General features: G+C 45.7%; 2 protein-coding genes across 2 annotated transcripts; both read right to left on the reverse strand.

The window, feature by feature from the left end:
* Nucleotides 1–1,255: 1,255 nt before the first annotated feature.
* LOC146796448 (uncharacterized) lies at nt 1,256–176,157 on the reverse strand. Its single transcript, XM_085629024.1, has 5 exons — nt 175,309–176,157; nt 115,424–115,524; nt 91,197–91,356; nt 8,288–8,468; nt 1,256–1,587 (listed from the first exon to the last, which is right to left on the reverse strand). The coding sequence occupies exons 1-5, from the start codon at nt 176,155–176,157 to the stop codon at nt 1,436–1,438; spliced, it is 1,443 nt and encodes a 480-aa protein (XP_085485150.1). The 3' UTR covers nt 1,256–1,435.
* On the reverse strand, nt 172,803–186,764 carry SMIM10L3 (small integral membrane protein 10 like 3). The gene is made up of 2 exons (XM_085629023.1): nt 186,083–186,764; nt 172,803–176,267 (listed from the first exon to the last, which is right to left on the reverse strand). The coding sequence occupies exons 1-2, from the start codon at nt 186,263–186,265 to the stop codon at nt 176,247–176,249; spliced, it is 204 nt and encodes a 67-aa protein (XP_085485149.1). The 5' UTR covers nt 186,266–186,764; the 3' UTR covers nt 172,803–176,246.
* Between the last annotated feature and the right edge of the window lie 101,594 nt (nt 186,765–288,358).

The raw sequence follows: 288,358 nt of genomic DNA on the forward strand, positions 1-288,358 counted from the left end.
TCACTGGAAGAACTATCAAGCGATCTAGCCCTTTTGCTAGATGTCGAGGCCCTGTCATCTTCCTCAGCCGAGGAAGATTTTAGCCATAACAGCAACCTTGCCTCCCTGTCCCTCAAAGTCTTAGCAGGGAAAGTCCTGCAAATTCTACAATCCTTAGCAACATGCTTAGGATGTAGACAGTATATACTGAATACTGAAATATTTGTAAAGCGCTCGAATGCCGAGGCGTCTTGGCGCTATAGTGACATATACAGTCTTCATGTTGGTCGTCCACATGGACCCTCTTCTTATCACAGGTCCTGCAGGGTCTAAACAGTGCTTTCTTGTCAGACATTCTGAAGAAAAGGTGAAGAAACTGAGTAGGCACTCAGGGAGACTCCCTTCCACACGACGTGCGGTGAAAATCTGAGGAGAACTGTCTCTGCTGTGAGGGTTCTAAAGAGTGCTGGTACCTGATTGGCTAGAACTGTTTTTTAGTTCTTTTCGTATAATGACGTAGATAGGCTACTAAGTTTTAGGCCTCTGGCTCTATTTTTACTACTATTATTTACTTAGGCACTGCTTTTGTGTTTTACCGTGGGACTCCCGCCTCGGCGACGGGGAATGATTCAGGCATGTGAATCTATGAAAGATATCCCAATACTGGATAAATGCTTTTTTTCTCCTTTATTTTCAGACTTTGCATGTGTGCTGCACTGTACAGCACGCATACAAAGTGGGAAATTGTTTAAAATTAGTCAAAGCTAGTATTGTGTACTGGAAGGGTATCCTTCTACTACAAAACCTATGCTTGACTTACTGAGACACCCTTGCACTATGGCCCAAAGGTGTCTCCTTGGCGCACGGCAGCTAATTTCAGTGCCAGAGCTGGGGAGAGGGGAGAAGAACATCGTATTTTAGTAAATATGGCGCTCTCCTGCTCTTTTCTTCTCACGCAGCGCAGAATTTGCAGCTGCTGCACTACGCTGCGTGAGAATTCGGTAAATCTGGCCCATTGTGTTAGTTTTTAATTTACTCTCCATTAGCTGCTGGTCTCAAAAGAAGTAATGATGTGGATTTGATGACCATTAGTTAGGGACCTTCAGTAAACATTGTTATATTGCTAACTCACTTTTCTGTACTCTCACCGTTAACTTCTTATAACATTACAAAATGGCAGTCATAAGAAGAACCATATCACTGAAAATATCCTAATAGGATCATCAATGAAATGAGTAATCATTTATTAGTACTCAAGAGATTTGTTTTGAACAGATACCATTCCAACCTTTTCATTTCCACATGTGAGTGAGATCCGATACACAGTCAAGCACATTATACCTATATTTCAAAACACAAATGCATTGTATGATCATAGAACATACTTCAGTTCTATAAAGGACACAACTGGGAAGACTCCAAAACATTCCGAGATGCTAGACACTTTACATTATTATTATTGTTCTTCATTTTTCACATTTTGTTTGAGGAGGTCAGAGATATCCTCATGACCTAGTTCATGTGCCAACTGTGCTGGTGTAACTCCTTCCACAGCACTTTTTGTATCAGCGCCTGCTTCTATCAATAAATGGCAAATGTCCAAATGTCCTAAAAAACAAGAATGCAAAAGGTGGTCTGAATAACACATTCTAGCAATACACTTTCTACTTCCCTAGTACTTTATTAGGACAATCCAAAATATATTTAGGTTTGGTGCTGTACTTAGTACTGCATAGCACCAACGTTTGTTGCACAAAGTCCCCATGGTACCTTTGCCCTTGTTTAATAAAGCCAACATATCAATCAGATGCACAAACATGATCTTGTAAGAGTGGTATATTATATTATATACCAATTTTTAAACTGAAGGTAAACTTACTTGCAATCCTACTTCTCCATGATGAGACTCTTCGTTGAAGTCATAAACACTTAATTGTCCCACTTGTCCATGTGTGGGATTCCAGAATGCTTATAACAAGCGATAAAAATATCTCCTAAAATGTTTTATTCTATTAATTTTTATATGTGCCTATCTAGACGCTGTACTAGCAGAAATTCTTTTCTAATTTCTATTTCTATTCTGCAGGCAGACAGTTGTTTCCTCGAAAAGTAATGGTTTTGAAGAGGAGAACATATCAAGAATGAAGATAAATGCAACCAGATATCTGCAAATACAATACTGTCTCTTTCATGGAATCAGCACCTCCTGCATTCCACAATGCCCTTCATCTGAGGTTTGTGTCCGAGTTCAGTTATAAGGGACTGTAACATCTTAAATTCTCTCTAATAATATATTAATGGTGGTGGGCCAAGTATTTCTGACTAGTTTCTCATGATGGAGAAACTAGTCAGAACTTAAGCTCCTAAACTTGATGCCGGCGCGTTTTGACACTCTTCATTACGATTCCATGTTTTGATCTTGTGCACTACTGCTATTTGGTCCCCTGACGAAGGGCATTGTTCTGCCCGAAATGCATCGGGACGGAGTGCATTACGTTGTGAAGGATCTTAAGTAAAACATCGGTGGATGTTTACTTCATTTGAAAGACTTATGAAAACGATATGAATAAATGTGAGATTGCTCCAGAGGTCTTTGATCAATTACTCAAACTTCAAGATTTTTCAGTCTCCTTTTGAATGAGAGCATAGGGCTTGGATCTCGCTAACCCTGCGGGCTCATCTGATCGCCACGAGAAAAGTGTTTTTTCATGACAGATGTTGTAGAGATGCCTTGTGTATGGGCTCAAAAGGGCCCAGCATGAGCTGTGAAAGAACTAAATTAAGTTCCCAGGGCGGTGAAGGACACCTAATAGGCGAGAAAACCTTCTTTAACCCCTCTATAAAATTCTTGTTAATGGGGATTTTGAAAAAAGAGGTTTGAGAAGGACATTTTCTGTAGACAGCAAGAGCGGCCATGTGAAACTTTATCAAATAGAACTGCAAGCCAGATTTTGCCAAATGGAGTAAATATGGAAAAATTACAATTTCCCGGCAAGTTGTAGGGTCCACATTATTGGAGGAATGCCAAATGCAGAATCTCTTCCACTTGAAGGCATATGCGGAATGAGTTGAAGGCCGCTTATCCTCTTTAAGGATGGCCATGCAGTCTTGCGGCTGATTCAAGTGTCTGTACTGCACTGGCTCATGAGCCAAGCTGATAAATTAAAAAAGGAGAGATTGGAGTGTTCCATCTGGCCTCCAAACCTCGTTAGCAGGTCTGGTCTGCATGTCAGCTTGAGATGTGGATGGGCGGACTGGTGAAGGAGGTCTATGAACCACCATTGATGCGGCCACTCTGGAGCTATTAAGATCATCTTGGCTCTTGAGTTGGACAGCTTGATGAGGACTGGTGGAATCAGAGGAATCATTGGAAAAGCATAGAGAAATCTGCTAGAACAGTTGATCCATAGGGCATTCCCCAGTTTCCCTGGCTGGAAGTACTTTGCAGCAAAGCTTCAGCATTTTTTGTTTTCTGCAGTGGCGAACAAGTAGATGGCTGGGGTGCTCCACTCATGGTTTTCTTGTAGAAGCCTGCTGAGAATCTGCCTGAGCATTTTGGACACCTGGAAGGTGAGTTGCGGTGATCGTTAGGTTCCTGGCTATGAGCCATTTCCAGATTGTCTGGGCCTCATGAGACAAGGACCCGGACTTCGTCCATCCCTGCTTGTTGAGTTAGTACATGGTGGTTGTATTGTTCATCTGAACAAGTAGGGAGTGGGATCTGAACGCCTTCAGTGCTAGCTGGACTGAGCGTATCTCGAGGAGATTGATATAATATGTTGTCTCTCTCTGCGACGACTTGCCCTGAATTTGGAGGCGAAACATTTTGACTTCCCAACCCAGTAGTGAGGCATGCATTGTTAAATGTTTGAGGAGGAACCTCCTGATAAATTGGCATCTCTCTAAACAGGTTTGTTGGAGAGCACCACCATTTCAGGGACAGCTTCGCATGAAGGGATAATTCTATCTCCTCCCAATTGCCCGTCAGTTGGTCCCATTAGTCCTCTATTATATTTGTAAAAATAAGGGTACCCCTGACGCGAATTCCTAAATCAGGGTGCATAAATCAATTGTAATCAAGACAAATTAGGAAAGTTGAAAATAGTATTGTGGACCTAAATAGCATACACAGTATAGAATGCATACACCGTGTAAAGTTGGATACAAAAATACATATTTTTTATTTATATTTTATATTCATCATATTTCAATATAGTTTAAAAACGGAAGAAAAGAACATACTAGAGGGAATGATGACCTCTATATTTGAAAGTGCATAATGTTTACATATTTACAACTCTACTTCCTCTCATATGTATTGTCGCTGTGCTAAAAATCTTTTAGTTCTAAACAATGACAACAGCGAATATTGTTGTATATGAAACTGATTAAACATTCATCAAAACATTATACAAATTCTTGTTTGGGATTGTAGAGAGGACATTCATTTCTGGCATGGCTCTGGAAATGCTAAATCCTGCGAGCCTTCATCAGGAAGCCATGTACATAAGCCAGAAAGAACCTAGACAGGGTATATGTAAACAAAAACATATATAAGTGTTGCATGTAGGTCCTATTTACATAGTTTGCCCCCGAAGGGAATATAATCAAAACTTTTTAATCAATTAACATACACATTTTGAGAACACTAGTCAAAAAATTGCACAAATATCTAAAGAATACTAAAAGTGCACCATCACTATTGATCATAATGAATTTGTCACCTCATTACCATCACCAGGTGTTTAAATTTAAAGATGTGAGACTTAGATGTGAAATATAAACTAAGTGCCAGAAATAAAACATTTGAAAAAGAAAAAGAGAAGAGAAATCATATAACCCAAGGGTGTATCTACCTCATTTGGATTCTCATAAGTGCCGAGAGGTTAGAGCACCCAACATTTATGATGAGGTAAATAATTTCCCTGCCCCTTTTGATCAAATACCGAACCCCCATTTTTGATATGAGAATCCAAATGAGGTAGATACACCCTTGGGTTATATGATTTCTCTTCTCTTTTTCTTTTTCAAATGTTTTATTTCTGGCACTTAGTTTATATTTCACATCTAAGTCTCACATCTTTAAATTTAAACACCTGGTGATGGTAATGAGGTGACAAATTCATTATGATCAATAGTGATGGTGCACTTAATAGTATTCTTTAGATATTTGTGCAATTTTTTGACTAGTGTTCTCAAAATTTGTATGTTAATTGATTAAAAAGTTTTGATTATATTCCATTCGGGGACAAACTATGTAAATAGGACCTACATGCAACACTTATATATGTTTTTGTTTATATATACCCTGTCTAGGTTCTTTCTGTCTTATGTACATGGCATCCTGATGAAGGCTCATAGCAGAAACGCGCGTAGGATTTAGCATTTCCAGAGCCATGCCAGAAATGAATGTTCTCTCTACAATACCAAACAAGAATTTGTATAATGTTTTGATGAATGTGTAATCAATTTCATATACAACAATATTTTCGCTGTTGTCATTGTTTAGAACTAAAAGATTTTTAGCACAGCAACAATACATATGAGAGGAAGTAGAGTTGTAAATGTGTAAACATTATGCACTTTCAAATATAGAGGTCATCATTCCCTCTAGTATGTTCTTTTCTTCCGTTTTTAAACTATATTGAAATATGATGAATATAAAATATAAATACAAAAAATTTATTTTTCTATCCAACTTTACATGGTGTATGTATTCTATACTATGTATGCTATTTAGGTCCAAAATACTATTTTCAACTTTCCTAATTTGTCTTGATCCCATTAGTCCTCTAGACATTCCTGCAGAAGTCGCATGTGGAAACGGACATTCAGTGTGAGGAAGATGCAGGAGGTCATCGAGTTGAGGAGAGAGGATACTGCTCTCACAGGTGGATGGAAGGCTTTCATGAGAGAGTGACACTTCTGAAGCATCATTAAGCGTCTCTCCTCCAAAGGACACACTCTTGCCTACAATGTGTCGATGGAGGCTCCCAGATAATGTGAGGTTGGAACCGGGATAAACGTTGACATGTTGTAGTTGACATGAAGACCTAACCTTTGAAGGTGATTGTAAGCTCTGTTGTAGTGATGCTGAGCTTCCTGAGATGTTGAAACCTTGATTAGCCAATCCTCAAGGAATGGGTAGATTAATATTTTGTGTTTTCTGAGATGGGCAGCCACCACCGCAATGCACTTGGAGAATGTTCTGGGTGGTGATTTCATACCAAATGGAAGCAATTGGTACTTAGAGTGGTCTTGTCCACTACGAACCTCAAGAACTTTGGACGCTTTCTGGTGATTGGAATATGAAAGTATGCGTCTTTAAGATTGATGGAACAGAGCCAATCTCCCTGGTTGAATTGGGGATAGATTTGATGTAATGCCAGCATCCGGAACTTCTGTCACCAAATTTACTTGTAGGTTGTTTTGAGGTCAAGTATGGGTCTGAATTTGTTCTTGTCTTTCCATTCCACCAGGAAGTACCTGGAATAAATGCCTGTTCCTTGTTGTTGGTGAGGAATGGGTTCCACAGCCTGCTTTTGTAAGAGGATGTGATCTCTGACCATAAAAACGGGAGTTGGAAACTGAACAGTTTTGGAGGTATGGATGGTGGACACTGGTGAACCTAAGACAATATCCATTTTGCACAATATTCAGAACCCAGGTGTCTTGTGTTATGTTTTGCCACTCTGCCAGATAACAAGAAATGCTTCCCCCCCCCACCCCTGGAGTGGGTAACAGAAAAGGGGGAAGTTATAATTCAGGGTTTTGATTCTGATGGTTGATTGCCTCCTTGAGCAGGCTGCTGGGAGGGTCTACCACTAGTCTGCTTCCTTTGGTATGACTGATAAGGTAATTGGTGTTATTGCTGTCTACCACCTTGTTGGCGTCCTTAATACCACTGAGAAGTTTGAACCCTCTGCAAATAGAAACTGCTCTGGTTGGGATGGAAAGACTTACTCTGCTCTCTGTGTCCCTCTAAGTCGACTGCCATTTCTGCTTTCATTACAGTGGCAGCTGCTCGTGGACCGAAACAGTGGGGCGGGTGGGGGGATGGGCGGGGGAAAACAAAACTAAGCACTAACAAAAAAATATATAAATCTTGACTTACTGGTCGCCGCGTTGCTCCTCTCCTTTTTTTAGGTCTAGCCTGACCCAGCGCATGCGCTGGTCTGGCGAGACTTATTGAGAGGGCTCCAAAAAGTGCTACCATGGCCAGCCTAGAGCTACAGTGCATGTGCGCGGACCCGCGCGCCGCGCTTGATCGCGATTACTTTCACTTTTGCGGCCGCACGGCTGCTTTGATGTTTGATTGCGATCACTTTAGCGGCCCCACGGCCGCTTGACATAGCCAATAGGTCTAGCTTTTGGGACCTTATAAGTATTTAGTTATGCAACTGTTGCATCGCTAAACACTTATAAGGTCCCAAAGGCGAGACCCATTGGCTATGCCAATGCTTGTTTAATAATGTTGGGTGCGTGGGTGTATGTATGAATGTTTATTTGTGCGTGCATGCATGCTGTGAATAGGTGTGTGTGTTCGTGCTGGGTGTGAGTATACATGTGTGCATGTGAAAGTGTGTACCTGTGTGTGCCCGCAACACTCCTGCACATTACAGGGCTCCACTGATCAAAAGGTACTAAAAATGCAGCAACACGTGCTGCCAAGCAGTGGAAAGCCGTTCACAAAGGTTGACTGGTCACATTTCTGTTGCTTACAACTATATCTGGGTGTTAAACCAGTACTAATGTGGTGAAACCTATGCCCAGACGGTGTTAAAGCGCGTAAAAATTATAAAATAATCAAGTAATACTGTCCCAAAATGTGCAAACATTACACCGAATAATTTACATTTTCTAGTCCATAATTTAGTCAGTGCTGCCACATAATTTGCGTGCCACATAATTCCAATGGCCCTACCTATGGGAGCTTAAAGAAATAAAAGATGTAGGGACAGCCTTACTGTACCACTTTTCATGACCCATGGAAATTCCCTGCATACATACTCCATTAAAACAGAATGCAAATAGAGCACGTATATATTAAACAAAACACATTTGAGATATTTTGGAAAACGCTAGTTCTCGAAAAAGAGTTCTTACGAGAGAGCAGCGCTTTTCAGCATAAGTCATTGTTGCTATTACGTATGCCAGGTTTGTGTACATTCCGGAACCTTATGTTCAAGTCTCACAACACAAATCGTTGATATATTTGAGTGTGGTGAATTTAGAGGTTTTGATCACAGACCAATATCGGTAAAAGTAATTTACTTTCATATTCTTCAAGACATATTAGAAACATTACCATATGTAACAGCCAGATGAAATGCGCTGGCGCCGCCGCAGTCATGATTCAGCGCATTTACATGAATTCTGGGAAAGCTTAGCAACATGGACACGATGCGCGTGTTTCCAAAGGTCACGGCGGCGTGAAGGGGCGTGTTTCCGTTCTCTGCCATCTGGTTTATATCAGGCTTCTGAAAAAGCTAGAAAAAATAACACGGTTACCTAATTGCCTGTCTGTTCGCTTCAATAACACTAACCAGCATGTGGACTCGGGGCGTAAATACGTACTCGAGATCCCATGTGAGGAAATCGAACTCAGGGTGTGCTGTTCGAAGAGCAAACTTATGTATGAATCCATACAGGAATGTGACCTCTGCTGAGGTATAACGTCATCCATCCTACTAAACTTCTAAAAAAGAGAACACCATTTGCTTTGGATAATATAAACATTTAGGACTAGGGTGACCAAATGGCATGAGTGCAAATTCAGGACGGTTAGTGTAAAAATTCAGGACAGCGGGTCAAAATTCAGGACAAAAATTCATGACAGAAGGTCAAAATTCAGGACAAAACTTCGGGACAAAGGGTAAGTTTTACAGACACATCGGAGGAAGTTGCGGGATAGTATAAAAGTAAAAAGTAGACAACCACTTAAGAAAAAGTCAAAATACGTTTTATATTAGGTTGGGACAATCGTGCACTTCACGGTTTTTCGGTATACTTGCAGCTTTGAGCAATTGTGCTGGTCTTTTAGTGGTATTTCATATGATAATCTATTTATAGGGTTACTGCACTGGGTTGTCCAGTCTGATATTTTGTTTACAAGTCATGGTCCTGAGCAGGCATGTTTGGTGAGAGAAGTGGTCAGGAAGATCTGCTCGGATAGACTTTGTTACTAGCATCTCATATCTGAGTGCTATTGTGAGATGTAAAGCGGCAACCATAGGTGAACTAAAGGGAGGATTGCTGTTATGAGCCCACTATAGGGAACGTATTATGGGTGTTTCAGCAAGTGGAACTTAAAATATGGACTTTAACTTTGCCTATGGGGGCTTCTCATAGAGTGTCACAAGCTGACGGAAGTCACAAAAGTTGCTTTACCCTGCAGCTTTCTTAAAGAATGCAGTCGATACACTTTTACATAGATTATTTTTTACGCCTTGCCTATTGCTACAAACACAAGATACATCTCAAGCACAGCTCATGGCACTATGAGGCTCTCCCTAAAACCTTACACCTAAAACAAAACATGCAAACATTTACAATTAGTGTAACGTTCAAGTAGCAGTTGTGTGTCACTCGAAATGTCATATGCATGATGTATAGATCCCATAAGCAGACAGCAAATACAGAATAGTAACACATAGGCAAGAGAATAGCCAGAAAATGTAAATACCTCCCACTTTGAACTAAAGCTCTTATGGCACCAAGAAAGCAAAGTAAGTCATCACAACCCTCCCCAGAAGAGCTCTCTTGTCCAAGGATCTAGCCATGAATCCTTCCATCAAACCCCTGATATTCACCATTTCAAATTTACATTCTGTCATCTATTATTTCTTTCATCCATCATTCAGTTTTTTACCATTAATTCTGTCCTTCCATCTGTGTGCCCATCCATATCCAAACCTTTTCAACCATTTGTAAACCTATCCATCATCTATTCTTCCATCCATCATTTAACTCATCCATCCCTTCATCCACCCTTTCACTCATCCATCCATCATCCACCCACCCAATCCATCCTTCCACCCATCCATCCACTCTTCCATCATCCACTCTTTCATCCATCCATCCAACCAACCATTTACCCTTTCACCCAAGCCATCCTTTCACTCATCCATCCACTCCTCAACCCATACAACTATTCGCTCGTCCATCCAACCATTTACCCTTTCACCCATCCAGCCATCCTTTCACCTACTCATCCATCCACCCAGTCACTCATCCGTCCACCCATTCACCCTTTCACTCATCCTTTCTTCCAGCTCTCCACCCTCCCTTTCACTCATGTTTGCGTTCTTTCACTCATCCATCTTTGCATTCTTCTTTTCACTCATCCATGCACCCAATCGCCCATCCATTCTGTCAATCATTCATCCATGCTATCATTCATCCATCCATCCTCCCTTTCTCTCACGATTCCCCTTTCACTTAGCCACCCATCCTTCCATCCTCCCTTCATCCATCCACCCGCCTATCCACCCACCCATCCAGTTGCAGACAGAAGAGCCCATCAAGAACTACACCCACACTGTAGTTCCTAAAGCAAGGGGTGGGGGAGGGTTCACTATGCCCCTGCACATAGGCAATCTGAAAACTTGGAAGTCATGAGTAATGCATGATGCACAGTGCCAGGATTTGAGGTGACTGTGACATGGTGTTGTTTCCAGGGCTTTAAGTGGGATGAAAAAAACTGGGGGTCTCTCCAAGGGGCATGTCTGATGTAATCAAGGGCGTGGCTTGAAACACCTTAGCAAAAAATATGTGCAGAGCATAATGTGCCGCCCGACTGGTATTTTGCTGTTTCCATCATTGCATCCACTAACATTAGACCTACAACAAGCCATGACTATTGGCTTTGTCAATGGATGTTAGCTGCATAAAATAAATTAAAAAGCATCAACTATGGCTTCGTTTTATATAATATTAAAAATGTTTCAGCTCTGAAATAATGAGACTGTGTAAGAACTATAACCTCTTTTTGACTTTGTACATTTGTTTTGTACATTTCTTCCATCTAACCTTAATAGGATGCCCTGCCCTAGACCGTGGCAGGAGGAGGCCCACCACATGCTCTTACACCCCAAACTGGCCCCTTGTCATTCTGTATGCGGCACTCCGCCAGCAGACAGAATGACAATGGGCAGTGTGGGGCTGCTCTTGTGCTCCGAGGATGAGTGTGAGGCAGTCGCATCAGGGAGCTGAGGCCTCGTGCAGGGGAACAGCTCTGCTCCCTGCAAGGCCCAAAATTATGGACAAAAGGCGTTGGTAAAAGGGATCCTTATGGAAAACGGACGTGAGGTCCAAATTACGGAAGGGACGTGAAATTTACGGACGGTTGGTCACCCTAGTTACGACTGATTAGCGCCATGTATCTGGATGCCCGCAGCTTGGAGGTGGATGTGGCTGTGGGAGCAGTAACTAATGATTCTGGTTCCTAACTCCCTGCCAGAACTCCGGCATTGTTGCTCAAAGTTCCCTAAAGAGAAATACCTATGTAGAGACCCAGGGGCAGCTCCTCCGTGATGGTGGAGGAGCTTCGCCCCAATGATCTGTCAGTCACAGAAAAATAAAATGATATTAAAACAATATCATTTTATTTTTCTGTGACGGGCTCTGGCTGACGTGAGTGTGTGCGGGGCAAGCCCAGCCAAGACAGGCAGGAGTGGTGGGCACTTACAAGTGCACATGCAAGTTTGGCCGGCTGTCTTAGGTCAGCTAAATGGACATGTGCTCTTCTCATTCTCCACCCCAGCTGTGTTTACAGCCAGGTTGGAGAAAAGCCACAGGCTTCCAGGCAGTGTCTGAGCAGCAGACCAGGCCACTCAGACCAATCCTGGCACTACTCTCATAGCATTAGAGCAGCGTCTGGATTGGGTGGGGAACCTGTGCTTTCCCTGAGACTGCAGGGGGGGAAGCACTGAGGCGACCATCGGTGTCGGGGCAGGTATGTTTTTTTAAAATACTATTTTTACCCTCAATTCCTCGTCCTGTCCTCAACCCCCGCGCTTTCGTTGTGCGGCAGTTGCCACTGTGAAGATCCGAAATTGCCAGGTTTAAACGTGCGTGTCTTCCCAATACTGTGAGATTTCAGACACAGATTCATCATCTGCCCGAGAGATGGTAAATCTGAGCAAGTGAGCCAAAGCAGGTCTCTGGGTCCAGAAGCAGGGCCATAGTTACCATTTGTGCAGCAGGTGCAGTGGTACCGGGTGCCAAAGCCCTGAAGGGCCCATTGACCAATGACAGTTCCAGTATTTACTACCCCAAAAGTAGACAAAGGGGGTATTTTCTTTGCGTGCATCAGGGCCCATGGCATTCTTGCTACACTACTGGAGGTGTCTGGGTAGGCTCTGTGTTGCCTTTTGTTGGGGACCACAACTGGTGGGTTTGGGTAGGCACTAGGCAGCACCTGATTTTGCAGCCGAAGCCTTGGAGCCAGAGGTTCTGTTACTAGGTGCAGATCAGCACCCAGTAACAACAGGTTCTGGTGTTACAAAACCCAGTAATTCTGGGTCCTGTAACTTTGGGCAAGGTAATATACCCCTCAGGGATATTGTTTTACTGAACTTAGCCTAGACACCCATACTTGGATGTTAAGCACTATGTCAATATAGGAAGTAAAGTAATATACTATCTAAATTGTTCTTCTTGTTCCCTTCTGGTAACACAGTCTCTCCCTGCACCTTACTGAACATCAATCACCTTTTCTTCCTCTGCAGTGTGATATGTCTGGCCACCATGGCAGACAAGCCCAGCACACATAAATCCCCCCAACTTTTGCAACGGCACAAACTTATCAAATTTAACATAGTAGGGTAAAGAGGTGATGTTCAGGCTCTGGCTTAGCACATTTCCCAATTTGGAAAGTCTGATTCAATCCCAACAATGGACCCTGGTAAGGCACACACCTGATCAAGCCATATCATGACTCATACAAGTGTCTCCATGGTATGGTGGCCTAGCAATTCAATCATTTTCAGAGTTGCGTGTATCATGCAGGAGTATGCCCACCATACAGGAAATCCAGTAGATTGGTTATCTCTCTAGCCAACCATGCAGTATAATTAATTGCAAAAACCCATACTATGACCCTTTCATAAATATATCCAGCTTCTCCAAACACAGGTAACAGTTGAAAAATAAAATAAATAAATGATTTACCTGTAACTGCAGTTCTCCAGTATTGGAATCTTTCATAGATTCACATGCTTGAATCATTCCTCGTCGCCGAGATGGGAGTCCCCGGTCCCTTATAAAAGTAATGTCACAATAGACAGAGAACATAGAGGCCTAAGGCCCTTTTGTTTGAGAACATATCAGTGTCCTTAAAAAATATGGACCAAACCCTTTGGAACCTACATGAGAGAAGCTGCAGGGCCTCAGATTTTCAAAGCATTAGTGCGTACCATGCCATACATAGAACACTGAGAGAAATAAAGACAAGCTTCCCTGGGGAGGTGGGTGGGTCGCATGGGAATCTGGAGAACTACAGTTAAAGGTAAGTAACTTATTTTCTTACTCCAGTATTGGAGCTTTCATAGATTACATGCTTGATCAGAATAGCAAGCAGTAACAAGCACATTTTGTAGAGATGCAATATATATAAATATATATATAAATATATATATATATATATATATATATATATATATATATATATATATATATATATATATATATATATATATATATATATATATATATATTATCTACTGGCGGTCGCCAGTAGATAGTTATAGTTAGGATCGTGTTTCCATAGGAAATCCGCAACATTCTATTTGGAATAACTTTGGCGCTGATTGACGAATCCTCGCGAAATTTTCAAAATAGGTGGGGCGCTCCGCTCCGCTCCTTCCCTGAAAGTCTCGGGGGGATTCGTCAAGCGGGGGCTGAGAAAAAGGGGAGGTCCCAAAATGCATTTTCCCCATGCATAGGACCTTTAGTCCAAGCTACAGCCCGAACGGCTGAACAGAATTACTTGAAATTTGGCAGAGAGGTAGTCCTCAGGTCAGGGATGTGCCTTTTGCAGGTCTGGTGTAAATCTGTTCAGTATTTCCTGAGAAAATAGCATTTAAAAACATATATATATCTATAAGCACGCACCGTGCGCGTACGGTAAAACTTACCGTACGCGCACGCTGCCGTGCGCGATTCTGATTGGTTGTTAGATCTTAGTAAACATTCGAATCGGTCGAAACCAGGAAGTGTCGGCCGCCATTTTGTCTCTCGCAGTCTGAGGGGGTGAAAAACAAAGGTGGAGAATGTGAAAAGGTGGCAGGGTGGACAGTTCCTGACCCCCTAGCCTTTGTCAGGGGGTCCCAGAAGGACCCCCAAGGGCCAAAATTTCCTTAAATTTTTTTGCGAAAATCGCGGAGTACGCGTAGCGTGTGCGTACGGTAGAAACGGAAAAATTCCGCGAACTGCGTAACGTGGGTGCGCGGTGTGCGAAGCGCACCGTGCGCCCACAGCACGGTGAAAAACCTTAAAAAAAAAAAATACATAACTTAGCATTTAAAAAACCGTACAAATTCACTGAAAAAACCATAGGTTTCACACACGTTATAGTTAGGAATTAGCATTTAAAAAACCTTGCAAATTCACTTAAAAAACCATAGGTTTCACACATGTTATAGTTAGCTGGACATTTCACTCGTGAAAAACCATTGAAATTCCCCCGTTATAGTTAGTGCAGGCAACTATAACTCACGCGACCGCAATCCCCTGCTGATAACGTCAGATATTACATCACTGATGACATATGTGTTTTTCTGAAAAAAAAATATTTGTAATATATGTATAGCTAAAAATTAATGGAAGAAGACATGGGTAAATAAGTGTCTAAATACAGTGATGTAATATCTGACGTCATCAGCAGAGGATTGCGGTCGCGTGAGTTATAGTTGCCTGCACTAACTATAACGGGGAATTTCAATGGTTTTTCACGAGTGAAATGTCCAGCTAACTATAACATGTGTGAAACCTATGGTTTTTTAAGTGAATATATATATATATATATTTATACATATATATATTATCTACTGGCGGTCGCCAGTAGATAGTTATAGTTAGGACCGTGTTTCCATAGGAAATCTGAAAATTCTATTTTGAATAACTTTGGCGCCGGTTGACGAATCCTCGCGAAATTTTCAAAACTAATGGGGCGCCGCTCCGCTCAGCTCCTACCCTGAAAGTCTCGGGGTGATTCGTCAAGCGGGGGCCGAGAAAAAAGGGGGGTCCCAAAACGCGTTTCCCCCATGCATTTTTCCATAGGACCTTTAGTCGAAGGTACAGCCCGAACGGCTGAACAGATTTACTTGAAATTTGGCAGAGAGGTAGTCCTCAGGTCAGGGAAGTGCCTTTTGCATGTATGGAGTAAATCTGTTCAGTATTTCCTGAGAAAATTGCAGTTAAACCACATAAATATCTATAGCCGCGCACTGTGCACGCACGGTGCGCGCACCCTAACGTGCACGAGCGTAATTCTGATTGGTGGTTACATGTCAGTCAACGTTCGAATCGGTCGAAATCAGGAAGTGTCGGACGCCATTTTGTTTGTTGTGGGTGCGAGAGTGAAAAAGAGAGGTGGCGAACGTGAAAAGGGGGCAGGGTAGAGAGTTCCTGACCCCCTAGCCTTTGTCAGGGGGTCCCTAAAGGACCCCGAAGGGTGAGAAAACATATATTTTTTTAAAATCGCGGGGTGCGCGCGCGGTGCACGCACCATGCGCGCAGCGTGCGCGCACCGTGAAAAACCTTAAAAAAACATACATTACTTAGCATTTAAAAAAACTAACAAATTCACTTAAAAAACCATAGGTTTCACACACGTTATAGTTAGGAATTAGCATTTAAAAAACCGTGCAAATTCACTTAAAAAAACATAGGTTTCACACATGTTATAGTTAGCTGGACATTTCACTTGTGAAAAACCATTGAAATTCCCCCGTTATAGTTAGTGCAGGCAACTATAACTCACGCGACCGCAATCCTCTGCTGATAACGTCAGATATTACATCACTGATGACATATGTGTTTTTCTGAAAAAAAAATATTTGTAATATATGTATAGCTAAAAATTAATGGAAGAAGACATGGGTAAATAAGTGTCTAAATACAGTGATGTAATATCTGACGTCATCAGCAGAGGATTGCGGTCGCGTGAGTTATAGTTGCCTGCACTAACTATAACGGGGAATTTCAATGGTTTTTCACGAGTGAAATGTCCAGCTAACTATAACATGTGTGAAACTTATGGTTTTTTAAGTGAATATATATATATATATATATATATTTATACATATATATATTATCTACTGGCAGTCGCCAGTAGATAGTTATAGTTAGGACCGTGTTTCCATAGGAAATCTGAAAATTCTATTTTGAATAACTTTGGCGCCGGTTGACGAATCCTCGCGAAATTTTCAAAACTAATGGGGCGCCGCTCCGCTCAGCTCCTACCCTGAAAGTCTCGGGGTGATTCGTCAAGCGGGGGCCGAGAAAAAAGGGGGGTCCCAAAACGCGTTTCCCCCATGCATTTTTCCATAGGACCTTTAGTCGAAGGTACAGCCCGAACGGCTGAACAGATTTACTTGAAATTTGGCAGAGAGGTAGTCCTCAGGTCAGGGAAGTGCCTTTTGCATGTATGGAGTAAATCTGTTCAGTATTTCCTGAGAAAATTGCAGTTAAACCACATAAATATCTATAGCCGCGCACTGTGCGCGCACGGTGCGCGCACCCTAACGTGCACGAGCGTAATTCTGATTGGTGGTTACATGTCAGTCAACGTTCGAATCGGTCGAAATCAGGAAGTGTCGGACGCCATTTTGTTTGTTGTGGGTGCGAGAGTGAAAAAGAGAGGTGGCGAACGTGAAAAGGGGGCAGGGTAGAGAGTTCCTGACCCCCTAGCCTTTGTCAGGGGGTCCCTAAAGGACCCCGAAGGGTGAGAAAACATATATATTTTTTTAAAATCGCGGGGTGCGCGCGCGGTGCACGCACCGTGCGCGCAGCGTGCGCGCACCATGAAAAACCTTAAAAAAACATACATTACTTAGCATTTAAAAAAACTAACAAATTCACTTAAAAAACCATAGGTTTCACACACGTTATAGTTAGGAATTAGCATTTAAAAAACCGTGCAAATTCACTTAAAAAAACATAGGTTTCACACATGTTATAGTTAGGTGGATATTTCACTCGTAAAAAACCAATGAAATTCCCCCGTTATAGTTAGGTCAGATAACTATAACTCGTGCGACCGCCACGCTATTACAAGGATGATGTCATCAGTGATGTCATGTGTGATGCCACTGACCATGTCATGAGTGATGTAATATGTGACGTCATGAGCACCAGATTGCGGGTGCGCGAGTTATAGTTATCTGACCTAACTATAACGGGGGAATTTCATTGGTTTTTTACGAGTGAAATGTCCACCTAACTATAACATGTGTGAAACCTATGGTTTTTTAAGTGAATATATATATATATATATCTCCACAACCAATCCCAGTTCACGGGTAAAGACGGGTCTGACACAGCTAGGGACGCTTAACAGCAAGTTATTATTTCACATAGTTTAGCACGTACTTCCCAATTGTAGCACCTGGCAGACACGTTTCGGCGTATGCCTTCCTCAATGCCAGCTTTGTGCTCAATAATTCAAATCATGGATTTTCGTGGGGTTTGTTAAGTACTGCAAGACGGAATCCCATTGGATCATTGAGGTGTAGTTACAGAGAGAGGACTACGGAGTCTTCCGGCAGTAAGTACTGTCCTTTCTCGTTGTGCTCAATGCCCCTGGTACAAACCCAAGTGTTCTTGCATTCCTGCCAATAAGTACCAAAACAGTCTGATTTACGAGCATGGTTCAGTGACCCACCCATGCACACGATGATGCTCTGACAACGTCAGCTACCAGATTGTTCTCTCCTTACTTGCGGCAGGATCAGTGGTTGTTTTATTCACTGATGAAGCATTCCATCCAGCAGTAGATCTGCTGCTCTCTCCCCAATGCCATAAACATATCACGGCTGGGGGGGCGCCGCGTTGTGCATTCTCCTGCACTCACTCCAAAGTTTGTCAGCCACACGCAGTGCTCCAGAATGAGAGGCGTGTCAGAAATGCAGCGCTGACCACTGCCACATATCCACAACCAATCCCAGTCCACGGGTAAAGACGGGTCTGACACAGCAAGGGACGCTTCACAGCAAGTTATTTATTGCACATAATTTAGTGCGTACTTCCCAATTGTAGCACCTGGCAGACGCATTTCGGCGTATGCCTTCCTCAATGCCAGCTTTGTGCTCAATAATACAAATCATGGATTTTCGCGGGGTTTGTTATGTAGTGAAAGACAGAATCCCATTGGATCATTGAGGTGTAGTTACAGAGAGAGGACTACGGAGTCTTCCAGCAGGAAGTACTGTCCTTTCTCTTCGTGCTCAATGCCCCCGGTACAAACCCAAGTGTTCTTCCATTCCTGCCAATAAGTACCAAAACAGTCTGATGTATATATATCGATGTAAGAGGTTGTGCAAGGTGCAAAAAGTACGGTAAAATATGTTCCGGAGAAGATGTGAGGGGATGAATGTTAGCAGTTTGATACCAAGTACAGAATCTCTTCCATTTTAAGAAGTCGGTTTTATTTGAACTGTCTGCCCTTGCTTTAGCAAGTATTCTTCTGCACTCTGCGGGAGTGTTCAGATGACCAGATTCTCTGAACTTAGGAAACAAGCTGACAATTTGAGTGATCTGGGATCCGTATGGAGAACTTGTCCCTGGCTCATTGTTAGCAGTGAGGTAATCGGTTTTAGTCGAATAGGAGGTCGTACCCAGAGTGGAGACGCTCTGTGCACCAGTGCTGATGTGTCATGCAGGGGCTATCAGAATGATCTGACAGGGCTCGGCCTTCGTCTTCCTGAGGACCTTCTGAAGTAGGGGAATCGGTGGAAAGGCGTTGGCAAATATGCCGTACAATGCAGTTGAAAAGGCATTCCTCCACGACGTCTGATGGCGTTGCCAACTTGCAAAGAACTGGCATTTAGCGTTGAGGGGGGTCAGGAAGAGAACCAGCTCTGGTCTGCCTCCCTGGAGAAAGAAGAGATACAGCGTGCATTGATCTAGTTCCCACTTGTGGAAAGAATTTTTGAGCCTGCTTAAAGTGTATGCTATGGTGATTAGCATCCCTGGTACATGCTCTGCTGTTACCTTGTGAAAACATTCAACTATTACTAACAATAGAGGAAATGAATAAGGGAGTCCAGAAAATTGGCTGTCCAAAAATGTAAGGCATGAGGTGGGAATGAAGATGGAGAGTACAGGCAAGTTGGAGAAACTGTATTGAGATGGGAGTTTGGATGGAGTGACACCCTGAGTCTTAAGAGTATTCAGGGAATTTTTTTACCCTCATCAGAAGGAAGACTTACGAAGAACAATTCAGTAGCGAAATGGAATATTTGCAAGTAGTAGACATGAAGACAGTGGGTTATGCTGGAAAGAGGATACAAATAATGGGTATGAGATGGATGGACATAATGTTCAGAAATAAGGGTCTAAATAACCGAGGATGGATCAGACCTTTTAGGGTGGCGCCACCAGAAGCATTTGCTTATTATTTTAGACCCTAACGCTGAGGAATCTGTCATGGTAATAAAGGCAGTTAATGAGAATCAGGAGAGTGGTAGCACAGGCTATGGTAGATCATGTGAGGACACAGTACAGAATTTTCCTGATAAGTTGGGACTGCTGAGGGGTTTTACCCACAGGATAATTTTGAAGGAAAGGGCTGTACCGTGGTGCATAAATTGCGAACTATACCATATCTGATGAGGGAGCCACTTCAGAAAGAACTACACAAATTGCTTGCGGAAGTGAGTGTAGAACCCATTGAGTACTCAGAGTGGTGTAACCCCAAAAGAATGAGAAAAGATCTGTTTGTGCATTGACCTTCGGGGTATAAATAAGAACATATGGGTGGACAGACAATCATTACCAAACATAACGGAAATGTCGAGCATGATGGGAGGGGGAAGCTATTTAGTGTGCTTGACATGTCAGGAGCATATCAGTAGGTTAATTTGCATGAACATTTGCGACCGCTGACTTAATTTGTTACCGCGCTGGGTGCATTTCGGTATCAGAGGATGCATTTTGGCTAAGCGTCAGAGGTCTTTCAAAGAATGATGCAGAAAATTTTGGGAGGGATGAAGAAAGTCTTATGTTTCCAAGACAATATTTTGGGAATAGGTGAATCCGAGGAGGAGCAATATGGGTTATTAATGGAAGTTCTGTCACAAATTAAGAAATTTTGAGTAAGAGAGAAAAATGTCAACTAAAGACAGACAAAGTAGACTATTTGGGTCATGAAATTTCTTCAATTGGAATTAAACCAAAGAAAGACATTATAAAAGCTGTTGTAGATGAAGAGGTGAGACCTTATAGTGTAGTGAAAGATGAATTAAGCATTCAAGAATTAAAAATTTTGAGGCATGATCGTATTATCTCACTAGGACAGTTGAGAGCAAGATTAACATTGGACATGAAGGACATTAAGGTATGAACAAAACAAAAAGAACGTTAACGTCGTTTTTTGAGGTGGACTAGCATGGACAGAGATATGGAGGATAAAGTGAGGTAATGTTGTGTGTGTGTGGAAATAGTAAGTAGGCAACCACCTTTGAGCTGTAGGGACTTGCCAAAGAAACCTTGGGAATGGTTGGTGCTGGATTTTTTTATGTCCAATTATAAAGCTTGGTAGGAGGAATCTGTTTTTGGCTGTTATTGTAGATTACCACAGTAAATAGTTCATTGTGAAAGGGATTGAGCAAATAAATACCAAGTATGCCATGACATTTTTAAAGGATGTGTTCTTTGAGGAAAGAGTTCCTAAATTATTAGTTGCTGATAATGGTGTGCCAGAGAAGAAAATATTACTTACTTGTAATCCTGGTTCTGCATCATAAGTATCCCCACTCAAGTCACAAACGTAAAATATTCTCACCACTGTGCGAAGAGAAAAGAGAAAACACATATATAAGTCAACGTATGTGTAACAGTATCCTAAACAACTTTTTAACCTTTCCTTTCTGATACAGAAAAATTCAGGGAAAGATTGTCAGGCTGTCAGATCATAGAGTTAAACAGCTAACAAGAGGTATCTGTATTTTTAAGAAACCAGCAGCTTCTCTGTCATGGCATGCACTATTTTGGCAGTTTGCCTACCAGCCTCAGTTATCTTGGATGGTTATCATGTGAGATGTTATAATAGAAAGTTATTGACAACCAGGGAGGTGGGTTGTTTATGACTTCAGTGAGGATACCTGCAATAGAGAACTAGGATTACAGGTAAGTAACATTTTCTTCTGCATCGTAGGATCCTCACTGATAGTCATAAATCTAGAACAGAATAACAAGCACCTAGTCCTGGGTTGTTAATAAGTTAAGCAAACAATAATATGGTACTGATCTAAAATGGTGGCGTAACCAAATAAACCCTTCAAAGTTGCTTGACCCACTAATGTGTCTAGGAGTCGATTGACTGTCTAACTGTGAAATTGGTTTTGAGTTGTTAGGTGAGGATTCTGGGCCTGAAAGTGAGGTGTTTGAACTTAAGCAGGGGACCAATTAAGGTTTTTATTGTGGAACCTAGAAGGGCTGGACACCAAGAAAACAGACTCTATTTGGCTGGATTCTATTCAATCTTTCCACATTCTGGCCTGCCAGCAAACATGGTCTCTCTTTGGTTCCCTGTTTTCACCTAACTGAGCACATTTTCTTTGGCCTGTCGTACCTTCGATCTCAGGGCATGCCAAGGCTGGTCTTTGCATCTTGGTCTCCTTAGCTTTAAAATGTGTGAGCAACTAAAGTAGAATACTTCAGCCCTTATGTTGGTGGAATTTTGTTAATATTTCAGGTCAATACCCAGATATTAATAGTAAATGTTTATAATCCACATGGTAATCTGAGGCACTCAGACATTATAGTCCTTGTTGAAGCTACTGTCGAGAGATTTAAGAATCCTATTTATTCCACAGAATTGTGTTTTGGGGCCAAAATTGCAGTAGTGGTGATGGGTGATTTTAATATCCACCCTTGTTCTGGTCCATGCTTTTTGCTACAAAACCCCTAGGGGGGAGGGGGTGGAGGGTACTCCATCACCCCTTCATTTTGAACATACTGCTCAGGGGGAGCAACTGAATAATCAAATTCACTCACAGAACTTAGTCATCCCTAGTGCTCAGGTGGCACTGACGTATGAAGGGTGAGGTTCCGAAACTATTGTGGATCATTTCTTAATCTCAATGTCTTTTCACCATGTAGTAGTGGGTTAAACGATCAAATAGGTAGTACGGAGTGATCATAACCCCGTTGTGCCGGCACTTCTACAACAGAGCAAACACAAGCCACCCTATTACCCATAACCCAGGATTCACTGGCTGTCTCAGATCAGGGGAGACAGGTAAGGTGGTAGAACATTTTCCCCAAAGATTTTTCTGGGTTACATTATAAGCACTTTAGTTTCAAGTGGCAAATTGCCTTAATCCCGATCTATGCCCTAAAGATATTCTCCTATCGTTTTTCAAATGATGTGCCGGTTATAAATCAGCGCTCAAGGTGATCCTCTGTGGTTTAATAAGGCCTGCTCAAAGGCACGTGGGGTGTTAATGGCAGCACTTAAATTGCGTCCAAGAGATAGGGAAGAGATACACCGTCTAAGAGCCACATATAAGAAGGTGTTAAAAAACAGAAAGGATTTCCTTAAGGAGTAAATTTGGGAAGAATTGGTAGATGCTAGTAAAGGTAATGACACAGCGGTATTCTGGAAAATTTTAAACCACCCCTTTCTGTTGGGGGATCCTTTATCCGGTCTGGCTACGGTCATAACAGAAGCAAAATGGTATGCTCATTTTTCGTCAATATATCTCTTGGATGATAGTCAGAGTTAGTCTCTATCTAATGGTTTCCCTGAGGAAATTTCTATTGCTGGTCTTTCATATTCAATTTCTGAAGTTACCAGCGCTATTAGTCCTTTGTTGAGGCATAAGGCCCTTGGGCCAGACGGTGTTCCGGCAGATCTATTCAAGGGAGACTGAACTATTTGGGCTCCTTTACTGACAAATATTTTGAATGCGGCAGCGCCCTTGGACCTTTGTAGTCTTGGTCACAATCTATCATAATCCCAGTGTTCAAGAAAGGGGAGCGAAGGGATCCTAAGTTTTACCGCCCTCTCTCACTTATAGATATCACGGTGAAAGTGCTGGGACAGGTGGTGTTAAAGAGATTAGCGGATTGGGCGGAGGACAATACTATCATCTCTAATTGTCAGTGTTGGTTCAGACTTGGGCTAAGTACCACGGGCCAATGCTTGAATCTTCATCTATTGATCCAGAAATACACGGTGGCAAAAAAGGGGTCACTGTATTTGGGTTTTATGGTCACCCGATCAAAACTATGGGCCCTCTTACCAGACTTGGGAGTGGAGACAGCGTTAGCTTCCTTTCTGGTTTATCTTCACAGGGACATGTCAGAATCTGTTATACGAGTGAGGGCACTTGTACAAAGAATTTTCCTATTACCCGTGGGGTTCGGCAGGGGTATATTTTAGCCTCATATTTATTTACCATTTACATAAATGGCCTGGAATTGGCATTAATGGAGGTCCAGGGTGATCCCCCGAGGTGGGTGTGAGAGCGACCCCAGTACTCTTATATGCGGATTATGCCATCCTCATGTCAAGGACGGCTTTAGGTCTCCAATGCCTCTTGGATGCTTATGTCGCCTTTATGGAGGGTTTGGATCTGTTGGTAAATTCCACCAAACCTTTTATGATGAGGTTGGGGGCCAAGCCCGTTAAAACGAGGAGCCATGTTTGTCAGAAAGCCAGGATAGCCCAGGTGGGTTCTTTTAACTATTTAGGTGTTTTATTTGACCTCAAATCCTCCTGGGCCCAATCTGTTTATTCAAAGAAGTTAACTCTGGCTAGGATGTCTGGGGCCGTGATAGATTTTAGTCAGCGGGTGGGCATGAAAGCCCTGATAAAGATTTATAAGGCAAAGTGTGTGTCAGTGGCCACCTATGGCATTGATCTTTGGGGCTATCTGGATTGTGATCCAATTCAGCATGAGGAGAACAAATTCCTGAGGAGGCTCTAGAGGGTTCCCCTGGGTACCTCCCCGTTTGCGGTTCATGAGGAACTGGGCATCAGTTACATATCAGATCTTCTTAAACTTAGGCCCTTACTGTGTTGGCTTTTTAACTGACTTAAGAAAGAGCCTATTTTAAATAGGCTGATTATCTAGGATTGTCTTGCCCTCGATAATCATAAAACAATCCCTTGGTTGAGCTACATAAAGTCTGCTTTTTTTTCTCACAACTAAAAAGTTACTTACCTTCGGTAACGCTTTCTCTGGTGGAGACAGTATCTGACTGTGGATTCCTCACCTTATGAATATCCACTGCGCCAGCATTCCGCAGAAATTTTTCCTAGCTCTCCACGCCGACGAGGTTGTCACAATGCAATGGCCCCGCACGCGGCTCCTCATGACGTCACTGGAGCCATAAGAGGACCACATCGTCGTGATGACGTCAGTTCCACCCATTTTTACCGAGGCAAATGGGCGGACCGACCATAGAGACAATGTATACATAGTACACAGAATTCACACAAATACACACAGTGTAAAGTGAAAAAGGGAAACAAACATTTCCTATAAACCTACACAAAGGCAAATAGAGGCAACACAAAATGACAATATGGAATAACCATATTAACCAATACCTCTTTCAAAGTATAAAAGGGTGGACAATGGGGAGGCGGGTGGGTCAGTGAGGAATCCACAGGCAGATACTGTATCCACCAGAAAAAGCGTTACCGAAGGTAAGTAACTTGTTCTTCTGATGGATACATCTGCCTGTGGATTCCTCACCTTATGAATTCCCACAGCTGTACCTCTCCCAGAGGAGGCTGTCCACCCTTCTATACCAAAAAGTCCTACAAGACAGAGCGCGCAAAATGGCCGTCCCTCCTCACTTCGGAATCCAAGCAGTAATGCTTCGCCAAAGTGTGGAGGGAGGCCCAAGTTGCAGCCTTACAGATATCCAACACAGGAACACCCCTGGACAAAGCGGAAGTAGACGATTTAGCCCTGGTAGAGTGAGCTCTAATGCCTAAAGGAGGCTCCTTACCAGCCAGAGCGTAGCAGATCTTGATGCACAAGATGATCCACCTGGATAAAGTGCGCTTGTGCACCGCCTTGCCCTTCATACGTCCAACATAGCCCTCAAAGAGCTGATCATCTAGACGGAAGTCCTTTGTTCTATCAAGATAGAAACTAATCGACCTCTTAGGGTCCAAACGGTGCAGCCTTTCCTCCTTCTTGGAAGGATGAGGAGGAGGATAGAAAGTAGGATGGGTAATGGACTGCCGTAGATGGAAGGGAGTTACCACCTTAGGCAGAAAAGCAGCCCTTGTCCTGGGTACCATCCTTTCAGCATGTATGGTCAAAAACGGAGGCTTTGAACTCAAAGCCTGAAGCTCACTCACCCTCCTAGCCAAAGTGATAGCCACAAGAAAGACCGTTTTGAAGTCAGCAGTCTCAAAGGACAGCTATGCATAGGTTCAAACGTGGAACCCATTAAAAAGGTTAACACTAAATTCAAATCCCACTGGGGCATAATACAAGGAGTGGGCGGGAACATGTTAGTAAGCCCCTTAATGAACCTTAAAACTGTTGGAAACTTGAAAAGAGACGGCTGATCAGGCAAACAAAGAAATGCCGATAAAGCAGACAAATATCCTTTAAAAGTAGCTACAGCACAACCTTGCTGGGCCAAATGAAGCAAAAAACAAAGAAAATCAGAAGATGAGCTTTCAAGGGATCAATAGACTTCTCTCCACACCATTTAACAAATCTTGACCACCTGTAGGAGTAGATAGACTTGGTGGAGTGTCGCCTGGCCGATAATATAACATCCACCACGTCAGGCGGGAGAGAAAAAGAATTCAGGTTGCCCCGTTCAATCTCCAGGCATGAAAGTGCAGGCTCTGAAGATGAGGGTGTCGAACCTGCCCCTGCGAATGCGAGAGGAGGTCTGCCCTGAGAGGGAGACGGAGCGGAGGGTGCGATGAGAGGTGAAGAAGATCTGTGTACTACACCCTTCTTGGCCAATCCGGGGCGATCAATATGACTTGGGCCCGGTCTTCGCGAATCTTTCTCAGAACCCGAGGAATCAAGGGTATGGGAGGAACCGCGTAAAGGAGTTGAGAGCTCCAACTCAACTGAAACGCGTCCCCCAACGCCCCCTACATCGGAAACTGGAGACTGCAGAATGACGGGCAATGTGTGTTCTCGAAAGTGGCAAACAGGTCCACCCGAGGAGTCCCCCACATCCAGAAGACGTGTCGAACTACCTCCAGATGAAGCCTCCACTCGTGGTCGGCGGAGAACTGCCGACTTAGACTGTCCGCACGCACGTTCAACACCCTGGCCAAATGATTTGCCATCAAGCAAATCTGATGGTCCTGAGCCCAGGACCAAAGCCACAAAGCCTCTCTGCAGAGACGGTACGACCCTACTCCTCCCTGCTTCTTCACATACCACATCGCGGTAGTGTTATCTGTCAGGACTTGAACCGACTGACCGCGAAGGGGAGGGAGAAAGGCCTTGAGCGCCAAACGTATCGCCCGCAATTCCAGAAGATTGATATGAGACAATCTTTCCTCTGGAGACCAAAGACCCTTGATCTCCAGATCCCCCAGATGCGCACCCCACCCTAGGGTAGAGGCATCCGTTATCACTGTGGCCACCGATGGAGGAAGATGAAAGGGCTTTCCTTGAGACAGATTGCCCTCCACGCTCCACCAAGACAGATCCGCTGCAGTTTCTCAGGAGATCCTGACTGACTCCCTGAGATCTCCGTTGTGCTGATACCACTGCCTGCGGAGACACCACTGGAGCGCCCTCATGTGCCAGCATGCATGGCTGACCAACAGAATGCAGGAGGCGAACAGACCGAGCAGGTGAAGGACCTTCAGAACTGGAAAAACCGCTCCATTGTGGAATAAAGGGATCATCTCCTGAATGTCGAGAATTCTATGTGGTGGAGGAAATGCTCGACACACAGTAGTGTCCAGTACCGCCCCTATGCCCTATGAACAGGTTGCGCTGAGAGGGCACCAGGTGAGATTTGGGCACATTGAAAAACCCAAGTTGAACAACAGTTGAGATGTTACCCGCAGATGATGAAGCACCAGCTCTGGCGACTCCGCTTTGAGCAGCCAGTCATCCAGAAAGGGGATAACAGGAATCCCCGACCTTCTGAGATGAGCTGCCACCACTGCCATCACCTTTGTGAAGACTCGAGGTGCAATAGTAAGACCAAACGGGAGGACCGCAAACTGGTAGTGCGACCCAACCGTAAAACAGAGATACTTCCTGTGCGACTTCAGAATGGGGATGTGAAAATACACATCCTGTAAGTCGATCGACACCATCCAGTCCTCTTGCTGCAGCGCCAGAAGAACCTGAGCAAGGGTCAACATCTTGAATTTCTCCTGCTTCAGGTAAAAATTCAAGACCCTGAGGTCCAGGATCGGACGTAACCTGCCGTCCTTTTTGGGGATCAGGAAATACTGGGAGTAGCATCCCTGACCCCTTTTCTGCTCTGGAACCACCTCTATTGCACCTTTTTGTAGTAATGCAAGAACCTCCTTCTGCAGAAGAAGCAAATGGTCCTCTGAACAAAAACCTTGGCAAGCAGGGTAAGGAGGAGAAAATTCCCGAAAGGGAAGGGCATACCCATTCTCCACAAGGTTTAAAACCCAACGGTCTGTCGTAAAAGATTTCCAACCTTGTAGAAAGTGAGACAGTTGACCCCCTACAGGACCCACATGATCCAAGATGGGGGATCTAGGGCTGCTTTCGTGCGGTACCAGAGGGAGCGGGGGAGGCAGAAGAGGAGGAGGAGGAGAGATTGCGGGCAGAACCCGATTGGCGACCTTTGGCTCTTCCTCTATAAGACTTATAGAGAGGATTCTGCTGATGCTGCTGCTGAAGTTGACGGAAGTTGTGAAAGGAAGACCTTCCAAAGCCACAATATTTCTTGTAGCCAAAACCTCTCGACTGGGTCTGCAATCTCAAGGATTTCGCCGTGGCTCTGCTATCCTTAAACCTCTGTAAAGCCGAATCTGCTTTTTCCCCAAAGAGCTTAGACCCGTCAAAGGGCAAATCAAAAAGAGTGGCCTGAACATCTGGGGAAAATCCAGAAGAACGAAGCCAAGCCTGCCTTCTTGTAGCTATGGAGGAGCCCATAACTCTGGCTACTTAGTCAGCTGTATCCAGGCCTGATTGAATAACCTGTCTAGCCGCAGCCTGAGCGTCTGATAGAACCTCCATAAAGTTTCCCCTCTCCTCATCAGGTAACTTGGGGGCCAATTGTTTTGCCGAGTCCATCAAAGCATGTATGTAACGGCCCAACAGACAAGTAGCATTGGTTGATTTCAGTGACATGCTAGAAGAGGAGAAAACCTTTTTAGCTGTCTGCTCCATTTTCTTTGAGTCCCTGTCAGCTGGTGCCTGTGGAAATGCACCTGAAGATTGCTAGGAGCAGGATGCTTGCACCACCAAATTCTCAGGAAATGGATGAGAAGAGAGAAAATCTGGATCCCCTGGTGCAGTCCTATACCTTCTAGCCACAGCTTTGGAAACAGCAAGCGAAGAGAGTGGTTTACGCCAAACCTCGAGGATAGGATCCAATAAAGCTTCATTAAAGGGTAACAGAGGCTCAACTTTGGAGGAAGGTGAATGCAAAACCTCTGTCAGCAAATTTGGTTTATATTCAGCAGTAGGTAACTGTAAATCCAAAAGCTCCGCAGCTTTCCTTATAACCAAATGGTAGGGCCACCTCTTTTTTAAAAAAATATCTTTATTGGTCTTTTCATATTTTTCCATTTTTTACAGTACATGACAAAACAGCAACTTCAAGAGCATAAGTCAAATCTGCACGTAGCAATAGCGTAACAATGCTATAATAGAGCAACTGTTCATGTTACAGCAGAGTGTTTTCCAATGTGTGGTAACACACCAACTTATCACGAATAGACAGTCTCTCATGCGTCATTATGATTGCCTGCCCTCCACACATTCACACAGTTTCCAATCGTCTATAAAGAAAAAAGTGAAAAAGGAGAAGAGAAAATTTGCCAACATCACGTGCTAGCATTACTTGCACCATTTAAGTCATTTGTGTCTAACTGTTGTAACATTAGCAGACGCTGGAAACAGTCCTATTTGGTCTTTTCAATAGTCCGACGAGGGTTTTTTTCCAAAGAAAAAAGAATAAGGATAAAAGTAAACTTGCCAATAAAGCATACTTTATCTGAATAACAACATTTAACAACATATTTAGAGGGCTGCCATCTAGGAGCAATTAAGATAACCATTACATTACTGAGTGTGGGACCGTATATTGTATAAATAACAATTTGGTGATTCACCAGGGTAGAACTTGGACTCATGTGGGTGTTGGGGGTTAGTTTCATGGTATTGGGTGCCGGAACAAGAAGGGGCAGGGGTACTACTACATCAGGCCTTCTCTATGAGATGACATCTAATGGAATGCGATTGTTATCTGCCACCGTCCTGCCCCAGCCGCCTGGGACCTCCGGCTTGTACACTATGTAGCAGCTAGCTGAGTGTCGTCCCCCTCCCTATTTACTTCATTGCTGAAGGCTGTAAGTATGGTGTCCCAGTGCTGCGCTATGGGATATTTGCGGAGCCCTGCCGTTTCCTCCCTGTGCAGTGCTGTACTCTCTGCCTGTGCCCATATCTTAAGTAATCTTTTCCAGCTGATCGTCTCTGGGGTGTTCTGCCTGTTTCCACTGTTTTGTAATTAAGCATTTGGCAGCTATTAATCCCAGGTCTCGGAATCGTGATGTAACGCTATTCTTCTTGGACCTGACATAGACCCCCAAGATGCAAATTTCCCATGTGGGCGGCAAGGATGTGTCAGTACAGTGTGCTAAGGCTGCAGCAACTCCTCGCCAGTAAATTTGAAGGGAGGTGCAAAACCACAGCATGTTGAGCAGATCCGCGTCGAGCTGCCGACAGCGTGGGCATTCAGCTGTGGCAATGTTAAAATATCTGTTTATTTTGTCAGGGGAGAGATACGCCCTTTGTATTATGTATGTTTGTATTAACTTGAATAAGCTAAGATGGTGGTCCATTCCTGTCTGTCCAGGGTCGGCCCCTGTCTATTTCCCAGCGGGTGTGGAGTGTCAGCATAGGTTTCAGTGAGTGTGAGAGTAAGGCCGTCACCAGCCAGTGTACTATGTGTGAACCCGCGCCCATTACGTGTAGCTATTGCAGCAGCAGGTGTGTCGGTGGCTCGGGCGTTAAATCTCCTAGAAGGGCCAATAGGGCTCTGATGAGAGAGGTATGTAAAATGAAATTGTCCAGCAGGCAAGTCAGTGTCCTCCACCAATGCCTCAAATTATAAGAGTGTGCCATCTCTGTAGAGGTCACCCAGCGTGTCTATACCAGCTGTATGCCAGTGCGTGAGAGGGGTTTCAGAAGTGCCCATTTTCCCTCTAGGCATCCCCAAGAGCGGCAATATCAGGACGTACAGGAGTGTCGCACGGGTAAGATATAAGCACCTCCTGTGACATCTATATGCTAGACCCAAATGCAATTGGAGTGGACGTGGGGAACTGGCAGCCGGATGAAATAAATGATATATTTGAGTGTGAGTCCACGGTTGCTGTAGGGTCGCCGTGTCCTCCAAGTTAGTGCTATTGAGCCACTTTGTTACCCACTGCAGCTGAGCTGTTATGTAATACAATTCCATATTGGGAACAGCCAGTCCTCCCTGAGTGGTGGGAGCATATAGTTTCCACAATGCCACTCTGGGTCTGCCTTTGTTCCATATGAGATCTCGCAACATACGCTCCAGTTCACGGAAAATTTTAGTGGGGACATAAACCGAGAGGTTCGAGAAATAATATAATAGCTTGGGAAGGACTATTATTTTCAGCAGGGTAACACGACTCATGACATTTAGTGGGAGTGACTTCCAGAATTGTACCTGGGCCCTTACCGACAAAATCGCCCTCGTTAAGTTGCCCTCCAGTAAATCATCTGGCATCCGATATATGAGGAATCCAAGATAGCGAAAGGTAGTGGGGTACCATGGAAGAATTGAATCATTAATGAGCACGTCTGTTTCTGCTGTGTCCGCGCTAAAGGGGTATACTCCAGACTTGGCCCAATTAACCCGGAGGCCCGACATTTCTTCAAACGCCCTCAGCACATCTGCTATGGATACGGGAATGTCAGTGACATCACGTACATATAACAATAAGTCGTCAGCATACAGAGACACGGCATGCGTCCCATCCCCCAGCTGTATGCCCCACTCCTCACCACTTCTGCAGAGTAGCATCGCCAACGGCTCCATGGCTAGAGAAAAAATCAGCGGAGACAGCGGGCATCCCTTGCGTGTCCCTCTCCTCACTCTAATGGGATCAGACATAAGCCTGCCAGTGCGGACACGGACGGTAGGGTGCTGATACAGTAATTGGACCATATTTTAAAAAATCACCTAGCTCATATTTGTTCAGCACCGCCACCAGATAAGGCCATTCCAAAGAATCGAAGGCCTTCTCCAGATCCAACACCAGGCATCCAGAACGGGGCCATCTATGTATCGCATACTACTGTATTCCAAAGAATCTACGGAGGTTAAGCGAGGTGTTCCTGGTTGGTACAAAACCGTTCTGATCTGGGTGCACCAATGTTTTCACTAAAGGCGAAAGACGCTTAGCGAGTAGGGACGCGAACATTTTATAATCAGTGGTAAGAAGTGCTAGTGGACAATAGGAGCCTAGCGATTCAGAATTTTTGTCAGGCTTGAGGAGGGATACTAGCAGAGCTTCATTTTGCGTGTCGGTAAGCGTGGATTCATCCAACGCCGCCTCAAAGACCTTCAGCAGCTGTGGTACTAATATATGCGCATAAGCTTTGTAGAATTCAGCCTGCAGGCCATATGGTCCTGGCGACTTCCCGTTTGCTAATGAGAATATGCTGTCACGTATTTCCTCCGCAAGTAGAGGATCATTTAATTCCTCCTTCTGTGTGCATGTGGGTTTCGGTAGATCTATCCCGTCTAAATAGAGCTGTAGCTCATGGGTCGTACCCTGCGCGCGAGATACGTACAAACCTTTGTAATGAGCCACAAACGCATCATGTGTGTCCTGCTGCGTGTATACTATGCCCCCAGCCGCTGTGCGCACAGACATGACAGGAGATGATGATTCATCTTGACGTATAAGCCACATGAGTAATTTCCCAGCTTTGTCCCCCATATGGTGTGTTTGCGCCGAGTGTGCGGCATAATTAAGACATCGTAGCCGTTCTAGCAGCCTTGCATGTTCCTCTCTATAGCTAGCAAGCTGGCCCTGGGATCCCTCTACCGCCTCCTACTCCTCGGCCACCAGCTTCCTCTCTAAAGTGGTGAGTTCTTTTTCCAGCTATACTCTAATGCCCGCCTGTGCGCCCAAACAGTGACCCCTCACTACTACCTTAAGGTCATCCCATTCAAGCAGGGATAATGAAGCCGTGCCCGCATTCTCATCAAAATATTGTGCCACATTTGTAGCCAGTAGGTCTCGGAAGGATGCATCGAGTAGGACATCCGGCTGAAGTCGCCACATAGGTATCGCATTGTAATTCTACCATATGTGGGTTATGATCTAAGTATGTCCGCCCCATGTAGTAGGAACCAGATATGCTAGAAAGAAGATCATATGACATCATAAAGCGGTCCAAATGTACATGGAGGCCATGTTCTCCTGAGTAATAAGAATATACCCTTTCCCGTAGGTTGTGGTGGTGCCAGGCGTCAGATAAACGCCAATGTGTAGCCCACTGGTTTAACGCTTTCGCAGCCGCATGTGTAGCTGTGCCAGGCAGGGGAGGGAAGGAACGGTCCAGTGATACATCCATTACACTATTATAGTCCCCGCCCAGAATCATTGGATCATCGTGGCATTCGGCTAGCCTAAGGGAGACCATTTCCAAGAAGGCTGCCTGTTCCGTGTTGGGCGCATATAGTGATGCAAGTATAACCTGCCTCTCATCCAAGACACCCTTGACTATGACATATCTACCCTCTGCGTCTATGCAGGAATATACCACCTGGAAGGGTGTCCCTGGTCTAACCCACACCAACTCCCCACGCGCATATGCTGAGTAGCCTATCGCATATAGTTGACCCCTCCAGCGCCTGTGCAGCCGCACTATTTCAGATTTTTGCAAGTGCGATTCCTGCAATAGTGCTATTTGAACGTGATGGCGTTTCAGATAGGAGTAAATAAGATATCGGCGTGATGGACTATGGATGCCTCTCACATTCCAGGTCCCAATCTTGAAAGGTGCCTTGACTTTTGAATGCTAGCAACGTATGTGGTCCAATCAGGCCAGAAGGTGGTGTAGGTTAGTGTTGTGCACGTGTATGTAAGTCTCCCTGTGCTCAGCAATGTCACAGGCGTCCCGCCTCAGTATGCAAAATATGGCATTTTGAACAATAAAACAATCAGCAGCAATGACAATTAAAAAAACAATGCCACACGGGTTACTAGGCAACTTGCAGCCACTCAAACTTAAAATGAATACCAAAAGGGCAAGTGTGCAACAGGCAATCGTCCAAACTACATATGTAAACATCGTTCAATCTATGTCTGGGGGGTGAACTGCACGTTACAACCTATAAATGTCTAGGGGAAAGAAGAGTCTCCTCGGGACCCCCTATAGTCAGCTAATCATGATCCAACCCGTGCAGTGCCCACCAGAAGTACCCTGTGATCCCCTCCAACGGAAGAAACATGGGGTATTATTTGTCATGTTATAAATGACATATCTCTATGACACAAAAGAGAGAGTGGTCGCGAGTGACAATTATATAGTGAAACATAAGAATATACAGTTTTCTGCGTGTCAGGCATTGCGCAATGATATACAACTGTCAACCATATACTTGCGTGTAAAGTCACTGGATATGGAATAGTTCGAATAAAGTGCGACGGCAACAATCATCAAGCTATAACATCGGCAGTCTGTGGAGTGACAACCGGCAGTTCATAAGAGTCTTCCGTGATGAGAGGGTCATCCGAATAGTCGGCGGAATCGCTGGCCTGATCTTGCTGGCTGGTGACGGACTCACTCTCCTCCATTTGCGACCCGCTGATATTTGCTACAGCTTGAAGAACGCCTCGTTGGCCTCGTAGTACTTGATCTAGGTCTGGGCCCGCCGTCTGTGAGGGTTGTAGTTGCTACAGCTTTTTCCCCCTGGGACGTCGACGACGGGAAGTCTCGCTAGCTGGTTTATTTCTTGTGTGAGCAGGTAGAGGCGCAGCCCCTGAGGGAGAGTAGGTGTCAAGCCACTTCTCAGCCTCCTCAGATGTGGTGAAGAAGTGCGTTTTGCCGTTTGCCACTACTCTCAGGCACGCCGGGAATAACAGGGAATAACAGGGAATATTTTAAATCATACTGTCTGAGGCGCCTCTTTACTGCCATGTAAGAGTGTCTCTGTTTTTGTACTTGGATCGTGTAATCAGGAAAGAACATCACTTTTTGATTGTCTACTTGAATGTCATGCAACTTCCTGGTTTCCTGCAAAATTGTGTCTCTGTCCCTATAGTTCAGTAGCCTGATCAGGAGCGGTCTAGGATTAGACCCTGATGGCAAGGGTCTGGCCGGCACCCGGTGCGCTCTTTCCACTACAAAATGCGGGGATAGGGCCTCTTCTGGCAAGAGGGTGCGCAGCCATGATTCTGCGTAGGCTACAGGATTCCTCCCCTCCTTTCCCTCCGGCAGCCCCACCACTCTTACATTGTTGCGTCGGGCCTGCCCTTCTGCGTCTTCTGCCCTGTCTTCGAGGAAGTCCACTCTGTTGAGTAGTTGTTTTATATGCTTGTCCGCTGCCAGCACCTGTGGGGTCATCTCCGCCGTTGTGGTTTCCAGCGCTTCTGTTCGCTCCGTCAATTTGCGGTGGTCTGCATGGAGAATGGTAGGGAGCTACCTCTTGAGGAGGAGAAGCCCTTGTAGAAGAGAGATCCCATTCAGGAGAGGTATCTAAACCACTCGCCTCCTGAATTCCCTCGAATTCATCAGAGACTCTTCCAACTCGCCCTCCTCTACTTCCTCTCTACGATACTGGTCCTCTTCTAATAGCCTCTGTGCCTCTCTCCTTGAACCAATCCACGGACGCGACGTCAGTGGCATCGTACACGGCGCCGACTGGTCCGGAGCCGGCGACGAAGGAGGCTCCGAAGAAGGCGCGAGATCCACACGAGGCCGAGATGAGGGCTCACCAGACGGCGCCGAGGATTCTATCAACGGCGTTGAGACTCTCTTTGCCGGAAATTGCCATGACGGGGCCATCGGCATGAATGGCATGAAGGGTGCTTGGGCATAGTGCTGGGGCATGCCCAAGTTGAATGCCAGCGGACCCACGGGACCAGAAGGTGCTCCGGATGGGAAAGCTGCCCTTGTAAATACTCCATACATTGCATTTAAAAAATGCGACGGATCCGCACCTGGAGCCGGGAACTGTGGATATGGATTCAAGTCAGTATCCAAATGGGGAGTATCCGACGTCGGAACGATCGGATCCACTGCCGAATCCACCAGTTCAGTCTCAGGCACAGGAGAAGATGGAACATCCTGACCCGGCTCGGTGTCTGAAGCCGGTGAATCTCTCGGTGCCGGAGACTGTGTCGAAGTGCCTCTAGGCGAAGAAGACTTATCCGGAGTCGCACGAGGAGAAGGAGAGGGCGAAGGAGAAACAAAGTCCTTATGGCAACGTCGAGGGGCAGGCGAAGGCGACCTCGAAGCCTTACCCTTCATCGAGCAGCGCCGAGATCCATGTCTTCTTTTTTTATTGTGCTTTCTCCACTTTGATGTATGCGAAGTCAACGACTTTGACTTATCACGCTTACGCCCATTTCCTTCTTTCTTCGCCTTGGCCAGAAACAACTTGGCTTCCCGTTCTTTAAGTGCTTTAGGATTCATTTTCCTGCAACAGGAACAGTCCTCCACGTCGTTATCCGACGACAAGCACCATAAAAAATCTTCAGGGGGGTCAGTGATGGACATGTGACCCCCACATTCCCTACAGGGCTTAAAACCAGACTTCCTTGAAGACGACATCACTTCTAGCAACAGTTAATGCAAAAGGAACAACAAAGTAACTCCACAAAATATGGAGAGGGCTAGAAAACCGTTACGCATCGACGGTGCAGAAAAAAGGGAACTGACGTCATCACGCCGACGAGGCTCTCTTATGGATCCAGTGACGTCATGCGGAGTCGCGAGCGGAGCTGACATCCTCGTCGGCGTGGAGAGCTAGGAAAAAATTCCGCGGAATGCTGGTGCAGGGGATATTCATAAGGTGAGGAATCCACAGGCAGATGTATCCATCAGAAGTGGGAAAATACAGGCAAAAATAGTCTGAGTTATATGAAAATCCGATACGAACTTGGGTAAAAAAGTGGGATGTGTTCTTAGAACTACTTTATTGCTATGGAAAAGAGTGTAGAGCTCATATTGCCTAAGGAGCTTTAATTTTATTCACTCTTCTTGTAGATGTTATGGCTACTAAAAAGGCTATCTTCCATAAAAGATGGGGCAAAGAGGCATTATTTGTGGGCTCAAATCGAGGAGCCATCAATTTTGATAAATCGAGATTCAATTCTCAAGAGGGTGGAGGTGGTCCTATAGGAGGATACGTTTTCTTCAGTCCTTCTAAGAAGTTGTAGATTACTCCAATAGTAAGAAAATATCTTTGATTCAGTCCTTTTCTGTCTGCTGTAAAGTAGAACTTTATATTGATATTGGGCCTTGACGACAATGAATCTGAGGACTTTTCTGTGTTACAGACATGTGGAAATACATATCTTGCAGACCCACAGAACACATTTAGTTTAACTTCATTAGTTGTGGATACATTTTTAATCACTCTTTTTTATCCATTTGTTTACTTACTTTAGATTCAGAGTAGGCCTGAATTTTTGCTTTGGACCTTTCTTGGGTACCAAAAAATATCTGGAATAGATGCACTTTCCACTTTGGGATAGAGGAATGGGTTCTATTTCATGTTTTTGGAGGAGAGATAGTACTTTGTGATGTAGTTAGTGTTTTGGTGCTAGTTTTGAAGGGATCGATGGATATAGTAATTGCTTTACACTCTGTCTGGTGTTTTGTGGCACTCCCTCCCACTGGAGTGGGAAACAGGCAAGAAGGAGTAAGTTGTTCACTGTTTTGACTTTGAGCAAGGCTTTGAATATGATTTCTATTGTTGTTGTTGCTCTCTTCCTCTATTATTTCTAAGACAGTATTGAGGGTGTTGTTGTGACTGATGACCTTGGAATTGGAAGTAAAAGGACCACCGAGAAAATGTGACCCTCTGTTTAGTGTGATTCCTGTAATCCCTTCCTCTGTTCTGGGATCTTAATATCTTTTCCTTTCTTCCAATCCAACTGCTTTTAATGTTTCTGATTTGCTTTTCATGTGTTCTGTTTCCTCATATGTGTGAGGTACAAATAGAACAGCCCCTGTAAAAGGTAAGTTCATAATCTTCAACGTGCCTCTGTTTTTAAAGTCGTTAGTCTGAGCCGAGTGGCTCTCTGAAGTGCTATGCAGTGACAGTATGAAGTTACTGCCAAACCTGGTGAGCCTATTGCAGCACTGACGGATTGGTTGGATAGTAGCTGTTCTTCTTGATTGATTTCCATGAAGTCTTGTTTTCTTTCCTTCAGAAAGTCGTTTGGGAAGGACTGGAGTAATTCTCCTAGTGCTCTGTCATACCAGCCCAGTAACGCTGAAGCATTTAATGTTTTAAAAGCTACAGTAGCTGACCCATAGATATTTCTTCTCACTGAGTTTATTCTTTTTACTCTCCTTTTCCGGCGGGATTGATGTCTCGGGTGCGGAAGAGTATTTTTTCTGACTGCTGACACGATGACTGAATCAGGTGTAGGCTATTGACTCAAGCATATGGATCTTGTTCAGATTACTTGTTCTTGATGAGCCTAGGTGTTGCTGATTTTAACATTGCTGGTGTTAGACATTTATCCTCAGCTAATTCCTTAAAGCCAGACACCAGAGGTAGATTAGGACTTGGAGAGGTTCTGGACTGTATTAGCTCCATGATGACAGATACCACTGTTTGAGGGACTTCCATTTGAATGTTACGTTTTGCTGCTACTGTTAACAAGACATATTGGAAATTAAGTACATCATCAACAGGTGAAGGTCGAAATGGAGAAGCCGCTGGAGATGCTGAAGTGTAAGAAGTATAGGAGTCCATAGATTGTGCAAATGACAATTTTCACCTAGGCTGAAATCTTTTATTACCACTTGTATTTACACTACCACAACTAGGTGCATGAAGTATTTACAAAAGAGATCATAAGAACAATGTAAAATATTAATTTGAAAAATATGAAATTGTGCAATTGATTATGATTTTCCAATGTTGTAATTATGATCTGTCTTTCATAATTTCTGTTTTTAACAAGGGAAAAGGAATTGTATTATGTGTTGATTGTGAAGTATAGGGTCTTTTTGTTTGTCTTTAGATGTTCTTAGTCATAAGTTGAATTATATGATTCAAATATTCAGGGGAAGAATTTATGTGTGAAAGTCCTGAAGAAGCTGGACCAAAAATTATTTTTTCCCAAACCAAAACGTGTCAACAAAGATACATTTACATAATCCTTAAGCACTGAATAATTGCATAAGTAAAAGTAACTCATGATTGTACAGTGACAGGAATGATGGATATGTAATGGTTTAATGGCTAAGGATTTTGGCCAGGTTTTAAATTCTTCCTTATTACTGTGATGTATGTTTTTATGTTGTGTGAAATACATATAAAATATCATTATAGAGAGCTTTTAATATTTTTTATATTCATGTGCTTGTTCCACAGTGTTCTTATGATATATTTCCAAATACTTTATGCACTTATTTGTGGTAGTGTGAATATAAGTGGTAGTACAAAATCTCTGCCTTGGGGAACATTTCCTTTTTGTCTTGGTTTATAAACCCTGTCTGCTTGCTTAGAGGGTTAGCTCTAATTTACTTGTCCGTAGTTTGTGACCTTGAAGTTGTAGGAGACAATGACGGGGACCATCTTCTCTTGTGTCAGTCTGGACGACATCAAGTTGATACTTGAGGAGCCGGCGTTCTTGCTCGCGGTCTATAGGGATCAGACGACATGAATGTTGCTCTTGGTACCATTATGGGACAACATGGTGGTATCAAAGGAACTGGCAAAAATGTTTGAGGGAATTGTGTACCTTGGGGGTGGTAATGGATCAGTTTCCTACATGACAACAGCCTCATGAGAGGACGAGGAATAAATAGATACCAAAGGCCCTCTTGATATCGATCTCCTCACGACAGATCACTGCTACTCCTTTGTTCGGGGCGCCAGCCCAGTCTTTGTGCTGTATCTTATATCCCAGTAATGAGTTAAAAGGCCTGGATTAGAGTGTAGTCAGAACCAAGATTTGGTGATGGAAAAAAAAAGTATTTTTCTGGTCATAGATTTCCCAACAGTTTGCTCGGAGAGAGGAAGCACACACTGCACACAAGCGGTGGAAGTAGGGATGAGGGGGTGCTGCAACACCCACTAAATAGCCAGCAAGCGAAAGAGCAAAAATATGCCTATACCAGACCATGTCTTCTGACAAACTGCTGCTTTTTCTTTTAATATGGAAATTGGCATTTCTTTTCTTTCCCTGGCTAAAACTGAGAGGATTTTGTAAAAGAAACTACATGACAATCTTGCTTGTGAGAAAGGAAATGCTGCAGGATGTAACACACAACCACATTTAAATACCTATAAACAGGGGGAGGAGCCAAGATGGCGACCGGGACGGCAGCGTAGACTCCCGGCTCCGTGAACCTCCGCATCCCGCACGGATATCCTGCACGAGATCCTCAGCCTGTGCTATGCGATTGTGTTTCTGAAGGAGAGTGGCACCCGATCGTGTGACTCCGAGGTTTCTGGCTGCGGTATCGCCGGAGAAATGTGCATTTGAACTTTGCGGCCCATGCAGCCCTGGAGCCAGGACCTCGAGTGGACGCCTTGGCCGGGTGGCAGTTCAATAACAGCGGCCTGTGGTGACGGGGTGGAGTCGGTCCACCGGAGCGGTGCCAAACTCGGCCTACATTTCGTCGTGGTCGTTCCTACTGTCAAGCGTAGCGGACCGAGTGCATGCCCGGGGGTGCAATTCTCAGATCCTCCGGTGATTGCCCCTGCCTTTGATGGTGAGCTGCCCGGACGCCGCCCGTATCTCGCCCTGATCCTTGCGGGCCGCTCCCGGATTTTCGCGGGAGCTGGTCCGTGGTGGGGACGACTGTTGCCCGTGACCACGCAACGGATAACTTTTTGCCTGCCCCCGGAACCCTGTCTCCAGCGACGTGGACCTCGAGGCGCTTGTCCCTGGGTCCCGGCCCCAATACGGGTCGAGCATACTTGGCGGCCATCTTGTTGCGATGCGGCCTACCATCCTGTCCACTGGGTCACAGCAGGATTGGGAGTGTGTGACTTTTGGGAGTGTGGCGGAGCGATCGCAGAGAGCTGTGCTGGGGTACGGCGACCTCCTCGATGCCCTTGGTGCTCTTCATTCCTCCTTGGTTCATGGCGTCGGGGTCTTGGGGAGTAAGCTCGACGGTGTGGCATCTGCGTTGGGACAGTGGCGGCCCGCCTGTCCTCAGGTACACAGGGACTTCCCACACTGCGCACAGGAGGACACTGTTGCGGCCACCCCTGAGATTAGCGCACAGCTGGACACTCCGGACAATATGCTACCGTGTGATCGGCTAGCTGAGGGTCTGATCTGTCCCGGAGGTATTGGACCTGAGTGGGAGGTGGTGGCCTCGTCCCGTATGTAGGAAGGTGGATATCTGACTATGGTTACCCCCAACTTTTTGCCTAGTGTCTAGCTGGTTTTTCGACTTAGTTGGCCTGAGATCCTGCCATTCAGGGTCTCAGGCTGTCTGCTCTCTCTGTAAAATGGACTCCATGTACCCTAGGTACATACCCAATTGGTAAGGATCACCTTATTGGCCCCTGTACAGTGTACCCTAGGTACCCAGGGCATAGGTGTACCCTAGGCCTACCAGGGGCTGCAGCATGTATTATGCCACCCCTGGCCTGGCCTTCCATTTTGACACAACTGGCTGATCACTCAGCTGGGGCAAGGTCGTGTAATCACCCCTTGCTTAGGTGTAGTATTCCTATACCTAACTTACATATAGACACATGTGTACCTATCAGTCACTCCTATGGCAGGCCTTGACAATCCTGGAGGCAGAGTGCTTGGTAACATGTGAGATGGTGCTCTAGCATGAGCTGAGCCTGTCTGCAGCTTTCGGAACCTTGTCCTTATAGCTGTTCTATGATATAGCCTACCATATACTCTTAAAGTGCCTTATAATCTTAGACGGGTATGGTAACTATGGTTTGGCTTTATCAAAACATGTCGTGTAAGGTGTCTAACACTAGGGAATAATACCCCCATGCCATTTCTGGACATGAGAATATTATTCCCCCCTTCTAGAGGGAAAGACATGTTAAAATCATACTTCAACTGTTAGCCTCTGACCAAAGCCTCAGCATCACAAAATGGATGCTGCTGCCACGACACAAGTCTGACCTCCTGCAGCTGGGAGTGATCCCAGCCAGGGAGGCCTGGACAATAGGTTTCCTGCTTGGGGAGGTGCTAGCACCTCCCCAGACAGCCTTTAGTGTATTGGGGCAGGGTGGGCTGAAAGGAATGAGACATGCCTGGGGCACACAAGGTGTTCCTTGCATAGTCCAGTTCGAACCGGCGCTGGGGCACTCCAGCCCCAGCTCTGGCGCGAAACTGGACAAAGGGAAGTGGGTGTAACCACCCCCTCCCAGGTCCCACCCATAAGGCGTGACCTAGCAGGTATCCCAGCCCCCCAGATTAGTATAAGAGTGGGAGTTGGGCCTCAAGACTTTAGATTATCCTGAACCTGCAAAACTGAACAGAAACTCTGGACCTTCGAAATTCGACGAAAGAAGAAGACTGAAGAATCTCCCTTGTAGCCAAGGAGTGGCTACCCTGTGCAAACAGGCACCATCAAGAGACTACCCTTTGCTTTGCGACCGTTCTACGAGGAACCGACTGCAGAGCCCGACCAGAGCCTTGACTTCCAGACTTCTCCGACCCTCATCCACATCTGCAGCAGAGCTGAGATCCGTGGAGGCGACGAGCGACGTGGGACCGGCTACCTGGGAAAAGTGGCTAGTAACTTACAGCGCAGCTTCTGAGGTACCCTCGAAGTTGTGCACCGGGGATTGAGAAGCCCCAACCCCAAGCACCATCTGCACCGAAGATCAGCCCCCCACACTCCACGAGTCCTGCGTGGGGCCCTTCAGCATTTTCCTGCTTGCCGCGTCTGTCCGGTTGCTTGCCCGCTGGCTAGTGGCCTCTGTGACGACGCACCCTGAAATCTTCTGCGCTGGCTTGGCTCCTCCAGACTGGCTCCCACTTCTCTGCAAAGAAGAAGCACCCCAGACCTTCCTGGTCTGCACCAGAAGCAAGTCCTTTGTTCTTCGTGGGTTCCGCTTGCCAAGGCTTGGTGAGTCCTAGTCCAACTTCGACGCCGCCGACAGCAAGAGCCTTCGTGGGACAGCTCGCCTCCTGGTCCTGGTCGTCCTCGACGCTTCCTGGTCCTCCTGGCTGCAGCGACAAGCTTCACCTTCACCTGCAACTCTTCACGACATCGCCTGGTTCCTTCCTGGTTCCACGTGGTCACTGGCTAGTGACCTTGACTCTGTCCCTTCTGCTTGCAGGTTTCTTCTCTTCTTGATCCCAGCCTTGGGATCCACCGGACACTCTCCCCTGACTGCCTGTCAGCATCTTTCTTCAGGCATCCATAGGAGTCGACGACGAAAACGACGCATCTTCACCCCTATGCACCCGCAGCCTGTGGGCTAGGTAACTTGGGTACTCCGGTGCTCATCAGGATAGTGACTATCCTAGTGTCTAGTTCTCAAGTCTCAACTTCCTAGCTACTCCGGAAGTGTCCTAAATCTACCGTTTTCTAAACTGTACTATTGCTATTGACTTTTACGCATTACGCGTGAGTGTTTCCACTCTGCACACGAATCCCGTGGGCCTCCCACTTCCTAACTAACGCTAGTGTAGTGTAGCCCCAGCGATTCCCTAGGCCTATTCTATTTCCGTGACAGTGGTTCTTATACCACTTACTTAGTATATGGTTTGCGTGGCCCCTAGGGCCTAACTGTATTACTTACCTGTGTGACTTACTGTATGCATTAATAAGACTGTGTTGTACTTACCTCTAATCTCATAAAGAGTGCTGAGGGTTTGCTTAGAATAAATACACTTTATTTTATATATATATCTGTTGTGGTGTCCTTTCATTTGGTATTCAAGGGATTATATATGGTATCACAGCTGGCTTCACATGCCATTCAGAGTTTAGCCTAAGACTGCTCTTGTCCATGCTACCACTAGGATAGCTGGTCTATAAGGTTGACTTTACAACCAATCACCATAAGGGTATTTGGACTGATATAAGGTGTACACTATAACTAGTGACATCATACATCAGGCCAACTTCTCACACCGTACACAGCCTCCGGCGACCCGGGGACAATTCCAGCAACAATTGTCTACTTTGGCTGCTTCTGCCTTCCTGGACCTCGAGTGCAGTGCAGATCCTGGGGCAGCACTGGGAAGCCCGTCCCTCCATGATGCGGACTGTGTTGGTGCTCAGAGACTTCCACCCCACCTGTGTGCGTCGCTTCTCGGTCGTTTTTGGACACTCCTCTACCTTGGAACATCGGACATGGCGCTGGGTCGAGGGGTAGGCATGGGCAGAATTGCAAAGAGTGGTCAGGGATAAGGCTGATCCTTCAGGGGTGGTCATCTAGTGGACGGGCGGGCTCAGGGGTTGCGTGCTCTCATGGCATAGCTATTAGCATAATAGGTGCATAATGCTCCCCATCTTTCTTTGATACGATCGATTTTGTGCTGTTTATTGTTTACTTTGGGGAAAACTTACCGTGCGGGAGGGAGAAGCCGGGGGTATGTTTTGAAGGCCCTCCTCCAGTTTATTAACACTTTCTATACCCCCCCCTCTGGTGGGGTTCTTTTCCTACTTCTTTTTCCCTATTCTTCTATATTTCGGGTCTGGTTCTAGGGCGACAGGCACACTGCTGGGGGGGGGGGCCGTACTCATCTGCAGAGGTGCAGGGTGGGGGGTTGGGGGAGGGGATTCTTTAGTCTTTCACCTCTTTTTCCATGGCCTCCTTTTTCCTCTCTGATTCCTCTTGTTTTTCTTTTTCTGGGATCAGCGTGATACACCTCCTTTGTTATGACTCGTTGCCGTTTCATGTGTGCCACAATTTCCGGGGTGTTCTCTGGGAGTTCGGGCGGGGGACTGCAGGCGCAACTGTTTATGATATTCTTCCCCATCCTGAATTTCCTGTGTCTGCGCCATTGATCCAATAGATTGCTGTTTATTGCTTACGTCTATTACTCTGCATACCTCTTATCGCTGTTGGGAAATTGTTCGGCACCTGATCCTTCTGTCTTGTTCCATTGTAAAATGAAAACCTTTTTTCTCCTGGTGTCCTACCTGCGCTGTTCACAGTATTAGCATGAAGATTTTGCTCCCCGAGGTGCTGCCTGTGTTTACATTTGATCTTTGTTGCTCTGATTGTTTAGCGGCCGGCCCCGGGGGGTTGTAGGCCCATACTTGTTCTTGATTGACATGTCAATAAAGGTTTTTCAAAATAAATAAATAAATAAATAAATACCTATAAACAAACTGTACAAATATTTCAAAATATATCAGCAAGTCGGAAAGCGCAAAAAAGTGTTTTTTTTAATAATCCTGAAGTGTGATGGAAACAATGCAATGGGATCAAAACAAATCAAAACACTTGAATTGGTGATGGAAAATATTTGCAACACTCGATTTCCACTCACTATCGTTTGTGCACCATATAGTTTAATCAGTACTTTACCTCTTTGCGAATTTAGTGGCCATTTCAATAGAGAATGTGTGGTCTATAAATGACATTGAGCTACCACACTATGCTTAAGTAAAATATTTGTGACAGCGTGCTCCAAAATGCACCACAAGCTACATACTATACCATTACCACTCTCTTGCCGAATGGTCATGACTTACTTTCTACATTGTTTTCTTTATGTGACTTTAAGTGATTTTTCACAATCACTATGAGTTCAGTAATGTAACATTAATGGCAGCACCGCCAGTCTGAAATGCTCCATCACCACTGGCATTGCATGCCTAGTAGGTGACTTATGTGATTTCTCTGTGGCATAGCATTCTGCCTAAACCATTTCTTATAACTTGGGATCATCATAATTCTATGTCAAGGGGTGGAGAAAAGGCAATATGCTATAATTAAAGACTGCAGTGAATACTTTGTTCGAACTGACTGTGTTACTTTAATATGGTCACTGAAATACTATCAGGTTCATGGGCTTCAGATGAATTAGTAGAGTATATAATTATTACAATGTCATTATCTGTGACGGTATCTGGACAGTATCAACAAGCCCTTGAAGTTGATGATCATAAACATCCTTTATAAAGGTTCGAAAAATATAGTAACCAATCTACTTCATGTATGGGTAGGGATAGTTCTCTTGAAGACTGCATTCTCTGTGAGCCTGACAACAATGGACCAACACTTTCTCCTTTTTCCTCCTTCAAAAAAGATTTGTGGGGGGCGTGGCTTGCAGCCGACAGCAATGGCCGCAGCCTAGGAGAGCTCCGCGCTCGCTAGTCTCTTTCCCCCAAAATCCTGACATTTATCCGCGTCCACGCTGACAAGGACCAGCTGCTCTGATTACCGGGAGGCTCCGGTGCTGATCGAGTGCCGTCTGAGGGCTGGGGCTGCAGCCGCGGGGTCAGCATCGACGAGGCCAGCGGTGCGGCCTACTATCCGGGACCGCGACCGGGGCCTGGAGTACGAGGGCGCGGCCGAGGAGGCGGCGCGCAGAGTGGGCTCGCTCCGAGGACCGGGACGCCGCGTAGGGCGAAACGAAGCAGCAGCGGAGCACGACACGTGAGGGCGCCGACTGGCGTGGACCGAGGCCCCGTAGCGCTCAGGACCCTGCGGAACTGTGGGACGGAGCGCACCCAAAGGAACCGAGACGCAGGCCCAGACGCGTGTCATAGAGGTGTCCTGGCCACCCCCAACCCGGCACCAGATGATAAAGGGCCCTGCTGCCCGCCGGTCTGGGAAAGCCCCGGGAGGACCGAGACGCACAGCAGAGAGGGTTGATGAACCCGAACTCCCGCGGAGAGTGGCGGGGACAACACCGGTGATCGTATCAAGCGCCTGCGGCCCCCTCCCCCGGCACAGAGAGAACGCGACGCACCGGGGGATGCATATGGTGCTCCCTGTCGAGACCCGAGAAGAGTGAGTGAGTTCTGGACGGCGACCTCCTGCACGAGCAGAGGCGAGGAGGGAAGGGAGCGCCGAAAGGCCGAGCGCTGACCTGTAAGGCGCAGTCTGGCAGCGGCGACTGCCGACCTCCCCGCTACACCGCGAGGCGCAGCAAGCACCATGGGGGGCAAAGGCCAACGGGGGCCGCAGACTGGCAAATTGGATAAATATGCCTACCGCAGGGAGACATCGCAAACCCCAGAGGCTCCCGGGAAGAATGAAGACGCGACGCAGGACGGTCAGCCGGGGGAGGTTACCCTGCAGGACATAATGCGCACACTCACACAAATGCAAACGGCGATAGGCACGATCTCCACGGACATTACACTGTTACGAGCAGACGTGTCAAAAATCAACGACAGGCTGAGGGAGGTAGAAGACACGACGGCCACTTTGTCCACGGAAACAACGCTGCTCACGAACAAAGTAAAGGCGCTGGAACTGGCGCAGAAACAACTGGAGGCGAAATTGGACGACCAATAAGGGCGCGCCCGCCGCAACAACATCCGCTTAGTGGGAGTGCCGGAGACCGTGCGCGGTCCGGCGCTGGACTTGTATGTGGAGGACCTCGTCAAGAAGAAACTCCAGCCTAGAGGCTTGTCGGAGTTTTTCTCGGTGGAAAGGGCGCACAGGGTGCCGGGTGGGCCGCCCAAGCCGGGAGCCCCACCACGACCGATACTAGCAAGAATCTTCAACTTCCGCGACCGCGACGCCATTTTGCAGACAGCGCGAGTCGCTCCCCCACTCCGAGTGGAGAATAGCAAAATCGAGATATACCCGGACTACACAGCGCTGGTAACGAGGCAACGCAGAGACTTTCTGGACGTGAAGAAAGAGCTACGAAAGAGAGAACTGAAGTATGCAATGCTCTTCCCCGCGAAGCTCCGGGTGGAGGCGGAGGGGAAAACCTGGTTCTTCATGTCCCCGACGGAAGCCATGGAGTGGCTGGAGGGCTGGCGAAAACCAACGGGACGCACGGGAGCGGCGCAGAGACAAGGACAGTCCTCGGGCAGGACGGAGGTATCGGACCCATTGCAAGAGGAGGCGGACGTACAACTGTGACACTGGGCCAAGTACGACATGAATGCGGTGCTCGACAGGCAACGAGAATGGACTGACGACCACGGCCGCTCCTGAGGGAGGGCCGTGGGGGTTGGCCCTGGCTGTCTCCCCGGGGACTCTCGCCGGCGATGGCTCAGAAGGCCTACGAAGTCTAGAAACGGCGCCATACTGGAGAGGGCTGGAGGGGGGGCTTGCACGGCCGGAGCCTGAGCCCTCTTCGCAGCCGTGGACATGATGAAGCTCTGAGGGGGACACTGAGACTGGGTGCAGCGGGCATCTCCCCCCCTGGCACGCAAGTACACAGTTATGGGGATAAAGCACTCTGCTCAGTTGGGGGTGGTGGGTAGTTTGAAATCCGCCGGGCAGGGCAGCAGGGAGGGGGGGGGGAATGAGGGGTTTACAGGGGGTTTTGGTTCACAAGGTTATATCTGCATACCGCAAGCTCGGTCAGCACCTGCATAGACTCGCTATACACCGAACATTCTACACCGCGCATACCACATACGATAACACATGGGGCTGGACGCGGAACGAACCTTAGGGACGACCGACAATCCGCTCACAACTGACCACAACAGTACTGGCAAAAACCTAGTGGTCCTGTCCTGGAATGTCAACGGGTTGGGGGACAAGATTAAGCGGGGTCTGGTGCTCCAATACATTAAACGAAAGGGGCCGACGGTAGCACTGCTGCAGGAAACACACTTGCTGGGCACTGCATGTCAAGCCTTAGACAGGTGGGGGTATAAAATGGGGGTACACTCGGAGTTCACCTCTGGATCCCGGGGGGTAGGTATACTACTTCATAAGCGCTGCCCCCTGATAGTACAGCAGACATGGACCGACGCGCAGGGCAGATTCGCTGCTTTGACGGGCCAATGGGAAGGGAAACGCTACAACTTCGTATCAGTATATATCCCACCAGCATTGCATGGCACCGCGCTCCCAGACCTGGGCGCATTCCTGTTGTCGCTCCCACAGGGTGCAACGATTATAGGGGGGGATTTCAACGCCGTAGTTAACCCTGACGTGGATAGGCGGCCCCCCAGAGTCCCCGGTAGCGCTAGTTTGAAACTTAAAGATTTTGTAGATACGGTCGGCCTCACAGATACCTGGAGAGCGAAATTCCCACAAGACAGGCAGTATACCTTTCACTCAGGGGCGCACAACAGTGAGTCGCGGATAGATCACATGTTTACCCAGATGCTGGGATTGGAACAGATAGCAGAGGTGACGCACTTGCCCAGGGGAATCTCGGACCACTCCCCAATCATGCTCACATACTCATCAGACATCCCGGGCAGGCGCAGACTCTATCCAATCTATCCACATTAATTAGCGATTAAAGAGATCAAGAAAAAGTTAGTCACCACCACAAAACACTACTTTAGTGAGAACGAGCGCACGGTGGAGTCGCCAACGGCACTCTGGGAAGCCTATAAGGCGGTCCTGCGGGGCCAGGCCATTTCCTCAATATCGCACCACAAAAAGCGCCGGCGCCAACAACTCCACGCGCTGGAGGAGAATATGCAACGGGCAGAGGCGGACTACGCCGCCGATGCTACCGAAGAGGCAGCGCATGGGCTACAGCTGGCGCAGCAAGAGTACAAGACATTTGTATGCGAGGAGGCGAAAGCCAGACTACAGGCCACAAGGCACACAATCTATGAGCAGGGTGACAAAGCGGGAAAGCTGCTGGCCTGGTTAGATAAGAAAGACAAAGCTGATAGGTGGATAGCAGAGCTGGCCGCGCCAAATGGCGCGCCAATCACAGACCCCCAAGACATTGTGGAGGAACTCGCGGCACACTATGAACGCATCTACACACCAACTGCAACGGCCACTATGGCAGAAAACATAGCCTTCCTGCACGACATTCAAATGCCAAAGTTGGCTCCCACGGCAGTGCAGGCGCTTGAGGCGGACATCACGCTGGAAGAAACGACTCAGGCCATACTCGCACTCCACACGGGCAAGGCCCTGGGGCCTAATGGTATCCCGGTGGAGCTTTTCCGACACCTGCTTACGGTCTTAACGCCCCACCTCTTGAACATGTATAACGACAGCTTGGAACGGGGGGAGCTTCCCAGAGACCAGCGCTTGGCCACGATAGTAGCAATACACAAGCCCGGGAAACCGCCAACCAGTTGCATGTCCTACCGGCCCATATCCCTGATCAACGCGGAGGCGAAGATACTAGCCAAAGTGCTAGCAAGGCGGCTCCAGCCCTGCCTGGGATCGGTGGTCCACCCGGACCAATCGGGGTTTCTGCCGCAGCGGAATACGGCGCTGAACCTGAGGCGAGTGAATAGCGTCATGGCACGCAAACCCCTCATTCAAGAAGACGCCATAATTCTCTCCCTGGACGCGCAAATGGCGTTCGACATGGTGGAATGGCCGTTTTTATTCGCGGTTCTTCACCACTTGGGTTTCGGTCCCAAATTCATAAAATGGGTGGAGCTGCTCTATACAAAACCCATGGCGCAGGTTGTGGCCAATGGGAGGATCTCGGGCACCTTCCCTCTGGCTAAGGGGACCCGGCAGGGCTGTCCATTATCCCCTCTTCTATTCGCACTAGTGTTAGAACCCTTGGCGGCGTGGATACGACAAGACCAGGTAATCCGTGGGCTTAAATGGGCGCGGGGGTGGGAAGACAGAATATCACTCTACGCGGACGACATACTCCTTTATTTGGCCTCACCGGCCCGATCACTCAATTGCCTCATGGATATTTGTGTAGCGTTTGGCCGGGTCTCAGGGTATACCATAAATTATTATTTTTTTTTGAAAATTTTATTGAACAATAAATCAATTACAAGCATGGGCCTACAACCACCAGGGCCGGCCGCTAGATTCAGAAAGGATCATACAGTTATTAAGGCAGTAGTCGACTCCCGGGGCCCAGCCCTGTACAAGGCTCCGGATAGTCCTAGGGAAGCAGGATACATAGGTTTAACATAATTAACAAATAAAAACAAAAGGCGAGGCATAAGGGCAAAAAGTGTGGGTCCGGCTACCTCCGGGGGACTCTACTTCAGACCTTCAAATAGCTATCAAGAGGAAGGAGTACTGATAGGTCGGGGGGGGGGGTCACGGGAGAGGAACGTCTATATTCGGTTATTCCAAAAGTCGCAAGGAACCATCAAGGGTCAGGGGGACAAAGCAATATCGGTGTCCACTAGGGGGGGAGTACAGATACCCCCACGATACGCGTTCCATTGCCCCCAGATTCTACCCCATGCCCCCGGTTTACCACGAGCCACATACACAGTCTTCTCCCTGAACATGCACCAGTCCATGTTCTCCTTCCATACGGACACGGTGGGAGGCCGCTGGGAACCCCAAAGCTGCGCTATATCTCTCTTGGCAATCATGTTCCCCAGGGCCGCCCACCGAGTCTGAGCCGCGTTATAATCATTGGGCTCCCACACATTCAGGACACAGCGACGCACCTCCGGCAACAGCGCAACCCCGATGACTTGTCCCATGACCACATGAACCCGGCGCCAGTATTCAGCCACCTCGCGGCACTCCCAAAGGATATGGAGAAAGGTGGCACTGAGCCCACATCCCCGCTTACAGAGCCCGTCTTCAGAAAATCCCATCGAGACCAAACGGGGACCCGTCACATACACCCGGTGGAGAATCTTAAGCTGGACCAGGCGGAGACGGGCCGGAATGGCGACTTCCTTGGGGGACGACAGTGCGGACTGCCAGTCCTCGTCGTCCAGTTCCACCCCATCCCCCGTCCACGCCTCCCGGAGGCGCACCAAGAGGTCAGCCCGATTATTGATAAGTTTTTTATAAATTAAAGAGATAGTACTGTCGGGGACATGACCATCGAGTATGCGGTCCTCGAGGGGCGAAGAAGCCGGGATCTTGGTCCCCTCCCCAAAAACAGAGAGCAGGGCATGCCGAACCTGGGCGTAGCGGAAGAACTCCCTTTCCGTAAGTTCGTATTCGCTCTGGAGCGCCGCGAATGTTTTAACCGCACCCTTAATCCATAAGTCTCCCACTCTACTAATACCAATCGTGTCCCAACGTTCAAACCCCTTCGTTGTCCAGAGGCTTCCCAGTCGGTCGGAGGCAAACAGGGGAGTAGCACATGTTAATCGCTCACTCCAGCCCATGGCTACATTGGCCGCCTTCCAGATCCGTACCGCAATCTTAGTAGGGCCCGTAAGGGTCCGTCCAGCCGAACTGGAGTAAAGTGCCCTATTATAGTTTCCGCCGGGAAGCAGGAATTTATCCATCTCATACGCCGGATTCAAGCCAGGCGCATACGTGGCATGGTTAATGGCCGATAGCTGTGAGGCCCAATAATACCTGCGAATGTCGGGAAGCGCGATGCCCCCGTCGTACCAGGGGAGAGTAAGCTTTGCCAGAGCGATACGCGCCCGTCCGTCCCACACCAGTCTCCTCTGCAGGCTCTCCACCTCCCGAAAGTAGGACACAGGAATGACATCGAAGGAGTTCTGAAGTGCATAGAGGAATCTGGGAAGGGACATCATTTTAAACAGTGCTGCCCGACCCAGCGGGGACAAGGGCAGCTTACACCACCGAGCCGTGTCCTCCCTCAAACGCCGAAGTGGAAGCAGGAGATTCTGCTCATAGCGAGCCACCGGGTCCATCGAGACGTATATTCCCAGGTATTTAAAGCCGGACAGAGATAATTGGATCGGAAGCCGAGGCGGCAAGAGAGGAGGGTCGCCGGAGATAGGATAGACACAGGATTTAGACCAGTTGATCGTTAGACCCGAATTTCTCCCAAAGGAAGTCAGAACATCAAAGAGAACATTAAGCGACTGCCGCGGCGAGGTGAGATACAGGAGAATATCGTCCGCATACAACGAGACCCGATCCTCGAAGCCCGGGGCCCACCGGATCCCTCTGATCGAGGGCTCCCAGCGGAGCCAAGCAGCGAGCGGCTCCAGGGCAAGAGCAAAGAGCAGAGGGGACAACGGGCACCCCTGCCTCGTACCCCTACCGAGAGCGAAGGGCCGAGAGACCCGCCCATTAACCACCACCTGAGCCATGGGTCCCGTGTAAAGAAGCTTCACCCAGCCAAGAAATCCGTCCCCAAAGCCGAATTTGGTCAAGACAGCCCAGAGGAATGGCCACTCGATGGTGTCAAAGGCCATCGTGGCGTCTAAAGAAACCAGCACGGCTGGTTCGGAGAGGTACTCCGCCCTGGCGAGGGCGCCGTGAAGACGCCGCAAGTTAAGAGCGGTGTTACGGTGAGGGATGAAGCCGCATTGATCAGGATGAATCAGATCGCAGATGACGCTCAACAAACGATTGGCAAGGACTTTAGCCAGGATTTTAGGCTCTGCGTTTAGCAGTGAAATAGGCCTATAGGAGGCACAGCGGTCTCGTGGCTTACCGTCCTTGGGGATCACGACTATCGTGGCCAGACGCTGGTCGTCAGGAAGGGAGCCTGCCGCAAGGGACTCCTGAAACATACGACGGAGGAAGGGCGCGAGTTTATCCGGGCGCAACTTATATAATTCAATAGGCAGACCGTTGGGACCCATCGCCTTGCCCGAACGAAGGGACCGAATCGCAGTTGCAATTTCATCTACAGACAAGGGGGCGTCCAGCTGCTCACGGTCTTCGACGGACAGGCAGGGCAAAGCAATATCCCTCAGCAGAAGGCAAGAGTCTTCCTCATCCCTATCAGTCACCGGGGAGTACACGGCCCGGAGGTGGTCAGCGAAACATTCCACAATCTCACCAGGCTCAGTCACACACACTCCATCCGAGACACGCAGCTCCGGGACCACACGATTCACTCTCTCCTCCTTATCCAGCCACGCAATCAACTTTCCCGCCTTGTCCCCGGCATCATACAATCGACCCTGCTGCTCCCTATACATCGTTTTGGCAGCGTCAGTGACAAGAGACCTGTATTCAAACTGTTTCAGGCTGAGGGCATGGAGCCCGTCCGGAGTGACACCCGTCTCCAAGGCCGACTCCAGCCCCGAGATGTCAGTCTCCAACTTCACCACTGCCTCACTCTTGAGCTTCTTAGCCACCACTATCTGGGAGAGGGCGTGTCCGCGGATTACGGTTTTAAAGGCTTCCCACAGGGACATTGCGGACGACACCGACCCCTCGTTTTCAAGGAAGTATTGGTCCATAGCCTTAACCAGGCTGTCGCGAGTCGTAGGGTCTCGCAGGTACCACGGGTTGATGGGAGCGATCCGCCCTGCAGACCGCGACTCGGTGTCAAAGAGCAGCCACAGCGGGGAATGATCGGAGATACCCCGCGCCAGGTGCCTAACCTCTCGTATCCGACCAGTCTGTGCCGCGGGCATAAGGAAATAGTCTAACCTAGAAAGACTCCCATGCGCCCCAGAGTGAAAGGTGTACTGACATTGGGTCGGATGCATTAATCTCCAACTATCTACCAGACCGAAGGTCTCCAGCAGACCACCAAGCCATGCCTGGGCAGCGGGGAGGGCCCTGGGTGGGTGACGATCCAGGTCACCCGAAACCACCGAATTAAAGTCCCCACCCATAAGCAAAAGACTATCCGGAAGTTCAAGCAGCATTCGACCCAAGTCCGCGAAGGTGGAGTTCTGGAGGCCCGGGGGGACGTAAACTGAGACCAGGGAAAGGGGCTGCCCCTCCCACCTCCCAATCAGGCACACATAGCGCCCTCTGTCATCCGAGATTACCCTAGTGATATCCAACGGAAGTGAGGATCGCAGGAGAATGCCCACCCCCCTGGAACCAGTTGTGAAACCAGAATGGGCCACGAGGCGGTATCCCCCCCTGTTCATTGCATGACAAACATTACCAACCAGATGCGTCTCCTGGATAAACACCACATCAGGAGTCAGACGACGCAAATACTGCAGTACTACACCCCGTTTGATACGGTCCCCCAACCCATTGACGTTCCATGACACCAGCCTCAACCCGTCCCCCCCCATCCCCTCCAATAGATCAAAGGCCCCCCAGTCAGTAGCACAGTTCCCAAATCTGGACAAAAAACAGTACCTCGCCCTGCAAACAAAAAACACACAGCAAAACAACCCCTCCCTCCCCCCAACCCCCCCCCCAAATCCAACTCCCCCCACCCTGCACCCCTGCGGGCCAGAAAACCCCCCCAACTTGCAGTGTGCCTGTCGCCCTACTAACCCCATTCTACGAAAAGACCCCGGAGGAGGAAAGGGACCCGTCCCCGCCCGCCCCCCACACAGGTCCTAGTGAGACAAAATGAACAAAAGAAGTAAAACCCAGCTGAACAGTGCAAAATGGCAAAATCAAGGACCAAAAGTCACTCCAAAGGGGACCCGTCACCTCCTGCGCCTGCAGAGGGCCCGGGACGGCCACCTCTGTCCGGCAGCGAGTCCAGCCAGTCACTCACGGCCACTGGAGAGTCAAAAAAGGCAGTCCGATCCTCATGTTCCACTCGGAGTTTTGCAGGGTAGAGCATAGAGTACTTTAGGCCCAGTTCACGGAGACGACGCTTCACCCCCTGGAATCCCATCCGCTGTTTCTGGACAAGTTGGGTAAAGTCCGGATAAAAGTTAATGGATGAGTTCTCATGACGAACCGGGCCGTGGACCCGTGAGGCCTGCAGAATCGCATCTCGGTCTCTATAGTGGAACAGTTTGGCCACGATAGGCCTCGGGGGGCCCCCGGCCGTGGCCGACCGCCCGGAACTCGATGGGCCCGCTCCACGGCAAAGAACTTACTTAGGCCTGCAGGGGCCAACTGTTGGAGGATGAGTTCCTCGACCAGGAGGTCAACCGGGCGGTTGTCGGAGGACTCCGGTACGCCTATGACACGGATGTTGTTGCGTCGGGCCCGTCCCTCGAAGTCCTCCAGCCGCCGAGCCATCTGATCGTTAACCGCCTTAATGTCACCAAGCGCGGCCTGCAGGTCCGACACATCCGCACCAAGGGTGGAGGTCCGCGCATCGAGAGCCTGAACCCTCTCGTTAGTTTTGGAGAGATCTGCCCGAATTAAGGTGACATCGATTGCCACCGTGTCGATTTTACGGGCCAGGGCCTCGTATTGCGTGGCGATGGTTTCCCTGATGCCATCAATGGCGCCCATGATGTCCTGCAGGGAAAGCTCCGGAGAGACGGTCGTGCCACCGCCGGCGGCATCCGGGGGGGGGCCGGTCGCTCCAGGGGACCCTCTGCCCTGAGTGTAGCGGTCCATGTTGTTGGCCTGGACCGGTCCCCCGCGGAGGGAGGCCTTAGTCTTACGCCCCTCGGGGCCCCCCTTGCCCCCCATGTGGTCACGGACACCGAAGGGGACCGCCGATCAAGAGTCGTAGGGGCACCGGCACCGCAGACCAGCGCCTCACCAGGGACCACAATATAGCGGTGCGGGGGGACCCAAGGCGATGGGCACACTAGTGGCAGGTGGAGACAAGGCCTCGTGCAGAGGCCAAGGAAACACCCCGCCACATCAAGTGCGTTCGCAGGCCAGCCCCCTGAAGTCCGAAAGTGAAACCGAAAGTGGTAGAGCGGCCACTGGCACCGCACTGCAGCCGCTGTTGTTCAATTACGACACGGCTCCACGGTTCACCTTCGCCCCGGGCACCTCCGTCGGGTGGGTCCCAAAAGTTCGAACAACGACAACTCAGGATTCCCAGGTCCGATTCGAGTTCTGAAAAGAGATACGTGCTCAGCCGGTCTTCATCTGCCAGATTCCATAAACCACATCAGGATATTCTCAGGATAAATTCCGAGGAGCAGCAAGGGTCCGGGGAGCCCTGTGCTCACGCGACCATCTTGGATGCGCGCTAGGCTCCTCCTCCAGGGTATACCATAAATTGGGGAAAATCACATATTTATATACTCTCGGGCGATGGGCCCCGACTCCCACGTAACTGTGCTGCTAAAATAGTGACTGAGGGATTCATGTATTTGGGCATCTACATCACGGCGCAGGAACCCCGCTTCATAGCGGAAAACCTTAAAAAACCACTGGAGCGTCTACGCAGGGATGTGCAGTGCTGGCGGTCCCTACCACTCACCCTATTGGGCAGGGCAGCCCTCTTTAAAATGATGGCGCTCCCGAGGTTCCTGTACGCCCTACAAAATACACCATTCCCGGTCGCCCCAGCATATTTTCGGGAAGTGAATAGTGAACTCAGTAAGCTGCTATGGGATGGCAAGGCGACACGTATAGCGATGCACAAATTAGTGAAAGGGTGGTATGATGGAGGGATAGCTCTCCCGTACATTAAGCTGTACTACTGGGCCTCCCACCTGATGGTGATCAACCAATGGCTTCATGCTGATCAGGGAGACCCAGCCTACCGTATGGACAGACACCTACTGGGGGAGGATAACCTCATGGGAATACTGTACAATAGGACTCAACACAAGCACCTTATAGGCCCTACAGCACATACAATTAAGATCTGGCATACAGTACAGAAGGAGATGGGATGGGAAGGAGTCATCACGCAGGCGACGCCACTATGGGACACCGACAAACTGGGCAGGCTACGGAACACGAAGGGGTTTAAACAGTGGGATTTGATCGGTATCTCAAAGGTAGGGGACGTGTGGAAAAAGGGGAGCCCCATCCCGTTTGAGCAGTTGCAACGTAGCTATGGGATGGCAGACACTGAGGCGTTTCGCTACTTACAGATAAGGCATGCCCTTACGGCGCTTATACCACAAGGCACTAAGCTCCCAGAGTCCACACCCCTTGAGGATAGGCTCCTTACTGATCATATGACGAAGAAGGCTATCTCACTCACATATAAAAAATTAGTAAACAACCAACCGGACCCGACACAAGCCCTCAAAACTAAATGGGAGGCCGACGTGGGGGAGCTGGATGAGATGGATTGGCAGGACGCGCTGGCATCGCCACGAGAAGTGGCGATCTCATCCAGATTTAAATTAGTACAACTTAAGATACTACACCGTACCTATTACACCAGGACACTACTACATAAACTACATAGAGCCGACACACCACTCTGCGTCAGACAGTGCGGAGAGCCAGGCACGTTCTGGCACATAATATGGCAGTGTGTACACATCCAGAAATATTGGAAGGCAGTCATGCGAACAGCTGCGCAGGTCACGGGGGCAACATTAGTCCCTGATCCCAGGGGGTGCATTTTGAATATTTGGGACGAAGCGGACATCACGCAGACAGTGCAAACATGGGTAGCGTTGGGGATGGCATTGGCGAAAAGAGACATAGCGCAACAATGGGGAGCCAGGCAGGCTCCGACCCTCCAAAAATGGTGCAATGGTATGGACGACCTAATGGTGACGGAGAAGTCGGTCTATGTGCACAGAAGATGCCCCAAAAAATGGACTAAGATATGGGGGAAGTGGAATGACTATCGAGGGAACATCTGTGAACCCCCGCAGGATGACTCCCTAACGGATGACTCAGACTAACTTAGGGTGTCTGGGGCGGCATCACACAAGCTGTTTGGCACGGTGGGGGAAGAGGGTGTTAAAGTCCTGAGGAGACGGAATGGAACTTTTGAAGCGCGGCAGCAGCTGACACGAGCAAACTGTGATGTACTTGATAATACACGCTATGGTATTGCAGTATTGGTTATACATGAAAATGTTAATAAAAAGAGTTTTAAAAAAAAAAAAAGATTTGTGGACAGCAGTCAAACAAAGCACTTCAGTTAATTTTCACTCTGGTATTTGCACACGTCTGCTAGTTATTTGTTGTCATTCAGTATAGCTAAATGTAAGATTAACGTCAGTGAAATAAATAAGAAAATCCATGAGTGTCACAACGTTGGTTGTTCAGCTGAGGATTCCCCCTCATAGTTATCTAAAAGTAGTTATACTACAGTAGAATATATTTTGGTGGTGGCAAGAGCATTAAAGTTCTCTCCGAGACAACTCCTACTTTGCTATGCCTTTTTAACCCTATCTTCCAAAACTACTATTGCAAAAAGAGTTTAAATTTATTTTGTTTACCACTCTTTTAGCACTTGCATTGGAGACTGTCTGATACCTGTATGCTCATCTTTTCAGCACTTTGTGATATAGTTGTATTATCTTTAATTCTCTTACTTTTTTCAAGACTTCCATGTTTTCATGGTCAGATTATACAATGGTGCATGAACCTTATTCTGTCCTGTTTTTTAATTTTCTCTAAATAAATTCCACAATTTAAAATTTCAAATGTATTTGTAGAGATTGATTCTAGTCAATAGCTGAATTGATTATCCGGACAATAAGAGAGTCCCAAATTCAGGACCTATTTCTTCAAGCCATTGAGGTTCTATCTGGAGATATTTAAATATTGACAATGTAATATCTAATACCTCCAGCATTACTTTCGATTCTTGTTTATGCCTTGTCTTATCAAGCATATATGTCATCTTTTCATTCTGTTTCTTTCTTCTCCTAGTCCTCAGGTTTGCTTCATTTTCTTTAGACAATCACCCGGCCCAACGGAGCCCACTTGCACCTTCTGGTTGAATGTGACAATATGTAATCACTTAACTTGGACTACTATCCACAGTACCATGAGATGACCATCCTACTTGAGGTTTCAGCTTTAAATGCGGCCCTGTCTCACCTCTTCAATCTAAAATAAATTTTTAGTTACACTGTTAATGTTGTTTAGTTTTCTTCAAATGGACTTCGGCATTGTGGTTTATGTCACCCGAAACCCGTCATGGCAATATAGGACCATATTATATGTTTATCTATTATGTATCACATATATTCCCTCTGAAGAAGAATATTCATTTTGAAGTATTCCCTGCCCACCACAAAGAACAACATCTCTTTCTCAGTATGTTGCCAAGATCAGTGAGAAGAGCATCCTGCCCTGCATTGCTTCACTCTCTCTTTACCCACTAACACCAAGAACAGCTCCAATGGCATTTTTGTTCTCTCTCTCCATCTCCTGCGCATTTGGCCAGGGAGGATCCCAAGTTGGGAACTAGAGTGGGTGCACAGCTGCTGATCATTCCTTTCACTTCTCATTTGCTGTCTAATTTATCTCATCTTTTGTTCATTCTTACTCTATTTTACACCTCCTGGGGGCATATCAACAACAACCGGCGATAATTATCGCTGAGCGCACTTAGCGCTAGGATAATTATTGTTGGCTAGCGCCGATTTTTATCGCTGAGATAGCGTGCTATTAGCAACGATTATCTCATCAGCGATAAAAATCCTAGCGCTAACTGGCTAACGTGAGATTATCGCTGGAAACCCAGCGATAATCTCACGTTAGGTAGTTGATAGGGACTCACAAACTTAGCCATGATATCCACCTTCCATAGGATATCATGGCTAAGTCAGTCCTGAAGCAGGCGTAAGGAAAGTAGCGATAACAGGGGTTATCGCTACTTTTCCTGACGCTATGCTTCATAGCGTTAGGCTTGCTGATAGGAGAAATGTCGCTTAGCGACATTTCTCCTGTCATGCCAGGTCAGGAACGCCCACTTTGCACCTCATTAGAGATGCAAAGCTGGGCGTTACGAATCCTGACGCTAAAGCAAGGTTTCACGCGTTAGCGTGACCTTGTTAATTAGGTGGTAAAATTATCGCTGCTTTTCGGCCGAAAACGGCCGCAAAAGCGGCGATAATTTTTTATCGCCTGCTTGTTGATATGCCCCCTAGTCTCTCTGCCTTACACCTGATATCCATTCTCACTCTGCTTACAATCTGATGGTTAGTAGACCTCATATTGAGTGGTCAGTTTGCCTTACATCTGCTGATCATAAAGGCTGACATTTGCTAGTCAAACTGATGTATACTTGATGATCACCCTATCTCACAACTGTGTGCGACTACTTTACATTTTCTAATAATTCTTCCCTGTCTTCTAATAATCATTCAACATCACATGTCTTGGACTAGTTGCTTCCATCTCTACATTACTGTTATATTCACCATTGCTACAGAACAAGTTACTTACCTTCAGTGATGCTTTTTCTAATGGATACAGTATCTACCTCCAGATTGCTCACCTTTTGAATATCCCAATGTGCCAGCATTCCACTGAAACTTTTCTTGACAGCTCTCCCACGTCGACAAGGACGTCAATGCGCATGGCTCCACATGAGTCACCGCGCAAAATCCTTGGAGCCATAAGAATCTCCTGTCGGAGTGCTGGCGTTAGTTTTCACCCATTTTTTTCATGCCTTTGAGGCAACAGGTGAAACCAGCATCATGATTGCAATTACAGATTCTAACTTTAAATTGAAGATATATATATATATATATATATGTTAAACCTGTCAGCCCTTTGGGTGGTCCCTCCTCATCATTATTTATTTTGTCCCACTTTTGCCTCATCCCTGTTATAATTTTTCCTTTTTGGGAACCACCAGACTTGTTAGTGTTGATGCAGGGTCAGGGAGCCATTTTCCCTACCCCTGGAACTTCTGTCTGTGGGCCTGAGCCACAAAATGGTGGCCACCCATTGTCACCTGTGACATCACCAGAACCCACTGGAGGTTTCTAGAACCTTCTGTAACATTCTAGAACCCTGTGACAGTGGGAGGCAGTTTAGAATGTTAGGAGGCCATCTCAGAGTGGCAGTTGGCAACTGACTGGAGAAGAAAGAGGACAGAGTTAGAAGGAGGTCGGAGTAAGGCAGCAGGGGTGGAAACCAGTGCTTGGAGTGGGGTCCAGAAACCCACCCTTGATGCTAGTCCCTACTGACCAAGCCCAGCCTAGAGCCCTGTGTGGGATCAAGACCAGAAAAACCATCTTAAAGGACTGAATCTTTTGGAACAGGCCTTAAAGAAGAAGAACAGCAAGCTCCTGACCTGTTCAGTGGTGTCCTCCTGGAGTCCTGACGTCGAGAAGCCTGGAGACCTGGGGCCTGAGGTCGAGAAGCGGCGCTGACAGAAAGCAGACGTCGTACCCGGAGCCGCCAGAGGTCGAGTGAGGTCGCCGACGGAGGTCGTGGAGAGTCACCGGAGGTCGAGTAAGGAGTAACCCGAGGTCGAGTGAGGGCGCCGACGGAGGTCGTGGAGAGCCGCCGGAGGTCGAGTCGGGAGTCACCAGAGGTCGAGTGAGGGCGCCGACGGAGGACGTGGAGAGGCGCCGGAGGTCGAGTCGGGAGTCACCTGAGGTCGAGGTGAGGCGTCGACGGGGGAGTGAAGTCCGCCCACCGGAGTCGCCGGAAACTGAGGTGAAGCGCGCCGGAGGTCGGGAGTGGAGATCGCACTCCGGAGACACCAGGAAGTGGGGAGTCTGAGTCCCTGCGACGCCGGAAGGCGACATCGAGTCGAGACCGCCCAGCGACATCGAGCCGAGGCCGTCCAGCGACATCGAGTCAAGACCGCCCAGCGACATCGAGTCGAGACCGCCCAGCGACATCGATCCGGAGCCGCCTCACGGCGTCGACACGGTGCCGAGCGGAGCTGATCATCGTGAAAAGGGCAGTAAGTGGTAGAGGGGGTGTTTAAGGCCCCGTGGAGCCCTAAAAGACCATTCTAGGGGCTAGAGGGGTGTTAGAACCAGCCTGGGAGTGCCAGGGGTGAACTGAGACTGGTACAGTGACCTACATAAAGAGCTGTGTAGTTTGGAGGGCCAGATCTTTAGATTACTCTTGTTCTGCCTCAGCTTAGGCCCCAGCCTTGACCAATCTAGGTGAGGCACCCCCATGCCCTCCAAGTGTCCTTAAGTTGTGTATGGGCAAAGTAAGACCAAGTGACCTCATGAAAATGTTTTGAACTGTAACTGTCATTGATTGTTTTACCTTATTTATTGGAGGTGCTTTATTTATTGTCATCCACTAATTTATCCTGCACTATATTTATTGTCTGACTGTATTTATTTGCCATCTGTATTTATTGCACATCTATTTATTCTTTGCTTAATGAGGACCTGAACCTATTTATTGAAATCCCAATGTAGTATTATTTATTTGACCTGCTCTTTTAAGGAAAATCCTATTGTATTGTATTTATGTGATGAAACCTGCAACTAAGAGAAAATAAGATAAAGACCTATATATTTTTAACTTGACTTGTATTATTTTTACGGTGGAGTGTCGTTTTTGGAACGGATGAACGCATGGTTATTGTGTGGGTGTGACGTACGCTTAACACGGTGCCTGACCCCCAACCGCTCGAGCCAAGCTACCGTTGTGCTGGGAACCTGGTGACTACTAACCCGGTTGCCCGGTTTCCAACAATATATATATATATATATATATATATATATATATATATATATATATATATATATATATTACTCTACTCATCCAAACCATCCAGTCGGATTATAAAAGGAGAGCACTCGCAGGACATTTTAAAGTGCATTCGTGCATGACGTGAATTAAAAACATTGACATAGAAGACAGCTAGATCTTGCTGCTACATAGTGTAAAATACATGGCGGCCATCTTAAAACATGTTCCAGGCAAATCTAGGTCATACTCCACTGAATAAACATATGAATTCATATCTTACTCGGTTTAAAGACAAGTGAATTAACATATTTAAACTTATCTATGATAGATAATGACACCCACTCTATAATAGAAGATTCCATTATTAAGCAAAGCACAACCTCTTTTCTTTTAGGGGGTGTGCTGATAGGTTATTACAATTGTGCCCTGAATGGGCAAACCTATTAGGCAAAACTCACAGAAAATTAAACCGAAAACAACCTTTTTAATTTCAGGGAGTACTATTATTAGCTTATCACAATTGAGCCCTGAATGAGCAAATCTATTAAACGGAACTAGAGAGAAATTAACAGACCTAATTCTCATGGATAAAAAACATTGATAAAACACCCATATTGTTATCAAAAGTACCGATAAAACAGAGATAGGGAGGGGATGACAATTTGTTACGGGGCAGATGTAAAAAAGCCTGTTTTACGGAAATTCATTCTAGAGGCGCCCAAAGTTCCTCGTCATTGTTAAGGCCTGATGGAGCTTTAGTTTGCAGTTCAATGATGTATTTAGATTCAAGAGCTCGTAACAGCCTTGTCCTATCCCCACCTCTTTCATTCTTGGGGACCTGATTGATACAAAAGAATTTTAGTAGATCACGATTGCTGTTATGCATTATCTCGAAATGACGGGCCACTGCTTAGGTGGCATCTTTTTTTGCAATGGCGCGCATATGTTCCAATATGTGCTTTTTTGCTGGGTGAATAGTACTACCCACATATCTATTGGGGCATGGGCACTCCAAAACGTACACTGTAAACTCAGAATTACAGTTGAGAAGTCAATTGATGGTTTTTGTTTTGCTCTTTTCCATACCACTTTCTAAGGTGTTGTAATCTAAGACTTTGTGGCTGTATTTACACGCCTTGCATTTTAAGCAAGGAAAAAAGCCTCTCAACTTTTCTATTTGATGTGACGTTGACCTTAAATGACTGTGTACTAAGTGGTCACCAATAGATTTACTGCACCTATAGGTTATCAGTGGGTACGTAGGGATGACCTTTTTCAAAATATTGTCAGTTCGAAGAATGTGCCAGTTTTTCTTGAATATTTGAACCACTTCTGAGGATTTTGCATTATAGCGGGTGGTCATTCTAGCCGGAGTGGCATTGGGTTCAATAGCTGGGCCATGGGTCTTAGGTATCAGAAGCTGAAGTCTATCTATTTTGTCTGTTTTGGCATGTGTTCGATGGAGGATATTTAAACAATATCCTCTATCTTTAAGTCTACTAAGGGCGTCCTCTTTGGCTCTGTCATATTCTATTAATGTTGTACAGTTTCTTTTTAACCCGAAGGAGTTCCCCATAGGGGATGTTGTTTACCATACTTGTCGGATGGAAACTTCTGGCATGGAGGACAGCGTTTCCCTCTGTTGGTTTTCTGTATAAGCGGGTACGAATTTTAGACTCTTCAATGTAGACTTTTAGGTCTAAGTAGCAGACGCTGGTGTTACTGATGTTACCACTACATTTTAAATTCAGACTGTTGCAATTAAGGAAGGCTACATATTTTTCAGCCGTGAGACGGCTGCCCTTCCACACAATGAACAGGTTATCAATGTAGCGGGTCCATAAAACGATGTTATCCACCCATTGCTCGGGTACATCTCTCCAGGCCACGTGCGTCTCCTTCCAACCTACGAAAAGATTTGCATAGCTTGGGGCGAAGCACGTGCCGATCGCCGCCCTGAGTTGTTGTTTATAAAGTTGGCCCGAGAAGATGAAAATGCTATTTTCAAGGCAGAATGTCAGCACTGTCACTAACATATTATTATGCTTCCTAAATTTCATGGGTCGCTTGTTGAGAAACCACTTCACAGCCTCCACACCGTCTTTGTGATTAATACAGGTGTAAAGGCTGGTGATGTCTAGTGTAATAAGAAGCATGTCATCCTCCCAGCTCCCTCCCTCAATGAGTCTCAAAAAATCGCCTGTATCCTTAATATAGGAACTAAGATCTCTAACCCATGGTGCCAAGAAGGAATCAATGTAAATGGAGCGGTTTTCAAATATACTATTGATCGAGGCAACAATAGGTCTCCCTGGTGGTCTGTTAGCATTTTCATGAATTTTGGGGAGGTGATAAAATGTAGGGATTATAGGATATTCACAGAATAGAAAATTAAATTCATCTGTGTCGATCATTCCCTCCTCCCTCCAAGACATTAGAAATTGGTGAAAAGACTTGATACAATTTGCACAAACTACTCCTTGTCTTCAAGCTGACTCAAAGCTTCTGGACAATAGTGTTCTTGAGAGAAAACAACAATATTTCCCCCTTTATCGGAGGGTTTTATTATTTTTGAGCCATCATTTTTCAGTGATAAAATAGCCTGCCATTCATCAAATGGAATGTTATAGCCTTTATTCTTGTTGCTTGTATTCTTCCTTAAGTTCTTTAGGTCTGCTATTACTGCATCGTTAAAGACGTCAATGGCGTCAAAAGGAGTTTGTGACATCATTCTTGATTTTCTTTTCAGTCCACTCTTACCACTTGTTTGCATAGTTCCCGCTACCTCTAGACAGTTCTCATTGTCTGGCTGTTGGTGAACTTCTATGTCTGGCTCTGTAGACTCCAAAAGTTGCAAAGTGAGGAGAGTGTCCAAATCCATGCCAACAAGTAGATCAGTGTCATTTGTAATACATTATATATATGTAAATATTATAGAAATTCACTGAAAAAAGCAAAGGTTACAGGGCTGTTATAGTTAGGAAACAGATTTTTTTTAAACTTAGAAAGTCACTGAAAAAACGAACGATTACAGGGACGTTATAGTTAGGCTCAGATTGCACTCGTACAAAACCATAGAAATTCAGCAGTTACCTGAGATAAGAAAACAAGTTACTTACCTGTAACTACAGTTATCCAGTATTGGTATCTTTCATAGATTCACATGCCTGAATCATTCCCCGTCGTCGAGGCGGGAGTCTCGGTAGATAAAAAAGTAGTGCCAAAAAATAATTAGTAGTAGTAGTAGTAGTAGGCCCAAAGAAAAAAGGCCCTAAGGCCTATATCTTAGAAGCCTATCTACTTCGTTATGTAAAATAACCCAAGAATTGGTAACAACCAATCAGACATCAGCACCCTTCTAGAACCCTCTCAGCAGAGCCAGCACTCCTCAGATTTTCCTAGCACGAGTGGGAAGCTTATATCCCAAACATAGAGAACTGACTCTGCGGGGAGGAGGGTGGGTGCATGTGAATCTATGAAAGATACCAATACTGGATAACTGTAGTTACAGGTAAGTAACTTGTTTTCTTATCCAGTATTGGGGTATCTTTCATAGATTCACATGCCTGAATCAGAGTAGCAAGCAGTATGCAAAGCATACAGTCGTTTGCGGATGGTGGGAGACTATTGCTGATACACTCCCAATTACGCCCGCAATTTGATAAGTAGAAGGCATACGATGTCCTCTCTTAAAATCCAAACATGTATCTTACACAAAGAAAAGACAATGTAGCTTAAAATATAGCAATTATAAACAGTAAATTGAAAAACAAATATCTGACCTTAGTTTAAAAGATGTTGAAGGACGGCCTGTCCTACCGCTGTATCTTCCTGCAGAGTAGATTGCAGACAGTAGTGCTTTGTGAATGTGTGAACATTCCTCCACGTTGCAGCACGACAAATATTTTCCAAGGATACTCCTGCGAACAATGCAGTAGATGCTGCCATAGTTCTAGTAGAATGCGCCTTGACCTTTCTTTGTAACGGTTTATTGGCTTTATCATGACAAAAATGAATTGTAGAAGCCAACCATCTGGCTATAGTCGCTTTGGTCACAGCAGACCCAAGTGTAGCTTGACCATAAGCTATGAGCAATTGATTGGACCGCCTGATGTCCTTAGTCCTTTGCAAGTAAAATTTCAGACAGCGTTTTACATCCAGTGAATGCAACGCTCGCTCAGATGGAGTGGCTGGATTTGGGAAGAAAACTTTTAGTTTTACTGGCTCATTTAAGTGGAACTGAGTCGGAACTTTAGGGATGAATCGTGGATTTGTCCTGAGAGTAACAAAGTCTTTAGAGAACTGCAAAAAGGGCTCTGAGATGGTGAACGCTTGAATCTCACTGACTCTTCGAGCCGATGTAAGAGCCAAAAGAATAGCCACCTTCCATGTTAAAAATTTTAGCTCAGCCTTGTGGATAGGCTCAAACGGTCTTTTCATCAATTGAGCTAGAACTGTGTTCAACTCCCACTCTGGAGGAGGTGCACGAATTGGTGGATAAACACGGAATAGCCCCTTCATAAATTGTTTTATTAATGAAGAGGAACAGAGCGAAGGCTTAGAAGTACTCTTCCTGAATCTTGATAGAGCCGCAAGATGAACTTTAATTGATGAGAATGCAAGCCCCGATTTGGCTAGGGATAACAAATAAGGAAAGATTTGCTCTACTGGAGCTTGTAAAGGATGGACATCCTTCCCCTCGCACCAATGACAAAATCGTTTCCACTTCAAACGATACGTTTTTAAAGTACTTTGCGCGCGTGATTTAGATAGAATCTCACGGCATTCCTGTGAAATGGTTAGATCTTTGTATTCTAGGAAATCAGGAGCCATGCGTGCAAGTGCAGCGACTGTGGATCTGGATGGAGTATTTGACCCCTTTCCCTTGTCAACATTGTCATTGTTGGTATTAGACGGATGGAGCTGTGAGCTAGAAGAAGCAGCTCCTGGAACCAATATTGCCTTGGCCAACGGGGTGCAATCAGGATGAGGCGGCAATGTTCCATCTTCACTTTGCGGATCACTTTCGCAATTAGTGGTATCGGGGGAAAAGCGTACGCACAAAGCCCTGACCATCTCATGGACAGGGCATTTCCTCTTGATCCCTGTTGAGGGAATCTGCTTGCGTAATAGCGGCATTTCTTGTTTTCCTTTGTAGCAAACAAATGCAGTGCCGGCTTGCCCCATGATTGAAAAATTTCGTCTAGTTGCTTCTGCTCTATCTCCCATTCGTGACAGCCTGCCAGAGATCTGCTTAGGTTGTCGGCCAACGTGTTGTGAAGGCCCCTGACGTGCTCCGCTCGTAAGGTTATCTTGTGTGTTGTAAGCCATTCCCATAGTTCCTGAGCTTCCTGCGAAAGGGACAGTGACCTCGTTCCTCCCTGTTTGTTGACGTAATACATGCTGGTCGTGTTGTCCGTCCGGACCAGCACTGAGGCCCCTGCAATCCTCGGGAGGAACGCCTGCAAAGTGAGAAAAATGGCGCGAAGCTCCAGTCTGTTGATATGCTGTTGGCGGTATTCCTGGGACCATCGTCCCTGAATTTGTAAATCTTGGAGATGTCCTCCCCACCCCTCCATGGAGGCGTCTGTTGTTACCACGAATTCTGGAGGAGATGTTAGAAAAGAGAGGCCCGGAGCCAGGTTTTCCATCTGTGACCACCAATGTAGAGAGACCATCATGTGAGGTGTTATCATGATGGAGTCGTTGAACGACCCCACGGCCTGTTTCCATTGTAGATGTAACTGTTCCTGCAGAGGTCTCATTCGGAGCCGTGCTAAAGGTACAAGATTTATAGTTGATGAACACATCCCCAGAAGAGACGCAAACCTCCGGACAGAAACTGACTTTCTTCTTGCGATTGAAAGTGCTAGCTTTTGTAAACGAAGCTGACGTTCCTCTGACAAGAATGCCTTGCATTGTTTGGTGTCCAGCATTGCTCCCAGAAACTGAATCCTTTGACGAGGGAGCAGTTGAGATTTGCTTTTGTTGAGAGTGAGGCCTAAGTTTGAGAATAGACTTAGGCATGCTGAAACTGCCTCTACGGTAGTCTGCTTCGAAAGGCCTTTGAGCAGCCAGTCGTCCAGGTACGGGAATACTTGTATTCCCTGTGATCTTAGAGTCGCTGCTACTGGTGCAAGACACTTTGTAAAAATTCTTGGAGCAGATTTCAGCCCAAACGGAAGGACTTTGAACTGATAGTGGACGCCAGCCACTACAAATCGCAGGTACTTGCGATGCTTGGGAAGGATAGGAATGTGGAAGTACGCGTCCTCCAGGTCCAGAGAAGCCATAAAATCTCCTTTGTTCAGGCAGCTCAAAACTTCAGCCAGTGTAACCATCCGAAAACTCTGCTTCTTTAGAAATTTGTTGAGCTTGCGGAGATCCAGAATCGGGTGCCACTCCCCTGACTTTTTCTTTATGAGGAAAAATCGAGAATAGAACCCGGTTCCCTTCTGGGGCGAAGGAACCTTCTCTATTGCGTTCTTGCGGAGCATTATTAAAGCTTCTTTGAACAATAAGTGAAGACGAGGGGGAGGGGGACCCCTGGGCGGGGCAGTAGGAGGTTGTTTTAAGAACTCCAGGGTGTGACCGTGTCTGACTAGGTCGATGACCCAATGATCCGAGGTGATCTCCTCCCAATTGTGTGCAAAAGTTGTTATCTTTGCTCCCACTGGGAGGGAAGGAGGGATGACTGGCGTCCAGCGTAAATCATTGCTTCTTGTTGGCGTCGCGACCCTGATTGTTCGATCGCCTTCTTCCTCCCTGACGAGAGAAACTATTCGAGGAAGATTGCCTGTATGATGATCGTCCATAAGGCTGTCTATATTGAGACTGATATTGTCTGTTTTGCTGACTTTGATAATTTCCCCTTGATACAAAGCCTCGACCTCTTGCACCACGGAAAGAGCCCCGTTTGTATTGGAGAGCAGCTAGAGACTTAGCTGTATCCGTATCAGTCTTGATCGCTAGGAGGGCCTCGTCTATATGCTTCCCAAACAAGGATTCTCCATCATAGGCCATATCAATGATTTTGGCTTGAACCTCTGGCCTAAAAGACGTTGCCTTAAGCCATCCTTGACGCCTAAGGACTGCAGCCCCTGCAAGTTGCCTAAAGTTGGTATTTTCAATATCCAGAGCACAGTCTATGATCTCTGATGCGGCTCGTTCTCCCTCTTGAAGTATCTTCCTTGCCTCTTGTTTTTTTTTTTTTTTTTTAAATATTTTTATTGCCATTTTCATATTTCACACATCGTATATCATACACAGTTTTCGAACAGTTCCTTGCCTCTTGTTGACGATCTTCAGGAATGAGGTCTATAAATTCAGAGAATTCTGACCACATCTGGCGGTCATAGCGACCAAGTATGGCCAAGGAGTTTGCAGCTTTGATAGAAGTTGCCGCCATAGTAGAGAACTTCTTACCGATCAGATCCAATCTTCGCCCTTCCCTATCCGGCGGCGTTGATATCGGCATAGCCGGATTTTTGGACTTTTGTTGAGCAGCCTGTGATATAACGGAATCTAGTCGGGGATGACCGATTAGACAAGAGGGCGTTTCTGGAGGAGCACGATATTTCTTATCAATACGAGGGAGGACCGCAGGTAGGGAAGCAGGTGTCTTCATAATTTTTAACCCCTCATTCCAAATAAAATCGATGATGGGAATTGCTCTGGTAATTTTCCTTTGCTCCTCTTTAAAATCATGGAGGAAACAATCCGTATGCTCCACAGTGACAGGTAGTTGAAACCTGACTGCTGCACGTTGCATTAAATTGTGAAAGCCACCTATATCCTCTGGAGGAGAATCCGATGGCTGCGGAATAGGTGGAGAAGGCATGGGAATGATGTAATCATCCCAAGGATCCAGAGTGGTGTCTTTATCCGGTACTTCACCTTCTTCGATATCTTCCTCATCAGAGGAAATGGTATCATGGTGCGATTGTGTCCCCGAACCAGCAGGGTGAAGCGGCGAATTTGGAATGTCCGTATGTGACTCTTCCGTCGGTTGTAAATTAGGAAGAGGTTGTTGTGGTGGAAAGCGTTGGCGGTAATCCGCCAGCATAGCCTGAAGATCTTGAATCAGTGTAGGCGGGAGATGACTCGTTTCTCTACGATCCCAATCCCTTGAGGGATGCCTGTACACTGGTGTAGCAAGGCCTTCCTGGTAAGCATGCTCATGATAGTCTTCTTCCTCATCCACCTCTTGACAATTTATATGTAACTCCGAGGGGTGCCTAGCTATTCCGATAGGACCCTCATCATCCTCCTCTTCAAAATCATCCCCTTCCGCATATGAGTCCAAGATATGCGAAGGCAGCAAAGGAGAAATATTACTGTAATCCTGTTTATGAAAAGTTTTTAACTGAATAAGCGTGTACGCAATAGGCGTAACATGAGTAGTTGGTGGAATCACTTTAAGGAAACCTCTCGTCGACGGGCTTCCCCTCGTCGACGGACTTGCTGCCTTCTGAGGCGTCGACGGGATTGTCATCATCGTCGACGGGAGCGTCATCGTCGACGAGGTCTTCGCCGTCGACGGAATCGTCATCGTCGACGGGCTCGCCGTCGTCGTCGACGGGGTCTTCGCCGTCGACGGAATAGTCGTCGTCGACGGGGTCTTTGTCGTCGACGGGGTCTTCGCCGTCGATGGGGTCTTCGCCGTCGACGGGGTCTTCGCCGTCGACGTGTTCGTCGTCGACGGGGTCTTCGTCGTCGATGGGGTCTTCGTCGTCGACGGGGTCTTCACCGTCGTCGACGTGGTCTTCACCGTCGTCGACGGGGTCTTCACCGTCGTCGACGGGGTTTTCGTCGTCGATGTTCTCATCGACGATGCCGTTGACAGAACTTCCTTCAAGCTCGACGTCGACGCAATTGTCAACGGAGTCTTAGACGTCCTAGGAGACATGATAGGTGACGATATCGAAGTAGTGGAGACTGTAGCCGTCGACAGAGGAGCAGCAGAAGTCACAGAGATAGTATAAGATGATCCCACTCATCCCAGTCTTAACCTGAGATTTACTCACGGTTTTAGTAGTTGAAGACTTTTTAGATCTGTCAGAGTCTTGTGACTTCTGAGAATGGTCAGAAGTTACATGAGAGGCCTTATGATGTTTTCTCCCTTCACTGGAAGAACTATCAATTGATCTAGCTCTCTTGCTAGATGTCGAGGCCCTGTCATCCTCCTCAGCCGAGGAAGATTTCAACCATAACAATACTCTTGCCTCTCTGTCCCTTAAGGTCTTAGGAGGGAAAGTCCGGCAAATTCTACAGTCCTTAGCAACATGCTTAGGATGAAGACAGTAAATACACTCCTCATGCTGGTCGTCTACATGGACCCTCTTCTTATCACAGGTCCTGCAGGGTCTAAACAAAGCTTTTTTGTCAGACATTACTGAAGAAAAGAAGAAACTGAGTAGGCACTCAGGGAGACTCCCTTCCACACGACGTGCGGTGAAAATCTGAGGAGAGCTGGCTCTGCTGAGAGGGTTCTAGAAGGGTGCTGATGTCTGATTGGTTGTTACCAATTCTTGGGTTATTTTACATAACGAAGTAGATAGGCTTCTAAGATATAGGCCTTAGGGCCTTTTTTCTTTGGGCCTACTACTACTACTACTACTAATTATTTTTTGGCACTACTTTTTTATCTACCGAGACTCCCGCCTCGGCGACGGGGAATGATTCAGGCATGTGAATCTATGAAAGATACCCCAATACTGGATAACTATAACTTATGACCCCGCAACGCACTGCTTATGACCTCACATTTTACATCACTCATGAAATGGTCTGACATCACTGATGACATCGCTGATGACATTATCCCGTGAATGTGTTTCACAAAAGTTTCTGAGACTTAAATATATATACTAAGCTACAGCATAAGTTAAATTACTATTTTTTCTGTACTAGTAATTAATCATATTATTTCTCACATATCTCATCTGAGAGGCAGTCTGACTGTCTGTATCAGTGTGTGAAAGGATGCCTGAGTAGCATGTATTGGTGTGTGGGGCTGTATGGATGTGCTAGTGGGTATGTGAATAGCTTATTGGGTGAGTGAGTGGCTGTATTGAATAGTGACTGGGTGTGTGAGCGGCTTTATGGGTGAGTTAATAGCTGTGTGAGTGGTTGCATAGGTGTGTGAGTGGGTGTGTAACTGGCTCTATGGGTGAGTGAGTTGCTGTGTGGGTGAGTGAGTGGATTTGTCAGTAGCTGTATGATTGAGTGAGTGGCTATTTGAGTGGGTGTTTGCTTAACTTAGTGGGTGTGTGAATGGCTGTATGGGTGAGTGAGTGGTCATCTGAGTGCTTGTAGGGATGAATGAATGGGTATAAGTGGTTGTGAGGGTGTGTGAGTATTTGCATGGGCATGTCAATAGGTCTATTGAGAGGCTGTATGGGTGAGTGACTTGCTGTCTGAGTGATTATATGATTGGTTGAGTGGGTGTGTGAGTAGCTGTATGGGCGATTGTATGGTTGTATAAGTTGCTGTATAGGTGAGTAAGTGATTGTATGAGTAGCTGTGTGAGTGTGTTAGTGACTGTATGGGTGAGTGAGTGGGTATGTGAGTGTTTGCATGAATGAGTGTTTTTTATTCTATTTCCGAACAATAACGTCCCTGCAACCTTTGTTTTTTTCAATGAATTTCTAAGGTTTTTTAAATTCCATTTCCTAACTGTAACATCCCTGTAACCTTTGTTTTTTTCTAGGCCTGGGTGTAAAATTCCACTCTGCTTGCGAATTTTGCAGTATTCAGCTACTCTGCGTTCAACAGAGAATGCAGAGTTACCAATAAACTCCAACTCCGCCACAGAGCTGAATTTTTTTTCCATTGGCACGCTCGTCACACCATTCTGCGCATGCGGGGAGGGCAACGAGACTTGATGAGCTTTCGCCTGCAACAAAGCAACCCTCAGCAGCCAAGGGGAGTTCTTCTGCCAACAAGTAGTGCATCAGGAGGCCCATTTGCAGAGTGGTTGAGAAAGGGGGCAGGGTCTCCGATGAGGTCACAGCGATCCAGCTGTGGGGACTTGTTGTCCCAACAATAGGGGTTCTTGGCCCCCAACGATCCTCAGCAGCCAAGAGGAGTTAATCTCCCAACCAGTAGTACGCCAGGAGGCCCCTGTGCACAGTGGTTGTGAAAGGGGGTGGGACCTCCAACAAGGTCTCAGCAATCCGGCTGTGGGGGACTTAATTACTGCCACAATAGGTATTCTTGGCCCGCAATGACCCTCAGCAGCCAAGGGGAGTTCATCCCCCAACCAGTAGTACCCCAGGAGGGCCCTGTGCAGAGTGGTTGTGAAAGGGGGTGGGGTCTCCGATGAGGCTTTAGCAATTCTCGTGTCTAGCTTCTATTCTGCCTCTTGAGGCCTGTTGATTACCTTTATTCTGCCTTTTCTGCTCGCTTCTGACCTCTATTCAGCCTCTTGCTGCTCGTTTCTCACCTTTCTTCTCCCTCGGTCTGCTCATTTCTGACCTTATATCTGCCTTTCTGTTCATTTCTCACCTTTATTCTGCCTCTTGCTGCTCATTTCTGATCTATATTCGGCCTCTTTCTGCTAATTTCTGACCTTTATTTTGCCTCTTTTGGCTCCTCACGGGGACCGTGGGGGGATCCTCAAGGCTCTCACAGTCCCAGTAGGCTCCCTGCCTCCTGCCGGAGCCGGCATTGCTTTCACACCCAGGGAGATGCTCCCTGGGTGTGAAAGCAATTTGTCTGTTTCCCTGCTCACATGACAGCTGGCAGGGAAACAGACGAATGCTCCGCTTTCAGCAAGCAAGAGCATTTTCACTGCTCTCGCTTGCTGGAAGCGGAATGTTTGCTGGGGCTTGGCGGGAGCAATTAAAGCTCCCGCCAAGCCAGCAAACATCTATGTCCTGGGGTGGGCACCCCAGGACATAGCAGGAGCCGGCCCTGGGAGGTGGCGGTCCCCAGGACCATCTATGACTCCTGGAGGGGGTGATGCAGCCCCCCTCCTTTCACTCAGTAAGGCCTGCCCCGTGCACCCCCTCCCATTTAAAAAAAATGAATTTGGCCCTGGGGAGGTGGAGGTCCCTGGGGGCTTTGTTAGGCCACCACATTCAATTTTACATAGCTCAGGGGATGTGGTGGTCCCTAGAGCACAGGCGGGTCCGTAAGGCACACTCAATTTCTTTTGCAAAAGGCCCATTTCTTTCCCCCAATAATGGCCGTATGCCCCAGGACCTGGCCCACCTACGGGCTTAATAATAGAGAAGCATGCGAGCCCACAATTCTTTTTTTTTAATGTTTGGCAGGAGCCATAGCTTCTGCCGAAATTTGTTTTTTTCCAAAAACTTTCTTTGCTCTGGCAAGGTCCCTCTCTGAACCCCAAGAGCCCCAGGGGGGTCATGGCATACCTACCCTGCTCCCTTCTCTTTTGTTAACGCTTTTTGTGGTACTTGGCTCAAACCAAGACCCAAGAAGGCTGCCACCACTCCTGGTTTGAAGTGTTGGCAGCCATTCAAATTTGAGCACGGGGACTGTCAGATCCTCAGAAGATCCGTGTCACTATATATACAAATTTGGATTTTCCTTAATAGTTCCAACACTACTGAACGGATATACACCATATCACAAAAAGTCACTTCCTTTCACCCAATATCTACCTTTCTGCCAAATGTGGTGTTATTCCGTTCAGCAGTTTGGGCTGTAGCTGTGTCTAAAGTCCCTATGGGAATTAACATAGGAAAACACGTTTTGGGACCCCCATTTTTTCACGACCCTCGCTTGACAGGTCACCACGAAACTTCAAAGACAGCAGCTGAAGTGAGCGTCATACTAGTTTTGAAAATTTCGCGAGGATTCTTCAAAGGACGCCAAAGTTATTGGCAAATGAAGAAAACACTCTTCCTATGGAAACTATGTCCTAACTATAACTACCTACTGGCGACTGCCAGTAGGTAATATACATGTGTTCTACATTTGAACCTTTACATATATATACAAACACACACATATGAAAAATGAAATACATACAAAATATACAAATAAACTTCTTTCTGGTATATGAAGACAAGCAACAGGGAGGCGGGTGGGTCAGTGAGGAATCCACAGGTAGATTCTGTATCCACCAGAAAAAGTGTTGCAGAAGGTAAGTGACTTGTTTTTCTGATGGATACATCTACCTGCAGATTCCCACACTCAGAGGTGGGTGCCTGTCTGCCTAAATCAAAACATCTTGCAAAACAGAACAAGCAAACACACCGTCCCTCCTCACTTCACAGTCTAAGCAATAGTGCTTTGTAAAAGTGTGGAGGGAGGCACAAGTTGCCACTTTACAGATGTCAACTACAGGGACACCTCTAGCTAAGGCAGAGGCTGAAGATTCAGATCTAGTGGAATGATCTTTAATACCTTCTGGAGGTTCTTTGTGAGCCATGGCGTAGCAGATCTTAATGCAAAGGATGATCCATCATGACAAAGTCCTTTTATGCACTGCTCTTGCCCAATTATCCACCAAACAGCTGATCATCAAGCTGGAAATCACGAGTTCTGTCCACATAAAAATGAACAGTCCTTTTGGGGTCCAATCGATCAAGCCTTTCCTCCTCTTAAGATGGATGTGGAGGAGGATTAAAAGTAGGAAGGGTGATGGACTGGCCCAAGTGGAATGGAGTAACCACCTTTGTCAGGAAAGCAGCCTTGGTTTTCAAAACCAACTTATCAGCGTAGAAAGTCGAGAAGGCTTAACACTTCGAGCCTGCAACTCTCTAACTTGTCTGGCAGACGTTATAGCAACTAGAAACATTGTCTTTAAAGTAAGTAATCTTAAAGGACAACTATGTAAAGGTTCAAATGAAGAACACACCAGATAAGTAAGCACTAAATTAAGATCCTACCGAGAAATAATGAACATATTAGGAAGGCATTTGTTAGTAATTCCCATATTAAACCTTAACAAATAACCCGTAACTGTTACAACTGCACTGCCTTACTGCGCCAAGGAAAGAACACAATGTAAAATATCAGACAAATGGGCCTTTAAGGGGTCTGTAGAATTCCCACTACACCATTTTACAAACTTAGCCCATCTCCCAGCAGAAACCGATTTGGTGGACTGTCTTCTGGCTAATAAAATAACATCCACCACATTAGGGGGAGAGGAAAAAAACTCAGGTTGCCCCGTTCAATCTCCAGGCATGTAGTTGCAGGCTCTAGTAGTGGGGGGGGTAGAACCTGCCCCTGAAACTGTGAGAGGAAGTCTGCTCTGTGAGAGAGACGGAGCATAGGGCACAGTGATAGGTGAAGAAGATCGGTGTACAACACCCTTTGTGGCCAGTCCCTAGCTATTATTATCCATCATGATTTATAATGCACAGCTAATCACCCTATAGGGTATCCAGGTGCATGGTACGGGGAGCATAAAACAGCTGGGAGCACCAGTCCAATTGAAACACGACCCCCAATTCTCCCTGCAGAATGACGGGCAGTGTGTGTTCTTGTGAGTGGCAAACAGGCCTATCTGAGGGGTGCCCCATAGCCAGAAAATGTGAAGAATCACTTCCGGATGGAGACACCACCCGTGATCTGCTGAAAAATGCCGACAGAGGCTGTCCACACGCACATTTAGAACTCCGGCTAAGTGATTTACCATGATACAAATCTGATTATACTAAGCTCAGGACCAGAGGCACACTGCTTCTCTGTAGAGAAGATATGACTCTACTCCTCCCTGTTTGTTTATGTACCACATTGCAGTAGTATTGTCTGTCAAGATCTGCACTGACTGACTGCAAATGGAAGGGAGGAAGACCTTGAGAGCTAAACGTATCACCCGCAATTCCAACAGATTGATATGATACAACTGTTCTTCTGGAGATCAAAATACTTTGACTTTCAGATCCCCCAGATGAGCTCCCCACCTTAGAGTGGAGGCATTCGTTATCACTGTGGCCACCGGAGGAGGAGAGTGAAACAGCTTCCCTTGAGACAAATTGCCAGACACACCCCACCATCGAAGATCCACTACAGTGCCTCTGGAGATCCTGACCAACTCTTTGAGATCTCTGTAGTGTTTAAACCACTGCCTGCTGAGGCACCACTGGAGGGCCCTCATTTGCCAGCATGCATGGGCGACAAACAGAAGGCAGGTGGCTATCAGACGTAGCAGGTGCAAGACCTGCAGGACTAGAACAATAGCTCCAGTCTGAAGTGACAGAATCATAGCCTGAATGTCCAGAATCCTTTGAGGAGTATGGTAGGCTCAATTCACCATAGTGTCCAGTACTGCACCTATAAATAGGGTGTGCTGTGAGGGATCTAGGTGGGATTTGGGCTTGTTGATGGAAAAGCCCAGGTTGAACAACAACTGAGTTGTCAACTGCAAGTGATGCAACACCAACTCTGGAGAGTTCACTTTGATCAGCCAATCGTCCAGGCAAGGGATTATTGGTACGCCCCACCTTCTGAGATGTGCTGCAACCACTGCAATCACCTTTGAGAAGACTTGAGGTGTGGAAGTAAGACCAAACGGAAGGACCGCTAAATGATAGTGTTGAGACCCCACCATAAAGCGGGGATACTTCCTGTGTGACTGCAGAATGGGGATGTGAAAATATGCATCCTGCAAATTGATCGAGACATCCAGTTTTCCTTTTTCAGTGCAAGAAGCATCGGTGCTAGGGTCAGTATTTTGAAATTTTCCTGCTTGAGGAACCCATTAAAAGTCCTGAGGTCCAGTATTGGACGCAAACGACCGTACATTTTGGGATTCAGGACATACCAGCAATAGCATCCCTGACCCCTTTCCTGCTCTGGAACCAACTCCATTGCACCCTTTTGAAGCAAGGATTGGACCTCCTGTTGGAGGAGCAGAAGATGTTGTTTGGATAAGAAACCTTGTTGGGGAGGAAAGGGTGGGAGAAATTCCTGGAAGGGTAGGGCGTACCTTTTCTACAATATTTAATACCCACTGAACCGATGTTATGAATTTTCACTGTGGTAGAAACTGGCACACCCATCCTCTCACTGATAAAGTATGCTCAAAGATGGGAAACTACGCTGCTTTCCTGTGACGTTGGCAGAGGAGGAAGAGGAGGAGGAGGAGGAGGAGGAGGAGGAAGGTGGCTGATGGGTGGCTCCTCGTTGTCTACTTGTGCCCAGCCCCCTATAATTTCTATAGCGGGGATTGGACAGTTGCTGTTGCTGCTGCTGTTGATATTGCTACCTTCCACGAAAGAAGAAGTTCCTGCAAAACCCACGGAACCTCTGAAACTGCCTGTAATCCCTGGGAGGCGATTGAAGGCCCAAAGATCTAGATGTTGCCTTGCTATCTTTGAATCTTTATAAGGCAGAACCTGCTTTGGCGACAAACAGTCTCAAACCACCGAAAGGCAAATCCATCAGGGTATTATGCACATCCAGTGAGAACTAAAAGCCTCTAAACCATCCATGCCTCCTTGAAGCAACTAAAGTCTCCATCGCTCTTGCAACTGAATCAACAATATCCAAACCAGACTGAATGACTTGCCGAGCTGCAGCATGACCATCGTTTAACAGTCCAGTACAGTGTCCTTGAACATTCTCAGGTAGTTTTGGGATTACCGTTTTCACAGAGTCCATCAGTGCTTGACAATCTCGTCCCAACAAGCAAGTTGTGTCGGTGAACGTCAATGTCATGCCACCAGAGTACAACACTTTCTTCACAGACTGCTCCATTATTTTTTAGAGCTTCCTATCCACCGGGGACATTGGAAAAGGCCCAAGAGTTATTTTTGAAGTACAGGAAGCTTGTACCACCAAACTCTCAGGTGAAGTGTGAGAGGACAAAAAGAGTGGATCTCCCAGAGTCTACTTATATTTTCTAGCAACTGGTCTATAGATCGCAGAGGATGACATAGGCTTCTGCCAAATCTCAAGTGTTTCGTTCAGTCAACACCTCATTTAAAGGCAATAAAGGCTCTGATGTTGAAGAAGTAGAATGAAGCACTTCTGTAAGCAAATTAGACTTAAACTCAGTTGATGGAAGAGGTAGTCCCAACATATCAGTCGCCTTCCTAATGATTGAATGGTATGATATAACCTCTGGTGGAGGAATGTCTTTTGGCGACAGTAATTCCGATTCTGGGGAAGTGTCTAAACCACTTGCATCAGCTAAGCCAGAGACACAATCTCTCCCTCTTCAAGTTCCGGACCTCTTTCGTCAAAAAAGTACTGCTCTTCCTCAAGAAGCCTCTGAGCCTCCCTTCAAGATCTATGCCTCGTCCAGGGAAGACATGGCTTGGAAGTTCAGTCTGGACTGTTCCCATGAGGCACATGGTCAAGACTGATTTGCATATAGCTGTGTCTGAACTGAGGTGGCGAAGTGAAGTAAAGAACGATGATGGATTCAACCCAGATTCAGCCAAAGTCAGAGAAGGTGCAACCGACACTGGTGACTCCTTCTGAACTTCAACTGGTGAAGGAGTCGTCTTCCTCAGCACCTTAGTTGTCCAGGAAACCTGGGCCATCGGCATAAAAGGCAGGAACAGCGCCTGCTGATGATGCACGGGAAATCCTCCAAAGAAATACGATCGCGGGCCCATGGAGCCAGCAGGTGCACCAGATGAAGTCCTCAAACCTGCTGGAAATGCTGTACATTGAATTAAAAAAATTGGAAGAGTCGGAACATGGAGCAGGGAAAGTTGGATACTCCTGCTGCTGTCAAGGGGTTCATCTTCTGGGATGATGAATAGGCGTCAACGTCGCGTTCCAAATGAGCAATTACTTTCCTTCGGTAACACATTATCTGGTAGTGACAATATCTAGCTGCAGATTCCTTACCTTTGAATTTCCCAGGCATCAGACTGGATCCGGAAACTTTTGCGTGAGCAGTACTCTTCCGTGCCATCAGGTGGCTCAGTTCGGTTCCGTGTGGCATTGGCACTGCATGTGACGTTGCACTCACCTATATAGGTGCTACCCAGGTGCCCAGACATCAGTTACTTTTCACACTTTCCACGTCAGAAGCGCAGAGCCATGAAATGAACTGACTAGTGTGTGTCCAAACACCCAAGCCCTAAAAATGTTTCCGCAGAGCGGAGAGGCATGGGTGGGTTTGTAAGGAATCTACAGCTACATATTGTTTCTACCAGACAATGTGTTACCAAAGGTAGGTAACTTGTTCATCTGGGAGAGACTTCTAGCTGCAGATTCCTTACATTTGAATAGATACACAAGCTATAGCATCCAGGCAGTGGGATGCGGACAAATTGACTAAACTAAAAAGTAGTGCAGGACCGAACGGGCAAAATGCCCCTCCCTGTGGATCTGACTGTCCAGGCGGCAGTGCTTGGCAAACATGTGCAAGGACACCCACATTGCTGCCTGGCCATTATCCAGGACTGGAACATCACAAGCCAACGACATGGTTGCAGCTTTTTCCCTGGTGGAATGGGCACGTCAGCCATCAGGAGGCTGGTTTTTAGCCAGGGTATGCAGATCTTAATCCAGAGACTGACCCAGCGTGAAATGGTTAGTTTCTGCACCGCCCAACCTTTTTTAGTTCCTACATAGCCCACGAAGAGCTGCTCATCCATTTGGAACTCTTTTAACCCCTTCCCCGCTCATGACGGAACCACTCCGTCATGAGCCACGGTTGCCGTGTGCTCATGACGGAGGGGTTCCGTCATGCCGCGACCGTTGGCGGCCGCTCCGCCCACGCGGCGCTGTTTCCCCGCCTGTGCGGGGGGACAATACAACTGGGCAGAGCCATGACGGAACCACTCCGTCATGAGCACAGCTCAACCGTGGCTCATGACGGAGTGGCTCCGTCATGAGCACAGCACCACCGCACTGCCCCCCCCACACCCCCCAGCGCTGCGGCGGAATTCCCGCCGCAGCGAAGGGGTTAAGTCATCAAGGTAGAACAAAAACGCTCTTTTTGGATCCAGACGGTGAAGTTGTTCTTCCTCTTTAGAGGGATGTGGAGGAGCATGAAAGGTGGGCAGGATGACAGATTGTCCCAAATGGAATGAGAACACCACCATAGGCAGGAAAGAAGCCCTGGTGTGAAGCACCACCTTATCCGGGAATATCATAAGATAGGGAGGCTTGGATGATAAAGCCTGGAACTCACTCACCCTCCTGGCAGATGTTATCTTCACTAGAAATGCTGTCTTGAGGGAAAGCAGCTGGAGGGGACAATTGGAAAGCGGGTCAAAGGGAGCACAAATTAGATAAGAGGGAACCAGGTTCAGATCCTACTGAGGCATTATGAAGGTTGAAGAGAGCAACATATGTACAAGTCCTTTTAGGAACCTATTTACAATAGGGGACTTAAATAAACAGCCGCAGGAAAGTGGAAAGAGCAGAAAGATAACCCTTGAGAGTACCCACAGCAGAGCTCTGCTGGGCAAGGGTAAGAATAAAGAGAAGAATATCAAAAAGAGAGGCAGAAAGAGAGTAAATAGACTTTTATACATAATATTTTTTTTTAAAATCGCCAACTGCAGGTGTATACCGTTTTGGTGGAGGAACGCCTGGCCGCCGAGATAACTTTGCAAACTTCGGGAGGAAGGTCAAAAGCTATCAACAGTAGCCGCTCAGTCTCCACGCAAGAAGGCGAAAAGTTGATAGAATCGGATGGAGGTCCCTTCCCTCCTGCTGTGACAGAAGATCCTCTCAAAGGGGCATCCGGACCAGTGGATCGATGCTCATTTTGAGAAGCTTGGGATACCAAACTCTCTGTGCCCAGTCCGGAGCCACAAGAATGACTTGGGCCCAGTCATGCTTGATCTTCTTGAGAACTCTGGGCAGAAGTGGTATAAACGGAAAGGCCTACAGGAGGCCTGAGCTCCTCTTGCGATGAAAAGCGTAGCCGAGAAATAGCTCCCTTAGAAAGTCCATTGTGCAGAACTGCTGACATTGCGCGTTCTCTTCGGAGACCAACAGATCTAACCAAGTTCTCCCCACTGCTGAAAGAGACCTTGCACCACCTCTGAGTTGAGATGCCATTTGTGATCCGCTAGGCATCGATGGCTGAATTTGTCTGCTTTGGCGATCAGAGACCTGCCAGGTGTTGTACCACCAGGGTTATGCCCTGCTGGTCCAACCATGTCCAGAGATACAGGGCCTCTTGACAAAGGGTCCACGACCCCATCCCGACCTGCTTGTTGCAACACCACATGGCGGTGGTGTTGTCTGCGAACACTTGCACCATCTTCCCCTTGACCGAGGGAAGAAATGCTTTCAAGACTGGTCGGATTGCTCAGAGCTCCAACAGGTTGATGTTGGGTCTATATTCCGCTGGAGGCAAGAGTCCTCTGATCTCCACCTCTTCCAGATGGCCGCACCATCCCAGGAGTGACGCATCTGTCACTACTGTGAGATCAGGTTGGAAAAGGGAGAGGGGTCTGCCTCTGACCCAATCGCAGTTTGTTAGCCACCACTGCAAGTCCTATGCAGTTCCCTCTGAGATCTGTACCATGTCAGACAGATTCCCCTGATGCTGCGCCCACTGGAACTTTAGGTCCCACTGCATAAACCACATATGCCATTTGGTCATGATTTACCAACAGGATGCAGGAGGCCATGAGGTCCAGCAGCCTCAGAGTCATTCTCACCAAAATCCAGAATAGAGGCTGGAACATTAGTATCATAATCTGAATATTCTGGACTCGCTGTTTGGGAAGATAAGCCCGAAACTACACTCTGTCAAGAATAACTCCGATGAAAGGGAGCATCTGAGAAGGAATCAGGTGTGACTTCGGCACATTTATAGTGAACCCCAGTGAATGCAGGAGGTCTGCCGTAGTCTGGTGGTGGGAGAGACAACAGCCTGAGGCGAGGTCACCTTTAACAGCCAGTCGTAGAAGTAACGGAAGACTGAAAACCCCAACCTGCGCAGATGAGCTGCTACCACCGCGATCACTTTGGTGAACATCTGAGGGGCGCTGGTAAAGCCAAAGGGAAGCATGGTGAAATTAAAGTGCTCGTGGCCTACCCTAAACTGCAGGTAACGCCTGTCAGCAGGCAGGATGGGGATGTGATAATACGCATCCTGCAAGTCCAATGCTACCAGCCAGTCTCCTTGGTCTAGGGCAGACAAGATCTGAGTCAAAGTGAGCATCTTGAATTTCTCCTTTTTGAGTAAGAGATTGACGGATTGGAGGTCTAGTATAGGACAAAGACCTTTGTTCTTTTTGGGTATCAGAAAGTAGCAGGAATAACAACTCCTGCCTAATTCTGATATCGGAACCCTTTCTATAGCCCCCTGGGCCAGGAGAGCTGTAACTTCCTCTCAGAGCAAGATAAGATGATCCTCCGCCAACCGTTCATGAGACGGCGGTAAAGGGGGAGGAGAAATTGGAAAGGTAGAGAGTAACCCCTCCGAATGATCTGCAAGACCCATTTGTCCGATGTTATGGACTGCCAGTGGAGGAGAAGATGTTGGAATCTCCCTCCAACTGGGCACCCATGGTCTTGCAAAACGAAACTAGGAAGGTTTTGAGGCTGCAGCGGCTGAGGAGTTGGTGGCGGCTGACTTCTGGCTACATTCCCAAGTGATCGGAATGCACCACATCCAAGTCCTTGCACAACTTGGGAAGCCTGCGCAGGACAATGGCTGGGGTATGGATGGCATCGTTGAAAGTCCTTCCATAGTCATGAAAGGGGCAAAAAGCAGATTGGGTGCAAGGTGTCACTGAGAGGCCCTAGGACTTAGCCATAGCCCGCGAGTCCTTGAAGCACTCCAGTGCTGAGTCTGCCTTCTCTCCAAAGCCACAAGTCGCATTGAAGGGCATGTCCATGAGGTTGGCCTGGACATCCCCCAAAAAGTCAGATGTTCTTAGCCAGGCATGGTGCCGCAGGGCCACAGTTGATGAAACCCCTCTGCCCAGCAAGTCAGTCATATCAGACCACACCTAATGGTGAACTTTGCTGCATCTTCCCCATATTTCACTGCTTTGAGGATGGCCCATGGGGTCTCCTCCGGGACCTGCGGCAGCACCTGCACAACTGTTTCCCATAGGGTATGGGAGTAACGGCCCAAAAGGCATGCGGTGTTCACTGACCGCAATGCGAGGCTGGTGGAAGAAAACTTCCAAGTGTGTCCAGTCTCTTGACACACAGACGGCGCATTCCCTGTCAATGGGAGTGGCAGGGAATGTGCAAAGGAAGTCGAGGCCTGGACTACCAAGCTCTTAGGGGTGGGGAATTAGCTGAGGAAACTAGGATAACCCAGGCAGGGTGATGACAGCGGGCAATTGTCCTGCTCACAGATGCCCCTGTGCCAGGCTTGGACCAAGTTCCTAGAAGGACATCAGTTAGTGCTTTTTTAAAGGGCAATAGGGGTTCGGATGAGGAAGTCTCAGGCTGAAGCACTTCCATCAAGAGGTTAGTCTTGGCCGCCTCAGAGGGAAGTGGAGGTCAAAGACCTCTGCTGCCCTCTTCAACATTATTCCATAACACGCTCCCGCCTCTGTAGCCATGGTAGGTGGAGATAGCATACCAGTATCTGGAGAGGTGTCCAGTCCACTGGCCACTGCTAGATCATAATACCAGTCCAAATTCAAACTAGGGGTGTACGACTGGTGTTTTAAAGGGTTCCATGTCCTCTTCCACTCTTCCCCCAAATCTGTATGCTCCACAAAAAACGCTTAGGCATTGACCTAGATCCACTGGGCTCTCTTGGCACATGAATCGGTGACTATCGATGCCATTCTGACTCAGTGTCATCAGGAATAAGAATGGGGCTGGCACCGCAAATGGGCACCGGGAGCATCGATGTCGAGACTGGCGCCGGAGAAGGTTGTGTTGGCACGACCGGTGCTGATCCGGATCCGGGATCAAATCCATGAGACCCAATTGGAGCCGAGGCCGGAGCCTTCAGCGCGAAATCTTATGGGGCCTCCTCTGACCCCGCAGGGCCAGACGGCGCACATGAGGGGTCGGCCTGCTCAAGTACTTGGTGCATGGCCTTGTAAAACTCTTTTATTTGAGCAAGGGAGGTTATTGAAGTTTGTTATTGAAGTTTGTAGCATGCACGGATACTCCAAAGAGTGTCCCAGCGCGAACCTTGAGAAGTGAAGAAGGACCGGTTAGATAAAAAGAAACGTTTTGAGCCATTTTTTAAAGAGAGTATGGTCCTGGATGCTGCGAAGAGCAAATGGAAGAAAGTTCCAGGCCGTGGCAGCCCTAAAAGCAAGAGAGCTGCCATCCATTGTTTGGAGGCGAAAGCGAGGTATCTGGGCGAGAAGCTGAGAAGCTGACCGAGGCTGTCTAGCTGGAGTATAAAGCATAAAACGTTTCCTTAAGTAGATTGGGCCGGAAGCGAGTAGGGTGCGATGCGTCAAGATCAGGGCTTTATACTTAACACGTTCGGCAACAAGCAGCCAGTGAAGGATGCGCAGATGTTGTCTAATGCTGCTTCTAATTGGGATACTAAAAAGAAGCCTGGCCACCGCATTCTGGACTACCTGCAATCTGTTGAGAATGTAGCCCAGTAAGCCAACGTACAAAGCGTTGGCGTAGTCGATACGCGACAGTATCAAAGCCTGAGTGACCGTTTCCTTGGCAGCCCTGGGAAGAAGCTGGAGAAATTTCCTAAGGGATTTAAGTATCCCAAAGCAGTTCCCAGCAAGCTTCTTGATCTGGATGGAAAAGGACAAGTTCTCTTTAAACCAGATCCCTAGGTTCTTTGCGGGTTGTCCTGAAAAAGAAGGCAAAGGATGGTTGGCTGGCCAGAGTGTATCTCTAAACTGGGGAGGGAAATTCCTATAAAGGAGGATTTCCGATTTATCTTCATTGCACTTTAGCTGCGTTAAGGAAAGCCAATGAAAGACTGCTGCCAGGCAGTTTTTCGCCACAGAGGTAGAGTACTCGGATTTGCCCCAAGTAAACAAAAGCTGAGTATCATCAGCGTACGCAATAATTTTGGCTCCAAGATCCTCCGCCAGCCGAACCAAGGGAGTGACGTAAATGTTAAAAAGAAGGGGGCTCAAAGAAGACCACTGTGGCTTCCAGTGGTCACCAACTGTGGAGGGGATTCAAGAAGGGGGAGCCAAACCTGTGGCGTACGACCTTCCAGAAAGGATTTCAACCAGCTCCAGACAGTACCCGAAATACCTATGTCCGCCAAACGAGCCAGTAGCAAAGAATGGAGAATGGAATCAAATGCTGCTGAAAGGTCGAGCAAAATCAGGGCTCCCCTTCTGCCAGTGTCCAAGCAATCCCGAATAGCTTCAAAGAATTCAACTAAAGCAGACTCAGTGCTATACGAGGCTCTGAACCCGGATTGTCCTGGATGGAGTAAGCCCGAGCTTTAGATGTATTCGGTAAGTTATTTATTGACGACCTTCTCACAGATTTTAGACACACTCGGTAGAAGGGAGATGGGACGATAGCTCACAGGGTCCAGTGGATCCAGTGAAATTTTTTTAAAGAGTGGCAGAATCTTAGCCTGTTTCCATGCCACCGGAACAAGAGCCTCCTAAAGGGACACAATAATGACCCTATTGACTTCAGGATTAACTATCAGGGGTTGGATGGAGAACCTGATTTCAAGGCCATGAGAATCCTAAGTGAGTTCGGCAAATTGATGGGTGTAAAAGTCACCAGGGAAGGGGATGAAGCAGGGGGAGCCTCCGAAGGCGAGGATACAGCCATAGCCTGATTCCAAATAGTAAACGATATCTGGATAGAGCGAATCTTGTTCATGAAAAAGTTTTAAAGTTTATTGTACCAGGCGTTTCGAGGCAGGGAGCCTAACAGACTCAGCTCTTAGAGGCAGAAAGCTCTGGACGATGGAGAAAATGTCCTTAGAGTTATTGCTGGCTGAATCAATGCGATCCGCAGAGTAAATGCTTTTAGCATGCGCTATGGTGGTGTAATACATTTTCTGAGCTTTCCTTAGTGTTAGCTTCGTCACTGGGCAGTATTCCTTCCGCCCGCATCGTTCCAATTTTTTGCATTGCTGCTTTAACGCTTTAAGTTCAGACGAGAACCAAGGTTTTGAGGGGAGCTCCCTGGCCTGCCTATGAAGGGAAGGAGGAGAGAGAAGATCCACCACCCGCGTGATCCAACCAGAAAAACTAGCCAGCGCTCCCTCTAGGTCAGTGGGAAGAACTGGTCTTGACTCTGCCAGAGCGTGGCTGAAAGTCAGAGGGTCGATTTTGGCAGAGGCAGGGCGATGTCCAACCTGTCCCAGAGGATTATTGCCCTTTAAGGCCCAGGAAAAATAAGACAGGAAATGGTTGGACCAGGGCACCGGAAGAGGATTTTCGACCATAATGGGGAAGTTGGAGCAAATGGGGTCAAGAATGTGACCACCACAAAGAGTCGGTAATCTGACCCACTGGGTAAGCTGAGCAAGGCTTAATGAATCCAAGAATTCCCGGGTAGCCCCTACATCAGTCTGGTCTAGATGAATATTAAGGCCCCCAAGAAGGAGATAGTGGATAAACCGTAGAGTGTGGGGTACGATAACGTTCTCCAAGGCTTTGAGGAAAACCCCTGCCAGCCCCGGGGGCCTATAGACAAGTGTTCCACCCAGCAAAGATTGAGGAGAAATGCTAATACTAAAGTCCAAGATTTCACCCTCTCCCAACAGCAAGGCCTCGCCGCGATGAAAAGCCCAATTATCCCTATAGATGACTGCTACACCACCACCTCTACCGCTTTTACAGCGCGGGAGATCCCCCTTTGGGATGGCCATCTCCACTATAGGGTTGGAAAATGCATTCAGCCAGGTCTCGGTAATGAAAAAAAGATCAACCGGTTTATCAGAGAGGAGGTCAAAGATGTCCTGATGGTGTTTCCCTAATGATCAGGTATTAATCATTGCTGCACGAATTATGGGCCTCTTCTTACTATCACTAAACGCGGTACTGGGCCGGGGACAGCCATCCAAGCCTGACTAGTAGCAGTAATCGCATTTCTGGCAGACCGTGGACGATAGAGCTAAAACCTCCCACCTGTATGAAGGAAAGCAAGGGCGTGGGCGAAGCATAACCAGTTGGTTGCAACTGTATCTCAGAGGATTCTCAAGGTGGGAGCAGGATCGGGCAGCGTGGCTGGCGCTGGGGGCATCCGGGACGCTGACGGGCGCAGACAGCCTTGCCTTAGGTGCGCCTTCAGCACGCCAGTGTCATGGCCACTGCACGCATCCGCACAGCACACATACTTATGGGAAATCCCCTCCGACAACTAGAGAGCGCACTGAGCAAAATGGCGTCTCTAGCTGTCGACCGGGAGAGAACCAGAAATGGCAGCCGGTCTCAGGTAAGTGTGTAAGTCTTCTATCACAGAGCCCCCAAATAGTAGTCTAAAACATCAGATTCAAACAGTGCAAATGCGCAACAAATAAAATCTTTAGCAATGATGTTAAAATAGGTGAAAAGCGATTAACGTGCAAATGAGCAGAGAGAACTGACGAGAGCAAACCCCTCAAGGCACTGGCGTCCGCGCAGCGCGCATACTTATGGGGAGGTGCGGAAGTGGACCTGGCAATGGCTCTGCAGAACCATTCCTGGAATGTCTGTTTCCCACTCGTCTTGTCAATCTTCAACAGACGAAGTGAAGTCAAAGTCAGTCTAGGCTTCTACTTCTTTTTGTGCTTCTTCCCTGAGTGTCCCGAGGACCTTGAGTATGACGAAGAAGACTTGGGGTTCCTGGAGCAGTCCCGCCACCTTCATTTTCTCCATTGAGACCAAGACCTCCTAGGAGTCACGGTAAATGGAGTCCACTACCTAACTGCAAGCAGTTTTAGGGCGGCTCCTTCAAAGCCTTTGGTGCCATCACCCGGCAGTCCGAGCACGACTTCAAGTTGTGGTTGCGCTCGAGACACCATAAGCACACAAGGTGCGGGTCTGTAACAGACATGGGGCAGTGACAGGCACCACACGGCTTGAACCCAAACTTTTTAGATGAGATTCCCACGACTCACAAGAAAAGATCTTCAACAAAACATCACAAAATGTCTATCAAAAAGAGACAGAAGGATAGCTCGTCTACAGATCGGCATTAACTGGCATCGAAAGAATAGAACTGACTTCCGCGCACCTAGGTGGCGCCTATATAGGTGACCGTGATGTCACATCTGTATGAAACCGAATGGAGTCACCTGACAGCGCGCAGGGGTACTGATCATGCAAAAGTTTTAGGATCTAGTCTGACACCTGGGAAATTCAAAGGTAAGGAATCTGCAGCTCGAAGTCTCTATCAGATCCAGTCACCAAACACAATCATCATGAGGATCAGTGATTGACATCTGACCCTCACACTCTCTGTACGGCTTGAACCCAGGTTTCCTAGTAGAGACATTTTTCCCTGCAATAACGTTACAATACCGGAAAAAACATTGAAAGAATCCTAATTCTTTTTTTTTTTTTTCTTTTTTTTTCTTTAGCCAAAAGAGGAAGGATGAAAAAGGTTACAAAACATAGCATAACATGACATCAGGGCAGGATGAATACAACAAAAAAAAGTAAAAAGAGCCATTTACATTCTGTAACACTTAATCCCATTGTAAACAGAGCCACATACGTTCTATTCTATTTTGGGAGGAAAGGCCCCTGGCCTTGGCTAAAGCAATCTCCATCTCATATACCCCTCTTTCTAATCCTAATTCTATGGAAAATCTACCAGAAAACCGTTACGCGTCAAAGGTGTGGAAATAGGGAACTGACGTCAGCATGCCGACAATGGTTTCTTATGGCTCCAAGGACGTCGCGCGGTGCTGCATGAGGAGCCATGGACATTGTGACACCCATGTCGATGTGGGAGAGTTGCAAGAAAGGTTTCTGTGAAATGTTGCCACATTGGGATATTCAAAAGGTGAGGAGTCGGTAGATGTATCCATCAGAAACACATTTACTTGCCATTCTGCTATATATCTTCTGGTCAATGTGCTTTCATCTCATGGTTGCTCGGCCTTTTACTTGATGGCCCTTAAATGTTTATCTTATGGCAAAAAAGCACTCTCCTTAACAGGTCCTGGTCAGAGGCTGTCCCTCCGCAATATGTTAGATTGTCACTCTGGCTCATATCCCATGGTCACCCTGTTAAATAGTCACTAGTCCCAGTATATTTATTGGGTACCAGATCTAAAATTACCTATTACTCTGTGTTAAACCTACAGGTCACCCTGCTTTGTTTGTGCTCAACACTCTTCACCTGCTGGTTACTGTATTTTGAATGTAGCAATCACCCTTTAGTAGATGTGTTGGTCAGAAATAGAAGCATTAGGCTCTCACATTTTCCATATACTTCTGCAAATGGTGTGTCAAGCAACTAATAAACTTCTCCATTTGTAAGTGGTGAATTGGGAGTCAGTCAATTTCTACTTTTTTGGAAGGTGGCGGAACTCTCCACTGACTGTGGTTCTGTCTTCTTACAAAATTGTCTAGCATTGCACGGTGGTGGGTACATGTGGACTGTCAGTCCGTTTGGTCCTAAGTATATGATCAGTGTTATGAAAGTGGAAGTGTTTAAACAGTACAGCATGATAGGAGGAATAATACATTTCAACATACCTTTTCATATATGTACTCCAAAATGTCTGGTTGATTGTATATTACAGCCAGAAATATGAGATTTCGATTGCTTTCATCTAGTGTACAGGGGTCAAAAAGGTGTTGCTTGATCAAATAATGCAAAACATCAACATATCCCAGCTGAACACTTTGCAGGGCTCTATAAACACAATAAATATTGAATGTAGTGAGTACAAAATAATTAACCTTGCATTAAAAAGGGTAAACATGGACGTTACTAAGGAAGTCATAAACTGTAAATCAAGCCAAATGTTGTGGAAACGAGGGGTAAGAAGTTATTTAATCTGCTTTTTAAAACAATCATTTGAGATACAACTTTGGTTTAAAATAAGCATTAATTTCTAAGTTTTAACCAATGATTAAATTGTGCCTTCTGATTGACTATATATTCTTCTTCAATAAAAAAGGGCGATCAATTTGCTTAGACCTCCTCAGGGGTCTCCAACAGCCATTTACCACAACTCCAACAGTTGAAAACAGAACTATGTCAACTGAAAATATATTTATATATGAAACCCACAGAATTGTATCTAGTTCCTGGCTGGTCTATTCACAGTCCTCTGTCAGTGAATAGTTCTGCTCTGTGTCCCCAGGGACAAAGGCATAATTTGGTAAAAGCGGTTTCATGGCATCCAATACGCAAGCAGACCTCAAGCATTCACACAGATCCAAACAATATAAAAACAACCACAACCCAGTACAACACAATACCTAAGAACAAAATATATATATCCACTCTACAACACACACAACAACATACTAATAGAACGCTACATAACAACAGCCCAACAACATACAAGCGAACTACCCAGCAACAAACACAACTAAACAGCCATACAATAAAAGCATTAAAACGTAACACAACACCACAACTCAAAATGACAACACAAAAAGTAAAAATAACACAACCTCGCAACAGAACACAATAATATCACCACAGGACAACCAAACTCAAATGATACATCTCAATAACATGGCAATTCAACAACACAAAGTACAACTGACGCAAGACAACACAACACTACAAAATATCAGCTCACACCACTAGCCCATCAACAGTACACCACAATAACAACACGACAACATAAGAATACAATCAATAACACAACATAAAATGTGAACACAAACATCATAACACAAACAGCACATCAAGACATACAAATGTCCCACAACACAAACAACATAACAGTACAACACAAAATACAAACCTGTCCAAACACACGACACAACCAGAGACATAGGAGAACTGAATATATCAAAAGATCTCCTCCCACTATATGGAAAAGAAGAAAAACAGTCTCATAGATTCAATCCACAGTTACGAGGTTAGGGCAGCAGACAAGATTTCAAAACCAGAAGATCAAGACACATACACATAATTGCATTTCTGAAAGTTTAGTTACATATAAGTCAGTCTCAAACAACATTCTTATTTACACATTATATCGAAAACTCTAAGATCCACAAATCTTTTCTCTATAGTGGGAGGAGATCTTTTGATATATTCAGTTCTATTCCTCCTGTTGCTTTTTCTCATCGGACCTTTGTTTGTCTGTATCATACATTACCCAGGTCCTTCGGGTTAGTTTTGGGTTACCCAATTGTTTTGTGATTACAAACACACAACACAGCAAAACATCACATAAATGCAATAACAAAACATAGCTTCTCCTCAAAGGCACACTATAACACCAAAACAACAAACTATATTAACTACCAACTCTTTGAGTTTCATGAAGCGGCCATTTAGTAACATATGCTATATACTGTGTAAGCATCTTGCCATAGAACAATGCACATTGTGTGGTACGACATAGTAACTTTTGACTGCACTCTTTTTGAAGTAAATAATATATACAGATTATGACCTCCCTTAGGGTACGTAGACATACCTATGTACTTCTGCTTGACAATGCATTCAATATATCAAGCGTTCGAAGACAAGCTGCAAAAGGTGAAGTAACATGAGCTGCAACATCCATCCCCTTATAAGCCCCCTTCCCACCCGCCATATAGTTGCCCTTCCTACCTGCCCCCTTGCTTTTCTCACAATTTCCCCTCTAGCCAATTCCCTCGTAACACACCTAATGCATATACATCTCCCTTCCCATCAAACCCTTTACTATTCGGGTTACTAGAGCAACTTCAACTTGATGAACCTTACATTAGATCTTGCTCACTCCCTATGTGGTCTCATTAATTGGGCCTGCAACAAGAGCAGCAACATGAACCACAACAAAAAATACAACTAGACCTACAACAGGTGCAAAATGAAGTACTGGAAGCCAATACATTTGCACCTCTACCATCTGTTTGAGCACTATCAACAGACATGCTTTCAGACAGGCTGTCATAGTATTCTAAAAACAATGCCAATGGAGCTAATACCTGCTCTTAGCATGAAGTCCAATATTCAATAGGACTCATCCAACCACATAACCCAACCATGCCCAAGCAAGAGGTACATCATCAAAAACAGACATCATGCATATGACCTACTAGCAGACTTCAAACATGACCTAGTAACATCTGATGGATACCTAACTCTTTTTAGAAATAGAGTTCGAATGAAGATTGGCAGAGGACTAATTGTGATCTACAAAACAACCCTGCCAACATCAGTCATCAAACATGTCACCAGTTCGTAATGCATATGTAGGCTAGTCCTCAGCTCACCAAGTTGCAACATTCTAATCTCATTCCCCCCTCATATATCAACTACCCCAAGACAATGCTGTTTTCAAAGAAGGCCTTCTGGGCTCAACACCAGACATTCTTATGGATTGCAAGATCCATGCATACTAGGGGACTTCAACATCTGGAGGCAAACCAGCACTATGAAATACTGTCTGCATTCTCTCTGACACTTAAACACTCAGTTTCCACCCTAAGTGGTGGATTCCTAAGCAGCCTGAAAATATCTTACATTAAACCAATCATCAAAAAAGAGGGATCAAAAGAGGGTGGTATTAATGAGTACAAGAAATAGTACTTCCAGAATACTTGTTTAAGTACTCTTACATGCCTTTGTAAGTAACTTGTTCTTCTGACTGATACTTTCAACTGAATTTTCATCCCCTTTTGAATCAATACCAAAGTAGTACCCCAAGGGGTGATGGGGCTCAGGACTGGGCTTCACCCAAGGAAGCTCTAGAGTTCCGATCAGGCAAAAAGACTTTCCCAGCAGGTTTGACACAGTAATGCCTGGTGACGGGTATGGACAGTCTCCCACGTAGCAGCTTGGCAGATGTACAATACCATAAGGCCTCTAGCCAGGGTCCTAGTCGCGGCCTTCACCCATGTGAAATGAACCAGAAAGCTTTTGGAAGTCTCCTTTTGGCCAGAGCATAGCACAACTTAATGCAACCCACCTCAATGAGGTCCATTTCTAGACTATGTTTCCTTTTTTGCACAAGCAAATCCGACAAAAAGGTAATTGTTTACCAGGTGCTCCTTAGCCCTATCAATGTATAAACTAAGGGCCTGCTTAGCACCTAACCAGTGTAGTCTCGCCTCCTCTATAGAGTTATTTGGTGGAGAGAAGAATGCTGGGAGCATGATGAACTGCCCCAAATGATAAGGTGCCATCACTTACAGAAGAAATTCTCTAGTTTGAAGCACCAACTTTGTGAAATAAAGGTGGTATAAAACAGCTGTAGGGGTAATGCCTGAAATTCAGTAACACAAAGTGAAAAAGTGATGATGATGAATGAAAAAATTTCTTGAGGATAAAATGTCTCAGGAAGCAACTGTACATATGCACAAGTTGAGGGACAAAGTAAGGTCCCAATGCAGCAGAGTATTCAATTCAATTCAATTCAAATATCTTTATTCGATTGTAAGCATGACAATCATAAAAGTACATTACATAGACATGTAGTCATAAACACATAGACACATTTCGTAAAATATGCAGATAAAGCTGACCATCCAATTCATTTAAGAGACAACAGGTTGCAAATTATTAATTTATCAAACAACCAGAGCAACAGTCAAAAATAGAACAAGTTAAAAATATAAATAATTATCCAAAGTTAAAAGAGAGAATTTTTTTTTTTTTTTTTAAATACAATGATAGTAGCAGCGTAGTTAGCCCTCCATACTTTTCCTGAAAATGATCGATAGTTTCAAAAAACTGCATACAAACAAAGTGCAATTAGGGTTCAGGAGTTGAAGATAATAGAGAGCTGGTTTAATCTGGGTAAGATTTAACTCTTTTAAACAGGGCTTTAGATATAACTTCCGAGGTACTGTATAATAAGGACAAATGAATAAAAAGTGCGCTATATCTTGCGGAGACTTTCCGTCGCAGCCGCAAGTAGGTAGCACTTGGCCTCGATGGGCCCCTCTCGGGAATGCCAACATGAGGTGAAATAAATTGAAACGGAACCGAATCAATAAATAACGGTCATAGCCGGACATAGGCCATGATAGATACGGTTCCATTTGCAGACATGTTTTAAGTATAACATGTTTCCTAACACTGTCTTTCTGTAATTCCAAATCCTCCCGGGCTAGATACCTGGTTGACATGAATGTTTTTTTCACAAAGATGACATCCGCTTTAGTGATAGAAGTTGGGTTAGAGAACAGTTCTGGCCGTCCCATTTCAGAGAGGCGGTCATTGATATCTCAGCCACGGAACCTTGAACCTACCATCCCAGGTTAAAGCTTCTTTTAAAATATCATGTGTAAGAGGTATATCAGTGTTTAGCCAAGAATTCATCCAGCATAATAGGGGATTAGCTGCTATTCTGTCACTGAGATAGGAAACGCCTAACTCCTCGTGAACCGAGAAGTTCCCGGTTCCCCTTGGCAGCCTCAATACCTTTTTTAGAAAGTTATTTTCTGCGACCTCCAGGTCTTGCGTCTGACTATAACCCCAGAGCTCACTGCCGTAACAGGCGATGGCAACGCTCTTTGCTTGATATCATTTGAGCAAGGCTTCTGTTGGACTATTGCCCAATTTTCTTGCAAAGCCAAGTATAGCTGCGTTGACGCGTGTAACCTCGCCCTTCTTTTTAACTACAGCCGGGCCCCAGGTTAGTTGATCGTCAAGGAGAACCCCGAGATAAGAGAAGGTTTTGGAGTTTGGAATTTTTTCCCCGTTTATTACAAAGGAGTTTGGTTTTCGAGATCCTTGGCCAATTTTCATAACGTATGACTTTGAGTTGTTAATGCTTAAGCCTCGTGACTTCATAAAATTGTGGAATGAATTTAGGAGCAGCTGGAGACCGATTGCTGTCCTTGAAATGAGGACAGCATCGTCCGCATAGAGCAGAACTGGGACGCCTTTTCGGCCGACATAGGGGTAATCCGCGCCTGTTCTTATCAAATGTTCCTCTAACTCATTGATATACAAGTTAAACAAGAATGGAGCTAGAATGCAACCTTGGCGGACGCCCCGATTGATTCTGATGTCTCCTGTTACTTTAAGATCTTGAGTGTAACGTACATTTGCTCTAGTATCTGAATGCAAGTCGGCCAATAGATGAATTAAGTTCTGTTCAACACCCATCCTTTGCATGATGTCCATAGTTTGCCTCGATCCACGCAGTCAAAAGCGGACGATAAGTCCATAAAAGCCATATGAACGGTTCCTTGCCGGGCCATGGTGTATTTACCTACAATCAAATATAGGTTCAGACACTGAGTCACTGTTGAGTGACCGGGTCTGAAACCATATTGTATTGGCGATATAACGTTGTTCTCATTTGCCCAAATTATTAGTCTGTTCAAAATTACACCACCTACCACTTTTGCTACAGAATTAATTAAAGATATTGGCCTGTAGCATGACGGGCTATTACGATCGCCCTTTTTGAACACAGGTACTATGGTAGATTGCCCCCAAGACTTTGGGCTCCCGAGGATTACAGTTGCATTTATCACCTTTGTAAGAACGGGGGCCCATAGTGAGATGCAGGATTTAAAAAGATCCGGAGGCAAGCCATCCGGACCTGGTGCCTTATTACAAGTTAACCCTTGAATAGCCTTTTCTACTTCATTGACCGTAAAACATAAAAAGTTTTCCTTTGACATTGAGACGTCATAGGATGACTGTTGTTCATGGCTTTTAAAAATTTCGCTAAAATGACTGACCCATTCTGCCTCTGGGATATTGGTTCCTATTGCAGTATCTCTTGGGTCATCAAACAAGGGTTTGTTAATAATTTCCCAGAATTTACTGCTATTACCTAGGATTGATGGGTCAAGCAAAGACTCCCAGGTACTGGCTTTGATTTCCCTTTTCCGTTTATCAAGTGCTTTTTTGTAGGTCAAACGGAGATTTTTGATTAGACCTAAATCTCTGGGTTTAATTTTTAACGCCTTTCTTAAATTTCTATTTGCCGAGGAGCATGTTTGGTCAAACCACTTAGGATTATTTTTGACTTGCCCCTTCACTGGTACTAATAAGAATGACCCTACTGTTAACACTACACCTTCATAAATAGCTAAGGTTTGCTCTGGGGACGTAGATGTTGATATACAATCCGCCAGGTCCCCGCCACATAACTTATTAATTTCACTATAAAGATTTTCTTGGTTTACCAACTGCCATTTCAGGCAGCGTTTTCCCGTTAAACATTTTAGGGTTCCCCTATCTTCACAGTGTTTTCGCTGGTCAAAAACACCCCCGTTCAGTTTAATAGTAGGGGGGTTATGGTCACTGTAAATGTTTGCTTGAATGGAGAAACTAGTGGCCTGAATGGCAAGGTCACCAGATAATAATATGTGGTCTATATAAGAACCATGACCTAAGCCTTTATAAGTAGGGACATCATAAAATTTAGTCTCGGGAGCTAGTGTCATAGCTACAAACAAATTATTTTCGTTTAACAAATCATTTAGGTTGGAGCCACGCCTAGTGTGGTCAAAATGGAAACCGTCCATACTGTTACATCCCAGGGATCCCAGGGGGGTATCACGAGGATTGCCACAGGGATGTGCATTAAAGTCGCCTGCGATCAATACATTACATGGCAATATGCCTGAACCTTCTTTCAATAGTTCTTTCAGAATCGATATATTACACTCCCCTTGATTAGAAGTAGCATTGTAAAAATTAACTAGAGTCAGAGCATATTTGCCTCTCTTTAATACGAGCATTTGAATATTACTGTTTGCACATTTTTGACTAATTTTATCACACGAAAGTGCTAGATTAATAAAAATGGCAAGACCCCCCTTTGCTCTTCCGCTAACAGAGGGGGTTGCTGGCCTGTAAAAGCTTTGATACCCTTCAATGAAGGCATTATTTTCTTCCATCCAGGTCTCTTGGAGACAAATAATTGCATGTTTTTTGACGAATGCAAGCCAGGCAGGGTCGCCTATTTTATCAGCTAGGCCTGCTATATTCCAAGAGACCAAACTCACTTTACAGGCCTCATTATTCTCTGTTTCAATTACCGCCTCAGTAATAAAAGGTTCTGTTACCCTTTTTAGTTGTTCCTCATTTATGACTCCCACAGTATCTACTGTAGGAGGATTTGAGTCTGCGTGCAGTGGTGGTAAATTAAGAGCTTCAGGCTGGTAGTGCAGTAAACTAAGATGCCCGTGATCATCTGGTTCGAGGCTAGCTATAGAAAAATCTAATACAGACTCTTTAGATTTTTTACTATCTAAATCAGAAAATAGGGGGGGAATGTTATCAACATTGGCAAGATTTACTGACGTGGGATCGATAAACATAGAAGTGGCTGGTATATCCCTCAGTCAATCAACCCCCTCTAAGCCATTTTGGTCATAAAAGGCATCAACCCTATTTGAGGTGGGAACATTATAATAGGTTTTCAGATATGTTAGTTGGGGTTGATTATGATAACTATGTATACCATTTAAACCCTCCCATCTCTCATGATATATTGCTTGGTGGTTTGTTTTTCTAAACTCACCCAATGTATCACTTCTGTAATGTCTTTGATCGCATGTGTTATACGGATCAGGATTCCTTGACATTATTCCATTATAATTCGCATTACAGATGGCTTGATTTACCTCGTCCTCAGTAATAGGATATGAGGGCGTTTTGTTATAGCTGTTGCTTCTTGAGGGGTAAAAGTAACTTAAATCCTTGGTTCGAATTAAGCTGTTGATCATATCGTCCTTCCAATTTATGATGTGCCTTACTGCGCGGTTGTCACTAAAGGTGACAACAATGCAGTCGCCCTCGGTTGATTTAAATCTATGGCCCACCCAGTCAACCCTCCTAACATTTGTAATTTTACCATTTATATGACGGGGGATCGGTCTATTGACAGTTAGCCAGTGACTAACTTTATTTTTCAGGTCCCCATATCTCTCTACCTTACCCGTTTCTAGTTGTGGTACCCCTATCAACACTATAGTATCTGATTGGGCTTCGGGAGGGAGATTAATGTGAATCAGTTTTTTGTTTTGTTGGGGCTGCATGTAGTCTTGCACTGGTCGTGTATTAATGGCTGATGGTACCATTATTGTAGGCCTATCAGGCTCAGCCTGAACATCAGGTAGGACAGGGGATATATCTTCTGCGGCCCATTCACTCTCGTCATTGCCAACTGGAGGGCCCGCCAAAGTTGTGGGCATAGGCGGTAAAATTAATGATTTTTTAGGTACGGTTAAATGTTGATTTGCGACATTTTGATCTTTAACTCCCGTGGGAATGGAGGATGTCGGATTATGACCAGCAGTTTCTATTTTATCTATATGGGTTACGGCATTTAAGAATTTGGGCGAACTAATAGGATCCTTAAGTTGAGATTTCTCTAATTTAATTAGAGTCTGCTCCATGCTAATAATTTTTTCACTTATAGGCTGGAGCAGGGATCTAATCAGCTGTTCCAGATCTGTCAGGTGGAAATTATCTATAGAGCTCATCTTTTCAGTCTGTGTTGACTCATTTATACAAATACTTTTATTAGTCCTTAACTGATTTTCATTGGGCAATACGACAGCTTGTTCTATGGCTATTATAGACATATTAGATGAACTAGTCGTCGGATTAGCCAATCTAAAATGTTGCCAGACGTCTTTAGCAGAAGGCTTATGGGAGCCTAGGGGTTTATGTATCTTCCTCACAATGGATTTGTTTGTTTTTTTCCTACCATAGTGGCGCTTTTTCAGTTTAGGGGAGGGAGATTTTTCAACTTCTATTGTGTTAATTACAGGGGAACTTTCTGCGAGTACTTCCCCTGGTGAGTTTACAGACAAGTTACCTGAATGTAACAGGCATGAGTTAACCCCTCCGTTCGGGATAAATAGTGGGCTACCTTCAGTGCTGTTTGATGCAATAGGTAAAGCTAAAGATATATTATTTCTACAGCTTTTACCACTAGGCAACCCCGAAAAAGATTGCAATACGAGTGAGTCTTCTGCATTAGAAATGGACTCCACGGTATTACTCTGGACAGTAGTGTGCATTGAAAGATTTGGAAAGCACAAATTAGGGGTCAATGACAAACGTCTCTCCGTGTTTTGGATCGCATCAGCAACCACACCAATCGTCTTTTGCAACATTAAGTCTATGGCTGTAAGGGATGGTAATGGTGTATTAAGTTCAGGCTTGTTTCTGGTAGTTGATCTGGTCGACACAGTAGTCTTTCTTGTTTTAGTCATCCTGTATTAACTACCTGACACAGTAACAAGCAATGACATACAGAAACAAAAGTGAATCTAGCTAAAAATAACAGTCCGAATTAGCTATCGTATGGCCTTTAAAAATTAAGAGTAATCACCTCAATGTTTTAACTGGATTTAACGAAGGCAGTTTCGTTGGTGGCCCGTCCCCGTCTACCTCGTGCCACTGTGGGCCACAGAGGGCCCGCCCTTTGCCCGGGCTTAGCCCGGCACCGCCCGCGCGCGGTCCCGCGACGCGGGAGGTGTCCTCTAAATTTAAACGCCTCCTGGCGCCAAATCAGTGGTGTCGGTGACGGCTTCCTGCCGCAAGGGATCTTGGGAGTGGTAGTCCCTCCCGCTCTGCGACCGCGCTGATGCAGGGAAACGCGGCGGCGGGGAGAGAACCACGGGGCAGCAGAGAAGCACGGAACAGCTCTGGACACAGCAATCCGGTAAGTTTAAATCATGTTCTGCAGCTCGCTCGCTCTGCCGGAGGTGTCCTCTAAATTTAAACGCCTCCTGGCGCCAAATCAGTGGTGTCGGTGACGGCTTCCTGCCGCAAGGGATCTTGGGAGTGGTAGTCCCTCCCGCTCTGCGACCGCGCTGATGCAGGGAAACGCGGCGGCGGGGAGAGAACCACGGGGCAGCAGAGAAGCACGGAACAGCTCTGGACACAGCAATCCGGTAAGTTTAAATCATGTTCTGCAGCTCGCTCGCTCTGCCGGAGGTGTCCTCTAAATTTAAACACCTCCTGGCGCCAAATCAGTGGTGTCGGTGACGGCTTCCTGCCGCAAGGGATCTTGGGAGTGGTAGTCCCTCCCGCTCTGCGACCGCGCTGATGCAGGGAAACGCGGCGGCGGGGAGAGAACCACGGGGCAGCAGAGAAGCACGGAACAGCTCTGGACACAGCAATCCGGTAAGTTTAAATCATGTTCTGCAGCTCGCTCGCTCTGCCGGAGGTGTCCTCTAAATTTAAACGCCTCCTGGCGCCAAATCAGTGGTGTCGGTGACGGCTTCCTGCCGCAAGGGATCTTGGGAGTGGTAGTCCCTCCCGCTCTGCGACCGCGCTGATGCAGGGAAACGCGGCGGCGGGGAGAGAACCACGGGGCAGCAGAGAAGCACGGAACAGCTCTGGACACAGCAATCCGGTAAGTTTAAATCATGTTCTGCAGCTCGCTCGCTCTGCCGGAGGTGTCCTCTAAATTTAAACGCCTCCTGGCGCCAAATCAGTGGTGTCGGTGACGGCTTCCTGCCGCAAGGGATCTTGGGAGTGGTAGTCCCTCCCGCTCTGCGACCGCGCTGATGCAGGGAAACGCGGCGGCGGGGAGAGAACCACGGGGCAGCAGAGAAGCACGGAACAGCTCTGGACACAGCAATCCGGTAAGTTTAAATCATGTTCTGCAGCTCGCTCGCTCTGCCGGAGGTGTCCTCTAAATTTAAACGCCTCCTGGCGCCAAATCAGTGGTGTCGGTGACGGCTTCCTGCCGCAAGGGATCTTGGGAGTGGTAGTCCCTCCCGCTCTGCGACCGCGCTGATGCAGGGAAACGCGGCGGCGGGGAGAGAACCACTGGGCAGCAGAGAAGCACGGAACAGCTCTGGACACAGCAATCCGGTAAGTTTAAATCATGTTCTGCAGCTCGCTCGCTCTGCCGGAGGTGTCCTCTAAATTTAAACGCCTCCTGGCGCCAAATCAGTGGTGTCGGTGACGGCTTCCTGCCGCAAGGGATCTTGGGAGTGGTAGTCCCTCCCGCTCTGCGACCGCGCTGATGCAGGGAAACGCGGCGGCGGGGAGAGAACCACGGGGCAGCAGAGAAGCACGGAACAGCTCTGGACACAGCAATCCGGTAAGTTTAAATCATGTTCTGCAGCTCGCAGCAGAGTAAAAATACCGGGGAAACATATTTGAAAGCACTTTTAAGAAATACGTCCCAATGGCTGACCTGAAAAAAGAGGGTTTATCAAGTAAAGGAAGAAAGGCCACAACGTAACCTTAACTGCACACAGCAAACCATTATTGGGACAGAGACAAAATAAATAAAAGAACAACAGACAACCTCACTTGAAGAGAAGTGACTTGTCTACTCTCACATCAGGTCTTGGACCGGCAGCCAGTGTAGATGAATTTTGTTGATGGACTGTGAACAGCCAAATTATAATCACCAACTTCTGTGGAAAGTCAAGCCAAGTTGTTTCGGCACAGTCTCAACGCATGCAGGTGTAAATTGTGGAGGTTAGGTAGAAGAGCACTGCCATCCTGTTGGGGCAGCAGGCCATCATGAAGAGGACATGCTGTCTCAAATGAAGTCCTCCTGGGGTAAGATGCACAGATACAGCGATCAGGGCAACAGACTCCCCGAGCCCAATACAGGCTATTGAGATGAGCTGGGCATAATCCCACATGACCTTGTTGAGGACCTGTGGCATCAGCAGCAGAGACGAGGATGTGTAAAGGAGTCAGTCATCCCTCTGAAGGTACAATACATCTCCTAGAGAGTCTAAAGGAGGGACCTCTGGTTTGGAAAATGTTGAACAGTTAATATTCTCAGTGGTAGCGAACAGATCTACTAAGGCCCCCCCACACTAAACAACCTTTGGGAACAGATACCACTCATGATTGGCAAGATTATGCCGGTTGAGTTCACCTGCCCTGATGTTCCAGGAACCCACCAGGTGACTGCCTGTCAAGGAGAGCCTGTGCGGATCCATCCACACCCTCAGAGCCAAGAGAGAGAGGCACGGGACCCCACACTGCACTACAGTATCACACAGTGGTAACTTTGTCCATCAGGACTTGGACCATAATATCCTTGATGGAGGGCAGAAAAGACTTAAGAGCCAGATAGTGTGCAGTTCTGGAAGGTAGATATGGTGATGTTGCTCCACAGGAGATGCAAGGCCTCTGAGTTCCACTTCATCTTGGTGACCTCCCCAGCCCAGAGATGAGGATGCAATGCCAAGAGGTTGAGACTGGATAGTTGCTCTGCACAGTCAAGATGTTGGTGATTATACAAAACAAATAAAGTTGTGAATGGAAGTTGGATATTAATTACATGACAGTCGATCTATTATTCTACTATGATTTAATATAGTGATAGGTGCTATTTTGGGCGACTCAACTAATGATGATTCATTGTGAAATATTTGGGGATCTTAAGTCACTGAAACTTGTTAATCCTGAATCTTTGCTTCCTTCTTGTTGTTGAACTTTAGCACTTGACAGGAAAGCCCTGAGGAAGCTGTAGCAATCCGCAAAACACATGTTGGCCTGGCTCCACTGGAACAGAGACCTTATGATATCATATCAGTCAAGTATATAGGGGATATTGATGTGGAATGATTAAAGGAGATTTGTGCAAAATTTATTTTGGTGTTGCAAAAGGGCCAATAACAGAGTCGGGCTGTTTGTGACTGCAAAAATAAACTTTATAATGTACAAAAGCCAAAGTGCGATTTTTTAACTTGTTACTGAATCGCAATCTGGCTTTACAAATTTGTATTTGGAAGGAGTGTGTTTAGGGCGCCCCTTCCAAATACCAATTCGCAATGGTATGTATTAATGTTTTGCAACCAAATTCTGGTCCCAAATCATTAATACTTTGCCCAAATCTCAAAGGAGATGGTAACCCATTCACAAATGGGAAGGGGTCCCCAAGGAACCCTTTCTCTTTGAGAATGTAAACAAAAACATTTAAGAGCAGACAGTGATCTCATGGACCATTGCCTACTCTTGAAAATTAATCTTTAAAGTTAAAATTTCAGATTTTTTAAATGCATCCTGTTTTTCTTTAAGGAAAACAGGCTGCATTTAAAAAAGAAAAGACTGCTTTGCTGAAAAGCAATCCCAGACATGGTGGTCTGCTGACCCCAGCAGGCCACCATCCCTTTGATGGCTATCATTCCTGATGCATTGCAAACTGTGACCTAACTCATTAATATTCATGAGGTAGGTCCAATTGCAACCCATTAGGAATTGCTAAATACAAGTTGTAAGTTTTCTCACATTAGGAATTGTGATTTCCTAACTGCCATTAAGTAAGAATTGCAGGTTGGAAATCGCAATTCGTACTTTACTTTTTTGCTTTGAGTATTTGATATTCCTACTTTTAGTACAGTTGGCCCTAAATGTATATAAAGGAACATTGAGGTTACAACTGATAACAAGAGATCGTGAATTAATGTCTTCTGTATCATTGAAGATTTGTTTTGTCTAAATATGAGGGTAATATTCTATATCCATAGAACTAGGATTACAGGTAAGTAACTTATCCTTCTCTTCCAGGGGATACTCATCAATAGTCATAAGTACTGAATAGAATAGCAAGCCCATACCCACATTCCCGCGGACGAGCAACAGCATAACTACAGAAAATATAACACCTTAAGGATGAATTATCCAAACAAATTTCTTATCGAGGCTTGCCCAAACTGGGCATCCACCTGTGTGTCAGAGTCCAAACAGTAATGGCAAGTGAAAGTGTGTACAGATCGCCATGTGGCTGCTTTGCAAATCTCTGCAATAGGTACATTCCTAAGGAGAGCCGTGGTCGAGGCCTTTCCCCTGGTAGAGTGAGCCTTTGGTTTGCCCGGTAGGGCTTTGTTGGCTTATTGGTAAGACAAAGAAATACAAGACACTATCCACCTAAAGATGGACCGTTTGGAAGCTGAACAATCAGTATTTAAGGAACCATAGTTGACAAACAGGCGATCTGATTTCCTCAATGCCTCGGTTTTGCCTAGGTAGAATTTCAGGACCCTCTTGAGGTCTAGTGAATGAATGGACCTATCTGGAGGGTTTGAAGGGTTAGGAAAGAATGTGGGCAGAGTGATGGCCTGATTATTATGGAAAACCGAGACCACTTTAGGTAGGAAACTCGGATGTGTTCTAAGAACCAATCTGTTAACATGAAACACGATATAAGGTTCTTTACACCATAAAGCCTGGATCTCACTGACTCTACAAGCAGAGGTGATGGCCACTAAAAAAGCGGTCTTCCATGACAAGTGCTGTAGAGAGGATCTGTGAATAGGCTCAAATGGAGCACCCATCAATTTAGCAAGAACTATGTTGAGCTCCCAAGGTGGTGATGGAGCTCTGATCAGTGGGTAGACCTTTTTTAACCCCTCAAGAAAATCTTTAACTGCAGGAATTTGTAAAAAGGAAACCTGCATAGGGGACACTCTGTATGCTGTGATAGCTGCTAGATGGATTTTAATAGATGAAAATTGAAGGCCAGATTTAGCCAGGTACAGCAAAAACGGTAAGATCACCTGCTCTTGACCCCGAACCGGATCATGACCATTGTTCATACACCATAAGTAAAAATGCTTCGATTTACAAGCGTATTATTTTCTGGTAGGAGGTCTTTTAGCTTCTCTAAGTATGTTCATGCAGTCAGAAGACAAACCTAAGTGTCCGTATTGAAGGACTTCAGGAGCCATGCCGTCAATCGTAGGGGTGAGAGGTTGGGCTGGAACACCTTCCCATTGTTCTTGGAGAGTAAGTCTGGTCAGCATGGTAACCTCCTGTGTGGGACTGCTGACAACTGAAGAAGGTCCGGGTACCACCACTGACGACGCCATTCTGGTGTTATCAGTATCATTCTGGTCTTGGCCTTGTAAAACTTGTTGATCACTGTGGGTATCAATGGGATTGATGGAAAAGCGTAAATCAATGTCTGAGACCATTTTATCAAAAGCGCATTCCCCTGTGACCCTGGTTGGTGAAACCTGAATGCGAAGACGGGGCATTTTGCGTTTACCGCGTCTGCAAACAGGTCTATGTCTGGCACTACCCAATGGTGGAAAATGTCCTGTGTGACCTCGTTGTTTAACACCCAGTCGTGAGCTTCGACGAAGTCCCGACTTAGGGCGTCTGCTTAAACGTTGAGAGTTCCTGGGAGATGAATAGCCACAATGGGTCAGATTTCTTGCGAGAAGCCATTTACAGATAGTCTGAGACTCCAGAGAGAGGCCTCGACCGGGTTCCCCCCGTTTGTTCAGATAATGCATTGTTGTGGTGTTGTCTGTTTGAACCAACAGGGAACGCGACTGGAAGGAAGGGAACAGTGTTATGAATGCTAGGTGTACAGCTCTCAGTTCTAAGAGGGTGATGTGATACCCTTGTTCTGTTTCTGACCAAAGTCCTTGCATCTGGAGAAGGCCCATATGAGCCCCCCAACCCTGGAGTGAGGCATCCGTGACGATTGTCTGGGTAGGTGGTTCCTAAAGGGAACTCCCTTCATTAGATAGGATCGCTTCATCCACTATCTGATGGAATCTTTGGCCGACTGGAGGAGAACGATACGGTTCTCCCAAGGACCCGATATCTGGGTCCATTGATCTTCCAGAGATTGATGCAGGGAAGGCATATGTAATCTGGCGTTTGGCACGATGAAGATTCATGATGCCATCGAACCTAGTAGCGATGACACCTGTCTGACTGAGGGAAGCTGAGACAGGAGAAGATTGCGGCATTTCTCGCGGATTCAGGACAACCTCTTCTCCGAAGGACACATGCTTGTCCCTGCGGTATCCAGAGAAGCACTCAGGTAGTGGATCTTTTGGGTCGGGTTGAAGATCGACTTCTTGTTGTTGACTTGCAGGCCCAGATTGCTCAGCACTTGAAGGCAGTATTTGAGATGACTCTGAAGCAGAGTGGGTGACGAGCTCTTCAGAAGCCAGTCGTCCAGGTAAGGATATATGAATATCCCTTGTTTGCGAAGAAAGGCTGCCACTACTGCCATGCATTTTGAAAAAGTGCGGGGAGCTCATTTGAGCCCAAACAGGAGAACCTTGAACTGGAAGTGCTGGAGCGCTATTTCGAAACCGCAGGAATTTACGATGTTTCTTGGAAACTGGTACATGAAAGTAGGCGTCATGCAGATCTATGGAGCACATCCAGTCCCCTTGGTGCAGCTGAGGGAAAATTTGGTGCAGTGCTAACATCCGAAATTTCTCTTTGCGGATGAATTTGTTCAAAAGCCCTAGGTCGAGTATTGGTCTGTATTCTCTGGTAAGGCCTCTTTTTTGTGACAGAAATTACGAGATTAGATTCCTTGCTTTCGTTGTGGAGCAGGGACTATTTTTATGGCATCCTTCTGCAGAAGACTGTTCACCTCCTCTTGCAAAAAGTGGTGTTTGGGGAAAATAATTCTCGAAAAACACTGATGGAGGAGGGGATTTCAATCTGAGCAAATTGTAATTCTGCACAATATTCAGTACCCACTTGTCTTTTGTTATTTTCTTCCCCTCGTCCAGGTGAAACATAATACTTCCCTCCACCGGAGTGGTTAATGGGAATGGGGGAAGCCATAGCTCATTGTTTTGCCAATTGCTTCGTTGCAGAAGATGCTCATCTTGCAGCTCCCCTTCCTCGACCAGGCCTCCGCTGATGGAAGTGAGACCTGGGTTGAGGTTGATGCTACGTCGGCCAGTGAGAATTTGAACCATCTGCTGAAAAGAGCGCCGGTCATAGGGTTGGAACTTACGACAAAACTCTTTTTGTTTCTCTAGTACAACGGCTTTCAGAGTGTTCAACTCCGTTTTCATTTTGGACATCTCATCATCTGCATGAGATCCAAAGAGAGATGTGCCATTGAAGGGGAGGTTGACAATTCTCCTCTGTGCCTCAGATTTTAGCCCCGTGAGGTGCAACCAGGCTGAGTGTCTAGAGCAAATGCCATGGGAGTAGCCATGGGAAGCAAGATTTGATGCGTCAGCAGCTGCACTAATGACCTGGTTTGCCCCCAAGCCACATTCCTGCAGGATTTCTTGGAAATCTTGCTGATCTTCTTTAGGAAGCTTCTCCGTGAATTGGGCCAAAGAGACCTGTCATAGCTCCTCAGGAGAGCAGAGGCACTAGTCACTTTCATTACTGATGCCGCTATGCTACACATCCATTTTTCCCAGAAAGTCCATTGGTTTTACTGTCCTTTTCCGGAGGGACTGTGGAGAATGTTGAGGCTGGATGTGTTTTCCTGGCTACCGCCACTATGACTGAGTCTGGAGGAGGATCCGATCGAGAAAACAAACGGGTCCTGATCCGGAGCCTTGTACTTCTTGGAAATACGTGAGAGAGCGGAGCCCACTGTAGCCGGAGTCAGGAAAGTTTGCATTGCTGGCTCTTGCAGACCTGGGACCAATGGAAGCTGAGGCCTTGCCGAGGATCTGTGGTGCAGGGTTTCGAATATGACTGAAGAAGACACCTTAGGTACCGACATATCAATGTTCAGTTTGCTGGCACCCTGGCATAGAGCCTTATTAAAAGTCCCTATATAATTGATGGGGGACACTCTGGCTGGAGGTGTCGCAGACAGTGTTGGTGAATAGTCTCTTATAGAAGAACTTGAGGATGTGGACCATGAAGGGGACCTCCGCCTCCTTCTTTTTGGAGTGGGAGAAGGATGAGATCCAGATCGTCCCCTTGTCCTGGATCGCGAGCGTCGAGCCGATGAAGACCTGGCTCTCCTCGGAGACCGGGGTGAAGAAGCCCTTGTGGATGTATTAGGAGGAGGCCCAGCTGAGACCCTGGAGGGAGAATACGTTTGGGGGAAATTCGAGCCCGGACTTCTCTGTGGAACCTTCCAGTGTTGTACACTCTCTAGCCATCTTGGGGAAAGATTGGCAGGAGGCGTCTTCTCTCCTGGAACCGGAGGTCCTTCCGGTGTGATCTGCACAATACGAATGCCAGGCGAAGATGACACTTCTCTCGACATCAACCGTAAGGACCTCGACGTCGACCGTGGTCTTTCTGGCACTTGAACTGATGGTACCGAAGGATTTTTCCCCCTCGATGACGAACGATGTGTCGCCTTCAAAGTCGACCGCTTCTGCAGCGAGACATTCGGGGACTTATGTCCATGTGAAGATGCTCTCGACGCCGGTCTCCCCGACTTCGACTGTCTACGAGACTGTGATGGAGTCCTCGACGTTGACCACCTGTAGGCTTGCAGCGGTGCCTTCGCCATCGGCCTTCTCGACGTTGATCGTCTACGGGACCATGATGGAGTCCTCGACATCGACCGCCTGTAGGTTTGGGGTGGTGTCTTTTACGTCGATCTTCTGGACACCGACCGCCGTGACAGCAGCGGAGATCTAGACACCGACCGGTGTCTCGACACCGACGGATGCTTCAACGCCAACCTCGACTTGGATGTGGACTTAGGTCTCTCGGGACCAACATTCTTCGAGCCCGAAGTAGTGTGCCTCGACATCGACTTATTTTTTTGGCGATGGAAGCTCTCGTCATTTCGTTGGCGATCTGTCCGTCAAAGTCAATGCATGCCTTGCTTGCTTTTCTGACGTCGATCTCGACGCCGAAGGCGAACAATCAGGAATTTTCATCCTTTTTGATGCTGGGGAAGCTGATCGATGCAGTTTTTCGTGTCTTTTCTGAGAGGAGGGCTCTTTGAAGGCAATTTTGCTCTCAAGTTAACTTTTAGAATGTCCTTTTCCTCTTTCCAGCAGGGTATGTAGTCTTATCTTCTCCGTCACACAGAGTTCTTCTGAAGAATTGCTGGCAGTAATAACATTTTTCTGGATTGTGTGAAGATGGCAAACACACAATACAAACCGAGGGTGGGTCTGATTTTGCCATTTTCTACCCACAGGAAGGACATTAGTTAAATAAAGCTGGCCTTTCTAACAAAAAATAGCTCTCAAAATTGTCAGCAGTCACAAATGTCAAGTGAAGATGAAATAAACCAACTTCTGACTAGAATATATCAAAACTTTACAAGCTCAATGCTCCAGGATCCTCACAAAAGGAGCCGGAAGAAAGAACTGACCTGTCACCTGTGGTGCATGATGGGAGCAGGGGGCTCCTGGAGGTCTTAAAGGCATGGTGTTCCAGGTGCTGGGAAGTCTTAAAGGCAAGGTGCCAAGTTTTTTGTACTGTGATGTTTTTTCATCTATGCAGCGTATGGGCTAATTTCCTGCTATTACTTATTGTTTTCTCTGAAAATAAGGGCTGTCTTGGAACATTATTGGAGTGTATGTTCTCTATTAGAGTATTCATATGAAAAATTATTTTCTTAGTGAGAAATCCATGTAATTTTGGCATATTAGCCTATTTGAGGTATAATAGGCTGCATGTTTATATATGTATACATGTACATATGTATGTTTTTGGAGGTACTCTGTACTTTTTTGCTAAAACATACACATATATATGTATTTTTATATATGCTCCGGGGTCCTGCACGTGGGCGGGGATTATTCAGTGCTTATGATTATTGATGAGTATCCCCTGGAAGAGAACCATCATAGTATTAATCAAAAAGTATGAACATTAGCATGCATCTCCCACTGCATGCATATCGTATTGTGGTAAGTGAGCCTTCTGGTACTCACTGCTACCTCTGTGTTATCAGAGTGTTATTATATCGTGATGAAACAAGATGCATCTATTTCACTCAGTGCCTCTGTGAACATTCCCTTCAGTTATGAAAGTAGGGACATTTATTACGTGGTGCCTTTCTTCATGTTCACTAATGAACAGTGATTCCAGGCACTTTGATTTGATTTGTTTTGACTCTTGTGACTTAAAAAGAAAAAACACGGGATTAAAAGGATGGATGCTTAAAGAGATGGATGCTAATTGTTTGAATGGGGATGTAAGAACCTTTTCACATTTGCGAAATACACACGCTATACATAATTTTCTCTCACAGATAATTAATGCGTGATTCTAAAACAAAACATGCAAATTACTCACATGCACAATAATGTGGATTATTGGTGAACATGAAGAAAGGCACCACGTAATAAATGTCCCTACTTTCATAACTGAAGGGAATGTTCACAGAGGCACTGAGTGAAATAGATGCATCTTGTTTCATCATGATATAATAACACTGATAATACAGAGGTGGCAGTGAGTACCAGAAGTCTCACTTAACACACTACGATATGCATGCAGTGAAAGATGCATGCTAATGTTGATACTTTGTGATTAATACTATGATGGTTTTGCGCATTTTTCACATGAAGTAAGCATGTGAAATGTATGTACACTAAAATATGGATAACTACATGCTCTCATTTTAGGTGAAACTCCACCAAGACTACTTGCGGGCAAGTATTATCACTGCCCCCAAAGCACCTAGTTTGGCCCAAATTATACACATATTAAGGTTACCATTAACTCAGGGAGGTATCATTACATTACCCCGATGAAAGCCCAAAATTTCAAGGCTTTGAACGTTAGAAAGGTGTGTTTAAATGTAACCCTTCCATCAAGAGGCTGTCCCGAAGGGATTTTTCAAGATGGATGAAATGTGACTGAATTTCTTGGTGCTAGTTGAAAGCAGAGCAGCTGATTGAAGGAGGGCTTTAATGAGGCTAGTGAGTTTTTTGTGGCTCATGTGAGCAGCTCGTTTTTCTAATTCATTTTTAAGATGACAATGGCATGAAACTCCATTAAAAATAAATGTAATACAGGACCCCCAGAATTTTATTTCCTTCTTTAAGCCTTACGTTCATCTTAGATTTAAATTCAGGCAACCCAATCATGTTAATTTAGAAGGTAAGTCTCAGCTGAGTAAGATGAATACTGTTTTCACAAAATGTATTTTTTCCGAAAGTAAGCGGACATCCATTTTTTATTTTTTGTGTTGATGACTTCAGAAATCCAATATTTTCATGTCAATTGTGTGTCATCCACACGTCTAAATCTTTCACCAGAACTCCTAGTAGTTCCATATACTGGTCACTGTTATCCAGTAATAATATCATAATAATATTATGTGCATTTCATGTGTTAAAACATGCTTCTATTGATTAGCATCCATACAAAAGTATTTTTTAGAATTATATGTTTTGTGAATGTGGTATTTGTATATGTTTATGGCTAACTATTTTTTCAAAATAAACATTTATCACTGATTGCTTTTCAAGGAATGTGTTGCTGAAAGTAATTACATGCTTATTGAATTGTCAAATTCATGGAATAACCCACTTCCATTTACCATGGAAGAGAGGAAGTGAGAGAGCTCCCAATCTCATGCCACATGCTTGTTAAGGAAGTGCTAAAAAGCTCTATTGTCCAGTTAGAATGACACTCGGTTCATTGTCAGAGATGGAAGGAACTGGTTTACAGGTAGATATATCACTGTGAGTTTCTAGAGGTAGATGTGATAGCCTATCTTCGTGTTGGACCAAAGATCAGCACAGTCACCAATCTGAGAGGTACTGCCAGGTTTTAGAGAAAACTGTGACAACTGACAGTGTGGGAAGCTTCTGATGAAATGGAAATCACACCATGAAGCTGTCCATCACCGAAGAGATTCCTTAACTGCTTGGTAAAGCATCTGACTGTACCCATGTATGCCTTCCAACTAGTTCCACTGATGACCAATACATGTTGAAGAGGTATCATATTCATCCTTGTGTTTTCTTTGCTAAGGAGATGTCTAAATAGGCATATTGTAGCCCAATGGTACACATCCAATCTGGTGCTTGAAATGACAGGCTTTTTAATCAACAGCCATAAACTAATATTTTTCTTTTCTTGTTTGCTTCTTCGCTCTTTTCATGTTTTGTATTGGCCTGTACTCTTTCGTCAGTCTTCTTTTCTGCTTGGAACATTTGGAGTAAATCCCCTTAATTTTCGAGGCACAGTATCTATGGATTGTTTTCTTTTTTCAATTCAAAGATTTTCTTGACATGTTTAAGTTATTATATACAACAGTTGTATGTTTTCAAAGGTCAGTATTGAATAAAGAGTTATGCTATATGCCCTCATGAAAGAAAAATTCTCATAGACGTTAGCACCAAATCCACCCCACTTAAAAACCATCTACCAAATTGCTTGCAGCATAACAGTCCGAATTAAATAGGCTCAAATAATTCTGAAACCCAGATTCTGTTGTGTCCCACCCACCATGAAAGACTGAATGACTGGACAACTCCAGATTGTATGAGATCAATCACAGTTTCTCTGCCATGTACACAAGACAGACAGAACAGAGGCTTATGGGATCCTTGAAACACGCAGTGGTGTCTCTGGCCTAAGAATCAAATGGAACAGGTTTGAGATCTACTCACTCCACAGAGGTGACTTAAAAAGTGATGTGGGAAACCCACTGATGATAGCAGAGGATGATTTCAAATACTTAGGGATACAGGTTATCAAGGACCCTCAGTGAATGTGGGACTTGTATTGGGCATCTCTGCTGAGGACACTTACTGATCTTGAGATTCTTCTGTCCAAGCGAGATATCACAAAATACTGGAAGTCCACACTGGGCCCACTCCTTCAAACATTTCTTTAAGGAAAGGCCAGACGCACCAGGATTAAAAACTGTTTTACGAAGCTTGAGGCTGCCATTACATACATACTAAAAATTGTGTGAACCCTGGCTGACCCACTTTGGGATTTACTTGTGATTTATATACGTTTCATACTGAGAAGCTGACCTGTCAATGTAACACAGAGTACTGGTCAAGAAGTAAGTTATGCTGGTGGCTGCTCAATACGTATCTTCTGTGTTGGTGTGCCACTAATTGCTTATTTATGTCTGGATATGGTATAAACAAAAAAGTGTTGCTGGATCAGTGTGTTATGTTAAAATGTTTTATAGAACACGCAATTATCAACAAGACATCCTGATGCTAAGACTAATAATCCGGAGAATTGGGGTTCAGCCTGTTCTTTCTGCGTTGAGCTCTAAGCAATCCTTTTCTATACATATGGCTGCTGCTTTCATACAGTCACTAAAACTGGAATGTATTAAGGTGAACTTACCATGCATGACCAGAATTATTTGAGCATTGTCTGTGTAAGTCATCAGTTACAGCCAAAATGAACTGATTGGCCAGGTTAGTAAGACCACGTAAACGCTGAACAGAGTAGAACTTAGCGATGACCCTTGTGGGGCACCACTCTCTAAGAAGAAGATGTATAGGGAGCTAGCGTAACTACATGGCGATGGTTCTTCAGGAAGGATAAGAGCCATCCCAAAGCAACATCAGTAATCTTCAACTCATCAAGAGGGAAAAAAGGAGTATGTTATGCAATACAGTATTAAAAACTGCAGACAGATTTAGCAGGATGACACTCCACTCTTGACTTGGATCATCTGCAGCCTGTTCATCAGGATTGTATGGTAATTCTGTTCTGTGATGTGCCCAAAATAAGATGAATGGCAACTTATCTGGAAGACATTAGTGCATCCCCCGATCGCTTGTTTTCGAAGTAGAATTTCAGTTTATTTTTGAAGAAGTTGCCACTGAATCGTTGTTGCGTTCTTTCGTGGAATCATAAGTGGAAGAGTCTTGAAAAGTATGCTATAATGATCTTGTTCAATATTCACCATCCATTTGTCTCTGGTTATGCTTCATATTCTTCTAGATAATACACAAAACATATCCCCAATGGTGCGGAAAAAGTAGGAATTCATGATATAGATTGTTAATGTCATTATTTAATATTTTTCTGCTTTTAGCATCAAGAATAAGTGAAAATGTTTTAAAGACAGTAAGAGTAGGTAAAACAAAGTTTTTGATTTTAACCAAATGCATACAAAACATTATTTCCAATTTCAGATTTTACTTTAATGCTTATATCTTGAAACAATATAGAGTAATGATGGTAATGATGGTACACTTACCTTTCCTTAATGACTTCTATTTTACGCTTTTTAACTACGGAAGTACAGCTTCTGAAAGAAGGTCCTCGAAGTGTCTGGCTTTGCACCAATGTCTCATAAAACTACATTTTAAAAGGTATGAAAAAGCTCAATAAATGTATTGGCAATTCCTTCTCTATAAAATGCCAAAATGGCTAAATTAAAATTACTATATTTAAAAAATGAAATGAGTTCAGTTAGGAAAATGTACCTTTATAATGAATCTGATCATCTAAATCCTTCCTCTCTCACCTTCACAACTGCTGGGAATTGCCTGTGTACTACATGAAGGACAGTCAAATGTCTCGTAGAGAATGATTCCACTTTAGTGTTTTTGGAACAACACTACAGATTAAGTATCTTATGATGATCCATAAGAAAACAAGTTACTTACCTTTAACTTCAGTTATCCAGTATTGGTATCTTTCATAGATTCAAATGCTTCAATCTTCCCCGCCGTCGAGGTGGGAGTCTCATGGTATAAATAAACATATTTATAATAGTAGTAACACATATCATAATATGCTATAATGCACTGCAGAGTCACTGCAGTAGCCGATCCCTGTCCTTTCGTAAAAATAGAACCAAAGTTTAAACACAGCCAATCAGGCTCTAGTACCCTCTAGAACCCTCCACAGAGAGGCAAGTCCCTCAGATTTTCTAGCACAAGTGACAAGAGTGATATATAAGTAATAAGGGAAGACTCTCTGGGGAGGAGGGTGGGTCGCATGTGAATCTATGAAAGATACCAATACTGGATAATTGAAGTTACACGTAAGTAACTCGTTTTCTTATCCAGTATTGGATCTTTCATAGATTCACATGCTTGAATCAGAATAGCTAGCAGTTATACAATTTTAAACTTAGAGGATGGTGGGTATCATATGAATGGCTAAAAGATATCCTCATAAACAGATATACATGTACATATCTACTTTATATGTATGACACAATATTTTTGTAAAAAGAAAAATTCTTATCCTCATATCACCGCAAAGCGTCTGCAATACTTTATGGAGCAGCCCACTGAACTATTTGCCCTGCGGCCCCTGCATTCGCTCAGGTTTGTATGCCTTACCAGACCAACACCTTTGTTGGTGTCTTGGTGCAATCATTGGACTAGAGAATCAATGCCCAGAGATCTTCTCCATATCATAAAATCAGGCCAAATATCAGGAATCAGGAATAGTCCCCTTCTCCACTCCCTGGTCAAGATGTGCGATTTTAATAGCTGCCCTAACCCAGTCTTCCACCTTTGGGGGCAAAGGATCCCTCCATTTTATGCAGATTTCCCTTCTGGCAATCAGGATCAGATCAAATAAACCTCTATGCGAGCGCTTAAACAGCTTACTTACTTCGCCATCTTCTCGAAATAGAACAAGAGCTGTTCAGGGTGATCTCTCTACCAAAGATACCCCTGAAGGAGATCTCGATTCCGTCCTTATAATCCCTCAGCCTCAAACATTCAAAGAAGATATGAAGTTCCTTAGCTCTTATACAGTCACATCTTTGACACTTGGAAGGGGGGCTAGGGGCAAACTTTGCAACTTTAACTGGGATCCAATATAAGCGATTGATAGTGAAAAATTGATTCTTCTTCAGATTGGCTGGCTTCACAAGGCTATAAAGGAGCCTCAAGTAGTGGTCCCAGACCGTCTTAACGTCACACTCAAGGGAGGACCCATCCCAGACTGAATAGGGAGGTGCACTCTCCTTCTCGACCGCCTCCAAAAGCTTCTCATACAACTTAGAGACTTCCTTGTTCTTAAGACTTACATCTTGAAGAGATAGCTCCAGTTCCCAATCGCCACAAACTTCCTTTTTGGCGGCTGTTAACCAGGAAGAAAGTTGAATGAACTTGACCCCGAAGAAATCGTTTCCGATCTCTGCTTTTAGGACCTCCTATGGGTGCACGCCCTCTGATGTCATCAGGTCTGACCATTTTATAATACCTGCCTTTCTGATTGGTACACTCAGGCTGTCTTTGATACATCGCTGGGTCCCAGGAGAGTCCCAGCTTGGAACTAGGTCGGAATAGTAACCTAGGCCCCACCTACTCCTGACCTTGTACCACAAGCGAAGGGCCGACCTCAGTATTTTTAGACAGACTATATTAAAGTAGCTGGGGGCCCTGAACTTATATAGGAACCCATCCTCGCCCCCCTGCCTTACCATTTCACCTAGGAGCCTCCTCCAAGTAGAGTCGTCCACCTTGCCAAGCAACATCTGGATGTTTTTTAATTGAAAAGCTGCACAGTACCAATTAAAATCTGGCAGAGGCAATCCCCCCTTAATAAGCCTACGTCTAAGTTTTTTCCATGCCAGCCTTGCACTCTTATAAGCCCATATGAAGCTTACAATCTGCCCCTGAATTTTATCGATACCTGGTTTAGGGAAACCAAGAGGGATGGCATTAAAAAGGTAGGTTCATTTGGGGAGTATAACCATCTTTGTTAAATTGCCCGTCCAATTATGGTTAGAGGGAGGTTTTTCTATCTTGCTAGTAATCTGTCTATTTCTCTTGCTACACTATCTAAGTTAAGTTGTGGATCTTATCTATCTCATTGATAATTATGATTCCCAGATATTTAAACATGGGACTGACTTTCCCATCCCAGTCTTTGATGTTCTAACACATCACCTCAGTTTTCGATGTGTTGACTAAGTATCCTGATAGGGACCCAAATTCCTCTAGGAGATATTCAACCCTTGGCATAGAAACAACAGGGTCGGCCGTGTACAGCAACAGATCGTCCGCATGGAGCATGACCTTATTGCTGTAAGATTGGGATCTAAATGAGATTACAGAGACCTCAGATCTCAGCATCTGGGCCAGTGGCTCTATGTATATATCGAATAACAGAGTTGAGAGGGGGCAGCCCTGTTGCGTTCCTCTCAATATATTGAAACTGGATGTCAAAGCCCCGTTTAACAAGATCCTAGCTGAGGCACCTTCGTAGCTCACTTTTAGAGTATATTGGAAGGTAGGTCCAAAGCCCATTGTTCTCATCACTTCCCACAGGTACCCCCAGCATACTCTTATCGCACGGTTTGGCCGCATCTAGGGCCACCACGGCCAATGGCACAGAGCGTTCGGTGGCACGATCTATGGTGCCAATGAGCTGCTGGGTCTGCTCTTGTGTATACCTCTTTGGGTTGAAGCCCTTATGATCATAATGTATTAGTTGTGGGGCAATTTTGGCCGATCTCCCTGCTAAGATGCTCATAAAGATCTTATAGTCTGCATTCAGCAGGAAGATTGGGCTATACGTATCCGCTCGCGAGGGATCCTTAGAAGGTTTCAGGATAAGTACGATTGTTGCCTCTTTCCAAGACCTAGGAACTTGACCCCCTAGTTGAAAGACCAAATTGAACAGAGTTTCCAGGGTCAGCACCAGCTCCTCGATCAAAAGGTTATATAACTCATTGGGAAGTGCGTCCGTGCCTGCCGCCTTACCATTCCTGCTTTTACTAAGGCTTAAGCGAATCTCCTCCCTTGTTATAGGGGCATCCAAAATTCCATGGCTATTTTATGTCAAGTTTGTTAGGTGTATCTCCCTTAACCAGGCCTTAAGGGCCTCCGGGTCTGGGAAAGTTTCTTCCCTATATAACGCAGAGAATAGTGAGACTAAACAGGATTGCATATCCTCCACTTTATTGGAAACATCCCCATTTTGATTCACAACTAGTTGGCTTATATGGTTTCTAGACCGATCCACTCTATTCTTCCAAGCCAACAGCGTGCCCGATTTCTCACTGTACTCAAAATTGTGCATTGATCTTGTATACCATTGTACTTTACACCTCTGGTCTAACTTGACCCTATACTCCTGACGGGCCTCTTCTAACAGTTTCTGTACCTGTGTGTTTGCTTCGACAATCCCAAGATGCATCCGGAAAAGATCTGCTTCTAGTGAGCCCACTTTATCATCCATTTTTATTAGGATTAGAGATTCCGCTCTGTTTTTAGCACATGTAAGACTGTGTATAGTGCCCCTGATGAAAGCCTTAAAGGCATCCCATACCACATCTAGGGATGTAGACCCGATATTAACCGCAAAGTAGCCCATACATGCTCAGTTAAGTGCTTCTGCTATCTCCGGATCAGTCAACATTACTCTCTTTAGAGTCCATCTTGGCCTTGGTGACTGACAGTAGCCCGCAAGGGAGATACTGATCGCAGCATGGTCTGAGATATGACTTGGAAGAATATTAATAGAAGTTATCGATTCTGTGATGGATTTATCCACAAAAAGATAGTCTACTCTGAAAGTTAAATCCTTGGGTATTACCCCTTATGGCTCTCCATACATCTGATAATGCCAGATCGTGCATCATATTATTTAAGGCCTAACGGACTGGAGGAGAATCATCATGCTGACTCTGATTCGATCTATCAAGCAGGGGAAAAAGCAAAACGTTAAAGTACCCCTCCCCCCACCTCCAATTATCATGGGAGCAGTGATTTCCATCAGGCTCTATTGGAGATTACATAAATTAGTAGGATTATCAATATTAGGGCCATAAAAAGTTGCACAGGCTAGCTCCATCCCTCAGAAATCTAAGAGAGCAATAAGCCACCTCCCGGTTTTATCAGTCTTAACAGATTTTATAACACAGCCTGCCTCTCGTTTAATCAGTATAGCAACCCCTGTGCAGTGAGCCGTCTTCTCTGAAGAGGAAAAGTATCCTATCCAAGAGTACCGAGAAAAGATGGCTCGACTCTCCGTGATATCCAAATGGATCTCCTGGATCAGACATATTTGTGCCTTACTCTGCTCTAGATATTTCATGACCAATCTCTGCCTGTGCTTGCATCTAAGGCCATTAACATTCCATGAAAGGAATACTAACTCGTTAACTCCCATTGTCAAAGATCTTCCATCTAGATGCTATCTAAACTAGAACTAAAGCTTTTATTTTCTCCCACTGCTCCCCACCTCGTGCTCCCCCCTCACCCATCTCCCCTCCCAACCCCTGTGCCCACTCACCCCCCACCCCTGGGAAACCCTCCCTACTATAATAGGGGTAAAGCCTAATTGGCCTCAATCTACGGGTATAATGAAGCACATTTGTATCGGGACTCCTTTCACCCTCTTTTTCCCCCCACTCCCCTAAGTGCCTGCTCCCTTCTTAATTTCTGCAATCAGATCATCCGCCTCCTGCACTGAGCGATGCACATACATATGGTTGTTCCACATTGTGCGAAGAAAGGCTGGGAATTTTAACTGTGCCTTAGCCCCCAGTTTGTTCAGTTCCTCCATCGGCTTCCCCATTTCCCATTGTTTCTGGGTGGTCGTATGACACACATCTGATCTTTTTGAAAAAGAGAATGATCTGGCAGACAGGGAGCCTTCCTTGAGAAGTATAGACAAGATTGCCTCCTTCGTAGTATACGTGAGAAAGTTTATCAGGATTTTCCTCTGCTTCTATCTCGTAGGATTTCTCTTATAAGGGTCCTGATGAACCCGCTGAATTTCCGAGGAGAGATCTATATCCGATCGGTTGTTTAGGGGCGTATCTGGCAACAGTGAAACCACAAAGGCCTTGATGTCAGACCCTCCTAAAGCTTCGGGGACATTAATCAGTCTTAAGTTGTTCTTTCTTGCGTGATTCTCAAGACGTTCTAAGTCATCCCTCATTTTTTTATTTTGCCTTACTAATCGGATCATCTCTACTGAAGAGGTGTCTGGTTTCTGCTTTATCTTAGGGATTTCCTGCTCCAGTGTATCAGTTCTTATGGATACTTCTTCCAGCTTCTGTGCTAAAACTGCGCAAGAGGCCTGAATCGCCACTTGATTATTCTCAGAGACTCTGAGTCTGTTTTTCATCTCTTCCTTAAGAACAAGGAGAATGTCGGCCAAGGACTCTGGGGCTGTCTGGAGAGCTTGACTAGTGCCCGGGCCAGACTGTAAAGGTATTGCCTGCTCATCCTGGTTGTCCTCCTCTCGCAGCTCCAACACAGTGAACCTATTTGCAATGGTGATTGAGGGACGCATGATCATTCTAGGACTCCTGTGGTCCACTGAGGACGGAGGCGGAAAGGCTGAGTGGGAGGGGGAAGAGGGGGACAAAGAGGGGGACAAAGTGACCTCCTGAGGCTGACTTATATTCACCTCCATCCTAGTAAGGTTGACTATACTGGGGGCACTTTCTTGAATAGGGATGGAGACTGGAGCAGCGAGAACTTTATAGTCAGATTTTATTGAGGGTTAGATCTTCACTTTTGATAGAGAAGCCTTCTTTCCTCTGCCCCTGCTCCTAGGACTTTTAGCAGCTGTAGAGAGCGTGACCCTCTCACTTTTTTTAAACACTCAGGCAACTTGGATGGACTCTTAATTGTGTTACCTGGGCCACTTGTGGGGTGAGGGGTGGGGGAGGGGAGGGCACCGGAGCTACCAGCTCTGGAAGGGAGATAGGTTGCGCACCCCTGGTGCGAAGTGTGTACCTGTAGACTTTTCCTATGGGCAGGGAAGATCTAGTTTGCGGATTCCTGTCCCTCTCCATAGGGAGTAGGCCCTCCCATCCTCCTAGCCCCTCTACAAGATGACTATCACCTGAAAGATCCAAGAAAACTGCAGGAGAATCCTGCGTAGACAGAGGTGTACCATTAATTGAGGCCAGAGACGCTGACAAAAAAGCCCCTGTGGCTCCATCTACTTGGGGAACCGTCTTACCGCCTCCAACGAACAAGTTACTTACCTTCAGTAATGCTTTTTCTGGTGAATACAATATCTGCCTGTGGATTCCTCACCTTCTGAATACCCCCTGCGCCAGCATTCCGCGTAAATTCTTTCCTAGCTCTCCCACGTTGACGAGGACGTCATAATAGCACGCCTCCACTCGTGACTCCATATGACTTCACCAGAGCCATAACAGGACCTCGTTGGCGTGCTGACGTCAGTTCCACCCATTTTTTCCATGCCACCGAGGCAAACGGGCGGACCAACACATTTCCACATGTATACATAGTATACTATATATAAACAAATACATAACCAATAAAGGCACGGAGAAATAGCAACAGATCAAGCATTTCTCACTATTAAAACATAAGCATGATTAAGACATATTAAAAACATTCATGTCAAACAGTAAAAGCATTTTTTGGTAGAAACAGGTGGACAACGGGGAGGACCGTGAGGAATCCACAGGCAGATATTGTATCCACCAGAAAAAGCGTTACCGAAGGTAAGTAACTTGTTTTTCTGATGGATACATCTGCCTGTGGATTCCTCACCTTCTGAATAGAATCCCAAAGCCGTACCTCTCCCGGAGGAGGGTGTCCACCTGACTAGACCAAAAAATCTTGCAAAACAGAACGAGCAAAATGACCATCCGTCCTAACCACCGAATCCAAGCAGTAATGCCAGGGCCAGACTGGCCATAGCGGGCACCGGGCATTTCCCCTGTAGGCCGCTAGGGTGGGGGCCGGTTTTGGGCCCCTGGGGGGCCATTTTTGTTACTGTGGGTCGGCAATATTGGCCCCCTGTAACAAAATCGGCCGAAACCGTCCCTCACAAATTGCTCAGCTGCACCCCCCCCTCACCCCAGGGGGGGGGGGGCGGCTGAGCAGTTTGCCAGGGCCGTTTTCTGTTCCCAGTCCAGCCCTGAGTAATGCTTTGCAAAGGTATGGAGGGAGGCCTAAGTTGCTGCTTTACAAATATCAATAACAGGAACACCTCTAGCCAAAGCAGAAGAAGTAGACTTAGCTCTGGTGGAATGAGCTCTGATACCTTCAGGAGGGTCCTTCTTGGCCAAGGCGTAGCAGATCTTAATACATAAAATGATCCACCTTGAAAGTGTCCACTTGTACACAGCTGTCGCGACAGAGATATAGGTTAACACTAAACTGGTCAGCCGGATACAGCGGGAGTGATGTAAGATGCTAACTTTCCTCGTCCCCCTATATGAGACCACCTGCGAGTACTAGAAAACTTCAGCAGATAGGACCACAATAGGGAAAGGGGAAAAAAAAGGGACAAACGAAACAATAAAGTTGCAGCAGTTAAAGTATTCAAATGAGCACTGGCGTGGAGTTGTGTAGCTCTCACTCCTATGGGAGCCCCGCGTTTTCTGTATAAGAGACACAACACACCACACATAAGTTCCCACACAATTCCTTCAATCTATATCAATGTAAACTATGTGCTGTAGTTCACTTACTCTTAAAGCTGCTGCACGCATTTCATAACAAAAAAGGCACAAAAAGAAAAAAATAAAGAAAGGAAAACAAGTAATGTTCATATCACTTCTTTCAGTCCTTTCATTAGTACAAAGGCAGATAACGTTCTGAAAGCAGATAAAGCAATGTACTTATCTGTTACCAGGCAGACCTCTGGTAATTCGTGTCTGTATCTCTAAAGGTTCAAAAGATAAGATTCTTCTTTTCTACACAAAACTGCATGTAGGATAAATGTACAGATGGAATCCAATCCGAGCCTCTCAGCAGCTCATGCTATTAAGGGCATAATCCTTCTGGGTTCCAAAATCCTTGAAGCGCTTTCTGTGAAGGTTATGCGCCCCAGCGCAAAGTAGTGTAGACAGAGAGCGCTCCCCTGCGCTTTGAAGTATTACGTGGGAGCTCTTCCTTTATCCTCAGGAAGTGCTGCCGTGCGCGACCCATATTCCGTTTCTCACACGGAACTGGAAGGGATGTCTTTCGGTTGAAAGCATATCCGTGTGCTTTCAGGAGACAAAGTAATGCGCCCCAAGCGTGAAGGAAAATGCAACGTTTAAGCGCGTCCGTACGCTTCAACATGAGGATCTTTTGTTTCCCTCAGGGCGAGGCAAGAGCGAAGATCGCGATCCGGAGGGGATTGGGAGTGCCTTCCTCCTCAACGTGATTCCGTAAAATTCCAGGAAAGAATGCTCCAAAATAAAGCCGGTCAGAATGCCGGACAACGCTGCACTCGGAAATCAGGTGACAAGCACCGGTAACAAAGCAGGAGGGGCTTAAGTAGGAGAAGGAAGACAGACGTGAAGATAGGACTACATCCTCCCTAGGCATTCTGGGAGATGTAGTTTAGGCATTCATTCCCCCATTCATGCCTACGATTAAACGTGACAACAGCTCTGCCTTTCATTCGTCCAATGTAGCCCACAAAGAACTGGTCGTCCAGTCTCAGATCTCATGTTCTGTCCAAATAAAAGCTGATAGCTCTCTTAGGGTCCAAACGATGAAGTCTCTCCTCCTCCTTGGAAGGGTGAGGGGAGGATAGAAGGTAGGTAAAGTAATGGACTGTCCCATATGAAAAGGAGTAACCACCTTGGGAAGGAAAGCAGCCCTGGTCCTTGGAACCAACTTATCTGCATGAATGGTCAAGAATGGAGGCTTCAAACTAAAAGCCTGAAGCTCACTTACCCTCCTAGCCAAGGTAATGGCAATCAAGAAAACCTTTTTAAAAGAAAGAAGCCTCAAAGGACAAGTATGAAGAGGCTCAAATGGAGAACCCATTAAAAAGGTAAGAACGAGATTCAAATCCCACTGAGGCATAATGAAAGGAGTGGGAGGAAACTTATTTGTAAGGCCCTTAATGAATCTCATAACAATGGGTAACTTAAATAAAGACGGCTGGTCTGGCAAACATAGAAAAGCCGACAAAGCTGACAAATAGCCCTTAACAGTGGCCACAGCACAACCCTGCTGGGCCAAGAAAAGCGAAAACTGAAGAACATCTGACAAGTGGGCCTTCAAAGGATCAATGTACCTCTCTCCACACCATTTGACAAATCTAGACCATCTGGAGGAATAAATAGACATAGCGGAGTGTCGCCTGGACAATAAAATAACATCCACCACATCCGTCGGGAGAGGGAGCGAAGGAACTCAGGTTGCCCCGTTCAATCTCCAGGCATGAGGGTGCAGGCTCTGGAGGTGGGGGTGTAGAACCTACCCCTGCGACTGCGAGAGGAGGTCTACCCTGAGAGGGAGACGGAGCGGAGGGTGCGATGAGAGGTGAAGATCTGTGTACCACACCCTTCTTGGCCAACCTGGGAAGATCAATATGACTTGGACCCGATCTTGGAGAATATTCCTCAGAACCTGAGGAATCAAGGTTATGGGAGGAAACGCGTAAAGGAGTTGTGAGCTCCAATCCAATTGAAACGCTCCCTGCATCGGATACTGGAGACTGCAGAACGGGCAGTGCGTGTTTTCGTGGGTGGCAAACAGGTCCTACCGAGGAGACCCCCACATCTGGAAGATGTGATGGACCACCTCCGGATTAAGCCGCCGCTCGTGATCGGCCGAGTAATGCCGACTGAGACTGTCCGCACGAACATTCAGCACACCAGCTAGATGATTTGAAAACACACAATTCTGATGGTTCTGAGCCTAGGACTGGAGTCGCAGAGCCTCTCGACAGAAACAACACGACCCTACACCTCCCTGTTTGTTGATGTACCACATCTCGGTAGTGTTGTCCGTCAGGACCTGAACCGACTAACCGCAAAGGGAAGGAAGGAAATCCTTTAGTGCCAAACGTATCGCCCGCAATTCCAAAAGGTTGATGTGAAGCAACCATTCCTCTGGAGACCAAAGACCTTTGACCTCCAGATCCCCCAGATGAGCACCCCACCCTAGAGTGGAGGCATCCATGATCGCTGTGGCCACAGGTGGAGGAAGCTGAAAGGGCTTTCCTTGAGACCGGTTGCCCTGCACACCCCACCAAGTCAACTCCGCAGCAGCTTCTCTGGAGATGCTGACCTTCTCCCCGAGATCTCCTTTATGTTGATACCACTGCCTGCAGAGGCACCACTGGAGTGCCCTCATGTGCCAGCACGCATGACTGACCAACAGTATGCAGGAAGCGAACAGACCGAGCAGACGTAGAACCTTCAGGACTGGAACAACCGCTCCATCGTGAAACAAAGGAATCATCTCCTGAATGTCGAGGACTCTCTGCGGAGGAGGAAACGCCCAACACAAAGTAGTGTCCAGTATTGCCCCTATGAACAGGTAGCACTGAAGGCACCAGGTGAGATTTGGGTACATTTATTGAAAAACCCAACTTGAACAACAGCTGCGTTGTTGCTTGCAAATGGCACATCACTAACTCCGGACACTGCTTTCAACAGCCAGTCATCCAGGTAGGGAAAAACAGGAACCCCTGACATTCTGAGGAGTGCTGCTACCACTGCCATCACCTTCGTAAAGACTCGAGTTGTGGAAGTGAGACCGAACGGAAGAACTGCAAACTAGTAGTGTTGCGATCCTACCGTGAACCGGAGATACTTCCGATGCGACTTCAGGATGGGAAGATGAAAATACGCATCCTGCCGATCGATGGACACCATCCAGTCTTCCTGTTGCAGCGCAAGAAGAACCTGAGCCAAGGTCAACATTTTGAACCTTTCCTGCCTGAGGTAAAGATTCAAAATTCTGAGGTCCAAGATTGGCCTTAATCGACCGTCCTTTTTGGGGATCAGGAAATACCGGGAGTAGCATCCCTGACCCCTCTCCTGCTCCGGAACCACCTCTATCGCATCTTTCTGTAACAAGGTAAAAACTTCCTGCTGTGAAAGCAGCAAGTGGTCCTCTGAGCACCAACCCTGCCGAGGAGGGTAAGGAGGAGGAAAATCTCAAAAAGGTAGGGTGTACCCATTCTCTACAAGATCTAAAACCCACTGATCTGAAGTGATCGATTTCCAATCCTGTAGAAAGTGGGACACCCGATCCCCAACCGGACCAACATGTTCCAAGATGGGGGATCTAGAACTACTTTCCTGAAGTACCAATGGTGGCGTGAGGAGAAGTGGAGGAGGAGGAGGATTGCTGCTGAGCGGCTCCCCTAAGAGGTCCTTTATTTTTCCCTCTGTACGATTTGTACAAAGGATTCTGCTGTTGCTAGATCTGTTGAACCTGTTGGCGGCCACGAAAGGAAGCAGCCCTTCTAAAACCAAGATACCGCATTGTAGCCGTATCCCCTAGACTGCGTCTGAAGGCCCAGAGACCTTGCAGTTGCTCTGCTATCCTTAAAACGCTGCAAGGCAGAGTCAGCCTTAGTACCAAACAGTCTCGACCCATCAAAGGGCAAATCCCGCAGTCGCTTGAACATCAGGAGAAAATCTGGACGATCTAAGCCAAGCTTGTCTTGTCGCCACAGAAGACCCCATCACACGAGTCAGCAGTGTCCAGACCCGATTGTATCACCTGGCGGGCCGCAGGTTGAGAATCAGAAAGGGCCTCCAAGAAATTATTCCGGTCCTCTTCAGGCAACTTTGGACTGAGTCCATCAGAGCATGGATATACCTCCCAAGGAGACAGGTAGCATTAGTGGACTTCAGAGCCATACTCGCAGAAGAAAATACCTTCTTTGCCGCTTAGTCCATTTTTTTTAGAATCCCTTTCATCGGGTATGGTGGGGAAGGAACCAGAAGATTGCTTCGAACAAGAAGCCTGGACCACCAAGCTTTCTGGTGACGGATGTGAAGACAGAAAAGACAGATCCCCAGGAGAAGGCCTGTACCTCCTTGAAATGGAACGGGAAACTGCAGGAGCAGACAAGGGCTTCTGCCAAACTTCCAAAATAGGCTCCGTTAAAGCCTCATAAAAGGGTAGCAGAGGTTTAGAGGCTGTAGAAGATGAATTAAGAACCTCAGTCAGGATATTAGATTTTACCTCCACTGACGGAAGTTGCAGATCAAGTAACTCAGCTGCCTTCCTTATTACCACATGATAAGGAGCAATGTCCTGCAATACTCCAGCCTTTGGAGAGGAAAGAGCATACTCAGGAGAAGTATCCAATCCACTGGCCTCCTGTAAGCCCTCAAACTTGTCCACAGATTCAACAATCTCTCCTTCCTCCTGCCCCTGTGCATATTCCTTTAAGAATCGGTAGCGGCGGCGCCAACCGCGGCACCGGTGAGAACATCAACGGCATCGATGGAGGAGCCTCAGATTCAAATCTCAAAGCAAAGAACAATGGTTCTGTTGGGGAGTGCACAGACTTATTTCAATATGTACTTAATACAATGAACTAATAAGCAGGTACACATTCAATGAGAAGCAACAAAACACACACACATGTTGCGACGTTGTTTATCCAATTTTCCATGCAATTCCACAAACAGAACTAGGAAATCATAACCCGCTGTGGTCTATGCTCCCAAATGTTGGATCTGTTTGTTTATTATTGTGCATTGTTTATTGTACGTATTTGTCACATGTGAATTTTGTGGTCATTTAATTAGGATGTGAATCTCCTTGTTTCATGTTGTATTGGGTTGGTCAACCCTGTAAATGTTTCGCAGTATACTCTTTTGATACACACGGTTGAGTAAAATTAATTCAACTTTTGAATTTCAGGATCCATGTGTGTGTTTTGTTGCTTCTCATTGAATGTGTACCTGCTTATTAGTTCATTGTATTAAGTACATATTGAAATAAGTCTGTGCACTCCCCAACAGAACCATTGTTCTTTGCTTTGACTATAACACCCAGGTTCTGAGGGTCACTGGGTTACCCCATTATCTTTAATGGTCAGATTCAAATCTCGGCGTCGATTGAATCAGAGTCGGCGCCAACTAAACAGCAAAAGGGGTCCGAGGAGCCGGAGTGGAAGACCTCGGCACCGGAAAATGCCAAGCTGGAGTCGTCGACAAGAATGGCACAAACGGTGCTTGAGCATAGTGGTGAGTCACACCCAAGTTAAAGGCCAAAGTACCCACGGGGCCCGAAGGCGCACCAGATGGAGTAGAGGCCCTGACAAACATGCCAAACATCGCATTAAGAAAATTCATAGGGTCTGATCCAGGAACAGGAAAAGGAGGATATGGATCCGTACCTTCCTGAGCAGGAACCACCTGAGGCTGAACTGGAGCCTGCGAAGCCGGAGATGGCGCCCGCACAGGTGAAGCCACACGGCCTGGAGACGACTCCCTGGGCGTCGGAGACATACCAGGAGCCAGAGAACCTTCAGGCGACGAAGAGCCCTTCGACGCCGGCGACCTCAGAGCCGGAGATGGAACCGGCGTCGCCCGTGGAGATGGAGTTGGAGAAGGAGATACAAAGTCCTGCCTTCGAAGTCGCTTAGCTGGAGAAGGCGACTTCGACCTCAAAGCCCTGACCTTCGACGAACGGCGCCTAGAGCCAAGTCTCTTCTTAGACTTCTTATGTTTTCTTGACTTCGAAATGTGAGATGACAACGACTTTGTTAGTTTACGACCCGTCTTCTCCTTTTTGGCTCTGGCTATAAACAGCTTAGCCTCACGCTCCTTAATGGCATTCAGATTAATCTTTCTGCAGCTTTGGCATTCATCGACATCGTGATCCGAAGACAAGTACCAAAGGCAATCATCATGCGGGTCAGTAATAGACATGTGACCATCACACTCCCTGCAGGGTTTAAATCTGGACATCCTAGAAGTAGCCATTAGACATCCTCGAGGATACAAAGTCTTCTCTACAGAAAATGGAGAGTCCCCAGAAAAACCGTTACGTGTCGACGGCGTGGAAAGAAAATGGGAACTGACGTCAACACGCCGACGAGGTCATCTTATGGCTCCGCTGATGTCATATGGAGTCTCGAGCGGATCCGTGCTATTATGACGTCCTCGTCGATGTGGGAGAGCTAGGAAAGAATTTCCGCAGAATGCTGGCACAGGGGGTATTCAGAAGGTGAGGAATCCACAGGTAGAAGTATCCATCAGAAATACCAGTTACTAAGACACGAACCAGCTCCAAGGCGCCTCATCCAGTGCTGACTCTGCCGCCCCTGACCCGGACCTGGAAGACAGCTGCATGGCAACGACGCCACTCTCGAGCAGCGCCCTCCCACCGCGGGGTTCGGAGAGTGTCAGACACCTCACGCTGATCTAGCAGGGAGCAGAAAGGCGTCGGGAGAGTCACAACAGGCAAATATTTTTGGACAGGAATGCTTGCGCAGGGGAGCGGGAGGGGGAGCCCTAACGACCTACGTTCCGGGATCCGATTGATTGCTGACCCGCGGCCGCTTAGCTGGCGGCAGCCATGTTCCCCTCCATATGTATGACAATATAAAATAGAAACATACAGGCATAGAGAGAACCCAACATAGCAATCGCATGTGAAGCAAATACATTGAATTAGCATTAATAATTAATCAACTTCAACCTTATTGAAAAAGATTACGTAAAACTGCTGGTCCTACCGCTGCTTCTGCCTACGTAGCCAAATCCAAGCAGTAATGCTGCGTAAATGTATGCACATTTTCCAGCAAATTTTATCCAATGGCACTCCAGCAAAAAGCGCCGCTGAGGATGACACTGCTCTAGTGGAATGAGCCTTAAGTTTGAAAGAAAGCGGTCTGCCAGCTTTAGTATGGCAAAAGTGAAAGCAGCTGCAATTGATCTTGCAATTGTTGCTTTGGTCACTGCAGTACCTGGCTTTTGAGCACCATAGGACACAAACAGTTAATCAGATCTCCGGATGCTCTTAGTATGTGAAAGATAAAATTTGAGGGATCATTTTATATCCAATGTATGAAGTGCCTTTTCAGCCGGGGAAGTCGGAAAGAATGTTCGCAGAATAACCGGTTTATTAGGGTGGAAAGTTGACAGTACCTTTGGAATAAATACTGGCTTCGTTCTCAGGAGAACGTAGTCATTAGTAAAGCGAAGGTAAGGTTCCTTAACTGTGAAGGCTTGAAATTCGCTGACTCTCGTGGCAGAACTAAGAGCTAATAATAAAGCAACTTTCCAGGAAATGTATTTGAACTCCGCTCTGTGTATAGGCTCAAAAGGTTGTTTCATAAGTTGTGCCAGAACTAGATTAAGTCTCCATTCCAGAGGAGGAGCTCTTACAGGAGGGTACACTCTGAAAAGTCATTTCATAAACTGTTTTACCAGTTGACATGAACAAAGAGATAAGCCTCCAGAGGACCGCCTGTAAGTAGAGATGGCTGCCAGAAGTAACTTAATAGATGTGAACATAAGGCCGGATTTAGCCAGGGAGAGCAGATAGGGTAACATTTTATCTGGAGAAGACTCAAGTTGGTGCACACTGTTACCATGGCACCAAGAATAGAAACATTTCCATTTGAGAGTGTAAGTTTTAATCGTGGACAGTGCTCTTGCTTTAGAAAGGATGTCCCTACAGTCTTGCAATAGCTCTAAGTCCTTGAACTCAGCGAGTTCCGTAACCACGCATGTAGCTGCAATGGGGCTGGATGTAGATGGAGAATTTGGCCCCTACTCATTGTTAACAGTGTCGATGATACTGGAAGGCGATAAGATCTGCCTTCTGAGAGCAGAAGAAGCTCTGTGAACCAATGCTGGCATGGCCAATGTGGAGCAATGGGGATCATTTGGCACGGCTCTCTTTTCAGTTTCATCAGAAGTCTTGGAATTAACGGAGAAGGAGGGAACGCGTAGGCGAAGATCCCTGTTCACCTTATTAGAAAGGCATTTCCCACTGAACCTTTTTCTGGCTCCCAGATGGCAAAGAATTGACATTTCCAGTTCATTCCAGAAGCGAAGAGATCCAAGTTGGTCTCACCCCACATCAGGAAGCTGGACTCGAGAACCTTCTGATCTAGCTCCGATTCGTGGCAAGAGTCCTTCTCAAAGTATCCGCCAGACTGTTCTTCACTCCAGGGAGATGTTCAACCTTGATAGAGATGTGGTGAGAGAAAACCCACTTTCAGATTTCCCGTGCTTCCTGCGATAGGATGTGGGAGATTGTGCCTCCTTGTTTGTTCAGGTATTGCATACATGTGGTATTGTCTGTCCTTATCAGAACTTAGGCCCACTGAATCCTTGGGAAGAAAGCCTGTAAGGGTAGAGGAATGGTTCGGAGCTCCAGAAAGTTAATGTGCATCTTTGAGAGCACTTTGTACCCCTTGCCCCTCATCCGGAGGTCCTGAAGGTGCCCCCCCCCATCCTTCTAGCGAAGCGCCCATAGTGAGGACGAAATCCAGCATCCGCGAAAGGAAAGTTAGCCTGATTGAGATATTCTTGTAGCGCTGCCACCAGAGTAGAACTGTCTTCATGACTGGAGTTATTCGCACAAGGTCGAACGATCCAGTCACCATTAGCCATTGATTGACTAGTTCCTCCTGTATTGATCTCATTCTGAGACAAGCGCAAGGTACCATCAGAATTGCAGAGGACATCATGCTCAGTAGAGATTTTATCAGCCTCACAGAAGCGAACATTTTTCCCTTTAGCTTTGTCGCTAGAGAAAGAAGGTGCATTTGCCTTTCTGTGGACATGAATGCCTTGTCTTGAATAGTGTCTAGGACTGCTCCGAGAAAAAGTGTCTTTTGAGACGGTTGCAGAACTGACTTCTGAAAATTGAGAGTTAGCCCCAGGATACAAATCATTTGTAGGCAGATTGAAGTTGTATTTGAGGCCTGTTGAAAAGACTGTGCTTTTACTAACCAGTTGTCTAGGTAAGGAAACAGCTGTAGGCCCTGAAGCCTGAGATGAGCAGCAACTGGAGCCAGACACTTGGTGAATACTCTTGGGGCTGACCGCAGACCAATCGGGAGAACCCTCAACTGAAAATGAGCACCTGCCACAGTGAAACAGAGAAAGTTTCGATGTTTCGGAGGAATAGGAAGTGGAAATATGCATCCTGCAAATCTAGTGTTGTCATAAAATCGGCGTGATTAAGAACCTGTAGTATCTCCTGGAGAGTGACCAATGCGGAAAGACTTCTTCTGCAGATATTTGTTCAATTTTCTGAGATCCAGAATTGGTCTCCCCTCTCCCGACTATTTTTATCAGAAAGAAACGGGATTAAAAACCTTTCCCCACCTGAGAGTGAGGCACTCTTCCTATAGATCCTTTCTGTAGCATAACCATTGCTTCTTTTCTGAGAAGTTTGAGATGAGGTGGAAGCCTCTTCAGAAGTGGATGAGGCGGTGGGACCTTTACAAATTCTAGGGTATGACCATACTTTACTATGTCCAGGACCCACTTGTCCGAAGTGATTCTGCTCCATTGGTGGAATTGTAAGGAAATATTTGCAGCATTGGGGTTGGTGCGTGGTCGAATTGTTGCAGGTGCTGTGGAGGGTCACTGTTTTCTAGCATTGTCCCTGTCTTGGGGGGGGTTGTTTTCTTCTGTTTTGCTGTCTGGAGTAAGTGGCAGCTGGAGGGGCTCTATACGACTGCTGTTTTATCTATATTGGTATGTCTGTGGCTGGTATTTCTGATAGTTCCTCGAAAGGAATATGATCCTCTGTCACGGGCCCCTCGAAAGGGTGTCTTCCAATACTTGGGCGTTTCTAAAGCTTTAGCTATGTTCATGTCTTTCTTTATTTCCTGTAAGGCATCGTCAATGCGTTTGCCAAACAGTGCGTCTCCATCAAACGGCATGTCTAAGATCTTACTTTGCACTTTAGGACGAAAGGTGGTAGACTTGAGCCATCCTTGGTGATGGAGAACTGCTGCTCCAGCTAGTTGCCTAAAACCTAGAGAGGCCAAATCCATAGATTTGTCTATAATTTCCAATGCTGGCCCCTTCAAGCAGAATCTTTCTTGCTTCCTGATTTTTGTCTTTCGTCGAAAAATCGAAGTATGGCGCAACGTCAGGCCACATTTGGCAGTCGTATCTCCCTAGAATTGCTAGGGAATTTGCGGCACGCACTGATGTGCCAGCCATAATGGTGAATCTCTTCCCAATATTGTCCAAGCGCCTTCCATTCTTATCAGGTGGCGCAGTAATGTGTACCAAAGGATTCTGTGATCTTCACTGCGCAGCCGGGTAAATCACCGAATCCAGCTTAGGTTGTCCTACCAGGCATGCAGGTGCATCGTTGGGGCCTTGTATTTTTTGTCAGTTCTAGGAAGGATTGCCAGCACTCAATAGGGATTCCTCATCATATTAATGCCTTCTTCCCAGATATGATCTATGATGGGAATTGCGTGGACAGATTTTCTGTTTTGGTCCTGAAAACTATATAAGAAGCAGTCAGACTGCTTAACATGCATAGGTAGGTGGAAAGGAGTCGCCGCTCTCTCCATAATAGCATGAAAGCCCCCAATATCCTCAGGAGGAGAATCAATTTCTTGAGGAGCCAGCACAGTAGGTGTCGGAAATATGTAGTCTTCCCACTCATCTATGGTAGTAGGCGTCTTAGGAATTTCACCTTCCTCATTGACATAATCATCCTGTGGCATCTGATCTTGTGACACCGGCACAGAATCCTGAGCCTCTATCGTGGGTACCAAAGCTGCTGCCGAGTCTAAAGCAGGCGGAGGAGACCTTTGTTTCTCAACAGAATCTGCTGCTGCAGGAAAGCGAGTGTGATAGTCATGCAGCATAGCTGTTAAATCCTGTACTCACACCATAGGCATCTGAATCATAGGCTTTTGGCGAGGTATCAACACCTGTGACCTTTCCATAGGTTGATGGTAGTGCATGCCATAATCTTCATCCTTCTCCTCTCGAAATTTTACATGAAGTTGAGAGGGGCTGCGGGCCGGACTGAACAATCCATCATCCTCAGATTCCTAAAAAAATGAACTAGGAGGCAAAGGAGAAATGTAAGAAGGGTCCAGGTAGAAGCATTCTGTCGATGAGAACCTGGATGACAAAATTGGAGTGAATTATATGAAGAGGGCCTTCTTAGTTGCAGCGTCGATGAGATCTTCGTCGGTGGTGAAACGGACTGCGTCGATGCTGAAATAACTGTTGTCAGTGACGGTGTAGTCATCGTCGATGCCGTCGATGGTAGAACTATCATCACTGACGAAGACGTCATCGGAGGGGGCAGACGACGGGAGTGTCGTTGACGGAAGAGACGTCGACAGAGGCGAAGTTGTTGTCGTCGGAGGCCTCGTCGACGGTGTAGGCGCCAAAGGCGAAGAGGTTATCGTCGACGATGGCCTAGTCTTCGTTGATGCTTCCATCGACGATGCACGTACTGAGAAATGCTGAGGTGCCAAATCCAAAGCTGGTTTTGTCGTCGACGATGTCTTTTTCAACGACGAGAAGGTCTTGATAGACTCAGACTGAGTCTTAGGCTGTTTGGAGGCAGTCTTAGAAGCCGTTTTTCAGGCAGCTTTTACCACAGAATGGCAACTTCCCTTTTTTAGGGCGCATGTTCAGACTCATGATGGGTCTTTTTTGAAGACTTCTTGTGTCCCTCAGGGGATTCCTCAGATCTGTCCCTTTTCTTAAGCAGATGGACAGACGCCTGGGAACTAATACTGCCTTCCTCATCAGACACCACAGATGCTTTTAATTTCAGCCTTTCCAGCCAAATAAGTAAAATGCCTTCCCTGTCTGTTAAGGTCTTGAAGGAAATCTGCAGATCCTACAGTCCTTTACCTTATGAAGGGGGATACAGGCAATAAATACATTCCTTGTGGGGGATCTCCAAATGTAGCAATTACTTTCCAAATGACTCACAAGGCATGAATACAATGATGTGCAGTAGACTTGCCTCTCTGTGGAGTGTTCTAGAGGGTGGTAGAGCCTGATTGGCTGTGTTTCAACTTTGGTTCTTTTTTACAAAAGGACAGGGATGGGCTACTGCAGTGACTATGCAGTGCATTATAGCATAATATGATGTGTTACCAATATTATATATGTTTATTTTTACCATGAGACTCCCACCTCGACGGCGGGGAGTATTTAAGCATGTGAATCTATGAAAGATCTAATACTAGATAAGTCACAAATCACCCTCTCCCAGTTCTTACTTGCTCATTATAACAATCTATTTCGGCTTATGCTCAATTGGGATATCTAGGTGGGAGCTGTGAAGGAGGGTAAGGAAGAGGTAATTCTTCCCTGCTCCGTATCCTTAACAACTGGCCGCACTACAATCAAGATCGGAAAAACAAAAATATTTATATTTAAAAAAACAATACAGTCATTATCAAAAGCCATCTTTGTATGACAGTTCCTTGAGTATCACACACTGCCGCTCCAAGTTCTTAGGTATTTCTCTAAAATAGAAGGTGGTGTCACAGGATATGCAAAATAAGGGAATGGAAAGTTTCTTCACCCTGCACTCCCTTGTTCATTGGCAATCTGATTTGACAGCTCATATTACTGCAGAGAGGAGAGGAAAAAAATGGCATACGCTCAAAAGGATTCCAGGAATCAGGATGTGCAGAAATTTCCAGCAGTAAACAGCATCTTGTAAAACAGGTGTGCCTAGAGTGTAGTGCTTGTAGAAGGCTTGTAGAGTGGCCATGGTCAGTAGCTTTCAAGGTTTGCAATGTGAACGTCACTGCTACTGTTCTTTATCTGGTGTATTGAGCGTGTCATTTCTGAGGACCTGGTCTCCTCTAATTTTGCAAGACTCTCAAACTGTGGTCTATGTACTTCGCTATTGAGGCGTCATCTTGGGTACTAGACAGAGCTCACCAATGCCTGTGCCAGAAGGGGTAACTTGCCAGCCAGTAAATTTAGGTTATAAAAGACTACAGTTGGGGGGCAACTTGAACCTATGACTTGACCAAACACTTGACTCCTCTAACCCACTCGCCTCCCCGGGTGGCCTCTTTCGAGCAGAGGTCAAAGAGGCCATTACTGAATATTTTCGCTTCAACACAGGTACGGGCGATTCGGGGAAGCCTCGCCAAAGTGGAAACCGAACTCACACTGTTAGACGCATCATCATCAGACCCACAAACGCAGAACCAGCACAGTGCACTCATCCTCGAATTTAACAAGCACGCGGACAGGGAGGCATCCCTACTGTGGAAGCACCAGATGGCCCGTAGATACGGGGAGGGTGAGCGCCCAGGATGGACATTTGCATGCCTGGTGCGCCCCCCCCAGGGGGACTGGCCACGTAGCGGCAATCCTTCGAGACGATGGTACGGTAGTAACAGATGATGCCGACATATTAGCAGATTTGGTGTCGTATTACCGCTCCCTCTACACTACCACACTCCCCACGGATTTCTCCCAACACCTAGCATATCTGGAAGAAGTGGCCATGGTCTGGCCCACCAAGGGCCAGGCTGACTTCCTGGCAGACCCTCTCACGATGGAGGAAATCACGCTTGCTATGGATGCCCTCTCCAAAGCACCGGGACTAGATGGCCTGACAGGGGTCTTTTATAAGGCATTCAAGGAGAGCTTAGCACCACAACTCCTAGAAGTATAGGCTGAGGCCCTGGAAGCCGGTGCCCTCCCCCCCTCTATGAGAGAGGCAGCCATCTCACTGTTACTCAAGTCAGGTAAGGAACCCACAAGTTTCTCCTTTTACCGCCCCATCTCCCTCATAAATTTCGACAACAAAATCCTTGCCAAAATGTTATCCACTAGATTATCGCTGTTATTAGAACAAATAATTTCCCCCGTACAGTTGGGCTTTATTCCGCACCACAGCCCTAAATTTGAGAACAGTTTTTAGGTCTTGCCTATGCAGCGCGCATGCGCTGCATAGGCAAAAAAGACCTTTTGCAATTGCTTCAGCTTTTCAGCCGAAAACGTGCACGCGTTCCATTGCCTTCAATGGCAACGCGTGCACGTGTGGCGATTGCCTTGCGGGAGCGAGCTTGACACCATATGTTTGTAATTAACTTACAAACACATGGTGCCCCTGGCTCGCTCCCGCAAGGGAAACGCTTTGTGTGCTGTCGCACTCCCCCCACCTCTCCCACTTTTAGTGCGAGGCGCGCAATTTTTTCTAATGTTTTGGTAATATATTTACATTTTAGTCTTTAGTGTACCAGTGTGTGTTTATGGCCCGGGTTTGCCCTGTCTTCAATGTTTTGCTCTTCGAAATCTACTTCACTTTTAATGTCACTGTGTCAGGGTTTGTACCCGTTTTCTATTCTGGAGAATGCCTTTCTGTACCTGAGCTATTTAACATAAGTGATGAAAGTACTGTCCGAACACCCGTCCCTCCCTTGTGTCCCGAGAGACTTGGGTTACGGCTTGCTCTTGCCCCGTGTTATGCACCCCCCTCCCACCCCTGCAGCGTGTATTAAGTGACAGCACGACTCCCAGCTGCTCTTGAAGTGTTCTCTTTGACTTTCATAGGGAACCGTTCTTCATGAATGAGATTCGAAGCCCTGTATTTTCTTTGCAGTGCATCACATCAGTAAAAACCAAAACCTTGCTTCGGTACCCCTGTCTGTCCGTCACTTCGGAGGGTATCCGTAGGTACGGGGGAAGCCTGGGGGTGGCAGGGCACTCTATCATTTTGTATCACTCACTCAGATGGTAAAATTAGACAGACATACATTCAACATTGTGCCCAGAGCACAGAGTGAGCGTCTGCTGTTGTGCATGTGATGCAACAAATATAAACCGGTCCTGCTGCCACTTCCTCCTTTTGTCTTCTTTTCCCCTTCCCATCTCCTGCATTACTCTGCTAGCTACCCCATGTCCCTCCGCTTCGCTCTTCCTTTTCTCCTTTTTTCTGTGCCTTCCCTCGTCTTTGTCCTGCATTCTCACCCTACTTACTTTCTTCTCTCTCCTTCCTCCTTTCTCTGTTTGTTTCGTGCAAACCAGCTTTCCCAGTTAGATAACCGGCTCACAGGTTACACAAGCACGTTTCTTTTTTCTCACACTTCATTTCAATGTTTTGTGACTAACATGACAAACATTACTAATGTGCCGACCCAGTGCGCTTTCGAGAAATAAGTCCTAATAGCATAAAAGGATAAGGACAGTCAAAGATGAGCCTCGGTTGTGTGGGGGGAAGAGGGTGGGGAGGTAGGAGCATATCACTAAATATAGCGCTGTACCATGATACACAACAAACAATAGAGCCATTTAGCCAGGGCACAAGTCCTAAACAAGCATTGGCCTAGCCAATAGGTCTCTCCTTTGGGGCCTTATAAGTGTTTAGCCATGCAACAGTTATTGTTGCACCAAGGCTATTGTGCTGCATAACTAAATACTTATTAACTCCCAAAAGCGAGACCTATTGGTAATGCCAATGCTTGTTTTAGTTATCAATCGCATAGAGCCCACCACTCCGGCGACTGTGGCACTTTTAGATGCACAAAAGGCGTTCAACTCACTCGAGTGGCCTTTTCTCATGGCCACCCTGCGTAAATTAGGCCTCCCCTTTAATCTTATAGCATTGATTACCTTGCTCTACTCATCTCCAAAAATACGACTACTGGTAAATAGCTCACTGTCACTTCCCATTCCAATTACGCGCGGAACACGTCAGGGATGTCCGCTATCCCCATTACTATTTATAATAGCGCTAGATCCTCTAGTTCGTCATATGCAGGAAAAACACATGTTTTGGGGCTTACAATTTCCGGACGGCCGCCCCCTATTAATGTCCATGTACGCAGATGATATTTTGCTTTTCGTTAAGACACCCCCCCCAAGATAATTTACAACCGCTTGTGGAGGAGATTGGACGCTACGGAACCATGTCGGCCCTCAAGATAAATTGGGGTAAGTCGGTTCTGTTTCCCATTACGGACCCAGCCTTAGAAGGCGAGGACGAATATCCTTTGCCAGTAGCTGAAGACACTACTAAATACCGTGGCGTTCACCCCCACAGAGACAAAGGACAGGTCATACGATTGAATTATGGACCTGCAGTTGAGCAGCTTACATCACAGGTAGAGAGATGGATACAGCTGCCTCTATCAATGGCGGGCCACATAGCGCTCATTAGAATGAAAGTACTGCCCAGTTTCCTCTACCTGTTCCACACTATACCCATTCCACTTACAAACACGTTTTTTGGTCAATTACGGGGACTGCTGATCAGACTAGTATGGGCCGGCCGTAGACCGAGAGTCTCCTGGGATACTTTGACTGTCCCGTATAATAAATAAAGCCCTTCCATGATTCTTCAAAACCCAGTGACAAATGCTGAACCATTTGCATTTATATTACTTTCTGGTGTAATACTTTCTATCACACTTTCATCAGTCATGCCTAAATTTGCATAATTGCGTTTTCAGGGAAACGGCTGTGACGTCCAGGCCTGGTTCTGAAATGTTAGGATATGTACATTTATATATCTCTGAAAATAAGATTGCTATTGTGTGTGCTGCTAGAGAAAATCAACAAGGACGCAGTACAAATGTTAACCTACTGAAGTTCTGCTACTGGAAACTGACAACCTCTCAAATTTTCCTTTAATGCCATTAAACAGCTCATCTCTTTTTTTGGATGTAACAGTGTGTTTAATTAATTTCTACAAGTACTAGATGTCAGTCAATGGAACTCTCCCCCCAAAAATGTCTGCACGCTCTTAGCTATGTGTGGGAAATCCCACTCCTATATTATTTACTTTTCTTGATGCAAGGCACTTGGAATCGCCAAAATCTCCCTTATTGTAGTTAAAAATAATCCAATGTCCAATTTCATTAAAGTCTTCTTGCCCGGAAAAATCTGGAATCCATAATTATCCAACAAAAATATAGACATAGGATTAGTATTGCTAACAGGTATGCACACATGCATCAGGTGTCTTGGATATTGTACCCAACTCAATAAGCAAAAGTAACTTAAGCACCCTATTACTAAGTTTGCAAGCGAGTAATCTCTGAGGTTTTTGACTTTGCTATTAGCCACTTGCCTGAACACTCTCAATGAGGCAGTTTCCTAAAGAATTAGGCTACACAATGTCACTTTGGGAGATGTTTACATCTCTATTCTTTCATGATAGACTTTGGTCTATTATTTATAATTAATCTAAAACATGATTTTATTTTTCAAATTTTTTATATGTGAGTAGCAATATTCACGGTGTTGGACAAACAGCACCATCCAAAAGGAGACAAATCAGAGAAGCTAAAACCTGTGTTCTGCCGATTAGGCATGGAAAGCAGGTAATCAATGAGACAGTGATGGAGTGTAGCTTTTGCACTCAAAAGGATACCCAGACAAGGGGAACTCCAGGCTATTTTTTGAGAATTTTTCTGTTTGAGTAAGTAGCATTCAGGCAATTTCCAGTCAGGTGAGAAGCAACAAAAGGAAGATAATTGTATCGGGGGAAACATGGTCAAATATAGCCTGTTAACTATGAAGTAAAAACACTAACTTATTTGACAACATACGAACATGAATCATTGGAAGAATAGCAGGAATTAGCAAAATATGTTTAAGATAGCTTCTTAAACACTGAGTCACCAATGTCTTTTCACTTCACACTGCTGTAAATAAAAGTACCACCAGAGTGCTAAGATCTAGGATATTCTATCCACCAAATGATTACATTTTGCAAATTTTCAGGACATCTAAAATGAACATGCAAGAGAAAAAATTTACATAAAATAATTTCATCTGCAGAATACTTGTGTGTTCACCATTCTGAAATCTCAAATCCAATTTGACGTTTGGTGGTTTGACAATCTCAGCCTTGGTGCTCACTCCAAACCAATGTGAAGATCAATGCAACAGTGAAAAACATGTACAAAAGGAAATGTTGTCCAATTGTAATCCTAGCTTCCATCATAGATAGTCTTTCTGAATTAATAAACAGTTGAATATCTCTGAGCATGTGCAAGATCCCAGGACTCATTTATTAAACTATAGCATTTCAAAAGAAATGTTTTATAAACAGCTATATACAAGGAAACATTTTCGATATTCACATATATTTCTTTGAACTAGCCACATCAGGCAGTATGGTACATTAGACTGAAAACACAAGTTAAGAAAGTCTGCTATAAGGTTGATAAAAAAAATCATGCATGAAATAGGACTCCCTTTAAAGGGAGTCATATATATATAGGCTGATATTAGAATGAGCAAAGTGCCCATGTTGATTTAAGAATATTCAGAGTAGATCTGCCCCATCACAAGCAGCATGATCTGAAAAGCACCTCATTTTTTGAAGCCAGATTAAGAAAGGGTCTATTGAGAGGTCTAAACCAACTATGGTCCTGCATCCTAGGGAAAAAGGATGGGGTTAGTATAAATTCTGCGAGAATAGACATTACTAGGAACTAGTATTACAAGTAACCTTTCCTTTTGTGCAATGGGATTCTCTCTGATCTTCATAAACAGTAGCATCAAATAGCAACTTTTACCCAAACTAGGCAGATGACCGTGAAATAGAGGGAAATCTTTTCTAAAGAGGTTACACAAAAAAGTGTGTCTAACCAGGGCATCTGTCCCAGAGTCCAAATCATTGCCGTAAAGCTTAGCAAAGACATGTACTAATCTCAGAGAAGCAATTCTACAGATAACTACAATACTAACACTTCTCATCATTGCAGCAGTTATCACCTTTCCCCTCATAAAATGGGCTTCGAGCTTTCTCAGAAGGGGTCGGTTCACTTTCTGATGACTTTCAATAATACAAATGACTACCTACATGGCTAAAAATTGCTTTGAAGACCCCTATGTCTTGTTGCTTTGGGTTCTGTCTGAACAATAACATGGGGCTCTATCAACATCTAAAATAAGTAATAACTTTTTTGTTTGAGAAGATGGATTCAAGATGAACATTGGAAGGGATACATCCTGGTTAATATGAAAATCGGATATTACCTTCGATAGAGAAGAAGGGCGAGTTTGAGAGGAGATATTATTGGGCGAATTACAGTATAAGGCTCCCCAATACTAATAGCTTAAAGCTCCCTCTTCTAGCTAACCTAATCACCACTAAAAACCCTCTAAGTCAAATGTCAGACGTCATCTGTGTGCATAGGTTCTAATGGAGGTCCCTTTAATCTTGAAAGAACACTATTTAGTACCTAAGGGTGGGGGGGAGAGAATTATGAAGTTTTCTAGGAAATATTTAATCACTGAAATTTATATAAAAAGACACATGAGAAGGGCATTAGTAACAAACAGCAATTGCAGCTAGGTGCACCTTTATAGATGTCAACTGAAGGTCAGATTTAGCCAAGTAAAGATGCTGAGGTAATTCGGTTTCCTCCTGGCAAGCTTTCTTGTTGACCTGCTTCTCCAAACACCTGGAGCTGAACCTCTACTATTTGAAGTCATATAATTTGCTTATAAAGCGATATTTCACTTCCTTCAGGATATTCAGACAGTCAACCAATATATATGCAGCAAGTACTCTGGCGCTAGACTGGCAAGCTCAGTGATGGAAGATTGGGGTTGAGAATCCTGCCAGACATATTAAACAAAAAGATCCAGCCTGCATGAGAGCCTCTTGTGAGGGCAGATGGATAGTTGAAAACTTTGGGGCAATGAGATTAATTTTTAGGAGCAGTGAAATAGGAGAAAAGGCATAAGGAAAGATTCTTGACAAGTCTATCAAAAGGGATCATCCCTGACCGCAACCAATCTGGGAACTTGGATTTAAGGCTCAGTATTTTGCATGACACAGAAAACACTTAAGTTGTTTAACATCTATGCTTACAGCTACAAGAGTAGTCTGCTGAGTGTGCCTGATTTTTAGTAATGAAGTCCTGAAAGATGGATTACTTTGACAAGGATATTTCCAGAACATTTTGGCTTCACCCAGGAGCACTTTATACCTCACTGTTTGTTTAGGTAATACATAATTATTGGGTTGCCAATTTTAAGAAAGAAATCTGGAGTGTGGAGGAAATAGATTCATTTTTGGTCAGCTCAACAGCTCTCAAATTCAACAAATTGGTGCAATTTGGTCACTCCTTTATTCACCACTTGGACTGAGCAAGAACTCTGCTATGTGGTTACTTCAATCCTCAAAAGAGTAGTCTGTCACAATAGTCTGACACTGGGGAGATTATTAAAAAGAACTCACTGCAACATATTCTTTATGATGTACCAACAAGGAAAGTACTGAGCAGCAGGACTGGTCAAAATGAACAAGTTACTTACCTTCGGTAATGCTGTTTCTGGTGGATACAGTATCTGCCTGTGGATTCCTCACCTTGTGAATATCCCCTGCGCCAGCAACATTCGGAAACTTTTGTAGCAGTCCACGCCGATGAGGTCGAAGACGAAATCACAGAGACACGGCTCTGCTCGCGACTCCGCTGACGTCACCGGCTTCATAAGAAGACCTCGTTGGCGTGATGACGTCAGTTCCGCCCTTTTTTTTCGTGCCTTGAGGCACACGGACGGACTGACAGCAATATATACACAGTATACACAGTACATAATATACAAAGCAACACACACAGTGTGGAGATAATATAGGAAGGCAAAAGAAATAACACACTGCCTTTGACAGTAACAAATACATTTTGAAACACCATCATTAGAATTGTAGGTAAACAAGGGTGGACAACGGGGAGGCGGGTGGGTCAGTGAGGAATCCACAGGCAGATACTGTATCCACCAGAAAAAGTGTTACCGAAGGTAAGTAACTTGTTCTTCTGATGGATACATCTGCCAGTGGATTCCTCACTTTGTGAAAAGAGTCCCACAGCAGTACCACTCCCGGAGGAGGGTGTCCACCCTTCTATACCAGAAAGTCCTGAAGGACGGAACGAGCAAAGTGTCCGTCCCTCCTCACCTCGGAATCCAAGCAGTAATGCTTTGCGAAAGTGTGGAGGGAGGCCCAAGTTGCCGCCCTACAAATGTCCTCCACAGGAACACCTCTAGACAAAGCAGACGTGGAAGACTTCGCTCTAGTAGAATGAGCCCTTAAACCCTCTGGAGATTCCTTACCGGCCAAAGAGTAGCATATCTTGATGCACAAGACAATCCATCTGGAAAGGGTGCGCTTGTGCACCGCTCTGCCTTTCCTGCAGCCAACAAAGCCCACAAAGAGCTTGTCGTCCACTCGAAAGTCTTTAGTCCTATCAAGGTAGAAGCTCACCGCCCTCTTAGGGTCCAAGCGGTGAAGCTGCTCCTCCTCCTTGGAAGGGTGTGGGGGAGGGTAGAAGGTAGGAAGGGTAATGGACTGCCCCAGATGGAAGGAGGATACCACCTTAGGCAGAAAAGCAGCCCTGGTCCTGAGTACCATTCCTTAAGCATGACTGGTCAAGAACGGGGGTTTTGAACTTAGAGCTTAAAGCTCACTTACCCTCCTTGCCGAGGTGATCGCAATGAGAAAAACCGTCTTGAAAGACAATAGCCTTAAGGGACACTTGTGTAAGGGCTCGAAAGGAGAACCCATCAGGTAAGTTAAGACAAGATTTAAGTCCCATTGAGGCACAATAAAAGGAGTTGGAGGAAACTTGTTTGTAAGGCCTTTCAGAAAGCGTAAAACAATAGGCGATTTGAACAATGATGGTTTATCCGGCAAGCAAAGGAATGCCGACAAGGCTGAAAGATATCCCTTAACAGTGGCTACAGCAAAACCTTGCTGAGCAAGAGAAAGGGCAAACTGAAGAATGTCAGAAACGAGCCCTCAAAGGATCAATAGATTTCTCCCCGCACCAGAGCACAAATTTAGACCACCTATAGGAATAGATAGATTTGGTGGAATGACGTCTGGCAGACATAATTACATCTACCACATCTGACGGGAGAGAAAAAGAATTCAGGTTGCCCCGTTCAATCACCAGGCATGAAGGTGTGAGCTCTGGAGGTGGTGGTGTAGATCCTGCCCCTCCGACTGCGAGAGGAGGTCTGCCCTGAGAGGGAGACGGAGCGGAGGGCACGAGGAGAGGTGGAGAAGATCTGTATACCATACCCTACTTGGGCAATCTGGGGTGATCAATATAACTTGGGTCCGGTCTTGGCGAATCTTCCTCAGAACCCGAGGAATCAATGGTATGGGAGGAAACGCAGAAAGGAGATGCGAGTCCCATCTCAACTGAAACGCGTCCCCCAAAGCTCCCTGCATCGGATACTGGAGACTGCAGAATGACGGGCAATGAGCGTTCTCGTGAGTGGCAAACAGGTCCACCCGAGGAGTTCCCCACGCCCGAAAGACGTGACGAACCACCTCCGGATGAAGCCTCCACTCGTGGTCGGCGGAGAACTGCCGACTGAGATTGTCTGCACGTACGTTCAGAACCCTAGCCAGATGATTTGCCATCAGACAAATCTGATGATCCTGAGCCCAGGACCAGAGCCTCTCTGCAGAGACAATGAGACCCCACTCCTCCCTGCTTGTTGACATACCACATCGTGGTAGTGTTGTCCCTCAGGACTTGAACCGACTGACCGCGAAGGGAAGGAAGGAAGGCCTTGAGCGACAAAACTTACCGCCCGCAATTCCAGAAGGTTGATGTGAAGCAACCTCTCCTCTGGAGACCAAAGATCCCTGATCTCCAGATCCCCCAGATGCGCACCCCACCCTAAAGTAGATGCATCCGTTATCACTGTGGCCACCGATGGAGGTAGATGGAAGGGCTTTCCTTGAGACAGATTGCCTTCCACGCTCCACCAAGACAGATCCGCCGCAGCTTCTCTAGAGATCCTCACAGACTCCCTGAGATTTCCCTTGTGCTGATACCACTGCCTGCGGAGGCACCACTGGAGGGCCCTCATGTGCCAGCGTGCATGGTTGACCAACAGAATGCAGGAAGCAAACAGACCGAGCTGACGAAGGACCTTCAGGACTGGAACGACCGCTCCATTGAAAAACAAGGGAATCATTTCCTGTATATCGAGAATCCTTTGTGGAGGAGGGAATGCTCGACACACAGTAGTGTCCAGTACCGCTTCTATGAACAGGTTGCGCTGAGAGGGCACCAGGTGAGACTTGGGCACATTTATGGAGAAACCCAATTTGTACATCAGCTGGGTTGTAACCTGCAGATGATGATGCACCTTCTCTGGCGACTCCGCTTTGATCAGCCAGTCGTCCAGATAGGGGAAAACTGGAATCCCCGACCTTCTGAGATGGGCTGCCACCACTGCCATCACCTTGGTAAAGACTCGAGGTGCAGTAGTAAGACCAAACGGCAGAACCGCAAACTGATAATGTTGCGACCCTACCATAAACCGGAGATACTTCCTGTGCGACTTCAGGATGGAGATGTGGAAATACGCATCCTGCAAATCGATCAACACCATCCAGTCCTCTTGATGCAGCGCTTGAAGAACCTGCGCAAGGGTGAGCATCTTGAACTACTCTTGCTTCAGAAAAAGAATCAAGACCCTGAGGTACAATATTGGACGCAAGCTGCCGTCCTTTTTCAGAATAAAGAAATACCGGGAGTAGCATCCCTGACCCCTTTCCCGCTCTGGAACCACCTCTATCGCACCTTTTTTTAGTAATGTCAGGACTTCCTGCTGCAGAAGAAGATGGTGGTCCTCCGAGCAAACGCCTTGGCAAGGATGGTAGTTGGGAGGGAACTCCCGAAAGGGAAGGGCGTACCCATTTTCTACAAGATATAGAACCCAGAGGTCTGAAGTGATCGATTCCCAATCTTGTAGAAAATGGGTAAGCCGGGCCCCCACAGGACCAGCATGATCCAGAATGGTGGATCTAGGGCTGCTTTGCAGTGGTGGGAGGGGCTGAGGAGGAGGAAGTGGAGGAGGAGGAGAGCTGACGACCTCGAGTGCGACCTCTGACTCTACCTCTGTAGCTCTTATACAGAGTGTTCTGCTGTTGTTGCTGCTGCTGCTGGGGCTGTCTGTAAGAACGAAAGGATGACCTTCCAAAGCCCCTGTATATCTTGAACGAACCCCTTTGCTGAGCTTGAAGGCCCAAAGATTTAGCCGTGGCCTTACTCTCCTTAAATCTTTCAAGCGCAGCATCTGCTATTTTGCCAAAAAGTCCAGAGCCATCAAAAGGCAAGTCCAGGAGCGTTGCCTGCACATCAGAGGAGAACTCGGAAGACTTGAGCCACACACTTCTCCTCGTGGCAACAGAAGAACCCATGATCCTTGCTACCGAATCAGCTGTATCTAAGCCACTTTGGATTACCTGACGTGCAGCCACTTGGCTGTCCGATAGGACCTCATTAAAGTTCATCCTATCCTCTTCTGACAGCTTTAGGGCCAATTGCTTTGCTGAATCCATAAGAGCATGGATATATCGGCCCAAAAGACAGGTGGCATTCATCGATTTTAAGGCCATACTGGCAGAAGAGAAGACCTTCTTAGCCGACTGGTCCAATTTCTTCGCATCCCTGTCACTTGGGACTTGGGGGAAAAGCACCCAACGATTTTCTGGAACGGGCAGCCTGAACTACCAGACTCTCCGGAGAAGGATGAGATGTTAAAAAGTCTGGGTCCCCTGGAGCCGCCCTATACCTCCTAGCAATAACTTTAGAAACTGCAGGAGCAGAGAAGGGCTTACGCCATACCTCCAATACAGGTTCTATAATGGCGTCATTAAAAGGGAGCAAAGGCTCCGATGCAGTGGAAGGAGAGTGCAGAACTTCTGTCAGGATGTTAGTCTTAAACTCTGCAGATGGCAATTGCAGATCTAGAAGTTCAGCCGCCTTTTTAATAACAGCGTGGTATGGAGCCACATCCTTTGAAGGAGCATCAGCAGGAGGAGTGATCTCCCATTCAGGCGACAAATCCAGGCCACTAGCCTCCTTCAATTCATCAAACACATCTTCCGTATCCATCAGCTCACCTTCTTCTACTTCCTCCATCAGGTACCTCTGTTCCTCCAGTACCCTTTGGACCTCCCTCCTGGATCTAATCCTCACAGCAGGAGTCGGCGGCACCGTGACCAAATCCGACGGCGCCGGCGTCGAGCGCAGATCCAATGGAACTGCCGGCGTCTAAAGAGTTCAAGTCGGCGCCGGTGAAGAAGGGAGCGGCGTCGATGTCCTCGGCGCCGGTAGATGCCAAGACGGCGTCGCCGGAAAAAATTGCATGAAGGGAGCCTGAGGATAAGCTTGGGGAACTCCCAAACTGAAGGCCATAGGACCCGAAGGTGCACCAGAGGGGTACAAGGCTCTAGAGAAGACCCCATACATAGCATTAAGATAATGCGGTGGATCCTGACCTAGGCCTGGAAAAGATGGATAAGGTTCAGGCTGAGGCATCACCGGACTCGGGCCGACCGGCGCCGACAGTGGAATCAGCGGAGCCGAAGGCTCACCTGGAGCTGGAAGCTCCTCAATCGGAACCGGAGACGAAGCCGGAGATGGAGCCGGCGTCGGAGATGGAGCCGGTGCCGGAGCCGGCGAATGCTCCGGTGAAGCCACAGGTGACGACAGGCCAATAGGAGAATCAGGAACGGGTGAAGGAGATACAAAGTCCTTACGGCGTCGGGAGGGCGAGGTCGATCTCGGAGCCGTCTCCCTATCCGAGCGATGTCGAGATCCATGCCTCTTCTTTTTCTTGTGTTTCTTAGACTTAGAAGCATGTCCCGAAGTCGACTTCGACCTCGATCTTCTCCGGCCTCTTTTTTCCTTCTTCATCTTAATGATCAATTTGACCTCCCTCTCCTTTAGAGCCTTTGAGCTCATCTTTCGACAAGAAGAACATCCATCCACATCATGTTTCGATGAAAGACACCATACGCAGTCTTCATGCGGATCTGTTATTGACATGTGCTTTCCGCACTCCTGGCAAGGCTTAAACCCGGACTTCTTCGTCGACATTTTCGGCTGAAGACCAGAGGAGAGAAAGATACCAGCAGAAAACAAAAGTATCAAATACAGCTACAGAGAGAGAATCCCGAAAACCGTTGGTGTCGACGGCGCGGAAAAAAGGGAACGGACGTCATCACGCCGACGAGGTCTTCTTATGGAGCCGGTGACGTCAGCGGAGCTGTGTCTCTGTGACGTCGTCTTCGACCTCATCGGCGTGGACTGCTACAACAGTTTCCGAATGTTGCTGGCGCAGGGGATATTCACAAGGTGAGGAATCCACTGGCAGATTTATCCATCAGAAGTTATTGTACCAATCTGCTTCGTTTTGGGTCCATTCATCCGTCAGATGTTCTTGAAGTATCAAGAAGACATCGACATCCAAAAGATGGATGGCACCAACAAGCTAAATAGAGAGCATGTCCGACTATCAGCCTGGGAGTGAAGAGACAGCACTTGTGCTGTATAGAAACTGTCATTCTTACAAAAGAGAAAAACGAATTTGTGAAGTACAGGTATACTTCCTAGTATTGGTTGATAAATCCTGTAAAAAGCTGTTATGATCTCTAGCCTTGCTCAGTCAGTCATCAAGGTATGGATAGATGAAAGCTTCCATCAATGAAGAAATGGTTCAGCTACAGCTAAGCATTTGGAGAAAGCACATGGAGCTTACTTTAGGCCAAACAGAAGAACTTTGTATTGTAATCTTTTTTGTCACACTTGAATATCAGGAATGTGAGAGTATGCATCCTAGCTCACATCCAGTCTCATTGTAGAAGTAAAGGAAACTTCTGGTGAAGTGCCAGCTTCCTTAATGTCTCACTTTTGGCCCATGTGTGTTCGCGATTTTAAATTCCAGATCAGTCGAAATTCTTGGTTTGGACCATTATTCATAATAAGAAAATAACAGGAATAAATGCTTTTGTTACTTTATTGTTTCAGAACGGCTTGACTTTCTTCATTGTCAACTTTCATACCAGCCAGTCCAGAAGGAAAGGTGTTGATGCCCTTGATAACATTTGGGGATGGAAGACCACAAACAAATCTAATCTTGTACTCGCTCTACAGACTACCTATCACACGTGTCATTACTTACATCGAATATTGATAGGAGCACCATTAAGCATGTTGGAACCACATTAGGTTCCCATAGTGGTGACAATCTCTAAATTATGAGAAAACTTTTTATACCCTCCAAGAACTTTTTTACCACAGGCACAGGAAGAAGGATATGAAGACAGGCTTTTTCTGTAGGCCTGTGGTGGATAGCAGGTGAATGAGAGATGCAAGTCCAACGTAGCAGATATGGCAGTACAGCCTCTTCCTGGCAAGTAAAATTGTTAATATTGTTATGCTGATGCCAACTGCAGAATCTTTTCTTTTCAAAAGCATATGTTAGTCTGGTTGGTGGTGTTCATGCTTCTTTCAAAATGACGATAGAGTCGATTGGGAGAATCTGATGTTATCCATGTCTCTTGGATTGCTCCGTTTACAGCATCCAGTAGAATATTGATGAGTTTTACACTTAACTGCTTTTAAATCAAAATATTACTTGTAATGAGCATTCTCCAAATTGATTGCACTTCAACAGAGTTCTGAATCTTGTGTTCCATTCCTGGTACAGATCCTACAAGGATAATGAATCTGCATCACAAACCTGTTGTCATAGACAGAAGGAAAGTGCTCAGTTCCAGAAGGTTAATTGGAAATCTCTTCTCTTTTTTGAGCCAAACACCTTGAACAATTAGCTCACTAAAAGAGCTCGCATATGGACACCCATGAATCTGCAACAAGTGAGCGGGGTGATCTTGGTAAAACAGAATTCACTAGACTGTTTTGCAAGCACCAAGATGCCAGAAACTGTAAAGCTGTTTGAAACTGTACCAGTTTATCATTCCGTTACCCGCAACCTGTCTCCATTAATTCTCTATGCATTATTGAAGGGGGTCTAATGTTCAGTATGGCATTCTGAACAGTTAAGATTTATGTCAAAAACATTTTTTTCAGGATCTTCTCTAAAAAAAACAAAATATTGCAGAATAAAATCATTACAAATACAACCCGAGATATATATATTTTTTAAATGAAACAAGACAAAGAATTATATAAGTTGACAACAGAAAATTAGATTAAATAAACTTTAGTCCTAACCGTGTGCAATAACGCTGCCAAAACCATTTTCTTCTTGGGCTTTCACATAATAGGCAGACAAACACGTGAATGATGTAAACAGCAGGGTCCCTAATCTATATTTTATATATAGGTCCATAGTCAACACTGATTCTACATCATCTATGTAGCATTCAAAGGGAAGAACACTGAACTGCTGCTAACATCCCAGAAACCGCATCAATCTGTTGTTTCCTTACTAACCATTCCCAATAAGATTGTGTGACCTCACATAGATGCGTTGTAGATTTGCTCTGAAGAGGTCCTCAAAGGTGAAAGACCTAGATGCCTATAGAGTTTGCAAACAAGTTTCATGTACCCCTGCCCCCCGATATCTCAAGACATCACACATGGCTTCCCGTAGTACAATGCACAAATCTTTATTTAATACAGGAGTTGTCTTAATGTAGATAATGGGGCAATATCTTTAGGACTCAGGTCCAGGAATAAAGGGGCAGGTGAGGAACTTGATAGTAGCCTCAAAACTAATTTCAGGATGGAATTTTCACTGGCAGGCAATTTTTGCCCCATAAAAAGACATAGCAGTGGATTGGACTAACCTAATCATGCTCTTCAGAACTTGTTTTAGCCCCCCCATAACCAGAGTTAATTTGTATCCCCAGATAAATAAAATGAGGCATCAGCTCCCGATTGGGATTCATTTAATACCTTTTTTAAGCCCCTCTGTGGCCGTAAGACCATTAGGAGTGTCTCAGAGCTATTGAATGAAATCCTCTTTTCTTTGCAGAATTCTTTATTATTTAACAGGTTTAGCAATCTTACTAACAGGGTGTCATCTGCGCTGTTACTTAAGAACTATACAACCTGATACTGTACATGGTGAACAGCAATGGTAGAAGTGCACACCCAAGTCAAACAACTTTCTCAACTGGAAACAGTTTTGTTTTTGTTTCCCCATTTGGTCTCCACCTAACCACAGCATGTTTTCCATCATGCAATCTTACGATATTTAAAAGATTTATGTGGACACCTATTTTAGTACACTTGCAAGCAAGTGCCAGGGAATATTGTCAAAAGTGGAGAAAAGGGCCACAAAAACTACATATAAGGAATCTAGTCTTAAGGGAGCATTTTGCAGCAGCAGACATAATCTAAAAACCTGATCAACTGTGCTGCATTCCTTTCTAGCTCTTACTCTTTTTTTATTTGCTTTTGCCATGAAAAGATGAAACTACTATCACCTACAACCACAGGACCGTAAGGTGCAGTGTGAAACCGCATCACGAGTTCAACTTCTAAGAGAATAACAGAGAACCTTAAAAGCTCACACCAACTTGCCCTCCAAATCCTTCCTGGATTCTTCTTTCCCCAGCGACTGCTATCCTAACATAGTGTATAGGGTAAAGTGAAGGAACTAACTTGAGTCCAGAGCTGAGGTGGTAGAGTATGGGGCATCAGTGGCTACTGTTCTAACTCAGGTGGTAGACGACGTAATATCAAGAAAGTTGGCGCAAGTGAGCTCTCTGTATTCCCATGAGAGAATACCAATTATTGGAGCCCAGTAGGTGTCATAAGCTTTGAACGTGTGCTCAAGAGGGGGAGTTGTTTTCCATGGCTAGGATCTCAGAGAGTTTAAGCAACCAGGCTCTGACTATTCAGATTATCTGCTTACCGCAGTGGAGCAGAATTGCTTGTATTGTGGTGGTTAAGGAATAATAGAAGTTGTTTACCCCTTGAGGACTTATGAGATCTGCCCCGTTGAAATATAGGCCCAGAAGGACCACCCTGGCTCTTGCGTATGTTCACTTCAAAATTAAGTTTAAAATTGCTCAGGATGTGTGTTCCTGTATTTGAGCAGTTTGGTTCTTACCCACATACGATGGGTCAGGGTGTCTGGAGCTCCACATTCCCTCCAGAACAGGCCAGATTTTGATTGGTCTCAGACAGCTAACTTGCTTGAGGTGCACCTCTAGTATGTAAAAATCTAGTCTCCCTCAGCTTGATGTTGTGGAACTACACCGTGGCTTTGCTGCAGAGGCGTTCCCATTCCTTTTCAGATATATCCCTTCCCAGTTCTCTATCCCACTTTTTCTGCTCATGCATTTTGTCCACCGTTGGTGGTTCTGATAGAGCGCCACGTATTCTGAAAGTTTGTAGGGGTGCATCATATTCACTGTTATCCGCACCCACATATTAATCGAAATTGTATTAAGGTGTGACTTAGAAATGGATCACTCAAATCTGTTTATAATAGTATGATCAGACACGTAACCATGCTTTTCATGAAGAGCAATGTCGTAGTTCACTGCAATGTATTTTAGTCAACGCATAATGATTGTTTTTCATGTAATGCGGTGCATTAGGTTTAAACGTGCACCATATTAAAGTCTGCACATATAGTTTGCTTATTCATATATAAAGTGTAATGAAGTTAATGCTTATAATGGAATTTTAGAAGTGTGGGTTTAAATTGTGTAAAGGCCTGATCGCATATACGTTTAAAGAGAAAGGCCTGTTCATTTCTTATGTTAGCTAAATGCTGTAGGCCGAAAATGATTTCCCTTGGTAAGGCTTTGGGTTTCAGGATGTTAGAGAAGTGGGAAGTTTCTCGTTCTCATGTTTCTGTTGCAGGTGCAAGGACACTTAGCTTGTTAGAGAGACTAGGCCTTTGTTTTAGGATTTAGGATGGTACGAGAAGCCAATATGGGAGTACACCAGAATTTCGGGATGATACTTTCGGCAGAGAAGGTGCCTGGGACCTAAGGTCAAGCTAACCGTCGCTGGATGGGATACAAGTTTTGGTGGAAAAGTACTGGAAGAAGACCTGGCTGAAGAGGTGTGCCGGAGGGCGTGTTCTATGTTTTTGGGATTTTGTATTAGGGACAGTGCCCAGAGGGTTGAGTTTTTTGAGGCGTAGATGGGAAGCTAGAAGGAGCATCTTAGAGCAAGCTCTAAGTGAGTGCACTTCTAAGGAAGTTTTCACTTCTGACACCTTTTTACTCTCTTGCCTGGGAGGGAAGATGTTAAGTAGGGATGTCATTTTAGAGTAGGGCTAGACTAACTGATTTTCTTTTAGGCTGGTGACTTCTAATATAGAGACTGGAGTAATTATCGCTTTTCTGAGGTTATTGGAGTTGATCATTGTTCTTATTCTGAGTCGGATGAGACTCCTGTGTAAAATCTCTTTTGTATTAGTGGCCATTTATTTTCTTCACCTTGTACTGAGGTGCTTGTATGTGCAGTTATTCTTGGTTGTAATCAATTCCTAAAAATTTGAGATTTGGAGTCAGTGGTCCTTTTAGAGATTAAATTCAGTTTGTTGCTTATGTGTTAAATTTTGAGTTTCCTCCCCTCTACACTATCTAGCAGATAAAAAGATTCTGGCGACCTGAGAGGATTCTTGGTGACGGTAAGGTAGATAAGAATCCGGCGTCATCAGTTGGTAGCAGAGTAGGATGGTTATTTCTGATAGCGAGGGGAGATCTAGATCAAGATAAGAGATTCTAGAGGCCCATAGAATTTGAGGGATGGTGACCCATAGGATGGTGAGCGGCAGGCGACAGCAGTTGATAGAGATTGATGGAAGGTAGCGGTGCAGCGGAAAGCAGCAGTTCATGGAGGAGTGAGTATGAATAGGGTGATGTACTTTGTAGATTGCGGTGTTGATTTGATTGTGTGATGTCTTGCTGAGTTGATATGAGAGTTGAGTGATTGTGAGATCAGGCTATGAGCGCACGCAGCCTGGGGATTCTTAGACTCGACGAATAGTCTGAGAAGTTGTGGTGTAGAAGACACCCAAGGTAGATTTTGTTGACCATTGAAAGGGATAGGGGGAGCGAATGCGTGAGTAACCAACGCTGGTCGTGGGTTGTTGTATGTGGAACATTGAGCGTTTGAAGCCTATCAGTTGAGGCGATTGTCCAATCGTTTCGCAGACAGACAGTTGCCAGGTTTAAGGTCAACAATTTCGAGAGACTGCGGTAGGCAGTCAGAGAAGTGATAGTCCGTCGTTTGTGGACAGATAATTACTTCAGAGTGTGAATGGGACGAATGCAAGGGTGAGACGCGAATTGTGAAGGTGGGGAACGGCTGCGAGCGGAGGAAGCATGACGTCAGAAGGTGTCGCGCTGCGATAGGTCGGTTGGTGTGAGTCGCGCTGCTATTGGTGGATTGACATCAGGAAGTGAACGAAAACATTGTGCGCGATCAAAAATGTGTTCATCATGAAATGTTTTAAGGTTTTCCAAGAATTATGTAGAGGTGACGATCATGTGGTTACTCGAGGGGGAGAAGAAGCCCCTCCCGAGGATACTCCAGCACATTATATGGCAAAGAATGTGGGATTGCATACTATAATTTGGCTTGAAAATTGGCATAAGATGACTCACGGTGAAGGAGAATTGACTTTCCCACAATATGGTACTTTCAGGTTGTATGCGTTGTATCAGTTGAAATCTGTGATGTCTTCCTTGCGACCTCTGCCTAGACCAACACCGTTTGAGGCATTACATGCATGGATCAGAGCAGCGTATGACAGGAAAAGAGACAAAAGTCAAGAAAGAGTGAAGAAGTCAATCAGGGCTTTCCAAGATGCAAGTTGGGATGCGCTAGAGAAGAGGTGGAGAGTGGAAACAATTGAGGGGGATAGATTGTACCCACTATTAGAGAAAACAGACAGCGCAAAGGCAAAGAGTGTAGACAAGGATGATAGCGATACGGATGACAGCTTGGTAGAGAGGTTGTTGTCGGAAAGACCGTCCCCGTTCAATCCAGATTCCTATGAAGGAAAGTCAGCTTAAGCAGAATTGACTAGTGGATTACAGACTCAGTCAGAGGTGAGAGTAGTGAGGAAAATCTCGACAGGAACGGAGGACATGAGAATTCAGTCTGTAGGGAGTACAGAGGTTGGGAGAGGTGTGAGGTTACCGGATGCTTTAAAAGTACCGGTTACCATTGGACCCATTGTTTCAGTGTACGATCCAGACCAAGAGAGAGTTGGTAGTCTAGCACAGTCAGCTGCTGAATCAAGGAGTGTGGCTGAGGGAAACGGGACAGTGAGCGGGATGGAGCAGACTCTGAGACCTATAGAATGGAGTACACCATTGCCAGCCACCGCAGATTCCTCTAAGGGACAGGTGGATGCGAGACCGACAAGACCAAGGTCTTTGGCCAAGTCGTGATCAGATTTGAGAAAGTGGGTACCACCTGCGAGGAATCAGTGTGAGAGAACTGCAGAGAGTGAGGAGCAAGGTAACTCACGAAACCGACCAGTCTCTAGGAACATGACAGAAGAGAGTAGGTCTCAAGATCAGAGCTGCGAGTATGATGAACGGAATGGTGCAGCTTGTTGAGAAATATTGAAAGGCGCCCTGAAAGGGAGGATGTTAGATGTAGTGAGATTGAAAGCAGAAGTAGATGAAATAATAAATGGAAATTTGCCTCTTGAAAGGATATACATGTATGAATAAGATGAGTTACTTTTTGTAGCGAAGGATATGACTCGCAAGGCAAGAACTGCACATGAGAAACTGACAGAGTTGGCCAAGAAGTATGAGGTGGATTTGTCCAACACGAAGTCACTACAGGGAAACCATAGGTTGCAGTATGGTGACCAAGAACTGGAAGAGAAAAGGGTCATAGGGCTGAGAACACACATCAGAGATTTGATTATAGCGATGTGTGCATGGATCATGCTTGATAAATGGGAGGAAAGATGGTCAAAGAAGAAGAGTTTCAAAAAGATAGTAGGAGAGACGCCACCTCCAGGTGGAGGGACGGTAGACATAGGGAATTTCCCTTTACGAGAGGTACAGAATGGAGGATACGTGCATGAGCCTTTGGGTAGGGGTGATTTGGCTGCATTTACGAACGATTTCCCTTGGCTGAGGGAGAAGCCTGTAGAATGGTACAAACAGGTTGATCGCTTTGTCAAGATCCTAAAAGTGTTGTGGATTGATTTGAACACGTTGTTTGTGATTAACTAGGACCCCCTGAATTCGAAAATGTAAAATTCCTAGGACAGGGTAATATACAATAAGATGGTAACTTCCTAGGCAATTAATTTATCAAAACATAATTATATCATGAAAGTGTCCAATTACTGTAGCCTCAACAAAACTTAAAAAATTATACAAGTGTTTATTAATCATATAAATGTCACAAGATAAAAGAAATCACAGTTGAAATATACAGTCATACAAAATATGGTCACTCAATACGATGATTTCATTAAGATTACAATGATTGTACAAAATAAAAACGTTTCAGTGGCCGTGTAATAAACTTCAGTAATTGGACACTTTCATGATATAATTATGTTTTGATAAATTAATTGCCTAGGAAGTTACCATCTTATTGAACACGTTGTTTGACATCGTGGTTCCAGGGGACATATGGTCAGCATGTAAAATTGCTGTTGAATGGCCGACTTCAGAGCCAGAAAGGAATCCTATCACGAATGGTCCATTACCTTTAGTTACGAAAAGGTTTGAGCAAGTGATCACGTGGTTAAAGTCGAAAATTTCGCCTGAGGATATTGATTGGGTCAAGATAGATCGGACAGTCCAAGAACCAAAAGAGACGGTACATGAGCACTATGAACGCCTCTTACAGGCCTTCAAGCAGTACAGTGGATTAGATGCCTTAGATACAAAAGACATGGGACAGTTTGTTTCGAAGTTTGTGTTGGGGTTGAGACCAGAAGTTAGTCTCATGATACAGCAACATCTGATGTTGGCAGAACAAGCCGGTGGATGAGATCTTGCGGTATGCCAGATACTGCAGTGACGAGATAGATTCTAAGCACCGGAAGCTAAAAGACAAATTGATGCTTGTTCAGATGCAAACAGCTCAAGTTCAGCCTAGCGGAGGGACGTTAGGAAGGATACAGGGAAATAACCAAGGAGGAAATCAGAATGTCCAAGGTCAGGGAAGACCAAAGCCAGTTGATCCTAAGACAGGAATGGATGTGGCGACATTGAAGAAGACCACTGCGTGTCATCTTTGTCACCAGATTGGACATTGAAAACCTGAGTGTCTATTGAATCCAATCAACCAAGTACAGCAAGAAGTAGAGATAGCTCAGGTACCTGTACCTGAAGCAGTCCCTACAGTGACTAGACCAAGGTCGATGAAAGGGGGGACTTTCAGTCCGCAGGTACAAGTTACCCAGCCACCTAGAGTTCAATACGTTCAGCAGGGAGCTCGGACTTATCAACAGGTGCCCTTGTTCGAAGGGTATGAGGAGTTCAGCCCAGACCCTTTGGTATGACGGTGCCTGAGAGGGGAGGAGGTCTGCACACTTGGAGCAGTCTTGGAGGTAGACCAGAGGGGACCATTTGTAGAAGCAGACGTTGATGGTCACCCTACCACCGTTTTGGTTGATACTGGTGCTACCCGGTCTACTGTGAGATCCGCAGTGGTCCCTAACCTACCCCTCTCGGGACAATCGATCCAAGTGGTTAGTGTAGCAAACAAGAAAATGACCAGTCCATTGGAAGAGCCAATTCCTGTGAGAAAAGGAACTTTCCAAGATCAACACCAGTTCATGGTGTGCGACTCGAGTCCAGTTTGCCTGTTAGGAAGAGATCTGTTGTGCAAACTAAATTGCACCATCTATTGCACACGGAAGGGAGTTGAAGTACAGACAAAGGATGATGATGCGACTTTTAAAGTTGCAAATCAACATTTGTGCATAGAAATGTACCCAGGGCTGACAGTGGAGGAACTTCCACTTGACTTGAGGGATTCTGTGTCACCCGAGGTGTGGGACTTCACCGGAGAAGAGATTGGGTTGATCAAAGGTGTAGAGCCAGTGGAGATTCAGGTCAAACAGAACGTAGAATTCCTTAGGACGCCCCAATACAATTTGTCACCCAAGACTATTGCAGGGATCAAACCTATAATCGAGTCTATGATCAAGCAGGGAATTCTGAAGGAGATCATGGGTAGCCCATGTAATTCACCTATCATGGGACTACAGAAACCTAGTGGGAAATTCAGGATCGTGCAGGACCTGCGAAAGGTCAATACGATAGTTGTTCCATGCTGTCCGGTGGTACCGAATCCATCTGTGAGTCTGTTCTGAGATTCCGTGTGATGCTGAGTGGTTTACAGTGATTGATCTGTGTCAAGCATTCTTCTCGATCCCACTCCATGAGCAGAGCCAATTTCTTTTTGCTTTCTGGCTGGAAAACCGCGTGTTAACGTGGTGTCGTATCCCCCAGGGGTACACAGAGAGTCCATCGATCTTTAATCAGATCTTGAAGAATCTTGAGAGTCTCGTGTTGCCACAGCACTCCGTTCTGATGCAATACATCGATGACTTGCTCATTGCCTTGAAACAGGGGATGCTTGCAGGATTGATACCATTGCTTTACTGAATCATTTGACAGAGAATGGACACAAGGTGTTCCCAAACAAATTGCAGCACTGTCTGAGTGAAGTGCAGTATTTGGGTCACAGAATTGAGAAGGGAAAGAGGAAGGTGTCACCAGATCACATTGAGGCAATCATGAACATGCCTGTGCCTACAACACAGAGAGAAGTCAGAATGTTCTTGTGGATGGTTAGCTACTGTCACCAATGGATTTGAAGCAAAGCCTTTAAAGAGGCTGATGCACAAGGATGTGAGTGATCCGGTACCATGGGACGACGACTGTTTAATGTCGTTTTTAAGGCTGAGAGAGGCTATGTGTCGCGCTCCAGCTTTGGGAATGCCCGATTACAACAATGCTTTCTCGTTGTTCTGTTGCGAGAGAGAAGTCTGTGCATTGTCAGTTTTGACTCAGAATCATGGATCTGTCCGTAGACCATTTGCCTACTTTTCAGCTACTTTAGATCCAGTAGCTTCTGCATTGCCCGGATGTCACAAATCTGTTGCTGCAACAGGTGTCAGTATCGACAGGTGTGAGAGTATTGTCATGGGACATCCACTTACAGTTTATGTGGCACACTCTGTTGAACTGTTGATGACAGGGACCAAAATACAGCACCTCACAAATAACCGATTAACACGCTACGAGCAAGTTATACTTGCCGCGGAAAATGTGACTTTGAAGAGGTGTTCTGTTTTGAATCCGGCAACATTGATGCCCATTCCAAATGCAGATGGTGAAGATTGTGAGGACCATGATTGTCTCGATGTGACTGAACTATGCACCAAACCGAGACCAGACATTGTTGATGAACCGCTACCGGATCCTGATAAAACTTTCTTTATCGCTGGTTCACATTTAAGGGACAATGTTGGTCGATTGAGAGCAGCATTTGCTATAGGTACCATCACTGGATTTGTTGAAGCTGCTTGTTTAGAGGGAGTACACTCCGCACAAGTAGCTGAAATCATTGCTTTGACCCGTACCTGTTTGGCTGCTTCTCAAATTCGGATAACAATTTACACTGACAGTCAGTACGGGTTTGGTGTGGTTCATGACTTCGTACAGCTATGGTCACAGAGAGGTTTCATGACATCTTCATGTTCGCCCATCAGAAATGGGGAATATGTGAGACAATTGTTGGAAGCATTACAGTGTCCCAAGGAGATTGTGGTTGTCAAATGTTCTGCTCATAGTAGAGGGACTGATTTTGTTTCATTGGGTAATAACTATGCAGATGAGTTTGCCAGTTTCTGTGCAGAACAAGGATGTATATTCACCAGAGGTTAAACTGGAGAAAGCCAAGAAAGAACCGAGCTCAGCATGATGTTAGCCATGGCAGACACTTGGGAGGAACTAAAACGATTGCAGGATGAGGTTACCGACCAAAAACGAGATGGCTGGATAAGATCAGGATGTGAGAAAGGAGATGTGGATGTGTGGGTCTCGAGTGATGGTCGAGCTGTGTTGCCGCAAAGTCTGTTGAGCCCAATGGCAAGATTGATACATGGTGCAGTACATCTTGGCTGGGATGCAATGGTGCGAGTGTTTAGACAGACGTGGTCAATCCAAAGTTTTGTGCGGTTGCTGAAGCTGTATGTCAGAGGTGTGTCACGTGTCAACAGATGAATGCAGGAAAGAAGACTGCCGTAACTTTGAGTCACATTGGGAGGTCAGGAGGGCCTTTCAATAGAATGCAGTTGGATTTCATTGAGATGCCAAAGTATAACGGGCTGAGGTACATTCTAGTTGTGGTATGTGTGTTTTCAAGGTGGGTGGAGGCTTACCCAACACGTAGATGTGACACACTCACTGTAGCTAAGCTATTGTTGAGGGAGCTCATCCCGAGGTTCGGTTTTCCGAACTCTTTGGAGTCGGACAGAGGGAGACATTTCCATAGTAAGATCATGAAGTTGCTCTGTGCTGCATTGAATGTGGATCAGAAGTTACATTACAGGTACCGACCGGAGGCTTCTGGGATTGTGGAGCAGGTTAATGCAACTTTGAAAGCACGGATGGCAAAAGTGTGCACCTCGACATCTCTGAAATGGTCTGATGCACTGCCCTTGGTCCTCATGAGCCTTCGTAGTGTTCCAGATAGGAGAACGGGGTTGTCACCTCACAAGATCCTGATGGAGAGGGCAATGCAATTACCAGCGATACCTGCTCCTGCTCTAATTAGCATCACTGATGACTTAATTCTCGACTACTGTAAGGGACTGGCTGACGTAGTCCATTCTGTGTCTCAGCAGGTACAAGCAACAACTGTTCGAGCCTCAAGTGACCTGTGCCACAACCTGTGCCCGGTAAATTGGGTGCTGGTTCGCAAACACGTGAGGAAGAGCTGTCTGGATGTTCGTTGGCGTGGCCCGTACCAGTTAATACTGGTCACGAACACGGCAGTGAAGTGTGGAGGGTTGCCGAACTGGGTGCATGCCTCCCATACCCGCAGAGTTCCAGCACCCTTGGAAGAAACAGCCCCTCTCGTAAATGAACATCCAGCTGAGGTGGCAGAGCCATCTGAGAGGGCAAGTCAAGCTGTGAGGGTTGCTGACGCAGTTGGTTGTGCACTGGTTCGAGCTGAACGGGGTGGTATCAATCAGAGCCCCGAATTTGACTCGGACGTAGAAAGCATTGCTGTGGGTGGAGTAGAGTCAAATTAAGCCGAAGAAGGAAGTAGTGCACAGGGTACCCAGAGGGAGAGCCGAAGTGCCACGAGAGCAGAAGAGGTTTGGCCCGTGAGCCAGAGGCGGGTGAACCGGAGGTTGGCACCTGAAAGAGATCTTGCCCCAGTTTCTGAAACGTCTGAATCTGAACAGTGATGAAGAGCAAGCTCAAGGTGGTCTGAGGAGATCCAGGAGAACAAGAGTGCCGTGTCAAAGATACGCCTCACCGGAGTGGACTTACGCTGTGATTGATGCCAGGAGTGGTGAGCTCGGGGAGGCTGAAGCCCTTGACACTGGTCAGCGAATTCCCAAACCTGAAGGTGGATGTTTTGCTGTTGGTTCCGGGAGTGGAGATAGAAGGAATACTGACTCTCACTATTCTGAATCCTCCACGTCTAAGCAGAATTCGTGAACTAATCCTATAAAAGCTGGTTTTTCCAGCATTTGGTTATGTACCACCGCATCAGGAATTAGTGTGTCTTTGTCTTGAACTTCTGCAGCATGTTTTAAAGATTCTGGAAGCTGATCTTATTTTGGACTGAAGTTGAACTTTGTTGTAAATAAAAGTCTATAAAGAAGATAACCTAGGCCCGAGTGGAAGAAGAATAAACTTCGGGATTTTCGCGAAAACAACGAAAGAGGGCTAGGGAAGTCTTTTTGTGGACTGTGTAAATAAGGAACTGAAATTGCAAGGGGATTTCCAGCTCTTGAAGTATCGATCGAACTGGTTAGCAAGCGACACCTGGAAGAGAAAAGAGACTCTTAAGTTTTTGTTGCTGAAACCAAGAACTTTGAGAACTTTGCAAGATCATGGATGATGGAAATACTCATCGTAGATCCAAATTAGTAGTAGGTACACTTGTAGGGTTAGTGATAGTTTCTATAATCGTAATAGTTGTAGCCTCATATCGTTTCACATGAGCAGGAAGCAGAGGTACAGGGAACACCTACACATATCACTTCTAGCCAAAAGGAGGTCACTATAGGAGCTAAAAGAGCTTTACTAATCGAAGAGAGGTGTAGATTTCACATAGATTCGTCTAGAAGTGATTTTAAGCTTAATGGTCAGTGGTCCTTTTAGAGATTACATTCAATTTGTTGATTATGTGTTACATTTTGAGTTTCCTCCCCTCTACACTATCTAGCAGATAAAAAGATTCTGGCGACCGGAGAGGATTCTTGGTGATGGTAAGGTAGATAAGAATCAGTTCCAATACAAATTTGCAGAGGTCCTAAATAAGACAGCATTCGTGTGGGATTTTCTTGAGCCATTTCTCAAATGTAACTTTTCTTGCAGCCCCTGATTTAATCATTGGTTGGCGGACCCAGTGTCTCACCTGCAGGTAAGCAAATCTCTTTGTTTCTGGTAAATTATACTGCTTTTTAAATTAATCAAAGGATTTTATTTGGCCATTAGTGAACGGAGACCTCACCATAATGCATGTATTAGCCCTCCAGTTACAGAAGGACCGCTTCCCATTGTGATGGAGAATTCAAAGTTGAAGCAAATAAGAGCAATAGGTGACTAACATTTCTAAAACCTGTCAGACAGTGCAAGAGGATGTCATTATGGAGGAGCCAGGCATTCAATATTGAGAGAATAACTCTCAAAACATATTTTGAGCATTGTTATAAGAGTGTAGCATATACAGAGCCACCCCAGGAAGAGATCCTAGAAAACCAGGACTAGTGACCTCAAGAGTTGACAAAGTGGCCCTGAACGGGTAGGTAGGTAGATCACTGTGAGAGAAAATTTACACTTAGATTGTGAGTAATCGGAGAACAAGATCTGCAGAAAACAGCAGATCACACCAAGGAAGGGAGGATGAATTACCCTATAGAGCGAAACCAAAGGAGTGGGAATAGTGCATCTTCCCTTAAAATGGGTTCATATGTTTACAGCTCAGTCTATATTTTATGAGGTTTGGAGGCCTTTCCCCAATTTCTGTTGTCTGATTGGTGCTAGCCCCTCAGCATGAGTGAATGATTCAGTGGCCTAACGAAGATGCAGAATGCCACGTAGCAAAAGAGAGACAGAATGAGACATGCTGCTTTTTGAGTGATCTGGAGCAGATGACACTTTCGCTGAATTGACAACACTCTCCTCAGAATGAACACTCTTCCTGAACACGTATCTGGATCTCCTTCAAGATAGTTCAGCATTGACTCTGACCTTGGTGAAGACTTCAATAAATTGAACTGGAATTTTTTTAACGAGTGCTGTCTTTAAGTCCCAAGAGGCTTTAGTGATAACCCGTCTTTGAACACCCGATTGTTTAAATGGATAATTGGAAATTCTACATTTTAAGTGAGCTGCCAACCCTGCCACACACTTCGGAAAGGTGCGTAAAATGCATCTGGGTCCAAATGGAAGGACTTCCCAAAGAAAGCCTTCAAGACTTTTTCATGGTTTTCTTTACTATGGGTTTGGAACAATCTTTCTGAAAGTCAATGGTGCAAATCCAATCTCCAAGATGAAGTTAGGAGCACATATGGTGAAAAGCCAATATTCTCAACTTTTCAGATCTACTTGCTTGCAGTCTTTCTATCCAACATCACTCGAAATTCTTGTTTCAAGCTTTTCTTTCAAATTAAAAAGTAAAGGAAAATATTCCCTCCTCTTTATGACAGGTTGGCACTAACTGGTTTGCTTCAGAAGCGGGTCTGTCTTTGCAAGAAGAATGTCTACAAGGAAGCTGCAAGCTTTCTTTGGTGGAATCTCTTGAGGTTGCATTCTTGAAACTTAAGACATAACCACCTTGCACCAAACACAGCACCCACCTATTTTTAGTTATGCATCATCATCCTTCAAGGTGATGTGTATCACACACTGCCAGAATGGCATACGGAGGTTGGAAAGTTATTGCCGTGTTGTCCTAATGGGTTTTCCAGTGGAAGTCAATGATTCTTGGCTTACCTTGCCTCAAGATTGTGTTCTTTGTAGGTACAACCGGCACTGTTTTGCATTTATTGGTCATTAATGGGTTTGCACTCTCTTTTGGTACGAACAATCACAGAGACACTCTTTTGAAATTTATTAGGATTCAAAAACAAAATTATTTTTTCCTAGGTCTAGGTATTGTGTCCACTCTTGCTTTCATTCTGTGCATCTCATTGGCCACTTGGGAATTAAAGAGTGGAAGACCATAGAATGTACCTTCAGTATATTTTATAGGACATCCTGCTTAAATTTAGTTAGATACAGCCAAGAGTATGACAATGCTTACAAACCAGAGTCTACTAAGGCATTAAAACTTAGCTGAACACCAACATTTTTTAAGGTCTTCTTGAAAGTCCAATTCCTGCTTTTTGGAACCTATATTCACACCCCAGAAGAAATGTAGCCCTTGGCTCTAAGAGCCATGCCCACTGTACAACACTGTTTTCTTCTTCCAGTGAACAAGGATTTAATTCCTTCTACATTGATACAGATTCAGCAGCAAGGATGCTGCAGGAGCTAAAGCGGACGTTTCCTTACTGCATTCACCATCACTAAGGGTCTCCTTTTAAGAATGTGGATCCTGATCAGCAGGCTAATATTTCCTTAGCAATCTTAACAGCCATCTTATATTTAAATCGTTTGAGTACACAAAAATACAACAATATATTGCAGATGCTGCCCATCCCAGCTTCAAAACCATGAACAATGTGACCCGCCTGACGAGAAAATACTGAAGATCGCACATTTTAAGATTTAAATGTCATCCCATGATGAAAAACACTGCCTGCCCAGTTATCTCTGGGCAAGAAAAAGAAGCAGTTAGGAGGAAACAAGCACAGTAACAATGTAATAAACTTTGGCTCAGTCACTGTTGTTTTATACCCAGGAAAGTCAAATTAGAGTTCACCACTTCCAGCCTAAAAAACGAAACAGGAAATTTTTTGAATCCATGCCAATACTCCCAAATCACATGGCACTTACAACACAGCTAGATATAGTACACTTAACTCACTGCAAGTGGGCAGCACCGAGTCCTTGAGGTCAGAAATTCATGGTTGCATCTAGGTCCGCAAACACATTTATTTGCTCATCATTTTGGACAAGGAGCCACGCTGTGAACAACATGGGCACTTCATCCCACTGGAAATCAACTTTTTTTTTTCATGACTTGCAAGTCTTCCCTGCACCGTGGGGTAGTGACTGAGCTGTGGAGAAACACAAACTGTTCAGCAATTTATGTTTAAGCCACTTTTCCAGGTTGTTGTTATGCTTATAAAGTCATGATGCCCAGTAGTGGCCCATTCAGCCAGCACTTTTCCCGTGCCCAGTACTGGCCCATTCAACCAGCACTTTCACCGTGCCTGCTTTCTTACATATGGAGTTTCTAATAGGCAAACCGGAGTTTTCATACAAACCCAGCATGCAAGACCCAGTTCGGTGGTCAAACCGCAGTGGTGGGTCTCACTCCCTCCTCGGGTTCCACTCGCGTCCCCTTCAGGCCTCTCCTGCAGCCACACCTTTCTGCCACATCGCAGGGATCCTCAAAGGCACAACTGACATCTGGTTCTCCCGGGAAATTAGAGATTGAATAAGGCACAGCCACACTTGCGTCCTCCAAGTCTGCATTCTTATTTCTACCAAGTGCCAGGATCATGTTACGCCCTGGAGAGTACCTTGCAGCCCTCAGAGTAGTTACTTAGTTGCTGGAGTGAGAAACTTCTCCACACCTTATTTCAGGAATCACGGTACTAACATTGTTCCTAACACTATTGGCACTGATGTATGTGAGGTCTCCGAGGGGTATTCAGTTTTGTAAGCCCTCTAGCCAACACCAAATGAAAAGTTTAATAACCAGTGGAGATAATCCAGACAGAGAACCCAATGGTGCAGTTGGGTCTAGGATGTTGCATCTGTAATGTCAGCGTTTTATCCGTTCTGAATTAAGGTGTTAGTGCTTGCTCGCTTTTACATTTCACTGAAACTACAGCTGGAGGTCTGTGCTCACCAGCATCAAGAAACTTAGAGACTGAGGTCATGGTTAACACTTCAGGCACATGAACAGAGTATGGCTGAATCTGTTTGCAGAAGTCACTGGGGTAGCCAAGATTAGAGATCTTTTCGGTGCAGAAGAGACAAGCTTGTACACATGAATCAGGAATGATGCAACTGTTTCCCAGGAAAGTCCAAATTTAAGAACAGTAGTTTTCAGTGGGTCATCATTGGTGATTTCCTTTGTGACAACTTTGGCAGCGATGTCTGTGTAGAATCCAGGTGACTCAACATCGAAGTTTCCAATGGATGTCTTAATGTTGAATGTGTTCTTGATGTAAAATAGTGTCTCTTCTTGAAAAACATTTCAGTTTCTAAAGGTGTACAGGTTGCAGTTGTTCCTTTCATTGACCTCAAAACCATCAACGTAGAGCAGTAATGTTGGTATTTTGGGCTTTTTCCCTATCCCTCGATCTACTTCTATGGGAGCCCATACAGATATGGTGCTGGTCTAAGGCAAAAGGAGCCACTTCGCTGGTCACACAGCCCATTCCTCTATCTTGCTGCACTACTGACCCTTCAAGACAGCTTCCTACCTTCTTATCATGGTGGACTGCTAGCATGTCCTGGTTTGTTTTTTTGGAGATTTGTATGCAAAAATCAAATTCCTCCATTGAATGACTATCTCTGAAGCATTCTATATATTAGCAAAGGTTGGTCATTTGCAGCATTTTCCTGTGGCACTTTCCTTGGGCACTTGACAAAACAAGCATTTGCATTACAATAGGTCTAGCCTTTACGAGTTTGAGCTATTGGCATTGTAAATGACAATAACCTAAACTCTCGCAAATGCAAGACCTATTGCATTGCAAATGCAGCTTTTGGAAAGCGCCCATTCCGCGATTTTACTTTAAGGTTGGCCACACTCCTTTCTTTAGATGAGCAGCGTCTAAAGAAAGGCGTGCGGCTACCATTAAAGTGAAAGCGCCGTATGGGGCACTTTTACAAAAAAAGCATCTGTTTGTCAAGTTGACAAACAGATGGTTATTTATTTATTTATTTTTTTAAGTGCCCCATGTTGTGGTTTCACTTTAATTACAGCCGCGCACCTTTCTTTAGACACGGCTCATCTAAAGAAAGGGGCGTGGCCAAATTTAAAGCAAAAGTGCCGTATGTGGTACTTTCACAGAAAAATATTTGCAATGCAATAGGTCTTGCATTTGTGAGTGTAAACTATTGTCATTTTTAATGCCAAGAGCTCAAACTCGCATAAATGAGAGACCTATTTTATTGCAAAGAAGTGGCCATGATTGTCTCGAGCTGCTTTGAAAGTGAAAGCGCGCATGGCACGGTGAATGTTGCAGGAAAGCCCGTCGTGCCTGCAGTACCAGACAATGTACTATACTGTATTTGCATTTATATAGTGCTTACTACCCCTGATGAGGTGTCGAAGCGCTTTTTCGGCGAGTAGCACGCTACTCCGGAACCCATAGACGATTAGTAGTGAATAAGTATAGAGAAAATATGAAAGTAATTGGAGTGGTGGATATGTTAGTCAGTTGTTTGGATTGAGAAGAATAGTGGAGGGATAAAAGAGGGAAAAAGGTTTGCATTTATATAGCGCTTGCTAGGCAAGTAACACGCTAACTCTGGAACCCATACAGTGTTGGTGGCGAATTAGTATAGTGAAATATGAAAGTAATTTGAGTGGTGGATATCTTAGTCAGTTATTTGGATTAAGAAGGATAGCGAAGGGGTAGAAGAGGTAAAAAGGTTCGCATTTATATAGCGCTTGCTAACCCTGATGATGTGTTAAAGTGCTTTTTCGGCAAGTGGCATGCTACTCCGGAGCCTATAAAGGATTAGTGGCAACTCATTAAAGAAAATAGTGCTTACAGACTAAAATAACCATACTGTGTACCAACAGAAGTAAAAGGGCCTGTCCTCATGAGAGGTTACAAATGAAGACAAGGCGGTACCAAGGAGGACTAACAAGCCTATTATTGAATCAGAAGCCAGCATTTGCAAAGGACACTGACACAAGCCAATGAAAAATATGGACAGGGTTTTAAGTACATACTCGAATACAGCATGCTCGCAGAGCAGTGCATGCGCTGCCCAGGCTCAACCCAAAAAGGAAGCATTTGTGGATAAAAATAACTAAACAAACTTCAACTCAGGAAACTTTTTAAAGGCGCCCCGGACTCTCAAAGGCATACAGTGTAAATCCAAATAATTGAATGTTGCCAGAAAAATCCAGCCACAAGATTAAACAGGCATTGGTAAAACCAATAGGTCTGGGCTATGAGATGGGAGCTATTGGATATGTCAATATTTAGCCATGTTGTACAGCAGCGGCCGAAATTTATAATGTGGAGAAAAAAAGTGCCATCCCTGCAGATGGTGCTTGCGTTACAGTGCTTTTTTTATTATGGTGGGGAAAAGGGGGGGGCAAGCAATGACACAGACAACGGTGGAATTTGAGGTGGGGGCAAGTGACGTGTGAGGGAATGCAGGAAAGCGGGGTCAAGCAAAGAAGAAGAGGGCGGGTGGGGGCATGCAACACCAATGAGAAAGTAACTGAGGGTGGGGGCAAGCAACATATGAGGAAGTGAGGATGGGTGCAAGCACCATGAACGAGGTAGGGTGGGGTGGGGAAGGAGGATCACGCAACATGGATGAGAGTGAGGGGTAAGCAACATGGACTAGGGAGGAGAGTGGGTGGGGCATGCAACATGAACCAGGGAGGGAGAAGGGGAGCGGGTGGGGCAAATACGGACCAGGAAGGGAGGGAGGGAACATTAGGTGGGGGCAAGCAACACGGAGGACGGTTGGGGGCAAGCAACATGGACCAGTGAGGTTGGAAGGAAAACTGAGGGGTGAGAAGTACACAAAGGAAGCAACTGTAAAAACAGACTCTGGTAAAGAGCTTAAACTAACAGAAAAAGTAGTGCCTAAAAATGAGCAGTGGAATGATAAGTAAAGCGTCCATGGTAAGAAACAGGCAGCCTCCAAACCCACTAATAGAAAACAAAAGGTCTCAAAAATAAAAAAAGTTTTTTTTAAAAGACAGTGCATGCGCTGTCCAGTAGAAACCTAGAATGAATGTCTGGTGTTCAGGTAACCTTCTCACAGGAGCCAGAACACAGAACTGTAGCAACTGCAAGTATAAAGTATGATGATATATGGAAAGCTATTTACTCCTTAAGCCAGGGAACAGTGTCAAATTTCAACTTTTCAATGGCAATGCATATCTGGCTGCAGTTTCCTCAGCTTCTTCAAGTTTTCATTTAGTATACAGTAGCAATGTTTAGTTTCCATGCAACGGGCTACTTATAAATCAGATTTGGATTCTATTAGGCTTTTGTTTTAATCCGAATAGATTTTTTAAGTGTTCACCATCCCAAGCACATGGGTGGTACTCTTCAAGCATTTACGATTATCAATGAAGAGGCACAAAAGAGATCAAGTCAAACATGCAGGTGGCAGAAGGGTGAACCCATCATTTCATGTGTAAGGAGCGGAAAGGGTTTCCCCCAATGTGCCTGAAGGAGCAAATAGTAACATGTTGCTGTATGACTGACATCTTCAAACAAAGGTCACATCTCTTATTCGCTTTGAGAATCTGGTCATTCAGATGTTGCGATCATCCTTTTTAGGTCTTGCTTGCGAGATGGCTTGTTTATTAAAATAGGCTTAGAGCTAGCCCATTCCTTAACATTCAACAGTTTCACTGTCACCCTTCCATGTTGTGTCCTTATTGGCCAGTGAATGCCAGCTTCACTTCCTCTTCTTTCGTGTGGAGCATGGACAAACTACTGATTGATTTAGCTTAGTATCCTTCTGTGGTCCATTCAGTACTCGTGCTGTTAGTCAGGTACTAATTTCTTAATCTGCTTCTCCCCTCCTACTCCCCACTTTATTCACACATGTTGCCACCAAAGGCTAGAATGGAGAAGGACTAAAATACCTCCACAGAAATATTGAATTACTGTTTCTAACTCATAGAAACTTGCTTTAATAAGCAATGAACTTCTAAAACCATAACGGGAGAACAAAAGACCCAAGAAAAACACCTGCTTTCAGTAAAAAAAAAAATTGACCAAGGTAGTAGTACTCTTGTATCTATGCTACATGAGTGGAAAAATCAAACGGTCTCAATAGCCTTACTGCACGTGGTGAGATAAGTCCAGTCCCTTGAGCGCCTTAAAGGGGCGAAGCAAATTGTCCATTTTAATGCCAGCCTGATGCAACTTCCTGGTTGCAGTTTCTCTTTTAAACGTTCAACCCAGGGCACTTCTCTGACTGATATGGATATTGTAGGTTTAAAAATAATAACTTAAAAAAACTATTGGGTAACACCGAGCAATTTAGCTAACATGTACGAGTAGTCTAGCTTACAAAACATCCTAGTTTTCCCTGTGCTCAAACTTCACTTGATTTGAAGCAATTTAACTGTTATTTTCAGAGAATGTCTTCCAATCTTACCTTTCATTTATATCACTGAAATATGCAAAGCCTTAATGTAAACATTTTTAAAAAGCATATCAAAGTAACTTTTAAATGGTTCCATAATGTAGTGCTTCCTTCAGACAAAACACACCGGACAGTAAAAAGTAACAGAGCAAGTTATTCTTAGGAAAAGTGCATTCTTTGTTTAGAGCCACCAAGCTCTAAGAATAATCAGTTCAATAAGCATGCAAAAACTGATGACCCCAAAGAATAAAAAAAAAAAAAAAGGGTGAAATACTGAAAATTAACTTCCTTAACAATGTTGAATTAAGGAAAGAATTAGAAAGAGCTTCATGGGTTAGTATTTTTGGAAAGCATTCATACATTAAAGCGCAATAGGTCTGACAAATATTCAGCCACCCTCAAAATATGCTATATCGATTTTCAGAAAAATCATCTGAATAATTGTAAAGGAAATGCGATATATTACCATATAATATTACTATATAGGTGTGCTGAAACCATCTCCACAATAGCTTTTACAAAAACACTCAATTATTTGAGATGGAGTGGATTTTAGACAGATGTTAATATTTATTCTAGATTAAGAACACGGTGGATGGCAACAAAAACAAAATGAACAAGCATTTTCAATACAATAGGTCTCATATAACTGAAAGTTTAATCTATTGGCGTTGCAAATAATAATATGCCAATAGCTCAAACTTCCATCATGCATTGTGGTACGACAAATGCATATTGATAAATGACTTGGTTGCAGTTTGAAAATTCTTGATCTGCGCAATTCAATGTACACAATATACAGAGGCTTTTAAAATGGAGCATAGAATTAAACTTTGCACATGAAAGCAAGCACTGCACGTTTATTTTGCAAGCAGAACAATGTTGGGCAAGAGAGCTGCTGACTTAGGAACCGGAGAACCAGGTTCGAGTCCTAGCTTATGCTCATCACCTAGTGATTTTGAGCAAATCACATGATCGCCACGTATGTTTAAAAAAAATATATATCTGACCTTGTGTAATGTAATTTGAAGCTCCTATAAATTGCTCCATTAGTACACTTTACATAAAACTGCATAATAACATTGTGGGTGTAAGAATCCAGAGAGAGAGACTGCAGATCAGTGATCATATGCACCCTTCAGCTTTAAGAAGAACGCGATGACATCACTCAACGAGAACTCCCAGCAGACCATGAGCTCCCTACGCCACCAGGCTCAGCACCGGCTGGCAACAGTACAAAGTGCGGCTTCTAATAGGCGCCCGGTGGGAAAGTGTGGCAGAGCTTTGAGTTACAGGACCAATGGGATGAGCTGGGTTTGTCTCCATGTAGAAGCCCTGTGTTTTACTTAGCAAGCAGACGAGGCGGTGAAAACAAATGGGGGCTCAAAGCTTTACTAAACATGTACATCATTGTATGAGTGTTGGCAACTAACGATTGTACTGATAGTACTCGTTCAAATGCAACCACTGAATTGAAAGCGCCCCCCCCCCACAGTGCAAGGCTTTGTTCTTGCATCGACTGTTGTGAAGTAAATGCAAATTCTGGCTAACGCGCGCTCTCTGTTCCCTGGCTGTGCATGTGCTCGGCTTCAGGAGGAGCGCATCAGACCTGTAGCTGCAGTCTTACTGCTAACACACAGTGGAGATAGGAGATCAGCATGGATGTTGCCACATCTCCCAACATTTGGCATTGTTTAAAATTAAGGGTGAGCGCTACTTACAGTTCGGCAAACTGCCCAGAAGAACTAAGGCGCAGCCGTCTATGTTGGACAAAAAAGAAAACAAGCACGCGAGTGGTGTGTGCATGCGTGCGCGCGCCTCGCACTAAAAGTAAAAAAAAAAAAGGGGGGGGCATGTCTGGCGAGTGGTGAGCGATGCACTTAATGAGCCATGAAGAATGAGAGAGGAAAGCCAGATGGCACCTCTGCGCTTAACTGTGCGCGTAACCGCAAGCTTTATGCCACAATCAAGAGTGTGTGGGGAGCTTTTTAAAGCCCACTTACTAAAAGTCTCGCCAGAGCATCGCATGCGCTGGCTCAGGTGAGACCTAATAAAAAGGTTGAGAATGAGATATTATCTTTAAGGTCTGACGCTCTCCAAGACAGAATGTAACCAGGCATGAAAAGTGTAGAATTTAACAATACTCTTAATGGAAATAATTTTAAAAAAATGGAAATTGAAAAGGAAAAACGCGATTTTTGTTAAGATTGCCGCCAAATTTATTTTTTATAAAACGTTGGGAAAACCGGAGTGCGGAAAAGAGCTTCCTTAGCATTTAATCCAGAAATAAAATTCCTTTTTAGTTTCATCCACTAGAATGAAAGTTGTGTAAAATGTTAGAAAGATTATAGTGAACTGTTGGCCTAAACATTCATATTAAAAGCCCTCATGGCAGTACTCTTTTCTTAGATTAGCTATATATTAATGCTGGGCATTCCAATTACAGTTAAAAATAAAAGTATGGTCTAACTTGTATCTTTTACACAGAACGACATTTCATCTCAAAAGTAGTTATCAGGTATATGCTCCGCTGCAAATATCTGCACTAACAAATCACAATTCTGAACTGTCGACCATCAACAGGATATATACTCCTAAACCAGTATGACTAAAAAAGTTCAGGAATAGTCAAAGTGGGAAAATTATTATGCAGAATAAACAGGGTGCTCATGCGAAGGTGCTATTTTATAGGCAGAAATAATGCAGTGCAGAAGTGGGGGCGGGGTGGGGGTGAACACTATCTCTGCTACTTGCATCCCCTATAGAATGTCTTCTAATAAAAAAGTACCCCTTAAAAATAAGAACTAAATGTGCTGAATTTTGGAAATGAAATTGTTAAATACCCTTGTGTTATACAAAATCAATTCCATCGGGCATGCTCAGAGAAATCCTATAATATTTGATTACTTGAGACACAGAGACGAATGATAATCAAGTCACAATTTCCATTCAAGTTTAACCAGTCATTGATAATCCTGTTAACGTTAATTTCGCTTTTCAGCATGAGAAAAATGCATTCTTAGTCTTTTCAGCAATAGTACTGTGTATTTACCTGAACTACAGCATGCCAAACACTAGATAGTGCATACGCTCGCATTGCTAATAACACCTGTGTTATCTGAGGATCATTTGTTGCGTTTTTCACATTGGAAAGCATGTTCTTGTATTCCATTGAGTTCTCTGAAGACATGAGGGTCAGATAGTCTAGAAAAAGACACTGGCCCCTTCGGCCTGACAGCATTTCTGGATATTCAGTCAATATTGCAGAACGGATGCCCTGCAAATCAGATAGCTTTAATACACCGGAATATAATGCTTTACGAAATGCGAAATAGAATTCATCCTCAATAATCCCAACTTCCAGAGCTAACAGGTTCAGCATTTGAGGATATGGTACGTCAGAGAGCCAGAAATGTGCAAATTGTACAAAATTATCTTCTGTATCACACCACCTCCTTAGCATAGTCATTGATATGTAAGCACTCTCCAGCCAGTCTGTTACGGAAGAACTATGGATGTAACAAAATATCTCACTGAAAGTTTCATTTGTAGGAGGCAAACAAGGAGCTGTGGAATCCTCCAGACCAGGTCTTTTTGAATATTTGGCTATACCCTCTTGAGACAAATTAGGCCTTTTCTTAAATATGTAGGGCAATCGCTTCCTAAAAGCAGCATTTTCAAGCTCTGGTGGACAAAGTTCTTGATGTAAACTGTGAGTGGAATCAACTTCCAACTTAGTTAGTGAAACATCCGGTCCCTGAAGTTCAGAGACAGCATTCTGTCCACAAGTATTTTTGTCACTTGTAAAATTACTAGTTTCACACTGTTTACTTGTCAGACAGTCTTCCTTATGTTCCTTTACGTGCACAATTGATATATCTGCGGTGGGTGTTCCATCCATCTTCTGTTGTATTTAGAACACTTACAAATAAAACTGATTGTAGTGTGGGCAATTAATTAGTTATATAACGCATCTAATGATTCAGCATATTAGTGGATTTCTATATGCACCTGTAAGAAAAGAAAAGAAAAAAAAATAATTAACCTACAATTCCATGACTTCAAAGAAATACACCCAGCAACTGATAATCCTTCCTTATAGAATTTTGAATAAATGTGTGCACTCAGCAATCTCATACAGTTTAAATCCTTTTCAGGCTACAGTAAGTTCGAATGCGTAATTATTTCTAAGAGTCTTGATTTCAGTTCAATTACAAATCTTTATTGTTTTTATTTATCCAAAGAAACAGTTTTCAAAACAGTTCTGAACCTCCTGTCTACCATTAATTAGGAGGACACATGGAATTGTGGGTTCAACCTAACATATTAATACAGAGGACATCACGGCTACTATACCGTTTTGAAAACTGTCAGAACTTACATACCTTCTCTGATATGGATAAGAATGATTTGTCGTCAATCATTGGACTTTTGAAAAGGTAATATAGATAGATCTAATTGGATCATATTGACCTACTAGATGCATTCAGAATTAAAAGTACTTGGAACTACATTCTCCTCAGGAAAGTTCCTATTCAGAAGAAACTTGTTGGCTGGTAAAACTGGCTGTAATGGATGATTTTACTATTTTCTGTTGGATAAATAAGAACAATAAAGATTTGAAACTAAACTGAAATAAAGACTCCTTTAAATACTTACGCCTACAGGCTAACTAACTTGAAAAGGCTTCAAACTGAACAAGGTTGAAGTGCACACAAATTCAACATTGTATGCATTCTGACAGAATAGTGACGTGACAGAATAGGGATCTGTTGTAGCTGGATCTAAAGAGTTTGCACCAGCTACTAACTTTTAGTACGGATACAGACTGCGGGTTCACATAAGAGTGTCAGCTACTATTGTAAATAATTTGATGTTAAACTACCTAATAGAATTGTTGAGATTGCATTGTGTTGTGAAAGTTTCTTAGTACTTAGACATACAGAAAGCTTAATTCTCTGTTGGTTTACAAAATAGGCTAATTATTTCACATACAGATGCAAAGCAACGAACACAGTTACAAACAGAAAATAGTTTAGCTAACTATACCAAGAACTAGCAAAGCCAACATGTCTGGATTTACTGCGACAGTGTATACAAACACAGGCAAGCAAAATCATGTTTCCATTCCATATAACATAAGGCCAGACGCATTACCTTTGCAAATAAGTGATAGTGATGTTTGAGGTACTGGTGGTATTGGTGTTTGGGTAAGAGTTACTGGTGAAATTAATGGTGGGTGTATTAGTGGTAGCAGTTTTGAATTTGACAATACCTGCATTGGTTGGGTGCAGCTTTAAGATGCAAAATGTAATGCCAAAAAGCAAATCACTGTAGGGAAAATAACACATCAAACTGCAAATAGTATAATGTGAGAGAGAAATACAACACTGGGCTAACAGAAAATGTGACTGACAATTTGTTAACACTAAGAATGGAAGAGGTTGATCGAAATATGCCAATAGTTTAAGGAGGCTGAGCTAAATCCCAATCTGTGTATATTTTAAGTAATAGCACTTACAGACAATTGGGCTGTGTCCCAGATCTAAACATACTGGATATCATATGCTATGTTTTCTATGCACCAATAAAAACCTTCCGTGTCCCTAAGGCGCTTGGGACTCCCTCTACCAGCAGGTATTGCGCTCCAGGAGGTTGCCCTTGCCACCGTGTAGCTATTATCTTAGATTAACAAAACAAATTTTATAACAGATAAAAAATATATTACCAGCTGTTATCAATTGGGTGATACTATTAACCCCTTTGCTGCGGCGGAAATTCCGCCGCAGCGCTGGGGGGTGCGGGGGGGGGGGGCAGCGCGGTGGCCCGGTGCTCATGACGGAGCCACGCCGTCATGAGCCACGGTTGGGCTGTGCTCATGACGGAGTGGTTCCGTCATGACTCCGCCCACTGCGCTAATCGCCCGCACAGGCGGGGAATTAGCGCCGCGTGGGCGGCGCGGCCGCCAAATGACGGAACCACTCCGTCATGAGCACACGGCAACCGTGGCTCATGACGGCGTGGTTCCGTCATGAGCACGGAAGGAGTTAAGAGAATTGCCGAGTCCTGCATCGCAGGACGTGCGCGCGATCCGCACCCTGGCAAAGCCGGGGCCAAGGGCGGGCATGTCCACGCCCGTCGGAGGCTGGGCTGGACCACTCCCCTTTCGCCTGCAGGCTCGTAGTACGGGGCTTTTTGAAAATAATTTGGCCCAAAAGCTGTACGACTTTGCTTTGCCCTGCCCCAAGTCTTGACTCTCATAGTAAAAAGAAAGCAGGGAGATTGCTGCCTTGTCTCGCTTCCTCATGGAAAAGTAACCTTAATAGACAGGATGATGCGGCGAGTGTCATTTGTAACGAGACCTCACTGAGCGCAGACTTTCACTCGGTTCCTTATCTGGGATGGGACACGCAAACCCGCTCCAAATCCTTGATAGCTCTTCTTCATCCATTCCTCCTCCAAGCACACTAGGCTGCCCAACGACACCTTTAGCCGCACGAGACCTAGGCACGCCCACATCATCTTCACTATCTGCAATCTCTGGCTCATTTGACAGTTTGATCATGCCAGCAGCGACTAAACATTCGAAGAGAGATTTAAGGCGGCGGCCTGCAGAATCTGTAGCACAGTTCAACCGACAGCTGTTGAACGGTTCATCTGAATCCTTGGAGGCTGTGTGGAAAAAAATATCAGCCTTTCTGCAGGCAGAATTATTCCCTTATATTGCATTGGTTGGATGCCATTGAGCAATCAATGACAAATTTGGGATTCTTATTTCCAGAGCCCCGGAATTCCCTCCGCAGCAAGATTAAGTGGCAGGGAGGGCCCCGCAGCGCAACAACAAGTAAAATCATTGAGGTCTCACCTAGGTTCTGTGGCCGATACACCCCCTTGTTCCCGGGTGGATTCCAATAGCTTGAAATTGAACAGCAGCCGCAAAACTAAAAACTCAAACCGGGCTTTGAATAATGAGGGATGGAAAGGATACTTATTTTTTTATGCAGTTATTAATTTACACCCAGCGTCATGCCCTTACGTGGCGGCCCTCACCGGCGTTCTGCCACCGAGACTGGACCAAAGAGAGTCTCAGGCAGAACTATCTAACAAGACTTTGAATTGGCTGGGCTGTACCATGAATTTACTGCAAGCTATGGCTTATAATATTCTGCTAACAAGAAGGGTGGGGTGGATTGGTGATGCAGGCTCAAATGATAGGTAAAGAGACTGCATTATTATAAACTTCAGATCACCTTGTGTTGTAAAGCAACTTTTCTTTGGCCAGGAGAATAATCAGTGGAGCAATACTAATATTGCATTAGTGCCCCTGGGACTTTAACAAACCTACTGTCCAACCTGGGGGACAGGGAACAAGGGGTTAATACAGGGCCACAGGGATGAATACAATCCAAAATTATGGAATTCTCATATATAACAGATACTGTGCTTTAGCTGACATTTATTGACTTAATGGGATTAAAGAACAAGGTACTTATTTTCGGTATCACAGTAGAGACAGTTTCTAGCTGTAGATTCCTTACATTTGAATTTCCCAGACGTCCGACTAGATCCGGAAACATTTACGTGAGCAGTACCCCGGCTTGCGCTGTCTGGAGGCTCCGTGTGGCCTCGGTGCCAGATGTTACTTCACGGTCACCTATATAGGCACCACCCAGGTGCGCGGACGTCAGTTACTTTTAACTTGTTCCATGGCAGAAGCACAGAGTGATAGAGTGATGAAGTGAAATGATGTGTGTGTGTGTTAAAACTAGGGCCCCGCAAAGGGAGCAACCCTAGTACTATAAATGAGTCCGCAGAGCGGGGAGACATGGGAGGATTGATGCTCATTCGAAGAAGCACTGAATACCAAACGGTCCATGCCCAGTCCGGAACCACAAGAATGATTTGGGCCCGGTCATTCTTGATCTTCTTGAGAACTCTGGGAAGAAGCGGTAGAGGTGGAAAGAAGGCTTGAGCTCAACTTGTTACGAAAAGCTATGCCGAGCGATAGCTGCCTCGGATACTTCAACGAGCAAAACTGCTGACATTGCCTGTGTGGCGCCTCTATACGTGACAGTGACATAACGTCTTTCGCCACACAGAGCCAAATTGGAGCCAACCGGCGGCACGTGCAGAGGTGCTGCTCACGCAAAACTTTCCGGATCCAGTCTGATGCCTGGGAAATTAAAAAGTAGGGAATCTGCATCATGTCCTGACTTATCTCAAGTAGAACAAGCATTGGCAATGCCAATAGGTCTCGCATTTGCTATTTGCGTTGCAAATGACAACGCCTTTTACCCAAGTGTTTTGGTTTGGAGTAGAATGGATGTAAGTGGTGTGGAGTGGAATTATGTGGCTTGGATTGGAATTGTTAGTTGTGGAATTTTGTGGAGTGGATTTGTGTAGTGGAATTATGTGGCATGGTGGATACATAGAGTTGAGAGCTTCATAGAATAGATAGCCAATATCAGGATGCTTAGACACCAATATATACTGATGTTACGATATGCTGATGTCAAGATACACCAACATTAAGGAATACTGATGTCAAGATAGGCAGACGTCAAAATATGCTGGTGCAAAGATAGGTCGTCGTCATTAAGATATGCCGACTTCAGCATGCAGCAAAGAATGAATATGCTGATTTCGAAGCCTGAAATGGTTGTAGTGCCGGCTCCAGAATGCACTAAACACAACTGGATGTCTGTGCGTGCATGCTTGTGTAGGAGTGTGTTTAGTTACATTGTTGGTATGTGCATTTAAATGTAGCAAATATAGTGCATGCTTGTCACCCATCTTTAATCCCTACTAGGTACATATTTATATTTGCATATTATACACCTGCATGGGAAATAGATGGATGGACGGAGGTGTGTGTTGGGAAGACAGTGGGTGGGTAACGGACAGATGGATGTAGATGGTTGTCAAAAGGACAGTTCGACTGGGACCAGGAGGAGCTACTCTAGTGCTAAGCAAGAGATGGATCCATCTCTTGCTTAGAACTAGAGTTAATTGATCCTAGTGCTGAGTAGGCGAGTTGATATCCTTGGTGAGGTTATTCTGTCCCAGTGGAATTGGAGGAGAGTTGTACCTGTGGAGACTAGCTGCCTAGTTGATATATTGGTAAGAAACACCCAGGATGATAGGTTCCTAGAGCCCTGTAGGATGGCTGTAGCTAGGAGTGAGAATCTCTTTAGAGCCCAGAAGATAGGCTGCACCTAGATATGAAAGTTCCCTAGAGTCCAGGACCAGCAATCCTTACCCTGCAGTTGTACATGAGGGTTTCTACCCAGCTTCTATGCTTAAGTGCACCCTGCCTAGGGGGATGTCTGCAGATGCGACACGGCCCACCTGTGAAGCATGACTGCAAGCGGCCGTCAGGAAACAATGATGGGTAAAACAACCACACCGCCGTCCTGTTCTTTTCTAAGATGCAATGCATTGCAAACAGGAGTACTGCATTTTAATTGCATTTATCAGACATATCTTCCTGCCTGCCCTTCCAGAAACCCACAGTCCAGTTATATTTATCCCCAATGTAGGTCAGTCCATCTGTGACATTGCAGGCGCCATGGGAGAGAGGATCAGGCGCAATTGGGGACATTGGGGCATAATTTTCTGTACGACACCATTCAACCATGTACAAATACTGCTGCCCTGTGCATTGGTTATCAGCAGACCCTGTGGATCTGCGACTCCAATACCAAAGAGAGCAGTGTGCAAGGAGACAGAACCAGCATAGCATACCTTCAGTAGATGCCTTAAATGGGGTTTGCTTATCTTAATGTTAGAACACCCTTTTAAGCAATAACTCAGAAAACTAAATTTTCCACAATTCTGTCTATATATGCCATCAAGAAGTGTATTTGTTGCGCTAGTTCCCATTAAAACAGAAAAGAGATTAATAAGCAGACACACATCGCTGCTCTGCTTGCTAAAACTTCTCAAAACTATTGTTTCTTTAGAGAAAGCATTCTCTAAAAAAAAAAACAGACTAAAATAGGTGGGGGATCATGAAGCATCATCTGCATTAAAAGAATCTCCGAGCTGCATGGTCATTTGAGGAAACCATGTTTGTTATTCCAGTAAGAATTTACCGCGGTCCTGCTGTTGCCACTTTGGGAGACATATGGCAGAGGACACAGTGAGCTTCTGAGACACGCTTGCAGGCCACATTTGCATGGGACGGCTGAATGGGTCTATGAGACTAACGCCTGGTGAGAGGATTAGTTATGGATGTAAAATAGAAAGAAGTGATACCCAGCCGCCATGGGATGAAGGAAGTAGACTAGCTTCTGCGGGTGCACTTTGAGTGTGGGACATGTGCTATTGTATGTTGGGAGGAGGGGAGGGAACCCTCACATGATGAAGATAATGGGACGGGCGCTCGCTCAGCCTGGGAGGCAGTCTGGGCTCCAGCCTAGGCCAGTTCTTGTGTTGCACAACTCCAGTGAATGGGTGCCCGGGCCTCGATGCACACTGGAAGGAAGTGGGTGAACGGGAATGGCTGAAGCAGTGAGACGGAAGGGGGTTAAGGGACGGGGAAATCCTCTCACTTTGAAGTGAGATAAGACCACAATTTGCAGCCGTTTACAGAAAAGCTTGTAGCTAGTCAAACCAGCTGAGGCCTGTTGTGCTGGTTAAGTTAAAAGAAATAAAAAATAAAGCATTGCCGGAAAGGTATCCTGCCTGCAGGCAGGAGAAAGCTATTTAAGAAAATTGTGCTCCGAGGCTGTAATTAAAACATAGGGAGAAACAACATATGTAATAGGGAGTGTCCGGAATGGAGGTTAAAAGACGAGAGAAGGCGGTACTAGGGAGGGACTAATAAGCCTATTGACCAATGAAAAGCCACCATTTACATTGGACAGTGACAGGGGGCAAATAAAAAGATAGGTGGAGAGTGGGCGGAGCTTCATGCACATATCCTGAATACAGCATGTCTCAAAGAGACAGCGCAAGCGCCACATAGACAAGACCTAAAAATGTGTGAGTGATTATTTGGACTGCCTTGAAGATACCTCATCCGGCTAGATTGAAAAAAGAAATGTGCCCCTGCTTCTAGAAGGGGCTACACTAAATTGTTATATTCATGCGTGTGAGGATGGGGTTAAGGCCGGTTTAGTTATACCCTTCATTTCCGATGTTTGCTTTGTTCGCCCCAAGTTGGCAGGGTATGCCCAGACGTGGGTCCCTTGCTCACTGGATTCAAGCTAGCCTGGCTGATGAGGGCTGTTATCCCGAAACCGGTCCCAGGATGCTTGTTTCCGGTCCAGGGAAGACATGGCTTGGCAGTTCGGGCTGGACTGTTCCAATGAGGTACAGGGTCAAGACTGATTTGCATATAGCTGTGTCTAAACTGGGGTGGCGAAGTGAGCTAAAGAATGATGATGGATTCAACCCACATCTGTGACTGGGGGCGAGTGACTGAAAAGTTTCAGCGCTCCGTCCATCATCTTCTTGTGTTTGCTATGGTCTATTTGACAGCATCAATTAATCGTCTAGGCCTCAGGGACTCGTAATACTTTCAAACAACTTGTATACAAGACAGTGAAAAGGTTGTCTATAGTGGAAGACAAGGCAGCGCTTAAAGGAAGGGTCCACGGATGGTTCGTCCTGCAGAGCTATGCCAGGCCTGCCCCATAATCTTACTTAGGCGCCAGATTCAACAGAAGAACGAAAGAAAAATATTTTCACTTCCGAATGGGCATTCTACCAACCTTGCTGCACATCCCTCCTTGGTAACGATTACGGACACCGACTACCCGCCGCTTATGTGGGGAAGTGGAAGAGAGTGTCTTACACCTATTGTGCACCTGTGGGTAACTGCAATTTGAACGCCAACTGTTACTGAAACCCATCTTTAAAATCAAGGGGATAAGTTCTTGCAGGCAAGCAGTGAAGGCATGCTTTGGAGGTGGAGATACACAGCTGTTGTGTCGCTACGTACGATTCATGGAGGCGGCAGGGGAAAAATTTCTGAGAACAAGCGGCCAAGAACCTTGATCACTGCAATCAAAAGAACCCCACAGTGTTGCTCTTCCGTGAATTAAAAGCACGTAAGACAAGCACCTCTCACTACAAACTCAACCAGCGACCCGCATATCTTTTTGTCTTGTCCCCTTCGCATACCCCCTTTAAAACCGGAAACCTCCCACCTGTGTTGCCTGGGACCTCTGAGCCTCATGCTCCTCACATGTGGGCGCCGATGCAGCCACTTGGGATATTGAAATGATCAGGACCCGGTACCAAAAGCTGTAGCACAACGCCCAACAGTAAACCACCACTCCGGCTGTCTATAGAACAAGCGAGCATGGCACTGTCCTACTCTTACAGAGATATAAACCTGGACTTTTTAACCACTGAACCATGCTTCTCTGCACCCGATACCTTTAATAAATCAAGTGAATAAAGTCTCTCATTTTCATTTATAATGCACTAGGCACTTTATAAGCCAAGCAACAGCAAGCTCCTTAAAAAATGTTCAGAGCCAAGAATGGAGTTTATATTGACTATCTGCACACTGAACCAACCCTCAGAGGATACATATGTTACGTTGCTATTCAAGACTGAATATTGTTTGACAACTCAAGGTAGCAATGCACCTAGGGTCTTAGTCTATTACCCCAGTATCTATGTTGCTCTCTTTGCACAGTGAATGAACTGCCTAAATTTTGCACATTTAGTTAACTACAGCTGAAGTTTTATACATCTAGTTAGCTCAAGACTAATATTTATGTCCGAAATTTTGCACATTAAGCTAACTACAGCTGAAATTGTATACATCTAGTTAGCTTGAGATTAAAATGTTATGTCCGATCTTGCTTCACGAGTAGCAAAGTACGATTGGGGGAATCAGATGGAAAATTCTGCTGGCTGCGGCCAAAAGTGGAGACTCAGGCCTCTTGGAAGATTATCTCCACTGGCTCTGGTGAGGGGTCCACTCCTGTTGAAAATTATATTATGATGGCTGAATGGGTTGCCCATTTCACTAACTTATATTCCCCCACAGGAATCAAGTGCAGATATTGGGTCGTCAATTAAAAACACTACTTTGGCAGGTATAAATTGGCCAGAAATTATACTGGAACATCTACTTTAGTTAGCGGTCCCTAGGAAGATACAAGCTATAGCTGCAAGGATGTAATGCAAGCCATAAATAAAATTGTGAAGCACAAAGCTCCGGGGTTGGACAAGGTACCTGGAGACCTTTTCTTGGATGAGGTTGATGTTTGGGCCCCTTGCTTTACTGTGTTTTTTAATGCCACTCTTTATGGTTAGATCACTAGGCGCATATATACTTTGGCTCGTAGGGTCACGCCAGATACTGGCTAGGCTCACCCTATAAATTAGCTGAATTCCACCCTTCTAATAAAGTGGTTTTCAATCTGTGGGACGAGCCCACTTTAGACGTGTGAATGGTTTTAAAAAGGGGAGCAATGCTTTTGGGTATATTTTTAATTTCACATACATAATTGATTATGAGGGAAACAAAGTATCAGAACAATGCCTTTGGGCTATGTTTTAATACCTCTCTACCCAACAAACTCACATGGAATATATTTCTTGCTTTCGTTTACATTGCATATATGTATTAAGGCAAATTGAAAAAATGCAATTGCTTATCATTTTGTCTAAGTTTGTTAGAAATTTCAGCTTGCTTGCAGTATCTTATCATATTATGGAGTAAATAAAAATGAAGGTATTTGAGGATCGGGTACACGGGTTTAAACATTTTAAAGACCAATAATCTTATAAAACATGCCTTTGGACATGTCTACTTCCTTCAGCCCCCCACAACACACCGCACAAGTGCCCTGCCCGCCTACCTGCAGCCTGACATTAAGCATCATGGACGCGATGACGTAGAGGTAGGGGAAGTTGATGCGGAGCCTCCAGGCCAGGTCGAAGAAGATCAGCAGGGTCCTGGAGAGCCCCTTGGAGAAGACTACGTACGAGCGGACGGCGGCAGACTGCGAGAATCTGACGGCCAGCTCCGACAGGGCCGCCATGCACGGCCGCGCCGCCGCCGCCTGAGTGCCGGGCGCACCGCTCTCGGGCAGCGGCTAGGAGGCAGCGGCGCTACCGGACATGGCTTCGCAGAGGCTACACACACGGCGCTGCCGCCTCTGGTGCCTCCATGCCGCTAGCGCAACAGCTGATCCCTCCCTCCCGGAAACGATGCCTGGCTCCTCTTCCTGCTGGAGGATCTCGTCAGCTGCTTCCGCCGTCCGAGGAGGAATGGGAGGGCCCGGCTGGCGGGAGGCCGTTGGCGTGGCACGAAGGGAGCCTGGCTACCGCTGCGTGTACCATGGTGCGCGCGTGAGCCCACGAGGAGTGGGCGGTTGGGACCGTTAGTTGCCACGTTCGACGGCCTAGGGGGTTCCCCGAGGGAGTGGGTCTGTCACAGGTAGATATTGCCTTTATCAACCTGGCAGGGCTATTGAAATGTGTGCAAGCGAGCCAAACCTGCGTGGGTCACGGGTCTGGGTTGGCCCTAATAGCCAAAGCACGAGCCGAGCTATCGAACTGTTTGGTATTCAAATCACGCAGCAAACGTTATCAGAGGCGGGCGAGCCAAAATATTATCACGGAGAGCCGAGGCAAGTTCTGACTTGGTTCTTAAGGCCCGTGCGCCAGCCGGGGCATGAAAATGTTTAATGTAAATCGAGCTAAAAAAACGTGTAAATTAAGTGTTTATCCAATTTCAAACTAGTGTTTTTCTTTAACTCACAGAAGCGCTTCAGTTTAGAGCATCAGATTATATCACTACACTGAGAGGTAGTTTTATCTAAAGTGATTATTCTTAAACATCAACTTAGAAGCATTTATAGCCCCCTCCCATTTTGCTGACAACGCATCATGTTAGTCAACTGCGAGACAATTCAGATGCCATGTGCACCTTATTTGCGGGCAAGACTCTTATTATACATGAGCAAAATGATAATCTATTTAAATGAAACACGAGGTTTTTGCATAACGCATCCTGAACTCCCATATTTCAGGGCACTCGTATGCAGTAGTGAAGAAAAACGAGGCAGGCTGAAATAAAATGTTTGCCTGAGATCACTCTAAGGTCAAGGGCGGAAGTCAGGAATGAGCCCAGTTTTTTTCCTGTTTCACATTGTGCACTTCGGCAACTAGGTGTGTGTGTAAGGAACTCTTCTTGGACACGCAGTAGAGTTGTAAGTAACTTGTTTATTAACTTCACCAACACGGGCTCCGCGAAGTGCTGAGCGCAAGGTACACAGCCGCTCCGTCAGTCACCGACTGTCAACATTCCAAACTGACAGCTGGTGACCAGTATGCAGCAGTACGGTGTCTGAGAGGGGACACAAGTGTGCAAATCACAACACATCTCCCTCCTAAGGGAAGGGAAAGAGTTAGTGAGAAAGAGATGCAATAAATTACATGAGTAGAGAACCATACAATATGCAAAATGAACTACTTACAAACGTAATCTGAGAGTTTGACTGGAGGTAACAACCTTCTACCTGCTCTGCTTGTACTAAAGGCTGTGGAGGTATCCAGCATAGGGGTGGTGGGCAATCTTCTACCTACTCTACACTTGTCGGTCCGAAAGGGTCTTTCGTGCACGGAAGTGGTAGTGGGCAGCAACGGTGATGTGTGTGCAGCATTTGAAGTGTGAGGCTCTAAGTCGGTCTCCTCATCAGACCACTCTGTCATGCTTCTGCTGTGTGCAGAAGTGCTTGGATTGTTGACAATATTGTCTCCATGGGACGGATTGATGGGAATGGTGTTGGTTTGCATAAGGAGAGAGCAGAGAAGTGCCACACCTTGCCATCGCTCAGGAGAGCTGAGTTGCAAAATACTTGCGTACGGATAGGGGTTGTGAGAACCTGTCTTTACCTTTGCTTATGTGTCCACTTTTCTTGACCGTGACAGTGTCCCCAACGCTAAGCTTTACAGGTTTGCACCCATGCTTCTGGTCATACCTGGTCTTACAGCTGGTTTGAGCCTGCACCAATCTACTTCTTACACGGTCAGCTGACCAGTGTACACATTTGGCAGCTTTGACCCACCCCACATTCTCTTTGGACAAGGGAGTTCTGCTACACATGAGCTCAAATGGGCTGTGGCCAGTGGTGTCGCACGGTGTGATGCGATAGGCCCATAGGGTTTTGAGAATTTCCTGTCTCCAACCCAGTTTGTTGCTGTTTGCTAGTTGGATGCTGCCCTTGATAACCGTGTTAAAGCGCTCAACGGCTCCATTACCTGTGGGATGGTAGACTGAAGTAGTTTTGTGAGTTATCTGGTTTCTCTGTATGTATGTTTTGAACGTGTCTGTCAGGAATTGTGGTCCGTTATCACTAATTATCTGTTTGTGTAGACCTTCACATGTGAATACATCATCTTAGAATCTGACAACACCCATGGAATCTGGTCTAGTGACGAACTTGAGCTCGGCCCATTTTGAGAAGTGGTCAACAATGACGATTACATACACTTGCTCTTCATGTTCCTAAACGGGACCCATGATGTCCACCCCATTCTCTCCCATGGCATGGAGGGGCTGGTAGTGGGATGCAGGGGTGGTCTGAAGGTGATTTCAGGTTTGCCTGAATTGAGGCATAATGTGCAGTCCCTCACCACCCTTTCCACAGCTATGCTGATGCCGGGCCACCAGTAAAACATTTTTACTCTGTTTTTTGTCTTGCTAATTCCTAGATGCCCTTCATGGCATAAATCGAGTATCTTCTTCCTGAGATTGCTCGGTGGAACTATTCTGCCTCCCCTCAACAGTAAACCATTTTCGTGTGACAACTCCTCCTTGACCTCCCAAAAATGTCTAAATGAGTCAACCGATTTACTCTTACATGTCCATCCTTTGTTAATCATTCGTACCACTTGGCTTAAAACTGAGTCATTTGCTTGTTCTGTAATCCATTCCTCAAAAGAAATGCCATGTAATTCCTCATGAATACTTGCAATGCAGGACTCTTCAACATCTACTAGTTCCCTCAGGTTCGAAACTTCAACAGGCATTCTGCTCAAGAAGTCCACCGCTAATTTTGCACCCCAGGAACATATTGTATAATGTAATTGTAATCAAAGAGGCGTACTGATAGCCGTGCCACCCTTGGGGAAGCTGCATACAGGCCCTTTGTGGTGACTATCTTGGTGAGTGGCTTGTGGTCAGTACGTAGGATGACATTCTTACCCCAAACAAATTGTCTGAAATGTTCGAGGCCCCACACGCACGCTAGAGCTTCTCTCTCTATGACCAAGAATTTTTCTTCGGTCGGGGTCAGGGAGTGGGAAGCAAAAGCTATGGTATGTTCCACCACTTTGGTGTCCTTCTGGGTGAGCACAGCACCCAAACCCTTGCAACTGTCATCTGTGGTAATAATATTCTCTAGTAGAGGGGTCGAAACCTTGCAAGGTGACTGCAGAGCAAACTTCTTTTTTTAATGAGCTGAAAGCGAGTTGACACATTTTATTCCATTCAAATTTGTTTTTCAACTTAAGTAATTGCCTTACAACATACGTTTTGCACGAAAAGTTCTTGATGAATTTTGCATTAAATTCGACCAAACCTAAAAATGATCGTAACTCGTCCTTATTGTTGGGCACGGGAGCTTCTCTAATGGCATCTAATAGTTCTTTCTTTGAGCTAATTCCGTCACCAGTGATCTTATGACCCAGATAGTTCACTTTATTGCACGCAAATTTGCATTTCTTTTGTTTGGCTGTTAAACCCTTGGCATCCAGGATTCCTGGCACTTGGTTGACTTTCAGGTTGTGTTCCTCCCTTGTTCTTCCCATGACAAGGATGTCATCCTGGAACATTAATAAGCCTGTGACTCCCTTGAAGATGTTCTGCATCAACCTCTGAAACATCGCAGCAGTGGAAGCCAACCCAAAAGGCACTCTAGTGAACCGGTAACACCCGAAGGGGGTGATGAACATGGTTAGCTTTTTGCTGCCACGATGTAAAGGGACCTGGTGGTAGGCGTCTTTCAAGTCGATAGTTGAAAACCACTTCACTCCTTTGGTGCTTGCCAACATCTCGTTGATTTTTGGAAGAGGGAATTGGTCCACAACAATGTTACTGTTGAGGTTGCACAAGTCTATGTACAGTCTTAGATTACCATTTGGTCGTTGACCACGGCCAATGGTGCAACCCATTCAGAAGCTTCGACTTGTTCAATAATGCCATCTTGGAGAAGCTTTTTTAGTTGAGCTTTCACCTCATCCTCAACGGAAAAGGGTAAATTCCTTGCTTTGTGTACCTATGGGATGGCTTTAGACTTGACATGTATTTTGTGCTGGTACCCTTTCAATGCACCGATTTCGCCACTGAATACCCTGGGGAACTTGTTCAACAAGGATTTGCTATAATCCTCACTTTGTTGAATGACTAAGACAGTGTCGGATTTGCTGGGGTCCAGTATTATTCCTGAATTACCTTGATCCATCCATCCCAAAACTGAGGGGCCTAAAGAGGATACGTAAAGCTTGCCAAAGGATTCTCTCCCCTTGAATGCGAAATTTAGTTTCCTGAATCCGCATACTTCTATAGGCTCACCTGTAAATGATTTGATGGTGATGTCCTCTTTATCCAGCTGTCTCCCTATTTTCGGCACATACCTTGCTGTTGACTATGGTGTATGGTGACTCAGAGTCTGCAACAATACTGACCTCAATCCCTCCAATGCTCATTTCACAAACTGGTTTCTTAGTTTTAGTGTTTTTGCCCTCACTGACTTTAGATGCACATTCATCCTCAATGTTTAGAACAAACATGTAGACATCATCATCATCTGACGTGTCACACTTAGATGCGTCATCAGCTTCAACCAGTTTGACTGAGCGTGTAGTTTTCCTGTGAGACACTTTCTGAAAGTGTCCGATAATGCCACAAAATGAGCACATTACATTTGGAGCAGGGCAGTTCTTGTCATCAGCCATAGGAGATGAGTTTCCACATCTGTAGCAACGTCTCTTGTTGTATTCTGTTTTTTAAAGGCTGCCTTGAAATTCCCACTATTCTTACTCTGTTTTGTAGTGCTTTTAGAATCTGTTACTTTACTCACAGAATCTTCCTCTTTCTTTACTTTGTTATCAGATAGAACAGCTTTTGCGCAGCGACCCATGAGTTCTGTTTTCCTGGCAATGTCTATAATATTTTGGAGCGGGTATTCGCCTTTGGCCCATATACTATCTTGGATATTAAAGTTGGACCCTTGCATGACTATCTGGTCTCTGATAAACTTGTCGTGTAAATTTCCAAAGCGACAATGAATTGCTAAATATTTTAGTGCTGACACGTAATCATCAATATATTCTTCCTTGCCCTGTTTCCTGTGGAAGAACTTGTATCTATCCACTCCCACACAGCCGGTGGGTTTGTAGTAGGCATTAAGGTCCTCAATAGCATTTTGAAATACATCCCCTTCACCCTCTGCTCTTACTTTCTTATGTATGCTATTATATACCTTAATATTTCCAGCACCCAGACAATGTAGCAACAGTTTGTACTTCTTAGCTGTAAACTCCTTGTGGTCATCAAATGTCGATATGTAATTATTGAAATATTCTCTCCATTCCTCCCACCTCAGAACAGGTTCACCTCTCGCTGGTAAAAATGCCTGCGGAGGAGCAAGGTTCCACAAGTACACAGATGCCATGGCTGGGCGTTGAGAGGGTGCTGATATTTTAGTAGGGAAGAAGGGTAAAGATTAGTTTTGATGTGATGAAGCAGTCAATAAATGAATTAAGCCTTTAGAAGGTGCTTGTCATGTGTGAGTTCATTAGTCCGCATAATAATTGTAATGCGACCTATGGTAACACTAAAGCTGAGCCCCTAAGTGTCCTTGTGCACTGAGCTAAACACTACTTTTAGTACATGCGATGTTCTTCTTTGAAGGAATTAGGCACTGTTGTAGAAACTGTTGTATAGAGCGTAGATATGACAGAAAGTAACACATTACTGTTTAAATGCCATGGTTTGTCGGTTGATGAAAATTGCACCATTTGTAATTGTGCACGATAAGTTCTGAAATCGTACCTGTATTACTCATTTGGACTGTTCTTTTATTTACTTTGTACCCTTGTTTGTCAATTCTTCCACACAGTTCTGAAGCATTCAGCGTTGCTGCACATTCATTCGGAAGTTATATTATTCAAGATGGCGCCACGCATGAAAGCGTAACAGGTCACCTGCAGAAACTGGAACGTCAACCCAAATAGTTTAAGGTGGCCTCTTATTACTTTACTGTGCGTGCGTCTGATTAAGTTGCTGACGTGCGCACAGCTAAGTAGGGACGTAAGCTCCGAAGCTTCAGCTGTCCTTTGGCTGTAATCGTTGAAGATCCGTTAAACTGCCACTAGCCTTAAACAGTGTGGAAAGTCCGATAAAATTGAAGTTTGGCAGGATTTACCTCACATAGGGCCATATGTAGGTAATATATATTTACCGATTCATAAATACCGAATTTTACCGATTCGGTATATATGAATCGGTAAATAGAATGTAGGTAAACATTCGGTAATTATTACCGAATCGGTAATATTCGGTATTTATGAATCGGTATTTACCGATTCGGTAATAATGCATCCCTTCCATTCATTCCTATGGGCCTGGAGGCCCATAGGAATGAATGGGAAGCCATTCACAATTACCGATTCATGGGTGGCAGGGTGTCACATTGACACCCTGTTGCACCCCTGAATCGTGCATGTGTGCACATGTGGCGCACATACATGCCCTAAGGGCATGTATGTCTGCCACATGGCACTTGTCAAAAAGCACAAAATTGCTTTATAAAATGTTTTCGTTATTTACCATCAACTTGTAGTTGGTGGTAAATAACGAATCCAGAAACCAAAAATGCACTCACTTGAGTGCCCCCTACATTGGATTTCAGGATTCGGTAATTTACCGAATCGGTATTTTAACGATTTCTTAAAATTCCGATTCGGTAAATTACCGAATCCTGAAATCCAGCCACCTACATCTCAATTGCCTAAATACCGGTCGGTAACGGGATATTTACCGATTTTCTGCCGTTACCGACCGATATTTAGGTACCTACATATGGCCCATAGCTATGTAAATCCTTCAAGATTGTTTGTAAAATGGTGTTCTCTAAGGTTTCAGTAAACGTTCATGTCGTAATCCAAACTGTCAATTTTAGACAGAGTTGACAGTCTACATTTTTTTCCTGAAGACACTACGCACTTTCATTCTTATCAGCTGGTTCGCAGCCCAAACCATATGTTTTCATTACTCTAATTCTGTTTTTATTCATTCAGCTGTGCACTTCTCGTTACTTTAATTATTCAGTTCATTGTAACTGCCGCAGACTGACCTTGAAACATTTTTTTTTAATCTTCTTTGCAATTTTTTTCTGATGCTGGCAAAATCTTCAATAGCCAGTTCTGTTTCGTGATGTTTCTTGCTTGAAGTTGTCTAAGGTATTTTCATGTCTTATGCGCAGTATCTTGATTTCCACATGGGTTCACGTGTTGGTGCTCGTCGCCAAATTCTGTAAGAACTCTTCTTGGACACGTAGTAGAGTTGTAAGTAACTTTTTATTAACTTCAACACGTGCTCCGCGAAGTGTGGAGCGCAAGGTACATAGCCGCTCCGTCAGTCATGAGCTGTCAACTGTCAACATTCCAAACTAACAACTGGTGACAAGTATGCAGCGCTACGATGTCTGAGAGGGGACACAAGTGTGCAAATCTCAACAGTGTGTATTTCTCTTTCCCCTTTTACATAAAAGGTTAATGCTGTGTCTTTAATTCTTGGTGCATGAGGTTAGAGTGTGGGTGGCAGGCACAAGCCACATGAAAAAGGGGCTTATTTTGGGCCATGGGGTCCAAGTGGACCGGAGTTTAGGCAGAGCTAGGCATCTTGCTCAAGCCTTCAGCAGCTTGCTCACCTCTTGCAAACATTGTTTGGAAACAAAATAAATATCCTTTAGTGGGTTATTAGAAAGTTTTCAACATTTATAAATGTTCAGATTCAGTACAATGGAGTATATGATTTTATTGAGTAACCGGAATGAACACAAATTGTTTCTAAAAGCACTTAGGAATATTGATAGCCCATGTTAGACCGTGATGACCATGCCATTAGTGGTCCAAGCGACTGATCAGATTGTCATTTGCCTTATGTATATATGTACAGCTATTATCGTTATTAGGTATGGTCAATATTATGAGATGAAGTTCACAGATTTTATGTAAATTGTCCAGCAGCTACCAGTTTTTCTCTGGTTGAACCTGCTCTAGGGAAGGAAAGCAGCAGTGTTTGGGATGCAGGGCCTGCTTTAGGGCAGTGCCATCGGTGCTGCCTCACTGGGCACTTACCTGAAGGGGGGGCACTGACCTCAGGGGGCACTGTATTCAGCAATAACTTATAATTTAATAGCACCTGCTGCTGTTTCTTGTGTATCCAGCTTTCAGGCAGCAATAAAAACATCAAGATAACTCTTGTGATTAATGTTCTTGCTGTGAAGAGAGATATGAGTTTTGTCTAGTAGTAGTTTTGACTCGCCTTAAAGTAGTGCCATAAACTAGCACAGAAGGTTAACATGCCTGCTGCAAAGAACGCATACTGTGCTGATCACAGATCTGTATTTTATGTGGCTAGCTGGGTGGATTAGTAAAGTCAGCCTTTACCAGTGCTTTAAAATAAATAAAAATGTTTGTGAAAGAGAGTCTATGGTGGGGGGGGGGGGGATATGGGGCACTTTTGCACGATGGTAGTGAGGGAATCTGAGGAGGAGGTCATGGGGGGGTCGCCATAAAAGATTGTCTCACTGGTTGCCACCTGCGCTAAAGCACTCCCTGTTGGAATGCTTGGGTCGACTGTATTGGCTCACCAGGCCCATGGGACAAGGATGAGGCCAAGGTTTTGGCTGAATCAAGGTTTAAGCCTTGCGTTCATCACCCATTGGGATGTAGCAAATATTTTTTTAATAAAAAAAGAGTAATTGAGTGTTTGTTTCATGCAAAAACTCCCCTACATAGGATCTGTGCCTCACCACCATAAAACAGACCATGGCAGTGTGGTATTGTGGTGGGGAGTCTATATTTGCTTCTTAGGTGATCTCAAGAATGTTTAACAAGAAAAAACATGCTCATGCACGCAAAGTGAACACTATTATGCCCACACACTGTTGTGTTCCAAATCCTGCCGTTTTAGTGAGGACTTTGCAGCTTCAAATGCATTGCCGCATGTTCTCATGACTGGCCCATGACTAAGGGCTGTAGCGCTGCAGAGATTAAAAATGACTAAAAAACGATTGATTTTCTCATGGCCATTGTGTTCAAGCAGCGAAGGCCAAGCTCATGGAAAACAGTGTAAGGGTTGACATCAGATAAAAATATCAGAAATGCTAACAAAGTTATTAAATATAGTTGTCCAATTAGATGTGTTAAACAGAAATATTTATTTATTTATTAGATAAATGCAACTAGAATGAAACGCTGCATAGAAAACAGATGGTTCTACCCATAATGTTACAGAGACATGACCCAAACCAGCATTGACAAGTAAATAAGCAGGAGCTACCATTGCGAACAAATGCATGGGCAGTGTTAATCATCAGAGGTATTTGTGATTCCTAGTCTATGGAAGGGCCCATTCCTATAGATAGAATGGAATGACCCAATGCTATCAATTGGCTCTCTCTGGTCTCTGAGTGGTGTTTGAGATTTTCTCAGGCAAACACATACATACATAAAAAGAAAGGGTAAAATGCTATCCTATGGGCCAATGTTAGCCCGTGGATAACACCATATCGTTTTCTGGATTTAACATTCTTTGTAGGAAGAGTATACGGGGAGAGACAACGGATGTGATAATTCACTTTCTGTGGGGTCAGAACGCTTGTAACCTGAACACTTTCTTCATGGTCCCTCTGGATTTTCTTGTTATCACAAGCTAACCATTAATTAGTGAGTCTGTGGAGATATGTTATGTGTTAACACTATTTTCATTTATATTCATTTACTATTATGCTACTGTAGTGCCTTTATAGGCAGTGCTTTACAACATTACATGAACGTAGTACACAAGGGCAATAAATGGGTGATGGGATAAACATAATGTCAACAGAAAGACCAGCAAGAAAGATGATCCCCATTCCATCAGGAAATGGGTATGTGGAAGCAACTAATAGTGAAAACAAATTGAATGTCCTATGCATTCCCTAATCCAGAAATATACACAACATACTTTACCTCTATTATTTAACTAAGAAATAGCAGGTACATCCTATTAATGAGCCTAACAAAAAGGTAAAACAAGAGGAATGTGAAAAGCAGGTGGTAAAGTTGCATGACACATACCCATAGTGCAAACGTTTAGAGACATAAACAAGCCAATGTATCAAAGTAGGTGCCTAAATATCATGCGAGTATTTCCATTCAATTTCACAGGAGATTTTTTTATGGAAATAAATTGATTCAGAGGGTTCCAAATGTGTCCAAATGTAATAAACTTTTGGGGGGTAGGTTATGAAACTTTCTGATCCATGTATGTTATAGTCAGGTGCAACACTTTTTTTAAAAATACGTTTTAAAATTATTTTCTTTAAATAATACAGGTATTGTGCATACAATCAGACAAGATGTGGTATATGAAGTAGTATGCATCAAGTTCCTTCCTTCTACCCCCCCTCCCCCACAACACAGTCTTGGTGGATGTCTGGTGATTTGCATATGTCTAATTGTGCATCCTTCAACTCTGTCCATTATGGCGTGCTCCCTCCAGCCATGGATCTGAAATTCTCCGGGAATTTGTTGTATATCTCCACGTTTTATAAACAGTCTTCTCTGCATATGCACAATTGTCTATACTCCTTTGCCATTCTGTCAATGAGTTCAGCTGCAGTTTTATACACTTTGGAGCCAAATTAGAGACCTTTAACGGCTGTAGCTGAATTGAGTATTGTAAGTAAGGGATCACTGGTGAGTAGAAATAAAGGGGAGAGAGGGCAACCCTGTCTCGTGCCTTGGTGAATGTTAAAAAAGAAAGAGGTGGCAAAGTTAATTATACTAATAATAGTGTTGAACGTGTACTTTAGTTGCTTACATTTCTCTAAAATATATTTAATATTAGAGTGCCTAAAAGCTTCTCCCTTCCTTTATATTTCTGTACCCAAAGACTGTAAGGAATCCTTGATGTCCCAGATTCGTTTAGTCATTTGTTCTATAATTTAGCCCCTCATGACACATTTAAATATGTCCCAATGTGTCACTGAAGAGGTCACTGAATTCTCATTTTCTCTGAAAAAAGAATCAGTTTCCCTTGTGAGTTCTTCAACATCAGTTTAATTTTCTAAAATGTCTGGGTTCAGGCACCAAACTCAGCTTTCACCTTTGCCCGGCTGGTTTATGAGCGAGAACGATATGGCAGCGTGGTCTGGAACAAGAATGAGGTGGATCTTTGAACAGAAAACACTTAGGAATATTGAGGGGTCTACCAGAAGGTAATCGACGCAAGAAAGAGTGGAGAGGAAAAGGTAAAATCATTACCTCTAGGATTATGTAATCTCTAAACATCTAGGAGATGGTGGGAAGAGAATAAAGCAGTCATCTGTTTGTGGTCACTGGAGGGTCCAAATTTGATGGCAGAATGTCTGTCTAAAATTGGATTGATTGGAAGGTTGAAATCACCTCCCATAATTAATCTTGGGTCTTGAGGGATATCATTGCGTTTTTTATTAAGATAACACCAAATTAATGGGTCACCAGTGTTGGGAGCGTATATGTTCATCACATATAAACCATGTTAACCATTATTTAATCTAGAGAGTAGCCAACGGCCTTTAGAATCATGTTCTGATGTAATTGCAGTTAAGCCCAATTTCTTAGAAAAAGGGTAAACACTCCATTCTTTTTGCCATGTGCTTTGAAACAAGTAACAAGAACAATTGATGGACAAAATGCAGAACAATGTCATACATTCACCCCAGTACAGAGATCTGGGCCTAAATTCATTGTGTTTTTTTGTTCACCATGCCATTCCAGTTTGGACCAGCCATATGCAAATCAGTCTCGACGCTGCGCCCAATGGGAACAGTCCAGCCCAAACTGCCAAGCCAGGTCCTTCCTGGACTGGAAACAAGCATCCTAGGACCGGTTTCGGGCTTTCAGCCCTCATCAGCCAGGATAGCTTGACTCCAGTGGCATGGAGAGCACGGGACCCACATGTGGGCATACCCGTCCCACTCGGGGTGACAAATGCAAAAAAGAACAATTGATGGACAGAATGCAGAACAATGTCATACATTCACCCCAGTACAGAGATCTGGGCCTAAATCCATAGTTTTTTTTCTCACCATGCCGTTCCAGTTTGGACCCAGCCATATGCAAATCAATCTTGAACCTGCACCCAATGGCAACAGTCCAGCCCGAACTGCCAAGCCAGGTCCTCCCTGGACTGGAAACAAGCATCCTAGGACCGGTTTCGGGCTTTCAGGCCTCATCAGCCAGGATAGCTTGACTCCAGTGGCATGGAGAGCATGGGACCCAGGTCTGGGCATACCCGTCCCACTCGAAGTGACAAATGCAAAAAGAACAATTGATGGACAGGGGTGGCATGGTGAGCAAAAGAATGATGGATTTAACCCAGATCTCTTGACTGGGGGTGAATGTTTTGATTTGTTCTGCATTCCTTCCATCAATTGTGTGTCTTTTGCTTTCTCGCCCTAAGGGCGCCAGGTATGCCCAGGCGTGGGTCCTGGGCTCACTGTGCCACTGGAATCAAGCTATCCTGGCTGAAGAGTGGTGAAACCCTGAAACCGGTCTTAGGATGCTTGTTTCCGGTCCGGGAAGGACCTGGCTTGGCAGATCGGGCTGGACTGTCCCCATGAGGCACAGGGTCAAAACTGATTTGCATATGGCCAGGTCTAAACTGGGGTGGCATGGTGAGCAAAAGAATGATGGATGTAACCCAGATCTCTTGACTGGGGGTGAATGTTTTGATTTGTTCTGCATTCCGTCCATCAATTGTGTGTCTTTTGAAACCAGTAACATCAGACATCCAGCCTTTCCTCGACAATAAAGCCTCTTTAAAACCTATCTTGGTTTCTTATAATAGTACTATATCACCCTCCAAACCTTTGCAATTCTCAAGTATTTTGATTCTCTTAACTGGATGATTTATTCCCTTAACATTTAGGGAGATCATGTTTAGAGATGGCATCGGAATCCATGTTGGTATACTGGTATGCAGCCTGGATTATAGAGCCAGAACGTGGAGGCCATATGAAAGGTCATAATGCGTGTATTGTGGAGGTCCTTCAGTAGATCAAACCCACTTGAAATAGGGAGAGGAGTGGGAAAGGGAAAAGAGCTGGGGAAAAAACAGAAAACATTGTAGGGCCCTGCAGGTTCCGGGGTAGCCCGAAGTCCCGCCAAGGTCTCTACCCACCAGGGGAGGTCTGTAGAAGAGAAAAAGCATGGTGGATATTGTTGTATCCTGGAATGAATTCAGTTGAGTCCAGCTTGTAGGTAAAAAATAGGATTTATTCTCAAAGTAAGTACAGCACCCAAGGTCCAAGCAGAGTGTCCCTCTACATCAGCATCCAGCCTTCAACTGACATTCAAGCTTCCAAACCATAACATTCTACATTGCTAAGCAACTGAATAACATTGAAGGATGCAAAGTACATTACAAGCTAATACAAAAGCAAACTAACAATATGAATACAATAAGGAATATAACACACCATCCCTCCTAAAGGGAATGAACATGAAGCATAAAATAAAGTAAAACTTAAGTAATATAATCTTCCAAATACTTAGGTTTACATTTTTGTCTAGAAGATGAAGGATTGGAACATAGTATCATCAGAAGCACAAGAATTTTCAAAATTCACATTAGACTTTTCAACTGAAGAGTCTTCAGATGTTTCTAAATTTAGACTGTAATCTTGTGCTACTTTATCCTGCAAAGAAATATCACATGGAGAGTCCACAAATCTGTCACCCTGAACCAGAACATCAGGTGTATTGTAATTGTATATGGAATCAAAACGCTTCCCTTGACAAGAAGTACTGGGAAAAGCAATTTCATTCATCCTTGCCTTAGCAACACTTCTTTTACTCCACCATTTTCCTCCTGAAACCATTTTTTTTTTTTTTTTTAAACATGTTTTTTTTGATAAACTTCTTTTTATTGTGTTTTGCGGCATAAAGAACAATATCAGGAATAATATACAGCAGTGCAGTGAACAAGGCATCAGTATCTGCAATCAGGAAAGCATCAACAGGCAAGTGCAAAAACCCTCCCGCCCCCTCCCATCCCCCGTCCCCCCCCCTGTGCACCCACCCTTCAAAACAGGCCCCCCAACCATTTCCCCCATATCTTGCGAATTTTTTTTGGGCAGCCCCGTGCAGCGTATAGCGACCGCTCCTGAGCTGCACACCAATCCACCCCTCTACTCCAGGTAGCCACTCCGGGCGGGTCTGGCTGTGACCACACCGCCGCTATGTCTCTTTTAGCCACCATAAGGGCAGTGGTGAGGAAGTACTTCTCATTGCGGGACCCGTCCATCCCGTCCATGATGCCCAGCAGGGCCATTCTAGGCTCGTGGGGGACCTCCCAACCCAGGACCTCCGCTAGATCGGCCTCGATCGCTGCCCAGTAGTCCCCCAGACGAGGGCAAGACCACACCATGTGGAAAAAATCTGCCGGAACCTCCCCGCAGCGACTGCAAGAGGCGTCCGCGCGGAGGCCCGCACGATACAGGCGGTCCGGGGTCAAATAGGCAGTGTGGAGGTAATAAAGTTGGATAAGCCGCAGCCTAGCGGAGGTGGTAAGTGATCGAGGGCCCATAAGGGCGTCCCTCCAGTCCGCCTCATCCAGGGGTCCCACCCAAGCCTCCCATCGCTGCTTTAGCCCGCTCCAATCCACCGGTGTATTGTTAATTAGGGATTTATAAATGCGGGATATGCCCCCCCTCCCAAGATACCCCAACATCACCTGGGCCTCAGGCGGACTATGGGAAGGCAGTCTGGAATCTAGAGGGACGTGAGCCCGAACCGCGTGGCGCAATTGAAGGTAGCGGTAGAATTGAGAAGGCTGCAGCGAGAAGCGGGTCCGAAGCTCCTGGAAAGAACACATGCGGCTTCCACGCCATATATCGCCCAGACAGGAGATACCGAGAAGATCCCACTGCCGAAAGCCCGTTAGTCCCACCACCTCCCGCAGCCACGTCCCGTGCCACAGCGGAGTGAGTTGCGTGGACGTCCCCGACCATCTGGTGTGTCGCAAGGCCGCGCGCCACGCGAGAAAGGGAGCCCGCACGACGCCGGGGAGCGACAGGGGGATCGTTGTGCCGTAGAGCATGTTTTGGATGGAGGGGAACCCGAGGCAGTTCACCTCGAGTCGATAAGCCGGGTCGCCCCAGCCCCCTGAGAACCAATCGTGGACCACCAGTAGTTGGGTGGCCAGATAGTAGAGGTAGAGGTTGGTCATGCTTAGGCCGCTGTCGTAGGAGGGGACCCTGCAGCGGTCCAAGGCCAGCCGAGGTCGACCACCGCCCCAAAGGAATTTGGTCACCATCTTATCCAGGTCCCGGAACCACGGGCGCGGAAAGGGGCATGGAGTGTTCTGCAGCATGTAAAGAAACTTGGGGAGGATCATCATCTTATATAAGGCGACTCTCCCTAGCGGATTCAAAGGGAGGGCCTGCCACCGGAGCATATCTGATCTGGCTTTGTTTACTACTGGAGCCACATTGAGTGCCCAGCAGAGTTCCGGGAGGAGGGTGACCCAGATCCCCAGGTACTTAAAGGAGAGTCTCCGGAGGGGAATATCTGATTGCCAGTCGAAACATTCCCGCGACGGGTGTAGCGGGACTAGAACAGATTTTTTGGGGTTCAGATGGAGACCCGACGCCTGGCCAAACCGATGGAGGATCCGGCGGACCCGGGGCCCCGAGGTCGCTGGGTCGGAAAGATAGAGGAGGACATCGTCCGCGTATAGGGCAATCTTATCGGGGGCCACAGCTGGCCATTCCCATCCGCGAAGAACGGGATCCGCGCGAATCAGCATCGCCAGGGGTTCCATGGCCAACGCAAAAAGGAGGGGCGAGAGCGGACAACCCTGGCGCGTCCCCCGACCTATGGGAAACGGGCGAGAGAGAGCCCCGTTGACCAACACCCGGGCCCGCGGGTGCGCGTACAGGACCGCTACCATGGCACGGAACCGGGGGCCGAAACCCATGCGTTCCAGGACGTCGGCCAAGTACGCCCATCCCACGGAGTCGAAGGCCTTTTCAAAGTCAACCAGAAGGAGGGCCAGGTAGGGAGAAAGGCGGCCGCGGTGCGCCATCGCAAGATGCAGGCGCCGCAGGCAGTGTCTGGTCCCCCGCTCCGGCATAAAGCCGCATTGATCCGGGTGGACCAAGGAGGCAAGCGACGGGCGCAACCGCTGTGCTAGGACCGTAGCATAGATTTTGAGTTCGGTGTTGATAAGGGATATCGGCCGATAGTCAGAGCAGGACCGCGAGGGAGGCTGAGTCTTGGGGAGGGCAACTATGGTTGCCGTGTCCGTCTCGGGCCGGAACGAGCCCGTTTCCACCACGGCTGCAAAAAGGTCCCGAAGCCTCGGGGCCAGCATCTCACGATAGTGAGCGTAGTACTCCTGGGGGAACCCGTCGGGTCCCGGGGTCTTCCCAGGTGCCAAGCGGCCAATGGCCTCCTCGATCTCATGCAGCTCGATCGGTGAATCAAGGGTCTCGGAAACCTCGGGCTGCAACCGCGTAAGTGTCACCGCGGTCGTCCCCAGCAATTCCTCAAGGGAGAGCGTGGACGGCCTGCGGCGGTATAGCTGGGAGTAATAGTCAGCGAACGCCTGGGCTATCGCCACCGAGGCTGTGTGAGTACCACCAGCTGGGTCCGCGATGGCCGGAATGATCCGTCCCGCCCGGGGATAGGTCGCCAGCCGGTGGAGAAGAGTGCCGTTTTTGTGTCCCCACCCGTAGACCCGGGCCACCGAGGAGCGCCATAGAATCTTCGCCGCCTCCAGGGAATGGAGGCGAATCTCTTCCCGCAGGAAGGCCAATCGACGAGATCGGGCGGCATCGTCCAACTCCCCCAGACCGCGCTCTAATTCCACAGCTTGGGCTTCGCATTCCGCGAGCTTCTGGGATTGGGCCTGCCGTTGGCGCTGCAGATGCCCCTTAGCGGCGCCCCGGACAGTCGCCTTGCCGGCCTCCCACAAGACGGCAGGGGAGGTGACAGAGCCCTCGTTATGGGAGTAGTAGTCGGCGATTTCGTCCCCGACCGCCTTCCGGAAAGCCTTGTCGTGGAGGAACCAGGCGTTCAGACGCCACATCGGACGGGCAGAGAGGGGTGGGGGACCAAGAGCGAGGAGCACAGGCGAGTGGTCCGAAAGGCCCCTCGGAAGAATGCGTACATCTCGCACCCCCGCGCAGTCGGTGGATGGTACGAAGATGAGGTCGATCCGGGCATGGGAGTGATGGGCCGCCGATGTGTGGGTGTATTGGCGTGCCTGTGGGTGCCAGATCCGCCAGACATCGCAGAGGCCCTGCGCTTCAGCCCAGGATGAGAGCTGTTTTGCGCGGGCGACGCGGGACAGGGAGACCGGGCCCGTCGAGTCCAGGGGAGGCGAGTAGACGGCGTTGAAATCTCCGCCGAGAATGAGGGAGCCCGCCGGAAGTGTCGGGAGGAGACCCGCCGCGTGGGAGAGGGCCGACTGCAAGAGGGATGGCGCCGCATAAAGGGACATCAGGGTAAGGGGTCGCCCCTCCAGATTGCCAGAAACTACCACTACCATACCTTGGGGGTCCAAATGCACCCGGGACAGGACAAAGGGGAAGGACTTGCGGAGCAAAATGGCCACCCCTCGGGATCCCCGTACAAAACCGGAATGCCATACCCTGTCATAACCGTAGCGGCCAAGGAAGGGGCAGTTGTTACCCAACAGGTGAGTCTCCTGGAGGAGGAGTACATCGATCTCAGCGCGTTGCGCGTATTTGAGGACCGCCATACGTTTAAAACGGTCCAGAAGACCATTGACGTTCCAGGATAGTATGCGCATGGCGGCCCTAGGGACAGGCGGGTCAGCCATGGTCTAGGACAGGAGAGGGGGCCAGTAGGGGCGCGGCCGAGCAGGCCCCCAGAGAGGAAGGACAACGGGACATCGGGCAGGAGAGCAAGCCAGACAGCACATGATGCCTTAGTACAACAATTAAGAGGGAGTCATCCCCCACCAACAAAGTCTTCCCAACGGGGAAGAAACAACCCCAAACCAACCCCAAACCCCCCCCCCCCACCCTACACTTCGAAAACGGAAGCATCTGTCGCCCGAACCAAATGGAAGAACCACCAAGCTAAAACGCTTGGGCTTGAGCGCTAGTGGACCCCTGAGACCGATAAATTCAGACCTGAGTTACCTGCCCTGGCCAAGAGCAACACTGATAACGGGGCATTCCATCCCCGTCCAGGCATCCCCAGCCCCCCCTCCCCCCAAAGGAAGCAAAGAGAGTCAAATGTTGGGGCTGCGAGAGAGGTCCGAAGAGTCCACCAATTCGACCGGCTGAGTTGCAGGGCCCGTGGGCCGGGGCGGCACGGTCCGCCGTCCATCTGCCCCGGGACTGGCATGTGCGGCCGAGGAGGCAGAGGAGGCTCTCGACCCTCGGCGTGACCTTCTCCCAGAGCGCGTGGTGATCACCTCCTCCGCTGTGCGCTCCCGGGGTAACGTGCGGTGCCGCCGACGGGTCTTCGATGTCCGGGGCCTTCCTCGTCCCCTCCGCATACCCATAGGCGAGCCGCGTCCAGAGCACTGCAGGGGGTGCTCCTCCGTCAACCAGGCCCAGGCCGCCCGCGGGGTATCGAAGAACAAAGTCTTGTGCTGGAAGACGACCCGGAGGCGGGCCGGGAACTGGAGCTGATACTGGAGTCCCAGAGAGCGCATCTTTTGTTTCACTTCCGTGTAGGAGCGGCGTTGCTCTTGGACTTCGCGGGTGTAGTCCGGAAATATCATGATTTTGTGGTTCTGGTAATGGAGGGCGCCCTGGCAGCGGGCCTCGCGGAGGATGGCGTCCCGGTCGCGGAAGTTCAAAAGTTTGAGGATGAACGGCCGGGGAGGCGCACCTGGGGGCCTGGGGGCCAGGGAGCGGTGGGCTCTCTCCACCACGAACGAGGGAGATAGGCTGTCCGCCGGCATCCAGGACCGGAACCATCGCTCCATGAAGTCGTCCGCTCGGCCTGATTCAACTCCCTCCGGAAATCCCACTAAGCGCAGGTTGTTGCGCCGGGCGCGATTTTCTGCATCCTCGACCCGGCGGTGTAGTTCCTTAGAGTGGGTGGTCAACTCCCGAACCTGGTCCTGTAGGTGGAGGATGTCGTCCTCGGCGGTGGAGATCCGGGATTCGGCCTCGGAAATGCGGGCGGTGGCATTCCGCAGATCCTGTCGGAGAAGAGCAACGTCCACTTTGACCTCTCCCACCATGCCCTCGAGGGAGGCGCGGGAGGAGTTGATGGCCTGCAGGATGGCAGCAAGGTCCGTGGCAGGGGCCGGGGCCGACGCGGCCGTGGAGCCGGGCCCCTTGTCGGTAGTAGTAAATTTGTCCATCCTGGTTTGGGTGGCCCCGGACGCTGGCTTGCTGGCCCTGTCTTTGCCCATATCTGTGGCGGCCGTCCGTGAATCAGGGCAGCGAGCGAACGTCACACCCGCAGAGCGTCAGGGGGTGCTCGAGCGGACAGGGGCCCAGCACGGGGGCGGCGGGGGGAGCCCGCGGCCGGACAGGGCCCGACACGGCCGGCCCCAGTGGTCAGCCTCCGGCGGGGTCCCCAGCGGGGCAACGAGTCCGATCCCTCGCCTCGGCCGTGGCCGCGAGCCTCTCTCAGCGAAGCAGGGTCCAGCTGCGCAGCCCACAGTCCCCGGGCGGCGGATCGTTCCTCAAGGGCACCGCCGCCGGGAATCTCCAGGGCCAGCCCTCCGGGGCATAGCCCACCTCTCCAGGGGGGACACCTCGCCCGAGCGGTCCCTCCGCCACCCCCGGGGGGGGGCACGGTGTCGCCTGTCGACTCGCTGGATCCGGGGCCCCAAACGGCGATGAGGGGGGGAGGGGAGGGGGGGGGGGAAACAGCAGCGACACCCCCCGACCGCCGATGTGCGGCCCGAAGCAGCGAGGACCCCTCCACCCCCGGGACCGGAGGCCAGTCTCTGAGCCGCGGGGCCGGGGCAGCGCCGCAGCCAGGAGGAGAGGTTGTAGAGAGGGAGGGGGGGAAGCGGGGGTACGGGTCTCCCCGGCCGCAGACGCACGGCCCGATGGGGGGGTCTCCCCTCCGCCCCCGACCCCCGCAGCCGCCCCGGTGAAGCGATCCTCCGCCGCCGCACTCACCGCCTATTCCTGCCCTCAGGCTCCGTTCGGGGGGGGTCCCAGCACAGCACGCCAGGGGGCCTCGGGCTGCAGCCGCGAGGTAGGACAGCACCCAGCCGGTGCACCAGCTCTCCGCCGCAGGCCTCGGGACACCAGGGCAGGTCCAGCAGCATTGGTGGGGGAGAGTGGGGGGAGACTGGGCCCCGGCCGTCGACACCCGGCCCGAAGGGGAGGGCCCCCACCACCTCCAGCCCCACAGCAGCTCAGGTCGTCCCACCAGGGAGTGCCCCACTCACCACCCGGCCTTCCGTCTGGCACCACAGCCCGGAATGGGCCCCACAGCACCTCGCCGCCGGCCACAGGATCCCAGGTCGGGGCCCCACCAAGGGGGGGGCCGCCACTGCCGCAGCGACGATCTCACCGGGCCTCCAGGATTCCCAGGCCCAGCACCCTCGTGGGCGCCGCGGTCTCGAGTAGCCGCGCGCCCGCACCCAGCGTCAGGGATCAAAGCCGCCTCCCGCCGGGCGCCGACAACAGGCAGCAATCACAGCTCCGGGGGGGCGGTCGCGCCCCAAACTCGCACCAGGAACAGCCAGGCGGGCCCGGGCCCCAAAACTGCTGAAATCAGCCGGCCAGGGCAGGATCAGGCGAGGAGGAAAGGATCGGCGGGGTCTCACGGCCGGAGCCTCACGGCAGAGCAGCCATGTCGGTCAGTCGCCACCTAGCGCTCTTTAAACATGTTTTTATTGCAGAGTTATAAGCAAGGCATCCATTAAGTCAACCTGTACACGCATGTCATCTCAAAGCACATCCGTCGTTATGAAAATGCACACAGCCATTCAGCCCACATCCCGGGGGCTGGGCGGTGTACCAGTACAGTGACTCAGAGTATCATGGTGATCACCTCATAGAGATGTCAGGTCAACAGCATAATATAGTATCTGCTTTTATACCCATCAAACTCCCTCCCCAAAAACGCCGCCAAGTATAGTCAGCCACTCAGAGTGGTTGACACCAGTATTGTTCGTGTCCACACTAGTGCCCTTCCGTGGTAGCAGTTCCTAAGGCCTATCGGTAATCACATTATATGTACCCAAGGAGCGCTGCTCTGGAACCCCGTTCCCCTGTAGTCATCAGTCATAGATCCTTTCTGCAGGCGCTCTTCTGATCACTACAGCAATAGCCCATTAACTCCCCTCCACCCTTTCCACCCCCCAACTGCTGCTGATGTGGGTTATAATTGTGGGTTCTGACGCTAAAGTTTGCCATTATTTCCTCCTGAAACCATAACAGCATGTTTACTGATTTTGACTATCGTAGTTTCAGGATAAAACTTTGAACCTCTTTTCTTAAAAGGTTTTCTAATTCAAACATGATCACCAACATTGAAAACTTCTTCCTTTACATGCATTGATTAATCATATCTAATCTTTAATTTAATTTGAGATTGTACCACATTTCTTTTGACTTGATCCAAGCGAGAAATATTACTATTAGATCCAGTATTAGTTATGACCCATTTGGGGGAAAGTTCATTGAAAGATTGTCTACCCCTCAACATGGCAAAAGGAGTAACGCGTGTGGTTGAATGGGGCGTGTTATTGTAAGACCAAATCCTGTCACTCACTACCTCCTGTACCTGTAAACCTGAGGAACTCGTAAGCTGAATAGAATCTTTCAAGACTCGGTTCACTCTTTCCACTAAACCATTTCCTTGAGGACTATATAGTGCAGTAGTGATATGTTTAATACCTAGATCATGCTAAAAACTTTTCATGTTACGTGAAACAAATTGTACACCATTATCTGACACCAGGAAGGCAGGTATACTTTCCGATCTAAAAAGTTGTTTTAAAAATTTGATGACATTTTCAGTATTAGGATCTCTCATAAATTTATGTGAGACCCATTTTGAATAATAATCAACAGTGGTTAAAATGTACCTAAAACCCTGGTTCAGTCCACCTATGGGACCAATGAAATCAATTCTAAGTTTTTCCCAAGGATTGTGAGGAAAATCAACAGGGCATAAAGGAGGATTGGAAGTATGAAGAGATTTTTCAGAATGTGTGCACTCAACATAATTGGGGTTACTGCACTGACCTTGCTGGGAGTGCTGCTTCTGTTTGCCTGTCCGTTTTCTGGCCACTTCGCCACGCCTCGCGGCCCCCGCTTCGCGGGAGCCGCTCGCAGGCAAGAGACCTTGTTGGGGATCCAGCCCTTGGGTCTCCACTCGTGCATTGGAGCACCAACGCGCCTTCAGGGACATCACAGCTGACACCAAGGTCAGAGGCGGGACTGCGAGGACCAGCGTGCTCAGCGGCGCTGATCGGCCGCAGCTGGTCCTCTTCCCGCCCCCTCCACCCGTTAAAATCACCGCGGAGTGGGAGCTACTTGGGTTACTGCACTGACCTTGCTGGGAGTGCTGCTTCTGTTTGCCTGTCCGTTTTCTGGCCACTTCGCCACGCCTCGCGGCCCCCGCTTCGCGGGATCCGCTCGCAGGCAAGAGACCTTGTTGGGGATCCAGCCCTTGGGTTTCCACTCGTGCATTGGGGCACCAACGCGCCTTCAGGGACATCACAGCTGACACCAAGGTCAGAGGCGGGACTGCGAGGACCAGCGTGCTCAGCGGCGCTGATCGGCCGCAGCTGGTCCTCTTCCCGTCCCCTCCACCCGTTAAAATCACCGCGGAGTGGGAGCTACTTGGGTTACTGCACTGACCTTGCTGGGAGTGCTGCTTCTGTTTGCCTGTCCGTTTTCTGGCCACTTCGCCACGCCTCGCGGCCCCCGCTTCGCGGGAGCCGCTCGCAGGCAAGAGACCTTGTTGGGGATCCAGCCCTTGGGTTTCCACTCGTGCATTGGAGCACCAACGCGCCTTCAGGGACATCACAGCTGACACCAAGGTCAGAGGCGGGACTGCGAGGACCAGCGTGCTCAGCGGCGCTGATCGGCCGCAGCTGGTCCTCTTCCCGCCCCCTCCACCCGTTAAAATCACCGCGGAGTGGGAGCTACTTGGGTTACTGCACTGACCTTGCTGGGAGTGCTGCTTCTGTTTGCCTGTCCGTTTTCTGGCCACTTCGCCACGCCTCGCGGCCCCCGCTTCGCGGGAGCCGCTCGCAGGCAAGAGACCTTGTTGGGGATCCAGCCCTTGGGTTTCCACTCGTGCATTGGAGCACCAACGCGCCTTCAGGGACATCACAGCTGACACCAAGGTCAGAGGCGGGACTGCGAGGACCAGCGTGCTCAGCGGCGCTGATCGGCCGCAGCTGGTCCTCTTCCCGCCCCCTCCACCCGTTAAAATCACCGCGGAGTGGGAGCTACTTGGGTTACTGCACTGACCTTGCTGGGAGTGCTGCTTCTGTTTGCCTGTCCGTTTTCTGGCCACTTCGCCACGCCTCGCGGCCCCCGCTTCGCGGGAGCCGCTCGCAGGCAAGAGACCTTGTTGGGGATCCAGCCCTTGGGTTTCCACTCGTGCATTGGAGCACCAACGCGCCTTCAGGGACATCACAGCTGACACCAAGGTCAGAGGCGGGACTGCGAGGACCAGCGTGCTCAGTGGCGCTGATCGGCCGCAGCTGGTCCTCTTCCCGCCCCCTCCACCTGTTAAAATCACCGCGGAGTGGGAGCTACTTGGGTTACTGCACTGACCTTGCTGGGAGTGCTGCTTCTGTTTGCCTGTCCGTTTTCTGGCCACTTCGCCACGCCTCGCGGCCCCCGCTTCGCGGGAGCCGCTCGCAGGCAAGAGACCTTGTTGGGGATCCAGCCCTTGGGTTTCCACTCGTGCATTGGAGCACCAACGCGCCTTCAGGGACATCACAGCTGACACCAAGGTCAGAGGCGGGACTGCGAGGACCAGCGTGCTCAGCGGCGCTGATCGGCCGCAGCTGGTCCTCTTCCCGCCCCCTCCACCCGTTAAAATCACCGCGGAGTGGGAGCTACTTGGGTTACTGCACTGACCTTGCTGGGAGTGCTGCTTCTGTTTGCCTGTCCGTTTTCTGGCCACTTCGCCACGCCTCGCGGCCCCCGCTTCGCGGGAGCCGCTCGCAGGCAAGAGACCTTGTTGGGGATCCAGCCCTTGGGTTTCCACTCGTGCATTGGAGCACCAACGCGCCTTCAGGGACATCACAGCTGACACCAAGGTCAGAGGCGGGACTGCGAGGACCAGCGTGCTCAGCGGCGCTGATCGGCCGCAGCTGGTCCTCTTCCCGCCCCCTCCCATGGGCGTCCGCAGGAGGGGGCAAGGGGGGGCGCTTGCCCCCCCCTGGATCGCCTGGCCATCCGGTGCTGGCCCAGTGACAATGTGGTATTGTCACTCAGGCAGCGCACTTTGTAGTAGCCCATGTGTTCTGAGCAGGCAGTCACCCACCTCCCTCCACCTAGGGTCTTTGGTCCGTAATTATCACGATTACAGCAGGCTGTGCGAGAGGCCCTAGGAGTTTAAACGTTTTCTCACTTGGGGCCTCTCGCACTTCTGTTTGAACTCTAGAGACTGTAGCAGCCCCTCCCCGACCTCCAGCAGACTGCGGACTGGCCCATTGTCATTGTGCCTGCTGCTGATCATCACATAAAGAATGACAATGGGCCGTCTGCCTTTAACGTGCCTTGAAGGCGAGTGACTAGCTTGGAGCCTGTAGATTATACCACGCACATCTGATTACAAAAAATCTACTATTACTATTAGATCCGTTTGCTTTTTTTTTGCCTTAACTGTTTAGCTCGTATTTTTTTTTTATTTGTAAATATTAAACATTACTTCTGAACCAAGTTTCCCAGCCTCATGCAGTTTTGCACAACTAGACTACTGCAATGCAATATGTGAGATCATTTACATATACATGTACATGTTCTCACATATTGCATTGCAGAAGTCTAGTTGTGCAAAACTGCCTGAGGCTGGGAAACTCGGTTCAGAAGTAATGTTTAATATTTTAGCAAAAACTTATTTTAACTTGTACTTACATTGGTTGTCTATTTACTCACTTATATACTGTTGCGCGACCTCCTCTGATGTGTCTACGTGCCTTTTGTATCACATTTTTGTCCTGAATTTTGACCGTCTGTCATGAATTTTTGTCCTGAATTTTGAGCCTTTGTCCTGAATTTTTACACTCACTGTCCTGAATTCGCACCCATGCCTGTTGGTCACCCTACCTCCATCTGGGACGAACCCCACCCCGAGCTCCATCACCCTCATCTCCGAAGGGACAACGTTTCCTCTGAGACACCAGCGCTCCACCTCACTTTCAATTCAACCTATTTTAGCCTAAATAAAAACACTACTAAACATAACGTTAGTGAAACATTTCTAATACACACACATAAAACATACAACATACAAAGTACTTACTATCAACATCAAAAGCTCCCTGCTGCTAGAATACCAATAAGCATTTTAATTTATCCTTTAGCAGAATTGATCCATGTACGTGTCACAACTTTATAGTAAGTAGGCCGGGCCACCAGTTTCTCGGCTTTTCGCTGCTTAGATTGTTAAGTGCGTGGTGCGAGTGCAAACATTTGAAGGTAGGGAGTTAAACTGTTTCCACAGCTCCTGAAAAACACGGATAATGCTTGCATGGTCCGACCATGGAAACTTCCAGAATCAATCAGCACTGAGTGGCTTCATTAACCCTTGGATGAGTGTGAGGCTGTGTGCTGAGCTTTGGAATTTAATTTAATTTAATTTTGATATTCGAATGGAGCCGGCTAAGACCAGTAAGGGCTGAGATATGGTGGTCAAACTTTCAGCTGCCTGTCAGAAGTTGAAAGTGCTTGAGCAGTACAGCTCTTTTTTAACTAGTTGCTTTTTTATCAGACACCATACCTCACATGCAGACAAATATAAAGGTTATTTTTAAAAAATCCTGTCCGTTCAAGTGGGGCCTGCTTCAGCTTTCATACTCTCCATCTAATAGTTTCCGAACGGGTCCCATCGTTTGGTCCGGCTATAATCTGTTGCAATATTGCTTGTTTTGCTGCCATTTCACTGCAAGTGGTTGCATGTCTCAGCCCTTCTTGAACTTTTGGGGCTGAACCCTACATCTATATTTTACCTGGCCTACACTTCAGTCCTAATATTAGCTGCACAACACATCCACCACATACCCTAACGTTTCGCTCTTTTCTGTGTGTGCTTTGGGGGTTATTTCTGAGGAGCGCCTCTTCGGGGAGTTGCAGCTAAACCCACTTGTGTTGGCTACGTCTCTGGGAGTACTGTGCTGGTATTAAGTACTCCATGTTGAGGCATTGTTATTTTACCGATGGTCGATATTAATGTTGTTTGGAAGAAATAAGCATTGGTGTGAGGCTCACCCTTTATGTGGGTCTTTGTTTGCGTGAACTACAGAGCTTTGGTGAGATTGTGGTGGTTGGGCGCTGTCTGCAACAATACATTTTTCGGGGCAGGGTCAGTCATATGTATAGGGTGACCAGATGACTCTCACCAGGGCACAACTTTTCCAGTTTTGATTTGCCATACCAGTGCATTCTGGGAGCTGTAGTCTAGGTTAATTTTAGTTCAACCAATTGGTCAAACACACTAGCTAATAATGTAAAAGCAAAGCCTAGGTCTGGAAAAGTCTTCCTTGGTGTATTTGAGAGATGCAGTTCTTTTGAAGAAGTGTCTGCAAAGCGCTATGCTTCTGTTGGGATCTGTGTGAGGTGTCACTATTTTGAACAAAATGTAACCTGCAGCTCCATAGGGGCCTTGTCGGTGTGAAGTGCAGCTGTTTAGGCAGGAATGGGTGTGGAGACTACGTATGTGTGTGTATGCAATGGTGTCAACATGGGGTATGCATATTTGAAGCCACTTCTCTTGGGCTAGCACCTGGAGAAGTATCTCTTTGGGATCAAACTAATTGGCTTGTCATTGAAGGACCAAAAGGAGCAATCAGCCCAGACCAACTTTAAAGTTGAATAAAGTTTGTGTTATTATTGAGACAAGAAAAAACTAAAAATAATTCCCCACCCCTTTAGTTTATGAATTAATAGAACGGTCAACAGCAAAAACGAATACATCATACCATTTCCTTCTACTTTGCATTAACCTAGTCTGTATGTGACTCTCAGCTATCTCTCTCACCACACCACTTTACCTAGTTCTTTGGGTTCTAGACCCTGTCCACTTTGCATTGGCGTATTGGTCTCCTCTTAGGCCTACCAGACACCTTCTTCACACTGATGTTTTAGTTCTTTCTCAAACTTACCGGTGTCAGGCCAGCACTACCATATCTCAGTGATTCCAGGGATTATGTCTGACCCAGACCCTCAAGACAAATTAGGAGGTAGAATGTTCACTTGACTGGCTACCCCACCCCCTTTTTGTTAAAACTAGAAGCAACTGTATTCGTCCATCTCCACCTTTTCATCATCCCTCATCAATCCCCAGCAAGTCTTACTTGATATGATTTATTGCTTCCGGCCCTGCCTCTTTAGCAGAATACTTTTCTCCTAAATGTATCTGTTAGCCCTGGGCATCTGTGTCCTTGCTTTGCAACACCAGAAAGAGCTGGGGCTACCTCATAACCCCCCCTCCTCTCCTGCTCCATCCACAGTACTTTTTTACTCTCACCACATCACCTTTTTATTAAGTGACCTCAAAACACGGTTTGTTCCCTAGAATGAGCAAGGCTCAAGAATAACGTAAAATACGGTATCAAGCTTGTTCTCTATTTTCTTGCCCCGCTACTCCTAGCTGAATGTAACTCCCATGTCTCTCAGAACTCCATCTCACCAAACCCATGAACTCCATTCTGTCCATTCTTATTGTTTGCCTTTTGGTCTCTGCCTCTGTTCTAAAGAGGTGTGCATTGGAGGACATGTAGCCCTGCCGCTTCCATGTTCAATGACTTGCAGAGTACACCTAGAACCTACCCCTTTATCAGTCCCCTGCTTTCCTTGTTTCAGTTTTCCTGCACCCGGCCTTTACTTCTGCACTGAGATCTCCCTCTCTTTCTTTTCCACAGACTCTAAAGAGGAGGGAGGCATTCTTCTGTCCATGTTGAAACCTGGCTTTCCCAATGAATCCTGCTGTGTCAGAATATTACAAGGAACTTCTACTGCCAGTGTCTAGGAAATTGCAAATATTAACAATGCATTGTTCACAGATGGACTTGTCCCCAAAGTTTGGAAATCCAGTGTTAGCCCTCTGCCTTCAAAAGATGGTTTGGATGTTCCAAATGTTTATATCTCTGATCTCATGGTGCTGTTACCCATTTTGGAAAAAATAGACAAAGCAAATAATGTCTGAACAACTTACCGACCATCTTGAAAAAGTCCAATGCTCTGGACACTCCTCTGAGTTTCTGTCCAAGTAGATAGATGGAATCTGTCATGGCTTTGGTACTTAATGAGTTGCTTCATTAATATTGTTTGAGACGATGTGACTTAGCGAGGCTGATCGTACTAGCTCTTGAATTTGACACAATCGTCCACTGTATCATCATTGAAAGGTTTGAGGATGTGTATCTCTCTAGAACCACATCAACCTGATTTAGAATTTTTTTTTGTTTTTTTACGGCCATTTTTAGTTTTTCCCTCTGTTTCATTGTAGTTGCCAGGTCATCTGCTGTGGCACCTCACAAGATTTTTCTCTTCCCCCCTATGGGTTTCTTTGTTTATTTAAGCTCTTTGTCTTATTAGATTTTAAAAAAATGTATTCAATACTTGTGCTCAATCATGTCGGAGGATGGTGATGAAGTTAACATTTTGCCCCCCCCTGGAAACATTTCTGCGGATGCCCATGCCCCCTCCACCTGTTCTTCTCCCTGATAATCAGTGATAGCAACGCGCACGCGGGACGCGCGCGGGGCAATGGCCGGGGCTAAGACTGGGCAAAGACAGGGCCGTTTTAGGCCGTTATAGACCGATTAAGACCGGACCGGGCCATCCCTCTTGGTTTTTTATTTGAGTTGTCTAGTTGTGCTTGTGTTTTAATTCTAAACAACCTATAGTTTAAATAATGTCTGTCCGTGAAACTAGGAGTAAGTCTACCAAATCCGTGAAAAAGGCTACAGGGACCCTGGATGATTTTATCACAAGGACTAGCCTTTCAATTGATAATGAGATTACTAAACTCCAGCACAGAGTATCGTTGGAGCTGGAGTCTGCAAGGAGGCTCTCTACCGAACTAGCACTAGGGAAAAAATCCTCTCTAGGTAGTATTGCCTCCTCAAAAACCCCTGAGCGCACTATTGGCCCCACACCAATTATTACCTTGGTAGAGGTTCACTCTACTGCTGAGGAAACAACTCCCTCTATTAATCAAGATGTTGTTCCCTCGGGCCCCTCTGTCAGTGTTGTATCTGAAAGCTTTCCATCTTCGGATCCACTGATAGGGAATATCATGGGTAGTAAAAATGGTGAGAAGCAAAAGGTATTGATGGAAACAGACCCGATTAAAAGCCAGGTGCCTGTTAAGACATCATTAAAACATAAGAGAAAACAGAAACATATATCTGCGTATGCTAGAAAAAAGGCGAAGGTAGCCTTTAGTCAAAATATTATAGGGGGGGCCCCGCAAACACTCAATGTAAGTATTGCCAATAATATGTCTGACCAAGCGCCTCTAACTGTTCAAAGTGTCAATGCTAGTACAGATGAGCAAAACTCGGTCATATTGACTGACCACTCTGTCAATGAGGGCCAGAGAAATTCTTTGAACATGGTAGGACAGGAAGAGGGAAGGGAAGAGTTTTTAAAACTGGTATGGGATACGCTTAAGAAACTACTCAGGCCATTAGAAGTGAGGTTAACTGGCATTGAGAATCAGTTGCTTGAGGTAGAAAAAAGTGTTATTACACTATCTAGCTTAAGTCTCAATTGCACTGATGTACCCATAGTGTCTATGCAAGCACCAGCTACTGCTCCTGTGATACCTCTGAATAAAAATCCAGCTAGCATACAGCAGCAAAAGGAGGAAATAGTTAAAAGAACAAATAAAACATCGATAACAAATACATTAGTCACATCAAATATAATTCCCTCGACCTCGTCATCTGCAAATACCTCTAACAAATCTTTGCTGAAGGGTCATGTTCAAAGCAAAACGCCTCAATTACCAAATGTTGCTACTACCCATTCTCCTGTCCCCAACACCCCTGTTCCACAGAAACCCACATCTAATCTACCTGTCAGCAATAAATCCTTGACCGATAGATCTTTTGCCAATGTTCCTAATAAGCCAAACTATCAATCTGGCCATGCTTATAACAACTTTAAAGGAGGGTATATAGATTTACCACCTGACGCAAGCCCATTTGTAATTGTTCTTACAGGGGTACCTGAATTAGAAAACCAATATGAGGAGAACTTTCAATCTCTAAAAAATAAAGTGATCTATTGGTTAAATTCGAATAAACCCATTCCGAATCATATGAAAAGTAAAATCCTCATGGTTCGTAGGGTGCCGTGGGTAGGACCCATGGCTAAATTAATTATGGGTGACTGTATAGTCATTTCTTTTGAGGAACCCCATAGTGTTGAACAGATTTGCAAATGGAAATCATATGGAGATACACCACCCATTGAAGCCAGGCCCCTATCGTTTTTTTACCCCCCACCGAGGCCCATACAATATGGGTCCAATTGGAACACTGTCAAACAGTGTCACGGCTATGTACCCAACTTGGCTAGACAGGCAGATCGAAATATGTGGTCTGGTATTCCCACTTTTAACAGGTTCAGTTGTCTAGATGCTGTCGATTGACTTGGGACTATGCCAGATTGTATTCCCAAGTTATATGACACCTATTGTACACTAGGTAATAAGTCTTATCACCACCAGAGCAAGGAAAGGTCTCTAGCAGCTGATAAAGTATGTCACGATCTGGATGTGGGTTGCCTAGATGGGGGAACTAATACTATAGTAAGAGATGTGGTCATTGAGACAGAGAATCAAACTGCCGATATACAGTTAGGTAATGCTCATCATCAGTCGGTACTTATGCCGGCTTTTGATAACCAAACCTGTTCCAGTAATAGACTGACCCCACGTTTTCTCTTTTTGTCTTGGAACATTGCTGGTGTTGGTAAAAATCTTAAGGATCCTGAATGGGCTGATTATGTTGATACTAGTGACCTTTGTTTATTGCAAGAAACATGGGCAATAGATGTTCCACATAGAGTCGGATACAAAACCTATGGCACTGAGGCAGTTCAGTCTGATAGGGGGAGACCGTCAGGGGGGTTGATCATATGGCTTAAAATCACCTTGGTTATGAGGGTTGAAGTTATAGAGACAGGAACACCCGATATTCTGGCCCTAAAAATTGTACCCCCAAATGGAAATGAATGTTATATTGTCAACGTCTACAATAGACCACTTGCCCATTCCAAGGTCTCACCTACTTTGGAAACACTGGATCTCTTTTTGAAAAAGGTGGTTGGAGATACCCCGGTAATTTTGGGAGGCGACCTAAACTGTAATTTCGAACCGGTTTCTGGTATTAATGACGTCTTTGAGGATGAGGACCAGGTGTACAAAATTCCCCAGCTTGAAGCCTCAAACTTTGTTAAATGTTCCACTTTGGCCGTTCAACTGCTTAGGCTAACGGCAGATCATGGTCTTAGAGCATGTAACGGCCGTCTCCCTTCGGACCTGACAAAACAACCAACTTTTGCGAAATCCAATAGTAATCTAGATTTCATACTTGTTTCACTTAACCTTTGGCATTATTTGATTGATTTAAAAGTGGCAAGTAGGGAGGAAAGTGATCACTACCCTTTAGAACTTTACATTGATGTGCAAATGTTTAGTGATATTAATACCAACCTAGCTACCCTATCATCTGAGACCACCAATGGCAAAATGTGTGAGGATGTACATATAAATAATAATAGACGTGCAGTAAAATGGCCCTATATTTTGTCTGATGGTTAGGCCCTAGCATCGGTGTACTCTTTCTTTGGGGAAATGTTTGGACCTATAGCTGGACAATCTTTTCTACCTGTCCACTTTGATCACTTTATCGAACTGCACAGTGTTTTCTTTAGTGAACTAAAAACTTGCTTGTCAAAAATGCCAAGGAAAAAGCAACAAAACATAAGAGTGGGAAGTCACGGAAAACTATGGTACGATCACTCATGCAGGTTGGCTAAGAGAAACCTCTTGCTTGCTATTAAAAGCAAATCAAAAGAAGGAGTCAAACTTGCAAGGGAGGTATATAAGTGTGCCCAAAAAACATCAAAAAAACTATGGGAAGAGTCGATTTGGTCAGAAATGCTAGTTGCTGCAAAAACTAATGATAATGTTGGGTTTTGGAGGCTGGTGGCAAATGAGGGGCATGCAGGCAGAGCTGTAAAAGACACGTTTTTGGATGAAATGACATGGGTGACCCATTTCACATCCCTTTATAAACAATATGATGTTGATGACAATAAGATATTATGGTGCCCCCCCCCCATTGAACCCCTTGACTTCACATTGGAGGAAACAATAAGGGCGATTAATGAACTAAAAAATAGCAAAGCACCAGGCCCTGACAAAATACTGGGGGATCTTTATAAACACGACATCGAAGTATGGGCTCCTTATGTAAATCGTTTATTTAATGTTCTGTCTACAAGCTGTCGCTTTCCAGATAGTTGGCGTGCAGCGGAAGTTGTGTTAATTTTTAAAAAGGGGAACAGATCGGTACCTTCAAACTATAGACCAATTAGTCTAATGGATACCCTGCAAAAACTCTATGCCAAACACTTACTGTTTCGGATTAATGAATGGCTGGAGGACTCAAAAATAATCTCTAAATTTCAAGCCGGCTTTAGGAGCAAGACTAGTACCATAGATCAAATATTCAGATTCTGTTGTTTGATCTGGAAGTACGTGCATATTAGGAAAGGTCATTTGTACGTAGCTTTCGTAGATCTGAGAGCCGCATTCGACCTTGTCCCTCGCAACTTGCTCTGGAGGACTTTAAGTGAAGTAGGCTTGCCAGGGTGTCTTTTGGCTCAAATAGTTGAGCTGCATGCTGGAAATTATGCAAACATCAGGTGGGGTCCAAATGGCGAACTGACACGTAACATCCCCATTGAACGTGGGGTTCGCCAAGGGTGTGTCTTGGCCCCTACCTTGTTTTCCTTGTTTGTTAATGATGCTCCCAACTATTTGAATGGTTGTACTAATGATTCCCCGCAGCTTAATGGAGAGAGGGTGCCTGCGTTGCTCTTGGCGGACGACACCATTCTTATATCCCAGACCAAGAAAGGACTTCAGGCACTCTTAAATTCCTTTAGCTGTTATTGCATGACCAAGGGTCTGGAAATAAATGCTGATAAAACGAAATGTATGGCATTAAACCCCAGCAAACCGGACAGAGGGTTTTTGATTTTGAATGGCCAGAAATTAGGAACTGTGGAAAACTTCTCCTATTTGGGCGTTGCACTTGATTCAAAACTAAGTTGGAAGGCCCAAGTTGAGAAAAGTAAGGTATCATATGCCCACAACGTTAAACCTATTATACGTAGACTGAACGCCAGCACAAGCAAGAGTGTAACCCCCGTCTTAGAGCTTTTTAAATTTAAAATTCAATCTGCTGTGTTGTATGGAGCAGAGATATGGGGACCTTGGGCCAGAGACAGCTTTCAGGGCTTGGATAATAAATTCATGAGAGCTATTGTTAGGGTCCCGAATAGTACACCCTTAATACCCCTCCAGCTCGATTTGAATTTTAAAAGAACAGATTACTTTGCCATTATAAGACCATTAATGTTTTGGGTTAGGTTATGGTCCACCCCAGAACTGCTCGAATACAGGAATGGCCTTCAAGAATTGTTGATTCTTGATTCTTTTAACTCTATTCAGTGGCTTGTGCATATTAAAAAATGGTTCATGCTTTTGGGATTATACTCAATGTGGGAGAATCCTGACAATTTACCGGCTTCTTCTAAATCTATAGTAAAACGAGCCTTTTGGTCCTACATGAGTGACAGGCTCGTACATGAAAGTAGAGTTGGGTCTCTAATTCAAGGTTTTTTATCCTTTAAGGACGAACCCCGCTTTGAATCCTTTTTGGATGAAATTGAGCCACCTATTGCAAAGTCCCTTTACTTGAAGTTTAGATATGGGATCCTTATGCTGAACTATAATACAGAACGCTGGTCACAGAAAAGACTGGGAGGCCTGAATGACAAAAGCGGGTGTTGTCCCATGTGCTTAAATTCCTGTACGGAGAATGAGGTTCACATGTTGTTTGGATGTAGTGCCTACCTGAAGGCTCGAAAGAAATGGCTAAAACCCATGTGTACTCTCCTAGGAACCAGATCCTGTTCTACAGCATACAGGATTATAAAAAGCAGTTTATTGTATTTAGCATAAGCAGGTTCCTTTACTCTGTCTATATTATTCGCAGGAAACTTGGTCAGATACTCTGAGTAGGACCTCTGTATATGATCATAAAAATCTGTTCCTAAAATGAAATGTGTTTTAAATTGAGGAGATGAAAATTTATTCTTGTATTACATTTTTAAACTTACTGTTTTAAAGTGTTGCTGCATGTATGCTATTATGATTTTTTGTCTTTTTTTATATACATGTGTCTTTTATGGCCAAATTGGCCGAAATAAAGAATTAATCATAATAATAATTGTTTAATAAAGTATCTACCAAAATGTCCATTCCTGGCCACCAGTAATATAATCGCAATCTCTTTTTTGTACTTGTGATACCACCATGACCTTTGTGTGCTAAATGAATACGTTTATTTCTAATAATGGCCGGAGGAACCAGATGTGAACCCCTCATAATAAAATCACCTTCCAAACGTAGGTCATCTTTGACTTTAAAGTATGCAATAACATCTTTGTCAATCTGGCCTTCTCTAGGCCAGCAATTTGAAATAAATTTCTTGAGAAAACTCTGGCAATTATCAGATGAAGAGGCTTGTATCCAATCAGATTGAGAGATGGTTTCCTTGGTTAAAGTCAGACCATCAATTAAATTAACAACAACGTCTTTGTCATTAGTGATAATTCCAAGATCAAAATCGCAGCAGGGACACCTAGATACAAAAATCAGCTTTGACATTTTTTCCACCTGGACTATGTCTCATAGAAAAGTTAGTCATACAACTTTGAAAATAAGCGTACTAACCTGGGGCTGGCATTTCTTAAACCTTTATCATTCCAAATAAAGACCAATGGTTTATGATCTGAGACTAAAACAAACTCTTTACCCCATACATAAGTAGCAAAATGTTTTACTCCCCATACACAGGCAAGCGCTTCCTTTTCGATGGTGCTGTAGTTTTTTTCAGATGAAGAGAGTCGGCGGGATGCAAATGCAACATTGTTTTCCACACCATCAACCATTTGGCTTAAGACAGCTCCAAGACCAGAATTGCTTGCATCAACTGTAATGTAGGACATGGTATTCTCATCAAAAGGTTTAAGCGCAGGAGCATTAATTATTAGATTCTTTAAGTTTTCAAAGAAAGTTTGTTCATCATTGCCCCAAATAAGTTTGACATTACTTCTGGTTAGATTTCTTAAAGGTTCACTAATAAAAGCAAAATTCTGGACAAAACGAGAATAGTATTCACTTAACCCTAAAAATGACCTTAATTGATCTTTGTCACAAGGTTTAGCACACTCTCAGATAGCTTTTAGTAAATTCTGTTTACGACTAATTCCTGTCTCAGAAATCACATGGCCTAAGTATTCCACTTTATTCAATAAAAATTAAAATTTTTGTTCTTTGACTGTCATGCCATGTTTTCCTAAAATACTTAAGACTTGGTCTAATTTTTCTAAATGTTCTTGAACAGTATTAGTAGAAATTAAAATATCATCCTGGTACGCTAAGACATCTTTAATGTCACCAAAAAGTTGAAACATGAGTTTTTGGAAAACAGAGGCTGCCGAAGCAAGTCCAAAAGGCAACCTAAGAAATCTAAAAGCACCAAATGGAATATTGAAGGCAGTCAAATCTCTGGAGTCATTGTGTAATTCAATTTGATGATACGCTGCTCTTAAATCTATGGTGGAAAATACCTTTGTACCTTTTAATTGAGCTAACATCTTGAATGCGCGGAATAGGAAAACAATCCACTTGAATATTTTTGTTCAATGATCTTATATCAATGCAAAGCCTAAGTTCATCACAATTTTGTTTAAGTGCTACAACAATGGGAGAAACCCATAATGATGAATCAATTTGTTCAATAACACCATCGAACACAATTGTTGGAGATGAGCTTTTAACTTATCCCGGATGCTTAATGGGACGTGTCTCATTTTATGAATCACCGGGATAGCGTCGGGTTTTAAAATAATTTTATATTGGAACCCTTTAACTGATCCCAATTTGTCAGCAAACAGAACTTTGTGCTTATTAAGGATCACATCCAATGAAGAGTTTTCAATATGTAAAGAATTAAATTTGAAATGTCAGCCAAAGAAACGGGATTATCTGTACCAGGTCTTAATATCATGCCAAATTTACCTTGGTCTTTCCAACCCAAAATATTGGAACCCTTCTTAGCTACATAGATTTTTGACTGAATAATTCTTTCTTTAAAATTAAGATCATCAATAAAATAACCCTGCATATCAATCTCCTGACCACCAAATGCTACTGTGCGAATATCAGGAGGAAGAAGATCAATTCCTTCAAAAAGAACTGATCAGAGAGAATCGTGACAGGTGAACCCGAGTCTACTGTGACTTGTTTGATAACATTGCCAATTTTAATGTCACAAACAGGATCACTACTTTTATTATCCTCTGAAGATTCCACCATGTCTACACACAATAACATTTTGTTAATTATAGTGTTGTCAGGATGTACATTCGAAATATTAGTGTCAATGGACTCTACAGACATTACTTTGGATTTAAATTTACATGCAGTGGCAAAATGACCAACTTTTTTGCAATTGGTGCATAATTTATTAATAGCAGGACTAAGAGGAGCATTAGCTAGGTGTGATTTAGAGCCACATCTATAGCATTGTAAAGATTTATCATGTTTTTTAATATCGTGCTTGTTAGTAGATAACTTATTATGCTGAGAAACATTTTGTGGAGTTTTATGAGATATCTTATTCACTGATTCAGTGGTAATATTTTTAGTATTTCCTGATTCTATAGAAGCAGAAACAGATCTTTCGATACCTCTAACGATTTCTAAAGTGTCAATGAGGAAGGGATTCCTACAGCACAAAATTCTTTCCTGAATTTTGTTGCTGAAACAATTCACAACAATTTGGTCTCTTAAATATATTCAATAGGACCCTCAAACTCACACGAGGAAGCGAGTGCTCTTAGTTCTGCTAGGAAATTATCAATGCTCTCATGTTCATGTTTTTTTCGAGTATAGAATTTATGTCTTTCGACAATTATACTTTGTTCGTCTTTGAAATGTTTCTCTAATCTTAAAACTGCTTCAGTAAATTCATTCCAATCATCAGACGGAGGACGAATTATAGGAGGTTGATGGTCAAAAATTAAGGAGTTGGGAGAAAGGTTTTTTGTCGTCCTGCTGGGCACTCAAGCTGGAGTGCGGCCCATTTCCAGCAATTTGGGACATCACTAGGTGTAAGGAGTGCCTTGTCACTGTACAGACACCCCTTTGGACTGTAACTACCAGCATGCATCTGCCTAGCAGGGGGAAAGCACGAGCGGCCAGTTTACCATCCATTGGAGGAGGAGCGTAACAATATCATAAGGGAGCAGTTTCCACTCACCTGCACCTTGTTTTACCATCAACAGAGAGCGTGGAGCCCCTGGAACAGGCACTGATGAGAGCCATCGGAAAGGCTTGAAACACGTCTGCCTTAGCGTTTCGAGGGACTGCAAGCACTACGCGCATTGAATTTTAATAATGCCCTTACCCTCAACCCCGGAGTGCACCGTGCTTATTCCTACTTGGAGGAGGCGTTGGTTCTATGTGTTGTCAGCAGCAGGTCGCTGACTAACGGTACACCCTCTCGGTCTGGTGCACCTTGTGAAGACCAGCAAACCTCTTTGGCATTTTTGCATGAACTGCTAACGACACGGAGCCCCCCTAGCGGCGTGGACTGCCATCAAGGTGCGATATGGCCGCAACGGGGAGAGAGGAGGCGACATTGCTCGCCTGATTAAGGAGTTGGGAGAAAGGCGTTTGGTCGTCCTGCTGGGCACTCAAGCTGGAGTGCGGCCCATTTCCAGCAAGTTGGGACATCACTAGGTGTAAGGAGTGCCTTGTCACTGTACAGACACCCCTTTGGACTGTAACTACTAGCATGCATCTGCCTAGCAGGGGGAAAGCGCGAGCGGCCAGTTTACCATCCATTGGAGGAGGAGCCTAACAACGTCATAAAGGGAGCAGTTTCCACTCACCTGCACCTTGTTTTACCATCAACAGAGAGCGCGGAGCCCCTGGAACAGGCACTGATGAGAGCCTTTGGAAAGGCTTGAAAAGCGTTTGCCTTAGCGTTTCGAGGGACTGCAAGCACTACGCGCATTGAATTTTAATAAAGCCCTTACCCTCAACCCCGGAGTGTACCGTGCTTATTCCTATTTGGAGGAGGCATTGGTTCCATGTGTTGTCAGCAGCAGGTCGCTGACTAACGGTACACCCTCTCGGTCTGGTGCACTGTGTGAAGACCAACAAACCCCTTTGGCATTTTTGCATGAACTGCAAACGACAAGGAGCCCCCACTAGCGGCGTGGACTGCCATCAAGGTGCGATATGGCCGCAATGGGGAGAGAGGAGGCGACATTGCTCGCCTGATTAAGGAGTTGGGAGAAAGGCTTTTGGTCGTCCTGCTGGGCACTCAAGCTGGTGTGCGGCCCAGTTCCAGCAAGTTGGGACATCACTAGGCGTAAGGAGTGCCTTGTCACTGTACAGACACCCCTATGGACTGTAACTACCAGCATGCATCTGCCCAGCAGGGGGGAAGCGCGAGCGGCCAGTTTAACATCCATTGGAGGAGGAGCGTAACAACGTCATAAAGGGAGCAGTTTCCACTCACTTGCACCTTGTTTTGCCATCTATAGCTATTATGTAACTATTAAAAGATTTGTACCACTGTGTCCATTTAATTTTTGGAGTGCCAGGTTCAGGAAGAAATGGGGAAGGTAGAACAGCTGTTTGAACAGCCATGTTAAAGTATAAATGTGAGACTAACCATACACAGGAAATGAATTAAGATAATAAATCAAATTAAAATTAAATTTAAAATTTCTGTTATTTAAGTAATCAAGCTGTGCACATCAGCGAAATGTGCAGAGGAGAAGACAAAAGTATAAATAATAAGAGTACCTTTGGTTGAGCTTCTCCTAAAAATGAGCGAAAATGAAAATCAATGGTGAACGATGACTGTTGAGATGATGCGCAGTGGAGCGCATCGACGATGGATGCTCCGCTGAAAAGAAGAAGTTAACAGAAGAAGAGCGCAGTCGAGCGCATCGACGAATAAATAGATAAAAGAAGTAAATTATGTAAAAATGTACTGTAGAACGCAGTAACGATGTAAATAAACTGAAAATCACTTCCAAGATGGTGGAAACGTGATGACGTCACTGCGTTGCACTACGCATATGTGACGTTACGGAGAAGTCTTGAGATGATTATTCCTGAGATTGCGGCAGTAAAAACAGAGCCTCGCAGCAGTTCCATGTACCTCGCATTATTCAAAATACGAAGAAGAGGATTCCAGAAGACGCTTCAGGTAACCAGGTGATGTAATGCTGGTGCAGGCTGGCTTGCGCAAAGTAGAGTTGTCGTTGAAGCTTTATTTGTTTATGAAAGATGCCTCGATGTCCTGAATGCTTGAAAAAGATTACAATTTTGGTAAAAATATGTAAAAGGTCGTAAAAATGTGAACTTTTCAGGAAATGTAATTCCAAGTCTTCCTCTAGATGATGATAATAATAATTACCGTGACAAATCAAATCGCACAGCAGTGAAAATAAAGCAAAGATCAAAGTTCAGGTTAAAAGTAGGAATAAGAAATATTCCAATGAAATCCAGATGTAAATCCAAATGTAGTAATAGTGAAAATTTACGTAGGAGATGACACTGAGCAGTAACTCTGTTGGATCTTAAGTGAAATGCAAGGAAATGAGGAATGGTGGGTCCGTAGGGTGCTGCCTTCACCCGCTCGTCGCCAAATTTATGTTGTATCCTGGAATGAATTCAGTTGAGTCCAGCTTGTAGGTAAAAAATAGGATTTATTCTCAAAGTAAGTACAGCACCCAAGATCCAAGCAGTGTCCCTCTACATCAACATCCAGCCTTCAACTGACTTTCAAGCTTCCAAACCATAACATTCTACTTTGCTAAGCAACTGAATAACATTGAAGGATGCAAAGTACATTACAAGCTAATACAAAAGCAAACTAACAATATGAATAAAAGAAGGAATATAACAGATATCATGGAAGAGCACGGAAGAGGCAGCGAAGCCCGACGATGAGCGCCCGCTGGATAACATCAGCGTGAGCGGCAAGTAACTAGGTGTGTAGAAAGGGAATGTAAGACTGCACTTCTAACAACCTTGTATGGGTAGAAAGTAGTACATTCAAACATAGAAATCCATTAGAGAAAATTGTATCTATCCTTATAAGTCAAAGATCTATGAAATATTACCTGAAAAGAAAGTAATGAAACATTAGGCGTAGAGGCCTACCCCTATTAGTAACAATAAGAATTAACGTCCCTTGTATATTGTGAATGTTAAAACAAAACATCTTCCCCATGAAAAATAGAGAACAGTGGCTTCGGTGAGAACCTGAGGCCTGTTCCCATGAAAAATAGAGAACAGTGGCTTCGGTGAGAACCTGAGGCCTGGCCAATTGGCCGATAGATAGCCATGTCTATTAGTCCACATGAATACAGCACTGAGACACTGGCCTAGAACTCAGCCAGAGATTCCAGTCAGCCTTACCTCTAATAGTTAGCTACAAACAGTGTCTGTGATATAACACTCATGACATCTGAACAAACAGAAAAGGCGACAAATGATGTCAGCTAAAGATCTATGTGAGCAACAGTGTTCGCGACTTATGGAATACCGTTCCTGAAAAAGCCTCTCCACAATCAGCAATGCAAGCTAAGGGCCACCAAAACAGACTTGAGCTTTATAATGGACTATTGTGGAGTATTGTTAGTTACTGTGGCGCATTGGAAGTTATAAGCAAAGCTGCGCCCACAGGAGAAGCTCTAGGAAACAGTAGAGGTATTTTAACGTTTGAAAGAAAGTTAGATAAAACTTTATACATTTTGTCGTCACATTTCTAGGGGCTGGTATGTGCAACACGGAAAAGAAATAGAAAAAACCCTGCGAGGGCAACTTTATCACGACTTATTCAAACGAGTCTAGGGTTCTAGCAAGGCATGATTATTATTATTTTTTTACTAATAAACTTTTTTTGTAATAGACCTACGTACCCATTAACCTACTAATGTAAATCCCCACACACTGTAATAGTTTTTTTTAACCTTGAAACCCAAGGTCGTAATTGAAGTACTATACCTCATTCGTGAAGCTTTCTACCAAAAACTTTCTATAAAACGCTGTAAGTAGCAGACCGAGAAGTGGGGGCTGCTACCCGCTGTAGGTGTTTGTCCATGAGGAGTCTGAACAGCCTGGAGACAGTGGAACCCTGCAGGAGGGCGCTCCCCTGAATAAACTGCCACTCCCTTCCAGTGGCAATTAAGTAACTTTCCTTGTTTGAACAATCACAGCAGCCAGGGAACGCTGCAGAGTTTAAAACAAGAGACCAACACAAATGTTTGTTAAGTGAAGCGCAGTCAAGGCGCGTAGTTTGCTTTTTATAAAGAAAATTGGTTTACCCTTTCAATCCTAGAGCGTGCTTATAAGGAGCAATAACCATACATGGCATCCACGTGCATATTCTTTATAGAACTACCTTGACCCCGGATGCAGTCAGCTTGGAACAGGCTGTAATATTTCATCCGGTGTAATCTGACACCTCAGGGATTGGAATTTATCGAGTGTGATAAATAGTTTCAGGAGTTACCAATCATGTCGCATGGGCCATGGGGCACTGAGTAGTAAGAAATAACAAGCATTGGCATAGCCAATAGATCTTGCTTTTGGGACCTTATAAGTATTTAGTTATGCAGCACAATATCTTTGGTGGAACAACATCAACTGTTGCATGGCTAAACACTTATAAGGTCCCAAAGGCGAGACCTATTGGCTATGCCAATGTTTGCTTTCCTCTACTCATTGCACGGAACAGGCTACTACTTGGGAGCTGATGTTTGAGTGCAGCATTACTGAGGTTGCTTCACCTCAAAGAGGTTCTGAGATAGAGGCGACGGACAGTGAGTGGAGTCATGTTTTCCCACCCCCAGGCTCAACAGTGGTGCGGACACCTGTAGGCCCTGGGGATAACTGGCACATTTCACCCTTTGCAGTAGTGCTCAGGGAGGCTGCTTGGTTTCTTTCCGACAGAGAGTGGCCTTCGGCTAAAAGAGGCCATGCAAGAAAGGCACACGCTTCATAGCCCAGGTAATGGTCTGAGATCATTTAATCTCTGCTATTCTTTGCCTGCCACATATTTTGTCTTGTAGCCAAGAGGAGTGTATGTAGGCAGGTGAGGAAACTCACACTTTACTTTTTCATTTACAAACTAGCATCTTTACCTATGTTTAAACTTAAAAATGTATTAAGAGTAAGCAAACATAAAACAGTACTACTGTGAGAAGTTGGCCTGGCATATGCTGTCTCCTAGTTATAGGGACACCTTGCACCAGTCCAATTCGACTCTTAATGATGATAGGTTTAAGACAACCTTTAAAGAAAGCTATCCTAGTGGTAGTTGTGGAGAGCAGCCTTCAGGCTAAGTCTTGAAGGAGTGTTAAGCTTATTGTTTTACCATAATAACCTCTTGAATAATCAAATGAAAGAGTAGCCCACACAGGTATATATATAAAATATATGTATTTATTCTAGACAGAATCCCACAGTCTCTTTATGAGGCTAGTGGCAAAGTTACAATTCAAACAAGCATTTATAAACACAATAAATAGCACAGGAATCACAGGGCCCCAGGGGGGGACCAAACCATATATCAAAAAAGTGGTATAAGAACCACGACAATTCTACAGACAATGCCTAGGGCATTTAGGATCGCTGGCCCCTTAAGAATCCACCCCGGGTTATGAGGAAGGGGACCCACGGGAGGCGCGTGCAGTGGAAATAGCTGCTATCGGGATCTCTATTAAAGCCTATGGAGAATGTCACAGGTTTGATTTACACAGATTAAAGTCACTTCTAGCAGGAGTACAAAGTTAAAACTTTAGACGTAAGCTTTTGAGGAGTCCACTACCACGAGAGTACCGAGGTACCACTGTTACCTGCCCCAGGGAAGCCGGGTGCATAGGTCGTTTTCGAAGTCGGGTCGCGGGCTGATTTTCAATGGGAAAATGTTCAAAAGTGCTGCTAGCCAAAAGCGTCGATGATGCCGTGAAGATTGAAGTTGTAGAAGTTGAAGAGAAGAACCTGAAATCAGAGGGGACAGAGTCTGGGTCATGGCACAGTGACCAGGGAGCTCAAAGCAAAGAGCCCTTCAATGTCGGGTGCTTCAAGTGGAAAGAGGTGTAGCTTGGATCTGCAGCCACGGGCTCCGGGAGGCTTCATGGAAGGCCAGCTTCGGGAGGGCGACTGTCCCATGTCGGATGAGGGTCGCTGCGGTGTTAGTGTCCGGATTGGATCCACTAAGCCTTGGCAACCGCAACCCACGCAAGATGAACAAATCAGCTACTGGTGCAGACCCACGAGGTCTGTGAGAGGTCTCCTTTGGAGAGACAGTAGAGCAGGCCTGGAGCAACCAGGGAAACTCTTAGTTGTTGAGATTGTCCTCCACTCGGGCCCACAAGTCGAGAGACAAGGGACCGCGGAAGGCAGCAAAATGGAGTGCGTAAAAGGGAGCCCACGGGCCACCGCAGGGGGCTAGGGTGCTGGTCTTTGGCACGGATGCTGCTTGGTGGTTGGCTCAATAATGGGCCAAAGCACAACTTCCCCACTTGTCAGGGTCGTGTGCTACGCAAGAGGTGGCCGGTGTCCTGGGGTATTGGGAATTTCGACACCCACGCGGTCCACGGTACACAGGTTTGCTGTGCACACTCACTGGCCTCTGGGATGCTTAGGAAACCCACCTCAAGGGTGCTGGAAGTCGACGAAGTTCGTGAGAGCAGCAAAGTTCCAACTGGGTCACTTGCAGTGTTTCAGGTGCCTGCCAAGCAGGGGGATAACTCCTTTATCCCAAGTTAGATTTCTTCCTTCAGCTGGGCAGCAGCAAGTCGAAGGTCAAGACTGTAAAGTTCAAGATTAATCTGAGGCTCTGGGGCCACATTATTCACCTTTATCCCCAAGATTAGGGGAGTGTCCAGAGTAGTGTCCACCAATGAGTGGTGAGGCAGGAAAGGGTGGCTACACCCTCTCCCCTTTGTGTGTTTCCCGCCTGGGCGAGGGGCAGGATGCCCCTGAACCGGTTCCAAGCGGTGTATGCAGAATGAAGGCACTGCAGCTGCCTACGTGCAACTCCGAAAGGACATTTGGTGCACCCACCCTGTTCCAATCCACATATCCTGTCTGGGGAGATGCTAGCACCTCCCTGCCACAGGAGCCCTATTGTCCAGCTGGCGAGGCTGGGGTTTTCCCCAGCAACAGCCAGCCAGAGTCGTGTGGGTGGCGGGTAGTAGCCATTTTGTACTACTTGTGCACTTTTAAATTGGTGTCCGAATTCTGCCGCTTTTCCCATATCGCCCCTCTAGCAGGGGGGAATCGTGCCCTCATGCCCATGGCTGGACTGGGGGTAGGATTCCTACATGTTTGACACCAAACACGATATGGTTCTGTGTAGCCATTCTCAAGTTATCACGCTATCGCGATAGACTTACAATGCGGTTAAGAGTATATGGTATGGCTACACTACAAACAACCCAGCAATGATTGTACGAGGGTTGCAGAGAGGCCCTACTCAGGTAGGGGTCCCCCCTCACACATATCTCAGCCCCCTGCCCTGTAAGATTAGCAAGGCCTGCTATAGGGGTGACCTATGAGAGTACATGTGTTGTAATGGGGTGGGATATAGGGTACCTATATCCCTGTAAGGGGTGCTAGCACCACCTTACCCAGACTACAGTAGTGGTCTGGTGGTGTCAGTTTGTATGGCTGTCCCAGGGTGGCACAATAAGTGCTGCAGCCCTGGTAGGCCTACTGAGGGACCCATGCCCTGGGTACCTAGGGTACCATCTACAAGGGACTGACAGGGCACCCTCAGCATCCAATTGGTTTGTACCTAGGGTACTTCACATTAGTTTTAGGGAGAAAGCAGATAGGCTGGGGTCCTGGATAGCAGAATCCCAGCCAGACTAGTCAAAAACCACTCAAATACCAGGCAAAAAGTTGGGGGCAACCATTAGTCAGATTCCAACTTCCTACAACTACCCTTCATCAGTCTCTGAAGAGGGGAGTGCCTCTTTCTAATTAATGTAACAAATACTATGAACATCCTAAAAGCCCAGTGTAAGTGCAAAAGACAGCCTGATTCACAGAATACAGTGCTTCGCAAGACATTTAGATCGGATCCTGGCGCTAATGTTAGGAACATTTTGTGATAATTAAAGGGTTTTAAAGCTTGTAGGGCCAGTAACTTCAGTCAAGACTGGAACCACAATTTTTCACATGCTATAACCCACAGATCTCCTGACACTCATCTCACCCTCAGGTTCCATAATCTGTTGCTCACCCTAAAGCCTCTTTCCAGTACTCACCCTCAGGTCCCTGAACTGCCTTCAGCCCCCAATGTTCCTGTTCATCCTCAGGTGTCCTTATTTCCCAGGTACTAACAGGTCTCCAGAGGATCATACCTAAAGATCTGGAGAATTCTGTCCACTCTCAGGGACCAGTGAGCCCTGCTCACACCAAATCAGCAGGAAGACGCCCTTTGAGGTGGAGGGTCCGATGCAAATGCTGTCACTCACTCATACCACTCATCGAGGCTCTTGTTCATCATCAGTTGTGTCCTAAAATATCCAGTTACACTCGGAATCCTTCCGCGCATGTCCATTCTTGTGTCCCCTGGGACTCTTGCTCGGTATCAGATCCCTAGCACTGCTGCTCACTCTCGGGTGTCCTTGCAGTCCTTCTCGCCCTCCGGTTCACTGATAGTCCTATTTACCCTCAGGCCTTGTAGATCTTGCTTATTTTGTCCTGGAAGATCCTTCTGCCCCATAGTCATTGGGATCATGTGTACCGTGTGTTTCTATGAGGCTTCGGTTTACTCTAAGCTCCATGGGCATTCAACTCACCCTGAGGCCCTGAGACACCCGCTCCTCAGCAGAACTTCAAGAACTTCAAAGCTCCTCCTGACCACAAGCACAATGGGCTTAAGAGAGCAAACTGCATTTTAGCTTCGGTTCAGTTTAGTAGAAGATTTGGAATTTTCCCAACTCCCTCCATAAAAATGAAAGCAAAATAGTGCTAGATCGTCAATATGCATGTATGTTTGTTTGGTATAGGGAATCGTTAACACTCTCCAATTTTTAATCTACACGACCAGTGTTTTTAAACTCTGTCCTATGCAGATGCTCGCCATCCTGTTTCCCTACCCTCCAAGTTCTCACGGTTTCTCCACCTCTATGAATATGGCTACCTAGCCATACTTTATTTTAGTATTTTTGATTTATTTCTTACAGGTGCACTTTTTGCAGAAGGTATAAAATGTACCTCTTGTTTAAACCACTTAATTGGACAACAGTTGAGTCCAGACTTTAGGGGACGTGACTTCCTTTTTCTATACCCAGTACATGCCATCCCCTAGGAGTAGACGAGGATACTTAGGGCCTGAAGAAATGCCTAGATCCGTTTGGACTGTATAGGGCATGAAACATGTCAACCCCCTGCACAACTCACACATTCCTTTAAACTGAAGCAGGTATAATTTTTCCCTCTCCAGTTCACAACTTTCCAGTTTGTATTTTTACTCATGGCACAGGTACCCCGCGAATAAACTACCATTGGAGAATCCTGTAGCTATTTTTAAACCACACTTACACTATCCCACTTCTCCTCACTACACATATGCTCCCTCCAAAACATCTTTAGCTTCACGTCAGCAAACCGAGAAGACTTCCGGCAAAGAGATCCCCTGCAGGGCCAGTTGGGCATTGCAGCACGGGCCCAACGAAGAGCTGCCCTGTGATGAAGCATGACACCCTTCGGGATGTGTGAGGGCCCTTGCTCTATATTGGAGCCATCCCTTTGCAATCACGCATCCTCTTACATAGCACCTGTTCATAACTAACATACCATTCCCTGCCTGCCACCCAGGTCTTTCTCCCGCTTTCTCTTCCCTCCCGTTTCTTTCCCCTTTCCCAAATAGGAACAGCGTACTCTTTTTGTTTCACCATGCTGTAAAGGGAATCATACTCATTGGGGATAATGGCTTGTCTGTGATTAGGAACCCTGTTGTTTCAGGATTAATTTCTGTGTAGGCGAGGCAGACTGTTGTGAGATATCTGGTATTGTTTTGTAGAAGCTGTGAATCATCCACATACTGCTGCATGGTGGTGGTGTGTTTTGTCAGTTGATCGTCAAGGGTCATGGGGATAGCATAGTGAAATGTGGTATGTTTGGGGGCTGGTGAGACTTTGTAGACTAGGTCCTTGATTATGAATTTGGTGGTAAATAATGCCAGATTTACACATTGGGTAAATACCAATTCCACTGGGTTTAGTAAATCACACACCGGTTAGATAACACTGATTATGAGTTTTCAAATGTATTGTGGCATCAATATTTACAGCATTTGATACATGTGGTAAATACCGCATCTGGTAAAGAGCACATTCACAAAACTTCAGGAAGTACCCATTTTCAGGCATTGGGGTCTTGGAGTGAGAAAATTAATACCAGGGAGCAGAAAAAACAGAGAAACACACACAAGGACATCAGGATAACACCAAAGTACACCAAAAACTAATCTCCTTTTTGTGGAGGAGTGTGCAGGCATTCATTTTGTGTGGACACGGTACCTAGAACCAAGACAAATGGAATCCATTGCCATTCTCTGATATCACTCAGTCATCACAAGCAGAAACCTTCAAAACACTTCCATCATGGATACCAGCAGGAAAAGGAAGTTCAAGTTTATGGATCCTGAGCTGGCGGTCGTGGCCAAACAGGTGGTAAAACATCATGACTGTATAAAGTGCCACAGCATGCTAAAGATGCAACCAAAAACAAGAGCATATCTGTGGAAGGAGAAATTCACACCTACACATAAGGAAATCTACTGCAAAGTTGCGTTTGGGAATATTATACTTGTTCTTTTTGTGGGACATTCATGACGGCTCCCAGTACCTTAGGCACTAGTTGATACTAATGTGTAGGTCTTCTGATTGCATTAATACAGCTACACTGTATATGGGTTCTAATCTGTTTCAATAACAGCTTTTGTATTTTTAGACGCCAGTGAACAAGATTCTGATGCTGCACTGTGCATTTTTTCAATGTTTAGTGCTTTCAACGACACAACTGCAATACATCATGTCATATTGGCTTGCCTTTATTTTAACTTTAACCATTTTATGTCTTTCCTTGATGCCTAATCATACTTTCCTTAACATGTTGGAAAGTAGTCTCAGATAGCTCAGACCTTTCTGGTTTTGTAAGATTTCCCCACTTAAAAACTGTTTACTAAGAAGACTACCTTTTAGCTGTGGAGAATATTTCTCTCTCTTAAAGCAGAGTTATTCATACTCGCTGTAAAGTGTGAGAACCAACAAATCTAATTAGCATAGGTAGTTAGACCTTCTAATAATACTTCATTTACCATTATCCCTCCTCTTCAGTGTGCTTCAAAGGACCACTGTAGCTGTTTTTCCCCATTCAGCTCTTGAGTGGTCCATCACACTGGGCCTACTTCTCAGAATTCACTGTTTCCATGTGGATAATAGGTTTTTAGTGTTCACTTTCGGATGCTGCAAATATGACCATAAATTTCTAGAATCTGTAATCTTCCTACTTACAATTATATAGTATAACAAGATAGATTATGTGGTCCCAACTTCAGATATATTACCCAGACAGCCACACTTCAGGTGACCATTCAGGAAGCAGCTATGTGACTTGAACAGAATTTCACCAGCATACGTCCTCTTGTATTAGACGTTTTATTAAAGATCATTGCTCTCGGGATATTATAGAAGTCCTTTTTTTATCAGACATGCCTTTAGGCAAAATGGATTATATGCTAGCATTCATATCCCAAACGATGATCATGCACGAATAAAATTGATGCACATACACTTTATTAACCCATTCGTATACCTCCATAGGGTAAATATTATGACTCCTACCCTGTGTAAATATCAATAAATCCCTTACTGCAATCCCAAACATTTTTGTAATCTACATTACCTATATATCTGCATTTCTCAACCCCATATCTTCAAAAGAACACCCCCATCTACATTTGAATATGTTACTTAACATCCCATAAAGTGACATGCTGGACTCACTGACTGTCCTCAAAACATAAAGGGCCTGGTTTAGAATTTGGCGGATGGGTTACTCCTTCACAACGTGAAGGATATCCCATCAACCTTATGACAAATGCCATAAAATATAAAATACTTGTCATAACAGGATATATGAACAAGAGGTCTAAGGGAGAGCAAATATGGGTAAACCCCTAAAAAATAGCAGTGGGATTGTTAAAAATGATAATGTTGCCCGCCAAAAAAAAATAAAAACTCGCCTAGCGCAGGCGAAGGAGGCAAGATATACTGTGAGCCAGGCTCAAAAGGGAGATGAGCCCATGCCTACTCTAGTCCAAGATAGTACCTTCGAGAGCTCTGAAGAGGAGCTGGCCTTTTCAACATCTCCAAAAGCCAAGGAGCCTCTTTTGGAAGATCAACCAGGGCTGTTCTGCGAGTCCGATAGAGTGATTGTTGATGGTCCCGATGACAAAATAAACCCTTCAAAGCAGTTTACGCTATCCTTTAAAAAAGCTACTTTGCCACCTCCACTCCTCAGCTCTAGTCCACCTATAAGGTCTACCACCAAGGGCGACGTAGCGGACAGGGACCAGATAATTGAACCACCAGACGGTATACCACCAAGACCAGAACTAGCTCCTAGTCATTTAATTCCAGGGGACAAAGATCTGGAGCCCGCTCAAGCACAAAGTAGAGAGCGAAACTTAATGCATGCGCAAGGAAAAGATCAAAATTCAAATCAGAACAAGAATATGCACGGGGGCTGTAAGACACAAACACCGTTAACTGCTGAAACATCGGATGGGGGTTCATCTGCTACATTGGCCTCTCCGCATCTCGACTCGATGCTTGAACCAGTGCCAGTACAAGGGGAAATTACAACTCTTACTACTCTTACTACATCTCCCAAGTCCACTGGGTCTACTATATCTCAGATTGAGTCAATTATAAGTTTGGAGAAAGGCGACAAAAGTGATGTAAGGCAATTAGACATCAAGGACCTTCTCAATTTTATACTAGAGGAAATCCGTGAGATGAAGAGGGCACAGAAGATCGAAACAGCAACATTGCATCAACGCCTGGGAAAAATCGAAGAGGCTATGCAGGGTTTCCCTATTAGACTTCAGGAGGCAGAAGCTAGAGTCTCGCTCCTCGAAGATCAGGTGCTTACTGTCTCTAAAGAAATGAAAGCTGCCACAATCAAAGAGAGACATCTGGAAAGTAAGATTGAGGACCTCGAAAATCACTCACGAAGATCAAATCTACGGATAGTCGGAGTTCCAGAGGGAATCAAAAAGTCACAGCCTCTGCAATGGGTGGAATCCTTTATTAAACAGACTGTCCTTACGGAATTTGAAGGAGACCTCACAATCGCAAGGGCACACCGCGTTCCGGCACAACCTTTTCCAAACTCTTCGATGCCACGAACAATTCTGGTCAATTTCATGGACTTCCGAATAAAAGAAAGAATAATAACAAGAGCAATTCAGCAGAGACAGTTCTCTTTAAATGCCACCACCAAATGTCGTATTTTTTCTGACATGAGTGCCACAGCTGCTCGTAAAAGAAAAGAATTTGTTAAGCTCCTGCAACTCTTCAAAACTCATGGTGCTCAAGCTTCAATCGCTCAACAGTCCAAATTAAAAGTGTTTGTTAAGGGCAAGTTCTTTTTGTTTTCGGACCCGGATGAAGCCCAGGCTTTATTAAAGGAAATCTCAAAGGGAGACTAAATTCAAATCATAAAGCTGCTTGATATAACTTCTCTTTTTCTTTTTCTCCAAGGTCCCAAGTTATAAGTCAAATTCACAAGGCAGGGGGGGTGGGTTCTGGGCACTAAGGGTGTAAGGTCAAGACACCCAGGGTGTAGCAGGGTGGGCAGTAATGTGGTTAACGGGGCCGGTAGGGGAATTCCCACATTCTAGGGAGGGACTTGTTAGGGGTGGCTGGGGTTGGGGGCGTTGAGTGTTCTCTAATGGCAAGGGAGGGAAAAATTGGGCAAGAGGTGTTTGGAATATGGTTATGATTAGAATGTATATGGAAAGGCAAGGCAAAAATTTGGCTATGAATAAACGGATAGATCATTAGGGAATTGAATAAGTGTAAGATTCTATCAGCCAATGTAAATGGCATATTGAATAAAAAAAAGTATGGAACTTTAATTAGGTGGCTAACCTCATTGGGCCCCCAAATACTTTTTCTTCAAGAAACCCATTTAAAGTCCAACTCTCCTAAGCTGTTTATACCTAGAATTTTCTCGAACGTATTCTTCGCATCCTCTGGTCTAGCAGCGAGGGGTGTGGCAATTTATCTCTCCAACAAATTTCCTTGGGAGGTTCTTGAAGTTCATAGAGATCGGCAGGGGAGATGGATATGTGTCGTAGTAAAGCTATATGGGAAGAGGCTTAATTTAATTAATTACTATGGCCCGATAGGTGATGAGGAGGCCCCAGTGACCCAAATATATACTTTATTATCGGGTGCCCGGGGACAGATGATAATTGGAGGAGATTTTAACTTTATAATGGATCCAAAAAAAGATACGTCAAATAAACAGAGGAGACAACTGAAACCGAATACAAAAAAAGTTATCGAGGCTATTAGTGAGGGTTTCCAATTGGTTGATGGCTGGAGGGAAAGGTATGCGGAGAGAGAATTTTTTACTTTTTATTCGCATCGTTTTCAAACTGCATCCAGAATTGATTTCTTTCTTAGCTCCAGGTCCCTCCAGATTGTCGAGGCAGGTATAGGATGCAACCCCTTTTCCGATCATGCTTATATTAATCTGGAGATTGAAATCACTGGTAAGAATAGGGAACGACCCCGGTGGCAGCTCGATCGTCTCCTATTGCAGAACGAGGAATGGGTAAAGGATTTCAGAGTCTGGATTGGGGAATATTTCCGTATTAATGAAAATACTGCTTCCCCCTTTTCTGTTTGGGGTGGGTTTAAAACGACAGCTCTGGGTCTAATAATAGCTTTTACAACCGCCCAACAGAAGGATCGAAGGGAAAAGATAGCTCAATTACAGCTCGAACTTGAACGGGAGTACGCCCTTCAATTGCAGTCTCTGCCAAATGACTATGACCAGGATAAAATAGCATTGAAAGATTTTTTTACCATTGAAGAAGTTCGCAATTCACAATTATTCCAACAGAGGGTCTATGAGGAGAGCCAATTGATTGGCAGACTCCTGGCGAATTCTACTAGAAAGAAACAGGAATCAGCCTCAATAATAAAAATATTAGATCCCGATACAGGTTCGGAAGTCAACAGCTCCAGAATAGCCCAACTCTTTTTGGATCATTATGCCCGGTTATACTCCACTCAATATGAAATACAGGACAACTTAATTGAAGAGTATTTCTCAACTTTAGATCTCCCTCAACTATCCCCGGAGCGGGCCCTCAATTTAGGAAGTCAAATCGAGGCTGGCGAAATTTTAGCAGCTATTAAATCAACTGCGGGATCTAAAGCTTGCGGGCAAGACGGGTTTCCAATTGAGTTTTTTAAAGTTTTTTCAAGGGAATTAACTGCTCCGCTGAGGAACTTGTTTAATTTTATAAGAGAAGGAGGCCAGGTCCCGTCTGAATTCAAAGAAGCGATCATTGTCTCATTTGTTAAAAAAGATAAAAATCCCGACGATATGAATTCATATCGACCCATAAGTCTTTTAAATTCTGACTATAAACTACTAATGAAGGTTTGGGCCGCGCGTTTGTTACCTGCAGCTCAGGAACTTATTCATAGAGATCAAACGGGTTTTATAGCGGGCAGATCTATGGCCGCCAATACCCAGTTTTTATTACAAGCTTTAGACTACATAAATATAAATCGTATCCCTGCAAGTATCATAATGGTTGATGCAGAAAAAGCTTTCGACCTTGTAAATTAGAAAACCTTATTTATCACATTGGATACATTTGGTTTCCCACCAATTGTGGTAGAAATGTTAAATAATATTTACCAGGGTGCAACAGCTAAGCTTGTAATTAATGCCGCCTACGCAGGAACATTACAAATAAAACGTGGAACGAGACAAGGCTGTCCACTCTCTCCTTTACTTTTTACTTTTTTTTATAGAACCCTTGGTTATGAGAATCCGAAATAATGCTGCTATTCACTCCCCAATTCTTGATATGCCCAAACTTAAACTATTCGCCGATGATATCATCTTATACTTGGCCCCCAATAAGATCAATTTCGAGGAGGTTTTGGGAGAATTTTCTCAGTTTGAAAGAATAGGCGGCTATAAAATTAACGCAAACAAAACAGAAGTTCTCGCCATGAATGCAGATATAGATGCCTTTCCCTGTTCTCTAAAATCACAGGCATCCAGAACTGATCCCATAAGATACCTCGGGATTTATGTTTCCGTACAGTTCTCTCAATTATTTGATCTAAATTACCTAAGGATGAAGATAAAAATAACCAAATTACTGGACCAATGGTCATTGCTTCCATTATCTATAATAGGGCGAGTATCTTTAATTAAAATGTCTATACTACCTTTATTGATCTTCCTATTCTCTAATGTCCCTATTAAAATTAATCAGGTATTTTTTAGGGAGATCGATACTCTTTTTAGACAATTTATTTGGGAGAAAAAAGCCCCCAGAGTTAAATTGAACACCTTACAACTACCAATAGATCAAGGGGGGCTCGCGCTCCCACACGTAAGATCATATTATGAAGCTGCCCTTCTCGATTTAGTGTCTGGGCTGTTAGGATCTTCACTTTGTAGAGATACTTTTTTTTTCGATAGAATGTTGTTAGAAATTGGTTCATCCACTCCAGTGTTTTTAAAAACTGTTAAGCTTCCAAAGAAAACTCAGTATAAAACTTTAAGGGACTTCCTTTTTAGAATCCAGGCTATCTCCAGGGACATGAATTTGATGGGCTTTCAATATCTTAATATAAAAGAATGTGCCAGTCTCGGTTTCCAGATACAAGCCAGCCACATTAAGGCCTGGGAGGGTGCGGGATTATCCGAACTGAGACACTTCATAGTCCAGAATAGATTGATCTCCTGGCAGGAAATATTAGCCAGGTCAGGGACCTACCGGAAACCGGCCTTTTTTGAATATCTGCGGCTAGTCTCATGGTTGAGAAGGAACGGCGATATAACCGAATCTCCCAACCAGTTGACAGCTGCCCTTTTTGGTGCCAAATTACGAGGAATAGGCAATTGGTACAAGTTGTTACATAAAATAAAACATCTTCCTCTGATCTTGAACCATCTGGAAAAAATAAATCGGGAGACCGACTGCAGTTTTTCCGAAAGGGAATGGGAGTGGATCAGCCACTCAGGTGGCAGAGCACTGCGTGCTGCCAACTTTAAGAGGATGGCCTTTCTCTCAAGGTGGCTGGCCTATTTAACACCTTCTACTCTTAGTAAAAGATTCCCAGATGTAGAAGATAAGTGCTTTCGGTGTTCTAAATCCGGGGAAGGTGGTTGGCACCATATTTTTTATGTATGCCCCGGTCTGAGGTCTTTTTGGGAAGCCGTTTTTCTAGACATCGAGCGTGCAATCGGAAGGAAAATTCCGATAGCAGCAGAGATAGTCCTATTTGGATACTGTAAGGGAGGCCTACAATTGTCTAATCCAGAAAGAGTTTTTATTTTTATTGCATTTGCGGTAGCACGCTCCCTAATCTTGCAAAATTGGAGATCTAATGAAGCCCCTTCTCATCAGAAATGGATTAATAAAATGAAAAGAATTAAAAAATTTGAGGAGGCTTATGCCATGAGGGTAGGAGCCATAAAAAAATACGAGCGAAATTGGAGGTTCTTTGAAACTTTGGAGAATAATTAATAGGCAAATGCAATTTAGGAGGTGATCCACAAAATAGTCTTTTCTATATTCTTCTCCATATGAAAGCGAATCTCACTTTCCTATTGCCTGCCAAGAATTTTTTAGTATTCTTTTTTTTATTTTTTTAAAATTTTTATTAGTAATTATATTTTAAATACTGGAAGGGGTGAATCGTTTTTGAAACTTCTTTCAATTGATGCTTTTATGCTATTGAATTCCTTTGATCACAGCATTCTCGTAAATAGCTATGTTTTGCACTTGCACTCTAGTAGATTGGATGTTCGTATTTTTGCAGTTTGTACATGGCACATCGCACTTTCGATTGGAAGTGTAGCTTTGCCTTTATTGGTTTTCATTAAGAATTTATTCTGCACTTTTAAATTTTATATTACTGAATTGGTGAATGAAACGGTGAATGGTTTTAGTTAATGTTTTTTGTATTGTTCCTTATATGCCAACGAATGTTCTTTGTCGTAATGTTATTGCAACTATTCACGCTTTGCACTTGCACTTTTATGGTTATCTTGTATATGTACTTTTGCTGCTTTGCACGAGGCACATTGCACTTTTTCCTAGTACTTTTCTTTGTACTTCTACATTTCAAAGCCATATTATCTATGATGTGAATGTTAATTGTACTTCGCAATGTCTTTTCTTCTTTTTACTTGTACCTCTTGCTCGGAAAAAAAATAAATAAAAAATAACAGGATATATGTAACATTTGGGATGGAGCAACCCGTCCACCAACTTCTAAATCAAGCTCATTGTAATTACTCTTATCTGTTAGTTGTATGGCAGAATAGTATATATAGAAATATTGTCTGATCCTAATATAGTGTCCTAAATATTGTTTACAAAACTATTGTCCCATTAGGGTAGAAAGTTAATTATTAACTCTAATGGGGAAGATTATTGTAGAGTATTTTAGGACGTTATATTTATGTCTGATAAAATTCTGATAATATTTTGGTGCCACACTATACTAATGGGTTCCGACATGATGCTCTCTATTGAGGGTTCCATCACTTCACTTGCCATCAACATCTAGACCAGAAAAGTATTGGTTTACTGCATGTTTCATGAGAGCACAAATACAGCTGATTTGAGGGAATGAGTAGTCATCCTTGTTCCCTTCGTCTTACTTCCTTCCATCAACTTTGTATTATCAATGCCAACCCTAGAAAGAAAATGATAGTTTCAGGGATCAAAAAGTTCATGTTGTGTGACTCTGTAATGTTGTATGGAAGTGACACATTGCTTCTGTTCCTATTGAAGGGGGTGTTTTTTTCTACAGCTCAGAGGTGGAAGGCATCAAAAGAAGTGGATTTTCAATTTTTTCGATTAAGGCCATCTTGTATTTGAGCTTAAGTCCTCTTTCAAGAAACACTAAATATAAAACTGATAAGAAGCTTGAAGGTGTTCAATGGAGGTGGATGGAAGTCTAAAGTATAGCAATTTCACACGCCCCAGCCAGGACAAGCAGTTGCATTGGCTCTCCCTTCCCTTCTTGCTGATTCTGCAGCAGTTGACATTTTGTGGGACGTGCCACTGCCAGGGTGTGTCAAATGAGGACAGAGGCAAGATGGAATAGCTCTGAGTGAATTTGGATTGGACAAATAGTATTAGTTTTACTATATGTATCCAAAGCAAATGGTTTTTTTAATATCTAGGGGTATTGGAGTGGTTTTAGAAGCTGATAAATGTGTGTATTGCCCTTGGTGTAGGAAGGTGAAAATTGAGTAAATCTTCTTAGATGGATTGAAAGCCCTTGTGGTCTTACCATAACCTTCTCTATCATTACGCATCATTTTCCTTCCTCCCTATCATGAACCTGAGTACCCACAGAGGAAAAGGAGGATGAGGCTTGTGTAATGAAAACACACCACCTCAGGAATACATAAGGTTTGTTTAAAACTGCTCGCACCCACTAAATAGTGGCATGCTTCATCATAGGGCTGCTATAACATCCCTGTGCAGACCAGAGCCTGGAATGGAGCAAACAGAGGGGGGAGGACAACACAAAGAAATATGTAGGGATCCACGCAGTAAACTACATATAAACAAACAATCAAAGAGCCATACTGGCCATCATTTGGAACACGCAGCCGTCAATGTACCATAATACTTACTCAGAAACTGATCAGTTTCCCTTCTATGTCCTTTCAGAATTTGTATCCTATTCAGTGCACTTCAATGAGAAACTGAAAAAGGAGCAGCATTTCAGTGTCAGAGGAACATCATTAACATTTTGACAAGTAAGAGCTACGTAGGGCGGCCATGTCTCTCACTTTGGCCATGGTTGCACCACTCCCTACTTCCATTGAGTGCATGACACCTGTACACCAACCAGCAATGAGATCAATATCATGACATGCAGTTGCAATGTTTTCAAGGCAGTGTAACTACCCTGGCATTGCTAACATAAGACCTAGAGTCATGAGTTCTAAGGGAAAATGCACCCTTGTCACCTTGTCTTGTTTCCGCTGCTGTAGATGCTGTTTACTCAGTGAGAGGTGAAATGTGACCTCATACTAGGCGGGACCCAGGAGCTGGAGTAATTTCCATCAGAGGTGCAGCTCCGAGGGGCCCATGAGGATTATTGACCAATTAAGCTTCCAAGTGGTGGTAGATCCACTCTCACTGCACCTCCATATGCCCATCAGCATTCATGGCACATTAAAAAGGTCTGATTTACTGTTTGGTGGGCAGCCCGTCATCCACCACGATAGAGAAGGACATTAGGTCCACCGCTCTCATGAACAACCGCCATCATATTAGAGATCTCTGTGCCTCCAAAAGAACCACAGTCACAGGGATTCCTTTGCAATAACTACAAGGTGCAGTGTTTTCAGGCAGCCACCCCCCAAACCTTTTTGTTTCACAAAAAAGAAACTTGTAAAGCTGGCATTTGCTTTTTAAAAAAAAAATATTTGGTGAAAACAAAAATAATGACAATCACACCCTAGCACTTTTCTCCCAGGGAGTAGAAGTCAAACTGTCTGCTGGCGTAAAGGACTATTGACAGCCTACAGTGGGTTTAGAGCCCGTCCATTGCTTATCATTGGTTGGCTTCACACTCACTCTCATTTGCTTGCATTTTATTTGTTGTCTTGTGTGGGCTTTACTTCCTCTTCTTGTTGGAACATGGGCACATTACTTATGTCTTTCCACTGCTTGTTTTTCAAGGACTACTTTTTCTTTTGGAGTAAGCATACCGTGAGAGTGGCTGTGTTTTTTACCTGTCTCCTTTGTTCACTTTTCTCCCTTGGCCCGCTCCTGGTTGCTCTCAGTTGTCCATGTGTTTCTTCCCTGCTTCCTTCATGATGCCAATGCCCTTATGTACTTCTACCACATGTTGCTTTTTTACATGTGTGCTTCTTCCCCACCTACTTCATGTCGCTCTCACTCACCTGTTCCTTCTCTCAACAACCCCGCCCACCATGTTGCAGTGGCTATATCATAGTGTCTTTTTTTGTTTGTTTTCTTTAGCAATGCTGCACAGTACTGGGGATACTGTACACCATGACTGAAAAACATGGGCAAAGACAATATGTATTAAAGATCTATTTGCTTTGTCAACGCTTATTCTTTTTTTCCTGTCCGTTTTCATTGCGGCGATGGACCAAAAAAGAACAAGCACTGGCAAAGCCAATCGGGGGGGGGGGGGTGTACCTTCCACTGGTGCAGCAGGTGCAGTGGCATCGGTGCCCAAAGATGTGAACCCTGATTAGTTCTCAATGTCATAATTCAAATTGCAGTCGGGGGCATCTCATTCATTGCACTATGGCCCATGGTACACTGGCTACGGTCCTGAAGCCAATAGGTTTTGCTTTTAATGCGCAAGCTATTTGCTTTGCCAGTATTGTTTTGCTTGTTATACTTTATGTCAAAAAGCTTTTGAAGGGGGGGCATGGCCATTAAGATGGCTTTGCAGATGTGAGTCGCTACAGCTCCGGACCCCGACGACTGCCACAATCTATTTCTACTGCGGTTAGAGAGAGAATCACTGAATGCCTGTGACCATCGGTGTTGTAGGATGACCAGGATTACTCTAGCGTGCTTGTAATTCGCTGGTTGGCCCTGAAACCCGGCCGTGAGCTGGGAGTGCCGGAGACGAGAGGCTGCTTCTAAAATGGCGGACTGACTCACGCCGGATGTCCCACAAGCCTGCTGAATCAATCTGCGAACCGGCGGCGAGATCTACATGCATCTCGGATGGCGCTGGGGGCCCTCGGTTCTCGCGGCCCCGGAAGAAGGCTTTAAATGCATCTACCTGCGCCCCGCTTCCTTCAGCCACCTGCAGGTGAGGGCTCCCGGGCCGGAGTCAGGTGGCACGATCGTGAAGTCTGGAAGGGAGCCGGCCCTCAACTCAGGCTGATCACGACGGCACTGGGCTCCTTTCTTGCGCCTCTGTGAGCTGTCTCCACACGGATCAGCCCCTTCCTTCCACTGCCGGCTGATGTGCAGAGTGAGCCCGGGGGTAGTCTGCCTCATGAGGCCATGCCTGATTTCAAGATGGCGGCTGGGGAGAGTGCAGAGCCGGGAGTCGTCGCTGAGTTTCTGATGCAGACAACAGATGCCAGGCGGTAAGCGCTATTTCCTCCCCTTGTGACACCCGGATTGGGAGGGGGCTGTGATGCCTGAAGGTCTCTACCTCCCTGATTTGCTCCGTCTAGCGATGCCTGACTTTAAGATGGCGGCCTGATTCCTCCACGAGCAGAGGCCTGATCCCAACACGAGGAGACCTGTGTGAGCACCTCCTGTTCCCTTGCTCACTCGCCCTAGGGTGGTCACTGGGCAGCTGTTTCCACACCGTGCCGGGCTCTGCTCTTATGCCTCCCAAGAAGGCTCCAAACAAAGTCTCCTGCTACTTCGCAGTGCCGGAAAAAGGCTCCTCACCCTCGAAGTCTGACCACCTGCACAACATGGCGCTCACCCGGGAGGATCTGATCTCCAACTCACATGATTTTAAAACCGAACTCGGTCTAGAAATTGAGCAGGACCTATGTTCCTCCATGGAGCAGCTCAAGGTTGATCTTACCGAAAAAATGGCATCTCTGCGACAAGATATGGACGCAGTTGGTACCAGAGTGTTGGAGGTAGAGGAACAGGCACAAGACCTGGAGGCGCGCTCCTCCAAATTGCAGGAATCTCATCGAGCCATGCAGGTCCAGGTCCAGCAGGCAATACTGAAGATGGAAGACTTGGAGAACAGAACCCGACGGGAGAATATACGAATTTGAGGTTTAGAAGAAGGCGCGGAGGGGCCGGATCCGGAGGCGTTTGTGGTGGGCCTCTTTGCGGAACTCCTAGCTCCTCATTAACTGAAACATGAACTAGACTGGGTGCATCAAGTGGGGAGCCCACAAACAAGGGAACGCAGAAGGCCACACGACATCTTGGTCAAGTTGCACTCTTTCAAAACTATTGAGAAGAGACGTCCTTCCAGGGCTCCAAATGCGCCCTTTTTCAGGATCTGGCGCCTTCTACGTTGGAACGTCGACAACTGATGAGACCATTCACTGCAAAACTGCGATGAGGAAAACGTACGCTACCGCTGGACATTTCCTTTTGGACTTACATTCGAATACAAAAACAAGGGCCTACACATTCTTTGTCTCCACCCCTGGAGGAGGACACCTCTATAGACTACTCGAAAGATGCGGAGCAGCCTCGGAGGGGCTCCAGGCCCTGGCAAACAGTCACAAAATCTTGTTAGCCTCTGAGTGGTCGACGCCTGTACAGTCACTCTCCACAGATGCCCCGGCTTTCAGGAGATTTAATCTCCGTGCACTCACGTGTACCTATGAGGCACCACAGCTATGCAGCTAACGATTGGGCACACGGGCCTGCCTGATATACGAAACATTGTAATTGTCTGACATGGACACTGAGGTTTTTATTTTCTTCTTATTGCTCTGCTCCCTAGATATCTGCAGCAAGGCAGTCGGGGGGTGCGGGCCTTGTCCGTACCACCCATAATTCTTCTCTCTTTTTTGGAAGAATTTCAAGACTCGTTGGTTCTTTGGCTTCTGTTTTCATTTTTCTTTGGGGCATGTTGGGGGGGTTGGTTTTCGGGGGGAGGGATCCTAGTGGTGGTGTATGGCTTATATGGATTGCTAACTTGTTCAGGGTCAAACAGCACGAACAGGGGGGGTCGGTGAAACAAGTGGTTTTTAGGGAAGGGAACTTTTCTCTAATTTGGTAAGCGGCAATTCCGCTCAATTGAGGTGATTTACATGGGGAGGGAGGAGGAAGGTCTGCCTGGTGGTTTTGATCGCATCATGGAATGTTAAGGGGCTGAACTCCCACCAGAAAGGGCAGAGAATCTAGAAATACCTTGCGGACCACAGGTTCGAGGTGGTTGCCCTCCAAAAGACTCATCTCAAGAAATTTGAGGTCAATAGGCTAAGACACAAATCATATCCTTTACTATACACATCATCCACAGGTACCAAACACAATGGAGTGGCGCTGCTCTGCCACAGCACTACTAAGTTCCAACCTGAAGCCACCAAGACGGACAGGGATGGGAGAATCATAATGGTCAGGGGGAGGCTGAGGGGCACTTCATGCACATTTGTTTCTCTCTATGCACCCAACTCGGGCCAGACCACATTCCTATCTACTGCTTTAGACTTGATGAGCGGGTTTGCTGAAGGTCTGGTGGTGTTGCTAGGTGACTTCAACCTGACATGGCACGAAACACTGGACAGCTCACAAGCCACCAGGGCGACCGCCAATAGCTTCTCCAAAGGGGTCAAACAGAAAATGCACACTCTAGGCCTCTGCGATGCATGGCGGATAATGAATTCCACTACCAGAGACCACACATACTACTCACACGTCCATCAGACATACTCTCGGATAGATTACATTTTCATTAGTCAGGCTTTGGTGGGGTCTCTGTAGGCAGTGCAGATTCTGCCGATATCAGTCTCTGATCACAGCTTAATCACCATCAGTTTGTCCTGGTGCGGTCCCAAATCTCACGCACTGCGGTGGTACTTCCCAGTGGCGATCAAACGTGACAAAACGGTGCGCGAGGAATTGAGGGCATCTATCGCCGATTACTTTACTCTTAATAGCCCGCAGGCTACATCCCCACAGAACAATTGGGACGCCTTTAAGGAGGTAAATGCATTCAACTTAACTGGGTCCTAAATAAACAACGGGCAAAGGAATGCGTGGCCCTTGAGGGGGAGTTAGAAACAGTTGAATAAGCACATAAAGCCACACCCACGCGGCCATTGCAGCGGCAACTTACTGCGCTACGGGGCAAATTGCGCGCCATTTACAATAATACAGCCGATTACACATTACTGAAGTTACTCCAGGTATCATATGCGCAAGGCGACAAGGTGAGTCCACACTTAGCACGTCAGCTTCGCGTGAAAAGGGAGCATGCATTTATTGGGGGTATACGGGACCAGATGGGTCAGCTAATCCACACCGAGGCCACCAAGGCCAACATCTTTGTCGACTTCTAGGGGACACTCTATTGAGGTACATCTCCAGATAGGCACCTACAACAGCAATATCTGGATTCGGTGACTCTCCCCCATATCTCTCCCACGGTTGCGAGCTCCTTAGAGGCTCCCATCTCCTCAGAAGAGTTGAGGCAAGCCATCTCGAGACTCAAACTTCATAAAGCCCCTGGACCTGATGGCCTCACTGCACAATTTTATAAATGCTACGCAGCCGAAATCATCCCCCACCTCACTGAGATATTTCAGGCGATAGCAGTAGAGGCGCGAGTCTCGACGTCGATGGCTGAAGCAGTAATCTCTGTTATTCCCAAGCCAGGGAAGGACTCCAAACTTTGTGCCTCCTATAGGCCCATAGCGCTTCTCAATCTCGACGCAAAGCTCTATTCCGTGATCTTAGCCGCAAGGTTGGAGGATTTGATGCCCGAATTAGTCCACCCTAACCAATCAGGCTTTATAAAGGGAAGGCAAACCCATGATAATTTCCATGGCACCATACATCTTATTGAGTAGGCGTCTAAATTAAAATTTCCGGCAATCTTGGTGGGCCTTGATGCGGAAAAGGCCTTCAACAGGGTGGACTGGTCGTTCCTCTTCCTCGCCATGCGGAAATTTGGCTTCGGTGACGCATTTCTCAACATGGTCACAGCCAACTACCACCGCCCTTGCTCACACGTGATGGTCAATGGAAGCGCTTCGCTCCCCTTCGTGCTTAGCAGAGGCACGCGGCAGGGATGCCCACTCTCCCCTCTTTTATTCGCCCTCAGCATCGAACCCCTTGCAGTAAGATTTCAGGCCAATGAGGAGATTCTGGGAATACGCTTTAGTGGCACAGAGCACAAGGTATCCCTTTTTGCCGATGACATCCTACTCATGCTTACAGAACCAGCCTCCTCACTCAAGGCGGTGCAGGAGGAGCTGAACGACTTTGAACAAGTGTCCGGATTTAAGGTGAACCTATCCAAATTCTCCATACTGAATCTCACGCTCCCCGCCTTTGAGGCGACCAGATTGAGAGGGCAGACATCCCTGCAATGGGCTAAACACTCTCTTCTTGGGGGTTCACCTTACGCCCAGACTTGGAGATCTATACAGGGCCATCTTCCCCTCTCTGGTGACCCAGTTACAACAAGATTTTAAGAGATGGACGCCCCTTTACATCTCCTAGCTTGGGCGAATCAACGCTGTTAAGATGGCGGTCCTACCAAAACTTCTGTATTTATTTCAAGCCTTACCTATTGAACTTGACCGAGACCTACTGCCCCGCTTGCACTCCCTAGTCACTAAATTAATCTGGCAAGGTGGGAGGGCCCGTCTCCCTTTTCACGTACGACAGCGACCGAGGAGCAAAGGTGGGGTGGCTCTACCGGACTTCACACTTTACTATCAAGCGGCACAGCTACGAGTGGTCACCGAATGGTCTGCAGGTGAGTTCCACAAGCACTGGCTCCACATGGACAGGTAGATTATGGGGCGCTCCTGTGGAAGCCAAAGAAAGACCGGCCTAAGAACGCTTACTTAAGCACTCCCACACGCACTACACTGACGATCTGGGATCAGGTCACAAGGAGGGAGGGGTGGACCTCATTTCCCTCCCCGTATACCCCGATTCACTTCAATCCGGCGTTCCCACCGGCACTCCATGAAGGGCCCTTTGACTGCTGGAGGGTGGTGGGATACCGAAAGATCTCTGACTTATTCCATAATTATGACATCCTGACATTCGAAAACTGCAAAAGAGAGTTTTTAATCCCCCATAGTGAACACTACCACTGCCTCCAGCTTAAACACTGGGTCACAATACCACACATTAGAGAGGCCGCGACTAGAGAATAACGGTCATGGAGAAGATGGCGGTTCACAAGGCTGGTTCCATGAAAGGCGCCATCTCCTCACTCTACACCATATATTGATTACTCTACACGCAACCAGGGCGTGCTACATGACCTTCTGGGAGCAGGTTCTAGGGAGCGATATCACTGTGGAGGAATGGAAAACATTGATGGGGTGACATCACTAGACACAACAAGTCTGTGGCACTGAGAGAAGCACACTATAAGACTTTGCTAGATTGGTACCTCTATCCTATTAAGCTCCGACAGATTTTCCCTGACACCTCAGATCTCTGCTGGCGGGGATGTGGCCTGCTGGGGGATTTCCGCCACATTTGGTGGGATTGCCCAGCTATTCGGCCTTTTTGGGAGGAGATATTTTCTCATCTTAAAGATATGCTGGGATACCCGATTCCGACCACCATTGAGGGGGCTCTATTGGGTATCAGAGATCCGGAGTTAGAACATCAAACCAAAGCTGACAAGGCAATCATGTGGACATGTTTAGGAGCAGAGAAACTTACGATATCGGCAGCTTGGAAAAAAAAGGACACCCCAGCTACGTCGCTGTGGCATGTCCGCCTATGGAGACTCCTCTCTATGGAACATCTTGCAGATATCTTCCGAGACACTTACAAGACTTTTGAACATAAATGGGGCCCACTTGTAACCTATTTATCCCGTGGTTTGCCTTCTGCAGTTTGTCCTTCCTCCCTAAGGGCCATGCACCTCTTCCAGATCTAGCCCATCCCGAATTGGAACTTCGTTGACGCAAACCTCATCTCTTGAGCGGTCAGAGCCCCGTGTCTGCCACTCTGCCTTATAGCTGCACTGTTGCTAACCACTACTTCATCGTGTGCCATCACCACCACCAGGGAGGGGGAGGAGTGAGGGGAGGACGCGGAGGGGGAATTTTTATTCTTGGGGTGTTTGTTGAATTTATGTTGGTGCCTGAGGGACTCCCCAGAAGGCCTGTTGTTCGAAAAATGGCATCCTCTTTATTTTCAACAGAGGGTTGTATAGACTCTGGGACGTATGATGCTGTGCACCCATTATGTGATTTTTTTTTTACCCGGGCCCTACATGCCCTATTGTATTCATGTTGTTCTATTTTTGACTTATGACGCTCAATAAAAAGAATAAAAAAAAAAAAAGCTTTTGAAGAAGGCTGACCACTGTGAAACAGGCTTTAGTTGTTATTCTATTAAGTTATTATTGGACATTGTTAAAGGATATATTTCATTTTTGACTTTTACAAAATTAAAAACTGCAATTCTGCATTAGCATGTTATTAATGGTAGAAATAAATGTTGTTTAATATAATACCTTGATTTCATAGTGCAAGAGCCCTATAATATTTTCTGAAACATATTGTAAACATGTAATTTTGTAGTTTCATATTTTGCTAAAGTTTTATAAAGTTATGAAAATATGGGAGAGGTATCCTAATGACTAGAGAGCTGACTTTGGAGCATGGGTAACACGCCTTCAATCCCGTAGCTTAACATCCTGTGATTCTGGGCAAATCACAATCTCCCTATGACATAACATAGGGCCAGATTTATAACATGGTGGACAGGAAACTCTGTTACAGTGGTAATGAGTTCCTACCCCATCAAAACCATGCCACAGTCAAACTTCTCTGATGGCCTGACAGAGTAAGGGCCATCCGAGGTTTGTCTCTATGTCTGCCCACCAAATTTAGATGGGCAGACTTATAGCCGTTTTCAATGCCCGTCACCACCAGGAAAAACCTGGCGGCGAGGGGCATTGAAAAATGCTCAATTTCCTCCTCGCCGTTGGAAGAAACTCACATGGAGCGGACGTGCAGACGGCGCACCAAAGGCTAGCCCATCTGCACTCATCTGCGCCCATCCGGGGCCAGGGGCCACAACCCCTGTTATGTCCATACTGAATAGACAGATCGACTTGGCACAAGAATTGTTGGCACTACGACAGGTACCTCTCCACAATTCTAACATCTTCAGAATTGGGGTGGGCCCTTTTGTTTGTCAGCACTGCCAGTTCAGCCTTACCTCATTCAGTAGGAAAAATGAACATTTAAGAATAGACCAAAGTACAGAAAATTGAACTAATTGGCACTCAGCTGAAGACCATAATGAGTGTACTATCCACGCTCAGGTGTCACTGAGTTCTTATTTTTCAACATTGACTGTCGCTCCCTCCCCAAACATCAAGCTCATATCCTGGATTTTCTAATAGACAGGAAACCGGACGTGGTCTTTTTAACAGACACATGGCTGCATGAAGGCTCGAGACCCAATGTAGCAGCTGCCCTCCCGCCCAATTATTCTATGATTAGGAAAGACAGGCAACATAAAATAGGTAGAGGGGTGGCAATTATTTACAAAACAAAACTTGAGTGCAAAACAGAAGATTTTACTGCGCCGGACAGAAAAAGTTTACTTTTCAAAATTTCACTTACGCCAAATTTACTTTTTCGAGCATTCTGCTATATCGCCCCCCTGGCCCCCCTGGCCCAGCGGGGTAATGGGTAATCTCCCTTCCAGATTTAGCAGCTCCTTATATTTTAGAGGCGGCTAACTTCACAATTCTGGGTGTTTTTAATCTTCATTTAGAGGATTCAAGTTGCCCTAGAAGCACTTCACTCATGGCCGACCTAGGGGTAATGAATTTGCGATTGTGCAATTCTAATGCCACACATGTAGCGGGCCATTTATTGGACCCCATCTTTTCCAATCTGCCTGACCTTAGTAGTCTCCGTTCTCTTCCCGTACACTGGTCTGATCACTTCGTGGTGCTGTTTCCGCTGAAAGTAGTTTCCTCCCATACTCCGCCTTGTACAGCACCAGAACGAAAATCGAGGAGTTGGGCTAGGCTTAATGTTCCAACTTTTAATAAGGTTCTGATCAATAGTAGACCTAATCTCGAACTAATTTCCATAAAAGATCATGAGCTTATTCATAACTGGCTCTTGGAAGCAGTAGATTTATGCCTCCTTCTCTCAACTAAACGCTCAAACAGACATCTGGTTTATGGATAGGCTAAAAAATGAAAAATCCAGGTGTAAAGCGCTGGAAAGGCGTTGGAGAAAACACTACAATGAAGACACTAAAATAACATATAAAAATGCTTTAAGCACATACCATAGCTTATGCAAAGCGGCCTGTGCAGAATTTTTCCCACACAGAATCTCACAGTCACAAAATTGCACTAAAACTCTTTTTAAAGTAGTAAAAGAACTTTCCGGCACTGAAAAAATGACAGTCGCCTGACCTTTGCAAAAACAACAGTTGATGGACAGAATGCAGAACAATGTCATACATTCACCCCAGTACAGAGATCTGGGCCTAAATCTATCGTTTTTTTGCTCACCATGCCATTCCAGTTTGAACCTAGCCATATGCAAATCAGTCTTGACCCTGTGCCTCATGGGAACAGTCCAGCCCGAACTGCCAAGTCAGGTCCTCCCTGGACTGGAACCAAGCATCCTAGGACCGGTTTCGGGGTTTCACCCCTCTTCAGCCAGGATAGCTTGATTCCAGTGGCATGGAGAGCACAGGACTCACGTCTGAGCATACCCGTTCCACTCGGGGTGACAAATGCAAAAACATCAGTTGATGGACAGAATGCAGAACAATGTCATACATTCACCCCAGTACAGAGATCTGGGCCTAAATCCATCGTGTTTTGCTCACCATGCCATTCCAGTTTGAACCCAGCCATATGCAAATCAGTCTTGACCCTGTGCCTCATGGGAACAGGCCAGCCCGAACTGCCAAGCCAGGTCCTCCCTGGACTGGAACCAAGCATCCTAGGACCGGTTTCGAGGTTTCACCCCTCTTCAGCCAGGATAGCTTGATTCCAGTGGCATGGAGAGCACGGGACTCACGTCTGAGCATACCCGTCCCACTCAGGGTGACGAATGCAAAAACAACAGTTGATGGACAGAATGCAGTCTCCTGCCCTTTCACATGGTCAATGAAAATAACTTTCTTCATTGACAAATTTGAAAACATACACACGGGGCTACAAAGTAAAAACACACCTGATACTAAGTCAGAAGTAGCAGAATCATTCAATGCTAGAGAGGCCCTGCTATATCTGATTTCTTAATTAATACTAGTTCTTCTTGCAAACTGGCCACCTTGGCCCCCATGGACTCCACCTCCTTTAATCACCTCCTCTCAAACATGAAATCTGGCTCTCCACTTGATCCCCTACCTCCACTTGTTTTAGGGCTGTTGGATCGCTCCTTTCTAGTAATGACAATGGAGCTCTTAAATGCCTACGCTATGGTCCTTCCTCCCTAAAGAAAGCCAATTCTGATCCCTCCGTCCCATATAACTTTCACCCTATTTCGCTGCTTCCCACTTTCTCCAAAAGTTTGGAGAAGCATGTCAATAGCCAGCTGGCCTCCTTTGTGTAAACCCAGAACTTTCTTCACACCTCCCAATCAGGTTTTAGAGCTGGTTTCTTGACTGAATCCACACCATTTGGGGTGATTGAAATGTTAAGGCATCGTCTAGATGAAGGTGGAACTGCGGCACTCATTTTATTAGATCTTAGTGCTGCTTTCAACACAGTATTCCACCATATCCTGGAGTAAGCCTTACAGTCACTAGGCTTGGGCGTAATGGATTTTGAATGGTTTCGTTCCTTTTTTAAGGATCGGAACTTCCAGGTCTCCTCAGCAAAGGCCTGCTCTAGTTCTCATGCATCCCCTTATGGTGTCCCACAGGGTTCGGTGTTGAGTCCGCTGTTATTTAATATATACATCCGCCCTTTAGCGTAAGTTGTTGAAAAAGCAGGACTGTCTCTTTTTTCCTATGCTGACGACACACAGATTATCTTTTCTCTCTCCTCGTCACAAGGACATAAGCCCTCTGACCGTGACCTAGGATTGAGCAAAGTTGATTCATGGATGCAAAATAATTTGCTTAAATGGCGATAAGGCGGAATTTATGATCTTAGGCAAAAGACATGAACTCTTGGGACCACAACACTGACCCCCTGGATTGGGTTCTCTTCCCACGCCAGTGAACAGTGTTCGGAACCTGGGTTTCATTATTGATGAACATCTATCGATAAAACAGCAAGTGGCCAAGTTCTCTTCCGCCTGTTTTGCAGTTTTGCGATGGTTGAAGAAGATCCTATGGCTGACTCCTCTCTCAGTCCAGGGAATTGTAGTCCAGGCTCTTGTTATTTCAAGACTGGATTAAGGTAATGCCCTCTATCTGGGAGCAGATAAATCGACCATCCAGGGACTGCAGCTGGTGCAAAACGCAGCAGCGAGACTGCTTTTTTGACTGCCTAAGTTTTCCTCTGTGTCAGGGTGTCTACAAGACTTGCACTGGTTGACGGTGTCAAATCGGGTGAAATTTAAGGCTCTGTGTTTTATGTTTAGAATCAAAACAGGTTCGGCCCCAAAATGTCTGCAGGACTTGATGCAGCATCACATTCCACCTCACCTCTTACGCTCTGCGCAGCAAATTCGCTTTGTCGTTCCTAAAATCAGATGGGCCCGTATGAGAGGCTGATCATTGGCCTACTTGCGACCGACCTTATGGAATTCCTTACCAGCCTCCTTGCGAGCTGAGACCTCTCTGCTCACCTTTCGCAAAGGTCTCAATACATGGTTGCTCTTAAATTAGCTTCTCTTCATATCCTCTTTTCTCTGACCTACCCTGTCTGGCGCCAGAAAACCCTTTGGGGTAGCTGCGCACCCTACAAAGTTTAAATAATAATAATAATGGTGAGCGGGGCATTGTTTTACTTATTTACAAAAAGAAAATCCGTCTTTGGGAGTTTCTTTTTGAAAATAAAAAACGGTGTCCCTTTGATGTACTGCTACGTCATGTTTGACGGAGCAGTCCGGCAAAGTTACAATTCATCAGCAGGAACCGCCTTGATGGCAGTTCCTATCAATGCTTAAAATGTCCTCTGGGCTGGAGGACATTTAAAAATTTAGCGGACTGTACGTCCTTCAGGGCAACAGAGTAATTCACTCTCTTTGAATGAAGCTGCTACCAGAATACACCCAAAAATAGGTGGACTTCCCTGGGTGGTGGTAATTCCCCTTGAACTGCTAGTCAGACTACGGAACAGTGCCTGACCAAAATTGCGCAACCATATACGCAGTGTAGTTCAACAGCACAACTTCATAATGAGAGGCATTCGCTAGCTGTAGGGGGTTGGGTGCTTGCGGTGAAAAGGATTAGGACTGTCCCTCAGCCTTGTTTGGATCAAATGAAATATGCAGTGTATAGGATGATGTCTGAGGCTAAATCAAGGGGCTAGATTTGGCAGGGGGCCGATGCTAGAGCATCCTCAAAATTAGGGCCATGCAGATCTCCCTGATGAGGAATACAGGAGACACAGGGAGTGAGGGGGGAACAGTCCCTGACGCTTTTTCAGGCCAACCAGAGTGGACACTTCATACCAGTTCATCTGCTGTTTGCAGGGTCACCACTTCGAGGGCTCCGGGGACGTTGCTGCATACAGAGCCTGACAGACCTGCAGTTGAGTCCTCCAAATCCAGATCCGCCAGCTTGTCATGCAGCGACCGCCAATTGTCAATTCTCGTTCATCTGCTGCCTGGAGGGGGCCTCCCTTGGGATATAGCCTTTGACCCTCAACCTCTGTGAGCGGCAAGAGGGACATGAACCACATAGGTTGGACGGATGTCTACCCAGCTCTGCAGCCCACTGCATAGTGATCCAGCCAAGACCAAGCGTCATCAAGGGAAGTAAAGAATGGGTCTTCTGATCAACTATAATCTTCAGCTTCACTAGGAAGAGAAGTGCATACGTGATCCCCAACTTCCTCAGGTGCTTTTTGACAGAGAGAAAGGAGGCTCTTTGACGGTGGACCACCAGCATGAAGTCCGGGAATATCATTACCCTAGCATTGCTTTCCTGTATGGACATCCCTGAACCGGCAGCTCGGAGAATCAAATTGCAGTCTTGATAGTTCCAGTACCTTTGCAATGATTGGTCTAGACAGGGCCAAAGCAGGAACCCTGTGTGCTTGCTCTACTGTGAATATCGGGGAGAGGTCCTGAGATCCTGCCCAGGAACGAAGCCATGTTTCAATATATTGCGTGATGTTGGACCCTTGACTTTCCTTGGTAGGGCAAAGATTTAGAGATTGTGTCCTCTCTACCTCCCCTCCGCATCTTCTGTGTGGTCTGTGCGGTCTTCAAGGATCTGTGCAGGTAAGGCTGTGCAGGTCTTTATTGAGGTTTTTGCTTGAGGTGTCATTTCCTGTATTGCTGTTTCATTTTGCTGCACTCTATCGGTTCATTTCTTCTGTTTTTCGCGCAGCAAGTTAATTTCCACAGCCAGACTATCTACCGTGTACTCCAGTGCAATTCGAATTTCCTCTATAGCTGTATCTGCACTGTGTCGCTTGTCTGTTGTGACAGGTTAGTGGACAGTAAGGCTGGAGTCGTTTCATCGAGTTCCATCTGAGTTACCTCCAGAGTCCTGAAGCCGGTTGGGGGCTTGACACCTTTGTTCTTCCCCATCGTGGCATCCGTTGGCCTCACCACTGACTCTCCACCCAGGCAACTGTTCGATCACCAATGCTGGCCTGACCCAAGGGAAAGAGAAAAAATGACACCTCCCCTAGGGTGGCCTCTGCAGCTGCAATATGAGTCTTCAACCACACAGTCCATGGAGACTCCATGGTCCCCGTGCAGAGTGTATAAGCAGCCCGCCAGACCTCCGGGGCACGGCATCCAACATCCCCTGGAGTGACACGAGCAGCCACCACCAAAACCCAGTCTGCGTGCTCCTGCAAGGCTGTGTACCGGGGTTGCTGAGCAACTTCTCCACCTGCTCCAAACCAGGTGATCCTCCGAGGGCGCCGGAGTCACCACAACCAGGTGGGCCTGTGAGACCCAAGGCACTGGTGGAGCGGGTAGAATACGGAGCAAAGTATCCCCGAAGGCCGGGATCCGCGGTGTCCTCCTAGTGTCAGTGTGCGGGCTGCTGCACCATGTACTCATCCACTGGGCTTCGGTAACAACCCGCCAGACCCACCAGATACTTGGGATTACGTCCTTTGGGGCGGCAGGAGCAGCCGTCACCAACCTCCAGGTTGAGGGCCACCTCCTACTCCTACGAACCGGGCACCATGGCCTGCTCTCCACAGGGGCCGGCCCCAGCACTGCCCAATACCTCGCGGGCCTTCTGACCCGACACCGTCCCGAGTTCAAGGGCTAAGACTTCTCGCCTGGGCCAGAGGCTTCCCTCTCTCCCATCCCTCAGCAGGGTGGACTGCACCCCGACCGCTCTAAGGCCCGTCTTGGCACCCTAGTGAAATCTGCAAGCTGGTCCCCGGGGTCAGGGCAACTCCCAAAAAGGTAAGTACCACCCTGCCGAGATCTCCATGGAGGTGCTCCATACTGGATTAAGACGGATGATGCGGGCTGAAAGAGAACTCAGTTAAGTGCCATCAGCCATATTGGATGGCTAGCCACGCTCCCTTTAACAGGGCCCCATAAGAAACATCACAGCCACATCCCCCAGCTTCTGTCAGAATGTGTGGCCAAAAGCAAAACCCTTACTTATTATAGTAATCTGTGAGATTACATGTAACAAAATACCTGTCTGTAGCCTATAACACAGTGTATAACAACCAACTGTTAAAAGCTTACTAGCTTTAACAAATGCTTTTAACAATAAAGAAGCTAGATCAACTACCTTTGTCATAACGTTTCATAATAAGCAGACCAGACACATGCCATTGGAAATAACATTTCCTGTGAATCAGGCCGCAAGCTTGTCACCATAACCAACTCAGGCCTACAGTATTGAGCATAAACATTTCCACAAAGCAACCATCAGGCACACAATCATAAAACTGGAAAGCTATGCAACATTATGATTGGCTAAGCAACAAACTATACCTCCTAAGAGGGCCTGATGAGGATTCTCACAGAGCAAACCTCTATGCCCATGTTTGTTTCACACGGGAGAAGCTAAGACCAAAACCCTGGTCTACTACTCTAATCTATGAGATTCCATGTAACAATGTGTGTGTGTGTGTGTGTGTGTGTGTGTGTGTGTGTGTGTGTGTGTGATCTCTAAGATAAAGTAGAAACAATCCAGCCTTAAATGTCTGTTGACTGTAGCAAATGTGTATCATAACAAATCCGTCAGATCTTCTGCCTTTATCATGCAATTTCATAATAAACCAGATCAGGCTTATAGTCATGATCATTGGCTTGCTACCATAATTAACTCAGCCTTGACGCATCGAGTACAAGCTTTGGGTATGCGGATTTAGAGTAGAATTATTATGCCGATAGACATTTAGCTGTCTGCAGTGCAGTACTTAATTAAACAGCACTGCAGTTGTAGGTGGTGAAATGCCTGTGGGGAGGGCAGCTGGGGCGCAGGGCGGCACCCCATAAATTAAAAAAACGGCAATCACCACAGGGCAAACACCAGCATCAAGAATGTGTTGGTGTTTGTCCCGCTGTAAAATGTCAACAATGCCAAGCTTTGCCTGCATCCAAAAAGTGTAATACAGCTGTCTTTTTAGTGGAAGCACACAAATGCAGCCCAATCAAATCCTTTACTCGGAAAAACCAATTTGTGGGTGGAACATAAGCACTCCTCTCTCAGTGATAGTCTGAAAGCTCTTTTTTGTTGATCACATAAGGTCAGGCAATAGGTGCACAGTCAAGCAAAACCTAAAAATCAATGTAGATTAGTGTAGCCCTGGGCATTCCATTCCGCTCTCAAATACAAAACTGCACTCTGAAGTCTAAAGTTAATGAAGGAAGGGGAGGGTGCTGAGACTGCAATACATTTCTCATGTCTGCCCTCCTTGCATCTGAGCTGCTGCTAGAGAAAAACAAATGCAATGAATGATCTAATTACTTAAGATACATTAACAGCATTACAAAGGCATGTTTCTTCCCATGAAAGTTCAAGCTCAGGCAGCCACAGTGCTGCTGTTTCTGGGATCTGGAAAATTAATCAACATAGTTACAGTTGTGTGGAGGGGAAGTACTTTTTCTGTGGACACACACAACTTCTGCCCAATCAAGATATGTAGCCCTGCCTACCGACATGTGGTGAGGCTTATGCCCCTCTGTGTAGATCTCCTGAAAGTTCTTTTTAAGGTTGATCACATTATATCTGGGTACAGCTGCGCTGTCAAGCCCGGCCTAATGCAAAGACAACCCATTTTTCAGAAATATGTTGTTATAAGCAGAGCTGACTCTGTTCTACAAATGTATGCATATATAATGCAAAAACACTGTGTAACACAACATGCTTTTACTGCAGTACTGGCCTTTAAAAAAAAAAAAATGGATGACCTCAATAGTCAGTGATGCATGCTTGGTGACATTCACCTGTAAAAGCTAGGAATGTTAAAGGTTCCTATGGTCTAGTATCCTGAAGTGAGACAAACTCCCGTATACAGTGGTGCTAGTCACAATGCTTTTTTAAATGACCGTCCGCTTGGTCATGGGGACGGAGTCATTTATTCCATCTCCATGGCAAAAGGACGGGCCATCCGCCTTGGTATAAACCAGGGCCTACATCTTCTATTTGTAATCAAAACCCAGGCACAGTTCCTGAGGGATGGTGGAATTACATTATGGAGTACGTTCTAAGGTTCTAAGCTTCCACTAGTTTACATGTAAAGTGCTGTTAAAAGCACAGAGCTACTCTCTGAAGTTATTACACTTAATGAACAACCTCGTAAATCGGTTCAAATAAAAACACAAACTCTGAGAGGGCTCAAGAGAGTTAAAAATAGCAATGGATGGAGGGGCATGGCAAGCGCCCAAGGAAAATGTCTGCATCCGAGTGATCCTCCTTTGGAACGGCGTGGACACCAGCAGTTTGACGATGCTTCTAATGCTTGCTGATCGCTGATAATCGGTTCGCAAGCACTGTAAACAATGGAGATAACATTAAAGTGAGTTTTCCACGATTCGGCGCATCACATACCTCCGACTTTGTTTTTTTCCTCATAAGCGCGGTTCCCTCAGAATGCTGCCCACCATCTTGAAGACGCTGAAAGGCTGAATTGACAAATGTCAGCGCGACTGCACTTCGTCTGGAGACTCAGAAAATGAAAGTTGTCCTGTAGGATGAAGGCTGAAGGTATTTTGCTGTATATCATCTCCCCGACATTAAGAGGCACACGGTTCTCATATTCAGTGTGACCTCTCACACGTTGCTTCCACCCATATTGTGAAGTATCGACCGCTTGCTAAATAGTGCTTGAACAAACGTTGTTCCGATTTCTGTATCCTTACGTCAACGATGCTCAGCTATATTGTACTTCACACTTCTTCAACATAAGCACTGACTTTCTTTTTGAATGTCAAATATATGTGGTGACATCTCAACTAAGCTACTACGTAGGATTACTATAAAGAGATATCTACTCTAAAGGTATTCTAACTTGCTTCTTACTTCATATAGGCAGATTGAAAAAACAAAAACGTTGTTGACGCCTTCTACTAACAAACTTATACATTGCTCAAATTTTCTCTCACATCTTACCTCAATGGGGGACTCTGTGACCTCCTTGCTTAAAGGTGCTTCCACACCCACTATTAATGCAACTCCTGCACCTAGGAAGGCACCCACTAAAGGCTTGAAAAAAGACACTCCTTCTCCTCCAAAACAGATCCCAACTGTCTCTATGGATCTTCTCTTAGAAGAGATACGTGTTCTACACCCCTTTGTAGAAGAGACTAATGCCAAATTACAAATTCTCACAGATAGATGGACACGGATGGAAGAAAGAATCAGTACAGCCGAACAAAGCATTGAGTCTTTAGGGTCAACCACTCTTAAGGTGAACGCTCTTCAATCCCAGGTTTCGTCTCTTCAGAAACAGATCGAAAACCTTGAAAACAGGAATGGAAGGAACAATCTTCGAATATATGGTATACCCGAAGGCTCAGAAGGTTCTGATCCCATTGCCTTATTTAAAACATCCCTTTCAAAAGTTCATCATTTAACAGAAGGTACTCTTCGTAATATTCAACGTGCCCACAGATTAGGTACACACTGCTGCTTCCAACACAAGGAAACCAAGAGGGGGTCATAATGTACTTTCTAGAATATACTGACCTCCTTAAAGTTTTGTCAGTTGTTAGATCTATAAAGTGGGTTTCTTGGTCGGGCAATCCTTTATTGTTTTTGCAGGATTACGCAAAGTATACAGATGACAGACGCAGAGAGTTCCTAGCTATGAGACCAAATCTGTTACGATTCCGTTCCCCAGTTCAACTCTCCTCAGGATTCTGGCGATGCAATAGGGGTTCCACCTCTCGACACCCCCAACTCCTGCACTGATGGCACGGAAGGTTAGGGTGATCAAGTGAGGGAAGGGAAGGAAGGGAACAGCAGGGAGTAGAACCTGTAAAGGAAAGACAATCTACAAACACGAAACAATAATAAAGAAATGTCATGGAAGACTACTCTCTTACATTCTCACTAATGGCTACGCTCTTTAATTCTCACTGCCAAGAAAGATCCCTTCTTGGAATATAAACTCATACAACCATAAGTAATACCAAGAACACCAATCTGTATTCTTCTTCACATATATGTACTGTCACTTAGCACAGCCCACTTCATCACACACATTCATTCATGGTATGACTGTAATTGAGGTAAAATAAATAGTGCCCCTTCCCCTGCGTGAATCGGTAATGTCCGGAACATGCTGCCCAATAAACTTAGGATAAACGAACTGCTGTGTTCATTGGCCTCACACAGCGTTTTTAGAACAGGTTTAGAAACAACACCCCCCTATAATTCGTGAGTCCAAAACAAAAGGTCTTTGGAGCTATGGTTACGTCACCGCGGGAGAAAGGTGTCTTGAATGCTAGGATACGGCCTCCTCCTACACACTCCCTTGAACAAAGTCACAGACCATGCATGTAGGTAGGCAAAGTTTCACTCATACACCATAGAACAAATGGGGGAAACGGGAGCCTCGGGAAAGGAACGTAATGTGTAATGTCTCAGACCAGGGATGTAGGGAGGGGAGTTTCACTCCTACACCATAGCATCAATGGGGGAAAACGGGAGTCTTGCAAAAGGAACGGAATGGGTGACGGGACACTCCCCCGCCGAGTGCGAGGACACACACTTATCTGAATTGCTCCGCCGGGAGCTCCAGGACCCTGGTGGCTTTCTTCTCCTCAGGAACGAGACTTCGGAAGTGCTCAGGCAAGGCGACAGAGACTGGAACCAGCTTGGTCACTCGCCGCAACGGAGAACCGGCGACGAGCTCTCTTTCCACTCGGGATCCGGAACGGCTCGCTATCCTGAATTACGCACGACGTCCTGTGCGGGCGTCGATCCTTTTGAACACACGACTCCTCCCCCATCCGGTCCTTGCGCATTATGGGGGTTGTAGGCCACGCAGACGCGCACAACCTGATCCCTTACAGTAGGTCCCCCGCCCCAGCGCCTCCTAGAACCGGGCTTGTCCGGGTGTTGACGATAAAAGGCACGGATTCGGGCCGGTGCATGCACGTTGTCGCATGGTTCCCATGAATCCTCTTCTGAGGTATACCCCTTCCACGAGACGAGGTACCACAAATGTCCCCTCCGGTACTTGGCGTCCACAATACGATGCACCTCATACTCCTGTCCTGTCTCCTTCTCTAGCTCAGGGGGCTGCCTCTTCTGCCCTCCCACCGCCGGCTTCAAAAGACTACAATAGAAGACCGGGTGGATCCGAAGAGAGCCCGGAAGTCGCAGTTTGTAAGCTACTGGATTGATCTTTCTCACCACCTGGTACGGGCCAATGTACTTGGGATGGAAAATGCTACGCAGTTTGAAGCGTATATTCTTTGTGGACAACCACACCTTGTCCCCTTCTCGATACTGCGGTCCCTCTGCGCGGTGCCTGTCTGCCCATCGCCTGTATGTCAGCTTGGTCTTGATCAGGTGATTCCTCAAGGAATCGTGCCCCTTACGGAGCGCTAGCATGTGTGCCTGGACCGACGGTTGAGTGTTCGATACTCGTGGCAGGGCTATCGGCAATATCCGTGCACTGAAACCAAAATTGGCTAAAAAGGGAGAGACGCCGATGGAGCTATGCGTCGCGTTGTTGTAGGCCAATTCGGCCATCTATAACAGGGCGACCCACGAGTCTCGTGCCTCTTCCGCGTAACATCTCAAGTATTTTTTCAGCGTTTGGTTCAACCGTTCTGTTTGTCCATCCGTCTGGGGATGGAAGCTGGTGGATACTGCTGACTCGATGTGTAGGGAACGACACCACCCCTTCCAGAAGCTGGCTATGAATTGGGGGCCTCTGTCCGACACTATGACCTGCGGGACTCCATGTAAACGCACCACGTGTTGAAGCAATAAATGCGCTATTTGGCCCGCTGTAGGGAGATTTTTACAAGGGATGAAGTGACCCATCTTTGTCAGGCTGTCTACTACCACCAGAATAGCTGCATACCCCTGATCCACCGGAAGTCCGGTAATGAAGTCCAGACTGATGGTCTGCCATGGTAACTGAGGTGTGGGCATGGGAACTAACTTGCCCCTGGGTTTGGATGTATCCGATTTACCCCTTGCACAGGTCTCACATGCCACTACCCAGTTCCTAACGTCCGGTACCAGCGAGGCCCACCAAAAGTATCGTTGTACCAAAAGGGTGGTTTTGTGTATGCCGGGATGACCGGCCAACGGAGACTCATGACACCAAGCAAAAGCCCTTTTCCTCAGGGCCTTTGTAGGGAGAAACAACTGTTGCTCCTGAAAAGGAAGCCCCTGTCGGATAGACCGCTCAGGTCCGTGATCAGCCCACCTGTTCCAGGCTTCCGGACTCTTGCTGTGCCGTATGGTATCCAGATATTTCTCAGCCTGTATCACGCAAACTACCTTGGAGGATGGGATGATAGCTGCCTCGGATCCATCGACTTCCTCTCCGGTGGTTAACATCCTGGAAAGAGAATCCGCCTTCCTATTGTCCGCTCCAGGTCTGAAGGTAATGATGAAATTATACTCCTCGAAGAAAAGCATCCATCTCATTTGTCTGGGGGATAGGCGTCGGGCGGTTCTTAGGTACTGCAAATTTCGATGATCGGAGTACACCGTGATCGGAAACCTAGCCCCCCATAAATATGGACGCCACTCCTGGAAAGCCTTCTTTATGGATAGTAACTCCTTTTCGGCGATGTTGTAATTTCTTTCTGCTGGGAGAAGCTTCCGGGAGAGATAAGCCACAGGATGCAGCTGTCCTGTTTCCTTGTCCCGTTGTGACAATATGGCTCCAACTGCTTCGTCAGAGGCGCGGCCTCCACTATGAAAGGAGTATCCAACTTAGGATGACGTAACACTGGTGCTGAAGTGAACGCTCTTTTTAGGAACTCAAAAGCCTTTCCAGCGGCGGGAGTCCATTCAAAAGGCACTCCCTTTCTGAGAAGCCTGGTGATCGGAAGGGCCTGTTGCGAGAACCCCTGTATAAAGCGTCTGTAGTAGTTGGCGAAGCCAAGAAAACACTGCGTTTCCCTAACATTACCGGGGACCGGCCACTCTTGTACCGCTTGGATCTTTTGTTCTGACATACTCATTCCCTCAGGACGAAGAATCACCCCCAAGAATTCCACTTCTGACACACCAAACTCGCACTTGCTCAGCTTACAGAACAAGCGCTGCTCTCTCAAGACTCGTAACACTTGTCTCACATGTTCTGTGTGACTGCTTACAGATTCCGAATAGATCAAAATATCGTCTATGTAGACCACTACTGTCCTATCTACATAGTCCTTTAGTACGTCATTTAAGAAGTACTGGAATGCCGCCGGGGCGTTGCACAACCCGAACGGCATTACCAGATACTCAAAAAGCCCATAGCGTGTCTTGAAAGCGGTCTTCCACTCATCCCCTTTGCGTATGCGCACCAGGTGATATGCGCCTCTAAGGTCTAACCTCGTGTATATTTTCGCCTCGCGCACTTGATCCAATAAGACGGGAATGAGCGGCAGTGGATACCTATTGCGAACGGTGTTCTTGTTCAGCATGCGGTAGTCACAACACGCTCTCAATTCCCCATTGGCCTTTGATATAAAAAACAAAGGAGATGCGGCAGGAGACCGGGAAGGACGAATAAACCCTATCTCCAGGAAGTGATCCAGATAAACCCTGAGGTACGTGGTTTCAGGCTCCGAGAGAGCATAGACTCTACACACCGGAAGGGTGGCTCCTTCCACTAAGTCTATTTGGCAGTCGTAGGGCCTGTGAGGTGGAAGCAACTCTGCCTGCGTCTTGCTAAAAACTTCGGCAAAGCAAGAGTATTCAGGGGGAAGACATACCTCTTTCTCCGCGGCTGTGGCTGCTACGAACGGGCATGCCAAGGCGGCCGCACACGACCCCCATCCCGGAACCAGATGTTCCTGGCACTCCTCAGACAAGAACAGTACCTGTCTCTTTCTCCAATCTATGGTCGGGTTGTGTAGACTAAACCAGGGCATCCCCAGGATCACCTCATACTGAGGCGCTTCTATGATGTTCAAGGACACTGTTTCTATGAGTCTTCCTTCTCCTACTCTGGTAGACAACCTGAGTTGTTCTGTCTGTTCGATGAGGAGACCTGAAGTGAGTGGTTTTCCGTCTACCGCCAGCACTTCCTCGGGGATTTTGCGAGAAACCTTCCTTATTGCCAATTGGTCTACCAACCCACTATGTATAAAGTTTCCTGTGGCCCCTGAATCCAACATGGCCTTAATCTGATGTGACTGTGGGCCGTTCTCTAACCACATAACCATCTCTATATGTCTTGCGGTGTTCCCCTGACTGGCAGTGGCCAGAGAAGGGATCCTCCAAAGCTGCTCGCCTGTATTCTCAGGAGTTTCCAGCGATACGTCGTGCAGATCCGGACTCGTGACCGAGGCTAGGGTTTTGCGATTCCGGTTATTCCCACCCGGTCGTTTGGGTCTAGCTGGGCATTCTCGGACATAGTGTCCCTTCTTTCCGCAGTACATACAAAGCCCCTGGGTTCGCCTACTCTCCCTTTCCACTCGGGATAGTGGAGCACGAATGGCACCCACCTCCATGGGCTCTGGTACCACAGCTTGGCTGGTCGCTTCATTCCTTGCTCTATCACCCCTGAACCTCTCACCGCCTCGATCTGCTATGCGTCCATCCAACCGCAAAGCTAAGCTGACCAAATCGTTGCAAGTCTGCGGTTGAGGATCTATTCTGGCTATGACATCCTTAAGCTCTCCACATAACCCCTGGTAGAAAAGAGACATTCTTTTCTCTTTGGGCCATGCTGCTTCAGCCACCAATCTATTGAAAGTGGTCAGATATGTCACTAATTCTGTCTTTCCTTGTTTTAAAGTTAGAAGCTCTCTGTCCGCACTGAAGGTGGTAGTGCGTCTGTCAAATACCCCCTCCAGGGCGGCTCTAAACTCGTCCCAATCGGACAACACACTGTCATTATTTCTTACTTGCGGCACCGCCCAATTGGCTGCGTCGCCCGCTAAATAAGAAATGGCAAACGCCACTCTGGAGTGGTTAGTCGGGAACGAGGACGGCCTGCAAGAAAAATGCATCAGGATTTGAGTCAAGAACACCTGTATCTTTTGGGGGTCCCCTGTGTACCTTTCGGGGTTGGCTAACGGAATGGGTGGGGGCACGGTGACTTGAATGGGAGGAGTTCCAGCGCTAGCATTAAAAGGGTTCCTCGACAACCGTTCTACTCTGTCCCGTAACGCCGCTGTTTCTGTCCTAGAGGCCGCCAGTTCCTGTTGGACTGCGGCTAGTGCTTGCAACACCTCATCCATACTGTACCCTATCGCACCCCCCCAGAACCGGGAGGAGATTCAATACTTGGGTGCGTAATTCTGTTACGATTCCGTTCCCCAGTTCAACTCTCCTCAGGATTCTGGCGATGCAATAGGGGTTCCACCTCTCGACACCCCCAACTCCTGCACTGATGGCACGGAAGGTTAGGGTGATCAAGTGAGGGAAGGGAAGGAAGGGAACAGCAGGGAGTAGAACCTGTAAAGGAAAGACAATCTACAAACACGAAACAATAATAAAGAAATGTCATGGAAGACTACTCTCTTACATTCTCACTAATGGCTACGCTCTTTAATTCTCACTGCCAAGAAAGATCCCTTCTTGGAATATAAACTCATACAACCATAAGTAATACCAAGAACACCAATCTGTATTCTTCTTCACATATATGTACTGTCACTTAGCACAGCCCACTTCATCACACACATTCATTCATGGTATGACTGTAATTGAGGTAAAATAAATAGTGCCCCTTCCCCTGCGTGAATCGGTAATGTCCGGAACATGCTGCCCAATAAACTTAGGATAAACGAACTTCTGTGTTCATTGGCCTCACACAGCGTTTTTAGAACAGGTTCAGAAACAACACACCCCTATAATTCGTGAGTCCAGAACAAAAGGTCTTTGGAGCTATGGTTACGTCACCGCGGGAGAAAGGTGCCTTGAATGCTAGGATACGGCCTCCGCCTACACACTCCTTTGAACAAAGTCACAGACCATGCGTGTAGGTAGGCAAAGTTTCACTCATACACCATAGAACAAATGGGGGAAACGGGAGCCTCGGGAAAGGAACATAATGTGTAATGTCTCAGACCAGGGGTGTAGGGAGGGGAGTTTCACTCCTACACCATAGCATCAATGGGGGAAAACGGGAGTCTTGCAAAAGGAACGGAATGGGTGACGGGACACTCCCCCGCCGAGTGCGAGGACACACACTTATCTGAATTGCTCCGCCGGGAGCTCCAGGACCCTGGTGGCTTTCTTCTCCTCAGGAACGAGACTTCGGAAGTGCTCAGGCAAGGCGACAGAGACTGGAACCAGCTTGGTCACTCGCCGCAACGGAGAACCGGCGACGAGCTCTCTTTCCACTCGGGATCCGGAACGGCTCGCTATCCTGAATTACGCACGACGTCCTGTGCGGGCATCGATCCTTTTGAACACGCGACTCCTCCCCCATCCGGTCCTTGCGCATTATGGGGGTTGTAGGCCACGCAGGCGCGCACAACCCGATCCCTTACAAAATCTTCGCTCTATTGGTGCACGTTTCGGCCACTTCCATCCCTGTTTATTCAAAGTAATCTACAATAACAAGACAACTACCTATGAAGACCCTGTCATACTGAGGAGCTTTCTCAAATCTTGCAGGATAGACACTATGGACACTTCTCTAGCACACACTAAGTAGCTTGTTCCCCTTTATCTCTTAAAGTCATGTTTGAGATCTCCCGATGATCCCTTCTATAACAATATGGAAAATTTTCTCGTTTACAAAAGTTAGTAGGTGATAATAATCTTTTTCTCTCCTTACAGGTACCATCTTCTCGCTGTATGATTTTTCAATTTTCATGTTGTATGTGCTGCAGTCTCGCCCGCCTTTCCCCATAGAGTTTGGACATGCCACCTATTCCATGTGGCCTCATCCCCCTCCACCCTTCTGTGTTTCAGAACTTTTGTAGGTATGATCTACTTTCTTCTTTTAACTCTAACATCAATCTTTTTTCTTCTCAATCTAATTTGTGTCTTCTTTTCGAGTCTTTTTTCTACTCTATCTTTTACTACAATCTTTATATCTCTTGTCCTCTCTCTTGTCCTCTTTTCAGCTTGCTCTTTTTCAATGTTATTATATTTGTACTTGTATTCTGGTCTGTGTTTGGTATCCCATACATTATTGCTGGTTTATTCAATTGCATTCTTTGTATGAGCATTTTATGTCTTTAAAAACCGTTTCATAGAATGTCAGAGGTTTAAACTCCCCCATTAAGTGACAGCATGTTCTATCATATTCATCTAAATTAGAAGTCAATAGAACTTTTTTGCGAGAATCACACCTTAGAGAGTTTGAGTCACTAAAACTGAAGAAAAATTGGGTAGGTGAGGTTTTCTTTTCACCTGGTGATGGCAAAAGAAATGGTGTTATAACCTTATGTCATAAAGCACTAAAAGCTAACCTTATCTCTCAAGTATTTGATGATGAAGGCAGATGGTTGTTCACCAACTTATTGATCGGGAGGACTCCAGTCCCTTCATTGAATGTATATGCCCAAACTAATGGTGATGCTCCTTTTTGGTCCCGAATTTCCCAGTTACTCGCAAACTACCCTGCAGACAATTTTATATGTGCGGGTGACTGTAATCAGGTGGTTGATCCCTTTCTCAATCGAAAATCCAAGTTCTTTTTTACTCCTAATAAAGCACATAAATGTTTCCTACAAACCATAAAACAACGAAACCTAACAGACGCATGGAGGCTTTGCAACTCCTCATCACAAGAATACACTTATTTCTCCCCACCTCATCAGACCCAGTCTAGAATTGACCACATTTTAATTTCACATAATGTCTCTCAATCTCTACGTACAGCTGATATAGGCCCCATTCTCAGTTCTGATCATGCCCCTGTTTGGATTAAGTTGGATATCCTACCTCTACCTGCACATCCCAAAAGATGGCGTTTTAACAACTTCCTGCTTCTTGATCCTAATTTTAATTCTTTTGTATCATTTTTCCTTTAATATTTTCATTTTAATCAACTGACAATATTCCCTTTCTCATAATTTAGAATGCTTTCAAAGCCGCTGCTCGTGACTTCATTATCAGATATGTCTCAAGCAAGTGAAAAAAGTCTTGAATCTCCAATGCCAAACTTTTAGCTAAGATAAAGAGATTGGAGCACTCCTTTTATACATCTAAATCGAAGGAATGTTTGTCAGAACTTGTAAATGTTAAGATTCAATTTAATAGGAATCCACGGATAATGCTTCTTTATATTTATTGAAAACCAGTGCAAAATGTTACGTTTGTCAAAACAAGTCATGCAAATTGTTAGCTAATTACCTTAAGATTAAGCATAATAAACTTCAAATTGAATCCATTATCGATGCACATCAAGTACCAAAGCATAAAGACTCCGAGATCTTAGAAGAATTTGTACAATTTTATAGATCATTATACAAACCAGAGAATACATCTTCAGACACAGATATATCCCACTATCTCTCTACAATTCAAGGGGGATGTGGCTAGCAGCCCAAGATGGCGGTCGCATGAGCGACGTGCTTCGGACCCGAGAAGTACATCTGAGCACTTCTCCGTGATCCCTGCCATCCTGGAAGCCTGCCAGAACGCTGGATGGTGCCCGAGGCAGGATCAGGCCTGAAGGAGCGGCGTGCAGCCGTGCTGTGAGCAGCCGGGAATACGGATCCCTCCTGATGCGAGACCGGCCTGCTGCTGTTGGTGGGGCCTGTGGGTCCACAAGCTTTCTTTAAACCCCACACCTGGGCTGGTGCTGTCCTCCTGGGCATGGAGGCTCATGTGAGTGTCCCAGATGTGGGCCTAGTGGAGCGATGGACAGCTGCGGCCCCTGGAGTAGGCACTGGGGCCCCGAATGATCCTGGTGCGGTTGGCGTCTCCCCGCCCCCCATCAGCTGAGGGCGGAAACCGAAATGAGACAAATCAGAGGTGGCAGTACGGAGGACTGCGTAGGCTCCGCAAGACCCGGCACCGCACCTCTGACAATTCCAGCTGAGAAGCCCCATGAGCCCCCTGCAGTTTGGAGACAATACCACAGCTTCCGGTCCATGGGTCCCCATCGGGGAGTGTGGTTGAATTCCCCCCTGAGAGACCGTCAGCGAGTGCAGGGAATCAGGTGGTTGATCCCTTTCTCAATCGAAAATCCAAGTTCTTTTTTACTCCTAATAAAGCACATAAATGTTTCCTACAAACCATAAAACAACGAAACCTAACAGACGCATGGAGGCTTTGCAACTCCTCATCACAAGAATACACTTATTTCTCCCCACCTCATCAGACCCAGTCTAGAATTGACCACATTTTAATTTCACATAATGTCTCTCAATCTCTACGTACAGCTGATATAGGCCCCATTCTCAGTTCTGATCATGCCCCTGTTTGGATTAAGTTGGATATCCTACCTCTACCTGCACATCCCAAAAGATGGCGTTTTAACAACTTCCTGCTTCTTGATCCTAATTTTAATTCTTTTGTATCATTTTTCCTTTAATATTTTCATTTTAATCAACTGACAATATTCCCTTTCTCATAATTTAGAATGCTTTCAAAGCCGCTGCTCGTGACTTCATTATCAGATATGTCTCAAGCAAGTGAAAAAAGTCTTGAATCTCCAATGCCAAACTTTTAGCTAAGATAAAGAGATTGGAGCACTCCTTTTATACATCTAAATCGAAGGAATGTTTGTCAGAACTTGTAAATGTTAAGATTCAATTTAATAGGAATCCACGGATAATGCTTCTTTATATTTATTGAAAACCAGTGCAAAATGTTACGTTGGTCAAAACAAGTCATGCAAATTGTTAGCTAATTACCTTAAGATTAAGCATAATAAACTTCAAATTGAATCCATTATCGATGCACATCAAGTACCAAAGCATAAAGACTCCGAGATCTTAGAAGAATTTGTACAATTTTATAGATCATTATACAAACCAGAGAATACATCTTCAGACACAGATATATCCCACTATCTCTCTACAATTCAAGGGGGATGTGGCTAGCAGCCCAAGATGGCGGTCGCATGAGCGACGTGCTTCGGACCCGAGAAGTACATCTGAGCACTTCTCCGTGATCCCTGCCATCCTGGAAGCCTGCCAGAACGCTGGATGGTGCCCGAGGCAGGATCAGGCCTGAAGGAGCGGCGTGCAGCCGTGCTGTGAGCAGCCGGGAATACGGATCCCTCCTGATGCGAGACCGGCCTGCTGCTGTTGGTGGGGCCTGTGGGTCCACAAGCTTTCTTTAAACCCCACACCTGGGCTGGTGCTGTCCTCCTGGGCATGGAGGCTCATGTGAGTGTCCCAGATGTGGGCCTAGTGGAGCGATGGACAGCTGCGGCCCCTGGAGTAGGCACTGGGGCCCCGAATGATCCTGGTGCGGTTGGCGTCTCCCCGCCCCCCATCAGCTGAGGGCGGAAACCGAAATGAGACAAATCAGAGGTGGCAGTACGGAGGACTGCGTAGGCTCCGCAAGACCCGGCACCGCATCTCTGACAATTCCAGCTGAGAAGCCCCATGAGCCCCCTGCAGTTTGGAGACAATACCACAGCTTCCGGTCCATGGGTCCCCATCGGGGAGTGTGGTTGAATTCCCCCCTGAGAGACCGTCAGCGAGTACAGGGAATCGTGGACAGAGCGAGTGCCTGCTGGGAGTGCCTGCTGGGCGGATCCACGTGTTTTATTTTTGGAGCCCCTCTAGTCCTGTTTTTTCCTCCTTTTCTCCCCCTTCCCTCACGCGACCAGGACCAAGGATGGTCCAGAGGGATGGAATGAACACTGTCTGAGCTGTTACTGAGTACTTGTAAGTGGCTGAAGGATTGGTGATATTGAATCTGGAACTATTGTGAAGGGGGCCCCCCCACACTGCTGGACTTAGGACTTAGGCTCCATAACGAGTATACAAGTCCTAGTCACATTTAGGGGTGGATCCATGACATATAACGGTCACTGTACCAGCGGAAATGGGTCGTGTGAAGACAAAAACTAAAGCGGGGCAGGAAGGGCAGGGTACTGGTCACCGCCCTCTTGAACCTTCACGGGCGTTCTCAGCTGGAAGATGGTGGGACCTCAAACCCCCTCCACCCCACACGGATAAACTGGACATGATATTATAGGAGATCCGGGAACTGCACAGCAACTGGGTACTATTTCTGAGGAACTTAATCTGCTAAAAGATGATCACAGAAAATTGTCTGACCATGGTGCCAAAGTTGAAAGAGCACAATGAACAACTCCAGCAAATGCACCAGCAAATAAAATCCCTACAAGCCAGTGCGGATGATGCGGAGGGAAGGGCCTGCCGGAACAACCTCAGAATAGTAGGCTTTACGGAGGGGTCGGAGGGTCCGCACCCAACAACGGTCATTAAAGATTGGCTCAAGACCAAAGTAGCTCCCACGGGCCTATCTGCCCTTTTTACAGTGGAACGTGCCCATCAGGTCCCCACTAAAAAGCCCATACCCGGCGCAAATCCTAGACCAATTCTTGCCAAGATACTGAACTATAGAGACCGAGATCATCTGTTGCAAGCAGCTTGTGACAATGGCCCAATACAGTTCGACAACATGAGAATTACAATTTTCCCAGACTGCACTTTAGCAGTCCAACGCCAGCGCGCCTCATTTATGGAGGTCAAGGCTCGGGTGCATGCAGCGAGCCTTGTGTTTGCTCTTCTATTTTCACCCAAGTTAAAAGTCATCCACAACCAATGTTCCTTCTTCTATGACATGCCAAAGAGTACGTGGGAATGGCTGGACAGGAATTTCCCAGAAACTTTGAACACTGAACGCAGTGAGAGGTCACAGCAGAAACCACAGCGGCTTCCGTGAAAACGCAGTAAGGGGCTTACGACACAGTACTGGAGGGCAGACAGGAAGCCCTCTAGTCAGCTTCTGCTCTGAGGACTGTCCGCTCGCTTATTAGCTCCAGCCCCTGGGAGGAAGTGACCTCCGACTCATACTCGGGGGTAGTGTGGCGCTGTTTCCCTCAATGTCCACGCAGCTAAGTAATGACCCACTGGGCGGAAAATGTTTTGTGAAGGATAAGGGGGGCACATTAATCTCAGCTAATATACGCAAGCCCTGCGAATGTACTAACCCAACTGATAGGGCTTCGACCTGGTTTCAGTCAAATACTCCGTTATGGTGATACTTACTACGGGATATGGCAGCAAATTAAGTTGTAAGATCCCGTGGCCCAGCCTGTCCTGGGCTGAACCACCCACTGTAAATGGCCTACACGTCTTCCACGTCGATAGCCTACCCCACAAGCTAAAGCACTTGTTATTGTACAGTTCACTATGTTTAACATGCAGTTTGGTCGACCGAAGTTTACTTGTTTGACCGCGTATTGGGAATATGTTTGTTTGTTTAATTTGCTGCTGGTCTGCTCATTAACATCCTGGAGAGGGGTAGGGGGGACCGATGGTATCCATGTTTTTCATGAATGGTGTCTGTAGTTAAACCATACACTATTATCTCCTGGAATATAAGAGGGAAGGGTTCGATTCCCAAGTGGCACAGAATTGCAGCTCAATTACACCATCGCCATGCACAAATAGTATATTTGCAAGAGGCGCATTTAATACCCTCCAAAACTCGTAAATTGCAAAGAAGATGGAGGGGCCAACTATATGCGACAGCTTATTCCGCTTTCTCACATGAGGCAGCGATATGGGTTCGTGCTGGGGTCCCATTTGCACTGATCGATAGTAAAATAGATGACCAGGGTAGATATGTGCTATTTACTAGGCATGGTAGACGAGTGGTAGTGGGCTCTATCTATGCACCTAATATAGATCAGGAAGCCTTTCTGTCCCGCCTCTTGAATGCCCTTTCAGGATGGACGCAATATCCATGGGTGTTTGGAGGAGATTTTAATGCTGTCCTTGATGTGGGGTTGGATTGTTCTCACCCTCCTCTACCGGGAACAGTGGCGACATTGCAGGCTAAGATCCTATCTCGATGGGTAGGCGGGTGAAACTTACTAGATGTGTGGAGACTCCAGCATAGCAACCTGCGTGAATACTCCTTTTTTTTCACATCCACATGGCCTACATACTTGCCTAGATCGATTTCTCCGCACACCGGACCTATTTCCATCTATCTCCCATAGCACTTACTTAGGGAAAACCATTTTAGACCGTAACCCACTCGAACTGACAGTTAACAGGGGCCGGATGGGCCGGATTCCTGCTCCGATTCCAACATGGCGCTTGTAGCCTTTATTATCAGAAGACCCAGTATTTAGAAATACCATAGCAACGTCCATCACCACGTACTTTGTGGACAATGAGGGTACGGCTACAATGAGGTCTATAGAGTGGGAGGCTTTTAAGGTGTCAATTCAAAGGGTCTCAATGGGAAAAGTGGTGGGTGCCAGACGTGAGATTATTCAAGATCTTACGGACCTAGAGGCAACATTGCAATCACTAGAGGTGGAGGCCCAGACAGACGCAGATGAAGTAGAGAAACTACAGGAGGCTAGAGTTAAGTATGCGGAATTGCTGGAGCGACTGAAATTAGTTGCTCTAAATGCATATACCTTGGGCTCGCATGCAGAGGCAGACAGATCCGGTACATTGTTAGAAAGCTTGGTTAGACCTCAACCATCACCCACACCTATACTGGTGGTATATGACAGACATCACACATTGGTTTCCACCCAAGTGGAAATCAATGGGGTGTTTCAGGACTATTATACGCATCTTTACGAGGCTCCTCCTCAGTGTGCAGCTGAATCACCTGATGAATTCCTTGAGTCCATAACTCTTCCAATTGTCTCAAGTGCAAGCATTAAAGACTTGGCTGCTCCTCTTATCTCCGCCGAGATCCGTGGAGCGATAAAGGAACTCGCTCGTAATAAAACGCCGTACTCGGATGGGCTCCCCCCATTCTATTCCACGTTTGCATCGCAATTGGTCCCAAAGCTATTACAGTTATATAATACTTCACTTGAGGAGGGGATCTTACCACCCACACCCAGCGATGCTATGGTGACTTCCTTATTCAAACCTGACAAACCTCCTGCGGACCTTTCTTCCTATAGGCCCCTATCTATTCTAAACACAGAAGAAAATCCTCAGTAAAATTATGGCATCACGGTTGCTTCCCCTGCTCACTGGGCTAATACACACTGACCACTGTGGCTTCATACCCAGACGTGGCACTTCCCTGACTATTTGTTGCTACTTCGCTTTAATGCATGCGTCTCAGGATCACTTTCCAAATGCAGGCTGTCTATCGTTAGATATTAGACAAGCTTTTGATACTCTTAGCTGGTCTTATATGCTTGAAACATTTACAAAGTTTGGGATCCCACACGCTTTTTGTCATTGGGTAAAGCTCCTCTACACCAGACCAACAGCGTGAGCAAAAACAGGATCTAATATCTCCCCCACATATCAGGTCTACCGAGGGACGCACCAGGGCAGCCCCCTCTCACCGCTATTATTTGTATTGGCATTGGAGCCCCTTGCTCAACATCTACGCCAAGTAATGAGGGCATATGGTATACCTGTTGGTACAATGACCCACCCGGTGTCAGTATATGCCGATGATATGTTGCTATATTTTAAAGACACGCACTTAGATTTACATCCCATAGCTACCTTGCTAACTCTATTTGGGTCCATATCAGGCCTACACCTGAATATCTCAAAATCTATAGCATACTCCTTTTATTTTATTTTTTTATTTCAATTTGCTTTATTCGATAATTACTATCATAAAAGCTTTCATACAATACGGTCAATATTATATAAGTCAAATTTTTGTTATAGTTAAAAGGGATAAAAATATTTTAAAATACATAGTATAACAACGATAAAAGGAAACAGCAATTCATAAAAATTCCCTTTAAAAACAAAATACTAGAATCAACAAAGGGTCTCAAAATCACAGTTCATTCCTTTAGTCCTCTTACACTAAAGAATGGGTTCAAAGTTTATTCAATAGCAGCATTGACTAATTTTGTGGATTTGGAAGTGGCTTTCGTGCGAATGATCCAAGCCCGACCCAAAAATTTGGCAACTCCGCACACAATAACCGGTCTAGACGCATCTGATCTCAGGATGCGTAGTGCAACTAGATGGTTCCTTGTTCCTAGCTGAACACAAATGGGTTTAAGCCATTTGTTCCTGGCCTGCTGATAAGCCGGGCATGCAAATAGGCAATGAGCTATAGTTTCGTGGGGAGCTTTGCAACACGGGCAAGTAGGAGAGAGGTTTTTAGCTGGATCCCTCTGAGCAACTGAAACATTAAGGTACAATGACCCAAACCGGAAAAGTATATACAGCTTTCTATCCCTAGGGACTCGAATGAAGTCTAGATAGGGTTCCAGATGGCCAACATGTTTAAACTGTAAGAAGTCTTCTGAAAGTTTCCCATGCCTCGGATAGGATAGATGACGTTGGTGTATCCAATTTCAATAGATCTTTTTTAACTCAGCCTTGGAGGGCTGGGTTTGGTTCCTCCAAGCGTCAGCTATACCCAGCGAGACTAGGAGTTCCTTCAGTTCGGTGAGCCATTTTACCCTTTTGCCCATATCTAGAGTAATCAGTTCACTGAGACCTGCCGCATAATGTGATAGTTCCGGGGTGGATCTTACTCCTTTTATAATAATTGCAATATGCCATCCCTACAGTTTGGTCCACTGCAACGTAAGATGGAGCTGGTCACATTTAAGTAACTTGGTATCCAATTATATTGACCCACTACCGATACAATAGATTTTAATTTGGTCCATACAATCACCTCAATAAAGTCGCAAGTGGCCTTTTGGAATAGCCTGTCGCTAATGACAGCTGGCCGGCTGGCAGTGGCCAAGATGGTAATGTTGCCCAGACTCCTGTATCAATTTGTGAATCTCCCAGTGGTGTTTCCAGCATGGACCTTCAAAACCCTGGAACACATTACTAACAGGTTTGATATGGGGTTCGGGCGTCACAGGATAGCCCTAGCTAAAATGCAGTTGCTGAGTACTAAAGGAGGTATCGGGGCCCCAGATTTCAAGGCATACTACATAGTCGGACAGTTGCAATGGTTTGCCTATTGGTTAGCAGGCCATAACTTGTTGGAAATTGGACACTCAACTGAGTAGCTAAGGCTTGGATCATTGCAGTCATTGCTTTGTCCCGGATACAGAAGAATGAGGGATGCCCCTTCCTTCTCCAGACGGTGCTGCACTATTGGAAATTAGCACTGAAATATTCCAAAGTATCTATTCCATATGCCCCAAATGTGGTTTACCAACCCTGCGGGGAGTTCTATCAGCCAACAGGTTGAGGCAGTGGTTGGAGGCTGGAGTTGAGACAGTGGGCTCCTTGTTCATGGATGGAAACTTGATGCCCCACGCTGAGTTTGTGCGAGTTAATGCGGTACCTAATACGCTGTTTTTGACCCACGCTGCAATTACGCTTTTTATACGCCGGCACTCGCTGGTGGAGCAGCGAGAGCCCCCCACCTTTCACTTATTGTAGGCACTCCATGTAATGGGTCATGGAAGTCACTTGTTCAGATGGTTGCACTGTGGATTGAGGGAACAATTAGACATCCCATTGCAGTACCTCTGTCAGAAGTGGGAGAGAGGCATAGGCAGGGTACTCACGGACAGGGAGTGGGCACTGTTCCTAGACTATCCTAAACGAGTCTCTTGTAATGCCCGATTCAAACTCATACAACTTTTAATATTGCACTGGGCTTACTTAATGCCACATAAGATTCAAACAATGTACCTGACTCCTTCCTCGGACTGTCCTCGATGTCATCTGTCTGATGCTGATTTCATTCATATGTTTTGGGCCTGTCCTTCCTTACAAGAGTATTGAAATGAAGTTACAGCGGGTCTAGCCCAAATCTCCGAGCGCTCTTCATGGTCCACTATCGAAGCATGCCTTATGGGGCTTTCCCCGACCCCCCAAAAAGCGGTGGCATTGCGCTGCTTCACTGGGCTTTCCCTAATATTGGCCAAGAGATTGCTCACACAACGTTGGAAATCCCACTCAGTGCCGCGTAGGGGAGCCAGGGGAGAGGAGGTCATCAGGTGGGCCACTGCAGAAAGGGAAGGGCTGCAGCGTGAGGAGTACAGGGGGCTGAGGAAAAAAACAAATTAAATGGAATGGGCCCACTTAGTGGAACAATTCAAAATGAGTACCTTTGTTGATCAGGGAAAATAAATACGGTGGCCCTTCCTAATGTCTCTGACCATATTGACTGAAATAGCACTCAGTGGATTCATGACCGCCAATTACTTGACCGGTTGTCTTACCCTTCCCGTCCCACCTCCCTCTTCGCCTCTCTATTGCCCCACATAGATGTAAAACACGAAATAGATGACCAGACCTCGGTAGCAAGTTTTAGTTGGCTTTTTTATTTGTTTTGGTTTTGCAAGGGGGGGTATCAGAGTTGGGCACGTTGCTCGTCTAAAATGTGATTCTTGATACATGTATGTAATACTTGGTATGTAGCAACAGCTGTAAAAACACAGTGGCATATTTCTATCCTAGTCATATCTCTACAGGCTGTAAGATTGAATATGTAAAATAAAATACCCGTGTGTTTGAAACTATACGTACAGCCTTCTGCGGATTCTTCCGGGATTTATATTCTGAGGGTGCAGACGAGCAATCTGACTTCAGTAATCATCTAGATACCTATCTAGATTCGATTACACTGGCAACACTTAGCAGAGAAGAACGAGAGCTACTGGAAACTGCCCAACCATGGGAAGAAATCATTAGAGCTCTGCACAGCCTACCAGATGGGAAAGCAGCCGGGCCCGACTGCATCCCAGTCGAATTCTATAAGGTTGTTCTCCCACAAATCAAAGATATTCTTAATGTCGTAGTGACTCAAATTTTCCAGGGTATTTCCCCTCCTCAATCATGGTCTACCGCTAAAATTATAGATTTTCCTAAAAAAGATAAACCTCCAACAGAAATGGGCTCATATCGCCCAATCACCCTTATTAATGGTGATTCGAAAGCTGTTTCCAAAATCTTTGCCTCACGGCTTTCGGCTAGAATTGAAGGTCTAGTATCCAGCTGGCAGCACGGATTAATCCCTGCTAGGGGTACTACAGAACATATCCGGGGGCTCATTACTCTGCTTGACGCCGCACAGATATCGGGGGACCCGATTGCTGCAATATTCTTAGATGCCGAAAAAGCATTTTATCGGGTCTCCTGGAACTTTCTCTGGGACGCCATGCAGAGAATGAACTTTGGGTCCAAAGCCATTCAGGCCATTAAAGCTTTATATATTACCCCCATGGCCAGGGTTTCCATCAACGTTGGATTGACCGATCAAATCAAAATTACTCGGGGGACCCGTCAAGGTGGCCCCTGTTCCCCACTTCTTTTTGCCATCTATATTGACCCGTTCATTAAAAAACTAGAAGGAAACCAGTCTATAATGGCAGTGAGTAGATTCGGTATAGAATCTAAAATCATGGCCTATGCCGATGATCTGACGTTGGTCACGCCGGATCCAAAGAAAGCCATTCCCGAAATCGAGGCTGAGGCTCATCTATTCAGCTCCTTATCCGGATATAAATTAAATAAAGGAAAAACCCAAATTATAATTAACAGCAAAGTAGCCTGGAATGACGGAAGAGTAGTGGCTAAAGCCAAATACCTGGGTATTGATATCTCAGCTGATATCGACCTTATAGTCAGTCAGAACACGGACCCTCTTATCCTAGAGACAAGGAAAGCCTTGAACCGCCTCAACAATTTACATCTTTCCATCGTTGGACGATGCAATCTGTTGAAAATTATTTTTTTCCCAAAAATATTATACATACTCAGGGATATACCCTTAGAGTTTAAGAAATCAACACTTTCAAGGTTCGAAAAGTTATTTTCCCAATTTGTATGGGCATTCTCTCAACCTAGAAGGGCACTTAAATTTTTATTGTTACCCCGGGATAGAGGGGGATGGTCCTTGCCCAACCTAAAATTATATTATTGGGCTACTGTCTTACAATCGTGCCCTATACTGTTACAAGACTCTCACCCAACGCCCGCTGTCAGTCTGCCTTCACCTTTATAGCTCTTGCTCGGCCCCGATGCTTGGGGCTGTTTGTGGCGACAGCTGGAATTGGGATATTACAAAAGAGTCAAATTTAAGACCCTTCTAGGCGCCTATCAGGTTTTTACAGCTTTACGTAAATTTCTTGGTATCGGCAGATTGAACTTTTATACTCCTATAATAAGTAACTCGAATCTACCGGATATCTTTAGTACGTCTTACTTCCAAATTTGGATAGATAATGGAGTAAAGAAATTAGGAGATCTTTGTTCATCTGACGAGGTTTTGCCCTTTAAAGATCTTCAATTCCTCTATAATTTGGATAACAGGGAATCTTTTAAATACCTAGCTATCAAATCCTTTTTTTCATAGAAGACAGGGGGTCCTTCAGGCTTTACTAATTGTGAACTGATTGAAAAACTTTGCGGAAATACACCCCCACGCATTGGAATTATTTATAACTTTCTTAACAGCCTAATGTCCGATGACTTGTCTATAATTTCCTTCAAGTGGCAACAGAAACTGAACATCACTAATAATGCTTTCTCTCTCACACTCAAGGCCGCCCAAAGTGATTTGTTATCTTCCAACCTTCAGGCACAGTTTATAAAACTTGTTTTTTTTAATATCATACTCCTTGTAAGATTGCAAAGTGGGGTTCCGGCAAAGGAACATACTGTCCTCGTTGTGCTGAATATAGAGCCGACTCAATCCACATGTTTGCTACATGTTCTAAATTAGGACCATTAATAAATAAAATCCAACACTTCCTAGTATAATGAAAGGTCTCAGATCTCCCCTGGACCAAGGTATGTACCGTCACTTTCCCAGGGAGAGAATATCAGTTCCAAACTTATGGAATATAACATATACACAGCACTTCCTAAGATGGGCAAACTTTCAACACTCCCCCAAAGGCAAGGCAAGAAAACAGTATCACATGACCAAGGTAACACACACAACACTTCTCTAGAGCGAGATATAGTTTGCACATCACTTGCCAGGAGTAGAACAACTTCCTATAACACAATTACCTGCTAGAAGGGAATTCACCCATCCTTCTACAACAGAATACTTGGCCAAGAAAAGTCCACACCTCCTGCTACAAGGAAAAGACAAATTCAAACATATGGAATATATAAATGTATTAACACAATACTTCAATCACGGGCAGGCCGAATATATATTGATCATGGCAGACTCTCACATATCAAATAACCGATTGAAATACACAATCAAAGCAAATATATATGTAGAAATATATATGTATGGATATAAGAATCAGAAAATAAGAAGGAAAGGAGAGAATCAGTAAAGAATCAAGAGACAGTTAGTAGCAGAGACACCTCACCTACTGCTCCATCATTTCACCCCACTTCTCTCAATGGGCGTCCATTGCTTGAACCGGGTGAAGCTCAGAGGTGACACCAGCCTCCACTCTTCCGTGACAACACGTCTGCTCCACGGCGTGAACTTCCACCAGGCCAGTGTAGGCTCCCCTTTTTAATACAAATTCAAACACAACGAAGCTTCTAGCAAGCCTCGCCCCCTCGTTCTCATGAGAGCCCGTATCAGCCTGCTCCAAGGCCACTGCATCTGTTGATCAAGCCTTTGCTATGGCTCTGAGACAGACCATGTACATTCCTCTGATAAGAACCAGTTCTCTCTAGTCAGTAAAGAGCAAAAAAACAGGAGAAGAGCAAAACATGCCCTTCCCACCTGCTGCTGCTTCGTGCAGGCACAGAAAATAGCTTCAGTCATGAAAATGGAGTTAGTTAAGTCATGCACACAAAGGCCCAAAGCAAGATGGAATCAGAAAAGCAAGGATGACATGAAACCATGTCAAAGACAATAGTCAGCACTGCCATAAAGCAAGGTAAAGTCAGAAATCAGAATGACATTAGACCACGTCAAAGTCGATAGGTCAAAGTCATAATTCACCTAACCCAAATAACATTATACACTTAATCCCTCAGTATCCAACATTGAGTACATGTGTGCACCACCACCCACAAGACTGCACCTCAACATCCCATACCTTCTATTCTTGGCAAGACTATTCTACTAAAAGACAGCAAGATTACAGGACAGATGAGAAGCAGGCATATGCAAACCCATCCTACATTAAGGCTAGGGTAACATACCACACTTAAGTCAGTACAAAATGGTGGTGGTTGAGGGTCATCATAGGGTGTCAAACCACAAAAGTGGCTCATTCACTACACCTAGGGCAGGTGCAATCTCATAGCTTATATTTAACACCCTCCACCATAATGTTGGGCACACATGACTCAATAGAGAGAAAGAATGGAGGAGCCCTAATATTTATTGCTATGGCTGTCCTTAGGCTATGTATTGCGTCTGCCTGGCTGGATCCTAATCCCCCACTGTTTACACATTGGCTAGCCCGTTTTTATTCAATTCATTCACTCGAGAAGGCAATATACTCTAAAAGGGACATAGATCAACAACAAAAAAAGGACTAATCATCTGGGATCATCTTTCTCAATGGTTTAATTTATCAACTTTGGGAACAGGCGAGATTAGCGATGAAATTACTCTTCTTGACAAACATGCACAAGTCACCTTCTTCTCTTATGCACCAGTCACTTATGTATATATCTTTTTAACAATATCCTATAATGTTTAAACCGTAGGGACGCTTTACCACTTTTTTTAGTGATGTATTGTTGCACTGGTCACTTTATTTATTGCTTTTTAGTAACGTTGATCAAATTAATCTTTTTCCTAGTTACGATTTGCTGCATTGTGATCCAAATGTTTTTTCATATCACCAATTTTGATATTGATATTTACACATAAAATACTATGTCAGATATTTTTGTAAGATTCAGTACTAGCAATATACTTTCAGCCTCCGGGGAGAGGGCGGGACTGCTACACTCTGTATAAATGTTGCCATTGTATTGTATTTTTTCGATCACTTCAATTGAAAAAAATAAAAATATAAACTATACGTACCAAAGCATATAATGTCCCGCAAGTACACATAACTTGAAAACTAATACAATATGTGTTAACAAAAAACAATTAAAAAATCTGCGGATTCCTTGACAAATTTAGACCTTTTAGAATCAGATATGACACAGACAGAACTGCATAATGCATTGAAGGTTCTCTGAAAAGACTAAGCCCCAGGTCCCGATAGAGTAACAGTTGAATTTTATTTGTATTTTGCCCAAATACTCCTTCCGCAACTACACACTCTCATAACCTCTTTCCTCAATTCACACAGGTCATCTGGATCCTTTTTAGAAGCTCTAATCTGTCTCATCCCAAAAGAGGGAAAAGATTTGCAATATTGCAAAAACTATAGACCCATTTCCCTAGTCAATATTGACTATAACATTTTCTCCAAAGCTTTAGCCCTCCGACTTGAGTCCTATCTTCCCCAACTACTTGGTAGGTAACAGTTGGGTTTTGTCAAAGGACGTTACATTACTGACAACACACGTTTATTTTCTGATATTTTGTCAAAAACATCACATTATTTGGAATCTATTGCAGTGAATGCCTTAGATGCTGAAAAGGCTTTCAATCAAGTTTATTGGCCTTTTATTTTTAACACACTTAATTGGTTTGGATTTGCCCCAAAAATAATTTCTCTAATTTCTTTACTCTACACTGAACCCAAAGGTGCTATTTTTGCTAACTGCCTTACTTCTCCCTATTTTACTTTACATAGAGGAGTGCGCCAAGGCTGCCCTCTATCCCCTTTGCTCTTTAATTTGGCACTGGAACCATTTTCATCTAAAATACGACAAAATCAATCCATAACTGGATTCACATTTAACACCCAACAGATCAAATTAGCGGCCTACACTGATGATGTCCTACTGGTCCTTTCTTGACCTCAATCTGCACTCCCAGCATTTTTACAGGAGGTTGACTCCTATAAGACGGTATCTGGTTATAAACTAAACAATGAGAAATGTGAAATATTGCCTCTGACCAGATATACTTTTAAAGAAGAGTTTTCAATCTCCAATTTTACATAGAGCCCCCAACATATCAAATACCTTGGCCTATGGTTCACCCCATCAATTTCCCTAACTTTTGACAAGTGCTTGGAGAAATTAACTACACTTACAACAAAATGGCACCCTCTTTATCTGTCCTGGTGGGGTCGCCTAGATACTATCAAAATGATGCTGGCCCCATCATACTTTACACCATATATAATATCCCGCTACCCATAACAACTAAGTCCTTTCATAACATTAATTCCATTCTTTCATCTTTTTTATGAAATAACAACAAATCTCAAATGTCCTTATTAAAATTGTCACGCACAAAATCGGATGGACGTGTACATTTTCCTAGATACCTTAAGGCGTTCCTATTAAAACAATTATCCAATTGGGTGTCTGACCTCTCATTAGACTCCCTACGATGGGTTGACCTTGAAAATTAGTTCCTTTCACCTTTTTCATTCCAAGAATGCTGTTCCTTATGTACTCTTTAATGTTTAATTGTACGAAGCATTGATGTTTGATTATTTCTTCAATAAACTTACTTTTGAACTTAAAAAAAGAAATAGCAACGGATGAGCTGCGAGGGTTGAGGGCATCGAGGAGAATGCTGAGTGTGGGGATTTAAGAGGGGAAGCAGCAGACAGGGGAAAGAGTTAGAAAAAATAGGCACTTCAATGAAGTTCCGTAAGCAAAAGTAACAGGCTTTGGCAATGCCAGTAGGACTCGCCTTTGGGCCTTGCCAATAGTTCCAGCCATTCTGTATAGCATCCGTGATGATGTGCAGCATGGCTTTTTAAATGAAAAAACAACGATACATGGCCAGCTCTGTCTCTTTGTAGGCTTTATGCGTGCCTACAAAATTATGCAAGTGCTTATTTTTTTGTTTGCCGATCTGAGCGGGATTGATAAACAAAAATAAGTAGCACAGATGGGTGGAAGCAACTCAGGGAGGGTGAAGTAAAAAGGAAGGGAGCAACATCAAGTATCAGGAGGGGGTGTACAAAGCAACACAGGTTATGGGTGAGAGGAACACATGGGGGGAGCAAAGAGAGAGAGAGAGAGAGAGAGCTGGAGCAAATGGACAAGAGGGAGTGCAAAGTAGAGTTGGAGGGAGAAGCACAAGGGTGAAAGAACAATGCAACAGTGGGAGAAGCAAATGAGGGCTGGGACGAAGCACATGGGCAGAGACTGAACAAAATGAGAGAGCATAGTGGAGGGGGAAGACGTAAACAAGAAACACAGATCGAGAGGAGGAGCCTAGCGCGCATCCAAGATGGTCGCGTGAGCACAGGGCTCTTCGGACCCTCGCTGCTCCTCGGAATTTATCCTGAATCTATCCTGGCTTGGTTGATGGAATCTGGGAGACGAATGCTGGCTGAACACTAAACTCCTTTCGGAAATCAAATCGGACCTGGCAATCCGGAGTTATGGTGGTTTGAACTTTTGAGGCCCACCCGACGGCTGTGCCCGATGCGAGGGTGATCTGTGGAGCCGGGGCGTAGTTGAACAACAACGGCAGCGGAGCTGTGCCAGTGGCCGTCACATCACTTTCGGTTTCACTTTTGGTCTTTGAGGGGCTGGACTGTGGACTTGCTGGGTGCGACTGGGCTTTC

Source organism: Triturus cristatus, chromosome 10 (genome assembly GCF_964204655.1).
Source record: "Triturus cristatus chromosome 10, aTriCri1.1, whole genome shotgun sequence".
Lineage (NCBI taxonomy): Eukaryota > Metazoa > Chordata > Amphibia > Caudata > Salamandridae > Triturus > Triturus cristatus.

What these genes read in the sequence shown, in the direction of transcription:
- SMIM10L3 (XM_085629023.1), bottom strand. Translation starts at nt 186,265, where the DNA reads ATGGCGGCCCTGTCGGAGCTGGCCGTCAGATTCTCGCAGTCTGCCGCC. An exon ending in TGCTTAATGTCAGGCTGCAG is followed by an intron (nt 176,268 to 186,082) that starts GTAGGCGGGCAG and finishes CTTTTCTTACAG; the next exon opens with GTGCATATAGAAATCCACTA.
- LOC146796448 (XM_085629024.1), bottom strand. Translation starts at nt 176,157, where the DNA reads ATGGATGGAACACCCACCGCAGATATATCAATTGTGCACGTAAAGGAA. An exon ending in ATAGAAGTCATTAAGGAAAG is followed by an intron (nt 91,357 to 115,423) that starts GTAAGTGTACCA and finishes TTGTGTTTATAG; the next exon opens with AGCCCTGCAAAGTGTTCAGC. An exon ending in TCATCTGGCTGTTACATATG is followed by an intron (nt 1,588 to 8,287) that starts GTAATGTTTCTA and finishes CTTGTTTTTTAG; the next exon opens with GACATTTGGACATTTGCCAT.